Genomic DNA, 288358 nt, shown 5'->3' with positions numbered 1-288358 from the left:
AATGTCGACACAAATGCTGCTAATGTATTTGAAGAATTCAATTACTGCCCCATCTTCACTGGCAAGAATTCAGAGGCTCACAACACAGACGCTATAGCACCAGGAGCCTTTGGCTCTCGTGAAATATTATATGTTCAGAATATAACTGCTGCTCACATTCATCTGTCTCAAAGAACAGAATGATAGACCTGAAGTCAGCACGTGTCTGGGGAGCAGAGTCTGTGTCTTGTCAGGTCCTAAACATGGGATGGAGAATTCCCTGCCCTCGAGAACACTGTGACTTCATTAGCGAGAAAAACCTAACTCCTGCTCCGTCTCCAGTCAGGCAGTGTTGCCACAAGTACCGTGTCCTTCTTGAAATTCACTTTCAAAGATCTTGATCTTGGTTGGCCAAAAGAAACCCTACTGTGTAATAGTCTGCACCATTGAACAGTGAAGAAATAGGTATTCAGCATGTTATAACTAAGCCATTCATTAAATTATATGCCTAAAAAATATTCTAGGACCTTGCTTTCAAAGGTCTGAAACCTGAAAATTGTTAAATTTTAGAATACATCCTCAGGTCTTTTTTAAAACATCTAGTGAATGGATTTAACTCTGCTCATTTTGGAGAAGTAATTTTTTTTCCGGCCACGTAGCCTGATTCACGGCTGTGTTGCCCTCCTGTCTCTCTTAAGCCCCAAATCCAATGAGTTAAGTCTACTTTCACAGTGTTTTAGGTAAATGAACTTGAAACAGATCTTTCTGTCAACATGTAGAAAATCCTTTCTCCCCTCCACGACTATGTTAGCATGTCCATTCATTTCACCGCTTAGAATTTCTTCCCATTCAAACTCATCCCACATAAAATGTCCTGAACTACAATCTCATGCACGCCACTGCCCTACTCAAAATGTTTAAGGTATCCGCAGTACATTCTGAAGATGTCAGGTGTTCTATGCTGGACTTAGTGAGGTTCCTTAGCCTCCAAACCAAGACCCCACACCATCCGGGCCAAATCTGTCATCCCAACTGCGTTCCTTCTACCAAAACACCCTTTCCTCCAACCAAATCAAGCCTCCTGCTGTTCCCCAAACATCACGTTCCCATCCGCCTTGGTTCTGTGTCGGTCTTGTTAGCAGTGCACCTCACCCCCGCACGCACCTTGGTTGAAACCCCACAGGCATCCGGGTGCAAACCTCTTGGACCACTTCCATGGCAGCCCGTCTGCTCCGTCCTGTTTGCTGTCTCCGCTGCCCACCTCTCTCAGCCCCGCAGGGAACTTGCCTGTCTGGGATTTGAGCGGCTCCAGTGGCTGCTCTAAGGCCGCCCTGAAAGGGAGCTTCCCGAGGGGAAACACCCTCCTGAGGAGGAGGCCAGTTGTCTTGTAATCTTTTCAACTCAGAATAGAACACTCACTCGAGAAAACTTGAGCCACTCCAAAAAGTGACAAACAGAAAATGGTAAAACAACTTGTCCAAGGCATGTGTTCCAGACGTGTTCATTTTGTGGTTTGTAAACAGGAAGGCTGGTTCCTTTCCCTGGAAGACGGCGTGACGTCCAGCTCCTTTACGTCCCATGATGGGAGCTGTGATCGTCTGCGGATACAGCTGCCACGCGCTCCTCTTTGAATTTCGTATCCAGCGCTTTTAAAACAGGAAAACATGCCTACCTGTCGCGCATGCGTGAGATGTTTTGAATAAAGTTTTGACCGCAGTTCATCCATCAACATCAGAATCAGAGGGTCCCAGAATAATGACACCTGAGCAAACCCACACAGCATCAGAATATCAGCCAACGAAACTTGAAGAGAGGATCAGATTTATGCTGTCGCTCAGTCGGGCTACACCACCATGATACTCCAATGGGGGGAGGGTAGAGCTCCAGTTATTGAAGTTGGGAATACGATGAAAATTCTATTTCCATATATGGAAGAGACCAAAGGTTGCACAAAAGCCAGAAGAGAGATGAATGATGATCAAGAAGCAAGCATGTGGGTTTAGTGTAAATGATCAAAGTGGCATGTGAGCATACCGGCAGTCATAATCACTGATGTTTATTTACTGTGCGCCAGGCACTGAGGGCCAGGTGTGTCCTTTATCCCGTGTAGTCCCCAGAACACCCCTGCAAGGTGAGCAGGATTCTGCCCCCGTTTTACAGACAGCGAGGCTGGGCCCTGATGGAGCTGATGGACTTTGGGTGATTCCCGACGCCACATGGCCTCCAGGAGGGAGAGACATAGCCACTCTGGTTCCAACAGCCTGAGCTCAGCGGCCCCGATTTCCCGGCACCAATGCGCGCTGAGGCTGGAGGCCCATAGCCGTTGCTCGGCTGTCGGCGGGCACAGCGGCCCCGGCACAGAGGCCTCCGGGAGCCGTGGGGCTCTGCCCTCTGCAGCCCCGCCATGCACACAGACGAGATGGAAAGACGCCTCTCTCTCACTCCGCGTTCACCACTCGGCCAGCGTGTGTTTGAACGTGGCTCCTTCTGCGTTCCATGCGTCCTTCCCTAGGGTTCAGGGTCAGATCCCCAGGGAAGCTAAGCCTAAGGGGTGATCGGACTGGTGCCCACGATCCTGAGTCCCTTCGGTCGGCCCCACTGCCCCGCCCGTACAGGCTCCAGGGGGGACCGTCCAGGGCTGGGCTGGGCTCCCTGACAGCTTCTGGGTCTTGCGTGCAAATGACCTTTGCAGAACCGCCCCACGTACCTGAGGCTGAGACCACGGAGTCTGAGTCACGGTGAAGCACAAAGACGAGGCTCAGCCGGGCTCTGCCAGCAGTGGGAGCGGGGGTGGGGGGGCGGGGAGGAAGGGGGCCGTGATTCTTGTGACTCCACTCTCTCTGCCAAGGAGAGCGATCTTCTGACAGAAAGAGGGGAACACATGTTTGTGGAGAGAGCTGAGGTCTGAGGAAGGCCAGGAGACTGTCTGACAGCATAATTGTCCTAAATGAGTTTGTTTGCAGACGAATCCATCCTGGGGAGCTGAGGAGCTAGTGGGTCTGGTCACTGATGCACCGACAGGAGAAGTTTAGAGGCACTGGAAGAGGTGCCTGGAGATGGGTAAAATGTGCCGTCCGGTTTTCAAACTAGGGAGGAAAGGGGGTTCTAACAACCAGTTAGGTAGCGGTGATGTCTGCGTCCACCGCAGGCAGAGTCACACAGCCTGCCTTTTAAGATGCAGTTTGTGAATATTTAGAAAGAAAAGCCACGATGTCTGTGATGGAGGTGGATTCACTCAGATCACATGATGCCGAGAATCTGCATTTCTGTGTTTATAGACTTAACACACCTGCATCTTCCTTCCATGAAGCCGGAAGACCTCCTTTACCAAAAGGGGCGGGTGGTGGAGTGGACCTCCCGGGGACTGGGTGAATCTGAGGGCCTAACCCTCCGTCTGTCAGCTCAGAAGGCGGGCAGGCCCCGGGTGGCGTGGACCCGCCCCACACTGGTGGGGGACACAGCCAGGCTGCAGCCAGAGCTATGGGAGGACGCGTTTCATTGTCAACCGAGGAAAAACTAAAGGCACGGGGAGTGCTTAGCCCAGAAATTGTCTTCAAATACTAGAAACAGTCCGGGATGAAGTGTGGGTTGCGTTGTTTCAGAAGCCGGTGGTTCAGAGTTCTCACAATCAGAAGTGGGACCACGTGCATGAGCTGTTGGAAAGGGAATGAGCCGCTCTGGACGCAGGGAAGCCCCTGTTGCAGGAGTTGATCAAACCACAGGAGGGGCGGCTCTCCAGGAAGCTGGAAAGAGGCAGCTCCCTCAGGGCCGGCCGACAGGGCGGCCACCCTCATCCACGGAACTGCATTCATTGATGGCCTGGAAGGGGCCGGGTGCTGGCTGGCGTGTCTGCACCGTGGAGTTTACTGTCCAGTGCAGTTCCAGCTGGAATGCAGTGGATATACGCTCTCTCGGGGTCACACAGGCTGCTGGGGACACACCAGAAGGCTGTCCAACCAGTGCCGGAGCAGTCAGGGGAGGCTTCCTGGAGGAAGCAATTTGTAAATGAATTAGGTGAACCTGCCAAGGGTTAGGGGAAAAGAGTCCAAAGTTGCAGAGAATGCAGAAGGTTTAAGGAACTGCTGGGAGGAAAGAGAGACGGAGCCACGTAAGACAAGAAGGATCTTCCAGGAAGTGAAGACCAGGGTGGGGGGGTCACCAGGGGCCCGCAAGGAAGTCCTGGTGGTGACATCCATGGGGCGCTTTGCATTCATCTGAGCTGAGGCTGCCGACGGGAGCAATGGCGAGGCAGTGAGGCCATGACCGTGGAGGGTGTTTATATGAAAATGGTTAGGATTATTGTCCTCAGATACCTAACAATAATTCCACAATATTCTGTAATATTCTGTCTCTATTACAATTTCTCCAATTCTTCCAAGAATGTCTTTTATGGCTTTTTCAGTTTTTATAGCTTTGCAGCTTTTACTTTGTTTTTCAAATCAAGACTCACTCAAGTTTCATGTGTTTGCATTTGGTTATTTTATCACTTTTGTGTCTTTAAATGTTGGACCTTTTGTCATGCTGTCTTTTGACAGAGTCCAAGCCAGATGTGTAATTTGCTCCTTCTACCTCTGTGTTTCCTCCAAACAGAAAATCAGGATTAGACTCAGGCTAAATGATATTGGCAAGAATACTTCTTAGGGACCATGTGTCGTTCACATCACACCACACTGTGAGACACATGTTGGCAGGTGTCTGCACTATCAGTGATGGTAAACTGTGTCACTCAGTGGTGACAACTCTCTCCCTTGGAAAGGTGTATTTACCTGTTTTCACTTAGTGGACAGTTTTGAGGCGATAGTTCAACTCTACGTAAATATCCTGTTGGCCAACAAACTTCACACAAGCCCTTGTCTGATTCATTACGTTGGTTTTGAAAATGGTGATTTTCTAATTGCACCAGTCCTTCTAGATTTATTAGCTAGCCTCCAACGGTCAACAATCTTCCTTTATTTTCCCTTTCTCTTTTTTGAGTATTATTATAAACCCAAAGATTTTGAACTCTGAATTTCTGATTCCTTGATTTAAAGTATTTAATTTATTTGTACAGTGAGCACTGTCTCATTTCCTGGTCACGTCAGCTAAGTGCACGACGAAGATGAGAACTATCGAGGTCTTGTTCTAAGATGGACCTGAGCAGATACATAGACAGGTAGATGAACAAGACAATTCAGGTCTCCCAGGGGGGAATGATGAGACATCTGGGCACAAGCAGTGTGGGTTTTCTGAAACGCTTAGATGACCCCAACACCACAGACTCATGTCTGTCTTTTAGGGGGCACGATCTGTTTTCAGAATAATGAATGGATAAGTAAATCTCAACGTCTAACACAGAGGTCGCAGGTTGGTTGGTGGGTTGATACATATTTTTTAATTCGATCGGCAGAGATTTACCGTTTTAATGTAAATAGGTGTGTGGGGCTGTAAACTCCAGCTGGTCCTGATTCTGTCCCTCCCTTCCCCAGCTTTTCTCAGCGGGTGGAGACGGGTCTCCTGAACGGGAAAGGTGTGAGGGCTTCTATGGGTGCAGAGCCCTGCGGACTACCCCGGGGACCACCCCAGAGGTGCTAATAACTCAGTGGTCGGGGGAGTGGGGTTGGAACTGAATTTCCTGCCCCTCATGCGCCCCTTCCTGTGCTCACTGACCTCTGATGACCATGCCCTGGTGTCTGACAGGTGGCCGCTCAGCCCTTCTTTACCAGCTCTCGGCCCTCAAGTCACCTGTCCTCAAGCCCTGGCTCCGTAATAGTCTTGACTGTCAGAACTGCCTGAGGACCCTGAGGCAGGCGGGCTTCTGCGTGTTGAGCTCTGGTAGAGCTCGCTCGATGGGCGTAGCCGCCCGGCACCAACCCACGTGTGATGCCCCGTCTGTATCAACGTGATCGACAAGTGTGCCCAGAACCTGTGGAGCGAGGGAGGTGGGGCAGGAGAAATAGCCCCCTTGTTTGAGCTACCCCTGGTCACTGAAGAATTTCCTGCAGGTTAATCTCTCTTCAAAAACTGCACCCGCATATACACGATCATTCCCCAGAGTGAGCTGAGGAAAGCACAAGTATAACGTCTTCAAAATAGCCTGAAATGACCAAGCAGTGTTGAAAAATGGGCGTACTTTCTCTGTAAACACATGGGATTTGAATGAGTTCAACAACAAAAACAACAGCCAAATAATTCAACACTCATGTTAAGTAACCAATCGGACTGAGGTTTTCCTTATTTATTATTTTCTTGAAGGTAGCAATCAGATGTGTCCTATGAGTGTCCTCATTCCCTGAAAAGGTTCCACGTGGGTGACGGGAAGCCCCCCAGGAGGAAACACAAGTACTGCTGCAAATAATTCTGTCTTTACCCAAATTCAGGGACTTCTGGACCTTGAGCTGATCATTGGGCATAAGTAAGAAGTTTGCTCCAGTGAGAGAGGCCTGTCCTCCGTCTCTGTTCTAATTCTTAAATTTCAAGGAGACTTAAATAAGTTTATTAAAACGTCTGTACTGAGCACCTACTGTGTTTCAGTCCTCATTAGACACGCACTTCCCTCCGGCCGGACCACACTGACACTTGGGGATGTGGGGTGTCTGTGGTTTCCAGATGAAATAATGAAAATTAAAATGCTCAGTTCTTTAAACCCGTGCAGTCGGATATGATTCAGCCTTAAAGAGGAAGGAAGTTCTGGCAGGTGCTGCCACGTGGGTGGACGTTGAGGACATTTGCCGAGTGAAGTAAACCGGTCCCAGCAGGACGACTGTTCTGTGTTTCCTCCTCCACGCGGGACTGGAATGGTCAAACTCACAGATTTGGACGCAGCTGGTGGGGCTGGGGGCTGGGGGAGGGGCGGCCGAGTGAGTTTTTGCTGGGGACAGAGTGTCGGTCTTGTAAGACGGACGGCGGTTGGTGGCACAGTGGTGTGAGTGGGGTGGGCACTGCTGACCTGTACACTTAACCACGGGCAGGATGGCAAATTTTATATTATGTGTAGTTTACCGCAATTTTTAAGAAATGAAGTGTCCAGTTCTTAGTAAACTTGTACAGCACTTTGCAAACGATTTATGTTTTAATTATATTTCAGCACTGATCAACAGAAGGACTTTTAAATTTGTAAATTATACCTAACTGTACAGCTTCGGACATGATAATATTGTGAATGCAGTCTTTGAACTGACTTCAGTGAAAGCTAATATATATTATATATAAAATATACATATTAAGTTAATGTGTATTTGTGTGTGTATGTGTGTATACGTGTGCGTGCACATCTGTGTATTGAAGAACATTAATGACTCAGCCGTGCCCACCCTCGGCAGAGGAGGAATAAACCCCCGCCCCCTGCCGGGTGAGAACGTGACCTCGTGTTATCTCTCCATCGGGCCCCTGGAAACTTGATAAGGGTAAGAATGATGGCTGGGTCACCAGGCAGCACTGCCAGCGGTAACAGTGATCCTGCTGGTGACTCACTTGGGGCGGGAAGGGTAAGCATCTGATGCGGACCGTGGGGTGCCGTGTACAGGTCACTCCCCTGCGGGCCCAGGAGGGAGGACGCCATCTGTGCAGCAGGGTCGGGGGCGTTGGCCTCTCCGGTCCCGCAGCCCCTGCAGTGCCCAGCGTGCTGTCTCCTTGCGCGGGAGGCCATCCCCTGAACACCTGGCGTGGCCCAGATGGCAGGCTGGGCTCCTGCCCTGTGTCCGGATGCGGCCTGTGCCGGTAGTGAATCAGAATGAGTATCTCCATGTCCCACTGAAAGGATAAACCCACAAGGAGGTGCCTGTGGGGCGGGGGCTGCAGGACCCCAGCGCCATCCAAGGCAGCCACGAGTTCAGTTCTGAGCAGGCACGTGGCCTGAGCTAAGGGCCAGCCCAGACTCAGGGCCTGCAACCAGGGAACAGCAGAGACGGGGAAACAAGACAAAACGCAGAGTCACACCTGAGGGAGGTCCCTGCGGGGTTGGTGGCCTTCCTGTGCCAGCAGGACAGAGCTCTGAGCCACCAAGGGAGGGTTAGGGTCCCTGCAGGAAGCAGCACGAGGTGCAGGAGGAGGAGATGCAGGCTCATCAAGTGCAAGACAGGTTCACTGCGAACGCAGAGCCGGTGACGGAGGAGCTGCGACATGGATCTAAAACAGGTCTGGGGAAGATCCACGCGGAAATAAAGGAAAGAAGAGGGACATCCATCCTAAACAAATTAAAATGATGAAGGAAAAACAAGACAGGAATCAAGAACAGGTACAAAAAATGAGGGAACCAAATAATGGTAAAGTACAGTCACTAAAACTTAACAATAACGCACTAGGCAGGATAAACTCTAGATCGACTTATGAAAAGTATGAAACAGAAGTTAAGAGACAAGGAGGAAGAATTTAGAGACTCCAAAGTACATGAGGGAGGAATTCCAGAAGAATTGATTCCAGGGAAGGACAAGGAAGCAAGAGGCCAGAGAATAGTCGTCACCCATCACCAGACTGAAAACGTTCACCTACAGCCTGGAAGGAAAACGCTGCAAACCTGGACAGACTGTAGTTAAACTCAAGACCATCCGTGCTCAAGAGAAATTCATACTATGAGCTAGAAAATCTCCAAAGGAACAAGGATCAGACCCCAGTAAATTCCTCATTAGCAACAATCACATGAGAAGATGGTCAAATTATAGCCCTTAAGTATTGAAGAAAAATAACTTCCCATCTAAAGCTTCAGATCTAGATAAAAATTTAGTTACTGTAGAATACTATAGTGTCAGAGATACAAAAGCTCAACCTTTTATTACACTTGAAATGTTGCTAAACTGTATATTTAAGCAAGAAAAAAATAACAGAGGGCAGGTACAGGGTACAAGCAATAATAGCAAGCAGATAAACCAACAGAATTATTTTGTAAGCCTGATTAATTATTGAGGATTAAAAATAACCTTTTGAGTGCTTATTTGAATAGTTGAAAGGAATAATTTCCTTAGGATAAAGCGTTGAGACTCTTCTCTGTCTCAGCAAATAACTTTAATAAAGACAAAATGCATTAAAAAGGTGATAAGAAACACTCTGTAGGATTACAGATACATTCAACCAGGAGCATGTAATCAGCATGAGCTAATATGATCTTTACAACATACATTAAATTCTATAAAATCCAGCGGAGAAATTGACAAATCTACAGTGGTAGATTTTAATATATGTTTTAGAGACAAGTCATTAAGCCAACAACAAAAAAAATGAGGCTACAGATGATTTGAGTAATGCAATGACAAATGTATTGTAACAATGTATCAACAAATACTGAGTAAAACATTTTCAAAAATCAACCACAAAAAACTAAAGAATAAATGTAATATGATGAAGCTATTTGTTCTAAACATAATGCGATTAAACTAGAAATCATAATATGAGCAAACATACCTGTACACTTGGAAAACAATCAAATGCCAAAAGGAAATAGTCTTCTGTGTAATTCATGACTTAATGACACCACGATGAACATTATAAAGTATTTGGAATTAAATAAGACCAAACAAACTAGTATCAATACTTGTGGGAATAAGGCTAAAATATTAATTAGACTGCAATTTTAAAAATCCATAGATACATTTATTGAAAAATGACAAGGATAAGGGAAAGTAAATGAGTTAAGTAAATAGCAAAATGATCTGGAAAAAAGAACAGAGTACACCAAATAAAGAGAAAGAAAATGATCAAGGTAAAAGAAAAATTAATCAAAATGGAAAGCAGAAAAAGCTTGAAAATAGAAAAAGCTCTATCAAAACTGATCCCAAAAATCAGAAATTTTTAAAAGTCACAGTAGAAATTTTAAAAATCATAATACAATGAGCCATTTCATGATAATAAAATTTTTAAATATAGATTAAAATGGACAATTTTTAAAAATTAAATTGGCTGGAGAATAAATTGAGAACCCAAATAAACCAAATACTCGTAAATAAAACCATAATAAAAAAAAATCTGAATCTCCACTCTTCTTGAGGAAGGGGAGCAGAAAAAGAAGGGAAGGGAAGGGAAGGGAGGGAAAGAATGTTATAACTAGAAGGGGAGTCTCTAGAGAACACAGAAAAGGGAAGACGCTCAGCCAATACTATGAATAGTGTCTTGGTACCAAAACAGGCCATGGACGGTACAAGGAAAGAAAATTACAAGTCAGTTTTATTTGTGATCACAGACGGAAAACATTAAATAAAATGTTAAAAAATTGAAGGTACATAGTAAGTAAAAATTTAAACACAGTAAATATGCACATACTCTTAATTTTCATGTATTGATTACTCTTGAACAAGTAAGGTTGATCTTGGGAGTGAAAAGATGGTTGAATATCAGAAAACGTATCAGACCACAGGTTTAGAGGTAACATGAGGCAGATAGGAGCTTGTGTCAGGACGTGTATTTTACTTGCCATACGAGCAGACGCAGCTCTCTCACTCGAAGCTGCCCGGGGCCCAGCTCATCCGTCCAGCGGGCACTGCCCTGCTCCAGTGAGATGTGGGCATCTCCATGATGGCCTCTGTCACCCGTGGTGAGCTCATGGGGTCCGAGACCGTGTTATTGGTCTTTGTGATTTCAGCGCTTGATAAAGTACAGGAGATAGACCCTAAATGATGACGATAGAATGAAAGGCTGGATTAACTGATAATTACTCAGCGATGCTGAGGGCTGACCTTTTGTGAAACGTTCTTATAACAACAACTTACTAAAAAATAAGTCCTGAAGACGACCGTCTGCAGCCACAGCAATGCCTGGAGAAATGCACCAGCGCGTGGTGTGTCAGCGTGATTTAGACCAGCCTTCGGCTCCGGCCAGCCAGCAGCAGGCACGGCATCCGCGACAGAGCAGAGCTCTTCTCTCCCAAGCCCATCCCTGTGTAGAAGGGGGTCAACGCGTGCTCCCCCAGCACCCTCTCCTCTAAGGCAGAAAGGCAGTGATTTTGTGTTCACTTCTTTAAAAAAGATTCAAGAAATACTCATCTAACTCAGCCAAGGTGATTGGGTCATTAATGGTGGGGTCAGAAGTAGATGCTCAGAATACATTTTATTTATTTATTTAGAAATATATTTTACATGTAACATGGGCAAACTTAAGGTGCACAACATGTTAATTAGATACACTGATGTGTTGCATTGTGATTGCCATGGTAGCGATAATTAGCACCTCTCTCATTCCACATAATTCTCCTTCTTTTATGCTCTATGGTTGAATTTTCTTTTTTTTTTAATTTATTTTATTGACATACAGTTGATCTACAATGTTGTGTTAGTTTCTCCTGTACAGCAAAGTGATTCAGTTATACATATATATATATTCTTTTTCATATACTTCTCCATTATGGTTTATCACAGCATATTGAATACAGTTCCCTGTGGTGTACAGTAGGAACTTGTTGTTTATCCATCCTATATATACTAGTTTGCACTTCCCTCCCCCACCCCCTACCCCTTGGCAACTACAAGTCTGTTCTCTATGTCTGTGACTCTGTTTCCGTTTCATAAATAAGTACATTTGTGTTGTATTTTAGATTCCACATGTAAGCAATATCATCTGGTATGTGTCTTTCTCTTTCTGGCTTACTTCACTGAGTATGATAATCTCTAGGTCCATCTCCTTTCTTTTTAGTGGTTGAAATCATTGTTTTTACTCTCTTAGCGCGTTTAAAGATTATAACACAGTTATCGTGTCTGTAGTCACGGTTCTGTGCGTTAGCACTCTAGGAGCTATTTACTGCTTGTTGCATTAGGATGCACTTTGGATTCATTACCTGTGCCCTTCTAGATAATTTCCAGGGGGACACTGGTTAGTATTGTGCTGTGGAATGAAAGCAAATAGAAGGTGGAGAGACAATGTATAGGTGAAAACGTAATTCATTTTTAATGAGAAAGGTTATGTGACAGTATGGTAAAATAAACCACTGCAGTACAATTTGCCTTTTGGGATAATTCTATTACTCATTAATTGTTTCCATATATACTTTAAAGATAAGGTTCTCTGCAAAAGGTTTTTTTTTTATAAATTTATTTATTTTTTATTCATTTATTTTTGGCTGCGTTGGGTCTCTGTTGCTGCGTGCAGGCTTTCTCTAGTTGAGGCGAGCGGGGGCTACTCTGTTGCGGTGCATGGGCTTCTCACTGTGGTGACTTCTCTTGTTGAGGAGCACAGGCTCTCGGCGCGCGGGCTTCAGTAGTTGCAGGACGCTGGCCCAGTAGTTGTGGCTCACAGGCTCTAGAGCGCAGGCTCAGTAGTTGTGGAGCACGGGCTTGGTTGCTCCGTGGCATGTGGGATCTTCCCAGACCAGGGCTCAAACCCGTGTCCCCTGCATTGGCAGGCGGATTCTTAACCACTGAGCCACCAGGGAAGCCCTTCTGCAAAACATTTTAATCCCTCAATGAGCCATGATCCTTTGGTTAGATTTTAATTTCGACTTTAATAGGCATTAGAAATTGTCCTTGCTAAAAATAATAAGAAAATAATAATACAGTTTAAATATTAAAAGGCATCATTACATTTAGTAGAGGAACTTAAGGCATGTTTACGCTGTGTGTGTGAACAGGCATGCGGTTCTAGAATACAAGGAAGTTGTGCTGATGTGCTTTGCCAGGCGGGGGACTGTTTAACCAATGGGAGGTCTCCTGGTGGCAGGAACCGGGATTATGTTCAGAAAACCTGGATCCACAAGCTTTGTGGCTGCAGTACCTCCAGCAAACCCAGAATACCTCCAGGCTCAAGGACTCGGTGTTTAAAATGAGAATGGGACTACAGATCCCAGCGTGTCGTCACTCTTCTGTAAGATCCAGAATAGTTTACAACCCGCCTGTGTACTTTGTTTGAGAAAAATCAAAGTTAATCATGTGAAGTGTGTACCTCTATCACTAACACAAACACAAGTTTGTTTCCACTGAGAAACAGCTTTAAACTGCAGATTCCAAAGAAAAACAAAACGACTCAGTGGTGATTCAAGGGCTGTTTGTCTTTAAAATAAAAGACAACATTCAGCCAGGAATGGAACAGCAACTTCGTAAATATCAAGCGCAAGAAATAATGAGAGGAGTGGAGAGGGCTCATTTCTCGCCCTGGACCAAGGATTTCTGCTCTTGGGGCGTCAGGAGAGCCGGCTCTGTCTCTGGGCGTCAGGGGGGTCCCACAGGGTGAAGTCCCCGCAGCCGGCCCCTTCCTGTGAGGAGCAAAGGAAACGTAACGTGTGCACGTGAAATAAGGTGACCCTGTAAACTGGAAAACGCAAGCCAAGGTGGCGATCGTTACCCCCATCACGAACATTCATTTACCGCTCTCGGGATTCAAGTGTAGAGCGCCCAACTGACCTGCCTTTTGTGCATCTTCAGGCCATCAGTAAAAAATTGCATCTCCTGTCCATCTGACACCCGGTTAGAACCACTGTGTTCAAGCCCTGATTCAAACGTTTAGGGTGCCTTTAAAGGCTGGAAATCGGTAAATTTAACTTTTTAGCCATGAGTAGAGTAGCGTTTTATTTCCGGACTCAGCGACGTGTGCCCGACGGGCGTGGACAGCCGCTGGGAGTCCGACACCACGCTCGCCCCAGCCTCACCCCCTCAGGCAGACTGTGCCGCGAGCCGCGGTAACGGGGCACCCACAGCAGCACCGCCTCGGTGGACAGGCCCCTCGCACCCTGGTTCTCACTCTGCGGGCAGAGCGGCTCCTGTGTCTCCCCCTGACATGTGGAGGGCTTGGGTGAGGCTGGCACCTGCCGCTTCCGGGACGGAGCGGGGCTCAGTGTTTCCTCTCCCTGCTGACTCTGGGGGGTGTGCGGGCCGCTCACTTTCCCTGTCTTTCTTCACTTCGGGGTTTTCATCCACGAGGTGCAGAGGCCAGTGTGGTTCCATCAGGGACTGCTTTGGTGCTTAAATCGGTTGATGATCGCAAAGCCCCGGGACAGCGGTGGCACCAAGAGCCCCGTGCTGGCCGGTCACTGTTCCAGCGTCATCCGGGCTCGGACAGGATGCTGACCGCCTGGGGCGGTTTCCACCACACACGCTCATGATGGGAACAGGTGTTCCTCTCCCTGCTTTTTCTTTTCTCCAGATCCCACTGGCATAGACCGTTTGTAAAGGCCAGTTGCCAAGATCAAGATTATAGCACCTAAAAATTCCGCATTGATTTGCTTTGCTTTCTCTACAAAACCGCTGCCAAATTTAATCTGAGAAGCTGCTCTTACGTTCAAGAAATGCTACGTGCCATGAAAGAGAGGAAGAGGGGGGAAGGATAAAGCACCAAGTTACTTTCAAGGGCTGAGAGTCAAGAGATTAGTCCAGTCAAGGAAACCACAGTTTTGCCTGCGTGCCTATTTTTAATTGTCCCCTAACGATTCCTGCGGCATAGTCTTCTGAAATTGTCGGCTGGGGGATACGGAGAAAAGCGTGCTGGGTATTGAATTTGTGAAACTTTCTTTTTATGCTTTTCTAGAAAGTCAGGGCCATTTTTTTATTAATAGTAAAACACATATGAAATCTCCCCATTGAAAGCACTTACACCAAGCTATTTTTTTCCCTGTCTGTTGTATTTGGCATGCTCTTGAGTTTTGGAAATAAAATGCCAGGGTGGCAGTGGTTCACGCAGGGCCTGTTAGCCTGGAGATCGTGTTTATTTCCCCTTGCAGTGTGTTTGGCGTAAGCTGGGTTCAGAGGGAGTTGGCCAGTCCAGTTCAACTTCGGGGCCCTGGGTGATCAGGGTCCTGGCTGTGAATTCACTCATGGCCACAGGAGACTGCTCGTCCCTGGGCCTCTGGACCTGCCATGAAGATGACCCCGTCGCCCTCTCCCTTCTTGATTCAGGAGCGTTTTAGTCCGAAGGCTTCTAAAAGCACCCTTTAGGGGCTACCTTGGCTGGACCGCACGTTCCAGAGTGATGCTCTGAAGAGCCGCAGATGCAGGGGAGCTAGAATGGAAAGCTCACGTCGCCTCCAGAAAGTCTGCCAGGCTTGCCTTCCGCCAACGCTCAAAGGATTTAGTCTTGAAAATCTACCACTTAAGACGCTTCCTGCGTTCCTGGGGACAGCACCCATCCAGTCCTCTCTAGGTGCTCTGAAACTACTCTTGTACCCACCCAGCTATCCCCATGGGTGAAGCATGTTGGTCACGGACGCACGTGATCCACAGCGGGGCGTCAGCCATGGATGAACAGGTCCCGCCAGCCCCCTAAGTGCGCAGACCGCCGAGCCTGCACCTGGAACAGCATGGTTTGGAAGCAGACCTTTGCGCAAGGCCTTGTTGCTGAGCCTGCGATTGCTCTGCTTGGCGCTGGTGTGATTGTTGCAGGGGTTCAGTTGCACCCACTGTTTCACGAGCCACCTGGGAAAGCCCTTCTGCCTGACAGCATGCTTGAGGCACGTTCGTAATCAATATGGGAAAACTATCAAACAGTGGGCAGTAAAAGCACAGACCTACTGATTTGGGAATTTTTTTCTGGGTCCGCAAACATGCGTTCAGCCAACCTCTGAAGCCTCCTGAGGTGCCCACACCGTGCTGGCTGGCCCTGAGGGTGAACTATCCTGGCTTCTCAGCCGGGCTGTCGGACACAGGGATGACCGTCGTCTCTGCAGGAATCCAGATTTGTTTATTTGTTGCTACCCTTCCTCCAGGATGCATATGCAATCTAGTACAACGGACAAATGTGCGCCCCAGTCCCTGGGGCACCTGAAGCTCTCAAAAACGGAGAGGATGATGCCTTTCTGAGAGCCGCCAGCCAAGATTCGTCATGTAAATACCATTAGAGAGAATAAAGGAAACAGGATGTCACTGAGCCCCTCCATCCCCCCCCCTGCAACAAAGACATTTTGCAGACAGTTCGAGCACCAGCACCTAATTAGGAGTCAGCTGGTCCGCGGCCGAGCGTGGAGAGAGGGCCGCATGGGGTCATGTGTTTGCCATCAGGGGACCAATCGTAACCGCCAGCAGTTCGGCTCTACGGGGAGGTGTTCTCTTGGCAAACACGGAACTTTCTTGGAGGGACCTGAGGAAATCGCACTTAGCTTCCCTGGCAGATTATCAGAGACCATGAAGACGGGGTCATTGAATTTGCAGGACAGGTGACGGGAGAAACCAGCCTGGGTGGTTTCTGGATGGTGGATGGTGACCCATCACTGGAGGCCAGCGCTTCAGTCTACCTGAGTGTCTTTGTCCCTGAGGGAGGTCGGGCCATCTTCCCGACATCGATCACAGGGCTGTTGAAAATACTGCTCGGCAAATTAAAGTGAAGGCATTTTGAACGATAGGAAGTGCTGTATGAATGTGAGCCATGGGGATCGTCCTTGTCCTGCTGTCATGGGCAGGGGGACCCCGACGTGGGGCTGAGGACACCCAGTGAACGCTCACCTGCCGCTGGGAACGGAGCCGTGACGCTTTCCGTCCAGATGCACACACAGATATTCTCTCTCTTCTTTCTGGAACTTTAGTGTTGCCAACACTGTAACAGCGACGGCACCCCCTCTTCCTGACTGTTGGGATTTCTGATACAGAGACCCAGTGCCCTCCAAAGCTATTCTCTTATTTAGTAAACAGACGCCGCAATTTCAGGTCAGGATATTGGAGTTTAAGATTTCCCACATTAGCTGTGAGACTTAATCAAGTTCCTTGTACTGGGGAATGTGCACCTACTGCAACCCCAGGGTGAAATGGGGGTAACGAGGCCTATTTCCCAAGCATATCTGTCTTAAATGAGATCGTCAGTGAGCAAGTGCTTTATAATCTCTAAAGCTGGCAGCAATATTAATTACTTCTAATACTGAGAAGTCGGATCCTCGTTGGGTTTTGGCACGAGAACACAGTTTAAGTGAAGCCCTGTTTCACCCTGTTTCTGAGCAGGTTCTGAGGGGACCTCACTTTGTGGAGGTCCCGGGATGCTGGGGTCCTCTTGCCTGGGACTTCCCGCCTCTCCAGACTGGACCTCGGCCTCGTATGGCCGCCAGCTCCTCCCCCCCCCCCCCCCCCCCCCCCCCCGGTCCCTGACTATGTGAGGAAAGGTTATTTCACCTCCACCAACACTTTCGGTAAATATGCACCCAGCTTATATAGTAAAAATAAATATTTTCGCCCAAAATGGATACAATAAAATCCTTACTTTGTGCACAGGATTTGCCATATGATGGGTGTTTCCACTTCAAAATGCTTGTCTTGTCCCCAGAGGCCATTCTCGTCTTCCACCCTGAACTTTGCAGGAACTGAGCTGCCACCTGTATTTTTATATTTCAGACACTGTGGTCCTTCTCTCTCCCTTTCCCTGCCTGGAGGGGCAGGGCGGGGCCGTGTACTGGAAAACATGCAGATTTGGGGGTCAGAGAGGCCTCACGTACATCCCAGCTCTGCAGCGAGGTGACCGAGCAACTCTGCTTCCTGGCTGGAAGCTGCAGAGCCCTTCCTGATCTTAACGTTACTGGGAATTAAAACCACGAGGCCAGTTACAACGGACTTTTCTGTGTCATCTCACCAGCTCCCCTGCTTAGATTAAGGGGCCGTTTGCCTGGATTGAGAAGGGAGTTTTTCTAAAGGATAAAATTGTTGGTCTGACTTAACCATACCCAGACCCAAAGAGCTGTGGTTTGTGAGGAAAGCCCACTGCATATATATAAGGGGTGACTCACCACTCAGTTTCAACCATGCAATTTTTCTTTTTAAAAAGAATTAATTATGTTGAAAATATTTTAGGGAAACTAGCAACAAAGGAAGAAGTAGTTTGCACAGGGGAGCAGAAACAGGGCAATACACATAAAGGTCTTTTCTCAAGGGTGGTATTCGACCTCTCCCAATACGCGCTTCTTGAGAAAATCACCGCGTCTGTGGGCTGAAGACAATGAGGTTCACAGAAGGGAAAGCAGCAGCGCTCGCTAAAAATACGATGCTCGTTGCTATGGAAACTGTGGTTCACAACTGTTTCCTGAGCAGGATCGAGCTGGAATTCAAATGGGGTCTAATACTGATATCCTGATATTAATCAATATTCTTTATTAGAAATAACATCACTTTCATGAAATATAAACATGAAAATAGGAACATTTCGTTAAAATATGCTTGGCCATTTAAAAGTAGTTCTTGGTTATACAGAAGTCTCGGCTTCCGTTTGGACTCGGATGAGAACAAACAAGAGAAATGGGAAATAATTATCCTTGCCAGAAGACTTGGTGGCTTCGTCTTCAATGATAATTTACCAGGTAGAACATGTTTTTTAGGAGCTAGGAATTAAAAGGATAAAGCAGAAGCTTCACAGAGTGTGGTCAGAGTTGAGTTTAGGTTGGGTCCCAGCCAGGCACCTCACTGACTGAGCCCCGGCAGCTGTGCCCCGGGCTGCGGACCAGCCAGAGGGAGTGCAGAGAGGTCAGTGGAGGAGCAGGCGTTGAAGTGTCCAGGCTCCCAGGATGAGCACCGATGCAGTCCCTGCCGACGGGGCTGCGGTGCCCCCAGGGAGACACCGAGCCCGGCGCTTTCCGTGCTCTGGTTTTTCTTAACATCTTTATTGGAGTATAATTGCTTTACAATGGTGTGTTAGTTTCTGCTTTATAACAAAGTGAATCAGTTATACATATACATATGTTCCCATATCTCTTCCCTCTTGCATCTCCCTCCCTCCCACCCTCCCTATCCCACCCCTCTAGGTGGTCACAAAGCACCGAGCTGATCTCCCTGTGCTATGCGGCTGCTTCCCACTAGCTATCTATTTTACGTTTGGTAGTGTATATATGTCCATGCCACTCTCTCACTTTGTCCCAGCTTACCCTTCGTGCTCTGGTTTTAATTCCGTCAGCACCCAGGCAGGTGGGTAGGACTGTCTCTCCGCACTGACTGGGGACCTGGGCTCAGAGAGGTTCAAGCACTTGTTCAACGTTACACAGTCATTACTTGCTGAGCTGGGATTCAAAGGCTTCTCCAGTTCCCAATTCCAAAACCTGTGTGTTTTCAGGCACAGGGCATTACCCTGTTTTCTAGACAAATATTGAGGCCATTGCAGCAGAAGAATGGCCTGAGCGAAGGGCTGAAGTGTGGAAACAAAAGTACAATGCAGGCAGAGTTCCTGAATCCCACCTACCTCTGTCTACACTCTGCGTTCAGTTGAATGTGTGCAGACACCTTGAACAGCATGGTGAGGGCTCTGGGAGATGCCAGGTGTTAAGGAGAACTTGGAGAGATTTCTGAGGCTGCGAACCGGCTTCCTGTGTCCATTACTAGGCAATGAACCTGAATCCAGTTTTGTTTGTTTGTTTGTTTATTGTTTGTTAAAGTGTAGTTGATTTACAGTGTTGTGTTAATTTCAACTGTACAGCAAAGTGATTCAGTTACACAGATATATATTCTTTTTCAGCTTCTTTTCCATTATAGGTTATTACAAGATATTGAACATAGGTCCCTGTGCTATACAGTAGGTCCTTGTGGTTTATCTGTTTTATATTCAGTAGCGTGTATCTGCTAATCCCAAACTCTTAATTTCTCTCTCCTCCCCTCTCTCCGCTTTCCCCTTTGGTAACCATAAATTTGTTTTTTATGTCTTTGAGTCTGTTTCTGTCTTGTAATTAAGTTCATTTGTATCACTTCCTAGATTCCACATGTAAGTGATATCATATGATATTTGTCTTTGTCTGACTTACTTCGCTTAGTATGATCATCTCTAGGTCCATCCATGTTGCTGCAAGTGGCGTTATTTCATTCTTTTTTATGGCTGACTAATGAATCCAGTGTTTTTGAGGCGACAATATTTTGGTATTTGAGTATCTGCTATGTGCAAGGCAGTGCTCTGAATGCTTTAGAGATTTTAACTCATTTAACACCTATAATACCCCCTGACTCTGTTCTCAGTTCAGATGGAGACGGAGGTTGGTAAGGTACCGAGGGCAGACCCTAGTGATGGGCAGAGCAGGGTTGAGACAAGTCCTCCGGCTCCAACCTCTGTTCTCAGCCGCTCTCACCTCTCATCCTGCTAAGAAGTGGAAATGTTGGCGTTTACCTCTCTTCACTTAAAGAAGAAAAAAATACGTTGGTTAAAGTAAGAGGAAAAAAGCCCCTGATAACAACTTGCACCAAGCATGTAAATTACAGACATGGTCCCAAATTGTGCTGTCAATTAATTGGGTGCCTAGTTGGAGTTCAATCTCTATTTTAACATACCGTTGAATTCTGTGCCGTAAGGTCTGTTGAATCTAAGTTTAAAATGGACTCGCAGGACAAACTATTTTATGAGCTGAATGTTTCATTAAAGCTAACTTTTCACGAATGTGTGCAGAGCCAGCGGATGGCACGTAGGTGCCCTTCACAGCGGATGCGCTGCCATCCTCGCCCAAGTGCAGAAACAGAGTGGGAGCTCTTCATCCACAGAAGGGAAAAGGGAGGAGACCTGTTAGCTGGAAGATGTGCATGTGCTGTGAGAATCATTTAAGAGCAACAGGGGGAAGTTTGCAGAAATTAAGAGAGACGGTGGGCTGTTCTGATAGGAAGGTGGCTCACCTGCCACTAGCTTAGCCTGAGAGCGTCGGTTCTTCTGGTCCGAAGTGGGTCGTGGGTGCAGCTCGGAGCTCCATGCCCCCGTCACCCCAGCAGGAGGAGGGCGATGTTGATAGAAGCCAGCTTCTGTAGATGAGGTACCAGGCGCCTCTTGACTTACAGTGACCGATAGCTCTTTTTATGTTTATCCCTGAGGAATTCATTGGTGTGTGCAGTACTGTTTTATAACACAGATTCTGATAACTGTTCATTTAATCACACATTTTAAAGTGCTACTTTTATGCCCAGATTGGAGGAGTAACTTCTGAAATAGCTTTTAGAAAACGAAGCCAACGTAAAAGAACCTACGTCTACACGATAACCTTCCCCCCGCTGGGATTTTCTAGCCAAATGGTTGGTGCTTATGCAGAAAAATGAAATAGTCAGTGGTTACAATTCAAGTACGTAAAAGCCACTGAAAGGAAAATTTTATATTAGAAATGTAACCTGAGGATACAAATCAAGCTCAAAGAAACACAATTTTGAGGAAGTAATGTTTAAATGAAGAGATTATTAGTATAATTGATGTGCAGCATTTATTTAGTGCTAATCTCTTCATTAAAATGCATTCTGAGTTTTCGTAGATTCTAGAGATTTAATTATGGACATACTATTTATCATTGTACTGTAAGACTGCATAAAATTATACCTCACTTATGTCTGGACTTGTTAAATAGCACACGTGTCTTCAGCCTCTCATTTCAATGTGTCACTGTTGTAACTGAAATTTGTTTTCCAAGTTTATAACATAGAGTGAAAGTGGGCTTTACTAATCAACCAGTTCCTATGGGGACTGTCCAGGTGCCAAATGAGGACTTTCTTGAACTGGAGATGCAGAGTGACATGTGGCTTTTCCTCAATCGGACCAAAGAGATGTCTTATCAGTACTTAGATCCTGCGCGCTATTGACCCGTTCAGCCATTCTGACTGTACCGTTCACCCAGACTATCGAGCAGCTAGTCATTTTTATCACATAGATATGCTTAAGCCTTTTTCCATAAATAATAGTTTTGAGAGTAAACACATACCTCGGTGAAGGTTACTCTTCTAATTGTGATTTCCATTAACTTCATTGATCGTTCGCTTAATATTTTGTCTTTGCTAGACAACCATTCATTATACTGTCATTTTAGTACTACAGATAATACTGGGCAGCTTGAATATATACTTTTAAAATAACATTTTTTCATGTTGCAAAAGTAATTCATAATCATTATAGAAGGTTTAGATACCACAGAGGAACATGAAAAGATACAGTCCTTCCCCCCAAAGATGATCCCGGTGAATGTTTGGATATTTATATATCCACCCCTCCCTCCCTTCCTTCCGCATGTAGTTAATTATAGTATCAAACATCATTCTTTATTTCTACCCTTTTCACTTTATGTTCTAGGGTTATTTTTGCAAATCACTAAGTCTTTTTCTGCAACACTGAGGTGGCATGACTAAATGTTCAGGGTCACATTACTTAGAAATGGAACAGATTAAAAAATAAAAACCTACCTTGATTTTTTTAAATTGCAATCTTAGCTCTGTAACAAAACAAATAGAGCCGTGGCTTAAGCGTCATACAGGTTGTTTGGGATCTGTGTAATCGACAACAACGTGACGGTGTACTGGACCAAGCCCGGAGAAATGGGTGCTTACACTCAATTTTTAACTACTAGCAATACTATTAAATCCTCCGATTATTATCTAAAAGGGAATTTGTGGCGGGGGGGGGGGGCTTGTTCCCGTTGCTGGAAATATTTCCACATTTAACGCCTTCCTTAATCGGTTCTGTTTGACATCTTTCCTCTGGCACCATTTCTATGGTGGAACTTTGTATCCCTCCTTGGATTAAAAAGACAGACCCCTCATGGAACGTTCTGAGGAGTCCTCCACATCATCCCCGGGTCTCTTCTTCTCATTTCTCAGGCTTATAATCCCATAATTTAATGACAGTTTCATTAACTACGGTCTCTTCTTTTCTCGGATGCTTACTCCCACCTAACCTTTGGACTTTTTTCATAATCACACCACCAGCAGTTGGGACTCATACACCCAAATAAATGCCACAGCCCAAAGAAAATATGACTAAATAAACCTAAATGCATAAACTTCAGAGCAACCATCTTGGAAATGTTGATTTTTTTTTTTTGCTAATCTTCTTAAACCTATTTTTCATGTGGAGATTCATCTTTCTCATTTAGCCTCACCTTTCCATCACTGCCTTTGAAAACCAGTAGGTTGCATTGATAACCCTGATAAGGTATTGGAAAGTTGGCGAAGATGTACTGGAAAGAGTATTGGAAAGATGGCAAGCCTGAGTTCCAATCTTGACCCTGACTCTTGACTGTATGTCACCTTGTATACTTTTCAATGCCCCTTGAGTGTCAACTACACATCAAACATTATGGTGGGTCTGGGTGTTCAGAGATCATCAGAACAGGGTCTGTGCCCTGGTGAAGTTCATATTCTCGTTCAGAAGCCGATACCCATCCTGAAAACGGTGCAAGCGTGAGGCTTGGCATAGTCAGGGAACCAAACCCCCTGGGCAGGGGGGCTCTGTCTGCCATCCTGGCGTGACTGCCATCACTGCTGTCTTTCCCCCTCGAGATCGCCCAGGACGGGAGACTCGGTTCCATGGTCACCCTGACCCTGCAGCACAGTTCTCAGTCCAGCCTGAGCCTTGGCGTCGTCACCTGGGGAGTCTTCACACCTGCCCGAGTGCTGTCCTCACCCAGGGATGCCCGTGCACTTGTCTGAGACAGGGCGGGCCAGAGAGGGTGTCCCAGGCCCCCGGGTGATGCTGATGTGACTCAGGGCGGAGGGCTGAGGCAGGCCCGTCTGCCGGGCTGGAGCAGACCCAGGAAGTCTTCCCAGGCTGACCAGAGGCTGGCCTTTCAGGGGGACTCGAGATGGACAAAGCTGCTGTGGGGTCAGCATCAGGAAGAACGGGCTGGGGAGGCGGCCAGGGAAGGCACACCTGTATGTCAGCCTGGCTGAGTCCCTGAGCTCCGGGGACACTGAGAATCTACAGTCTCATGAGCTCCCAGGACCGCGGGCTGTGGTCCCAGAGCCACACTTGGAAATGGGGCACCAGACGTGCCACCAGAACTAGGCTCCCGCCCACTCTGAAGGATGGATCTTAGGGAGGGACACTGAGCCCCAAGTCCTATGAAGACTCACGGGAAGAAGGCCTTGTTCCAGAAGCAAGCATCTCAGAGCACGGCTGTCAAGGGCAGGGGCCCGTGCTGAGTCGGGGACCCGTAGGGCAGTCATTACTCCCCTTGGTGTTGACAGAGGCCACCTGGGGGCCCTTCCTCGCATCCCTCCCCCTCACAGCCCCATTTCCCTTCCAGACTTGATCTTTCCTCCCCGTAGTACTCTCCCCTGTAATTAGTTGACATCGCAGTTCTAAATAATGGATGTGCCAACTATTCTGGGGTGACAGAAATGCTACAGAATGAAGTTGTGTGAGGATGCCAGCTGCCACCGCAGCCGAGGGGCAAAGGAAAAATTCTCCTCATCTGACGTTTATGTCTCTTTTTGCTCAAAAGCCTGAGAGGCAGAAAAATGCTATTTGGGCAAATATTTAGGAGAGAGAGAGAGAGTTAGAGAGAAGTAGTAAAGTACAAACAATAATTCCTTTTTATTTTAAAAGAAGCGCTGTAATAAGCAGTCCTTTAAAAACTGCTTATTGAACATGTTCTCCTGATTTTTAAGTTGAAGCACTGATGTATTTATAGAATTACTTTCTCTATTTGAAAACTCATCACACCTTCAAATTGGAAACTTGCAAGTCCCAGTCGTCATGAATTCCAGACTATTTACTTCTCGTTGGTTTCCATGGCAGTTTTTAAAGTTACATGAGTAACACGGGTCCTATTTAGTATTAAAAAGAGAAAACCTCACGCAGACCCCGTCAGCCTTGCGGTCAGTGTTGTGCCTTGTCTCCGTCTCGACCTTTGTGCACACACGCAGGTCAGCGTTCTGTACTGCGTCATCATTGAGTCGGTGAATATACGCCGGTTTCCGTGTCGCTGTGATCCGAATGCACAGCGCTCACTGAACATCCCACCGAATGCACAGCGCTCACTGAACATCCCATACATATTTATATATGGATGATGTGCAGTCTTTCATTTAATTTTTTCAATCACCCAGCAAGGTACCTGTGATGACGGTCACTGTTTCATATGCAGAGAAGCCGGAGTGCAGTGAGGTGACTGCTCAAGGCTGGGGAGCCGTGCAGGGAGGACCCCCGTTCCAGCTCACGTCCACCCAAAGGTCACGCGCCGCATTAAGCCTCTTCTACCCCTGCAGCTGCTCCCCCAGGACAGTGTACCGGGTCGGGGGTGTTGGGAAAGTTGGCTGAAATATGAAGAGTCAGGAGGTGTGGTTGTTGGGAGTCAGAGGAGCTCCTGGGCAGACAGCTGAGTGGTTGCCAGGGGTTCACCTCTTCCTCCCCTCTCCCTCTTCCAAGGTCATTCGGTGCCACTGGCCGTGGACGTCAGGGTGGCCCTGGTGCTGCCTGCCCTTCGCCACAGACGGCTCTTCCTTCTCCGAGCGGACAGGGACGGTCAAAGCCCAGCGAACCTGCACAGCCGGCATCTGCCGTTGGCTCTGAACTTCGCCCCCAGCCTCACGCACACGCAGGCACATACACGCACACACGTGTGCACACACACACGGTGATGTCAGGAAGGGAGGACCTAGGGCTTTTCCCTGTGCATTTTGAAGTCTGGAATCGTTTCAGAGGTTAGAGAACGTTCCATTTCCTCAGAGGAATTGTGAGATAGGGACGAGCTGCAGGGCTCATTGTTTATTCAAATTTAGGTGAACAAAGCCAGTGATGTTCTCTCCTTCTTACATTAAGTGTCGTCAACTTTTTAGTCCATCACACGCAAATAGGAAGGATTTGACCTCCACGGAATCGAAATTATTCATTTGCAGGACCCAAGAACGAGTAGATCATCTTTTTTTCCTCTGACATCAGAAATAAGAGAGTGAAGCTGGGATCTCATTGACTCAGCAGTGCAGGCGGCTGTGTATCCAGGAAGCATGGACGACCGCAAACTCTCCCCGTAGCCTCTGTTCAGATCCAGCCCCAGAGCCCCGCCACCTGCCTGACTCTCAGGGCAGATCTGAGTGTGACCCACTCCCATCACTCAGCACCTGGGGGATTGATGACCATTTCATAACCTTTTCAGTTCTAAATTCAGTGAAACAGGAATAAGAACAGGCGCTAACTTGTATGATTACTTTGAGGGTTAAATGGGATAAAATGCATGCACTTCACTCAGCATCTGGCAAATAATAAAAGTTTAATATATTGGCACTTGTCGTTTTGAGGCCTAGATCATTCTTGTCGGAGGAGAAGATATTGAAACATGATTTTGTATAAAAGTTTGAGCCCTTTCTAGATTAGGTTTTTCTGGATTAGTAATGCTGAGACTATTTTAATCCTAGTCAAGGAGAAAATCAAGATTTGGGCATCAATCCAAAACGGTGCCCCACCCCACGTGCAAGTCAGGGACGCCCACCCAGAGAGACGTCTCATCCTGGGCCCCTCTGTGGCAGCGCAGCCCCCGACCCCGTCGTTAGATCCCTGCGCTGGAATGTGGGCTGCGTGATTTGGGAGAGTATCACTAACCCACACGTCTGTACCAGCCTCATTCATTGTTGGTGGTGGCGTCACAGAGAAGACAGGCAGCTGAAACCACTGCAACCTTGACGTTAGTGCTGTTGAGAGGGTCTGAGGTACACACCCCTGTTCTGGGTCCACGCAAAGGCTCCAGCCCCCACCTGCCAGGGGGACACAGGCACGGCCGTGCCCTGGGGGTGGCCGCGCTGCAGGGTCACAAAGCCCTCGCCGCACAAGCCCCCCTGCTCACGGCGGAGCCAGGCTGCGCCAGGGCCGGGAAGCACCCACGGGCAGGGCAGGAGCCTTGCATCAGCCAACTGGGCGCCTTCCTGGCTCCGAGGGAGCACAGCCCGTGAGTGACTGACACTTCCTGAGCTTCAGGCTCTTATCTGTCCCCTGGGGGAGTTGGAGGCTGGTACCGGCCTGGGGCGCGGCTCGGACGAGCCTGCACGGAAGAGAGGCTTCCCTTCTGTCATCTCTGTTCTGACTCAGCCGGCAACACGCAGAATCTGGGATCAGTTTCCCTGCCGTGGACCCCGCATCTGGAGCATCGAGAGAGGGTGAGGCACAGCCGCGTGCTCACGGATTCGCAGCCGGTGACGATGCCTTTATAATCGGGTCTTTGCATCTGGCCGTGGCTTGGTGCCTGTGAATCGCCTGGGAGACCTGTAAACCGTGGATGCCGATTCCGTGGTGGGGCTGAGATCACGCACCCTAACGCACTCCGGTGCGCGCCAGTGTGGCTGGTCCAGACTGTACCGGGCCTGTCCCAGGTCCCTGGTTCCCTCTTTTCATCACGATGGAAACTAACAGAAATCAGGAATCATAACCGTGGAGCACACAGGTCTCAACAAGTGAGAACACCGAGGAAAGAGCCAGAAGCACAGGAGGAAGGGACCCAAGACAAAGGAGGGAAGGATCCGTGGGGCAGGGCAGAGCGTCCGCTCGAGCCGTTGGTGACTATCCACGTGCCACGTGGTGATGGTGGCGGGTCACCCTCGGGGCAGGGACAGAGGGACCAGAGCTGGGTGTGATTTAGGGGCAGGAGCCTTTGCCGTTGGTGCTCTGTCTCTGCACGTGTGTGGGAGCAGGAGGGGTTCAGCCAGGGGCACGGTTGAGACGAGGACGAACTTGGGATGGTGCTCTGCCGGGGGTTCAAGTCACAATAAGCTTGAGTCCGGCATTCTTGCTGCCGGTTTACAGAGAAGGAAATTGAGGCTTAGCCGGGCTGAGGCATTTCTTCAGTTCAGACACCAGGGGGTGGAAAGGCCGTTGCCGAAAGGACTCCAGCGCTTCCTCGCCAGCCCGCCTTCTGCCAGCACTGGTGTCCTGCAGCCCCACAGGACCTCAGCCCAACTCCTCAAGGTGCCGCTGGGCACAGCTGCAGCCAGCGCGCTCGCCAGGCCTTCCTGCCCAGGAGCCCTGTCTCGGTCACCGTGAGGGTCCAGGAAAAGGCGCGGCCTCTGTGCAGTAGGTGGCCAGCACCAGACAAAGGAGCTTATCAGACACAGGACAAGGCGTGGACGCTGGGTGTGTGAGAGACTCACCAGCCCCAGCGGGGAAGAGAACGAGGCCAGGCTCCTGATCCTCCAGGTGCAGACACAGGGAAGGACCCCACTCACACACGGTGGGACACGGGCAGGGCCTGGGGGCCAGGGTCTCCAACCCCCAGTCGGAGGGGCTGAAGCCGGGAACACGGGAGAGGACAATGGAGAAGTTGGGGGCAGACAGACCCGGCTGGAAGGCACTTTCTGCAGCTTCCAGGCTGGGAAGCAGAGCTACAAATCCCAGCTGGGATCGGTGGTTCTCAAGAGTGGCCCATGGACCAGCACCTCCGGTATCACCTGGGACCTGCTCCACATGACCGAATCAGACCGTATGAAGCTGGAGAACCGCTCTTTTGGCACCAGGGGGATGTATTATCCACGGATACAGACTGTGTACACACCTCGGATTGTGGAGATTCACAGTCTGCCAGGCGTTGTGCTTGGGTTCAGGTCACAGAGGTGAATGGGGCACAAGGAACCCACCGTTCAGAGGAGAGACAAGCTACAACGACATACGTGGAGCATTGGAAGTAGGTCGAGAGTACAGAGGGACACAAATGGGAGGAAAAGTCTCCACGGAGGATACGGCCCTCAAGCTGCATCTCTAAGGAGGGAGAGGTGAGCTCAGGTGTTTGCAGTGAGGACATTCCAGGGGTGGGATGGGATGGGGTGCCCTGCTGAGCTCAGGGAGCCGGGACAGGAGCTCAGACACCTGATAGGTCAGCACCGCTGGAGAGATTACGTGGGTACCAGCTGTGTGTGAGACAGTCTTCTTGCTCCATCACAGTTATCTTTGAGCACAAAAGAGCACCATCTCTCTTGTGTTTCCTGTAGACATCTCTGAGAGCAACACAGGCCATAATGAAACGTACTTTTCTAACTAGGTTATTGTCAGGGTCAATCTAATTCCTCTATAACACGAATGACAAAATGGAGTGTATGCCAGGGTGTGTGTGTGTGTGAGTGCTTTGACAGTCATTACGTATTCTGAACGAAAGGCCCAGAAATTAAGTGGATTATTCTAGAGTGCAGTCATTTGCAAACTGAATTTGGTGGCATCTTACAAAACATCTCTTGGGGTCCCTTGAAAGAAGCAACACATTTAATCTGTGCCCGTGGCACCCTGTTGACCCAGGCTAACACTGTATCTGGGCCTGAGAAGGAACAGAGAGCTTTCTCAGAGCCCAAAAGTTTCGAAACCACCACCTTACCGTGTAATCAGCATTTGTAAGGGTCAGTGAGGCCATGGCAATGAAAATGAGCTGTCATCAATAATTCTCATTAGAATGCGGGATTGCATTTTAGCAAAGTGTGTTTGGAATAATAACCAGCTTGCGGGCATTTCAACATACTCCAAAAATGTAAAGCATCAGGCTGGGAGTATAAAGAAAAATGTTTTAAACTCCTCTCATTAGTCCACTTTGATTTCCGTCTCCATAGAAACTGGATGTTCGGATGCATTAAGATATTTTTGTCTTTGGAGTTTTTGTGTGTCTTGGAACTTGGACACGTGCACAGACAAAAAGCCAGATGCAGCGAACAGGGTGTGAGGCGCCGATGGAAAAGGCTCACGTCGGCGGTGGGATTCATCCCAGAAACGGGGCACAGGTGGCTGCTGTTGAAAGGTTGACTCTGGGGAAATACAAAACCAGAAACTTCCCAACAACCAGAGCGCAGACACTGGCCGGCGACAGGACGGGGTCTGCTCACAGCCAGCTGCCAACGCCGGTGACAAGCATGTAAGCAAAGAGGCTTCATGGGAACGCGGCCTTCTGGTTTCCCCAGCGGCCTGGCTCTTCAGAGCACAGCTTCCCCTCTGCCAGCAGCGTCCAGCCTGGCTGAGTGAGGTTTCCTTCCCCTGTAGGAGTTGATATTTGAGACTACGCTGAAACCTCTCATCCTTAAGTGTATTTGAAGGCAAGGGCTTTGCTGGCTGTGAAATGAACCAAACACAGCCATGAGCCTGCGCTGTAGTGGGTGGTAGGGATTTGCTGAGGTGAGTGTTTATTTCAAGGGAAACAGATTTTTCTCAAATAAAATGCCTACGCATTTCTGAGCTGCATTGCAGGGGCTGAAAAGGAAACAGGGAAGCATTTCCAGATACGCGATGTGCAGCTTTTATGTCACGTCTTCCCTAATCTGTGTTCCAGCTGGGACTTGAGGCGTTTTCTCTCCTCTGGGTCCAGTTAGGAGTCTGGAGAAGGCAGGGTGGAGAAGCAGTGGGAAGAGCCCCGGGTGAGTCGGAGGCCGAGTCCTGCTTGGCTCGTGCCCCGAGCGCCCTTGGTGCGCGTCCCCTCAGCTGCCCATGGCAGAGGGCACAGGGCCTCTAGACGGTCCGGCCCCGCCCCGCCGTCCAGGGAAGCTGCATCCTCCTCACCGAGCTAAAGCTGCACCAGGACAGCAGGAGCATCGCCGGCTCCCAGCCTCCCCGGGGCTCCTGGTCCCGCACGTCCGCCCACCCATCGGGTTCAGCGCAGCCGTTGCGTCCAGCACTGCAGCCGACCTGGGGCCCAGCATCCTGCAAGGAGGGCTCTGGACGGGCCTTGCGGTGCAGGCTGGTGTGTCCAAGGGCACACGTCTCCCCAGATCCTCTGGTCTTCAAGTCAGGAGGGAGGCTGCCCAGGGCCTGTCTGAAGCCGACAGAGTTCCCGGCGGCGACTCCGGGGAGAGCTGTGGTCCCACCTCGCTTCCTGGCCACCAGCCCCGTCAGAATCAGACGGGTCCTTTGCGTCCTGGGGGGACTGGCTTCAGGGATCTAGAGGCCAGAGTGGGGGGGTGAGGATGCCCGCAGAGTTGCCGGCTTCAGGCCCAGCCCTCGGACGGCCGCCTCCCAACCCCGCAGGGGCAGACGTGCCGCAGAGAGACAGCCAAGGGCATCCCGGTCCACACGGGGCCTCAGCCCATCCATGTCTGTCGAGACTCCAGGCTGGGGCAGAGCTGGGATCCAGGTGCGAGTGTGTGGACGGAGCGACCCCCATGGCCCGTGTCCTGCTTCCACGTCACGCGGCTTGGGGGCGAAGGGGGCGTCGGGGCTGCCGCAGTGCCCTGCAGTCCTCCCGAGGCACAGCCGCTCGCCCTCCTTCTTCCCTGGGCTCTGCTGAGTGGCTGAAGTCCTTTCCTCTTTCATCAGCCCTGCTCCCCCTTCTCAGGGCCTCCCCAGGCCTCCCACCCCCTAGAGGCCCAGAAACCCATTTTTTCTGGGATGAAATTGTCACCTCCTCAGGGAAGCACTTAGACCCGCAGCCTAAGCTGAGCCTCGTTGCTAAGTGTGCGGAACACAGTGCCCCCTCCCTTTAGTAAAGCTCATCTTACGAGTCCTTTCTTGTTCAGCGTAGGTGCCCCGGCCAACGTGAGCGCCAGGAGGGCAGTAGCCGGTGCGCCCTTCCTTCCCGGCGTGTCGTTCCCGGTGTGGCTGAGACCATGCATGTGGTTGGGAGGTTCAGCTGGGGACCTGATGCTGCTCAGGCTCCCACAGCACATCCCACGGGAAAAGATCCAACTCGCCGTGCTGACTTTTAACCCAGCGTTAACCCATTGCTTTGATTCTGAGGAACCCCTGCTGCCCCACCTGTAGGTTTTTCCAGTGGTTTCCGTGGATTAAGCTCCCGCTACCATCTTGCGTCTCATTTGGAAGCGACCTCCTCGATGGTTTTGGAGCAAGCTCTTTCCTGAGGAGGCTGCAGGTTCTGCAGTATTTTGCAAATACGAAGCTTCCCCTCTCCTTGCAGAAGCCCCATGTGCGAGGCACACTGCTTACCCGGAGGATGCGTCTCGTAACCACAGACAACGTTGCAGGTTGGAAAGAAACATTTCCGTACACCAGCCCCCTCCTTCTTCCAAGCTGCCAACGCTACTTTTGCTCATTTTGCCCTTTTAAATATGACTGAAATTCTGTCAGTCTCACTAAATGAATAACACAGTGTGGGTGTTACAGCAGTGTTTGCAAGACAATCACATAGCTGTTCAAAACTGACGGGTGCCTATTCTGTTGCTTTCAAATAAGGAACTCTTGGGATTGTGAAAATGTAGTCTCGGAAGTGGCCAATTTAATAGTAAAAATTGGTTTTAAAAAATTTCGATGAGAAGGATCACCTTTCTGCAGCAAACTAAGCTTTTTAATTAAAAAAAAAAAGTGCTGCCAAAGAAACACAAACTGCATTTATTAAAAAATAAAATGAGACAGATTTTTGATGAGTCGTCTAGAATTTATGCTTGATAATTGCCAAATAGCAATTTCTCTGAAAGAGAACTTCATCAGGATCTCCCTGGCAAGCCCAGTGTTTGTAGGCAATCCGAGGAACCCAGGAGGTACGACAGTCTCTGTGCTCCAGCCTGAGCCAGCCTGTCGGAGCTCCAAGCTTCCTCCGCCCCCAGGCCTGCAGACCGCGGGCTTTACAGGACCCACTGTCTTTGTTCCCTCTGAGCCTCGGGAGACCTGGTGAAAGACTCCCATCTCAGTGGAGTGATAGGATTTTTAAGGGCATCCTATCTTCCAGCAGATTAAATATGTTAACTCAGGCATTTTTGTGTATTCTTTTTCATCCCATTTTATTCATCTTGCTTATTTACATTTTTAAAAGGTCTAAACCCAAAGGATTGCTCTCAAGTTATATTCACAATCCATACAAATGGTCCTCAGTAGGCCACCATGGAAGTAGCTGCAGAGAGAAAACCAGGGGTTAGATCCCTTCCTTGTTCTTGTTCTAAGTGCTGTTCTGAGTTCTTGTGCAGGCCGTGCACACCAGAAGAGAAAAAATGTCATGAGAAACGTGTTCCAGCCTGTTAGTCTATACCCTGTCTCCTAGAAACACAGGTTTATCTCCTTAATTAGTAGCTTTAAGATCCATTTCGAATACTAATAGGACAAGTTGATGGCACCAAATCAAGTCTTCAATTCTGATAAGACAGATGGATCCTTGCAAGTATAGTTTCAACCAGCTTCATTTTGAGACAAACTGAGATCTGATATTTACTAAAAATCACGTCTTCCTTGCAGGTGCTTCCTCTGCATTTGCGGCTACCAGCCGTGTTTCTCTTTTTCTAACGCAAAGTTTAGCTCCCTTGGTGAAGAACCAGCACCCCACCCCTTCCTCCTGAGAGACTTCTCTTCTTCCAAGTGTGTCTTCGTGAGAGCAAGACAGGACTGCTGTCACAGACCACACACTCTTGGTCATTTTCCTCATTAATCCCGTTCTGGAGGGAATGCATGTTTCTATGGCTCGTAAGATTGATGCAGACGAGTGATAAAAGTGACCACTCCTGTCCATGCGTCTGTTCTCTGGTCTTCACAAGACCTACGTGTTCTTCCTCCAGTGTGTTTGGAAATATACAGTTTTTAAAACTTTTTCTAGTAGTTCAGTCATTTGGTTGGTTTAGTGTTCTGAATAACTGAGCCTTTTCCCTCAGTCAGGATAAAAACGTACTACCTTTTCTGATTTCAGGTGGAACTTATTCTAATATGTATTATTCCTCTACTTTTAGTCTGTTGAACAAGATGAGATGACTGATACTTCACTGACTTTGACCTTTCGGAATGGCAGATCCTATGGTTTAACCTCATATTTAGACGCGGGGTGTTGGTTGGCATTGTGGATAATGGCTCAGCTTCTGGGAGTTAATGAAACCCTGAAATTTTCTGCAAAATGCTTTGTAGATGTGTCTGTACTCTTTACCAGCCTGAAGCAATCCCCGACTCTCCCATGAATGTCCCCAAACCGTCTTGAGGGAACCAGGGCTGGACGTGGCAGGTGAATTTCCGGGGAAAGCGTTGTGTCTCAGCTTTAGTGACTCGGCGATGATGGGCGGGCTTGGCCAGAGGACTCGGAGGGTCTGCTCAGCACCCTGAGGTGCAAAGGGCTTTTCCTGTCAGGCAGACTGGGACAGGCCCTGGGACATCCCTGGGTGTCCTGGCCAGTCTCCCACCTGCTTCCCAGATGGGAAGGGGCGCCGGGCTGTCCTGATCCAACCACGTGAGGGCTCACAGCTCTCCTCCGAGCCTTGTGATGTTCTCTGGCTGTGTCGAGGGTTGTCGCCAGTCACAAATCCTGTACCTGTTTTGAAGCCTTGATGCCCCTCGTCATGGTCAGCTTTGCATCTGGGGGGTCCCTGAAGGGGCTTCATTCTGAGAGGGCGTGTTTGTCACTGTCAGGGAAACTCGAAGTGAGCTTGGATTCATTTCTTCCTCAAATGAGCTGCATACCAAGCGTGGATTATTTGTGAAAATTGATTGATGGGCTGAACACATGAAATCCGAACAGACCTACCCCAGGGACAGAGCCTAGCAGCTTCCTTTGGAGCCTCTCTTGGGGCTTTAAGTCCTATTGTTTCCTTCATGGGGGCAGACGGTGCTGAGAAGGTTTGCTGCCTGCAGACCCGCTGGCATTTAATGGAATGAAGTGAGTAACAAGATCCTGTCCTGGTATTGACACAATGACTCTGATAGTAACCAGACAACAGGAAACGTGTGTGACGCCACCAGGAACCTCCCAACACGTTCCCTGAAACGGCTCCTAAATTCCGGGCATCTGTCCCCAGTAATTTTTCCTTTGAAACATGGAGTTACATAGGCTTAAGAATTGAGTCTGTCAAGTTAAAATTATTTTCTATTTAAGACCACTCACCCAAACACACCGTAGCTGTTACCCCTGTATGCAGGCAGCTTAGTATTGAACTTGTGTCTTGTAACTAATTGTTTTGAATAGCTGTGAAGGAACAAATATTAATGGAGCTTTTTTTTTTTTTTTTAATTTATTTATTTATTTTTGGCTGTGTTGGGTCTTTATTTCTGTGTGAGGGCTTTCTCTAGTTGCGGCAAACGGGGGCCACTCTTCATTGCGGTGCGCGGGCCTCTCACTGTCACGGCCTCTGCCGTTGCGGAGCACAGGCTCCAGACGCGCAGGCTCAGTAGTTGTGGCTCACGGGCTTAGCTGCTCCGCGGCATGTGGGATCTTCCCAGATCAGGGCTTGAACCCATGTCCCCTGCATTGGCAGGCAGATTCTTAACCGCTGCGCCACCAGGGAAGCCCCTAATGGAGCTTTTAATCGTTTTGATTTTTAAAAACTGTTTAAACAAATATTTATCCAGACACTTGCTAGGCATTTTTCATCTTCTTTCACATTGTCCTAATAACAACACCTGAGGATTAACATGGTATTAGGATGATAAGAAGATAAACTCCTGTAAAGCGAAGTGACGTCCCCGGGTTGGAGTTAGGAGGTCCTCTTTCTGCAACTTCCCCTGCAGACAACGGGGGTCACATCAAAAGCACCACGACTGACCCTCATCCCCTCATGGCTTTCATGCTCCGGTTTTAGTTGTAGGAATGCTGGATTTGATTGCTTTCTATAGACAGATAGGGAGATGCTGTAGATAACGCTGGTGCATTTTTCTTTACGTTTTTGGATTTTGGATTAGGGCAGTATTTCCTCAACCTTAAAGAGACAAAATCTCATAATCCACTTTGTGGTACAATCTCTTTGGAGAACTTGAGATGGAATCAAGATTAAAGAATTATTATTAGTTTTTAAATCAGGGAATATATTTTGTGGATGAAGACTCCAGTATCCCACGTAGAAACTATTCATCTATTCATCTGTGTCACCAGTGCATTTTCTTATTCAATATAATTTCCACACAGAAGTCTGGATTGATAGAGATTCAGGAAACACACTCTCTATGGAACATAAACAACAAGCTAAATTTTGAAAGAATTGAAATTGGAAATCCCAGGCTAGGTTTCCCACCTCCATAACCAAGGAGTCGGTGAGCTTGGTGAAATGACAGATTCCTGTGAAGGATGAGAAAGAAGGGAGACCAGCTGGGTTCATGTTGAAAAGAACACGGTTTTCACTGGGTTGTTGTTGTTGTATCAGGCAGATATAAATTAATTTAATTCCTCTGCTGCTGTAACTCAGCCTTCGGGACTTGGGCTAAACATCCCGGGTTGCTTGGCAACAGGTACCAGTGGGAGGGTGCGGGAGCCGGGACTGAGCAAGTCCCAGGGCCGGCGAGGGAGATGCATCCACTGGGCTACTTTCTGAGAAGCATTATCTCCCAGAAACACACCAGGCCCCCCAGCCCAGGGCACAGCACCGCGTGATTTATCGGAGCCATTTTATTTTCAAAGGGTTGATTCCAGAAGAAAATGCTGCTTCCCAGCAGATGACTGAAACAAATGCTGCTCCTCCTCTCATCACATGAGAAATTTTAAGCAACACTAAAAATCATTCGCGCCACTGACGAAAGGAGAGCCCCCGACACGTGCTGGTTCTTCGCTAACGATGACGCCTAGTGCAGAACCGCTGTGTCGTGTGTCTTGTAAAACATACGTAAGCAACTGAATGAGATAAAAACACTTGTGAAGAGGAGTTCTCCAATGTCCTGATGGATGGATTGCGGTCCCAGGAGTCCTTCTGGTGCCCGTGGTGCTGGTTCTCCGTCCAGTCATAGCGAAGGGATAGTCTCACGGGAGGCTTTTACTTAGTTTACTGATGCTTATGCCCAGTGACCCACTGAGTGGTGCAGGCATCACACCGAGGGGGGAACAAGAACCCCAGATAGCTCTGATCCTAGAACTGGCCCAGTGAGGCACGACACCAGGGAGACCCAAGTCTCAACCCAAGTCCTGCTGGCGTTTCTCAGCAAGCGTACTTGTAGATCGATTCACTGACCGGTTTCTGGCAAAGCTGGACAGCCGGCCCCGCCTCCCCACTCCTGCCCCAGGTGCACATCCCCTGCACCCGTGTCCTCCCCCCATGGCCTCCCTACCCCAGTCTCTGCCGGAGAGCCCAGTTCAGCGGCCCCTCCTCTGGGACACCCCTCGGGAGCTCCAGACAGAGGGGGGCCTCCTTTTACTGACTTGTTCACGGTCACCCTGGCGCACCAGTGTGGCCCCCTGACCAGACCACGTCCCGGGCAGGGGTCAGGTCCCCGCCCACGGCGCAGAGCCCAGCAGGGCAAGTGTGTGAAAGGACGGGAGTGTGTGAGCGCCCGGGTCTGGCCCTTCTAGTAACTACGGAGAGCGCAGCGTGGCTGCTGCCCACTGCCGGGGAGCCTCGGGGGGAGGAAAGCCTCCCCAGTTCTCAGACTGTGTCCTGCAGGGCCCGGGGGTTCCACGCTGCGCGGCAGGGTGACGCAGTGCTGGCGCTCTGAGACCCCAGATCCACTTCAGTCAGAAGGCCACCATGTTCACGTGTCTCATCCTACAAATTGATTTGACCAAAAAAAAAAAAAAAAAATTCTGCTGCTAACAATTTTTGAAGATTGTCACCCAGCAGAGGGATGCTAATTTTCCCAGTCCCCCCTCCCAAGGGAGCGTCTACTCCCCACATACTTCCCTGCACAGCCGAATAGTGGGGGCTTTGATTTGCCTCTTGACCCCTCGATGGAACCGCCTTCAGAAATAGTTTGCCCAAGACGTAGACCCTGGGTCAGAAGGGCAGGTAAATCCAGGCTGGTCCCATGTTTCTCTAGGAATTTCGGTGGTTCTGAGAATCACCAGGTCTGTTCGGATGGATTTTAGGCCTTTGGCGTCCAGTCTCGCCAGGTCAGGGTCCTGGTGTGCTGTCCGCGCTGGGAAGGAGCTCAGGGGCCAGTGCCCTCCTGGCCAGATTTGTGTCCTGGGGCGGCCGCAACAAATGACCACAAGCTGCGGGCTTAAACAACGGAACTTGTTCTCTCACAGTCGGGAAGCTACAAGTCCAGAATCACCGTGTGGCAGGGCCGTGCTCCCTCCGAAGGCTCCGGGGAGGCTCCTGCCCTTCCTCTTCCTGCTCTGGCCGTTTGCCCGTGACCTTCAGCCTCGCTCCAATCTCTGCCTCTGTGACCATGCGGCCTTCTTCCTGTGTCTCTGCCCAAAGCCCCGTCTCCTCAAAGGGTCAGCAGACACTGGACTTGGGGCCCACCCTCGCCAGTGTAACGTGACCCCATCTGCAAAGACTAGCGTCACAGGCGCAGGTGCCGGGGCTGGGCGTGGGGGACACACATCACCCCACAGGAGTTGCCATCAGTCTTGCTCACTAAGAAATACTTGCTGCCAACGCCCTGCACAGCAGGCTCTGGGGCCTGAAGACCTGGCAGGATCCCACCTCGTGGAGCTCTGGAGGAAGGTCCTGTGGGTCTAGATCTGTGTCCCTCAGTCCAGCTCCTGCGTGGGAAAGAGCAGTGGCCAGGGGTGACTACCCGCAGGCAGCCAGCAGCGTCCCCAGCTCCGGGGGAGACGGGCTGCAGTGTTCGGCGCTGAGCCGCGTGGTGCGTGGAGAGAACCCCGTCCAAGAAAGATGGGTGTTTTGCTTCAATTCCTCCCAGGAAGACCCCAGGGGCTGCCACCCACCACTCAGGAGGCCCGTGAGCACCGGCACCTTATGCAGCCAACTGTTGTGAGTTTTGCTTCCCTGTTTCTATCCGGAGATGTTCTTCTTGAAGATCATGAAAAGTAGCCCAAGAGAGAAATCCCTGCTACTGAGGCTTTACCTGTCCTGCTGTTGTCAAGGGTTACCTTCCTCAGAAGATCTTTGACTTATTTTTACTAGAGGTTCTCTAGCAACTAAAGGATTCCTTTCGTGCTCTGCCCTTACCCAAGATGATTTTCAATATCAGAAGCACCGCCTCTGCATTTACCCAGGAATTTGTTATTATACTAAATTTATGATTTGTTGCCCTAAATAAAATTACCCCCAGCAACAGGCCTCGTTGAAGTGCTTCCACCGCACAAGAGGAAATAACTAACAGAAATCCATCTGTGACCCTCGTCAATCCGATGGTCCACAGTCATTCCCCCAAGAGTTGCACGCGGAGGGAACCCTACGAAACTCAATCGCGGCTAGTCACTCCAGGCAGAAGTCCTGCCTGATGGTGTCTATCCGCCTCCTGCTGTTGGCCGATCTCTCCGCTGTGACTAGCCCACTGCGGGCATTCTCAGCCAGATGCTTCCCTTAATCGCAAGGCTGTTTTCCAGCCGCTCTGCACCAGTACGGCCTCATGGACCCCTATGACCCGCAGCCACCCCAGTGGGGTTGGAATTCATTCTAAGCGGTGGACATTGTGACGTCACGGTTGATGAATATCTGTAATACCACCTCTGTGGAAACACGGTATTTTGTCATGCCTTCCCTTCTTCGAACCTTCGTAGAACAGCTCAGATACGGCCAAATCAGTGGATTGGTGGCAAACAGAAGCACATATTGGTATTTTATTCTATCTTCTCTTAAATATTTGATGCTTGACTGAATCCTCAAGCAACAGAATGAAGAGTTTAACAGAAGAAAAGTGACAATGAGTGATCATCCAGCACTAACCTGCCGTTCCATGAGCTTTTAGTTCCGAGTTGTGCCTCTCACCTGCGGGTTCAAACTTACGGTTTAATGCTGGGGGGATGTGGGAAGATCCAGCTCGCAAGCCTCGGCTTTAAAATCCTTCTGAAGCCTTATTTACACGCACATCTACAGGAGACAGCAATGTAATCCTCATAATGTTCCTATAGCGCATTTGAAGCCATATTAAAAGATAAATCTACTCTTGTGAGGCCAATAAGTCTTTTCCTTTCCTCTGTGCTCCTAGGGGTGTCCCTGACCCACTCTCCTAGGTTCTGTCTAATTTTCACAGTTCAGCTGAGCACAGCATGTGTGGTTTTCACTGAGTCAAGCTAATTTCCGCTGAGACCAGCTTGGATATTTCGATCACACGCTTCCCCGCGGTTCCTCCCCCCGTGCGAGCGTCAGTGTCACTGTCATTGGAGTGAAGCTTCTAAGAAGCCAGTCTCCCCTCAGTGCCTCGCCTTGGGTCAGACCCCACTCCTGATGCTCTGTGTTCTCCTCCAAATGCCTAGCCCGTTTTTGCTAAGTCAGACTCTGCTGTGTAATCTGCGTGCTCCGTCTGACTCTTGGGAACCCAAGTACACGGCTGCAGCTTCCTGCCATCCCGTGCTGCCGCGTCCACACACCGTTCTCCCTCCCCGTCTCCTTCAATCTCCATCTGACTCTATTTTACCTTCCCTCGTGGCCCAACTCGACTGAACTCCCCCCGTTAAGTCTTCACTGTGGGGAATCGTGCTCTTTTGTTGAAACTCTGGCTCCGAGAGGCGGCTTTAAAGCCCGAGCTCCGGGGCCACGTCAGTCATCTTTGGAGCGTCTGTCTGATCCGGAGTCGAATTTCTCACAGTTCACCTGCCTGTGGTGAAGACAAAACAGCATCCTTCCCATCTGCTCAGAGGAGTTTACTTCCCTGACATTTATTTCCTCATGTTTAAACATATGGGTTATTACGGGTTCACAGACTGAGAGAGGACCAACAATTAGAGGATGTGGCCCGGAAGAATTTGAAAGGTGGGGAACTAAAAACGATGCGTGATGGCATGAGAACCCAAACCAAGAGAACAGAGCTGGTTCGGGAAATAGTCATCAGCAGGGAAGAGTGAGGTCTCGCTAGTTTTGCTCTCGTGGACAGAGCCAGTGGAGTCTGGCCACTCAGAAAAGCATTTTTCGGGGCGGGAGTCACGGAGGTTTTGTTTCTCTTGAGGTTTTGTTTGTCGCCCTCTGTCCGGGTGGCTTAACTCTGTTCATCCTTTGTACACAAGGGGTTAATGTGACCTTCGGAAATGGCCCACCTTCCTTTTCCCCCAACTGCCATCTTTTACTGTAATCACCGTGTCTTAACCCATCAGTTAAAATCTCCGTGGCCAAAAAAATAATAATAATAATAATCTCCATGGCCATTTGAATTGACCCAAGTTGGTGGCAGCGGGACCACCACCAGCTGACAGCTGGAAGAGGCCTGTGAGAAGTGGGTGGATGGTTCCAGCCCTGGTTCCAAGTGCGATCTGCTGGTTATTATGCAAATCTGGCTAACCAGGCAATTGCCTATGTCATGAAGCACTCAGATTTCAAGAAACGATTTTTGTTAACAATATCTGAGCTGTCGCTCATATGACCTTAAATGCTGTTAGTGAAATACCTTCCGTTTCATCCTTAACTACCTGTTCGTTTTCTTGCATTTCTCTTACAGAAGAGACTATTTGCTGTCTTTGCTTACTTCTCGTCTTCCTGAGACATCAGGTGACTTCCTGTGACCTGTTCCAGGCTACAGGCTGCCGTCTCTTTACTTCGGGGACTTGTGCCCTGGAGGACGCTGATGGGCGTTGGAGGGTTGTGAGGAAATCGTCCTCGATGCAGGCAAAAAGGGTTGTGTATGGACGTCCCTGTTTTCTCAGAAAGTCCGTCTAAGATTCCCATAAGATTCTCCTAAGGTTCCCCAAAATGTTATGGCTGCAGCTTTAAACCCTCACTTTCCTGGGTGAACCTGTAGGTGTCCAAAAGTTATGGCCACTCTTTCTCCCCAAGGTTATCCCGATTATACTCATCTCTCCATTCACGTGGTCTCCGTTTAAATTAGGCAGCTCCTTGATGTCAGAGCCATGCAGTGTTGTGTTTGGTAACCCAGGGGGCCTTCCTGGTGGAGGAGCTGTTATTCCATCTTAGTCCTTCATGAAGACGCATCGTTAGCCGGGTGCTAAGAAGAGTTGTGAGGATGAGGGACAAATCGAAGGTCAGAGTGCGGCGTTAGCCAAATGTGATTCACGTCACAGAAACTCCAAGAAATATTAATTTATTAACACTCCCTAAATAATGCAGAAACAATTAAATCTATCAACCTCGTCAGGCCCCATAACACGAAGTGACAGCACCCAGAACCCAAGATGGCCAGCCTGACAGTGTCCCGATGACAGGACGGCCTCCAGTGACCCGGTGACTGCGGGGCTCTGAGTCTAAAAATCTGTTCCATTTCAAAACCCTGAAGGCATGTCCTGAACGTCACTCAACCACCAGGAAACACAGACGGGAATTGTAAGGGCGCGTCGGATACGAAGCCCATCAGAGCGATCATTTCCATCTGTGCAGAGCGCCCGCCCTGGGCCTTTTCGGGGCAGAAATGACCCCTGTCTTGGCCCGAGGAAGCTCTGTCCTGAGAGGTGGGGTCGGGAGCACTTCCTGCCCAGGCGCTAACCCACCGCGGTGCTGCAGCAGGTGATGAATCGGAAGTGGGGATCTGAGAATCGGGCCGTCCGGCGGGTGGGGTCCGAGCCCGCTCAACGGGGATCCGATTCCGAAGCAGGAGGCGGGTGACGTGCACTTCACTTTCCTCGCGGGCTGAGCCTTGGGAGCAGTAACAGTTTCTTCCTCTGTGTTGTTCTGGCCAGTCATCGATTTCTGCCTCGCTTATCATGCCTGTTAGACAGAGGGTTCGGCCAGCCCTACGCTGGAGGAAACAGTCAGCTTTGCGGTGGTTTTTCCTTGCGCCTCACCCGAAGGTCCAAGCTGGCTGTTAGTTTTTTGGTATCTCTGCTCCACTTTGCTTTGTAATAGAGTAATACGAGCGGCCAAGAGAATCCGCTGTGGAAACCTTTCTCTGGATGGAAGATTTGGGCAGGATTTATTGTGTAGGATTTACTGTGAGGGCACCTCAGTTGCGTATCTAAACTCGGTTGTGCTGTTTGACTTTTTTTTTAATAAAAGCCTCAGTCTGTACTCGAAATGTTTTCCAAGTATTAATCCGTTTAATCCTCACATGAACCCGGACGGGAGTGCGATTATTCTCTCTGGCGCCCAGAGAGGACCATGATTTCCCGAGGACCCCCTGCAGCCAGGCATTTAATCTGCACACTGAGTAATAACTGCACTAAATCTCCCCCCTCCGCCTCCAAGCTTTTGATGATTCAAGGAACACCGTGTGGCCGGTGAGGGTTTCGGAGTCTCCAAAGGTGCGGTTTGGCTTCTGTGGCGCTTCAGAGACTGCACATGACTTCGGTGAGGTTTTCCCTGTGTTTTCCTGAAAGAGGAGAGAGCGGGAGGTGGGAGACGGTCCAGGGCCAATTCAGTCTTTCCTCGCTTTTGTTCAACATCACGTCATCACCAGGCAGCACCCCTGGTGCTGGACGGGCCAGCACGCACACACGTTTTGCTTTAAAACAACTTAAACCAAGGAAGAGAGTTAATTTAAGCAAATGCGCAGGCAGACAGCTGATCCTTTGGCAGCCCAGCAGATCGTTTATAAATGATTTGCCAAATAGGAGAGTTGGTGTTAACAAAATAAAAGAGCAACAAAAATGAAAGACAGCCATCAGCGTGTTCCGAAAGTCTTTGGGTGTGGGTTTCACGTGCTTCCTGCGTGGTCATCATGTGAGGCCACAAGCCTGCGAAACCAAGAGACGGCCCACCAGCCATGGCGCCCACCGGCCTGAGCTGGAAAGAGGAAGCACACTTTTCTTTCCAGTGGCACAGCCTTTAGCAGAAAAATCTTAGGAGGAAAAGTCAGAGTTAGATGACAGTTTGTTGGATTTTATTGTCTAAGGCACTAAACTCTTGGAAAAAGAATTTTAAAAACCTCTGATTCCTGGGCCAGCCCAGAAATTAACCTCATCCTGGTCACCTCTGTGTGCTGAGCCTCCTCTGGGCCCCAGCCGCTGTCCTCTCCAGTGGACCTGGCCACGGTCACCTGGCCACGTCTCCACCATCGTTGAGAATGACCAGCCGGGAGGAGATTCCTGGGACTGGCCCCTGACCTATGACCCTTAGGGCCTCGGCACTTCCACCGGATCAAGTCCATCTTCCTCAGGAGGGCAACACATGACCACACTCACACTCACAGAGAAGAGAGCCGTCCCTGCCCTGGTGGGATGTCACCCTAGCATCTGCTTACGCGACAGCATGGGGGAAATTGTGTTAGTTTTATCAGATCTTGTGTGCTTCAGAATAGGTGGGTCTCAAAGATACTTTTAAATCCAGAACAGTGGCTTTCCCTAGTCATGATTTTCCTTTTAAAAGAAACCTGAAGAGCCATTTGGTCTACTTCTTGGTGCCCAGACAGGACAGAGCAGAGATGAATTATGATCCATTCTTACCTGTTACTAACCTGCAGCCAGGCCTGCTTTGTACCCACTTGTGCTTCTCTACCCTCTGTCTCTTGATGCTTAGTTTTTGTGTTTATACTTGAAATACAGTTTAGCATTTGTTGAAGTTCAGTGCATTACTTAGTAAAGAATTTAGAGAAATCATAGTAGTCAGAATTTATCGAATATCCGCTTTGTCAGGCGATTTGTGTACATTCTTCTCATCATTGTTATTCTCACAACAGCTGTAGGAGACACCGTGCAGTTAGCAAGGAGGGTCCATGTTCACTGAACCCCCTGCCTTTACCCTGAGGGATGAGGCCCAGGGCGGTGGCCGCCGGCCCCGCGTCCCCGTCCAGCCCCTGCTGCTCTGTGGGCTCCCGGCCCCACTCCCGCCGCCAAACCAATGAACCGGGGACAGACTGCTGGCCAGAGCGCGTCCTTGGGCAGCTGAGCCATCAGGGTCCCTGTCGTGAACAATGAGTGGAGGATGTGGTCCCCCAGAGTGTGGCCACCGGCGGGATGGTCATCTCCACACTGGACGCTGAGTCCAAGTCACAGGAGCGGGAGCTGGCGAGGCAGCAGATGCAGGGGAGGGCCGGTGGGCAGCACCTCGGGCCCCCAAGAAAGGCCACCCAGGAGCGCACGCAGCTATCCCGGCCCGGACTCCCCTCCCCAGGGCTGGAGAGGGTCCAGGACCTGGCACCGGGGCCAGAGGGCACCGTGCATGGCCAGCGGGCAGAGGCAGGCTCAGCGACCAGCAGGGACTTGGCCTTCCTAAGGCAGTTGGAGGAGATCGTTTGGGGCTGATGGAAGGGTCCCTGAATGACCTGGAGAATTCTGGCCTCGAGAATCTCAGGAGGTTTCTGTGAGGAAGTGATGGAATCCAGCTTTGTGAAGTATGGCTATAGCATCTGCTCCACCAGGCGGGGACGGGACCACAGTGGACAGAGACCAGTTAGACGCAGGTGATGCCACCTGTGCGACCTCAGAATTTCCAGCTGCTGCACGAGGTGACGCACACCTGGAGGTCCGCCTTGACTGCTCCGAGAGGCTCAGCTCTGAGAAGGAGGCTCAGAGATGGATCTGCTGGGGCTTCTCCAGGGAGAAGGAAGACAAGGCAGGGAGCACGCTTCCAGGACCATCGTGGAACAAGGGGTGGGTTGTGAGCATCTGGAAACTGTCCTTTGCTCAAGATTCTTGACTGATTAGGATCTATTAGATTCAAAAATAGCAATAGCGATAGGTAGTAATCAAACTCCTTTTTTTATACAAAGATGGGAGTCCTATATGCCTGGCTGTGGGTGTGGCATGACGTGGGATGAGGACATGGTGCCCATCGCGAAGCTGCCATGGTGTGGAGGGGGCAGCGGGATGAAGAGGAGAGAAGAGGCTTGGCCCCATTGAGGAGGTGCGGAGAGACCAGACAGCAGGAAGACCCTGACGGTCTCCGTGGATTTCTGAGATTATTACAGTGTGGACTGGTGTAGTTTTTGGAGACCTCTTGTTCAGCAATCAGACCAGTATCATTGCTCTGGTCCAGCAGGATAAAAGGTCTTGAGTTCTAGAATTCAATATTTCTGAATTGATTTAGAAAAGAAACATCAATGGTGATTCTTTTAAGATGCTAACATGAGTTCCTTAGATCCTTATTTCCCAGAAATACTTGAAAAGAAGGAAAATTCTAGACCTAGTGGCTTAGACCTACAGTGGAAAGTTCTGTCCCTGGAAATCCCAATGACCCCAAGTGTCCTTCATGGGGCGTTAATTCTTTATCATCGGTGATAGTCCAGAACTCCGACCCAGAAACTCAAAGGGGGTTCAAATTGATTCGGAAGCATCAGGGTCCTTCCTGCTCACTGCAGCCCGTGAAGCTAATAGAGACCCCAGGTATAAGCTGGGAGGGGATTTCTCTTCCAAATGGCTGTAGCATCTGATACAAAAACATTCATGTTGTTAGTGCATAAACGCTCATGGGAGCTCCATGAAAAATTAAACCAGACCTAACTGGCCATAAATATATGAGGAACGGGGACAACGATAGATCATTTTATGGTTTCTGAGATGCTTTCATTTCCTCTCAAACTGAGTCATCAGACTGTATCGAAATCTTCTGGCAACGGAACATTGATTTGTCCCCTTAACAATTCACCACACCTTCCACCCTGACTTCCCCGCCCTTTTTTCTCACTGACATCTGCCCTGCAGAAACTTTGTTTTGCCACCGTGGCTGCCATGTCAGTGAGGAGGCGTTGTCTTCAATTTCGATGAGAATGAATAAATTGAGGGTGAAAATTATCCATTAACATCAGGCGTTTCCACGGTCTCTTTCACGGAGCCACAGAGAGCTGTGTGGACGCTGAGTTCGCCTTGACAAGCGGTTTCAGAAACGACTTGGAAAATTGGGATGATTTTAATGCAGCTGCCCTGTTATTTTTCTGTAAGAAAAAAATGTATTTTTGTCTCATCTTTTTCTGTCCTCTTGCCAGATAATTATGATAAGCTTTTTCAGTATAGTTTAGATCGGGTTGATTAGCCAGACCCGCTGTACACTGTAAACACGGTTAATGAGTTGCAGGTTTTCTCTAGTTTTTCCACCTTAGAACTCAGGCAGGACTCACCTGTCATTCACATGCAGAAAGTGTGTTTGAAAGCAGCCATGCGTCTGCCAAGTTCCCGGGAGACCAGTTTAGAATGGACCAGCCATGATGCCCTACGTGGGAAGGAGAAGCAGGAGAGGCACAGATTTCAGGAACGTGATCGAGGAGCAAACATTCTCCCAGTGGAGACAGCCAGTGAGATGTGGGGCAAGCTGGGTGTCCCAAGCTCAGGGCGTGTGAGCATGGCTGGGGGCGGGCACCGCGCTGGTCCTCCTGGAGACGCACAAGCTCAGCCGCCGGGGCCGGGTGCAGTCTGGCACTCAACCCCTCTTACAGGTGGAGGACAGGGTGAGCCTCTGAAGGGCTCAGGTGGGTCGCAGAAAACCAATAAGCAGGCAGTGCCTGTCTTCAGGGTCTCTTCTCCGCCTCGTGTTCTTCCGGACCCCATCCCTGCCCGGGCCCTCGGTACCAGGCCGTGTACTCCGGCCAGACCTCCTGGTGTGGCTCAGCCTTCACGCTGGAAGGGAAGGGACAAATGAGCAGCATCCTGCAAGAGCCCTTTGGATTTCCACGGAGAAGTCCAAGGTGAAGGTGTATTAGTGCCAAATATTCCGCTAAGGGTCCTGGGCTCCCCTGGCGTTTGTAAAAGGCAGTGGAGCCCAGGCAGGTGGAAGGAAGTGTGCTCGGGACAAGGTCGGGACTCTCGGCTCAGAGCTGGGTGATGGCCGGTCCCTGTGATTTAGAAAGGACGGCAACACCATCAAGTGGATGGGGTCCATTGTGTTCCCAACAGCTTTGAGAGTGGTCCTGCCTGGAGAGGGAAAGGTCCTGGGGGGAGGTTGTCTGCTCCGCGTCGCCAGGCAAGCTGACGCATGCCGTGTCCCCAGGAACAGGGACCCCTATGCCACTCTCCTCGCGGGCCCCGCACCGCCGATCGGTCCCCGTCATCCATCGCTTCTGGCTCTTCCAGCTCTGAGCCAGCAAAGCGCTTCCTGCCAAGTGGGGTGAAATTGCCAGGGTTTTTCATAATAGAAAACACAAATTGCTCGAGACAGATTCACTGCCAGTGAACCAGGAGGTTGAGAACCACACACTTGTGTCACAAACACGGCATTAAAATGCTAAAATGCATGAGTCCTGGCGTTGTTAATCTCCTGAAGCACCAACAGATGGGAAAGCTGGCGTCTCCACTCTCTGAATGTCACCGGCTGACCCAGGAGACCAGCCATTTCGGAGATGGAAACAATATGGGGACGCCACTTCTGGTTGGGTTTCAGGTCAAGGACCACATCATTTGTTAAACCAGAATCGATCTGGAATCCGAGGGCTTTAAAAATGTATTGCAATCCAGGTGCTGTCGTGAAACCTTGTGCTTATTTGGTTTCTTGCGAGTAAACTTGTCGTGTGATGTATTTCAAAAACAGAAGAGTGATGCCTTGGACGTGATTTGTCGATGCATAATGGTAACCGGGTTCATCTGTCATTTTCTAACAAATGTGATTCACTTTGATTAATATCCAAAGAGGAATAAATGACTAATGGCAGGCCTGGGGATATAGATCAAAATTCAGTTTGACGGCGAAGGGGCCCTGAAAGTGGGTGTTTACGAAGATTCAGGGTCTGAAACAACCGACCACAAATCAAATTTCCAAAGTTTCTTTCTTTTAGAAAGTAAGAATCAACATAACATTTTGGCTAGGAAACATTTTAATGTATAGACTTATATGATGAATTCTGTACATAATTGAGTTTATTCAAGTCTGTGTAACAGCTGAACATGATACATCTAACTCCGGAGTGACTGGAGTTAAAAATGTATTTTTAAATTAGGTGCCCTATGAAGTCACCGTCCTCATCCAGAAAGCCACACGGGATGGCACTCGTCCACGCAAAGACCTGTTCCTGCCCTTCCTTTCTGGGCCCTGCGGTCACTGTTTCATGTAATTTTCCTGCCAGACTGTGGGCCCCTTGAGGGTGTGGGTCCCGTCTCAGAGTCACAGGGCCAGCACTTGGTGTCAGCAGGCAGGTATGGGGTGGAAGTGAGGGTAGGGGGGGATTTCAGGGGCTGAGTATGGGCAGGTTTGGGACAGTGTCGTTCACACAGCTTGGGGGGACGGCCGCCCCTGGACCACTCCCCTCAGATGATCCCTCTCAAGTCCCCTTCCAGGAAGCGCTAGGTCCAGTGAAACAGCAAATGTGAAAATGCTACCTTTTAAATGACGGCTTGGACTTCCCTGGCGGTCCAGTGGTTAAGACAACGCGCTTCCAATGCAGGGGGCCCGGCTTCCATCCCTGGTCGGGGAAGTTCCTCATGCTGTGAAGTTCCTCATGCTGTGCGGCACAGCCAAAAATAAATAAATGATATCTTTTTTTTCTTTTTTTTTTAATTGAACTATAGTTGATTTACAATGTTGTTTTAGTTTCAGGTGTACAGCAAAGTGATTCAGTTATATATATCTCTATCTATCTATCTGTATCTATAATCTATCTATCTCTCTCTCTCTATATATATATATTCTTTTTCAGATACTTTTCCATTATGGTTTATTACAGGATATTGAATATAGTTCCCTGTGCTGTATAGCAGGTCCTTGCTGTTAAATGGTATCTTTTGAAAGGAATTTTAATTACTGTAGGATGAACCCATGATGAAGCAGGTTCAACCACAGAATGCCCTTCAGGGTCCCGGCACGGCCGCAGCGGGGCTGGTGGACCGCCCAGGCCCTCCTTCCCCGCTGTGATCTGCGGGGTGAAACCCCCTGTGTGGTGGTGTCCAAAGCAGGCCCCGTCCCTCTGGGCACAGACAGTCCCTGGACGCAGAGGCCGTGATCAAGGAGGCTGATCGGGTCCCTTTGCACTTTACTGGGAATGAGTTTAGCACATTTATTTTCTGAGCCCAGATTTTGATTCAGGAAAAGGAGTGTCTTAAAGAGGAACTAGGAAAGGAGAGCGGGCACATGAACACCCAAGAAAGACAGTGAAAGTAAAAATGCCGAGGACATATTTTATCCCCGTCACTTTCCCAAAGACGGATCCTAATCCCACGCCCACCTAAGCCTGGAGGGGCCGCACGGTTCAGCAAGCAGAGAAGCGGTTAATGCCCACACGCGGAATAGGAAACAAGGTGGACTTGGGAACCGGGCCATCTAATTCCAGCAAAGAAGAAAACAGATGTTGGTTTTACTGGAGACTGCTGAACACCAAGTGTTTTTATAATCCCCTTTGTATTTATAAAGCGCACACAGGCCTGTTGAAGAAAATCTGGAAAGCACGAAAAGTTTAAAGAGAAGAATAAAACGTGGCCATAATCCCTCCAACTGCAGACAGTCACTCTTGGCATCTTGGTAAACGGCCCCCGTCTTTTTTCCAGAGCAGACGAGGATCGTGAAGCACTCAGAGTTTGCATCTTGGCTGTCTCACTTAGCATTACATCGGGAATTTCTAAAATGGCTAAAAGCTCTCTAACATCCCATGCTGTGATTGTTCCGTAATTTATTTAACCATTCTGCTTTAATTGGATATTTGAAAATCAAGGCTTGCCAATTTTGTTAGAGGGGGAAAAAGTGGAGCGTCACTACTTACCCTCGAGTCACTTGCACAAAATCCAGGAAAAGACACAAAATCACTGGAGCTCTCGTTACTCCTGGGTCATCAAAGCCCCTCACGCTCGGGTGGACGTCGTCTGGAAGGAGCCAAGAGATGCCGGAAATTCATCAAGTGTAGAAAATTAAGATGATACGTCAAATGAAGAATTTAGAGTACAACAGAAACTAACACAGGATTGTGAAGCAATTATACTCCAATAAAGATCTATTAAAACAAAGAATTTAGAGTGTTTAAAAGTTAACATTGTGGCTTTTTATAACATTAAAATGCTGGAAAACTTCTCTCCAGAAAGTAGGTGGTATCACAAAGAAAGTGGGAGAGAGTTTTCCAAGCAGAGAATCCCACTCCCTGTCTCGGTATGAAGTCAGCACCTCCGGAAGGTGCCCCATCCCTGTCTTGGTATGAAGTCAGCACCTCCGGAAGGTGCCTGCGGGGAGTAGGGCCGCACTGGGCCTCCCAGCAGCCGAGGACGGCAGCGACCTGGACCCTACCGGCGCAGGGCGGTCAGGCCTCCTGTTCCTAGCTGGAGGAGAGAGGGTGGAATGGGGGCCTTGAATACATTGCTTTTGTTCATTCTGTGAAGTTAGTTGTTCTCAACCCGGCTGCATAATAAAGTCGCCTCTGGAGTGAGGTGAACTGACCCCGGGCCACCCAGAACCTCCAGGATTGAGGCCAGAGCATCTGCATTCTTCTCAAAGCCCCCAGGGCATCGAGGCAGGGTTAGCAAATAAAGATCCAGGATGACCTGGTAAGTTTGAATTTCAGATACACAACAGATACTGCTTGGGATATACTTCAATATTATTCTTTGTTTATCTGAAATTCAAATGCATGGATGTCCTCTGGCCGCCCTACCCAGGAACTTCTGATGAACAAGCAGAAAACCACCCGTCAGAGATAAAGAAGGTGTCTGGTTTCAGCATCGTTCACTCCCATCTCTGAGGTGGTTACCTAACCCAGGGTCTGGCAGCAGTAGCTCAGGCTGCAAAGGACAGCTTTTTCTAAGCTTTGTAAAATGCCCTTTACTCTGTCCTTAGAACTGTATTTCCAGTTTAAACGTGGTGGACATATCTCCCAGCAAACTTGGGTGTAAAACCTTATTAAATACAGATGGTAGTGCAGAGGATTTGACACTACATTCATTTGGAATTTAGATTTAAAACATATTATATAAAATATAATTAACGTCACTTTTGAAGTGACTAATGTTTAAGTTTAACAGCAGACAGATACGTTTCAGCCTGAAGCTTTCTTTCTTACATAAGAAAGTCTGCTTTTTACTTCAGCATTTTTTCCTCTCTTTTCCAAGTCCAGAGAAATTCAGAGTGAAGTGTGTGCTGCCCTTAGTCGCACGTGAATTCCTGTGGAAGAGGATTTTGTGATTTGTTTGAATGCGTGGTGAGGCCCTCAAAGTTTGCAAACAAGGGATGCCACTCCCCTGCCCGGGTCCGAGGGGTGTGAACCCTGACACCCGCCATCGGGGCTTCAGCTGCTCCTCTTGTGACCCCAAGTTTTCCTCTCACCTGAGTGACACTTAACCATGAGTGAAGATTCTGCAGACTTTCAGGCAGCTTCTTCTGAGGCTTGATCTTTGGTCCAAAATAAAATTATGAGCATTTTTATGTGCTTCAAAGAAAAGCCACTAGCAGCGGTCCTGGCGGGGGCTGGACACAGGCTGCAGGCGCAGCTGTGAGGAGGAGGGGCTGCTCGCACCAATCAGTGTCTTTATCCTCGAGGAGCAGAGATGAACCCTTAATTTGAGCAGCTTCAAATCCTGTCGTTAGGGAAACGGCTGAAATGGGGACTTGAGTGCTTTCTGCAGAGCAAACTTTTAAAGACGGAGAAGAATCTAGAAATTGGGCAAACTGTCAGATCGCCAAACTTTGTGGGTGGCTTCTTCACGAACTGAATTTGCAGAGTATCTCCTGGGCACGTCCAGAAGTAGCTGCCGGGTGTCACACCTGGAGATTCGGTCACTCCACCCGTGGTCGTCACCCTGACTCCGTGGCTCCGTGTCCTGTGCCCTTTCTGTCCACCAGGAGGAGTTTCCAACCAGTCACACAGTCAGGAGACATTTTCACAAGCCAAATTTTTAACTGAGGAGAGGTCGGAGGTGGAGACTGGGAAATAACGCATCACCTGAGGCTGTGAGTTCAGGGTTATTCGGGGACTTACCGGGGACGATGAGCCGGAGACAGCCTCCCGGTGGCTCTGAGGACTTGCTCCCCGGAGCTGGGGGAGGTGAGCACGTGTGTGATTCAGGCAAAGGGTGCGTGCAACCAAGCACACAGCTGGCTAGAAGCTTCTGTTGGTCACAGGAGCACATGCCTTAGTTAATGGTCTTAGCACTTTTCTGAGTATGGGGAGGTGCGAGAATTTGGCTTCGTAATATCTCCTGAAAATACCTAACTCTGTGAAGGCCTGTTCACGAGTTTTCCTGGAGCACAGAGTGCCTCCTTCCTGATCTCCGCCCTGGACTCCTCTCAACGGTGGGTTGAAGGTCAGCAGCTGCGGTGGCTTGTGGCTCAGTCCTTATAGAGCCCAATGCGAGTGGCCTTCTTTAGTTGGCAGAGGATCTGGGCAGGGTCAGAGGTGTGAGTGAACGTGAAGTGAGCGGGTAGACCAGATGGATCAGGTGAAGTGAGGCTGGAGAAGAGGCCAAGTGCATGGAGCCCAGGTGGGTTGAGCCAGACCGGTCCCCTGGGCTTGGGGGGAAAGGAACAGGAAAGAAATGACCGTCAGAGGGACCGATCCCAAGGGAAGACCCAGAGATGCAGCTGGACTCAGGGTGGGCATGGTGGAGGGTCTTTGGTAACATCAGTCAGACTTTGGAACCTAGATTCAGCAGCAAAAGCTTCACATGCTACTACCCTCGGCTCCAAAAGCTATCATCCCAGCAACAAAAAGAAGTGGGAGTCACTCACCCCTGTGGTCTCCCCGGGCGGCCCTGTGTCCCGGCCGCTCTGGGTTCTGCAGAGAAGCTCCGAAGGCGGCAAGAGAAGAAAAGGGGGGCAGACACCCCACCGCATCCCCTTCTTATCCCAATGCTCCCAGACTGCACCCATAGCATCCTTTCTTATATTTGGAGTTCTGTGTAGACATCATTTGGAAAAACAAAACAAAAAAAAAGGATGTGCTACTGAAAATCTCCATCAGAAAGCACGATTCTGCTGGGGACTGTGGGCGAATCACTTCTCTGCTCCAGGCCTGTGGCCACTGTGTCCACAAGGACAGTGGTCTCTGCCCCCTCTCTGCCCACAGGGACACAGTGGGGGAAAACTGATTAAGCACATGAGTAAAAACACCGTTTGGAGCAAGACCTGCTGCAAAGTCCCGGGCACAGTGGACAAAGCGTATCATTTCATTTTCTTGGTGTTTATGAGGTAGTAACAGTATTGTATTCCTTTACACCAAGGAATCTGGTATTTTCTTATGAGCAATTTCCCTTTTCATGTATAAACAGTGTTTTTCCTTCTAACTCTTTCTTAATGTTGCTTCCAAGTGGGCATGATTTAGAGACAACTTTCCCCCTCAAAAGGTATAATTTGTACTTGTGCTTAAGAGGGTTTAGAAGCCCAAAGATTGGAAGTGTGTGTCCTCCCTGCTCTTTTCTGAGCCTGGCAGCGGGGCGTTCGTGGGTCAGGTCTTTAAGAAATGAAGGGTCACGTTGCTGACGCCTCCAAACAGATGCCCCCAGACAGCGGGGTGAAAGAGCCGGAACTTCCATCAATCCAGGCTCAGCCTCCGGGAATCCGCCCCTAACGTGACGTCAGGGAAGGCACGGAACCTCCCGGGCCTCGATTTCTGCATCCGTCAGGGCAGAGGACCATTCGTGCCGTAACTGCAGAGCGGTCGGTCGGGTCAATGAAGTGAGGCAATGGAGGCCTGAGGATTTGCACATGTGCACACACATTATCACACGTAGCGCTTTTCTTCTCTGCTTCACCCAAATCTGGCCAAATGACCAAAAGCCAGCTGGGAAGCAGACCCAGCGGTGCTGCCTGGTGGTCCCGAAGCCAGTCCTCACTTCCCGAGACCGGAAAAGGGCCCGAGTCCTGGATCGCATCCAGCGGGAGGACGAGAGGAAGGCGGGGGCGGGGCAGGGGCTGTGTTAGGTGCTCGACCCTGTCGCTTCCTGAAGGACCCTCTCCGTGAAGCAGGAGACACTCCCACGGCCACGCGCTCAGCGCAGTGAAGCCAGATCTCGTTCTGACACGGTGCTGCCAGCACACTTGGCTCTGACCCTCGCTGGGGGGTTCTTTACTCGGGACCCGACTTTGGTCCGCATTGAGGTGGGGCCTTTGCTTCTCAGGACCTCGGATCCCGGCCTCCTTGTCTCCCCGCCCGCTGTGGGCTCTTGTACCCACGGCTCTCGTTTCTGCCCAGCAGGGCCCCCCGCGTCCAGTGTCTCTCTTCCCCAGGTGACACGCCCACCTCTCTGGTCCTCATTGCACAGTGTGGATGCCACAGCCACCTGGAACGTGCATGTGAGGTCTGACCGTGAGGAAACCCCGAGCTGACCCCGTCCCCCTGGAGGGGGCGTGAACGGTGCGTCCGTGAGAAGAGGCGGCAGAAACCGGTCGTGCTCTGAGATGATGACCACGCCCTGGATCGTATGCAGTGTGTCAGGATTCTCTCGGATAACTTCCGCAGCCCCCGGGTGCAGGGGACGAGGGTGGCGACTGTCTGACATGTGCAGGCGATTTCAGAGACGGGCCCCCGTGGTGTTTCCGTGGTGGTACATCAGCTCCCTGTCAGCTCCACCAGCCGCATTTGGTCCTCCTCATCTGGGTTTCATCTGGGAGAAGTTCGGTGCACACGTGGAATTAGGCGTTGACCCTTTGAAGAAGCACCGTGGCCCAGAACCACAAAAAGACCTGCTTACAATTCACCCAGTGGTGTCATCGAGTCACTAGGTCATGTGTTAGCGACTTGGTAAATAAGACAATTAATCCGTAAGGTGAACTCATCTGGAAGGTATTGTCAGCACCCAATGTGCGGGGAGAAGGGCCCAGAGCCCTAACAGCGAAGGGCCGATCCTCTAGTGAAGACCAGAACTCACTAGATGCACTCAGACGTGTCTGTGGATGATTTCCAAACGTTTTCAGTCTGTGGCACGTTTCTATTTTTGCAAAGAAAACATGCTGAGATGTGAACATGGTGTCCGATGCAGGCGCTCCTCATTTTGCATCGTGATTAATCTCACATGTGTGATCGGCACGGTGACTGCCCGCCCCCCCACCCCCAGGCTGTGGTGTGCTCGTGTGGCCGCGGAGGGGTCGCAGTCCCCGGGGGTCTCACGAGCTGCCGGCTCATTGCTCCAGCCGGGCTGCTCCCTGGTCCCGCCGCTTGTCTGTGCAGCATCGGCAGGAGAGAGAGACGCTTCCTCTCCGTGGTGCAAGCTGGGTCAGAGACGGGAATCGGGAAGGACCCGAGTTGGCGCAGCTCTGTAAGTCTGGCAGGGGCAGCTTTGGGGACCGAGAGGTATCAGAGGAGGAGACGTGCCCTGCGCCCTACGTGCTTCCTTCGCCGGACACCTCGGACGTTCCCGTCCCGCTGCGGACACAGGACGTTGGGTGACCAGCCCGCGGACCCCGTCTGTGCATGTGAACAGGACGGTGCCCAGATCAGTGCTCTGGGCTGTGAGTAGGTATCTGGCGGATACACAAAAAGTGAGCTGCAAAGACAAAGCTGGTTGGATACGGCAGGATCACAGCCACTAATGACACCAACACACGCTTTGAATGAGGCTCAACTGGCTAAGAGGTAAAACCAGAAACAGAAACGTCTAATGCATTTGCCCTTAACCCACATTCCATGTGTTTGACTGAAAGGTTTTCCCTAAGTGTAGCCGCTCTGACGCCTCACTTTATCTGATCTGAGGAAGGACGAGTGGAGGTGGAATGTGCAGCTGGGGGCGTCCACCCTCACAATCCAGGGCTGGCCTCCGCACGGCCTCAGGCGGCGTCCTTGGAGTCTTGTTCTCCGGATAATGAGACTCTCCCTTTTGTGAAGCTGCCGGCTGATTGCGCTGCGCTGGGCTCTGTTCGTCTGCGTCCGCTGGGCGTCTTTGTCAGTTCAGCGCGTGCTCGCGGTTCCACTGTGTGATGTTAGCTCCTCGTTCAGATTCATACTGGGAAAGCTTGTCCCTTTGTTTGTGTGTATGTGTGTTCAAGGAGAACAAATGGGATCGAAATCGAAGGTTCACTGTTTTGGTTTATTCTCCTAATTCTATTCTACCCCACCTAACGTAGACGGTCTTCAAGTTAATAATGCTGACCACGTGAACATAGTCTCCGTGGCAACCGTATCTAATTAGCACTGTGCATCCTATTGCATTATGCTTCTAAACAAATGAAACATGCCATCTTCAGTTTCGTATTATCCTTAATGTGGTCACCTGACCAGCCAGCTTTGTCATCGTATGGCTTTATTAGCAGTAAAACAAGACTTCAAATGTGCAAAAAGTACTCTTAGCCATCAAAAACGGGGCGCAGCTGAATTATGTGAATGCATTCGAATAAGCTCTCTCTAAAGTATTTACCCCAATTCAGACAGACGTTTATTAGACATATATACGTGTGTATTCATGTATATTGTATATATTTTAAAAGCAGTGCCTGGGAGACCCCATAAGATGAAATTCCACCACAGTTTACCTGAGATGTGGTAAATTCCACATCATCTTTCACGGCCGAACCCCCTACCTTTCTTTCTTTTTTTTTTTTTTTAACATCTTTATTAGAGTATAATTGCTTTACAATGGGGTGTTAGTTTCTGCTGTATGACAAAGTGAATCAGCTATACATATACATATATCCCCATATCTCCTCCCTCTTGTGTCTCCCTCCCACCCTCCCTTTCCCACCCATCTAGGTGGTCACAAAGCACCGAGCTGATCTCCCTGTGCTATGCGGCTGCTTCCCACTAGCTATCTATTTTACATTTGGTAGTGTATATATGTCCATGCCACTCTCTCACTTCGTCCCAGCTTACCCTTCCCCCTCCCCGTGTCCTCAAGTCCATTCTCTACATCTGCGTCTTTATTCCTGTCCTGCCCCTAGGTTCTTCAGAACCATTTTTTTTCAGATTCCATATATATATGTTAGCATACGGTATTTGTTTTTCTCTTTCTGACTTTCTTCACTCTGTATGACAGACTCTAGGCCCACCCACCTTACTACAAATAACCCTACCTTTCTTTCTTAACGTCCTGTAAACTTACTGAAAGTGGAAGGTGCCTATTTGCTGACTTGAAGATGGTGAAAATGTCAGTGGGCTGATCACAATGTCCTAAAACGAAGCCCCCCGCGACTATAACATGGTAACTGTATTTAAGATTGCTAGAAGGATGTCGTACTAGAATATTTGCCCAAAGCTTATTCGCGAATGTTGGAAACCTGCGTGAACGCATGTCTGAGTGTGTAATTGTATTTAGAATGATATTTACGGACTACACACCCAAATGATGGCACATATATGAAGCTTATCTGAAACTCCCTGTCTCCGTATGGAGACCCGCTGTCTGCCCCCCCGCTCTCCGTGCAGCACGGGGCAGACAGTCCCTGGGCATCAGCAGGTCTAAGCCGCCTGGCAGCACCCATGGGACCCAGAGCAGCCGGCAGACCAAGGCGCCTGGCTCGCCGAGCAGAGCCCAGGACGGAAGGCCACTGATGTGTCTGTGTCCAGCTCCCCAGGGCCAGCTGGACAAAGAGCCCAGGCCTTTCGTCTCTTTGGCTTTGTTGCCTCATCTGGGTAGGGAGGGCCAGAGCGAGATGACCCCCGAGACCTTGTACAGCTGCACGACGTATCCCTCTAAGAATGCCGTGTCTGCTTCTGCACTAATCACAGATCCAGCAATTGAAAATCAATGCCGGTGACCTGTTCTCACAAGAGAAGGAAATGAGATTTGGACAAAATTGACCTAAGGTTAACGAGTATTAAGATGAGAACAGAAACTGCAGGCTTCGAATTTTGCCAAATGAGGCCTCAGGTAGTACAAGACTTTCCAGACGTCAGAGGAGGCCTCCTCAGGGCCGGGTAGGGCTCACAGGGGACTCACCAGCCGGGAAACAGTCGTGCGGCCGAGTTTACAGAATCCAGTTCACATGCAGACAAAGTCTACAAAGTCTGCAGGAAACCGAGGAGTAGCCGAGAATCCCTTGCACGGCCACCTAAGTCGGCACCTCTGTGGGGCAAACGTGCACCTGCGCCCGCAGGCCTGTGGTCAGAAAAGGTGGTGGTTCCTGGGCTTTGGCCCCAAGCGCCAGCTCCGAGCAGTGGCGTAAGCCGGAAAGCATGTCTCGTGTCTGAGTGTCGGGGTGGGGGGGGGGCGTGTAGGGGATGCGTTGTGATTACGCGAGCCGCACCAGCAACATACTGAAAAGTGACTTTGTTTCTCTCTTTGCAGAGGAAGAGGGCGGGGACCTGGCCCAGCCGGGCATCAGCTTTCCGGGGCCGGCCGAGGAGGATCTAGGTAGAGTACACACCGGTGCTGCACAGAGCAGATGGGCGTTCCAGGCGGGGGGGGACGTGCACGTCCGTCACTGGTGACCCTCCCCACAAAATGTTTTAAGTATACATTCGACTTTAGGGGGTCCTAATGAGAACTAAGTAAGATGCAGTGAAATTTTTTTAAATAGCGGTTTGTAAACATTATGGAAGATCTAGATGAGAACACAGTTTCTCCAGATCATCACAGATTAATCATTAAGGCAGTTATTTACATAATTAATATTATTAGTAAAGCTGCATTAACGTAATTGAGACCTGTCCACACATGTAGAATGACACATCTCTCCTTCCCTCCTTCGTCGCTAAACCCTAAGTCAATCTAAGGGAGGGAAAAGCTTTTTTGTTTGCATTTTTCTCAAGTAACTCTGTTACTTGACATAAAACAGCTGATTTCTCCAGGCAAGCCCAGCTCCACGTGGCTTGGGTGCTGAGTGCAACTATATGCTTTCTTCCAAGGGAGCTCCGAGTTACTATCACATTCTGTTTTCCCCAGCGCTGGTTGAAATCACGTGGAAATTTTATCTGTATGCTGCCACAGACACAGTGAAGCTGGAGCTGCATTTGGCCATCACCATTTGACAGGGAGTTGGGCTTACGTGAAACGGGGCAGATGCTCCTTTAGAAGTGGGGAGTGCTGGATAAATTCAGCATCAAACGGCTGAATGAAATCCACATTGAATGTAACTGAGAAAAGACACCCTCTCCGTGGCTCTGGGTTCCTGGCCCTGGACTTAACATGGTTATTCGCCAGCCTCAAAGACTTCCAGCTGCCTTCTCAGCTTCTGATGGCCATCTGCTGTGACCGCGCAGAGGTTGTCTTACGGATCATAAGTTTGATTTCTATTTAAGTTCGAATTTTTCTTAATTTATATCCGATCTTTAGCCAGTGAATCTGTTGCTCATTTGACTGGCTCAAAGAATAATACTGAAAATCACAGGAGTCCTTTTGTGTAAAGCTGTGCTTTCTTTTAAAGGAAATTAGAACCAAAAAAAGTTTGCTTTTCAATGTAAAGTTATGAAACCAGGTATAGTCCTAAAAGAATGACAGTATATTATCCACTATGATTGAGTTAGAAATTTATTTCTAACTTGCCAGTCTATCCAGGCCTTTCTCTACTTGGAAATAGGCCAATAAAATTATTTTTACGCTTTATTTAGAAGGAATACTGGCTACCTCATTGGAATAAGCATGCGTTATTTTTTGTTTCACTCTGTGAAGCTTCCGAATGAATGGATGACTCATTTGACTTCTGTTTCATGAGACTTTGACAATAGCTCACCTGCATTTGTACTGGGTCTAAGATTTTTCAGCATGACAATTGTGTCTATGGCGCCAGTTCTTTTCCGTGACAGGCTTTTAGAGTGAGGGGGACCTGCCAAAACATAAGGCCTATGCATCCTGAGGCCACGTTTCCATCTCCGTGGCAGCGGGAACCTGAGGCTGACTCAGAGGCTGCCGTCCACCTCTGGACAGCACGTGGCACTCGGGGTGCTGTCTCACCTGGGCTGGCACAGCCCGAGGGCACCGAGGGCCTGGCTTTAATTATTGGGGGGACACCTAGAGGTGGAATTACTTTGTCCCGTGGTAATTCTATTTAAAAGTTTTTTTAGAAGCCACCATAATGTTTAGGGACAGAAAGTACTTAGTGAGCCGTTCCTACAGTGTGGACATGAGGTGATGGTTGGTGGTTATAATGAGAACAGTCAGATTTTAAAGGACTTGGGAAGAAACTGACAGGAGGATTTGGTGACGTTGGCTACAAAGGAGTTCTCGAAATGTTGCCCAGTTTCCCACTTGTGGTGGTGAGTGGGCGGCGGTGGGTTCTGATGGGAAGGGGAAACCCTACATCGGCTGCCGGGCAAGGCAGGATGGAGCCAAGTAGCCAGTGGACCGGCCAGTGGACTTAGCACCGAGGTGCCCCCGCCAGGCGCATGCACACTGGGGTCCAGGGATCTTGAGCAGCCCGTTCGCTGAAACATGAGGGTCAACCTGCCTCTCGTGGGTCACTGTCACCTGGGGGGCATTTAAATCCTGGTACCTGGTGGGCTTATTATCTAGAAAAGTTCCCTACGTGATTCTTACTCGCACCTCGGGTCAGGGATGCTGATGTAAAGTGTGTGGAAGGATAATTTATAGGAAGGTTTAAAAAAAAGAGAAGGAAGGAAGGTTGGGGGGAGGAAGGAAGGAGAGAAGGTATGAGTTATGTTCCCAGTGTTATTACAATAACTAATTGGGAGCAAGCACCATAATTTTAGACATTTTATTTTCCAAACTGGGTTTTCCAGTTTCCTCATCTCTGAATCGAGAGGGTGAAACTGGACAGGTTTTTTTTTTTTTTTTAAAGATTTATTGATTGATTGATTGATTGATTGCTATGTTGGGTCTTCGTTTCTGTGCTAGGGCTTTGTGTAGTTGCGGCAAGCGGGGGCCACTCTTCATCGCGGTGCGCGGGCCTCTCACTATCGTGGCCTCTTTTGTTGCGGAGCACAGGCTCCAGACGCACAGGCTCAGTAGTTGTGGCTCACGGGCCTAGTTGCTCTGCGGCATGTGGGATCTTCCCAGACCAGGGCGCGAACCCGTGTCCCCTGCATTAGCAGGCAGATTCTCAACCACTGCGCCACCAGGGAAGCCCCTGGACAGGCTTTTAACATCTCCTCCGAGTCTCTGATTCTACCGTCCACATTAAAATTAAAAACGCTTTATAATGATATTAATGCTATTGCAGTGAAATGAGTCATTGTCCTTTACAGAACACTGAGGGACGTTCTGCAGCCTGGTAGAAGTTAAAGGCATAAAACAATGCAGGAACATTTGCCTCTGGTCCCGTTCAAAATACCAATCTTTTTTTTTTTTTTTTTTCAACTGGCCTCAGCATCTAAAAACTCCAAGGAAAGGTGAGAGACATTTACTGAAAACCCTAAAATCTTCTTTAGTGACAGACAAATGAGTAAAGTCATCTTTTTAGAAGTGAGTATCACACCCCATGCCCTTGCCATTAACCATTCCATTTTAGGGCACAGACATTCTCTGAAGCTCATGGGATGTAATGTATGAAAAGTAATTTTATGATGAGGCAAATGGCCGTGGAACAGAGGAAGATAAAGAAGGTTTCTATGAAATTAAAGTCAGTGATAAAAGTGGATTAATGCAGCACATTCAAAATGACTACAATGGAAGAGAAAACCCACTTTTTCCAGGAGGAACATTTTGAGGGAAGACCCTCAGACACACTGAAATTAAATTGCCCTACCAGTAATTTTTGTGACATTGGCTCATTTATAGGAGATGTGATCGCTAATAATGGGTTTTCTTAATTCCCACGAATGTTAAATTTAAGTCAGTTGTAAAGAGTTGGTAATTTATAAGCATTTATGAGGACTGTTCTGTTGAACCAAATTTTGCACTGGCAAGTCAATTGCAAACTGAAATGAAAAAAGGCGGACAAAATGAAATGATCAATTAAAGAATATTAGGCAGATATTATATGAGACACAGCACGGAGAAAACAGACACACTATGTAATTTTAAAAATACCTGAATATAAAATAATACCTGCCAATACTTAAAGCCTTCTTCAGGACAGGCACATGTTGTGAAAATATTTTTATATAAAGGATGTTAGATGGTACTGTTTGACGTCTGCACACCATCTAACTGCATGAATGTCTCAAAGTAATTATAATACGTAACTCATTTTAAAAGAACTCCCCTTTTAGACATTTATTTTTGTGTCCTTTTATTAACACCCCTACATGTACATATAGATGTGTAACTCTGTAACTTGAGGGGCATCCACACTTATTTCCTTCAGGGAAATTTCTAGAAGTTTCTAGACATAGTGGGCACGGTGCCTTGCCAAGGTTCTGTCTGGACAGTAACAATGTATCTATTTACTGCATCCCTCCATCCTCCCCCCCCCAGGTCCCTCCTCCACAGCAGAGACCCCTCAAGACGTGCAGCCCCCTCCTACCCACCTGCTCCTTGGGGATCCCGACACCCCTCGGGGAACGCTCCTCCCAGCGTGTGACGTCGAGTCCCTGTCACGTGCTGCAGAGGAGGGAAGGTCACGTGCCAGCTAATCAAGGGGACCGCCCAAAAGATGTATTTTATTTGACAATTTAACGTTAAAACTTTGTACAAACAAATCAAAATCAGTTTTAAAGCTACTAACACGTGTCTATAGAACTTAGGAGATTGGGATTTTTCATCTAGATTTCTGGAGTGCACTGCCTAGCTTTTATGCTAAATATCAGTGTTTAACTTGCACAGTTTCCAAGCCTGGCTGCTGCCGAATGAATTACGGTACCTTCTCCCATGTTGGTTCCCTTCCTCACACAGTAAATCTTTATTTGATGCATTCACGCCTCCATCAGTGCGTGTGTGGCTTTGTCTTACTACATTTGGGCTACTGTGAAAGAAAAAAAATGCCACAGACTGGGGGCTTATAAACAGCAGACATTTACTTCTCCCAGTTCTGGAGGCTGGACGTCCGAGATCAGGGTGCTGGCAGATTCAGCGTCTGCTGAGGACCCTCTTCCTGGCTCACAGGCGGCGTCTTCTCTCTGTGTCCTCACGTGGAGGAAGGGCTGGGGGCCCTGTGGGGTCTCTGTTAGAAGGACACTAATCCCATCCTGGGGGACCCATCCTCATGACCTCTCACCTCCCAAAGTCCCCCCTGACACCATTACTTTGGCGGTTGGGAGTCAACACATGAATTTTGGGGGAACACAGACATTCAGTCTATAGCAGATTTCACTCAAACAACAATTACTGAGTGTTTTCTGCCCTGAAGGATGCGCCCACGTGCATGACCAGCTAGCTCCCTGACCCAGCAGCCTCCACACGCTGAGGAGTTAGAAAAAACCAAGTGCGTCACCACTGTGCGTATAAGAGAAAAGGAATTCAGTGCAGTTGGAGAAGCACTGACAGTACTCTGTATACTGCGACCAAAATCAAATTGCTGCAGACTAGGGACCCAGAGAGGCTGGTGAGCAGGGCGGCTTTGGTTGGGGTCCCAGGGGCGAGCAGGTTTCCAGACACGGAGGAGCTGTAAGGCCGTTCCTGCTGCCAAACACCTGAGCACCGAGGGGGCCACGTGTCAGGACGCGCACCTTTCCAGGGGGCTGGGGGCGGGCAGGGAGGGCCGCATGGGCGCGGGGTCGCCCCTGAACTCTATTCAGCGCGTCTGTCAGGGCAGCGTGTGAACTCGGGACCTTAAGGATGCGTTCTGAAAAACCGTGCTCTAGTGATGGACCCAGGTGCTGGCTTGGGCAGGGCTCCTCCTGGAAGGTGCGGGATGATGGGGGCCTGTACCAAGGCCCCTCCCGCCAGGGCTTCTGAAAGGTCACAGGGTGGTGACCACGGGTCTGGAGCGGTGGGACCAGACAAGGTGCCCGTTGTGTAAATACTTGATGATCAGGAGTCAGACGCTGTCCCACCCTCTGGCTTCTGCAGATGGAGAGAAACAGGCTCGTATGGAACGTGCGGGGCTGTGAGCCCGACCCAGGGCTACCGGGGATGCATCAGTGGTCCAACCAGCGGAATCACCAGGCCCACAGGGAGGGGACAGACGGGCCTCAGAGGGAGGAGAAGCTCAGGAGAGGGTGGGAGAGGGACTCTCACGGTGAAGCCCACCAGCTGTATCCCATTCAGTCAGCTCCGGACCGGGGTTTCTCAGCCCTAGTCCTGCAAACCTGGAGGCTGCTTTTCATCCAGGAGGCTGCTCTGAGCGTCCCCCAAACACCAGGCAAACACGGCCACACGTGCCCTTGGACAGAGCAACCCTCACAGAGAACTGTGCTTCCAGACCCTCCCCTGAACAGCATGAAAATTGGAGGATTTCAGTAAAAAATAATGCAGAAAACAAAGAGAGACTTAACTCCCAAGATTACATTTTGGCTTTGAAATCATTTTTTTTAAACCACGAAGTATCAATACTAATCAAAAAGTAGCTAGATGAATTCATTCTGAGTAAAATAAGCCTTTTTTTTGTGCAAATTGTACATCAAGTTTATTTCCTTCCAGTTTTATTGAGATATGATTAACACACACCACTCTATAAGTTGAGGTATACAGCATAATGATGTGACCTACATACGTCGTGAAGTGATGACCCCGGTAAGTTTAGTGAACACGCGTCACCCCATATGGATACAAAAGAGAAGAAATAGAAAAAGTATTTTTCCTTGTGATGAGAACTTTTAGGATTTACATTAGCAACATTCCTGTATAACACACAGCCGTGTTGCTTCCGTTCATCACGTTGTGCATTATATCCCTAGTTCTTCGTCATCTTGCAACTGGAAGTTTGTACCTTTTGACCCCCTCTCTCACCATGCAAAGATACGACATTATTATTGACCGTGTTTGCCACACTGTAGGTGTCACCCCCATGACTCATTTATCTTGTAACTGGCAGCCTGTCCCCTTTAATCTCCCGCACCTATTTCTCTCCTCCCCTCTCCCCTCCCCTCTGACAACCACCTGTTTGTTCTCTGTATCTATAACTCTGTTTCTGTTTTGTTATATTTGTTCATTTGTTTTTTGCTCATTTGTTTTATTTTTTAGATTCCACATATGTGAGATCATTTAGTAACAGTCTTTCTCTGTCTGACTTATTTTTACTTAGCACAATATCCTTTAGGTCCATTCATGTTGTCACAGATGGCAAGATTTCATTCTTTTTTATGGCTGAGTAATATTCCATTGTATATATATATATATATATATATATATATATATATATATATATACTACATCTTCTTTATCCATTCTTCTGTCGATGGACACTTATGTTGCTTCCATGTCCTGGCTATTGTAAATAGTGCTGCAGTGAACATTGGGGTGCATGTGTCTTTTCAAATTAGTGTTTTCATTTCCTTTGGATAAATACCCAGGAGTAGAATTGCTGGATCATATGGTAGCTCTATTTTTAGTTTTTTAAGGAACCTCCATACTGTTTTCCATAGCGGCTGCACCAATTTACATTCCCACCAGCAGTGCACAAGGGTTCCCTTTTCTCCACGTTCTCACCAACACTTATTTCTAGTCTTTTTGATGACGGCCATTCTGACAGGTGTCGGATGATATCTCATTGCGGTTTTAATTTGCATTTTCCCGGTGATTAACTGTCTCGAGCATCTTTTTATGTACCTGTTGATAAAATCAGCATTTCAATATGGGATTATGGCAAAATAGAATCATATTGGGCTCGGAGCTTGATAACTCAGTGGAGGTTGGACTTGGGTCTAGAGGACAGTGTGTAGATGTCACAAGGGTGCAGTGATGTGAGGTCAGAAAAGGTGCCAGGGACCCGGTGAGGACGCTGGGCTTGTCTAGTGGCCGAGGATGAGGAGACCCCAGCTGCCACGTGCTTCTTGCTGCTGCAGACCCAGCCAGACTCAGGGGGCGTCTCCTCAGCCCCACCTCCTGATTCTGCCCAGATGCTCTTGCGTATGCAACACACCCGCTCTGTGGTCCATTCCTGCAGAAATCCGTCTGTCTTAGAGGAAGCAAGTATTTCCACACGTGCATTTGTCTTTGTATACACACGCACACCCATGCAAATTTGAGTAACACGGGAAGTCTTCATTTCACCCTTCAAAGCCATTCCTCCTGAAATGACACTTCTGCTGCGATAGCACCTCAAGACGTCAGCTTCTACGACAAGTAAGTGATGGCCTTTGCTCTGGGTGACATGGTCTTGGGTGAAGGCAGATCCCATCAGGAAGGGAGGAGGGTGACGGATGAGCCATCTAAGTTTGCTGAGTCAGCATGTAATTTTCATTTCGTTTCCTATCTCTCCTGTTTATATTTACATGACACTGATTGTAAAACCGTGGGCTGCAACCCATTCAGTGGGTCATGAATTCAAGTTACTGGGTCGCTACCAGCAATTTTTTAAATAAAAAAAGAACAGGAAAGTATGGAAGGTATAGAGTAGAAAATATCAAAGCACATCACACATAGTAGGGGAAGTATCGCTGAAGGAAACATCAGGGGTGTGGGTGTGTGTGTGTGTGGACTAGGTACCAATGTACAAGGCATCTCGTGTGGGGCACGATGGACGTGGGCGGGAAGCTGCTGGCAGAGTTGCACCCCGTAGAACCGGGCGGGAGATGAGAGGGATCCCGCCGTGTGGCTTGGACAGAAGCACCGAGGCAGCCCCGAAGCCCTCGCATCCACCTAATCCTGCACCTGGGAACCTCGCATCCACCTAATTTCACTGCGCCTTTGATTCCTTGTTTATTACAAATAAAGGGGAAGCCATAAGGGGACTTCCTACCTCCTGGGATTATTAGGATGATTAAACCCAAAAGTATAAGACCGTAGCAAGCTTTATTAGCATTTGATGCACGTTAGCTTTCATCATCTTTACTGTCACCCTTGTGATCGTCATGACCACTCTGCTGTCACCCGCCCGCCTTCACTAATCCAAGCGTGAAAGAGTGAGGGATGCGTAGGCAGAGATCGTATACGGGAAGATGGGCGCCAGCTCCCGGACGGACGGCTGGTTTCCTCAGTGTTAGTCTAGAACACGATGTCCATGGCTACTAAATTTGTATGCAGATCGCAAAAGCTGAAAACACGGATTCCAAGACTGCTCTTTGATTCTGAAGATTTGTGTGCGTGTAAGCGTTTGCCGCTTCAACCGCAGGAGACTCATGAGCACACGTGCGTTCAAACGTGAGTCAGAAGCCAGCCGGAGATGTGCTTGTCTTGTCGAGTGGATGCAGGATTAGGTAGAAACGGGGCGGCGTGCTGATCTTTTTGGGTGTTAGTGGCTGTGAAGTCTGGCATCCAGGATATAGGAAATGAACGGTCAGCTGGCAGGGAAGAGAGCAGAATTATCTGACCCAGTGTTGGGCTTCTAGAGGAACTCTGTAGTTCGTGGAAAATGAAAGGTAACAGATGCTCTGGGCTTTTGAGAAATGTTTCCAATATTCCATTTTTATGGTTGGCATCGAGAGTGAGATGGCAGTGCAAGGGACCAAATGGGAGAGGAGCGGGAAGGGGACTTGGGTGCCTCTGAGGACCCCTGCGGTGCTCCCTGCTCCTGCTGGGCACCTAGCCCAGTGAGTTGAACCCTACAGCATCCTCAGTGCACTTGTGCGGGGCCTGAAGCCACATGGCCCCAGGCCCCAGCCTGTGCAGAGTTATTACAAAGATGCAATCCCTGTATCCTCCAGCCCAACAGCAATAGGAGGAGGGAGGGAGGAAGAAAGGCATTGTATTGTCACAGGGACATTAGCTGTCACCAACACCAGCTATCTGTGTACACACCAGCCTCTCATAACCCAGTGTACACCCACCTCCAAGAGACAGATACAGGCTGGAGACAGACGAGACAGAGTTCCTGAACCCAAAAATGGTGGCAAGACTTCCCAACCTCATCTGCAGCAAGGCCTGGGAGCTACCGCCTTCCTCAGCAAAATCTCCTAGCTACACTCCAGTCCTCAAAACTAGAAGGCACACTCTTTAGTAAATAATTATAGAACCAGGGGAAGTTACAGAACCCATGCTGAGAGGTCAGGGCCCCCGTCTCCCAGTACCCTCCCATGCTCGCATCGTGATAAACAGCACAGCATCTAACTCTGCAGAGCTCAGAGGTCCAACCAGCCAGCACCCCAGTCAAGTGTTTATTGAAACCCCGCTGCGTACAAAATGCTGTTTAGATGCTGAACCAAAAGATGCAAATAACTCTACATATTCTCTCAAATTCTTTGGTTCTTTTAGGCCGTGCAGGGTGTTAGATTTGCTTTAACCAAGCACGTTTGGGTATCTCCCTGCAGAGAAGGACTACGCAGGCATCCTGTGGGCATTGCTGAGCGGGAAGCGGGAGACGTGGGGCTGGTGCCGAATTAGACAGTGAGCGGGGAGGAAGTGGAATCAGAGGGGACGAAAGTGTCCGTAATTAGTCAGAAATAAGATTCTCTGTCCGCTACAAGATGTCCTCTCCCTGCCCGATTTTAAATTCAACCCTCATTTTTGTGCTTACACCAGTCTTCCCAGAAGGTCACGTACACCCTACAAAGTGAGGTTAATTCCGAGCAGCCCAGGGATTTTTAAATTTCATGTACATGTTTTCTGCTTTTTATATATATATGAATTTACTTATTTATATTTGGCTGCGTTGGGTCTTCGTTACTGCACGCGGGCTTTCTCTAGTTGCGGCGAGTGGGGGCTACTCCTTGTTGCCGTGCGCAGGCTTCTCATTGCGGTGGCTTCTCTTGTTGCAGAGCACGGGCTCTAGGTTCACGGGCTTCAGTAGTTGTGGCATGCGGGCTCAGTAGTTGTGGCTCACGGGCTCTAGAGCGCAGGCTCAGTAGTTCTGGCGCACGGGCTTAGTTGCTCCGTGGCATGTGGGATCTTCCTGGACCAGGGCTCGAACCCGTGTCCCTTGCATTGGCAGGCGGATTCTTAACCACAGTACCACCAGGGAAGCCCTGTTTTCTGCTTTCTATTACTCATCGCACAGAATCTGCAAGTGCATTTGAAACTCCATTTTTAAAACTCAATGAAATGAAATGTTATAAAATTTAGTGTGGTTGCAACTGTATCAGAGAAGAGTGAAAACAATTTATGCTGGGTAGGAGGATGCAACAGGGCTTCACGACAAGAGCACTCATGTCTGAGTAAATGGTAGACCTGTGGGTCTGGGGAACCTGGGTGGCACCTGGGTCTACACTGAACGGGCCGGTCTGGAGTTCCAGGCTCTGCTTAAAGCACTTCACTTGTAGGACTGGTTTATTTGTCCTTCCCCCCATCCCCGCTGCCACCCCGTGGCTGGTGTGGCTCCCATCGCATGATACGGGGTTGGGAGAAGGTGCAGCACCCCAGATGTGGGCACTGGCGCTGCAGCCTGGCAATCAGGTGATGGAGAAGAGCTGGGTGAGGGCCCGAGAGGGACAGGGGCGAGGACCACGCACGGATGACACAGAGTCTGGATCACGTGGGGACGGTGACACGTCGGGGTGGGATGAGGGGATCCAGCTGGACACCTAGGGCAGAAGCCGTAGAGGATTATCGTGCGTATGGGTGGTGGCTGAACCCACGCTGGGCGTGAAAGTCTGCCCGGCTCAGGTGTCGTCCTTCCATTTCATACGCAGAAGGTCCCAGCATGAGACACTTGCACGGGTGGCCACCAGGGAGGAGAAGGGAGAGACCAGGTCTCTGTCCCTTCCCCAGAGAGAGACACAGCATGGCGGGCAGTGCGTGCGCACACACTCATGTGCGCGCACACGTGCACACACATACACATGTACATGCACATGTGTGCACACATACACACGCACACACATATACATGTGCACACATATACACATACCTGCATGCATACATACGCGTGTATATGCACACACATATACATGCACACACATATACATGCACACACATATACATGCACACGGACCACGTGCACATACATGCACACATATGCATTACATGCAGACTGCGCACACATGCACACAGACGCAGGATCACATTCGCGCACACGCACGTGCCAGGGCCAGGGGGAGCGGCTGCAGGTGTGGGGAAGCCGCCGCGCCCGGCGTGAGGAGCAGCCGCGATTGCGGGGGGCGCTGTGAAGGAAGCCCCAGGGCCCCGGAGGGGGGTGCACGTTATGTGGGCGCTGAAGGGCACGTGCTGGAGGGGTCGGTGGCGTGTGTTTCACCCTGAGCACAGGGAAGACGCGTGTCTGGAAGTGACAGCGGCCCCTGTGAGCCCCCGGAGGGCCCCTTGCACTTATTTTGTGTGGCCCACGTGCTGTTCTTTAAACCAAGTGCGCAAACAAACAGCAAACGGAAGGGGAGCTTTTCCTTCATCGTCCAGATTTCTGGCTTCATTAGGGCGAGGGTAAGGGCTGGCACCACCAGAAAGCGTTTCCACAGGCCAGCACGCCCACGCCACCCGCGGGGCCCAAGCACCAGTCCTCTGCACTCACCCCATCCCAGTGCCACGCGGGTGAGGCCGGGCTGAGCGGGTGGCGGCCAAGGCGGCCACTTGAGTTTGGACCAACCAGCAGCTTGGATAGGCTTCCTGTGCACGGAAGGTGCCGGAGCCATGAAAGTTGTGTCTGGTTTTGTCTCTGGAAGAACCGTGCTTGGGGCCTGGGGCTGGATTCTGGCAGCCACATGGAGGAAGGGGGGCGGCAGTCTCGGTCCTCTGGGCTTCCACAGCAGGACACCGTTGGCCGGGCCCCTTAGATGACTGACATTCGCTTCTCCCAGTTCTGGGGGCTGGACGTCCAAGGTCAAGGTGCTCGCAGATTTGGTGTCTGCTGAGGCCTCCCCTGGTTCACGGACGGCGTCTTCATGCTGTGTCCTCACATGGGGGCAGGGCTGGGGGCTCTCGGGGGTCCCTTTTATCAGGGCTCTGATCCCATTTGTGAGGCCTCCACCCTCAGGACCATATCAGCCCCCAAAGCCCCCGCCTCCTGACCAGGGAGAAGCCGGACAGCTGCGGGGTCCAGGGCCTATTTGGAGCAGTCAGACCTGAAGCGATGGGAGAAAGACAGGACCCACAGAGTGAGCGCTGAGGCCACAGCAGAGGGGCCCACACCCCATCCCCTACCCCCGGTGCACATGCCCCCTTAACCCCCACTTCCACACCCGTCCCCACTGCGTTTCTCCCCACCGTGTACATGACTGACAGCACTGCCTGGGCCACCTCCAGGAAAGGGGAAGAGTCGCTCCTCTTAGCAAAGTACCAAGGAGCGCTTCTCTGTGTAAACATCCTGGTGGGGGACCCTCCATCCCGAGGCAGCCGCGCCTGCTAGAAGAAAGGATGCACCGTCTCTGGACACGACTGTCCTCGTCGGGATGGGAGGTGGCCTTTGCAAGCCTCTCTTTGCTGTCACGCTTAGATTGCTGGTTCCATGAAAACCCGAGAAGTCAGTACCCACGTACTCATTGCATCAGGAGCCACAAATCCGTGTTTCTTTTTCAAAAACAAGGCCTCACGTTGTAATACGGCCCCGGGGAATTAATGGAATATGGGTGGGGAATTAGGGGGCTTTGCACCAAGTAAGCGTCCGGGGGCGTGGGCCTCGCAACTGGGAAATTGCCAGAAGGAACGCCTGGTTCACAGCGACTCCCTAACTGAATTCCACTCAACGCAGATCTGCAGACTGTTTTGTTGAAATGACATCAGTAGAAACATTTAGGAGTGATTAAAACTGATGGCCCTGCTCCATTAGAGTCTGGTGTGTGTCAGACGGGGCTGATTTGGAGCCGCCCACAGATCCGTCCAGAATACTGAGCGTTCCCTTCCCGGGTTGGGTGACTTGTCCACGGGACTCAGGCACAAAATCGAGTTTGTTGCTGCTGCCCTGCCCCAGCTGGATTGGCTGCTGCTTCCAAATTGCATTCCGGTCGTAATGATATCTGTCTGCTCCATCCGCGTTCGCCGGGACAGAGCCTATTAGCTCTTGTGGGGTTTTGTTTGCTTTGTCTTCAAACTGTCTAATCTCTGGCTGTGGCAGACCAAGTCGAAGTTAAAAATGGACTTTTAAATGCACATTATAAAGGGAAAAAGCCAATACATACTACATGTCTGGGTGGTGTGGAAGTAAGGTATGTGGAATAGAGCTAGCTGACAATTACATAACATTGGAGCTCACGGCAAAGCTATTGTGAGGATCCGGTTTTCCAATAAAGAGATTGAGTCTCAGAATCAAGTTACTTGTCAAACCACTGATCAGCTAGGAAATGACCTCAAGATGGTTTGGGCCCAGGTCTCCTGGCAGCTTTAGTGTTTCTGGAGGGTGTGGAGTCAGATAAAAATTTTTCTTTCTCCTTTTGCTATTTACTGTGGATTTAAGTAAGTTATTGAATCTTTGAGCTTTACCTTTCTTAGTTTCCAAACACTGTGATAGTAATATGTAAATTCTACAGGGTTCTGAGAATCAAGCTAGGCCAGTGTGAGATATTTCTATTCTGGTCACCTGCTTCGGCCACTGAAAAAATCAACTGTATTAATTATCTGTTTTAATCATATGTACACACACACACGCACACACACGCGTAAGTGTATGTCTGTGCACATAGGCCTCACAGTGCTGCCTGATCCCTAAATACTTCGTAAAATGAATTCTTGCACCAGGGCCCGTGGTCTCCCCACTGCTTTGCTGGCCAGGCGTGGTGGAGGTCACTCAGGCAGAGCTGGGGAGGGGCTGAGCTGGACTTGAGATCCAGACCCCAGGGTTCTGACCCATCCCCACCTCGCCCTGCCCGTGACGTGCGTGTTCTAAGTCGTGGTTTCGTTCTGCGGAGGGGCGATGAGTCACCCTGGGGCGTCTCCACCTGCTCAGGCTGGGTCTGATGGAAGGAACGGGGCTTCTGCGTGGCCAGCGCCATCCTGGGCCCCAGGCCACGCACGGTGCAGGACCCGCCGTGCCCAGTGCAGCCGCCGGCGTCCTCAGGGGACAGGAGAAGAGAGCCGAGTGAGAAGGACTTACCGCGGTTGTGAAGACGGAGGAGGCCCAGCCCACGCCGGGTGGGGGGGGGGGTGCTTAGAGCTGGAGAAGGCGAGAAGCCGGTTCCCCGAGGAGCCCCCTGCCCCCCGCCCCTGCCCCGGGAGGACCCAGCCCTGCTGTTGTCTGGACTTTCGCCCACTGGAATCTAGTTCAGATTTCCGAGCCCCGCAATCTGAGATAAACATGTGTTGTCGCTTGGGAGGTTCTGTTTTGTTCCTTTTCAATTAATAGACTTTATTATTTTGAGCAGTTCTAGGTGTACAGAAGAGTTGAGCAGAAAATACAGAGTTCCCATATATCAACCCCCCCAGGTTCCCCTCTTATCAAATCTTGCATTAATGTGGTACATTTGTTATAGTTGATGAGCCAATATGGTTCCATTATTATTATTACAGATTATTAACTATAATTATTAACTACAGTCCATGGTTTACATTAGGGCTCACCCTTGGTGTTGTACATTTTGTAGGTTTGTGAAATGTACAATGTCATGTATCCACAATTACAGTGTCATACAGAGTAGTTTCACTGCCCTGAAAACCCTCTGTGCTCCACCCGGTCGTCCCTCCTCCCAACCCTAAAACCCTAACAACCCCTGATCTTGATACTGTCTCCGTAGTTTTGCCTTTTCCAAAATGTCATATAATAGTAATCATACAGGGTGTATCTTTTTCCTACTGACTTCTTTCAGTTAAGAATATGCATTTAAGTTTCCTGCATGTCTTTTCATGGCTTGATAGTTCATTTCTTTTTATCACTGAGTAATATTCCATTGTCTGGATGGCCCGTGGTTTGTTTATCTATCAACCTACTGAAGGGCATCTTGGATACTTCCAAGTTTGGGGAATTATGAATAAGTCTCTAATTGTACGTAAGTCTACCCTATCAGCTGTTTCGTTCATGGATCATGTTTCTGGTAAAAACTCATTGTCTAACCCAAGGTCACCTAGATTATCTCCTATGTTCTCTTATCTTCTAGGAGTTTTATAGTTTTGCATTGAATATTTAGGTCTACAATCTATTTTGAGTTAATGTTTGTGAAAGGTGTAAGGTCTGTATCCAGATTCTTTTTTTCTTTTTGCATGTGAATATCTAGTTATTCCAGCACCATTTGTTTTCTTGTTTTGGGGGGGTTTTTTGGCCGCGTCATGTGGCATGCAGGATCTTGGTTCCCTGACCAGGAATCGAACCCGCACCCCCTGCATTGGAAGCATGGAGTCTTAACCACTGGACCGCCAGGGAAGTCCCCCAGCACCATTTGTTTAAAAAAAAAAAACCTATTCTTTCTCCATTGAATTTCCTGTTCTCCTTTGTCAGAGATCAATGACTATATTGTGTGGGTCTATTTCTGGGCTCTCTGTTCTGTTCCATTGATCTATTTGTCTGTTCTTTCACCAACACTACGCCATCTTGATAACTGTAGCTTGGTAGTGAGTCTTGAAGTCAGGCAGCCAGTCCTCTGACTTTTCTGCCTCTCCTTATAAACTTTATAATTGGTGGTGTGTCATTATCCACAAAATAACCTGATGGGATTTTGATTGGGATTGCACTGAGTCTATAGACCAAGTAGTGAAGAATTGATATCATGGCAATTTTGAGTGTTCCAATATACATGGAATATCTCTTCATTTATTTAGATCTTGTTTGATTTCTTTCATCAGCATTTTGTAGTTTTCCTCATATAGATCTTGTATATATTTTATTAGATTTATGCTGCATTATTTCATTTTTTGTTGCCAATATAAATGGTTTTGTGTTTTTAATTTCAAAATCCTATTGTTCATTGCTGGTATATAAGAAAGCAGTTAACTTATGAATATTAATCTTGTATCCTGCAACCTTGCTATAGTCACTTATTATTTCTAGGAATTTTTTAATTGATTCTTTGGGATTTTATACATGGAAAATCATGTCATTTGCAAACAACAATGGTTTTATTTCTTCCTTCCCAATCTGTATACTTCTTATTTCCTTTTTTTGTCTCGTTGCATTAGCTGGGACTTCCAGTGTAATGCTGAGTAGGTGGTGAGAGAGGTCATCCTTACCTTGTTCCTGATCTTAGCTGGAAAATGTCTAGTTCCTCACCATCGAGTATGGTATTAACTGTAGGTTTTTGGTCAATGTTCTTTATCAAGTTGAAAAAGTTCCCTTCTATTCCTAGTTCACTGAGAGTTTTTATCGTAAATGGGTGTTGGATTTTGTCAAATGTTTGTTTCCATCTATCGATATGATCATGTGATTTTTTTTCTTCTTTAGCCTGTTGATGTGTGGGTTATATAATTGATTTGTTATTGAAGTATAGTTGATTTACAATATTGTGTTAGTTTCAAGTATACAGCAAAGTGATTCAGATAGATAGGTAGATAGATAGATCGATAGACAGATAGACAGGTAGATAATGTATTATTTTTCAGATTCTTTTCCATTATAGGTTATTAAAAGATATTGAATATAGTCCCCTGTGCTATACAGTAAATCCTTGTTGCTTATTTATTTTATATATAGTAGTGTGTATCTGTTAATCCCATACTCCTAATTTATCCCTGCCCGACCCCTTTCCCCTTTGGTAACCATAAACTTGTTTTCTATGTCTATGGTCTGTTTCTGTTTTGTAAATTAGTTCATTTGTGTCACTTTTTTTTAGATTCCACATATAAGTGATATCATATGATATTTGTCTTTCTCTGTCTGGCTTACTTCACTTAGTATGATAATCTCCAAGTTCACCCATGTTGCTATAAATGGCATTATTTCATTCTTTTCATGGTTGAGTAGTATTCCATTGTATATATGTGCCACAACTTCTTTATCCATTTATCTGTCGGTGGACATCTAGGTTGCTTCCGTGTCTTGGCTATTGTAAATAATGCTGCTATGAACGCTGGGGTGCATGTATCTTTTTGAATTATAGTTTTGTCTGGATATATGCCCTGGAGTGGGATTGCTGGATCATGTGGTAACTCTATTTTTAGTTTTTTAAGGAACTTCCATACTGTTCTCCATAGTGGCTGCACTAATTTACATTCCCACCAACAATGCAGGAGGGTTTCTTTTTCTCTACACCCTCTCCAGCAACTATTATTTGCAGACTTGTTAATGATGGCCATTCTGACTGGTGTGAGGTGATATTTCATTGTAGTTTTGATTTGCATTTCTCTAATAATTTGCAATGTTGAGCATCTTTTCATGTGCCTGTTGGCCATCTGTATATCTTCTTTGGAGAAATACCTATTTAGGTCTTCTGCCCATTTTTTGATTGGGTTTTTTGGTTTTTGATATTGAGTTGTATGAGCTGTTTGTATATTTTGGAGATTAATCCCTTGTCAGTCGCATCATTTGCAAATGTTTTCTCCCATTGTGTAGGTTGTCTTTTCATTTTGTTTATGGTTTCCTTTGCTGTGCAAAAGCTATAAATTGATTAGGTCCCATTTGTTTATTTTTTGCTTTTATTTCTTTTGCCTTGGGAGACTGATCTAAGAAAATATTGATACGATTTATGTCACAGAATGTTTTACCTATGTTCTCTTCTAGGAGTTTTTTGGTATCATGTCTTATATTTAATTCTTTAAGCCACTTTTTTATCTTCGTATATGGTATGAGGGTGTGTCCTAACAGCATTGATTTACATGTGGCTGTCCAGCTTTCCCAACACCCCTTACTGAAGAGACTGTCTTTTCTCAATTGTACATTCTTGCTTCCTTTGTTGAAGATTAATTGACTGTAGGTGTGTGGGTTTATTTCTGGGCTCTCTATTCTGTTCCGTTGATCTATTTGTCTGTTCTTGTGCCAATATCACACTGTTTGGATTGCTCTAGTTTTGTAGTATTGTCTGAAGTCTGGGAGGGTTATGCCTCCTGCTTTGTTCTTTTTTCCTCAGGATTGCTTTGGCAATTCTGGGTCTTCTGTGATTCCATGTAAAATTTAGGATTATTTGTTCTAGTTCTGTGAAAAATGTCATGGGTAATTTGATAGAGATCTCATTAAATCTGTAGAGTGCTTTGGGTAATATGGCCATTTTAACAATATTAATTCTTCCAATCCAACAGCATGGGATATCTTTCCATTTCTTTGAATCATCCTCAATTTCCTTTATCAATGTTTTATAGTTCTCAGCATATAAGTGTTTCACCTCCTTGGTTAGGTTTATTCCTAGGTATTTTTTAATGGGATTTTTTTTTCACTTTCTCTTTCTGATTATTTCATTGTTTGTGTAAAGAAATGCAACAGATTTCTGTATGTGAATCTTGTATGCTGCTACCTTGCTGAATTTATTTATTAGTTCTAATAGTTTGGGGTTTTTTAACTTTTATTTTTTTATTTATTTGGCTGTGTTGGGTCTTCATTGCTGCACGCGGGTTTTCTCTAGTTGTGGCGAGCAGGGGCTACTCTTCGTTGCAGTGCATGGGCTCCTCATTGCGGTGGCTTCTCTTGTTGCAGAGCACAGGCTCTAGGCATGCGAGCTTCCATAGTTGTGGCTCACAGGCTCTAGAGTGCAGGCTCAGTAGTTGTGGCGCATGGGCTTAGTTGCTCCACGGCATTTTGGATCTTCCCAGACCAGGGCTCAAACCCGTGTGTCCTGCATTGGTAGGAGGATTCTTAACCCCTGTGCCACCAGGAAAGTCCCAGTTCTAATAGTTTTTGTGTGGAGTCTTTAGGGTTTTCTATATAGAGTATCAAGTCATCTGCATATAATGACAATTTTACCTCTTCCCTTCTGTTTTGGATACCTTTTATTTCTTTTTCTTGTCTGATTGCTGGGCTAGGGCTTCCATTACTATGTTGAATAGATTTTTCTTCTTTAGCCTGTTGATGTGTGGATTACATAATTGATCTTAAAATTTTGAATCAACTTTGCATTCCAAGAGGGAATCAATCCCGCTTGGTCATGATGTATATAAATCTTTTTACACACTGTTGGATTTGATTTGCTAATAGTCTGTTGATCTGTGTTCATGAGAGATATTGGTCTATAGATTCCCTTTACTGTCCTATCTTTGTCTGATTTTGGTATTAAGATGATGCTGGCCTAATAGAATGAGTAAGGAAATATACCATCTGATTCTATTTTTTTGGATGAGACTGTAGAGAATTGATATATTGATAATTTCTCCCTTAAATATTTGGTAGAATTTACCAGTCAACCCATCTGAGGTTGGTGCTTTCTGTTTTAGAATGTTATTAATTATTGATTCAATTTCCTATAACACGTATAGGTCTATTCAGATTATCTGTTTCTCTTTGTGTGAATTTTGGGAGGTATATCTTTCAAAGAATTGGTCCATTTTATCTAGGTTATCAAATTTGTGGGCTTAGAGTTGTTCATAATGTTCCTTTTCTGTCCTTTTAATGTCTGTGAGATCATTAGTGATGGCCCCACTTTCATTTCTGATGTTAGCAATTTGTGTATTCCTTTTCTCTTTCTTAAATAGGCTAGAGGCTAATCAATTTTGTTCATCTTTCAAAGAATCAGCTTTTGGTTTCATCGATTTTCTTTTCTGATGTCCTGTTTTCATTTTAATTTATTCTTATTACTCTAATTTTTATTATTTCTAATTTTTATTATTTTCTTCAGCTTATGTTAGATTTAATTTGCTCTTTCTTTTCTAGTTTCCTAAGGTGGAAGCTTAGATTATTGATTTCAGGTCTTACATCTTTTCTAATATATTGCTTCAGTATCATAAATTCTCCTCTGAGCATTGCTTTTGCTGCATCCCACAAGTTTTGATAAGTTGTATTTTCATTTAGTTTGAAATATTTTTAAATGTCTTTTGAGACTTATTTTTTGACCTATGTGGGGTTTAATGTGTTGTTCTCCAAATCTGGGGGTTTTCCAGGTATCTTTCTGTTATTGATCTCCAGTTTAATTCCATTGTTGTCTGAGATTATGTTTTGTATGATTTCTATTTTTTAAAAATCTTTAAGGTGAGTTTTATAGCTCAGTGGTCTGTCTTGGTGAATATTCTGTGTGACCTTGAGAAGAAGGTGTGTCTGCTATTGCTGAACAAAGTCATCTACAGATGTCAGATCCCTTTGACGGATGGTGCTGCTCAGTTCAGCTACATCCTGACTCATTTTCTCCTGCTGGGTCTGCCCATTCTGATAGAGGGGTATTGAAATCAGCTATAATTGTGGATTTATCTATTTCTTCTTGCAGTTCCATCAGTTTTTGCCTCGTGTATTTGGAAAGCTCTGTTCTTAGACACGCATACACTAAGGACTGTAATGTCTTTTTGGAGAATTGACCACTTTATCATTATGTCAAGCCCCTCATTACACCTGACAGTTTTCCTTGCTCTGAAATCTGCCTTTTCTGACATTAATATGGCCATCCCGGCTTTGTTTTGATGAGTGTGAGCATGGCATAGCTTTCTCCATCCCTTTACTTTTCATCTTTCTGTGTCATTATATTTAAAGTGATTTTCTTGTAGACAGTGTACACTTGGGTTTCAGTTTTATCCACTCTGACAGTCTCTATCTTTCTTAGAAGGGTGTATTTAGACCATTGATTTTTTTATATATAAATTTATTTATTTTTAAAAAATGGTTCTGACAAACCTAGGGGCAGGACAGGAATAAAGACGCAGAAGTAGAGAATGGACTTGAGGACACGGGGAGGGGGAAGGGTAAGCTGGGACGAAGTGAGAGAGTGGTATGGACATATATACACTACCAAATGTAAAATAGATAGCTAGTGGGAAGCAGCCGCATAGCACAGGGAGATCAGCTCAGTGCTTTGTGACCACCTAGAGGGGTGGGATAGGGAGGGTGAGAGGGAGATGCAAGAGGAAGGAGATATGGGGATATATGTATATGTATAGCTGATTCACTTTGTTATACAGCAGAAACTAACACACCATTGTAAAGCAATTATACTCCAATAAAGATGTTTTTAAAATAAATAAATAAATGAATAAAGATGATATGAAGTTCAAAAAATTTTTTTATTTTATTTTATTTATTTTTGGCTGCGTTGGGTCTTCATTGCTGTGCACAGGCTTTCTCTAGTTGCGGCGAGTGGGGCTACTCTTCATTGTGGTGCACGGGCTTCTCATTGTGCTGGCTTCTCTTGTTGCACAGCACGGGCTCTAGGTGCACAGGCTTCAGTAGTTGTGGCATGCGGGCTGAGTAGTTGTGGCTCACGGGCTCTAGAGCACAGGCTCAGTAGCTGTGGTGCATGGGCTTAGTTGCTCCACGGCATGTGGGATCTTCCCGGACCAGGGCTCGAACCTGTGTCCCCTGCATTGGCAGGAGGATTCTTCAACACTGCATCACCAGGGAAGTCCCTAGACCATTGATTTTTAACATGATTATTGATATAGTTGGATTAATATCTACTATATTTGTTACTGGTTTTGCCCTCATCCTTGTTTTTTGTTTTTTTGTTTTGTTCTGTTTTGTTTTTTGTCTTCCACTCTTTTTCTGCCTTGTCTGGTTTTAATTGAACATTTTATAGGGTTATGTTTTCTCTCCTTCCTTAGCACATGAACTATACTTCTTTTCCTACTTTTTTAAGGGTTTGCAACATACATTTACAGCTAATGCAAGTTCTCTTTCAGATAACACTATACTGCTTCATAGGTAGTGAAAATACCTTATAACAGAGCATCTGAATCCTTCTGTCTTATCCCTTATAACATTGCTGTCTTTTCTTTTACTTGTCCATGAGCTATAATCACTGGTCACTGTTATTATTTTGAACAAAGTGTTGCCTGTTAGATAAGTTAAGAAAAAAAGGAGAATTTACTTTACCTTCATTTATGCCTTCTCTAATGGATTTCCCTTGTTGTATAGACTGAGTTTCTCACCTATACAACTTTTCTTCTTCCTAAAGGATTTCTTTTAACATTTCCTTTAAGACAGATCTACTGGCAACAGATTCCCTCAATTTTTGTTTGTCTGAGAAAGTCTTTATTTCTCCTTACTTTTGCAGGATATTTTGCTGAATATAGAACTACAAATTAGTGAGGTTCTTTTTTCTTTTTTCAACATTTTACATATCTCATCCACTCTCTTCAGGCTTGCATGGTTTCTGAAGAAAAGTCCAGTAATTCTTACCCTAGCTTCTCTGCAGGGAAGCTGTTTTTTCCTGTGGCTTCTCTCAAATATTCTCTTTGTCTCTGACTTTGAATATTTGCATATGATGTGCCTACATGTATATTCTTGGCATTGATCCTGCTTGGTGTTCCCTCAGCTTCCTGGATCTGTGGTTTGGTGTCTGTCATTAATTTGGGGAAATTCTCAGTCAGTGTTGCTTCAAATATTCTTCTGTTCCTTTTTCTCTCTCTCCTTCTGGTATTCCCACTATGAATGTGTTACACCTTTTTAATTGTCCCACAGTTCTTGGATATTCTGTCCTGCCTCTTAATTAAATCATTTTGTCTTAGCATTTCAGTATTGGAAGTTTCTATTGACATTGCTTCAAGCTCACTGATTCTTCCTTTTGCATCAGTGTTCGGTCTGTTGCATCAGTGTTCAGTCTGAAGGCTTTCTTCTTTTCTGTCAAAGTGTTTTTGATTTCTAGCATTTCCTTTGATTCTTTCTTAGAGTTTCCATCTCTCTGCTTCCATTACTCATTTGTTTTTGCATTACATCCACTTTTGCCATGGGAACCCTTAGTGTATTAATCATAAATGTTTTAAACCCTGGTGTGATAATTCCAACATTCTGGCCATATCTGTCTCTGGTTCTAGTGCTCTGTACCTCTTCAAACCATGTTGTCTTTAGTTTGCCTTATAACCTTTGGTTAAAAGCTACAGGTGATGTACTTGGTGAAAGGTCTTTGGTGTGAGGCGCCATGTTTTTCTCTCTAGTAGTTGGGGCTGTGCTCACTGACACTGTAGCTGTAGGTGTCAGAGGCTAAAACTTTGTGTTTTGTTGTTTTGGATTTTTTCTCCACTTAGGTGAGACAGGAAGGCTAGGGAGGCTTCCGCCAGGTCAGCTGGGCTCTAACCAACCCCAGTAAGTTAGCTCTGGTAGAAGAGTTTCTGCAGAAGAAAGAACTTGTTAAGGAGAACAGCATGCTCTGGTGTATTTCAGTGTGGCTCCTTTCCCTCCCTCTGTTGGAAGTGAGGGGATTTTTCTCAGATCTTCACTGGGAGAACAAGGCAGACTCCTGGAGGTAAATCTCACAAAGCGTGGGTCCCCCAAGACTGGGTCCCCTAGAATTTTCCCCTTGCAGACTTGTCCCCACAGAGCCTCCAGCAAGTCCTCCATTACAGCTCAGTTTCCTCTGCCCCAGCCCTGGATTCTGCTCCGGTAAGTTGTGATTCTCTGTATCCACCTGTCTGCATCTTCAACTTTTGCATCAGTGACCTTGGTTCTCTGCTGTGTCTAAGAAGAGTCGCTGACTTTTGTTCAGTCTGTTCAGTTTGTTACTCGTTGTGAGGATGGGGGTGGCGACTTCAAGCTCCGTACCTGCCAGACCAGAGACCAGAGGCCTAACGAGTGCTGTTTAAGCTCCTGACCGTGGTCACTTGTCCCAGCATCCAGAGGAAACTAACACAGGGGAAGGGCTCAGCCGTACAAAAGTGGTGGCGGTGAGGCTGGGGGACAAGCAAGGAAGGACACTGCACGCAGAAGGAGGGGTGCGAGCCCCGCCAGCAACTTCAGCCGCCAGTGGCCCTGCCCACAGAAGAGCTGATGTTTAGGCTGAACTGAAGGAGGTCGTGGGCAACCAGCATGTGAAGGAGAAACTGAGAAATAAAGTGGAGGGTGCTTTTGAGAACAGACTACAAAGGACCTTGCCTGTCTGGAGAGTTTGGATTTTATACTGAGCAATTCAGAGGTCTTGGGGTTGTTTGTTTAACGAGGAGGGGCAGTGTCGGGGCTGTGCTTTTGGAAGAGAAAGCTGTAGGGATGCAGTATGGATGGGGTAGGCAGGGGGGCCCCTGGTGGGGCAGAAGGAGTGCCGTGAGGGAGGGTCCCCACGCAGGTGGGCAGAGGCGGGGGTGGGAAAGCAGGCTGGCTGCAGAGGGAGTCACAGGACGGCTGGAGCCATCAGTATGCTCTAGATTTCACAGCGATGGCTCGGGTGGAAGCTGCCAAATGCGGTGAATATAGAGCACGTTTTAGTGGAGCCGATGGTCATGGGACAAGGCAGATCCCAAACTTTGCTCACCATGTCCCTTCTCGACTCCTCCTATTGTAAAGAATTTTGCTAGCGCAGTGTCTCTGGTAACACAGAGGTTTCTCTTCCCCACCAAACTGTGTTCCCTCGGCAGCTCCAGGTCTGCCTGGAGCGACTTGGGTCAACTGGACACAGAGAAGGCCGGCCGCGTTCCGTCGGTGGGCCTGGAGGCAGGTCAGGAGAGGTCAGACATCAGGGCACTTGTCTTGGGGACCTTCCTTTGGTTCAGCCAGTAAACACGTACGCAGCTCACGCCAGGTGCCAAGAACACATGGCAACGCCCCGCCGCAGATCTTGGGCTCAGGTTTGGTGCCTGTGATGCCTTGGTTTCCTCATCAGTACAGCGGGTACGGACACCTTCCAAGCATGGCTGTCGGAAGGACTAAGGTAACCCATGTGAGGCAGCCGGCCAGACGTGGGAGCTCAATGCAGAAGCTCCTGTTTTGTCAGAGAGAAGAAAAATGAGCAAGCAGAATGAGGAAATGGAGATTACCTATTTTGGATAGTAATTCAAAAGCTTTCAAGTTATATGACATTAAATGTTTCCCAAACAAATACATCACGTTAACTAGCAAACAACAGCCATTTATCCTTTCTGTAGTCTTGTGTGAATTTTGGAATAAAAACCAAGGACTAGCTCTGCAGACTGAGAAGGATACAGCTTTGCATTTTCTCGTCTGTCTTTCACAATAACTGTGGAGAATAAAGATGGGCAGGGGTGCTGGAAAGACCGTTGTCCAAGGAACGATCATCACTGGTGTCCAGGCTTTGCCAGACACCAGCAGGACGACCTCGAAGGGCGACCTCGTCATCCATCCCAAGAATTTCCTCAAATAAAATAAGTTGGGGGAGGGACCCCAGTCCCCCCCACTCTGGGCTCTCAGGGGACACCATGACATTAAGACATGACCCTTCAGTAAAACGTTCAGAGGAGAATCCACTGCTCCCGTGGAGCCTCCAGGGGGAGAGCCGTACGTTGGGCCAGTGGCCGTGGCCCAGTTGAAAACAGCATCGCTGGCCTGCAGTTTAAGACTCCACGCAGATGTGGGGACTTGCTGCCCTCCCTCCCCCACACGGGTGGCCCTGGGGTCTCTGGGCCGCCCTGGGAGTCCCACTACGGGTCTGCGATGGGGCTGTGGAGCCATCCTTCAGAAACTGGGAAGGACGTCTGGGTGCAAGCCCAGCTCTCCCCAGTCCCAAGGCAGATCCCATACTTTGCTCAGACCACGGCTGAGGCATCCAGATCCTAAAGGGCAGGACTCCGCAGTCCCTGAGTACTCTGGGGCCTCCGTGCTTTATTTTTGTCGGTTTCAGCAGGAGTGACACCTGGCATCCAAGCGCTCGAGCGCACCTGCTCTCACTGATGTAAGACAAGCCCCCGAGGGCGCGTCCATCCCGGCCTCTCTCAGCACTTTGTGAACTTAATAGGGATTCAGAAGAAATCTATGGAATGAATCGACTGGATAAAACAACTCGGTTTAACAAATTCAGTCAGTGAGCTGAACTTCTCTCGTGGCTCAGGAGGAATCGTGTCGTAGATCAGGGCCCACGGAAGTCGCTACGTCGTTGGAAAAACCAGCGGGCGCGTGAGCACAGGCGTTGGCCTCCCAAGGACCCGGCGGTTTCAGCGGTTTCTTCGTGTTCAGGGTTTGGAAAAAAGGAGGTCGGGCTCTGGGGCTCCAGGAAACTACCTGTCGTCTTTGGAAAGGCTCACTGGCGCAGCAGGTGCTGTCTGTGCTCTGAGGAGCGGGGGTCCTCCCCGCGGAGGGCCGAGTCGGCTGTCCCGGGGAGCCCCTGAGGGACGGGACTGCGTCCGGAGTGGTGGTCTTGTTGGCGGCCTCTTTACAGGGCCCTGGGGGCAGGCAGGCGCGCGTCACTCCACGCTGCCGCGGCCCAGGGGAAATGGAAGTGGCCACTCCAACTGCGCTTCTGAGCGTAAGGCGCCGCGTCTGGGGGCTAACCGCCCCACCGTAGCTCGGCACCGCGGACGGGGCGCCTGCGTTTACTCCCCCAGCCCTGCAGGCTGGAATCCGAGAGGGAGGCGTCGCAGGGCTGGTCCCCGAGGCCTCCGTCCTGGGTGTGGACCGCCGCCCCCTCCCCGCGTCCCCACGTGGTCACCCCTCTGTGCGTGCCTGGGTCCTCATCTCTTCTTGTAAGGACACCCGTCACACTGGATCAGGGCCCATCCTAGTGGCCTCACTGAAGTGCTTCTCTAGTGTCCCCCCCCCCCCCAAATACAGCCACGTCGGGAGGCTCGATGGTAGGACTCCTACATATGAACTGGGGGGACCCAGGAGTTAGAAAGGGGGAACGGGCATTCCTTCCTGTGTTTCCCCCACGAGGCGGTTTTCTTCCTCACACGTCATAGTAGCCAGACCATCGTCCGTCGGTCCTGCTCACAGCTGTAGCCTCGGAGCGTCCCCCGCAGTCCCCCACCATCCTTCTCCGTCTCCCAGCCCCTCGGCAAGGGAAGAGAGTCAGGCCGCGACTGAGCCACGGTCCGGACCCCAGCGCCACCTCCGTCAGCCCGTCCCGACTGCGTCCCTCCCGCCTCTGGGGGCCGTGTCACCTGGCCTTCCCGTTCTGATGAAGCTTATCGTCCCGCAGGGGCGACGGGCATTCGCCACAGAACCACCTAAATCCACGTGACAGTGCGGTGGCCGGTGGTCCTGGTCGTAGGCGGGGTACCGGCATTCTTAACGTTCTGTTTCTTTCAGAAACTCTGCACTGCAATAGATACAGAAAACCGCCCTGAGGCGTCAGGACGCCTACTGGGAAGCGAGGCTGGGTCTCCGGGCTTCCTCACGGGCGGGGTGGGGGGGGGGGTCACAGGGGCTGCCCCACCCTCGAGGCGGGAGGTGGAGAGAACTGACCATGGGGGCGTGCGGGGGCAGGGAGGGGCACGTGCGGCGTCCCCGGCAGAGGCAGGAGGCCGACGGGGGGCCAGATGGGGGACGGGGTGTGTGCAGGGGCTGGGCGCAAGGGGACGGGGCGCGGGGTGCCGAGGCCTCCGCCAGCCTCCCCCATCCTGCGGGCGGCCGGGGCCCCCAGGGTCTCGGCAGGTGCAGCCACAAGGCAGCCACGAGCGTCTCTGGTTTCCCGTTTAGAAATCGGAGAAGGAGCCAAGAAAGGTGACAGAAACAGGACAGTGTCACCGAGGAGAGGGCACGACTAGGAAGAACGCAGACCAAAGCCCCGATTTCCCGAGTGACTTCCCCACAAGTAAATATTGATGCTAAGGAAAAGTAAAAACCTTTTCTCATTAAAAAATTAATTTTACTGAAGAATAGTTGATTTACAATGTTGTGTTAATTTCTGTTGTACAGCGAAGTGATTCAGTTATACATGTATATACATTCTTTTTCATATTCTTTTCCAGTATGGGTATCACAGGATGGTGACTATAGTCCCCTGTGCTCTACAGTAGGACCTTATTGTTTATCCTTCCAATATATAATAATTGCATCTGCTAATCCCAAACTCCCATTCCTTCCGTCCCCCCACCCTTGGCAACCACAAGTCTGTTCTCTGTGCCTGTGGGTCTGTTTCTCTTTGGACATAAGTTCATTTGTATCGTATTTTAGATTCCACATTTGTGATATCATATAATTTTGTCTTTCTCTGTCTGACTTACTTCGCTTAGTATGATCATCTCTAGGTCCATCCATATATTTAATACCACTTTCTTCCCTATTGTTTCCCAGTATTTCTTCAGATGTTCATGTGATTTAACTTTCCTGATTTTGGTCAAATTGTGATGTCAGGAAATGTTTATCATTTCCTTCATTTATTGCCTCAGCGGTGGTCAGTGAGATGGACCACGGGTTTTGGAAGGAAGGTGACAATTTAGAGAATGGAGTATTCATCTAATGCTGAGATAAATTAACGTTTATAAAAAGTACCAATTCCAAAAATATTCACTACCCAAAGAGCACTTGTCACCAAAAACTGGGGCTGCTACAAAGTCCAGACCAGTGCTGGTACAGTGAGTGGTTAAAAATAACAGAAGTTGATGTTGTACAACGTGAAAAAATTGGCAAATAATTGCACCTTGAACAGGCAGTAAACGTGTCCAATGTTGGCCCATCCCGCGTAAAAGTTGTTGTGACCGTGGTTTCAGTGATCTCAGTGGACACGATGTCCCCTCTGGGAAGGGGCACGTGGGGGCTCGGGGCAGGGGTCCACGGGGAACTCAGCGGAAATGTCCCACTTTGAAGAACATCTTTGGACTCCAAATATAAATGGCTAGGTACAACAATTCCATTTGTTCTCTAACACTCTTTAACTTGAAATTTCTTTCCAACTTTTTGTGTTTCACAAATGTTGAGAAACCCCAAATCCCCCAAAAGTATATTCTATAACTTCACTTTGCCCTCAGTATGCTGAAAGTTTATTTTTTTTAACTTTCTTAAAGTCCATTTTTGGAAGTAACTTAAATTCCCTCCCCCCGCAAAAAAAGTGGGGCAGTTGATTAAAATTGAGTATGGTGGCCCATTCAATACTGAGATGATTAGAGAGACCTGTGTGTGTATGCGAGTGTGTGTGTGTGTGTGTGTGTGTGTGTGTGTGTGTGTGTGTTCTTGACTTGGAACCAATTTCACAAAAGGTGATTGTGAAATGAGACCATCCTTCTCTCTTTGTTCTATTATTTTTCTAGGACAAAGCTCCAGGTGCAACAGTTTGGTAAATGGATCTATGCTTCTGAAAGATATTTTATTCATGTGGTTTGGTGGTCTTTGACTGTTAGTGAGGTTAAAATATTTTGCTAGTAATTTGTATTTTGTGTCTATGAAATTATTTTCATTTTACCTGCTAATTTTTTCAGGGAATTATTTTTCTTACCTTCATGATTTCCTTAAACATTGAGGATGTTAGTATTTGGGATATTTCTTTCCTTTTTAATAGTTTAATATTCTCTAAGAATTTTTATATTTTAATGTTCCCTAAGAAGTGGGGAGATGGGGAGATGTTTGTCAGTTATAAACTCTCAGTTATAAGGTGACCGAGTTCAGGGACATAACGCACTGCATGGCGACTATAGTCAGCAACACTTAGATTGTATACTTGGAGTTGCTAAGACGGGAGAGTTTTACTGTTTTCACCGTAACGACAGCAACAACAAATGGTGATTATAGACGTCAGGGGAAGGACGTGTTAACTACCCTTCTTGTGGTAAACATTTCCCGATACGTACGTGTATCAAGTCATCACACTGTATACCCTAGACTTAACGCGATAGGTCAATTATGTCCCAACAAAGCTGGGAAAATATATTCTGCAAGGGGACACAGAGGAGGAAATTCTCCTGTGATTTTTAAATTGCATTTTTCTGACTGACTCTTGTGTCTCTAGCGTGCAGGTAACCGAATCGGGTGTTTCTCTCCTCAAATGGGCGTCAGAATCAAGTCGTAGCTAAGACAGGAGGTCCTGGCCCCATCACCGTTCCTACTCTCCTTTCTCTTGCTTCATAGTTAAAGTTTTTCAATTTAGTTCACTTTCTCATTTGTATTTGTAAAAACAAACTAAATCCTCACTGGAACGTGTCAGCATATAAACCAACAAACAAATAGGAGGTCGGTTTTCTAAGATCACCAGAAACATCCTTGTGCAGAGGTGACTTCCTCATCTGAGATTGCTCCTTCTGTAGAATACTGTACGTATGCTTCCCTGGCTGTGAGGTATAAAGATTCTCATGGCTTCTAAGATTTTGCCTCATTTATTTCCCAGAAGGTCATACTAATTTATAAACACCCTCCCGTAGTGAAGGAGTCATGCTTTGCCACTTTCTGGCCACAACAGCTTGTTTTAATTATTAATATACCTATTTGATTCATAGAAATGTGCAGATATATTTTGACTTCAATTTTATTTTTTACATGAGTAGAAAGAAGGGGCTGGTTTGTAGACACACCTCTCTCTCTGACTTGTAACGCAGTAAAAGAAGATTCAGTTCTATTCAAAGGTTTTGAATACGGATCTTTATAGGAAGGAGAAGTATGGTCAAACTGAGAACAGGAAACAGCGCACCACACCTGCGGCAGGTGGGCCCCGCGCACCTGCCCCTGTACTTCTTCCTCCTCTTCCCACATGTAAACTATTTCCAGATGCATCATTCACATGCATAGGGCTGATCTAAATGTTCTCCAGGGAGACATTCTCCCCAAAGAAATGTTCCCTATTAATGAATCTTCAGTCGTAGTCATTGATACTGGGGAGAAATGAGCTAATGGCGTAAATCCATATTGGTGTTGCTTCCTTTATCATTTGATTTAGCAAAAGAACACTCTGCTTCTGGAAATTGCCAGGCACCGCTGGCGATAAATGAATCCTGTCTTGACTACTTTCCAGTGGAGAGCGTAGATTTTAAATTAAAATGTTTACATTTTACATACATACAGGGATTGTATTATGAGTTTCCACATCTAAAATCTTAAAATGAATTTAATTTTCATAAAACTTCAAGTTTATAAATTGAGACATTTAAGGTAATCATCAACACTACCTTAAAATTTACTATGAACTCCTATTTCAAAATTGCTTATGAAATAATTGTCAAAAATCAAATATTTTAAAACAAGCATTCTTTTACTGGATATATACATTGGGAATTGGCAACAGACATTTCTGACAGCTTATAAATTTTTGTCAAGGCAGAAATATAAGATAATCATCAAAAACTATGTAAAAGGAGAGAGAGAGATTGATTTAAATTAAGGAGACTGATTTGTATCAAAGGAACTCAGGGAGAAAGAGACTTGTGATTTAAATTAAGGAGACTGATTTGTATCAAAGGAACTCAGGGAGAAAGAGACTTGTGATTTAAATTAAGGAGACTGATTTGTATCAAAGGAACTCAGGGAGAAAGAGACTTGGAAAACAGTTATAATTTTGTGAAGCTACACGCGTATTTCACAAGGCATATTTCCTAATAAAGAGTCAGAAATGACTTTGGGCCTCATGAGTAATGGTTTGGATTTACAACTGATAGCAATTTTCTTTTGTGCTTTGGAAGCTGTTGTTTTTGAGTGCAGAATAAAGATCTGTTTAAAAGCTATTTATTTAGCCCATAAATAAGAATTCACTTGGTAATTAAGTATAATTAAGTTGCCAACGTGCTCACCATAAAAGCTTAATCAAAAATATGAGGAAATTCTGAAAAGTAGCTGAAGAGTTCAGCACCTGAGTTTAGAATCACAAAACTCCGCGTGTTGACGTCCGTTCAAAAGACATTTAGGTGCAACTTTTCTTTTAAAGTAGAACTTTGATCTGTGTGGAGTTAACGGGGGTAAAAAAGAAAGCTACTTGCATATCTTACAAATTATTGATGGAAACTGCCGATCTAAGAGCCAAGTTAAATCACTAGGGTGTGTGTGTGTGTGTGAAATCAACACTGCAGGATACACTATGGAACAAATTACAGGAGTTAATAAAATCCTAAATATTAGCTGAGACTGTGGTTTGAATGGGTGAAATTCTCCTTTGATCAGTTAGGTTTGCAAGTTGGCAGTTTGCTTCCATTTGCCTGAGGTGCGGTTTTCGTCCCCCAAGTGTCCCCTTATGAAGCTCTTTCTGGCTGCCGGGGACAGATGCCTCAGGTCACCTTCAGGAAGGCAGTTTGCTGCAGAGGTCACGAGGGTTCAAGGGGACAGGACCCTGTCAGCATGTGCCCAGCTGCTGCTTGCAGGGGACCAGAGCATCCTTCCAGATGGAGTGGCCGTGCAGGTGGGGTCGCTGCTGCTCTGGGCATTGTGCCCTCGGACCTGGGCATCCCACACAGCCTCTGAGACGTCCCCCCGCTCTGCTGCTACGGCACTGACAAACTCTCTCTCCAAATGTCTGGATTTCAAATCCCTGAGAAAGAAGGTGTGATTTATTCTCTCTGTCATCAACGCACCCACAATGTGCTGGCTTGGCCTCACGCCATGGTGGAAAAGGAACCTCCCTCAATCCCTCATCCCCTGAAGGATGGCCGGGAAGCAGGGTTTATGGAAGGTCGTGTGACATGTGGGCAGGTCATGAGTGGTCAGGCAGCTGTGCCTTGGGGCAGCACACTGACCTCTTGTCCAAATGTGCATAGTTGGAAGACTAGGCGATGGATTTGGTTTTACTAAAAATAGTGAATTGGGGTTGCACTGTTCCTTGACTTGCTTGTACAGACGGCCGTTTTCATCCACCTGAACAAGGCGGCCGCAGGGCTGCAGGAAGAGGTGTTTCTGAGAATCTCTCGCAGCCCCCCTGGGTGCACCGCGCTTGAGCACCCACAGTGCAGACGCCTGCGAAGTGTGGGCGGCAGCGCCCGCCAGCTCTGTCCCCGTCCCCAGGGCCCCGAGCTTAGACTGTGAGTGGACGGGGCTTGGCTGGGAGGTGAGCCATTTCTCCAGGAGGTGGAGAAGCCAGAAGAGAAGCAGGCCGTAGACAACAACACACGTGCCGTCCCGCACGGCTAGACCTGAGAAGGCTGGTGTCCCTGCCGGGATGCAACAGGGGTGACGGGGGGCAGCTTCGGCCCCCGTTCAGTTCATCCACCTACGAGGTTAAACCTTTTGCGAGCGTCGGCTCAGGGGGGCAGGAAAAAGCAGCGTGGGGTCCCCAGCACCTGGAGCAGGCGAGGGACCAGTGAGCACTGTCCTGGATAAAGCTGCGGGCGGGCCGAAGGAGGACAGCTGAAGTCAGGGCAGTGGGGGTCTAGCCGGAACATGGACCCCTGAGCTGTTTGACCCCGGGAGATCGCATTCTTAGAGCAGTGGTTTTGTCACGTGTCAGCTGTGGATGATGACTCAAGCCCCTGACCCTTCTTCGCCGGTCCGGGTCCCCCTCACCCAACTCCCCCCCTGTCTGCACGTGCCTCTCTCTGTCACAGAGGTTTCTGTTCGCTCACATGCTCGTTCCTCCAGTGGAATGAGCGTCTCAGGCATTGCTGCCTCAGAACAGGGACGGTCCCAGCACCTGACCGTGAGCTGGTGCCCTGTGGATGCTGGGTGGCTGAGGGTGAGGATGGGTAGATAGGAGAATGTGTGAATGAATGTGTAACTGTCATAGCGGAGACACTCTGTTTACGCTCAGAGCGGGGATGAGTGGGTTTAGGTGGAGAGTCTGGGGAAACACCCGCGGGAGGAGAAAGCCCGTGCAGTGGGTCTTCAAGGCTGGGTGGGGTCCAGTAAAGCGCAGAGGGTCCCGCAGAGAGAAGCACCGCCGTGGGAACAGGGACCTTGGAGGGAAGAGAGCTGTTCGCCTGGCGGGGAATCATGGATTCAGGCTGATGCGGGTCCCTGCAGAGGACGTGGCCTTGCGTGGAGTGGGCGGGGCCGCCCCGCAGGCTCCTGGCAGAGGGAAAGCATCCCCTCGGCCAGGAAGCTCTTTGCAGCCTTCAGGCTGCCCCCTCCTCTCTCCTCCCTTCTTCCTTTCCTTCCTGGTTACCCTGCCGTCCATGCTGAATTCTGTCTTCTTTTTATCTCCACCTAAATCCACCCAAAATACACTTCTGCACTAACGCAAAGCTCTACAGTGCGTTCAAAAACTACTTCATGTGCGCAGTACTCTTCTTCCTCCCCAGGCTGTGTTGTGCCTCAGAAAGGCTGTGCCTTCATCTCACCGCCAAACGCGCTCTCTCCACCATCCGAAATTCCCTGGAAACCAGACCAGAATTGAATGGAGAGAAAATGGAAAGCATGTTAAGTTTGTTTCCACCCCTGTGTTGCTCTCTGTCTAAGGCTCAGCGTACGATACAGCAGAGCGCTTTGTAAGGAGAGGAAAGTTCTTCCCGGGTGGTGCTCGCCGTGCAGGGGCCGCGGGGGATGGAGATGCTGTGACCCCCTCCTCCTCCTGAGGGTGAGGGCGGCTCGCGCTGCCTTGTCTACTGAGATTCTGCCAGGTGCTGTGACCCCTCCTCTAGGAATTCGATTTTACCCTCATGATTCAAACCCTGTCGTCCGAGACAGGGGCCCACGCTGTTCCCCCGGAGCTCCTGAAAGGACCGAGCTGCCCGATCGGGGAGGCCGTGTCTGCGGGGTCGGAGGACGGAGCCTAGATTTCCTGGCTCCGGCACACGCCCTCCTGTCATGGAAGGGGTTCCTCATCTTGTCTTTCAGCCTCCCCAGGATGGGATCCGACGCTCGTGGGTTTTGTTTGTTTTCGTAACAAACAGCGTTCGTGTCCAAAGGGACCTGAAGAAGCTGAAACAACATGTGTTCATGGGGCCCCGGCTCGGGGGTCAGAGGTGGACTTGTGGACGTGTCGGTGTTGGTTTTCACACCCCCATGAGGCTCCTGAGAGGAGGACACCTTTGTATATGGGGACAGGTGTGACCGGGGTTACAACACAGTTGTGACTCGGTATTACGGACCCCTCTTTGGATGGGCCTGGAGGTAGCGGGCAGCAGTCGCGTCCACAGGAGCGGAGCCTGGAGCCCGCGTCACAGGTGGGCAGGGAGGAGGCCTCCGGGCCATGCTGGGCCCGGGCTCAGGGCTGCCACTCCCCCCTCTGAACCCCGTTTCCTCACAGGGACACGCTGGCAGTGAGCTTCCGGGGAGGACCACGTTGGGGGGTCACACTGCCCACGTGTTGGCATTTCCGCCCGCACCCCCGCTGCTCCCTCCACAGCCAACGCCACTAGCTGGCGGCGTAAACCACAGACGTCTGCTTCTCACGCTCTGGAGGCTGGGAGTCCAAGGTCAGGGTGCCCGGGGGCAGAGGGCCCTCCTCGCTGTGTCCCCCCCCTCTTCCCCTGGGGACACCAGTGCTGCGGGTCAGGGCCCTGCAGGGACCTCATTTAACCTTTAGCCCTCTCCTCACGGGCGCCGTCTCCAGACTCTCTGGGGGTCAGAGCTGCGACCTGTGAACAGGGCACATGGGTGCAGGGCACTACCTGCCGCCGTCCCCTGGGCTGGGGCGTGGAGGAGGCCTGAGCGCGTCACCTCACCCCCTCTGGTGCTCACAGCCCCGGGGCGCATCAGACCGGCCCCTCTGCCGCTTCTCTGCCCCAGGGAGTAGACCAAGTCCTGCAGCCTCCAAGCTGCTCTGCCCGCAGATTCCACCGCATTCCCGCCAGGCCCCTCCCCGGCCCAGGCCCGACCCCCGCCCGGAGCCTGAGGCCCACGAGAGGGGAGAGGCCCACACACACACTGTCACCCCTCCCGGGTTGGCTGTCCACGCTTCCCTCCGTCCCTGGCCTGCGGCCGGCCCCTGGTTTCTGTCACCTGTCACCGCCTGCATCTGGGCAGGTTCTGGGACGTGCAGGGTGGGCAGGTGGCTGAACCATGGGGTCAGGTCAGCGCGAGAGGAGGGGGACGACAGAGGCTCTCACCGCGGACGCCCTGCCTCGGCCTCTCCCCCTGGGCCGCTCCATCCGGGCATCTGTGACCCCACGAGGAAAAGAAAAACACCTGGATCACGGCCCAGACGCGCCTCCTCCCGGCCGGTCCAGTCCGAGGTCAGGGAGCAGCTGTGGACTTTGCTTCCACGGACAGTACCGGGGCCCAGTGAGCTGACCTGCATCTGTAACACAGGGGAGGGTCTTGAGCCCCGCAGGCCCGAAGGCCCTCAGCTTAAGAACCGTGACAGCGTTAGCGCCCGGGGGTACACGGCTGTGCCTCTGAAAACGGGTTGAAAGCGCACAAACTTTGAGCATTTTTGCCCTTGGGGCCCGTGATTTTACAAAAGCAGAATTTAGAAAAAGAATTAAAGAACAAGCAGAGAGAAGGGCCAGAAAAGCTCGGCAGCAGAACCGTTTCAACAGTACTGCACTCAGTGCTTCACAGCTTGGAAGCGGAGAGCGTTCCACACAGAACCTTCCCTTCAAAAGGGCTCCAGCTGCTGGAACGTAGTTCTGTGATTCCAGCAACTCCAGCCTAGAAGCTGGTAGAGGATCTAAATTTTGCCTAAGAACCTTGGAGACCTCCCTGCGAGTCCTGCCCCTGGCAAAGCCCAGGGCGCAAATCCTCTTTATTAGCTTCGCTTGTTTACATATTCATTCAGTTACCAGCCATGATGGAGACGTGACAGTCGTTCAAGGGAACCCCCCCCCCCAGGTACACGGTGACTCAGAGGTGAAAGGCGCTAGTTGGGGACACAAAGCCACAGGGGAAGACTCGACAAGTGACAGCAGTGCCCCGCGTGAAGCCGAGAGCGGCATCTGACGTTTACAGATTGGGGAGCTGCCACGGCTCTGTCCAGAGACAGAGTCCCACCATGTCCGGGGTAATGCCTGGGGACCGCCCTTTGAAATGCTTCCCGGGTGATCCTGGTGCATAGCCCAGGTTTGAAGGGCTTTGAACTGTTTGGCAAATAAAGGCAAAACCACAGAGGGGTAAGGAAATTCAAACGTGCATGAGCTATCAGACCTTGGATAGCAGGAGTGAGGAAAGCTCTGGCCCCCAGCTCCCTGGATTCCTGATCCTGCTGCCCCCAGCGCCGCCGGAGTGCGTTCGCGCTTCCCCAGCCGTTATCTGGCAGGTGATTCAACAGCTCTCAACCGTTTACTGTATAACTTGAACTAATAGTATCGAACCACTTAAAGTTAATTTATTCACTAATTTATTCCTCATCTCATTTTATAAGAATGTGACTCGTGAATAACAAAAACATGTAAAATATACTGATGAAATATAAATGCAAATTTGAAATCATGATCTGAGAACTTTCAGTAAGAATGAAGGAGCAAAGGGAAACAAGTGACTGTCCGTGGACCCCAAATTGGCCCTGAGCTGCCTAGCAGTCAAATTAATGGGACTCAGCTCAATCACATCCGTCCTACCATGGAGAGAGAGGACATTTAAAAGCAAACCAACAAGCATACTGCTTTCCTAAATTTTACTAAAAAGGTCTTTTACTGAGTTCTAAACACATGAGGAAAATTTTTTAAAGTGAACTTTGTATATATTCAATTTTGTGTTTTTATGTCTTCTTCGTATATAGTTATTCATTTATAAGAGGTTTATGGGGATATAGTTCACCTACCATACAGTTCACCATTAAAATGTACAATTCAGTGTTTTTTATATTCACAGATATGTGCGACCACCACTGCAGTCACTTTTAGAACATTTTCATCACCCCACACCCTGACAGTCACCCCCTATCCTCCTGCCCCAGCCCCTGACATTCAACAATCGATTTCCGGTCTCTATGGATTTACCTCTTCTGCAAACTTCATACAAGTGGAATCATGTAATATGTGGTCCTTTGTGACTACCTCCTCTCACTAGCATAATGTTTTGAAGGTCCATCCATGCTGTACGGTGTTCCCATACTTAATTGGTTGTTATTGGAGAATAATATTCCATTTGGATGGATATAACCACTTTTGTACATCCATTGATGGGCATTTGGGTTGTTTCCTTTTTTTACTATTACGAATAATGCTGCTATGAACATTCACATACAAGTTTCTGTGGGGACATCTGCTTTCATTTCTCTGGGGCATGTACCTCACATTTGAATTCCTGGGTCACATGGTTACTCTGTGTTTACCCTTCTGAAGAACTTTCCAAAGTGACTGCATCATCTGACACCCCCCCAGCAGAGAATGAGGTTCCATTTCTTCTGTATCCTCATCAGCACTTGTTACTTTGTCTCCTACTTGGACATCCTAGTGATGTGAAATGGTATCTCATTGTGGTTTCAATTGCATTTCCCTGATGGCCAGTGATGGTTGAGCATCTCTTCATGTACTTATTGGCCCTTTGTATATCTTCTTTGCAGAACTGTCTGTTTAGATTTTTCGCCCATTTTTATTTGAACTATTTGTCTTTTATAATTAAGTTGTAAGAGATCTTTATAGACTCTAGATACAATTTCCTTATCAGATACTTGATTTGCAAAATATTTTTCCCATTCTCCGGGTTGTCTTTTCACTTTCTTGGGGGTGTCTTTTAAATCTCAAAAGTTTTCAATTTTAGGGCATCCATTTTATCTATTTTTTCTTCTTTTCCTGTCCTTTTGATGACATATCTAAGAAAGCATTGCCTAATCCACATTCACAAAGAAGTACATGTGTGTTTTCTTCTAAGAATTTTATACTTTTATGCCTTTCTTTGGGTCTTTGATCCATTCTGTGTTCATTTTTGCATACAGTGTGAGATAGGGGTACGACTTCATTCTTTTGCAGGTAGAAATCTGGTTGTCCCAGCACGTTTTATAGAAAAGACTATTCTTTCCCTAAACACTCTTGGCACCTGTACCAGAAATGAATTGGCCATAGATGTATAGGTTTATTTCTGGGCTACCAATTCTATTCCATTAGTCTATATGTCTATCCTTATACCAGAATCACACTGTTTTGATTACTGTAGCTTTTTAGCAAGTTTTGGAATTGGGAAGTGTGAGTCCCCCAACTTTGTTCTTCTTTTGCAAGATGGTTTTAGCTATTTGGGGCCCATTGAATTTCCACTGAATTTAAGGATTGGTTCTTCCACTTCTGCAAAATTGCCAGTGGGAATTTCCATAGAGATTGCGTTGAATCTGTAGGTCACTTTTGATAGTATTGAATTCTTAAAAATATTAAGTCTTCCAATCCATGAATGTAGGATGTCTTTCCATTTCTTTAGGTCTTTTTTAATTTCTTTCGGCACTGCTTTCTCATGCTCAGTGTACAAACCTGTCACCTCCTTGGTTAAATGTAGACACAGGTATTTTATTCTTTTAGATGTTATTGTAAGTGGAATAGCTTTCCTAATTTCCTTTTGGGAAATTGTTCATTGCTCGTATGTAGAAACACAACTGATTTTTGTGTTTTGATCTTGCATCCTGCAAATTTGGGGTTGTACGAAAAACCCAAACAAGCTTTTAGGCCAACCCAATAGTTCTGTCTTATAGTTCTGCCAATATTTTCTGTTTCTTCTCAAAGTAATTTGTGTGTTTCTATGAGTTTGTCCATTTCATCTAGGTTATCTAATTTGCTGGCATACAATTGTTCATAGTATTCCCTTATAATCCTTCTTATTTATATAAGGTTAGTAGTAATCCGCCACTTTGGTTTCTGATTTTAGAAATTTGAGTGTTTTTTTTCTTTGCGGTCTAGCTAAAGGTTTGTCAATTTTATTGATCTTTTTGAAGAACCAACTTTGATTTCATTGATTCTCTGTATTATTTCTTATTTCATTTATCCCCACTCTGAGCTTTATTATTTCCTTCCTCCTGCTAGCTTTAGATTTAGTTTTCATTTTCTATCCATATGAATTTGAAGATCAAGTTTTGAATTTTGACAGAGAAGCCAGTTGGGGGTTTGATGGGGATTCTGTTGAATCTGTAGGTCATTTGGGGGAATATTCCCATGTTAACCATTTTAATTCTTCCAATTTATGAATATAGGATATCTTTATTTTTTATTGAAGTATAGTTGATTTATAATGTTGTGTTAATTTCTGCTGTACAGCAAAGTGATTCAGTTATGCATTCTTTTTTGGGTATATCTTTCCATTTACTTAGAGCATCATTAATTTCTTTCAGCAATATTTTGTAGCTGTCAGGATACAAATCTTGAACTTTGCTGTTTAATTTTTGAGGAAACTTTTTTAAAGGAGCTTCGGATAGGCTCCTTTTGACATGGTGGGCCCCATCTTTCATACCTTCACACCTTACGTACAGGAACAGGTCCACTCGGCTCTTTCTTTCTGGGTTCCCTGACCTGCACTTGTGTCGCAAGGTCCTGGCGAGATGGCCAGGTGGCCTGCGGCTCCTGAGGAGTCGTGAAGGGAAGTGGGCTAAGCCAGTGGTGCCGGGGCCAGCGGGGAGGACACAGGAGTGGGGAGGAGGACAAGTCAGCACGCAAAGGGAGTGGCGGTTCCGGGGACCACCAGGGAGGCCTCATGGCTTTGCACAAGACCCAGCTGAAATTTCTGAGGAAATGTTGATAAGTTCCACTAGTTTGGGGGACATATATCCTTCTTTATTTAGCAAGCAACACCGTGGTCCACTGGATAAAGTTTTTGCCCCTTCGTTTTGTCTTCCTTGGGTTGTTCTTTCCGTTTAGTTCAGCGGCCCTCTCTCTCCTACAGGATTTTCCTTCCCAAGTGAGGGCAGGGGCGAGTGACGCAGTGCAAGGTCTGTCCCTCCCCCTGATGGGGGATAAAATCAGAGGCAGATGCAGGAAGGCTGGCAGCTTGGGTGTAAGTGAGCTTCCGGCAGAGGGAGACAAAGCTGGTTCCCTCGGGGGAAGGACCTCCCAAGCACCCACAGTGGGGTTGGGGAGGGCCCGGCCATGCCTGTCTGCACCCGGAGGCAGGGGCCTCCACACTTTCCCCCAGACACCTGGGCCTGGGCCCCTCGCCGCAGTGTGTGTCCAGCCTGGGTGGCTCAGGCCGGGCTTGGTGTTGGAACCACGAGCCTGGTTTAACCAGAAAGGGCACTGGGGCCCCCTCCATCCTCCCCATCCATCAGCAGCCCAGAGCTGGGATGCTGGGGTTCCGATGCAGCTCTGATATGAGAGTGTGCATGTGCCTGTGTGTGTCTGCGTGTGGTGCCACCTGGGGAACCTCGCCCAACTGCCCTGCTAGCCTTGGCCCCCTCAGCCTGCGGTGGGGACAGGCCCTGCTCCCGGGGGGCTGCCAGGAGGGTAGAGCCTGTGACACGACCCCACGCACTCCATCACATTAGCTGTATTTTAAAAGGTTTCATTCCACCACTCAAAATGTATTTTTTAGACTGGGTATGCCAACAGTCTCATGAAATCCAGCAGTAAAATGTGCATTTACATTCTAGTTTGAATTTGGGGAGACAGTTAATGACTAATGATGATAATTGCTGTTTTCTTTTGCTTAATAACAAAAAAGGGTTCAGCGAATAGCTGTAAATTAGGAAGCTAAGATGCCTTCCGCATTTTGTGTTTGTGACCTCACTTTCACAAAGAGAAATTACCAGCCCCTAAGGTATTTGTTATATGTTATGTAGACTTATTAAAAAACCTATAGAGTACAAGCCCTCATTATATGTTTTGATATCACCAGTATTTACGGTGGATTATTATCCTGTGTATTGTCATTGTTTGATTTTTGACAGGTAATGTGTAAGCTTCCACGCATATGTCAGGGAATTCAGGGAAAATGAGAATATTATCAACATGTGGCATAATCAAATTTAATTCATTTCAGTTAAACTTTTCTCTTTTGTGCTGTTCTTTTCTGGAGCCACATTCATAGTGTAGATTGCAGGCTAAACATGAGGTAGAAATGGGATGCGTGAGTGGAGCAATAACGGGCTGGCTTTTTAATATGGAGGAAGATTAGAATTGTATTAAATTACATGTTAATGCAAAAATGAAGCAAAAGATAATAGGATGACAACTTTATGCTGCTGTAAAGTCTAGATTACAGAACACAGTTTTTGCTGTTTATCAATTGCATACTGAATTTCCTTTGAAAACTTGCTTTTAATTATATTAAAATATAATCTAAAATATCCTTGCCTGATATATTGAAGTGCTCTAGTTATAATTTGGCTGTTGAGAAGGACAGGCACTGCCTAGCTATTATGGGATGGCCACTCCCATGAGACAGCGAAGCACCTCACACTGGGATGAAGCGAATCTCTGTTTGGAGATAAAGGGCCCACGGACCCTGGAATTGGGGACCGTTTGCTGCGAACGTGCAGGAGAGAGTGAGAGCCCCTTGGGATCCTCAGAAAAGGTCTACTTTCTCTCCTGCTGTCAGTTGCTCCCAGGTAGAAGTCTTGCCCCTAACTTCTCAGGGATCCGTGAAACCGGGTCCCTTTCTTATAATACATTCCCACATCTGAGCTGGCCTGACAAGTGGCAGTTCTGGAGTCTGAAAAGGGGACCTTTTGAACCCGTCCGTGTGTCAGATGCACAGTGAGGCCAAACAAATCGAAAGGTCAGAGTTTGGAGCAGAGGAAGTTTCATTGATCCAGAGGCAACAACCAAGAAGATGGGAGACGTAGGTTTGTCTCTGATCCGTGTTACTGGCTGGCCTGAGCATAAGGGTTTTAAAGGCAACCTTTGGGGTGAGGGCTGCAGGGACCGTGACTTTCTTCTGCTTGGTCGGTGGTGCGGCAATGGGGTGGTGCTCCGGGAATCTCAATCCTCAGCCTCCTGGTCCCGAGCCGTCTGGGGTCTCAGCCTGTAGTCACCGGCCTCCACTGGGGCAGGGGTCTTAGTTTCTGCAGAACAGCCCCAAGATATGTGTCAGGTGGTAGGTACATCCCTTGAGGAGGAACTAGGACTCTGCTTTATCCCTGAACTATTGTCTAATCTCTCATTACGTTTCTTGCTTGACTGCTTTTCCTTTATTTCTGCAATTCCCTCACTTCCCTAACTAGTAACTGCTTGAGTCTGCTCTTTGGGACTCGGGGAAGGCCTAGGAAACGAAAGCCTTTTTCTACCAGCAAGAAACGGGGGACACGGCGGGGCCTGTGTACCTGGGGGGCCCCATGGGGTCCTGCTCCATTTCCACACCTTGCACCAGTCGTTGGGCCAGTGTCCTTGGCAGGTGGTGACGTTTCCCTTGCGTGGATCACCGGGAGAGCTGGGTTGGCGGTCATCAGGGAGAAGTCTCATGTCTCTCAGCTTTCTTCCCTGTTTCCCACAGTGGCCCTTGGAGGCCACTTTGGGGGTCAGGGTGGGTGGCTCTGTGTGTGCTGGTGTGTGTTTCAGGCGAGGCTTTGTGAGTAGAGGGTGAGTGGGGGACACTCTCGGTGGAGGAGGACAGGCGGGTGGGGCCGAGGTGGGCACTGGCCCTGGGGAGAGGGTGTTGGACACCTAGGTGGGTCGGGGCTCAGACAGCTTCCTTCCTGAGGAGACGAGGCTCTCACGCGTTGAGAAGGCCCCTTATCGTCCCTTTCTGGACCCTCAGCCTGAGGACAGTGCACAGGGGGCCCGGGCACTGTCTGAATTGCGGTGGGTGGTGCTGGAGCCGAGTCTCGGAGAGCAAATCCTGGAGAAAGCACCCCAGCCTGGGGAGCAGAGCATGGAGAGGACCTGCGGAGGAATTTTTAGAAGGAGCAGCAGTTTGATGTGACAAAGCACAGGATACTTCCCAGGAGAGCTGAGAGATGAACCTAGAGTGAGGGGCTCTGCTGGCTTATCTGGTCACCACGCAGATCGGAGCATCCGCTCTGGGCCTGGCACGGGGCTGGGGCCAGCCGGTAGCCTCAGGGAGCCTGCCATCCTGAGTCCGTGTTTCCTGCACATGCTATAGTATATGCATATTATATACAAATATATGCCTTACGTATACATGTTATGTGTGCCTATTATACACTATAATATAGAATCTATTTCCTGTGTATATTATATGCATGCTGTATACTATATATTATATATAGTATATATATATTATATATATACTATATATTATATATATAATATATATTATATATGAGTATATGCACTACATATACATGTTATATGCGCATATTATACACTATAATAGGATCTATTTCCTCTATATATTACATGCATACTATATACTATACATACATGTTATATACAAATATATGCATTATACATACATGCTATATGTGCGTATTATACACTCTAATAGGATCTATTTCCTCTATATATTATACACATAATATATATGCATTTTATATATGGATATATGCATTATGTATACATGCTATAAATGCATATTATATACTATAATAGTCTGTATTTCCGGTATATATTACATTACATGCCATATGTGCATATTATGTACTATATATGTATACTATATACCAGTGGCCCCCAACCTTTTTGGCACCAGGGACCAGTTTTGTAGAAGACAATTTTTCCACGGACGGGGGAGGAGGGGGGAGTGAGGATAGTTTCAGGATGATTCAAGTGTATTACATGTATTGTGCACTTTATTTCTATTATTATTACATTGTCATATATAATGAAATAATTATACAACTCACCATAATGCAGAATCAGTGGGAGCCCTGAGCTTGTTTTCACTTGCCACTCAATGATAGGGTTGTGATATGAGTCTGCAAGCACTTGATTGATTATGGTCTCTGTGCAGTCAAACCTCTCTGCTGATGATAATCTGTATTTGCAGCCGCTCCCCGGTGCTAGCATCACCGCTTCAGCTCCACCTCAGATCATCAGGCATTAGATTCTCATAGAGTGTGCCACCTAGATCCCTCGCATGCGCAGTTCACGGTAGGGTTCGCGCTCCTATGAGAATCTAATGCCGCCGCTGATCTGACAGTAGGAGGAGCTCAGGCAGTAATGCGAGCGATGGGGAGCGGCTGTAAATACAGATGAAGCTTCGCTGGCTCACCTGCCGCTCACCTCCCGCTGTGCCATGCAGTTCCTAACAGGCCACGGACCGGTAGCTGTGGCCCCGGGGCTGGGGACCCCTGCTATATACTATCGTAGTCTGTATTTCCTGTGTATATTATATGCATACTGTGTACAATGTATGCATATTATATACAGTGTATGCATATTATATATGATATATGCATTATGTGTACATACTATATATGCATATCATATGCTATAATAGAGTCTATTTCCTGTATATATTATATGCAAATTACATACTATGTATACATATCCTATATGGATATATGCATTATGCATACATAGTATATAGGCATATCATATGCTATAATAGAGTCTGTATTTCCTGTATAGATTATATTATATGCATATTATATACTAGGTATGCATATTCTATATGGATACATGCATTATGCATACATAGTATATAGGCATATCATATACTATAATAGAGTCTGTATTTCCTGTATAGATTATATTATATGCATATTATATACTAGGTATGCATATTCTATATGGATATGTGCATTATGCATACATAGTATATAGGCATATCATATGCTATAATAGAGTCTGTATTTCCTGTATAGATTATATTATATGCATATTATATAGTAGGTATGCATATTCTATATGGATATGTGCATTATGCATACATAGTTTATAGGCATATCATATACTATAATAGAGTCTGTGTCTCCTGCATCTGTTTGGTGACCAGTTGGAAGCAACAGAAGCAGAGACGCTGGGACAGCAGGAAGCAGAAGTGGAGCAAGGGGCTTCTCTAGCAAAGCCTGGAATCCAATAAACCCTGGACTTTATACATGCTGACCCAAGAGAACTGAAAATGGTAACAATTACAATCATAATAATGTAGCTAAAAATAATCATTGAGCGTGTCCTCCTCCTGGACCTCTGCTTGTTGCCAGCGCACAGCTGAGGCGACAGAAGCCTGCCGAGAGTCCCACAGTAGTGCTGGCAGAACTGGGACCCTAAGCCTAACTAGTCCGTGCCCAGAGGCCCCCGTTTCGACCACTGAGCTCAGCTGCCTTCCTACCAGGGCACCCAGCAGCAGCAAACCCAGCATCCGGCAGAGGTCAGCTCTGGTGGTTCGAGGGTCTGTGTTTAATAGTGCAGCTCACAAAATCAGACCTTTTTTTCCTGACTTTTCTGAGTAGAATTGTACAGCTCAAAATCAACAGTCTGAAATAGGAAGTCAGGACATCCTGGTTCCATCCTCGTGCTGACGCGGACGGTGGCCTTGAGAAAGTCACCTCCGCTGCTCGCCTGCATAGTGAGGACACAGCTTTAAATGATTCATGACCGACACCCTAGCGTGTGGTGCATCAGCCCACCTGGCAGTGTCGCTGATGAAATAGCAGGTGTGATTTCTCAGACTTCTTAAACGGAACCACAACATGCAAGTCTAGTTGAAACGTAACTTGTTTTTTCCCCCCCAAATTGTTCATTTGTTTAACACCACAAAATCTTGCTGTCAAGAGACCTGATGAACGTATTAGGCATTAAGTATTCATAGTTGTCGAACCACACTGGGGAATATCGAAGTTACTTTTAATGCTCTTATACTTTGGAGCAGGCGATGTGGTATAAAGCAATGATTGTTCACTTGAGCGTCCAGACCAGGAGCGGCCACGGGATACAAATAGTCCACGTGTGGAGGGATGGGTGTCAAGCGAGGGCTTCCGTTCGTGTTCCCACCGAGTCTGACGCGGTGCTTCTGTGTTCTCTCGACAGACCAGCAGCACTCATGGTCCCCGACTCAGCACTTCAATGAAGACAGGTACTCCCCTGCGCTGAGGACTATGAAAGGCTTGTCCGGGAGTCGGAACCAGCCCCCGCTGTGCTCCGGCCACACCTGTGGCTTGACGCCCCCCGAGGACTGCGAGCACAGCCACGGCCGCCTGCACCGCGGCCCGGAGGCGCGGCAGCCCTACCTGCTCAGCCCGGCCGAGAGCTGCCCGATGGACCATCACCGCTGCTCGCCGCGGACCTCCGTCCACTCCGACTGCGTGATGCTGCCGGTGGCGCTGGGAGACCACGTGTCGAGCAGCACCTTTCCCCGGATGCACTACAGCTCTCACTACGACACCAGGGACGACTGCGCCGTGGCCCACGCTGGCGCCAAGGCCAACCGGATCCCGGCCAACCTGCTGGACCAGTTCGAGAAGCAGCTGCCCCTGCACAGGGACGGCTTCCACACGCTGCAGTACCAGCGCGCGTCCGCGGCTGCCGAGCAGCGCAGCGAGAGCCCCGGCCGTATCCGGCACCTGGTGCACTCCGTGCAGAAGCTCTTCACCAAGTCCCACTCCCTGGAGGGCTCGTCCAAGGGCCACGTCAACGGCGCCAAGGGGGACGGCCGGGCGGACGAGCACGCCCATGGCCACCACTCCAAGCACGGCAAGCGGAGTAAGAGCCGGGAGCGCAAGGCCGAGGGCCGGCACCGCTCGGGGCTGAGCAGCTGGTGGAGCTCGGACGACAACCTGGACAGCGACAGCACCTACCGAGCCCCCAGCGCGCTCAGCCGCCACCACGCCGACCCCGCGGCCCAATGCTACCCCGACGCGCTGCCCGGCCCCTTCGCGGACCTCTCGCTGCGCATCTCCAAGAGCAACAGCGACGTCAAGTGCTCAGCCTGTGAGGGCCTGGCCCTGGCGCCGGATGCCAAGCACCTGAAGCGCAGCTCCTGGTCCACGCTCACGGTGAGCCAGGCCAAGGAGGCCTACCGCAAGAGCTCCCTGCACCTGGACAAGCCGCTGGGGCCCCCGGAGCCGAAGCCGCCCCTGCGGCCCTGCCACTACCTGCAGGTAAGGGAGGGCACCGCGTGCCGTCTCGGCAGGCCGAGTGGGGCGGGCCCAGGGTGACCCCCTGTCCTTCCTCCAGACCGTAGCCCTGGGTACGACGGGCCGGTCCTCGGGTGCCTCCAAGGCTGCAGGATGTTGTGGCACTGGCCACAAACGTGTGCCAGCCCATGGGAGTACTTTCCCATTTGAAAGTGGCTGGTTTGGTCCCGGAGTGAGCTTGAGTGAGTTCACGGGCCTTACCCGACAGTAGCGTCTTTAAGCCAAGGAGCATGATTATGGAAACCACATGCATCCCCCTGGGGTGTGGATGAAACACATTCACCAAAGGCAAAAACAGATTAAAGGCAGTGGCTGGCTGGAGGTGGCGTATTGTGGAATTCTCTGTTTTTGATCAGTCCCTTCTCCTCCCGGCCTCCTAACCATGCCACCCCCGAGGGAGCTGGGGGAGCGCCAACCACTGAGAGGCACCCAGCCCTTTTAAGAGGCCTCTGCAATCACTTCTGTTAGCTAACAGTGCTGTTAGCAAAGCTGGAAAGTCTGAAGTTTTCCTTCAGTGCATGTATAATTTGTATTCCAATTCACACTCCCTTCGACGTGCCCGACAGCAGTTGCTGTAGGCTGTGCTCTGGGTTAGGGAGATCCTCACGGAATAATGAATAATAGTGCTAAACGCTGGCTGAGTCATCAGACGGTCAGCTAATGGAACAGATAAACAACTGTGAATCTTTTCGGGCGTCAGGTGGCTGCAAATCATTTTAGCAATTCCAATTGCCATCCTGGAACATGGTCCCAAACCCAGTGGTTCTGTTTTAAAAGGAAACGCTAACTAAATTGCTTTTATAGAAAGATTTATTCAAGGAGGCAAATTGGTAGATGGATAAAATATTATTTTTGTAGTCATGGGAGAGACTTAAATTTTGCTTGTAGTTAGCAAACGCCAGTGATATATAAATATGAAATTTTTACCGGTACATCTCTAAGAAATATGACAGATCCATCCAGGGCCCAGTCTAGTCATTGTGAGAGAAGCAAAACTCTCCTGTTTGTGTCCGTGTTTGGACCTGGGAAATCTCCAATGCAGTGTCCCCTGAGCACGTCAGTCTGGACCTACAGCTGGGGTATGGGGCCCCTGGGTGCCTGACTCAATGACCTGACTTTTCCATGACACTTCTTGGGGCACCTCGTACCCCTCAGGGCCTCCCTCTCAAACGTTTTCTGTCCCCTCTCCACTTATCGAACATCTGCTAATCATGGAAACTAGTAATCCGATACAAAGGCAAGAGTGCAACATAATAAACCCCAAACACTCGTCACCCAGCCTCGGGAACGATTGATTATTGATTCAGGGCCAGTCTTGTCCCATCAGTACCTCACCTGCCTTCCGGTCCAGGTTATGTTGAAACAAAGCCCACACGGCCTAGGTAGGTGTTTCTGTATTTATCTCTAAAAGACCCACACTGGAAGGTAAGGGCTCTTCCTTTTGAAACACAACTGCGATGCCATTAAGACGTTAAGGAATCACAATTCTTTAGAGTTTCAATATCTGGTCAATGTGCAGGGTTCCCCGTCAGCCCACATTTCTCTCTCACGGTTTGCTGGCGTCGGCATCCAGATCAGGGGCCTGCACGGGGTGGGGTGCCATGTCCATGAAAAATCTGTTGGTTTCTCCTCTGTCTCCTTCTCTTTGCTCTCTCTTGCCTCCACTGTCCTGCCCAGGGATTTTATTTTGGGCGGTGGTTAGGAACCCATTTGTCTGACGTTCCCCGCAGTCTGGGCTCCAACTGTGGGGTCTCGAGGGGTCACGCAGCCGCCTCTCGGGCCCTCGTGTTTGTCAGGCGGTGGTCAGGCCTCCACCATCAGCACCCCCGCCCGTGGTCCCTCACTGCTCACGTGAGGGTCACTAAGGACCTCGCCCGGTGGAGCGAGAGGGTCGTCCCTCCAGCCGTGGCTCCAGCAAAACCCGGTTTCCAGACTTCGGAACATTCGTCCTTATGTGATAATGTGTGAGAAATGACAAGTGAATGGGTCCCGGTGAAAAGTTGTGATTCGGTGGAACAACCCCTGGTGTTAAATAACATCATGCAGGCCCGCAAACCCCCCAGAGCCTCACGCGGAGTGGGCAGTCGTAGAGCCAGCCGCGTGGTCCTCGTGAAGGGACACTGTCTGGAGTCCACTCACGATGCAGCCTCAGAACAGTCTGGACCACAGTCGCCCGCGGTGGGAGCCACAGCGCAGGCAGGGCGGCGCCACGGGGCCCCAGAGAGACGCGGGTGAGGCGCTCACTCAGGAGACGGGTTCCTACCAAGCCCCCCTCCCTCCCGCTCCTTCCCGGAAGGGAGCCAGCCACGTCCTCCCCGGGGCCCCCGCTGGATCACGGGGGAGAGATTTGAGACCAGGAGCATCGCGATCTCCACTTCCTTCCCAGGTTCCTTTGTCCTGTTGGGCCAGGACTTCCAGGACCTTCTGCTACAGGGCTTCACCACGCTGATTGCATTAGGCTTTCTGGGGAAGGATACAGATCTCTGGATCCTCACCAGCGCAGATTTTATTTCACAGCCAGAAGGCAGGGGCACTGGAAGAATCTGTCTGTAGATGCGACCGCAGGAATACGATTTAGAAGAACAGAAGGAGAAATAAATGCTCATACGCTTTTCTTTTTCCACCAAAAGCTGAGACATTTGGAGCTGAACAAAAGGATTGCTTTTCACTTTCACCTTTGGTTTGTACGGAATACATAGTTAACATTAGAGCAAGAGTTTTTATGTTTTTAAGTAGGTCAAAGCAGACAATAGGCAGAATTGAAAGAAAATTATGGTCCTTTTTATTCTTTGAAAGAGCTTGTTTGGGTAGTTTCTCCATCAGCAGACAAAGCGTCTAAGGTCAGAGTGTTAATGAATGTCACGTAAATTGGGCGGGTGACCTGCGGGGGCTTAGCTCAGGGAACAGGTGGCCCCCTTGTCATGTGCTGCCCTGGGTTCTAGGGGCACGAAGGTAGGAGGTGCCCGCCTGGCCCTAATGGGAGGACAGGTGAGGGCAACTGCGTCGTCTAGAGAACACGGCGGGGACACGTGAGAACATGCCAGGAACACAGGCCTTGGCCCCCATCACATCGCACTCCAGCGGCACGTAGCCCGGGGCCAGCACCAGCTCGGTACCCCCTTCTCCCGTCCTGGCCTCCTGGCCTCTCCGCAGGCCTCCTTCACTCTCCCTTCCTCCTTCCTCTCTTGATTGTCTCTGCCCGACTGGTGGTCCAGACTCGCAGGGTCTCTCCTGGCGACTGGGGGTCTTACCCCAGTGTCTGTGCTAATAATGCTGCTGTTCCAAAGGCAGCATCTTGTTTGGTGTTTAACGCAGGAAGAGTTCCCGTCCCAACATGACACGACTCCAGGGACCCGCCAGAGGGGAGGAGCGGAAGGACCGTGGAGCAGGGAGAGCCACTGTGAAGCGTGAAAATCTTCCCACACTTGCCAAGTATTTCAGCCCCACTCCCAAGCTCCATCCCGCCGAGGTCCGCATGCCCCCAGACCCAGGCACCGAGCCTGCCCCACCGTCCTTCGCGGGAAAGGGCTCTAAACGCTCCGTAAGTCGTGAGCATCCTGCATCCCAGAGCGGAAGCCGGGTCATAAAGTTGATGAAGTACCGGCGTGCGCACAGAAGTACATCCTACAAACGCTGCATTTCCCAATGACATTCGTTCAGTGGGTTCTGTTTGTGCTTTAGAGAAACCATCCACCTCTACCAAAGGGGGCCTCTTCTCGTTTCTGCAGTAAGCACTTCAAGGGGCCTCAGGCTTCCAGAGCCCTGGACGTGTGCTTCCACGCGATCAGAAGTGAAAGCTGACTTCTGACTAAGAGCTGAGCTCTGAGGCTGACCACCTCCCACACCCTGGCTTAAGTGGCCGCCCCATCTGTCCAGAGTGTGTCTCGCGCCCCCGTCCCTCCCTCCGCCTGCATTGCTCTGCTCGCTGGTCTACGATCTGTCTCCCCGACAGGACTCCGCACCCCCATCACCGCATTATTCCAGCGTCTGGTGGGGTCGGACTCGTAATAAAGCCCCGAATGAAGGAACGAGGAGGCTCGTTTGTCCTGTGATGCCGCAGGACACCTGGAAGCAGTGAAAAGATACTTAGATGTCGGTTCAACAAAGCAAGCGTCTTTCCAGGCACTGGAGGCGTCTGGGTGGTTCTGGAATCGGGTGATCAGGAGGATGGGTGAGCCCCCAGCCCCTTCTGCTCTCACAGGATTCGTGACTCTTCAGGATGGTTGAAATTAGGGCTCATGAAGACCATCCAACTCCAGAAAACCAGTAATTCTGACAAGCTTCTCAGAAGCTTAATTGTTTCAGCCGGTTCCCAGCCCCCCGGAGCCCCGGGGCTGTCCCCGCCGGGAATGGCTGGCATCGTGGCCACTAGGAGATTTCTTTGGCCCCTCTGTGGGTTGGGTTACTCCCCAAACCTGCTGAGGTGGCAGGTCCCTTCCCCCGGAGTCCCCATGGAAACCCTCGTCCCGCTTCCGGGCGCTTCTCACAATCGATCTCTTGTGTTTCCACGTGCACGTCTTGGCCGATTTCATCAGCACCTAAGACACGCTCACATCGTGGGGCATTTTGCCTTCTCTGTTCTTTCGTGACAGTGGACGGGTGGGTCCTGGAGAGCAGTGGCAATCCCTGGGAAGGGTTTGAAAGGAGCCGTTCCCAGAGCACAGGGGAAACCATTACCGTCCTAGGCCTGTGGGCAGGGTCCGGAGAGAGGGGGCCCGTGGAGGCAGGACCCCCAGCATTCGGAGACCTGGTTGAGGCAGCTCCTGCCAGACTGTGGGCCCGAAGCTGGAGAGAGCTCTGGAAGGCGCTCCACACCCTCCCCACTGCCCCCGCAGTGCAGCCCTCGGCAGAGCCAACCAGAACCGGAGGCTAAGGGACCCGGGCTGGCGAGAGGCTCCCTCAGTGTCAGGGCACAGAGCAAGGGGTGGGGGGAGGAGACCAGGGACCAAAGGGGACAGGAGAGGGCATGGGGAGCATGACCAGCACATATGGACGGTGCCCAGCACGTAGGAGAGTGACCAGCACATATGGACGTTGCCCAGCACATGTGGACAGTGCCCGGCACATATGGACGGTGCCGACAGAGGACTAATGGGTGACCAGCACACAGGATTACCTCCAGGAGGCCACGCCCCGTTCAGTGCATCATGTTTAGTCCCTCGTATGGTCTCAGGCCTGTGACAGGCATTTGGGAAATGTTGTTGAGATAAATTCTTCACTGAAGGATGCTGGGGTTCTAGTATTTGCCAGCCGTGAGCCCGGTCAACCTTTCTGCCTCATTGATCTCATACATATCAGCCTTTGTGGTGAGACTCAACACAGTGTAAGAAAGGCGCTTGGAAAATCATCAGTCATTATATAAACCTATAATATTGTGTGGGTGAATATTCTACTCTATCCACATTTACCAGTTAAGAAGGACGAGGTCTGTGTGTGACTGTGAATGTGCACGGTAGAAATCAAAGGAGAGCTGACACTCAGGCTGGCGGTTCTCTCTTGTGCACGGGGGTCGGGGCAAGATGGTGAGCGGCATCCCTGGCCTCAAGCCTCCAGCGGCCAGGAGGCAGTCCCCCCACCTTGAAGATGACCAGACTTGTCTCCGGACGTCACCAAGTGTCCCCGGGAGACAGAATTACCCCCAGCTGAGAACCACTGGGGTCGTCCCAAGAGCATGAGGGTTAGAACTAGGTGGACTTGGGCTCATCAGAAGCCGACTCCCCTGGGCTGGGGGCAGGGCCCCCCTCCGCCTGCACCTCCTCCCGGGCCCTGACTCCCCACCCTCAGCACCCCTCCCAGCACCACCCACCTCCCAGGTGTCCGAGCTCAGCTGGGAAGCCTTCTTATGAGACGCCGTCTTTTTTTTTTTTTTTTTAATTTTTTCCTTTTTATTTTGATATAATTTTAGATTTACATAAAAGTTGCAATAATAGAAAAGAAAACTGAGGTATACGCTTCACCCCATTTCTCCTGTGTTAACAACTTAGATCACCATAGCACAGTTGTCAAAATCAGGAAATTAACAACGTTATAATATTAGTAACTTAAAAACAGATCTCATTTGAATTGCACCAGTTTTCCCCGATGTCCTCTTTCTGTTCCCACAATCTTTTAGTTATTGTGTCTCCTTAATCTCCAATACATGATGGGTCCCCAATCTTTCCTTGCCTTTATGACCTTGACGCTATTGAAGAATAACAGTTATTCTGTAGAATGTCCCTCAGTTTGGGTTTCTCAGATGTTTTCATGATTAAAGTTATGCATTTTTGGCAAGAATACCCAGAAGTGATATTGTGTCCTATTCAGTACATCATATCAAGGGGTACATGATGTTTATATGTCATATCAGGGGTAACGCTAACCTTGATCCCTTGTTTAAGTTGGTAACCTCGGAAAGTTGTTTTTGTACGCGGTGGTTCTGGAACATGTGAGACGCCTTCTTATGAGACGCCTTCTCAGGTCCTATGAGGCTTGTTGATAGCTAAACCACACCCTCTCCAAAGTCCATGCGTTTATACCCATTGTGCAGTTGTTTAAACAACTTTCCTGCCCGTAACCATGGCTCCTAAACATGTCAAACCAAGTATCCTGTTTATAGCAAGTATTTCATGGTGTCTCCTGGACTATTCTAAAATGAAATTCAGGCTTCCCTGGTGGCGCAGTGGTTGAGAATCTGCCTGCCAATGCAGGGGACACGGGTTCGAGCCCTGGTCTGGGAAGATCCCACATGCCGCGGAGCAACTAGGCCCATGAGCCACAACTGCTGAGCCTGCGCATCTGGAGCCTGTGCTCCGCAACAAGAGAGGCCGCGATAGTGAGAGGCCCGCGCACCGCGATGAAGAGTGGCCCCCGCTTGCCACAACTAGAGAAAGCCCTCGCACAGAAACGAAGACCCAACACAGCCAAAAATAAATAAATAAATAAATAAATAAAAATTAAAATGAAATTCATGTGTAACCGACCTACACGTGCTATTCTGAGTATAGATTTGACCCTTGAACAACACATGTTGGAGCTGCGTGGGTCCACTTGTAGGTGGAATTTTTCAGTAGTAAATACTCAGCGCTACATGATCCACGGCTGGTTGACTGCTCAGATGCTGCGCCGAGCATGTGGAGGACTGACTACAAGTGATACTCGGATTTTTGGCTGCATGGCAGGTCAGCACCCCAACACCTGCATTGTTCACGGGTCAACTGTATAGGTTTGTTTACGTGTATAATGTGCCCAAACGCTAATAAAACAGAGAAATAAAAGGAGGGTCACTTTTAACTAAGAACATGAATTTTAATACAAGAATGTCTGGGCACATGGCAAACATGTACAGAAGGAAGTATTCGGAAGCTTGTTTCTGGATGAAGACACAATAATTTAGACCCGTGGAGGGAATAGTAATGATTCACGCACCACCAGCAGATTCACCCACCAGATGGGATTTTCGGCAACGGTAAACAGTTCTTGGTGAAGTATCACACCAAACAAAGTTCTCTCTTGCCCTGATTTACATGGTTAGTTGCATTCCTGAAAAATCCACTGTTCGTTAAAACCATGCAAACGGAAAACGAAAAAAGCAAAAAAACTTTAGTTTACATACAAAGAAGAGTTAGATTCAAGGCTCAGGTCATTATAGACAGAAAAGCGTACACCACACAAACCAGTTCTTCATGGGGTGGGATTGTGTCGTGCTTTCCTGAGAACGAGCATCTCTGGCCCCCGGGATGCTGGTCATGCCCACCAAGTATATGGCAGTCACGGCTGCCCCCGATGGGTGTCTTGGGTGGCCCTAGAGGGTGTCCCCACTTGGAACTGCTGTTGTTTACTGTAACAACCTGGAACTGAGAAGCCCAGCTGTCTTGCTCTCAATTATATTCCCAGTGGCGAGTGTGCCTGGCATGCATTTAAAACAAAACAAAAAAATTTTTTGGAATGAATGGAGAAGACATTTCCCTACAGGGACACACAGCGTTTGATGGCATTTTCTTCCTTGGTTTCAACACCTGAAAGAGAATATTATTACAAAACCCTGGCCCTTGTCACCTGTGCCTTGCTGCTTGAAAGGAAGAAAGGACATTTTAATCTGCCGCGTTGAAGTTTCCTTCAAGCAAGAAGCAGGAGACACTGAACTGTACACTCAACTCAACCTTAGGAAAATGCCTATTTAGACATCATAAATATCACTCTATGCAAGTAGGAACTAAATAATTATCGCTAAATGCAGCAAAGATCACGCATGGATTTGCAGAGGAAGGAAGTTCATTGTCACTGTGGAAGGAAGTTCATTTGTTCATTCATTAAAACACTTGTTGTTTTGGGGCCAACCCTGGCCACTCTTACCTGCCATTGCAGGTTTTTGACACTGTAATACACCCAAGAAAGAGTTATTGACTCAGGCACGGTGGCATTTTCGTGTCACCCCCTTGTTCTTTTGATAGTCTGGAGACATGTGCTTTGGAAGCAGTATTCAGAGCCCACGCTTGACTCTGGTTTACACTCCTTCTGTATTGAAATCTCTCCTGTCAGAGACTGCGAAATTGGCGGCTTACATCAGAAACAAAAAAATACAAGCTGCTCTCATTTGTTAGTTAATTCACAAGCTGCTGGGGAAAAAATCTTTGTTTTTTTTACGGAAACATGTTTTTAATTCACAAAAACTCCATAAAGCTGCCAGTGGGGATGCATCTTTCCCGGCTCCTCTCCATCTGTCTCCTGCCGTCTCCAGCCTCCCTCCCTGGAGCGCCCGGCCCATAGCGGAACCCCGGCCTTCTCCTTCCTGGGCCTTTGTGTGCCTCTCTCTTCTGCCTGCTGCTCAAATCCCAGGAAGTTAGAGCCCAGACCCCTCCTCCAGGAAGCCTTCCCAGATCATTTCCCCTCTGTCCACAGCTTCCACTGACTGCTTCCCTGTTTTCCCTCCACACCTGCTTCTGTAGCCCTAATTAAACCATAATTCACTTTCTTTTATGCCTGCCTCCCTACTGAAATGTACTGTCATTCGGGACTAAGTTTTCTAAAGTATACTTTTTATTACACTAGCAAGATATATGGTCCATGTAGAAAATTTAGAAGACATAAGTATAAAGAAAAATCATTGAGAAACCCGCAGTCACTATCTCCCAGGGATGATTCCACATCCTTCCGGCTACGTGTCTATGCATGTTGCAGGCATATCTGTCTTTAAAGTATAAGAACACGGAGTGCATACTCTAAAAATGCTCCCGCCCATGAACACCCTTCCTCGGCTAAATATCAGTTCTTCTGCACAGTATCCATGGCATGCCATGGCATGCTTGTAGTAACTATTTCCCACCACCCCATCAGATATTATCAGTTTTCCTCCTTTGACCCTGATGAATGGTTCACACTCCCTGGCGTGAACCCTGTTGCCTGGGGACATTGCTGGGTCAGAGGCGCCCACAGTCTGAAGTCTTCTGATATGTGGCCGTAAAGGTTGGACCCACATTACCACCTGGCGTGAAATGGCGTGGAAATGTCTGTGCCCACATCTGTCTCCATCCTGGCAATTTGTTCTGATGGTGGAAAACTGACTTTTGGTAAGAAAACCCACGGATGAGGATCTAAATGCCCAGAGAAGCTCAGTCTTCCTTCTTCCTTAGTCATTTCTTCCTCGTGCCCCACATCCTGAGCGTCAGGAGATACCTTCTATGTGCGTAAATCTACGCCTATTTCCCCGGGGGCTGATTTCTTGCTCTGTCACCGGGCCTTTCTCTCCTCCCATCGTGTCTCTGGCGGTTCTGCACTGCCGTCTGTGGCCTCGTGCCCGCCCGCCCACTCTGGACCACTCCCCAGGGTCACTGTCCTCTGAAACCCCCTGGAGACAGGCACTCAGCACCCGGCGACAAGGAGCTTGGAAACGCCACCCACACGGCCCCTGCTCTGCAGCTGCAGGGACTCGGCTGCGGATCCCCCGGGGCCACGCAGCCCTGGGGGGTCAGGGTCCACTGAGGACCTGGAATCTCCACCCCGTTAATCCCCCTCCTCGTCCTGTGTGTGGCTGCGAAGTCTCCACCCGCTTCCCGTGGACCTAAGCCAGCTCGGGGTGGGCGGAGGGGGAGCTGTTTTAAAACACAAACTGCAGGCAGGACCCACGACGTGTCAGCACGGGGCCTGGAGGGGCTGGATGCCCACCCGCTCGCCTCTCAGCGAGGGGCCGCCCCGTCCCTGCTTGTCTTGGCCGGAACCGCAGAAGGTACATGCTGTCCCATCCCCGGTTTCCCCTCCTGGGCTGTAACATGCGAGATGTCTGAAGAGGTGTTTTAAGAAAATGGAGAGAAGGTGCCTTCAGCTGAAAACTCTGCCTTTCCAGCCAGGCATGCGCGTCCCTGGCGGGGATGGTGACAAATGGGCCCACTGGCGCCATCAAAACTGGAAAGATGACAAAGGGACATATCTACGAAACAGAAACAGACTCACGGTCACAGAGAACAGACTGTGGTTGCGAAGGGGGGCTGGGGGAGGGGTGGATTGGGATCTTGGGGTTAGCAGGTGCAAACTATTATATACAGGATGGATACACAACAAGGTCCTACTGTATAGCACAGGGAACCTATATTCAATCTCCTGTGATAGACCATAAGGGAGAAGAATATGAAAAAAATATATACGTATGTAACTGAGTCACTTTGCTGTACAGCAGAAATTAACACAGCATTGTAAATCAACTAGACTTCAATAAAATTTTTTTTAAACCCTGGGAAAATGGCGGGACTCCTCTTAGGATGATCTACGGAGTGTCCGTGAGTCTCTGAATAGTCACCATAGGAAGAACCCTGCCTCTGAAGACCGTCAGGACAGACTGGCAACGTCCTCTGTCTCGGTGAAGAGCGCTCTGGGAGATCCCGTCCTGCAGCATGGAGAGCACGTGTGTTAGGTCCTTGGACTGTGGAACTCCGCCTGACGGTGCGGGCATGTGTGGAATCGTGCACCCTCTACCCTCGGCCGCTGCTGGGCGTGGTTTGGGTCTTTGTAAGGGTCACGGCCGGTGGAGCGTGAGCTGCACGGGGCAGGCGCGTGCGGTGTAGACACCCTGTGACTTGTGTGTGCTGTGTGAGGACGCCGGGTTTCCTAGATGGGGGGTGGACACGGAGTGCAGGCCTGCTTCATCCTCTTCGTGGCGTAGCCCATGCACCCCGGGAGTGACACAGAAGCGCTGAGGGGGCGTCGCTCTGCTGGGACCCAGGCCATGGACAGCGTTCGGGGTCCGAGTCCCAACCCAGCGCAGTGTGCTTTCCAGGCGTGCAGGGCCCTGGCGTGTGGGCCACGACCCGACTGTGGGGCGCACCCCTGTCAGCTCTCACCACGCAGCAGGGCCTCCTCCTCCTCCTGGTTTCCTTCTTCCTCTTCTTTCTTCTTCTCCACACTGGAGACCTCTTCTTCCAGTTTTCTCAAGTTTCAACTGCTTTCCTACCAGAAGGAAATAAATCGAAATGTTAGTGGTGCTGTTTTCCAGGTGCTGAGACTACAAATGGGTTTTTCTTTCTACGTTTCTAACATTGTCTCACTTTCCTCATAATGTTTATTACTTTTATAACAGGGGAGAAAACAATAATTGTATATTAATGTCCTTTTGGGATTTGAATGACAGACCCCTAAGAAGCGTCTGACTTTCAATGCTAAGTGACCATAACGAGCTGTGTCTTCACGAGCTCAGAGGATTTGTCCCCAAAGAGGCAGTAACGGAATTCTCACGCCAAGGCTGATGCACGCCCTGTCTGTTCTCTCCTAGGTGCCCCAGGACGAGTGGGGAGGGTACCCCACTGGGGGCAAAGACGAGGAGATTCCCTGCAGGAGGATGAGGAGCGGGAGTTACATCAAAGCCATGGGTGACGAGGAAAGCGGGGAGTCGGACTCCAGCCCCAAAATGTCCCCCAAGTTGGCCCTCCGGCCGGAGCCCCTGCTCAAGTCCATCGGACAGAGGCCGCTGGGAGACCTCCAAACGTAAGCCCCCCGTGCGCCTCCCTCACCCCAACCCAGGGCTCTTCTCACACTAACCGCGGCCACTTGTCAAAAAACCCTAGAAAAAGTCCTGGGTTGAAAATATTAGACTCAATGGCCATCAATTTTCAAGTCCTTAAAAAAAAAACAATCAGACCTTCGGTTATTTACTCACTGCATAGTAATTAACGGAATACACTTGGGCAGTTTCTATGTCAAATATTAATTTTCAAGCACCTATCATAGCCGATGACTCATCCGTGTCTTCTCAGATCATTCCAGCTATTTATCAGGAGCACATTTGTGTGAGTGTGTGAGTGTGTGTGTGTGTGAAAATCACAATGGGGAATTTTTTGTTTACTATAACTTTACAAGTGCACATGTAGGCAACAAATTTTTTGCAAGGTAGGGGCAGGAACTGGATTAATTTTACAAATATCATAGCATATGCTTTATATATTTGTCCAAAAATACATCGGGGTTTTTTTTGTTTTTTCTTTAATTGAAGTATAGTTGACTTACAATGTGGTGCCAGTCTCTGCTGTACAGCAAAGTGGCTCAGTTATACACACATAGACGTTCTTTTTTGATATTCTTTTCCATTATGTTTTATCCCAGGAGACTGGATATAGTTCCCTGTGCTCTACAGTAGGACCTTGTTGTTTATCCAGTTTATATATACTAGTTGCATCTGCTAATCCCAAACTCCCACTCCATCTCCCTCCCTCCCCCTTGGCAACCACAAGTCTGATCTCTATATCTGTTAGTCTGTTTCTGTTTCATAGATAGGTTCATTTGTGCCATATTTTAGATTCCACATGTAAGTGATATCATATGGTATTTGTCTTTCACTGACTTACTTCACGTAGTACGATAGTCTCTAGGTCCATCCATGTTGCTGTAAATAGCATTATTTCATTCTTTTTTATGGCTCAGTAGTATTCCATTGTATATATGTACCACATCTTCTTTATCAACTCATCTGTCGATGGACATTTAGGTTGTTTCCGTGTTTTGACTATTGTGAATAGTGCTGCAATGAACATAGGGGTGCATGCAAAGACACATTGTTGATAAATTTAACTAATTTCCAAAATATAAACAGAGGAAACTAGGAACTCGGCTATTCATTTGAACTATGAAAATATGACTATAATTCTTAGCAGTCACCTTGTGTGTTTTTGGTCCTTCCAGCTAAGTCTGGATGTTAAGCGCAAAGAACTGTCTGCTTTTCCCACCACGAGCTGTGGCTTCTCTGATGTGAAGGTTCAACAAGAGGGTGAAACAGCAGCTCAGTGCTTTGCCAGTGTTGCATCCAGAGTTGTTCTTGTGATGTAGTGAGAGGATGGGGCTGTGACCAGGGTGTCACCCTTGAGTCATCCCCCACCCGTGCCCCGTGCACATGGTGACATGTGAAACAATGGTGTGATTTCTCCTGATAAATCCAGTCATCCGTTAAATGTTACCTCACAGGATGAAAAATTAGAATTTTGAAGTGAACCGTATCCTACATTTGACAAACGTGAACGGTACCTTGATGACCTCGTTCACTTAAATCCCTCAGCAATTGTGTTGGGGATGCCAGGCAGGAACGGGTGAGGCAGGCGGGGTCGTCTGTCTCGTTCCTTACGGGTCCCCTAAGGTAAGGCGCTGCCTTACACAGAGAAGGTGGTCAGGGGAGGTTTGTGAATCAGTGCCCAGGAGCCAAGCCAGAGGCTCGCCCTGTGGAGCTCACAGAGGGAAAACCGGGACAGGGGTGTGTAAGCAAAGAAAGCAAACCATTGGAAGAGGTTGTCAGTGGAAGGTTGTGCTGGGAACTTAAGAAGTGAGGGGTTAGGGGTGGGGAGCCAAAGGCATCACCTGACCCAGGCACCCAGCCGTCAAGGGCTGGACCAGGCATCAGTCTCCCCAGCTTGATTTGGGGGTGCCTGAAGACACATCTGAGAACTCTGGGTTATCTGAAAACCCCACGCCCCCCCAGGCAGCAGTTGTGCTTAGCAGGTCTTGGGGTTCTGATCCGCTGGGTAGGGCCACCGACTTAACTCCTCATTTTAAAAGTTCGTGATTCATTTCATGATTGTGCACATTGAAAGCAAACCATGAAAAAGAAATAAAAGCAGGCAGTGTTTGAACTGCGAGCAGGGATCAGGCCTTTTAAGACTTACGCACTTCGTTTTCCTATTGACAAGGTCCCTCCTCCCTGCCTGCTGACCCCAGACTGGTTGTGCTCCCTGGACCCCTGTCCCCAGCCCTTGACCTCTCCCCGCGGGACCACGATTCCCTTCTTCTTCAGCGGTCAGCGCCTGCCTCTCATCCCTCCCCTCATCTGTACCAGGCGCCAATGCTGACGATGTTCAGAAGATATTGTTAGGAGTTTACATTTGTAAAACCCACATCATTACCCAACATCGTAAAAATTCCCTCAGAAACCTAAGAGAGTGATGGAGAGGCAAGACCATTGGACAGCGTAACCGTTCACCATCCGCGTGTGGAAATGGAGCTGGGGGTTCATCCACAGAGGCTTCTAACCCCAGCACACCCACTGCACTTCATAGCTCGGGAAGCTTGGGGGGAAATGAATAGAATATGCTGCCTAACACCTGCTGCTGTTCTCAGCTCACTTACGTCTACGTTGGCCTTGCAAACACTGCCCACTCTGTCTGCAGAGATAAGCCCTTGGTTGGACCCTTCTTCCCATTATTCTGTATTTATCACTCCGTTCATCCCTCCGACACGTGCCAGGCACTGTGCTAAATTCTCCCTACACATGTGTGAATTATTCTTTTCCCCCAAATCTGACACTGCAGTGGAGATGTGAAGGGGAGGGGGCAGCTCTCTGTGACATGTCCAGACGACACCATGCCCTGCAGGACTCCTCTGCTAATTTGCAAAGTCCGTGAAACTCCCGTAACAAGTTGCTCTTTGTGTTAACATATGAAATTTCTCTTTAAAATATGTTACCGGGAGGTATATCAAGTAAGTTGTTATTATTGCCTGTTAGGATCTTAGCACATCTTAGAATTTTATAGGTTTCGATATAATTTCACTTATTTTCGTCTTAAATGGCATCATGAAAACTCAACTCTTTACCCAGGGAAATAAAAACTGTGCCCATTTTATGGAACAGAACCCTGAGTCAGAGGAACAAGGTACTGAAGGCCACGTAAGGGACCAGGGGTTTGAAATGAAAAGTTCTTTTAATCCCACGTCCAAGGAAAGCATTTCACCCAAATAGCAGGATCGTGTGCCTGGGGACCAGCATGATCTCTGAGGGAAAGGAAGTGGTAGTTTTAAAGTGGTGTTTAAAATATGACTGAAAACCATCAGATTTAACAGTGCACTGAATGTTTTCCCTCTGATACCACAGAACTTCACCAGCAGGAGCTGACTGACAGAACCGTTTAAGAGTCAAGTGATAAACATAAGAATTAGTGTCTGCCAACCTCCTTTAGGTTTTATTCTCAGTATGCACAATTAATTCTATTCACATTCATAATGGTATTTAAGAATGCAGATAAAATAGCCCGATGAACCTAGTAATTATACTTTAGTTTTAATTTGTTGGATTGATGGATTTATGTTCTTATCGTTGAATTATCACATGGGCACACTGAAACCTTAGGAATTTTACGAGCCTCCCAAGTCACAGTAAACACTGGTATAAAATGGACTTTCCCAGCAGCCCTTCTTCAATCTGCCCGGCTAAGACCTGAAAGGAGATTGGGTGTTTAGTTGCCTGTTACCAGCCCTTTTGAGCCACATAATATAAAACCCCTTCTGTGAAGGCCGCACGTACTTGAAATGCTTGACCTCTGGGAACAGTGATTCTGTTGAACACTGTCTTGTCTTCCTGCTGTTAAACCGAGAAAAAAGTCAGTCTTCTCACTAATAATTGAGTGCATGTCCTCATTACACATATAAGGATTTTCGCTTTCACCTTGCTGGGTTCTCTATAGAGTGCAAGGAGACAAAGTTTTTTCACTCTCGAAAGAAAAATGAAACAAAAACAGACACGCGAAGACCTGTCACAGCTGTCTTACTGCTCAGAATTCTCAACAGTTGTGTTGACTGATCAGGAAAATCAGACCCCCAGGCCGGGGACAGCCCCTGTCTCTCTGTGGGTCAGACTCTGCCCATAGGCAGACACCATTTAGAATTATTTTAAATGAAGTGCAAATTTCAAGATGCTACTGAATCTAATTTACTGGATTTTTAAATTAACTTATGTATTAGTATCTGGAGAATTCACTTTTTATAATTATGAAAGGTAGACCAACTAACTTAATTTGGGGGCTTTGGGGTATATTTTTCTGCTTAGCTGAATTGAGAAGTCAAAGCTCTAATAATTGTGAACATCTCTGAGTCATTCTCTCAAGAAGGTAGCATTTTAAATTTATAGAGAAAGGAGAGCTTATTTTAAGAACTACTTCATATGTAAAGATAAACTCAGGTGGGTTACAGATATAAGCATAAGAATCATATTTGTATGTGTGAGTATATACAGGTATGTGTGTGTATATATATATACATGTGTGTATACATGTATGTGTATATACATGTGTATGTATATGTATATGTGTATATATATACATGAATGTGTGTATATGAATATTTTACAATCTTGGGTTGGAGAAGGCATATCCAAACCTTATTCCACAGTGAGAAACTACAAGACATTGACAGATTTTAATTCATAAAACTAAAAACGTATTCATGGTAAAAGCCAACAAACAAATCAACAAACTAAAAGTACTGTCACCAAAGTAAAACAATCATAAAAACCTGGGAAAATGTTCCATAATACAGGTGACACATTTTCATACTCTTAATACAAAGAGATGCCTTACAAATCAGTAAGGAAAAGGTGAGCACTGTAGCTATAAAAATGGACAAAGGCCAGAAAAGAGTGTTTACGGGACTTCCCTGGTGGTGCAGTGGTTAAGAATCCGCCTGCCAATACAGGGGACACGGGTTCGAGCCCTGGTCCGGGAAGATCCCACATGCTGTGGAGCAACTAAGCCCGTGTGCCACAACTACTGAGCCTGCGCTCTAGAGCCTGTGAGCCACAACTACTGAGCCCGGGTGCCACAACTACTGAAACCTGCGTACCTAGAGCCCGTGCTCCTCAACAAGAGAAGCCACCGCAATGAGAAGCCCGTGCACCACAACTAGAGAAAGCCCATGCACAGCAACGAAGACCCAATGCAGCCAGAAATAAATTAATTTAATTTAATTTTTTAAAAGACTGTTTACATACCTTATCAGTAATTGAAACTTTTAGAGAGTGTTTTAGCATTCCACTTAAAACTAAAAATCTAAAATCCTATTCTAAAGAAATTGCTGTAAAGCATGCAAATATGTGCAAAAATGTAGTGATGTGCACAATTTCATTGTATATCACTGTAAGAAATTGTAAATTGCCTATATGCCCATCAGTAGGCCTTGGGTCCCTCTTGGGACAATCTAGCCTCTGGATACACCTGTAAGCAGTGACACAAGTAAAATGTTGTTCATTGCAACATCATCAGTAATAGCAAAAGTTTAAAACCATCCAAAGTTCACCACTATAGTGCTGATTGAATAATAGATATACAAGTATTAAAATAGTAGAATATTATCAATAGAATATACTAGAAGATTAGGCAGCTATAAAAAATGAGGAAGATTTCTATGTACCGATTTGGAGTGATCCAGGTTACATCACCTTTAAAAAGTAAAGCATAGGACATTATTATATAGCTGCCACTTTTCTATAATAAAATGGGAAGATAAGATTAAAACTCATATCAGTTTATATTACATAAAGAAACAATAGAAGAATAAATAGAAACTAATAAAAATGTTTACCTCTAAGGAGTGAAGAGGAAGTAGGTGCAATAGTGTTGGGACCAGGACATCTCAATATGTCCCTTTTCTGTATATAGTGTTAACCTTCATTTATGCAAATGTGCCATCTATTCAGAAATAACAGAACTTAGAAGACACGATAAAAGAAAATAAAACCTACTCTCAAAAAACAGAGCAGCCAAGAGGAGAGTTAGAGATAACCGATGATAGAACTATCAGAGAGAACCTAAAAATAACAAATTAATGCCAAAGGATCTAAGGGAAAACGTGGAGTACTTACATACACAGAAGGGAAGTTGGCAGAGAGAGAAAAATTAGAAGAAAGAGGCGGCTAGAAATACTACAGATGAAAATCATGGTGTTAGAAGTAAGGAGTTTTGCCGCTGAGCACCTCAGCAGACTCAGCATAACTGAGTGATAATCAGTGAGCTTGAAGATAGGTCCACAGAAATCACCAAACTGAAACGCAAAGAAAAAAATGTAAGAAATAAAAAGTGGAAGAACTGTGGGAAAATATCAAACTGTCCAACACACTGGAATCCTGGGAGGAAAAGAGACGGGGAAGCAGTCAATAGAAGAAACATTTGAAGACATAACGCCCAAGAATTCGTAAAAATAACAAAAGACATTAAATCACAGATTGAAGAATCTCAGAAAATCTCAAGAAAGATAAGTACCAGAAACAAAACAAAAGCCACACGTATACACACATTGTTTTCAAACTACCAGAAACCAAGGATAAGAGACAATCTTAAAGAAAGCTGGAGAAAAATTAAAGACACATTACATACAGAGGAACAAAAAATTTTCACAGACTTTTTGTCATAAAGTATTCAAGCCAGAAAATAATGAAGTAACCTTTAAAGTATTAAAAGAGAAACCTATTAACCCAGAATTATAGACTTAGAGAAAGTATCTTTCAAAAATGAAAGTGAAATAAAGACTTTTTCACAAAAACAAAAGCAGAGAAAAACATTGCCAACAGACCTGTACTAGGAGAAATATTAAAGGAAGTTCTTCAGGCATGAATATGGGATAATACGAGGACAGACAGACATCTGGGGCTGTGCAGAAAAGGACAGTTCCATATCTGCGTTGTGATGCAGGACCATGCGCCTGCCACCATGCCCAGAGCTGTGCGGAAAGGGAGGGATGCTGACAGTGGGCAACTGAACCAGAACTGGAAAACCCAATCCTGCAAAATCAAAAACAAAAGGCGGTAAAATGGGGTGTGTGCAAGCAGCTCCTCTGTGGCGAGGCATAAACATTAATCCGGGACAGGAGGAGGGGAGAGCACTGCAGCCTCACCCCTTTTTGCTGGTTCACATCAGGCAACATAAGACATGCCCCTTGGCCGCTGGTTGGAGAAGAGATCGAACAAGTCACAGGAGAGAACCCCGGCTCGGAGGTGAGCGCCGGAGAAGAGGTGGGAAGATGGGCTCAGATGGTCCCTCTGAGACTGAACAGGAGGTAGGGACCAAGGGACAGGGATGGCACCTGGCGCTGTGCCCCTCAGGTCTCCACCCACTGGGGAAGCAATCCCACTGCAGGCTTTGCAGACTCGGCAGGCATCTGTCTGTGAAGGAGGGTGGACCCGCTCAGCACTGTGGCCTTTTTCTTTCGCTATTCATGGATGTCACCAGGATCTCACCCTCACACCTCTTCATTTATTTTGATTGTTTCTCTAGTAAATCCTCAGCTTTTGATTCTCAGACTGTGGAATCAGCTCTGTGTTAAGTTATTATTCTCTACTGTTTTCTTGTTTTCTAATTCAGTAATTATGCTCTTATTGTTAATTTTTTCTTTGTATTTCCTTAGATCTAATTTGTTATTTCTCTCATTCTTCAGCTGAATGCTTATTTAGTAGTGAAAGTGTTTAAGACTATGAATATTCCTGAGAGTGTACCTATACCTGCCTCACACATACCCTGATAGGTGATGCTTTTGTTGTCACTACTTTCTGGATAGTCTGCAATTTTGTTTTGATTTTCACCTTGATCAAGGGTTTGAATGAATTAAATGAAGGAAAGATCAACTTACTAGGATAAATGTAGCCACTAGTAACTATTTTTCTTCCTTTTAATTACTTTTTGAAACTTAAGTATTGTGTAGAGTTTTTAATACTGACCACCTTTCCTTTCCAGCCCTTTGGGCAGGGAACTTGATTTTAGAGAAACAGATAAAATATTGTTCTTTTTTCCAATGTTTTCCCATTTCTCATTGTATGAGCTCTCGATTCCCCCAAAAGTCGTCATTCCTGATGACTCTCACAGCTGCATACTCATTTACTCACTCTTCAATCTACCACAGAACTACTTTTGGCCTTTTTGCTCCCATTCATCTAAGTGTGACATGTGCTTTCCTGCACAGAGCTGAGGATGTTTCCTCAGTTCACCTCATGCTGAACTGCCAGAGTTCAGATAGCATAATGGACAAAGAATTTGTCACACTTGAACAGTGAAGAGTGTTGAAAGCAATCACTCTTTAAACACAAGTCACTGTCTTTACCTCTGTGGACTTCAAGCGTCTAACAGTGACACACAGATGGATCAGCTGAGCACTTGTGAGAGGTCAGACAGGGCTTTCTGTTAATAAACCAGAAGCCAGTGGCTGTCAAAGCACTGACTGTTTCCAGAGAATGCACTGAATAAAGAGATTAGAGCAAAGAGAGGCAAATCTGTAAGATTTGGGTGCAAAATTAAATAAAATTAAGCCGAATAGTAAACCTGAAGCAGCAGTGACTTTTAATAAGTCACATTATATGCAATTCTCCCAAATGTAGTAAAGATGATTTATTCTATGGAAATCATTGTCTTCCTTGGTGTATGATACTTAATATATGCATTCCCCATTTATTTGGTCATCCAGTAAGTAAGTGTATGTTAAGGGCTGGGTGTGTAAATAAGATATCAAGTAAATAAATGAATAAATGTACAGATTGCCAGGATATTAACTAGGCACCTAAAACTAAACAGTTAATTTTAAATGACAGAAATCATTTTCACAGAGTTTAAAAAGTGAGGTTTCGATGAACTAAACTGCTTTTGAAATAATCATTTTATCATGGTTAAAAGTGTTTTTAAAATCTCTTTTATTGCGAAATTTGGCAGTATATATCCAAAAAAACACTTACGTTAATTCTTCCCAGAGCCTCCAGTGAGAACTCAGTCTGGCTGGAGCCTTGGTGTCCGTCTGTGATACCGTGAGCAGAGAACCCGGTCATGCTGGGCCAGACTGTGACCTACAGTTCTGATGTGAGCTAACCCTTGAGTGTTGCCTTAAGCCAGTGAATTTATGGTAATGTGTTATGCAGTGTATTAGTCAGGGTTCTCCAGAAACATAGGGTGTGTGTGTGTGTGTGTGTGTGTGTGTGTGTGTGTGTGTTTGTGTGTGTGTAGAGAGACTGAGACAGAGAGATTAACTGTAAGGAACTGGCTCCTGTGATTTTGCAGGCTGGCAAGTCCAAATTCTGCAGGGCAACCTGGCAGGCTAGAGGCCCAAGGAAGAATTTAGGCTGTAGCTCGAGTCTGAAGACAGTCTGGAGGCACAATTTCTCTTCCCAAGGAGGTCAGTCTTTCCTCTTAAGACTTTCAACTGATTAGACGAGGCCCACCCATATAATGGAGGGCAGTCTGCTTACTCAAAGTTCACCAATTTAAATATTAATGGCAGCTAAAAAAAAAAAAAAACCATCACAGCACTATCTAGAATACTGTTTGACCAAATATCTGGGTCCCACAGTGTAGCCAAGTTGATACATAAAATGAACCATCAGACACAGCAGTGGAAAACTAATACAGGAAGTCACTAGGGAATTCCCTGGCACTCCAGTGGTTAGGACTTCACGATTTCACTGCCATTGGACCAGGTTCAATCCCTGGTAAGGGAACTAAGATCCTGAAAACCAATGGCACAGCCAAAAAAATAAAATAGGAAAGCACTAAAATATTAGTAATGGTTATCTTTGGGTGGTGGATTTGTAGCTGAATTTTATTTTTTTTTTAATATTTTAAAACTTTTTCCAAAAGCATATATTAATGTTAAAATAAGAAAAGATATTGAAAATCAGTTGTATTGTCTTCTAAGCGTCCTCGTAACCTGTAATTACTGTCTCTCCAATAATAACACTGCATTTAAAATGAATTTTCCTTGTGTTGTAAAGTTACAGTAGTAATAAATTAATGCTCAGTGACTTTATTAGACTTTTCAGCTGCAAGTGGAATTATAATTTTATGTGGATTTTAAAGCCATAAAATGAAATTTATTCCCAGTAGTATTCCCACATTTTGTGTCTCCAAGGCTCATGTTACATGAGACTTACAGTAAGAGATGCTGGTGGAGAGATGTGTGTCATTGGGAGTAGTTGCAGCTTGGTGTTGTCACCAGGGAACCTCTTCCTTGATGGAGTGAAAGGGATGAGCATTTGAGGGTTACTTACCTGGAGTCTCTCTAAAATCACTTCTAAGTCCAACACCACAAGGAGTACTTGGAAAAGGAGCCTCCAACATCCCCCTGGTCCAGACAGTCAAGGGCTTTCCCAGCACAGATGCCCCTCCCAGCGTCGGGACCCCTCCCAATATCGGGTGACTTTCAACTATTGCAGAGTTCCCATACTGAGAGTTTTCCATCTGTCATTTTCCTGCACATTTGATGTCATAATTCTTCTTTTTTATCTTCTGTGTTTTACTCTACTTCTTGATTAAATTATGACCTCTTCGAATGACAATGTACACTCATTTCTTTTTATTATCCTTGTAATTGTCATCCAGTGAATGTTCAACAAACATTGCTAGCTGACTGGGACCCCATTTATGATCTCTTTGTGGTACAGTTACACTCTTATTTTTATTTCAAATGGAGGTACATTTAGTGATTATCTCCTATCACAACAGGATAGTAGATTCTACTATTGATTCTTACGTTTGTACAGTGAGTATCAAATAGTTATTAAATTCAGCATTTGTTATTAAACATTGCAATAGTAAAAGAACTCTTTCTTCTTAAGTAGCATGTACCTCTTATTTTATACAGTGGTAGGTAATCACATATTTAACCTATAAAATCAAGAGTCAGAAAATATAATGGAGTGAGAAAAATAGAAATACATATTTAACTGCTGCAGTGGTATTTAATCTCAGGTGCTAATAGGGAAAATACTGGAACAAAGGCAGCTATTGCAGGGTAGAACAGAATGTGTTCTCCCCACATGCCCCATCCTCTGCACACGCCAGCTGACATGGAATTTATTTATTTGATATGGTCTCCGTTACCAGACTTCCCTCTAAGTCTCCTGAGAGCACAGAACACGTCTTCGTTATCCTGACACAGAGTAGGTGCTTAATAATATTTGATGGATGGAATTGCTTATAAGGAAGTTTTAGCTGGGGCCAATTATGTGTGGTTATTAGAGGTAATTTTTACTGTAACTTTGTGTCCCACTCATCTCCTTTGTGAGGCTAATAATTCTCTTAAAAAATTGTTCCTGAAGGTCATACAGAGCCACTGAAGATTTCAAGGAGGCTAGCAGATTTCTATCCTAGAGAGATCGGTCTGTCTGGGTGGACACAATTAGGTGTCTATCAGGAAATCCAGATGACTTGTCAGGGGCTGCCTTAGTGATGGCAGTGGGGGTGGAGAAAATGTGTGGGGAGGTATGCATGTTAGGGACAGAGCCAGACACAGGACCAGGCACAGGCGAACCCCCAAGGCTGCGACTTGGGCGGGGCTGGGGGTGTGATTCAGTGAGAGGGGGAGACCGGCAGGAGGAGCAGACATCGGGAAGGTGCTGAGTCCAGCCTGGACACATTGAGTCTACAGTGGCAGAGAGGAGTGGCCCCCGCAGTCCTGGTGACCAGGTGAGAGACCCGACCTCCCAGACCCGGTGCTGCCTACCTGCCGACTGCCCACTCTCTCTGCCTTCTGGGCCTGGTGGAGGGGTGGGCACGGTGTGGACATGTCAGAAAGACACAGACTAACCTGAAGGAGCCCCAGTGGCCAAAACTAGGACAGTTTGAGCCACAGAAGAAATAATAAAAGTATTGGATTGTCATCCACAAAAGAAGCGCCCATGAGTCCATACTGATATTTGCAAAGCACTGAATAAATAAATGATGGGGAAGCAGGATAGTGCTTTCTTGCAGTAGAATTTTTAATATAGGACGATTGGGGGAAAGAAAATCACACCTGGGCCAGTGCCGCCATGCTAAATGATGCAGCAAGAGTGACCAATGGGTGAGCGAAGGCTCATGTCTGCTTGGCCTCAAAATATCTGCCTACAAGACGTGTATTAGTTATCAAGGGAACAATAGAAATGTCACAGTGGAGAACCAGAAGGACCCTGCCCCACCTAACCAGGTAATTAGGGTTGACATCGACCCTCTGAGATGCAAAGACACCATACACCCTGGATATGGTGCACAGAGAAGCACATCACTGCTGAGGGGTTCTCACCAGAGATGCTTCGCCTCCACCTGATGATGGAAAAAGTCCACAACCCAAGTGAGGGGATAGTTACGTAATAAGTGATGAACACTCTTCCAAAGCATCCGTCATGACAGACAAGGGCGGACGGGGAAATCGTCACAGGTTGGAGGAGATTCAGGAGCCAGGAAGACCAAACACAGCCTGGATTCCTGGGATGGATCCTGGACCATGAAAAGATCACTCGTGGGAAAACTGGTCAAATTCTAATAAGTTCCAATTTCCTGGTGTTTCTAATTATACTACAATTATGTAAGATGTGAACATTAAGGAGAGGTGGGGGAAGGGTGTATGGAAACATTCTGCAATATTCTTGGAACTTCTTGTGGGTTCAAAATTATTGTAAAACGTTGTTTGTAGTTAATGATATGCTGTGGCTGGTAAATGTCACTGAAATCGGGTCTTTCTTTAGCAATTCAGCCATCTGTTTACACATCACTGCTTGGAGGTCATGTCTGCTCCAGGATCTTTAGCTCTGAAGGTGAAAGGCTCAAGCAAACTGGAGAATGTGCTGACTGATAAAACCAAAGTGTCCAGGGCTGGAGACACCCTGAGGCCTGCATCCGCAGAGGTCCAGGCAGCAACACTTCAGGCTCACTCCTGCTTTGCTGTGTGTTTGCTGCATCCAGACTCTCCCAGGCCAGGGAGGGATGGCCATGACCCATCCAGGCTGGCACTGCCCAGTCCAGTTCAGGGCGTTTGTTCATTTCCCATCAAGCAGATACTGACCGAGCTCCTGTGAGGTGTCAGGCACCGCTTAGGTGCTTTAGAAACATAATGAACAAAACAGACAGAAATCCCAGGCCTCGTGGTTCTTAGTCTCCAACAGAGGAAGACACACCGTTCACGTGATAACTAATCAGTAATAAATGAGTGAAGGGCATCACTTGTTAGAGGCGGGAAGTGCCACGGGGGAAAAGGATCCGAGTCTGGGGGTCTGGTAGGCCTGCGAGTGTGGGTATGTGGGTGGCTTGGGGAGGGGGTTGCAGGTGAAGTGGCCTGGTCAGGGTGGGCTTCCCGGGAAGGTGACAGCCAGCCACAGGTGTTGGCGAGAGGATGTCTGAGTTCCTGGCAGGGAGCAGGGCGTGCTGCAGAGTCACGGAAGAAGCAGGGTCCGGTGAGGCTGGAATAAGTCGCCAGGAGGGGAAAGGTCATCAGAGAGGCGAGAGGCGATGGGTTGGGTGGGAGGGCAGGTTAGCGGGGCCCCGCCATCCACATGATCATAAATCCATTGCCGCGTTACTTTGGGGGACAGAGGGAGCCAGTGGTTTGAGCAGACAGGTGAAGTCATCTAATTCATGTCTTAACAGCCTTAAGGAGAAAAGTCACCCATGACCCTGATCAGAAGGGTGAGGCCGACTTTGTCCAGAGCCATCACGGCGGGTGTGGCCACCGCTGCAATGGGTGTTCCAGGGGGAGAGGGACCAGGCTCAACTGTGAACGCACAAGGACAAGCAGGGGTTCCAGCCCGGGAGCAGGGTGGGGTCGCGGATGGAAAATCTCCAAGGGGAAACATCAGGGCTCAGGGATTCTGGCCAAACCCACCTTACAGGATTCTTGCTGCAGGCGGGCAGGTGATCAGACCTCACCTGGAGGAGAGTGGGGCACAGGGAACCCCATCGGAACCGGGGGTGAGCGGATATCAGGTGAGGGATTCTGGCTACTCCGACTTGGCAGGATTCTCCCTAAAATTGGGCTCTTTGGGGGCAGAGTCAGGAGGCCGGGGCTCGGAGGGGCCCGACTGAAGCCTGTCAAGGAGAAGTTCTTTGTCAGCGGGAGTGCTGGCTCCAGGGTGGAAGTCGGCCTGGAGAAGCTGCAAGGGCAGAGGCAGGGAGACCAGTGATGCTGCAGTAACCAGCCTTCCTGATTCAGGTGACGGAGGCCACAGCAGGGCAGCAGTCAGATTCTGGGTGTGAGACAGCAGAACTTCTGAGAAAGTCACCGTCCTCGCGGTAACTGCGCTGGATAATCCAGAAACGACAAGGGTGCTGGACCCGTAGCAGAGCTTCCCAGGGCGGCCAGCTGTTTCCGCGGCTGGCCGATTTCACCCATCACTCACAAATTCTCTGGGTTTTCCATTTTCTTCAAAATTGCCATTATCTTGCTTCCTTTTGCCAACTGTATGATGGAGTCATTGAATGTGCACTCTATCTTTTCTTTGATCACCACGATCCACAAGTATTTAGTTAGTGTTGATTATCATCGTTTGTGTGCAGTCTCTTCCCGCCGAGAGCGTGAGCTCCATGCACTTGCAGGCGAGTTCTGTGTTTCACATCTGTGCCCAGCGTGGTGGCAGCCAAGAGGTATAGTAGTTAAATACGTAGGTAACAAGTTAATCAACGGTAAGGTATTCATCCAGTGTACCAGTTAGCGTGTTAATGGAATTAACTCCTTACTGGACCGCCATTACCTATAAGCCATACAGGTCGGTTAGCCCGACCAGCAGTGCTCGTTTTGTCCCGTTTGGTAGGCTTCTTCTGAATGTGTATGTAGCAGGGACTCGGAAAGCTGGTCACTGGACCGCACAGCACCTCGGACGGGCCCCGAGAGCGCCTTCCCTGAAGGCGCAGGTCTGTCTGACCCACACCCCCGATGTCCTGGCCGTTGGTAAAACCGTTGGGCCGGGCAACGACATCATTAAAAGCTTCACGTCACTGATCTGGTGTCCTGTTTCCCCGCCCGCGGATGGGGCACCGAGCCCAGCTCAGGGCTGAACAGTCAATACGTCCTGTCGTGGTGGTTATTTGTCTAAGGGACCAGGCCTGGGAAAGGGTTAGGATTCTTCTAAGCCAGGTTGCACGTTCCCTCATTGTTCTCCGGGCAGGAAACGCCGGTCAATACGTGACCGTTTAATATTTGATGAGCTCGAGGGCAATGATTACACTCAAGTCTCCTCCACGAGAAGAGTTCCCGACCCTGCCTCCCCGCCCTACAAGGACCTCAGGGCCCCATTTCTGCATCCCCACCTGCCCTGTGTCAGGGATTCCACAGTCACACGTCACCATTCTCAGTGCTCAGAGCAAAGTTGGCACAGGGGTGCCCGAGATGTTTAAACAACGACCACACCGGTGACCAGAAGCTCCGGACTCTGACCGGAGGTGGTCAGCATCTGCGTGGATTCAGGCTTTCTCCCCAGGAAGCAGGGCTGAGTGAGCTGTGCCCTGGGGGCCCTGCTCTCAGTGCACGGCGCCTGCCCATCACGCAGATACAAACCTTGTCTCCCAGCACCAGCGGAAAGACTTTTCAAGAGTGTGTTTATTATTGTTTGTGGATGAAATGGATAAACATCCAGATTCTCTACAAGGTCCCTCAGTGGGGTTCCCTCTTCTTCTGTCCAAGTAGACCTGCGTTTCTCAAAGTGTGGGCTGGTCCATAGACCACCTGACATAGAATCACCTAGAATGTTTATTTAAATTCGGATTTGGGGCTGACCCCACCCTCTAAATCCATCTTTAGAGGAATGTGATCTAGGAATCTACATTATTGGCAAGCCCCCAGGGGATTGTGATACAGGTTAGCACTTGTGAAACCATTAAATGGATGTTTTCCTGCTGCCCCGACACTAGCCTTTAATATAAACCGGCAACTGTCAGAAATTTTAATAAAGAAGAAAGCTCTGTACTTGCTTAAAAAACGATCTCAAACATAGAAGGTGTGGATGTAAATAGGCATGAAAGGATCTCAGGCCAGAGGAAAGTTCCCCTGCGATGGTCTCGAGAATAGTCACCGAGTGGAGCCGGAGGGAGGTCTGACCCTCTGTACGGGGCTCGTGGTGTGACGAGATACATGCTGCGGTCGCCTCTGTCTTTGAAGCCCTAGTGAGAGAAGTGGGATGGAGGTCATGGCTTGGCAGCAAGCTTCTCTGAATCTTTGCCGCGGCCTGAGTCACTGAACCGTCTGCACGACCCTGAAGTGCGTGGGGCTGGGCTGGTCATTGTCAAAGGGAGAAAGTCTGGGTCAAGCACGTTAGCGATGCACTCAGCCTCACACTGTGAGGGTGGACAGAGGGAAATTCAGACCCCGGACCCAGGTCCCCTGGCTGCAGACCTCTGCTCTTCTCGACCCGCAGCCCCTCCCTCTTTGCAGGGGTTGGTTGGGGGCGTATGTTAAGGTGAAGCTGAAAGCCCTCCTTTTGCATTTGTCTCCATTCACGTGGATGGTGGCGTGCAGGTCCTTTCAGAGGAGGTTTATCACAACCCGGAGAAGGAAGTCCATTTCCATATTCCCCTGAGGTCTTTTTGTTCACAGCTCAGAAGGCGGATGGTGGCAAGAATTTCTCCTGATTGCACCAATCGGACCGTCTAGTGAGACCAGCCTGTACTTTTTCCGTTAGCTTTACAAACTTTCCCCATCCTTGTTTGCCTAAGATGCCGCTTCAGGGTAGGATTTTTCCATTTAGCAATCTGAGACCTTGCGCTCTGCTCATTTCAGCAACCACCCCCAGCCCCGTGACTTTAAAGTTCTCTCATCTAAGGGAGGAAACAAAGCATGAGGCCCTGTGCTGGCTCTGAGGCCCTGGGTCAGTGATGGCGCCAGAACCAAAGCTGGCAGCTCTCTGCTCTGGAGAGAAACCGTTGCACGGTTTTGTATTCTTCTGAACTATGATTTTATCACAGAGTTTTAATAATGCATTGCAAATGTTTTAAAATATATGTATAATACTAAAGTAACACGTGCAGGCTTTGGAGGTAGCGATCTTTGTGCAGAATCTGTAGCGCCTGCTCTGGGACCTTTGGGCCCTGGGTCCCCTCTCAGGAAGGATCCCCTTGCCTTCATGAAGCAAGTGGGTTGGCATCCCTTCCCCAGAGAATCATAGACAGCTTCAAAGGAGATGAGGACAATGAAAGCATTTTGTGGTCACCTGCGCAGCCTTGGGGCCTCCCCTCCCCTCCCGGTGACGCCCAGGGCCTGTGAACACACCGTGAACTGGCGAGTGGGGCCTCAGCTTCCTTTGGAAAATTCCTCCCAAACCATCATTGTGAACATACATTTCACTTCAATTGACAAGTGACAGAAAACTAAATATTGTCCTTTTCTTATCTGATTCCTAACAGCTTTACTAAATATAGTTTATAGATCATGCAAGTCATCCACCTGGCGTATACAATTCAGTGGCTTGTAGTATATTCACAGAGGTCCTTGTGATCAACGTCAGGACATGTCTTCACACTGAAGGAGCCCCGCACCCACCAGCAGTCACTCCTCAAATCCTTCCCCAACCACAGCCACCAATGTGCTTTCTGTCTCCACGGGTTTGCCAGTTGTGGATGTTTCATGGACGTGGAATCCTACAATACGTGCCCTGTGTGTCCAGCTTCTTTCACTCAGCATGTTGTTGAGGTTCCTCCGCTTTGTGGTGGGTGTCAGTTCTTCCTCTCTTTTTCTGGCTGAGTGATATTGCATCATGTGGCTACATCACCGTTTGTTTATCCATCCATCACTTGATGAACATTTAAGTTGTTTCCACTTTGGGGCTCTTATGAATAATTCTGCTGTGAACATTCTTGCATGAGTTTTTATGTGGACGCTTATCTTCATTCTCTCTTACCTGTGGGTGGAGCTGCAGGGTCATTTGGGAACATGAGATGTATCCTTTTGAGGAGCTTCCAGACTGTTTTTTTTGTTTGTTTGCTTGTTTTTTGTTTTTTAATATCTTTATTGGAGTATAATTCCTTTACAGTGGCGTGTTAGTTCCGCTTTATAAGAAAGTGAATCGGCTTTATGTATACATATACCCCCATATCCCCTCCCTCTTGCGTCTCCCTCCCACTCTCCCTATCCCACCCCTCTAGGTGGTCACAAAGCACCGAGCTGATCTCCCTGTGCTATGCGGCTGCTTCCCTCTAGCTATCTGTTTTACATTTGGTAGTGTATATATGTCCATGACACTCTCTCACTTCGTCCCAGCCTACCCTTCACCCTCCCCGTGTCCTCAAGTCCATTCTATACATCTGCATCTTTATTCCTGTCCTGCCCCTAGGTTCTTCAGAACCATTTTTTTTTTTTTTTAGATTCCATATATATGTGTTAGCATACGGTATTTGTTTTTCTCTTTCTGACTTACTTCACTCTATATGACAGACTCTAGGTCCATCCACCTCACTACAAATAACTCAATTTCATTTCTTTTTATGGCTGAGTAATATTCCATTGCATATATGTGCCACATCTTCTATATCCATTCATCTGTTGATGGACTCTTAGGTTGCTTCCATGTCCTGGCTATTGTAAATAGTGCTCCCAGACTGTTTTTAAACTGGCTGAACCTCATCTACTTAATAATGTAAATTTTCAATGTATTCTATACTATATTGTGCTGTATGTATAAATATAAATATATTTGTATAAACTGTATCCCTCATTTTAACTTTTTAATTTTCTTATTTATATCCATTTATGCTTTCATCTCTGAAGGCTTACAGGCACATCATTTTGTAACAAGAGCAGATTTTTTCATGAAACTTGATACATTTACATCCATTGGTGCTGATAGAGTGTCATAACATGGAAGATAAGTAATTGGAGCTTTTCCTTAATACTCATCGTTCTTTCTGATTTTTTAATCTCTCTGCTTTCCTTACAGTGGACTCTAGTTCATAATCCTTTGAGCAATAGTGCCACCTTTTCCTTAAAATACATTTCATAAGTTGAACTATAAGGCAATTTGAATGGAGAAGAAGAGGATTTTTCGAAAGACATTGGGTCTCTTTAAATATATCCTTCGGAAAATCGAATTCTATTAAAATTTATGTGCCGCCCAGCAAGCTCCTTGAGAACAAGGGCGAGTATTCAATCATCTTGTTTCTGTCCTTGGTGCCCAATAAATGTGTGTTAGATAAATGACTCATTTTGCTGGGTAAACATATTTGGGGAGAGCATTTTAACACCAAAAAACATCTCCTAAGAGGGGTTGTTCTGCTGTGGTCCTTACTGATGATGTTGGTCTGCAGGCCTCTGGGTTCCTCTCTGTTTATACGGACTCTGTGTACACAGTTCACTAATATTGACCTCTATTTTGTGTCTCTTTGGAAAAATAAATTATAGTGAAAGATGCTAGCAAATTGAATTTCAAAGAATAAACCTCAGAAATGCTGAATGTCAAAGGTTTAAATGGATACCCTCTATTCTGGTTACACTCAGCAATTTCTAATACAAATATGGGTAGTAAGGCAAGTTTTGTGATATGTGACTTAGAGGGTCTTGGGATCAACAGTGTTTTCAGTAAAATGGACCTGAGGAGCCTTTTGGTGGAGCCAGAGGGACCCTGGGGGATGCTGTTCTCTGTAAAAATCCAGGTGTGGCTTCAGCTGCCACTTGGAATACTCGGCCTCCAGGAAACACAGTTTCATCATCACACAGAGGGCTTAGAGGGTCATAAACTCAACAGCGGGCTCTTTAAATAAGCAGAAAGGACATGTATGAGAAAATAAGGGAGGATCTCCAGCAGGGAAAGAGCCTCGCTCGGAACTGCCGTAGTGAAGCCAGTGCCTGCCAGCCCCACCGTGCAAACACCTCTCGGTTTGACACCCCCGGGCCGAACCCCGGCCCCATGACCTTGTAAACGCGATCCCGCCGTTAGCGTGGACTCTGCTTTGTGATCCTGGCTTTCACCCAGGTCTGGGGGAATGCATCTCATCAGAGGAGCGCAGGTCTTGTGCCCTTCCCCCGGCTCCAGGGGAACCTGAGAAAGGAACTAGTTAAGTGTGTAGTCCTGCAGGAGGAGGTCACCTCTGCCTGTCGCGGTGGCGAATTCTCTGACCAAACAACAACAAAAGGACTGAGACGTCTGTGAGCCAAACAGATGACAGAGACCATCACCACATAATGTAAAACTAAAACGCCCCAGGTAGGAGCTCCGGAGAACTAACTCTGCTACAGAAAGCAGCCACACACTCTGGAGTGTGTTAAGTATGTGCTAGATATCTGTCTGAGACATTTATCTGTGAATTCACTGTGTATGTATGAGATGTGCGTGTATACATGTAGCATGTACATATGTAATTAGACCAACACAAATGGAGAGAGAAATTGTGATGGAAACTGCAATGTTGCTAAGATGTTAATTCTCCGCAGACTGAGGTATCATTTCAATGCAACCTCAGTCAAAGCTGATGCAATTCAAAGCAGCCTCACTTTTTAGAGAAACGGACAGGAAGATTCTAAAATGTGTGTGAAAATGCAAAGGACCTTAGGAGAGCCAAAACAATCTTGACAAAGTTGGACAACTCACACTATCTGATTTTTTCCAGCCCTAGAACCAGCTGTCTCTTCAAGGATCCCTGTTGCCTTTCAGGAGAATGGTGTTTAGAAACCAAGATCTGGGCACTGGATGTGCTCACTGCTAGTTTCCTTAGCAGGCAGAGCTGGTATACACGCTTATATCTATAATTATTTACTTTGTCTACCCGTCCGCATCTGTATCAAGCTGAACATGAATTCATACCGATGTCTCTGACTATAATCTAATGCAACATGGTTCATTCTAGCTTTTCTCCCTCCCCTTGCTTATCTGTACAAGATAGGTTTAAATTTCCATTGAGACTTCCTCTTTGAACCAATTTAGAAGACTGGTGTTGTTTTGTTTTGTCTTTGTTTTTGTTTTTTCTAGTTGAAACACTCACTTTATTGTCGACTGATTGAAATTTATTGTACTAAGGTGCTGAAATACTGAGGTGCTAGTCAACAGCATTGTTAGCATGTGTCAGACCCTACTGACTAATTCACACAAAGATTTTATTTTATCTTTTGCCACTTTGTCCAAGACAGTAGTGATAGCTTTAGTTGATAGATAGCAGGCATGTGAGTATAGCAGGAGATCCAGCTCCTTGGTCTGTTTTATTCATATATTAAAAAAAAGTTTGGGGCTTCCCTGGTGGCACAGTGGTTGAGAATCTGCCTGCCAATGCAGGGCACACGGGTTCGAGCCCTGGTCTGGGAAGATCCCACATGCCGCGGAGCAACTGGTCCCGTGAGCCACAATTACTGAGCCTGCGCGTCTGGAGCCTGTGCTCCGCAACAAGAGAGGCCGCGATAGTGAAAGGCCCGCGCACGACGATGAAGAGTGGCCCCCGCTCGCCGCAACTAGAGAAAGCCCTCGCACAGAAACGAAGACCCAACACAGCCATAAATAAATTAATTACTTAATTAAAAAAAAAAAAAAAGAAGTTTGGAAAGTTGATAAAGGCATTTCATTAATTAATCCTTAAAACAACTGAAACCAAATCCATGCCAAAGTTCCTGCTTGACACATGTTCCTCAAAAGATATTATCTCTTTCAACATATACAAAGCCAAGAAAGGCATAGTTAAGGGAAGGAATATTACCTACATAGTATTATATATCAGCTTTACAGCATGACAGAGAAAAGGCAGAGCTCCTTCATTTAGAAACTGGGTCTCTTCTTCACATACTCTGCCAAAATACATAGTCTGACCAAAAGATGTAGGAGTCTTGATAATCTGCTCGTCTTTTAATCCTCGCTAATAAAGATAAACAAATACTCATCACATGGACGTCAGCTAGTCTAAGCAGATGGACCACACAGGTCACTTTTCAGAACCTGTTTTCATATCTGAATTGAGTCACTGCAGACCTAACTTTCAAATATTTGGGGATTTTCCAGAAATCTTTCTGTTATTGATTTCTAGTTTAATTTATTTTGGTCCAAGAACATACTTTGTATGATTTCTATTCTTTCAAAGTTGCTAAGGTTTGTTTTATAATATAGTCTATTTTGCTGAATGCCCAATGGGCACTCACTTGAGGAGAATAGGGATGGTGCTGTTGTGGGTTGGAGACCATCTGCCCTTAAGACAGAGAGCTATTGGTGTCAGAATAGACCAGGATTTCTCACCCTCAGCACTAGTGATATCTGGGGCCAGACGACTCTTTTCAGTTGACGACTATCTGTGCACGATAGAGTTTTGGTAGCATCTCTGCCTCTGCCCAGCACCCACCCGCAAGGTGTGACAACAAAATATGTCCAGGCATTTCCAATTGTCCCGCGGGAGGTGAAATCTCTCAGGACAAGGAAAACTCAAAAGGACAGAATATATCAATGTGACACAAGAGTGAATCTAACCATCACAATTTAAAACTTCCGCTCACCAAGAGACTCCAATAAGAAGGGGACAAGGCAAGCCACAAAGTGAAGGAAAATATTTGAAATGCCTATCTGACAAAGGATTTGAATACAGAATACATAAAGAACTCCCACAAAACAAAACTATGAAGACAAATAACCCGATTAAAAATGGGGGGAAAAAGTTGAAAAGTCACTTCACAAAAGAAGATGTACAAATAACCAATCATCACATCATTAGTCATCCAGGAAATGAGGAGTAAATGTTAAGGAGACACCACTTCACTTTCAGTACAATGGCTCAGCTTGAGAAGAATGACAACCAAGAATGCTGATGAGTGTGGGTGGGGGTTACAGAAAAGAAACTGTCAGAATTCATTGAGTCCTGAATGTGGGCTCTGCCCATTTCACGTGTATCAATTTGTCTCAATTTATAACAATGTAGTGGTGTTTATTTTTCTGTTCCTTGATTTCTATTTTAGAAAAAATTATGTTCTTTTGATGACTTCACCTAGGTTTGTTCTTTTCAAAAAAAATCAAACAGTTGAAATGTTTTGTTCGGACAAAATCTGACCCGGAAAAATGGGGACCCCATCTGAGCAGCCCCCCTGTCAGCTCCCCCAGGTGTGTCCTCAGACGTTTCTACCAAACTCCCAGACATTGTGCATTAGGAACACCTGCGCTCCCGTCTGCGTCCCCGACACCATAACCCTGAACATACCTCCATTGTAGCACCGCCAGATGTAAGAAAGACAAACAGTGAAATTTGAGTTTCAGGTAAACAGTGCATTTTTTTAGTATAAGGATGTCCCATTTGGGACACGTTTGGAACATACTGATATTAAGAGTTACTTGCTGTTCCTCTGAACTTCAAACTCAACCGGGTGCCCTACGTTTTGATCTGGCAGTTATTCCTCCATCTTTGCTGTCTTCCGTGCCTGACGCTCTTCCTGGCACCCGCTCGAGGAAATCCGCAGAATTTACTGGAAAGGTACAAAGGCTTTTCCCCGCAGGGGGTGCTGGCCAGTAAAATAATACACGTGAGGAGCAGAGGAGCAGAATCGGAGTAGCAGGTCCAGACAGTCGAGCGAGGCACGAGGGGAAAGTGCAGGACGCAAGGGCAGCCTCGGCAGGGTGTAGAAAGTTCACAGACTCCGGGCTGCAGGCAGCTCCTCCCTAACGAGCCCCGGACGCCGGCCACCTCCTCTCCGGATGCGTTTCCAGCCACATGACGTGAGCCATTCCTCCGTGAGACCCCCCCCCCCCAGCCTTCAAGTCAGATGCAGGTACCTGATTCTGAGCCTGTTTCCTGCCCCATTTCAGAAGCTTCCATAGAGGCGGGAAGGTCTCAGCTGTCCCCAGGCCCCGAGTGCCAGGTCCTCCAGTGTCACTTTTAGGGTCTGAGCGCTTGCGTTGTCACCAACAGACACCCCGGCCCAGCATGGTGTAATTAGGGCACAAGCACACCTTCATCTCCTGCGACTGCAATTAAAGCTTAAAGGACCCTTTTAGTCTAAATACGGAAATAATCTGGAAAAAAACATTTTCTGAAATCACTTAATTGCAAGCTTATGTGACATGCGTGCTGAAAGACATTAGAATAATTTCCATTTTGTCGGAGGAATAGCACACACACACTATCTCACACACACACACACACACACACTTTCTCACACCCCTATCTGTAATGATGTTTAGAATGTTCGATTCTCCATGTAATGCAGTGAAGACAGTGGTCATATATGCACGCCATTCCGGTCAGATTCCATTTATAAAAATGTGAAGTTGCCCTCTGTATCTAGAATAAACACATTTAGTTTGAAAAAAATGTTTTCTTATACTTCTCCTTCATACAACCTACTTAGAGTCTTGACTGTTTTTCTAAGGTGACAAAATAAAGAGAATTGTTTATTTTGTCTAAATAGTCAAGCATATCCACGTGGATCTGAATAGCTGAATCCAGAGGCCTGGCATGTATTTTGTTACGTGAATTTGTTTTTACGATGATCCGAAGTCACAGAAGAGGTTTGTGAGCCTGTGATCCAGCAAACAACTCTGACAGTTTGCAGAGGGAAAGGAAGAAGTAGAAAACTAGGAAACCTCTTTTATACGACTCCTTTTCACTCTTACAGCTTTCCAAAATAGGTTTCCAATCTCATTTATGCATACATGACTGTCTAACGTAGGCATCATCTGAAAGGGAAAAAAACTGGAAAAAAAAATGTTTCATGTTATTTTAGAAAACGTTCTATGGTTTCCTCTTAAGAATTTCTGAGCCACCAGAAAGTCTATACATGAAGATGTATTTCCATGCCTGACAACTGGGATGTCGAAGTAGGAGTTATTCTCATGAGGGAATAACTGAGGAGCTTAAAGGGAACTTCAAAGTGGTATCAACTCCCGAAGACGGATTTCTGAGGAAGAGCAGAACTCCATCGTCAGGAACTGAGGAAGAGGGACAGGCCCTGGGGTCCCGGCCCCGGTTCCAGTGGGTCACGGCAGCCCTGCCCCTCCACCGTCGACTCACCTCCCCGTCTCAGCTCCTGATCCGTCTTCGGGTCTGTGATTCGTGAGGATCGCTGGCCTTCCTGGGCAGTATTAGAAGATGCCAAGCTATTAAAATGTTTAAAGTTCTGTTAACCCTAATGTGGCACAGTTGGGTTTTTTTTTTTTAATTTATTTTTGGCTGTGTTGGGTCTTCGTTTCTGTGCGAGGGCTTTCTCCAGTTGCAGCGAGCGGGGGCCACTCTTCATCGCGGTGCGCGGGCCTCTCACTGTCGCGGCCTCTCTTGTTGCGGAGCACAGGCTCCAGACGTGCAGGCTCAGTAGTTGTGGCTCACGGGCCTAGTTGCTCCGCGGCAGGTGGGATCTTCCAGTTGGGTTTTTTTAACTGTTTAAAACATTTGGTGATAGAGGACCAGACCTTTCTGGCCTTCTTCTCCTGTGACTCAGCAGCTGCGATCTTGGGGCTAAAAGCATGAGTTTCGGAGCCAGGCTGCCTGGCCCCGGAGTCTAGCTCTGCGTTCGCCCCGGGGGCACCTGGGCAAGGTGCGCCTCGGTCTGCCTGTTTGCACAATGAGGCCCTACCGTGTGGGGTTCCCGCGAGCGCTGAATGGGTTGGTACCGGGTCAGAAGCTTACAGGGATGCAGCATAACAGTGTATAGCAGACATTAACTGTTGTGAGTCTGTAAAAGAAAACAACCTGATTAACTTTCTATAGTGGAAGCCCTTCTTTAAGAGGCTACCCTGTGTTGGAATAAGGAGATGGTTGGGAGTTTTTAAAATGTATTTGAAACGTAGAGTCACAAATACACGGAATTGTGTGTGGGTACCACCCAGCCACGACCAAAGGGGCATTTGCTGTAGTTCTGAGTCACCCCCCCCGGCTCACGGCGCCAGGCTCTGGGCTGGAAATCTGGATACAGAGATCAAGAAGACACAGCCCTTCTCTTAAAGATTCTCAGAACTTTAATTTGAGAATGTTGAAACGGTGAAGAGAGGTGTTAATCAGCAGGGAAATGTCTTCTGTCGGAAGGAAATAAGATAAAAGTGCTAACAGGTAGAAATCGTAGTGTGAAGTCAGCGATTCAAGGAAACACAGAAGGAGAGGGGAACCCAGAAAGGTTTCATTTTTGCAAAAACAAACATGAGGCCGAGAGCCTGAGGGTCCGGGCAGCACACCTCCACACGCACCACCGAGGCCGCGATGCTCAGGCCCCTGCAGGTGACCTTGGACTAAACACGGTGCAGGTGAGGCTGGCGAGGTCACGTCCAAGCTAGCCTGGGCCCCACGTGGTGGCCGTGGGCGCTGTGGGTGGTCGCACACCTGCCTGCTTCCAGCTGCGGGCCCACGGAGGCACAAAGGGACCCGTGGCCGTGCTGGTGCAGACCCCGGCCGGGAGCAGCGGGGGTGACGACGAGTTGGGCAGGGGCTTGCACCCTTTACGAGCCAAGGTCAGAGCTGGCTCCAAGCTCACTTCTCTCCCATTCCTTTTCCTTTCTTTTCTTTTTTTTTTCTTTGTTTTTTTGTTTTGAGTAGAGAGGAGGAAGGTAGGAGCTGGAATATGTTATACATCTGGTTTTAAAACAAAAATTATTTTTATAATAATTTATAATATAAATTGTATTCTATTAATATCTAAAAATGCATATTACTAATTTTACCCAAAATAATGACTTTATAAGAAATGGGCTTTGCTTAATCAGAACTTTTCATTGAGCCCATTTTTTTCTCTTCTACCCCATTTCTAAAGAAGTAAGGCACAGAGAAAGCAATTTACATCAAGAGTTTACTTTGAAAAACAAGGGAACATTCTTCGGCCATATATGGAGTCAGAATTAGCAACCTCATATTTAGACACATTTTTATACACAGGCCTGTGCGGTGATCCTATTTAATGTTCCCATTGTGATCTGCAATACGAAAGAAGAATAAACTCATTATTTGTGTCCACATTATTCCAGTTTGGGGTCAAATAAGAGGAATTCTTACTATATTGTGGAAAGTCTGTCACCAAAAGCTGAAAGGAGTTCAGTTAGTCAGAAACGTAAGCTAAGCCGAACCTCCTACATGCCAGACGCCCTCAAGGTTTTCCCATACTTTTAACATTTTGCAGAATAACAAGAAGGGATACCAGAGGAAATAGATTTTTAAAGCTGTTTGAGAGAAAATGATCCTTACGATAACAATATGGATTTGATTTTTCAGTCTGCTCTCTGCCTGTATTGTGTAATCTGCACAACTTCCCGTAAGTTAAAACTGAAGGCGAGCCTTTGATTTTTTTCTTTTATTTTTCTGAGTGTTGTAAAGTTGCTAAAAGCTACCCTGATTTTTATGAGACTCTCATGGTTTTTTGACCCCAATTCGCTCTGATGGTGTGTGAGTTACCTGTGCTTTCAGCACTTTTTTATTCTATGTGGAGTGATCCTAATGTCACTCCCTGATCATAAAAAGTCAGGTTTCAAAGCAAGTTTGTAAATAGGCTCCCCTGTTGCTTTTGAGGAAATCGCATCTGTGCGAGTGTCTGTCAGGAATGTTTACATGAGGCAAAGGTGTCCACCGCAGGACGAAGTTTGGTAACAGCCTCTGGGCGATGCTCACGGAAGCCTCTTCTCTTCTCTCCGTGTCTTTCCTGTAGCCAGAGCTACCTGCAAGCTGCCAGCGACGGGCCTGCCGGCCACAGCCTGGACCCCTCTGCCAACTACAGCTCCCCGAAATTCCGCTCCCGGAACCAGAGCTACATGCGGGCCGTCAGCACCCTCAGCCAGGCCAGCTGCGTCAGCCAGGTGGGCTCCCTCCTCCCTCCCACCCCGCCCGAGTCAGCCCCAGCCAGGGCCGCAGGCCGTGAGCAGACGCGCATTCCGGCCTGGAGTCATCCTGGCCTGATTGCGCCCCCGGGACGTTATAAGATTAATTGCGGGGGCAGGGGCTGCGTTTATGGCTCTGTCATTCTTTCTCCCGCCTGCTCTGAGCCGGGATGGCTGACTAGCTGGCCGTCTTGGCCTCCGTCCCCTCCACGCTGATCAGCCTCCTTCCCTGTGTCACGCCCCCCATGTGGAGGGTCTGGGTCCCACCCCGAGGGGACACACAGGGTCTCCCAGCGCCAGCTGCCCAAGTTTGCTGGTGTTTCTGGGGACAGACACCCTCTCAGCTCCAGGAAAGCCTGGAGCAAGGTCACACCCTCCCTTATTCTTTGAAGATGCCAGGTGGCAGGTGTGTCCAAACCTTCCCCTCGGCTTCTTACTGCTTGAGCGAGACGGAGGCCCCAGATGGAAGAGGGGGACCTGCCGGGGGGCCTCGCCGCGTCCCTACAGACCTTCTGCCTCTTCCCCACCGGACCCGGCCCTCCTCACCCCTCACATCCTAGTCGCCACTCCATACACGCCGGTGCCTGGTCCTCAGTGTCCCTATGACCCAATGTACGGCTAGTGCGATGGAATATTTTCAGTCTTGCCCTGGGATCCACAATGTGGCCATTGTCGTGGGAGCGGGGCAGCTCTGGGGACGGGGCAGCTACACCCGCTCCCTGGGCGGGAAGACAAACCGGTCCCGAGGCCGAGGGCGCGAGTGAGGCTCTGAGCTGGTCCTCGCCGTGTTGTCCCCGGGGCGGCATCTTTGCTGAGGCTCCGCCCGGCCGAATCTCCTGAGGTCACCGTCCCTAGACAGTCTCTGCGTTTACTTTGTTTCTGCTCATCCACCATTCGGATAATTCTGACGATGCTCCCTTTTCCCAGGAGCCCGGGAAGCTCAGGGCTGCGGCGGATGTTTTAGTTGCGCATCAGGACGGGTGCCAGGGCAGGGGGATGTCAGGAGACCCGCAGGGGCGGGGGGATGTCAGGAGACCCGCACGGGGGCAGGGGGGGGCACCCTGCATCCTCACTCACTGAAGGAAGGACGTTTGCCTTCCTCCGTGTCAGGTTCTGCCATCGTCTCTTCTCTCTCGTCTTTGAAAAGCTGTTTCAGTGTGATCGTAGCTTCTTTCTGTCATGCATCCTTATTTTTTTTAATTATGGTAAAATATACATAGCATAAAATGTACCATCTTAACCACTTCTCAGTGTCCAGTTCAGTGGCATTAAGTACATTCACATTGTTGGGCAAACACCACCATCATGCAGAACTTTCTCGTCTTCCCAAACTGACACTGTCCCCACTAAACACTGACTCCCCTTTCCCCTTCCCCAGCCCCTGCCCCACCGTCTACGTTCTGTCTCTGTGGATCTGAGTCCTCCAGAGACCTCACATGAGTGACTCATACAGTACGTGTCCTTCTGTGTCTAGTTTATTTCACTTTCCCCCAGGTCCATCCATATGGTAGCCTGTGTCAGAATTTGCTTCCTTTTTAAGGTTAAATTATATTCCATTGTGTGAATGGACCGCATTGTGTTTGTCCATCAACAGACACTTGGGTTGCTTCCCCCTCTTGGCTACTGTGAGTAACACGGCTGTGAACACGGGTGTACAAGTGTCTGTTCACGTCCCTGCTTTCAGTTCTTGTGCACGTATACCCAGAAGTGGCATTGCTGCATCAGACAGGAGTTCTAGTTTTAACCTTCTGAGGAAACTCTATATTGTTTGTCACAGCGCCTGCCCCATTTTTCACCCCTGGCAGCTGTGCGCACGGTCCCAGGGCCCCCATACCCTCACTGTCATGCTTGCTCTGGAATTGTCATCCATCCTGACGCCCGAGGAGCCCGCCCCCAGCTGTATGTCGACCTCTCTGCTACCAACGGGACAGTCACCTTTCTCACCATCTTCCCAATTTTCTCTTCTTTGCTTTCTCGGTGCCCACATTCTCCAGAAGCACTTTAAGTGCTTTTCTGCATTTATAGTTCACAAAAGAAATTGGTTGCTTCAGCCCACACTGGTTATTTACCGCACTGGCTTAACGTCCTCCTGGGACATCTCCAATGGGCCTGAGCCTGTGGTTTGAGTTGCCAAGCAAAACACCCACTTTTCCAAATCTCCCTCAAGCTAGTGAACAAATCAGCTCTCAGAGAACAGGTCATTTCAGTTCCTGTCTAGACCAGTTTGAGATCCTTCTCAACTACTTGTTTGGGTGGGAAAAAAAGTCCCCTTCATTTCTAGAACCTCACTGATCAGTTTTGTAGCTGGAAGCACGGGCCGAATGGTCCTCACGGAAATGTCCATCACTCGTTTGTGAAATGCACGTGCAAGCTCGATATTGTCTCTTCCCGATGGAGGAGCTCCTGGGCGCAGGCGGGTTTGCAGAAAGGGAGGGATCCACCGAAATCCTGCGTCCTGGAGCTGGTGGACGCCGGCACCATCAGTCAGTTTCTGGCTTTTTCAGGTTGTCTAACGCGGATCTTTGACATAAATGACATAAAACAATCTGAGACTTTTTGATATAATTCCACATAAGGGAAAACTTAGATTGAAAGGAATTTGTACTCCAGAAAATGTCATATTTCAAACCAGTGCGAGTGTTTCAGATGCGTTTCCCTCACTAGGCACCCAAGGCGATCATGGTGGGGTGTCATCATCTGTCTTTGCCCTGAATTTGTGTGTCTCTTTCCAATGTCAGACACCCTCAAACTATTCGGATGATGCAGTCGCCCAGTAATTTTTCTCTGGTCTTTTCTGACTGAACAACCTGAAGATTCTCTTTCTTACCCTGGGCTTCGGGCCAGCAGTCCCGCCTTTAAATCCCCCTCAGCACCTTCCTCCATGGGCTGTTCTCGCTGGGATTTGTCCCGTGAAAGGAAAGGTGCCATTATTCTAGCTCCTGAATAATCTCAGGTAGAAGCAGGGGAGTCAGGTAAAGCATCTCAGGTAGAAGCAGGGGATTCAGGTAAAGCATCTCAGGTAGAAGCAGGGGAGCCAGGTAAAGCATCTCAGGTAGAAGCAGGGGATTCAGGTAAAGCATCTCAGGTAGAAGCAGGGGAGCCAGGTAAAGCATCTTAGGCAGAAGCCGGGACCCATACCCAAGTCTGCAATTAGAGGTGGGCAGAAGGTGTCTTCCCTATTGAAGGGGAAATCTGATTCTTTTACCTGCTTTTACTCTGTGAACAATTAGAGAAAAGGGATTAATTTGGTGTTTAAAACAATACTTTTTTATTTACCTGTCAACATAACCGGGGGTGTTCAGGAAGTTGTGGGTGACATTTCAAGCAGTGGAATGAGTGACTGTTGGACGTGCTGGGCTGAGACGGTGACCAGGTCGTGGCAGCTGTAAGGACGCGGCTGGGAGGAGTGAGTGGGTGCTGGGGAGTAGAGGGGGTCAGAGGGCAGAGTCTCCTGCGCAGGGAGACCAGCCCAGGTTCCCGGGCCCCTCCGTGAGCCCCGTCTGTGGCCTCTGCCTGAGCCCTGATTCCACTCCCACCCTCCCATGCCCCCCAGAGCCTCAGCCCTCCCGTGCCAGGGTCACCGCAGGCATCCCCACACACGCTTCCATGTTAACATGTGCCCCCCGGGGGGTGGGCCCTAAATACAGGAGCAGTGAGGGCGGGGCCGTTCATCCAAGTCCCCTCCAACCACGGGGCAAACACCAGCCCCCCCGGCCCACCCCTGCCTCTGCCCACGAGCCCTGGGCCTGGGAGCAGCTGCACGTCACCTGCCCAACTGGGGCTTTTCGTTCTTAAAATTCCCATCCCTCCCCCACCCCGTGCTCTTTAACCTTGCCTTAGTGCTCTATGTCACTTGATTGGGTTTCCATTTAAAACCTCTAGACTTGGCTCCCGGGAAACACACGAGCGTTACCACCTAGAAACCTCAGAAGGCATGTCCCGCCATCAACTGCACACACGGAGGCCCTCAGCTCACCCGACGGTCAGGCCCCTGTGTGCACATCTCCTACGACCCCTGCACTAGCCAAAGCCTGATCATTTCTTTTTTAAATACAGTTGGAACGTTTAGGTTCCCAGGGTGACTCTCTACCTGGAAATTAAATCTCAGGCTTGAAAATAATGACTTTACTTGCGGAACCATCAAACAAAGCGCAGGCACTACCATCCCAGACTGAAGGAGGGAAACAGCGTCGCCGGAGTTTAGGTGATACCCATGCTGTGTGTACACGGCAGCACCGTCCCGGACACGGGCCTGTGCTGCTCTCCTGGGACAAGGATGTGAGCGCGTTGCCGAGCTGGGCGCTAGTTTCCAGGACGCTGAGCGGACGCAGAGTGAGATCAGCTCGAGCCGTTTCCATGAGTCTCGCGGGTACAGCCTCCACGCCTGGGGTTGTCTGAGCTGTAAACAGCCCAGGACGCGAAGGCATCACCTGGAAACGGAGAAAGAGGGAAGACTAATATTCTGAACAGCGTGCGAAACTCTTAAGCTCCCCGTCTCTCTTGCACTGGTAATAACTGCCAGCCATCCTTTAAAGTTCTGCCTCGGGGTCCACAGGCTTTCAAGGACCTCTTGAGAGTTGGCGGTTTTCCTTAGTGTTTTGTAAGAAATAACACAATAAGCTGTTTCCCAAGCGTAACGATTCCCAATGCTGATTTCAAATTAATTATGCTGAAAATGGAAGATGGTAAGTGAAGGTGGGGCTGACCTGTGCTCTCTTTTCTTTTGCGACGTGGCCGTGATGACCTTGGCTGGGTCTCGCCATCACCCGGGCTGTCGGTCGTTCCAGATGAGCGAGGCGGACATCAATGGGCAGCTGGAGTCGGTGTGCGAATCCGTCTTCAGTGAAGTGGAGTCTCAGGCCATGGACGCCCTGGGCCTCCCAGGAGGTTTCCGCACACGGAGTCACAGTTACCTCCGAGCCATTCAAGCTGGTTACTCGCAAGACGATGAACGCATCCCCATGGTGATTCCCTCTGACGTCAGCTCAACCACCAGACCCACGGCAGGTAAGGGACGCCCTCTGACCTTCCGGGGGCACGTACAGGCGTGCGCCACCTCTGTCCTGCAAGGAGTGGGTGTAAGTTACCCTCCAAACGTTTGGACACCTCCCAGTTACGCTTGTGACACGGTCCTGTTTGCAATGGTGTTTTGAAACATTTCTTTCATAGCTAACCTTTCTTCTTCTTAGGAAGAAATCTGTTGGTTGTCGAGGTACTTTACAATACTCATGTAGGGTCTTCATAAAGTTTTATATAGGAAAATTCGGAAGGTGATTGTGTTTCAAATACCAAAGTTGAACAGATTGCAGGAAAGCCTCAGCTGACGTGCGATGACTCCTGGGGTCCTTCAGCGCGGGTCCAGCCTGAGTCTCTGTGGCCTGGTGAGCAGATCCATAACCACGATTCAGTGCCGCAGAGCAAATCGATTGTCAATGTAAATTCACTCATCTTCTCGGGGCTGTGCGGTTCAAGGTCACAGTTTCCTTCAGTCCTTAGGGAAAACCACATCCACCCCTTTGAAAATTTACCACCTAAACTAAGAATCACTGCGCTATGGTTATTTATACAACACAGTGAATAAGCGTGGCCTGGGGACACCCCTAAAACAGCCAGCATCAAAGTCGCCGAGCCACATAGAAAGGCCAAGCCGAGCAGCCGAGGCACAAGCAGCGATGCGAAGAGTGTGAGATCTGGACCTGCGGTCGTGTGGGGTAGCGGGGAACAGGGACAGTTCTGGGAAGGACTGGAGAGAAGCTGGCTCATGGGACAGCACTGGGGACCAGAGTGGGGGAGGGCCCGTGTCACCACGCCATGGGCGGAGCTGGGTGTGTCTGAAGCCAAGACAATGAGCGCGACTTTGGGGCGACTGCATGTAATTACAAGTTGCAGGCCTCAGGCCGCTGCCGTAAACCTCTGCTGTCCCACACAGCACCTGTAGGTGGGACACAAGGCGAACCAGATTCAAACCCACTCCGTCATCCCTCTAAGGCCTTGGGCAGGTTAGCTTTTCAGATTCTCGGTTCTCCGTGGTGTCCAAGAGAAGTGGTAGCTCTGAGTAACTGCTTAGGTCAGCCTGAGGATTAGTGCGCAGAGCGCTGTGGACCTCGGTGATCTTTTTATGTTGTCCTGTGGCCCAGGGTGGAGGTGGTGATGCCCTCCGACGGCTGAGCCCGGGGCCTTCCGAAGAAACGCCGGGGGTCACCGTGGGCGCAGTTCTGGAAGCCCGGCCCTGCGGGAACCATGCGGGGCTGCAGGGGCGGCCGTTGGGGGCTTGCGGGCGGCGGGACTGCACCCCTTGGGAACCCTGTTGTCCGTGAAGTTGGGGACTGCCCCTCGTAGGGGTGGAAAAAAATGTGGAAAATGAGCAAACTTAGGGAAGTAACGAGCCTTACCGTCCTTGCAGTTTATAAAAACACAATTAAGAAAAAAAAAAAAAAACAACACAATTAAGGGGTAATTACTGATATAGTCACCAATATTCGCTGAGTGTCTCCTACGAGCAAGTGACAATTAAGCGCTCTCCTGGTCTTCAGAAATGCTTTGAAACAATAATTACCTAGTGGGAAATGACTTTATTGTTTATAGAGCTGTCATTCCAGGGAGACTAAAAGTAAAACAGGTTTCATAGAGATAATACAAGAACCAGTGCAGAACTCAGACTAAAATTCTAATTTATGTACATATCATTTTACCAAGTACATTTTTGTATTCCCAACATGTATGCACCCAAAAAAGCCCCAAAATGCTTCTCTTCAAAGTTTCTCCTGGATCTTGGCCTAGCTACGGAGTCACAGTTTCCTCCAGACTGTGGTAGAGCCAGAGAGCAGGCGTGCCTTCCAGAGTTAGGGAATGGTCTGGGAAATAAGAGGAGACATGGAAAACCTTAGGAGAAATATCGAGTTGCCTTGAAATAACTGAAATATCGAATTACAAGTTGCCTTTTTGAAGAAATGTAGGTGCAGATGAATCCTGAATTCCTCCCTTCCCCTGTTTTACTCTAAGCATTGTAAACTGAATATTTATATTCCGTTCCTAAATAGAATTGAGATGGCGTGCAACAGTAGTCTACTTAATAAGACTGCGAAAAATACCAAAGAAATGAGAAACCTCTGTCTGGAAAAACGTAGAAAAACAAAAGCATCCAACTGAGGAGGATGTAAATGCCCACTTTCTATTAAAACTGAACCTCCAGTTAGATTCAGAGTCTCCTGTCAGAGAGGCAAAAACAGGGTTTCAATGATTTTGTGTTAAAATACTGCTTGGAAGATCATATAACATTTAATAGCTATCCTTGGTTGACGTGTGCGTATGTGTGGAGAGGGAGAGAGATTATTTTGACACATTGATTTTCTTTTATACTTCTAAAATTAGCTTTTGAAAATAATTCCCAAAAAAAGTTATTTTCAAAGACATTCCCGGTGATTATTTCGAAGAATAAGATTCATTTAAATGTTTCTTTTTGAGCTTGAAACATGAAAGTTGGTGTTCTTTTGTTGTCTCACCTATATGAAGGCAAATATGTTATATTAATATTCTTCTAATAATAATTAAATATCAACCATATGCATGAAAGGCTTTAGAATATGTATTAGACATTCTATTTTCTTTTTTCATTTTTTTATACAGCAGGTTCTTATTAGTTATCTATTTTATACATATTAGTGTATACATGTCAATCCCAATCTCCCAATTCATCCCACCACCACCATCCCCCTGCCACTTTCCCCCCTTGGTGTCCATGCGTTTGTTCTCTACATCTGTGTCTCTATTTCTGCCTTGCAAACCGGTTCATCTGTACCATCTTTCTAGATTCCACATATATGCGTTAATATATGATATTTATTTTTCTGTTTCTGACTTAGTTCACTCTGTATGACACACTCTAGGTCCATCCACGTCTCTACAAATGACCCAATTTCGTTCCTTTTTATGGCTGAGTAATATTCCATTGTATATATGTACCACATCTTCTTTATCCATTCGTCTGTCGATGGACATTTAGGTTGCTTCCATGTCCTGGCTAGCTATTGTAAATAGGGCTGCAATGAACATTGTGGTACATGACTCTTTTTGAATTATGGTTTTCTCAGGGTATATGCCCAGTAGTGGGATTGTTGGGTCATATGGTAGCTCTATTTTTAGTTTTTTAAGGAACCTCCATACTGTTCTCCATAGTGGCTGTATCAATTTACATTCCCACCAACAGTGAAAGAGGGTTCCCTTTTCTCCACACCCTCTCCAGCATTTGTTGTTTGTAGATTTTCTGATGCTAGGCATTCTATTTTCAACATTGCCAGGTTCATGCTGCTAGTAAATGTTTTGCTTGTTTGGGGGGCTTGAGTTCACCTGTTTTTCCCTCAACCCTTCAAGGCCGTGGTGATTCAGCTGAAACAGACGCTTGCAATCTAATCTCCAGGGAGCTGAAATAGGACCAGAATCCACCGCTCAGCCCTGGGACCTGCAACCATGGGCGTATCTCCATCCCACTCTTTCTCTTGTTACGAAAAAAACCCACTTGCTGATTAGGGTCCTCTCGCTAAATGAAGTGGCTTTGAAAATATCTACTTTCATGTCACACATGGTTTCTTTCTCATCTGTGAAATGATTTATCAGATAGATTTACTTGTCTAAATATGCATTTCACCCGATTTTCCTAGGGAGAGAAGGTTATTGATATCATGGAGGAAAACTCTATAAAATTAGATTATACTGATTTTTCTCTGGGTCAAAAATTGTCTCAACATATGTCAGAACTGATTCCAGACGTCATTACAAGGAAGGGAAAATCCATACAAAGCACGACAGAGGAAACAGCCATAAACCTTGTTTTATTTGGTTGTTTATGTTTCTATAGTACTTGTCCCTGAAGCATACATCATGATTTCCAGTTCCCAAGACAGCCTCCACCGTGTGCAGTCTGGCACCTTCCTAAGCTCTGGCCACGTGACTCCAGCCTGTTCCCCCATGACGTCCCCTCCGACTCCCACCCTCCTTCCTTCCTCGAGCCAGGACCCTTGGGGATTCTGTGGGGCCATCACGATAGCAGGAGTGATCAGTCACTATAAGAAATGACTGTTTAACTTGTGGAGAAGTGAACCAGTCAGATTTAACATTTAACATCCTACACCCTGAATAATCAGTGATTCAATAAATGAATTCATGCTTGCATAAAGAAACGGATGGATGAATGAATCATTCAGCTAGATTTTAGGATCCTGCAGAGATCCAAGCGCTGCGGGGCCAACCCCTCAGGCCTCCCAGGCAGCCCGCCCTATGCACCTGCGTCACCCTCTTTGCGGCGCACCCGGCCGTGCTCACCTGGAGCTCTGCTTAGCCCTCCAGCTGGTCCCCTAAGTGCCTTCTCACCCACCCTCCACCCAACTTTCTGAAAATTCAGCCTGGTCCAGCACTGCCCACCTGGTACCCCCATGGTTTCGTGGTTTCCATGAGCCGAGGCGACAGTGTCTGCAGCCAGTGTGTGACCTGAATGACCCGGCCCGGCCCCCAGCTGCCCTCTCACCCCCTCCCCTGGCACTCACCCCTCCTGACAGTCTCTCACTTCTGGGCTTTGGCATATCCTATTTGCTGAGACCAGAATTTGCTTTTTCAGATTTTTTTTTTTTTTTTGCCTAATTCTTAGCTATGCTTTCAGAGTCAACCCAGGAATCATTTCTTCCAGGAAGCCTTCACTGATTTGCTCTTCATCTAATTCCTTCCCTCCTACCCCCCTATCAGATGCATTCCAACAAAAGTACATATTTATTAAAACAAAAAAATCCTAATTTTCATTTATGTTTAAAATGTACTGGGAATTCCCTGGCAGTCCAGGGGTAAGGACTCCATGCTTTCACTGCTGAGGGCCCGAGTTCAATCCCTGGTCAGGGAACTAAGATCCCACAAGCCGTGAGCGTGGCCACAAAAAAATAAAAAATAAAAAAAATGTACTTCCCTTTTTAAAGATATAGAGATATGAGATGGCAAAACATTTAGGCTACGGTAGCAAATTATATTTACTATTTGTGTATACTTACATCCTCTCATAAATATGTTTAGAAAGCATCGATATATGGCTTTTATTTCTTACAATATGTTAGTTAAAAAAAATTAAATTAAATCAAGTTATTTAAATTCACAAAATTATAAAATATTCTAAGAACTTTGAAAAGAAAATAATTTTGCTCTCAGGAAGAAAGAAATAGTGTAGCAATGCTTTTCAATCAAATCACTCACTGTCAGGATTTAGTTTTCTTTCCTTGCGATGAGGTAGAAAAGAATTAACATTGGAAATCAGAGGAATGTGTCCATAAATTCCTGTACACAGAGTTTATTGATTATCTGGACTTAATAATTTTCCATACATTATCTTTAAAATGCACTAAAAAGTATAATGCACTTGTTACTTTTGCAACTTCAGATTTTTCTTCTTTGCTTATAGTTTCCAAGAAACACTTTGACAGTTTAATGTGGTGTATTTGGACTTATACAAAATGGTTTCCTGTTAGGTATTTCTATTTTCTGGAGAATTCGCCTTTAAGAAAAATAAACCTTTGAAGCATCGTTCAGAAAGGGAAGAGAAGGAGAATTCCTGAAACCTGTTTGTCTTATGCTATCACTGTTTTTCCCATTCTGTTTGCTAGTCGTTGGTTGATTTTTGCTTTGGACTAGTGGTTGAGGACTAAGGCATTTCCAGCTGAGGAATGCTGGAAAATTCTATGTGTGATACCGGTGATGGTTAAGTTTATGTGTCAACTTGCCAGGCTTGGATGTTTAGTCAAACGTTATTCCGGGTGTTTCTGTGAGGGTGTTTCTTTGACAAGTTAACTTTGGAGTGAATAGACTGAGTGAAGCAGATTGCTCTCCCTAATGTGGGTGGGCCATGCCCAATCAGTTGAAGGCCTGAACAGAGCAAAGAGCTGACCTTCCCCTGAGGAGGAGAGGATTCCCCCTGCCCGACTGTAGGAAATCTGCTATTTCCCACCTTAGAACTTGGACTGAAACATCAGCTTTTCCTGGGCCTTGGGCTGCTGGCCTTCGGACTGGAACTTACCCATCAGCTGTCTCTCCCAGCTGGCTGACTGGCCCCCCAGACCTCCAGTCCTGACAGCCCCCATAGTCACATGAGCCAATTCCTCACAATAAACCTCTTTATGTATGGATACATTCTCTTGGTCTGTTTCTCTGGACAGACGTGACTAATACAGTATCTCCAAAGAATATTTCTTCAGGTTCTATGTTTTAAATGGTCAGAGTATTTACACAGAGAATTTTCACCAGCCGGCCTTCTCTCTCTCTGACAAAAACCCAGACTTTAACAAGATGAATCAGAATCTTCTGTCCTTGTGGCTGGGCGGCCAGTGGGGGGGAGGGTTCATTAAGATGGAAGGTGTTTTCACAGATGTCGATAAGCTACATTTGAAAATGATCAATCAGGCAGATGTAAAAGTATGAAAACACCATTCGTTTCAGAAAGCCGGCGGTTCCCAACAGTCACATGACAGGTTTTAGGTGCGTCCAGGGAGCTGGCCTGCGGGACACCGTGCTCCCTGGGGACATGCGTGGCCCAGGCTCGGACCCAAGGCAGCAAATGCTACCTTCTGGGGGCCACACCCTCCCCTGGGGCCTAGGGACATCAGAGAAAAGAAGTCCCACTTGGCGGTTCAGGTGAGTCCCTGAGAGTGTCCTCGCTGCCAGGACTGGGTTGGCACTGGATGGGTGACTCGTTAACCAGGGCTGTCAGCGTGCATGAGCCAGAGGGCAGGTGAAGTTCTGGTCTAGGAAGAGAACCGAGGGTGGCAGCCAGAGAAGCCAGTGTCCATCACCATAAAGGAGGGAGTGAGAGGCCCAGCATCGGAAGCAACCAAGAGGCAGTCAGCTGGCGGCTGAGGGAGGGCCCAGGACTCAGCAGAAACAGAGCTGCAGGGCCCGGAGCTCATCCTGACTGCTGGGTTAAGGGCATGTAGTTCCAGGGAGACGGTTCCCATCCTCACCTGGCGGGTCTGCAGCTGACGCCCTGCAGGAAACTGTAACGAGGAAGCTGGCAACAGTCTCCCCACAGAGGCCGCGGGCTCCAGAATTGAGGTCCCCAACCTGGAATCCATGGGCCCCTGGGGGTCCCTAATATATCCAGGAATTTGGGGCCACATGAACTGAGCTGGGATAAAAAGTGGATCTTTATTTTTTCTGACGTCTGACTGTAACTCACAGCGCCCTGGGTTAGGAATGCTACGGAACACGCTCCCGTTAGCAGTGCGTCTGACTCTGAGTGCTGGAGTGTCAGTTCAGAGTCGCCCCACGATTCCTGCAGGGATCTCGAGACACCGTTTATGCTCATCAGGCTTTGAAATTACAGTAGTTATTAGTCCCGTTGCCCGATCTCATTATGTACTGCATTAACAGACACGAACATATCACAAACATTTTTAACATTTTGATGATTATATTTTGATGTAATTTTTTTTTAACATTTTTTTTTATTGATGACCTAACATGTGTTTTATTTATTTATTTATTTATTTTAGTTTTGGCTGTGTTGGGTCTTCGGTTCGTGCGAGGGCTTTCTCTAGTTGCGGCAAGCGGGGGCCACTCTTCATCGCGGTGCGCGGGCCTTTCACTATCGCGGCCCCTCCCGTTGCGGGGCACAGGCTCCAGACGCGCAGGCTCAGTAGTTGTGGCTCACGGGCCCAGCTGCTCCGCGGCATGTGGGATCTTCCCAGACCAGGGCTCAAACCCGTGTCCCCTGCACTAGCAGGCAGATTCTCAACCACTGCGCCACCGGGGAAGCCCTGATGTAATTTTTTAATCCTCTGCATTTTAGTTTTTGAATTTAAAACGTTATCTTGAGAAGGAGGGTGTCGGCTTGACCGAGCTGCTGACGGGTCACAGCCCAGCGGCAGGTATCACAGTAGGATTTCTCTGCTCTGACCAACAAGGCATCCTGCAGCCACAGGGTAAGATATGTGCAGTTTTCAGTATTTGCAGTATTAGGTTTTCTTTTAGATAATCGATATCAGAAATTATTTTAACTTTTACTGTTGACTGTCTTTCCTCCACTGCCATGAGAGCAAGCACCTTTAGGAGCTGTTAAACACTGTATCAGAAACTTCTAGAGCAGGGGCTGGAGTTTACCACCCACGAGTGTTCAATTTGCATCAAAGGACACAGTACACAACAGGGGGACAGGATGCATCCAAAGGGGCCCAGGGTTTCTCTGTCCTCTCACTGCTAGTCACACAGAACATGCCTTCTGATTTCAGCAGCAGTATGTGTGCAAACACCGCGGGGCGAGGAGGCCCGAGATCTGCTTGGGGTGGGGTCTTTCATGGCGCACTGGCCACATGGGCACCTGCAGCTACGTGACCAGTCTTACCCCACCAGGCTCTGGTGAAACCAGCTGGAAATCACAAATGCCACTGTCACTACTAAGCAAGGCTGCTACTCATGGGCTGGCACATCTTGCCTAAGACAGCGCACAAACCCATGGTTCTGGGCGTCGTTGATCTTTAGTTACTGTATTTCCTAGTATCAGCCAAGGTCAGGTCAGGACCACACTTGGGCACTTTGGGATTTGCTGCAGCTGAGTTTAGATTTGCCCAATCTCCTGATCTGTACGCCTGGGCTGTACAGGACTCAGTAAATATTTGTTGAATGTAAGAATGGTTGACTTTAGAATTTACAGCGTATAAAATATTTAAATCTATTTACACTAACAGTTTGCGCTCACTTAATATTTAAAATTCAGTATTTAAACTCCCCCTCTGCTAAGCCCTTCCCTCAGACCTCTCGTTCAGCTTTTTCTCTCGGATGTTTTTCTTTGGATGGTACCAACTCATGGTACCCACCGACTTCTTTATCAGATATTCAGTGTGACATGTGAGTGGATCACCTACAACTTAGCTGTGCAAGAAATAACACAGTAGTTTATTTTCTTTAAATCAGTTTAATACCAATTCTGAGTGTCCCACCCCTCCTGCCTGATATTCAGCCTTGGTCATTTTGGGGTGAACCCAGGGCATTACAAGGCCAGGACTCCCATGTGGCATCAAGGCATCTGGAGGCCCCCGGTCACGGACACCCGCTGCCCTAAGGTCTCCGTGTCCCTTTCCGCATGGCCTCAGGGTTCTTGGGCCTCCACTGCATGGTCAGGACTCAGCTGCTCAGAGACCCACAGGTTCTCCTCCTGCCGCCATTCTCTGCAGACCTCTGTTCTCTGGCCTCTCCCCACTGACCCCTGGGCAACCTCTATTGAGTCTAGGTTTTTACCAAAGTCAAGGCGAGGTTAACCTGGAGTTACCTTCCCCCAACAAAATCTTTGCAGAGAGGAACCCCAGAGCTGCTTGCAATGGGAAGGATTGTGGGAAAAAACATACAAATAATATCCTGAAGTTTTATCCTGCAATGTAGGTCAAGTGCAGAGGTTTTCCCAGAATGGCAGCAACCCATGCCTGTTAATTACTCCTCAGATGATATCTGAGCACTTCTGAAAAGAGGTCCTTAGTGGCCCACTAATTGCAAAATCATTTCAGATGATCCTTCCAATTTTGATTTTGATTCCCTGAAAAGGTAAGAATTATTCAGGCATATAAACTGAATTTGAGGGAACTGCCTTTCTCTAACATTGAGGATGTCCAAAAGCCAAATACACATAGATCAAAATATTTTTTAAGTGAGGAAAAAATTCCATCACTAACTTCCTTTTGCCTTTACAAAGGTACTGGCGCTATTCAAAACCCAACCTTATAGTTAGTGCTGGTTGGTTATCATTTATTTTCAGTAGAGGCATTAGGCCAAAACAGAATTTGTTTAGGCCATTTTAACATTCTCAAGTTTGGAGGAAGAGATTGAATGAGGTTGCGATTAATCTTTCAACCCCTTTTCAGAAGCCAAAAAAAGTAGAGTGCTACACACATATATACCTAGTGGGCTTGGTTTATGGTTTTAGGGATTTGGGCTATATCTGCCTGGATCCTTTCAAATGACAGATAGGTGGCAGTGAAACATAGTAAGGAAATAGTTCTATAGACCATAGGAAACACATATTCATATGCGTAAAGCATTCCTTTATAAAATAATTAATTACATTGGATTTATTTCATCCTAACGTAGCCACTAAGAGGCAGAGCCATGCTGCGCTTTTTAAACACAAATAATGGGAGAGCTTTGAAATTCCCAGTGGGTTTATCATAAAGAACATTTATACTTCCGTTTATCCATTTATTACTTTTTGGAAGCCAAGAAGGAGAGGGATAAGGAAGAATGAACTGATTGATCGTATCCAGTGTTACCATGAGTGTAAGAAATAAGAAGGAAACGGTTCGCCAGCTAAGGAACAGTGCTCATTTCTGGCATGAACAGGTGTAGGTCCGCTGAATTCCTGGAGAAAAACCCATACGGCAAATATGGGGCAAGGCCACCTTTCCAGTTCTTTAAATTGTCTGTGTGTGCTGTGATCGCTTTCTCTAATGGACAGTTGGTGTTTTCTTTATCGGTTTATGGGTTTATAGCAGGTCTTTCCTGCACTGCCATTTTGATCAGTCACACAATCAACGGAATCAAATCCACAGATTTTTATTTTGTGTCTGATGTCTCTAAAATACTAAAGAGATGCTTCATGAAATGAAGGGAAACAGAATTTGAAATAGATTTAGAAGCTCTGGACACATCTGCAAATAGATAATCACCATGCTCAAATTTTCTCTGCTAATACTTGGTAGTTAACATTTGATCCCTTCTACTTATTAACGGTGAGTTATTACAAAGTGGTCTATGATTCATGAAATGCTCAGAGTTCTCTTCTCTTCCTAATATTTACGGCATGAACTTAGATCTTAGATCTTAACTGTGGGACAGAGAAGTCTCCTCCCACACACTCTTTCCTGAAGACTGAGGCTTAGTTGTCACTGTGAGGGAATTTTCTAAAAGGTTTGTACTAGGTGGCAGACGGTGCCAAAAGGAAATGAGTTCCTTTGGCGCTTGGGGTTACTGAAGAGGCAGGTGCTGTGTGCTTCTCAAAGGATGCTCAGAGTCTACATCTGCATCCCTTGTATGTAGATGACAGGAGCGTGGGGACAGAGTCTCTGAAGCAGAGATACTGGGGATAGGACAGATACAGGCTCCATTACCATTGCTCCAAATCTAGGTCTCCATACCCATTTCCACCAAGAAAATCCCCACTCAGCATAATTCTGGCATCACACGGAAAGTATCTGGGGAGTAGCGCTAACAAAGAAACCCATTCACTCTCTCAAACCTACAACCCAAGGTCCAAGTGCTGAAGCTAATAGGATTGACAGACGTCCTGCGTGGCTGAAACGGGGAACCCGCTAGGTTCCATGTGCCGTGTGTTGAGTGGGCAGCCCTGAGGCTGGCAGAAATGAGCGAGACCTGTCACAGCAGCGGGAAGGTCCCCTGGGAGTCCAGGATCCTCAGCGTCAAGCCGAGAGCGGCTTCCAGCTCAGCTCAGCTCAGCTCTTGATCAGCGACCCCAGCTGCACTGGTCCTCAGTCAGGCGTCAGCTCCATCGTCAGGGAGACCCAAAGCCCCAGGGTGCCCAGAGGGTGGAGGCCACAGAGGCAGCTGTGGGTCACTGGCCCTCCATCCCTCCCGAGGATGGTCTGCGTGGCCCTTCGGCTCCTGCCTGCGGTGCTCGGCCACCAGCCACCTCACACGCAGCCCTGATGTCTTCGTTCACTGCGCGAATCCGCAGAACCACCCAGGGCAGGTGGAGTCTTCTCGCCACTGAGAGTCAAGGAACGCGGGAAAATGCCTGATTGACGGGGCACCTGCCAGGCTGCAGGAAAGCTTCTGTTTCTAGTCTCAGTCTGGATCTGTGCTCATCAGAACCAAATATGAAAGGTTAGGGAGAAGAAAGATGGATACTGTCCTGCAGGTGTGGATGCCCAGGCAAGCCCCGCCCACCGTCCTGCAGGTGTGGATGCCCACGGCAAGCCCCGCCCACCGTCCTGCAGGTGTGGATGCCCACGGCAAGCCCCGCCCACACTCCAGGCACTTAGAGGCCCTGCCTGTGGCTGGAGATCAGGGAGTTCCTTTTCTGAAGCCCCGTTTGAATGATTCCTCTTTTCCCTTCAGTTAAGTTGGCTTTTTTTCTAGTCATACACTCATTAACATGCAGGTGTGGAATTTAGAGCTGCTTGTGTTTCTTTCTCTCTCTCCTTTAAGAAAATAATTCCATGAACCTGGTGCTAACTGAATATTAAACTAGACCCCAGGTTTAGGCAGAAAAGTCAATTGGGTTTTATACACATCGTGGTACTTTTCACAAACACGTCATGAAGTTGCACTTGGAGTCTGTCAGCTAGAGCATCCTTTGGGTTTTAATGAAGCGTCTGGCTCAGCGTCTCCCGGGACAAAAGAACAGGAAAGCAGGGATTTCCTCACCGTTGGGTCCCCAGGGCCTGGAATGTGCTAAACATTGAAGAAATACTTGCTGAGTTTTTAATGAAAACAATGAACAAACGGGTTAATTAGTAAAGGATGTTTTTCTCTCTGAGCCGCCCTCAGGTGGTAGCACTGTTCCCAGTGCAGGTGGTTTTCACTCTGTGATTGAAGTTATGAGTTTAGAGCTGAGAGTAAAACTTTTTAATGTGACGTTGACAGCACACTGCAGTCACCAGCAGACATCCAGGGACGCATCGATCAGCAAACCAGTCCTTTGTGGGGACTCATTTAGGGCCTCTTTGTGCTTCATTACAGACTCTGCGTCATCAGTTTTCTAGCTCCAGGTGTCAGGGTCAGGTTTTCTTTTTAATAAAGAATATCGTGGGAGGTGGAGCCCAGGAATGGCAGGCAGCTGGCAGACCGACACGTTGCCAGCAGTTTCTGAAAAGCAGAGTAAATGGCCACTTTGGTCCATGTCTCATCTCCTCCCTGTTTTATCTCAAGGCCGGGCTCGGGGATGACTCACTATTCAGTCTCCGTGCCAACCTCTTCTCTCAATGCACCCTCTCCTGCAGGCCAGGGAGGGACATGATTTCCTGGAGATTGGAGGCTGCAGTGAGCCCTTCACGCTGTTAGAGGCCCCTGGTTTTCAGGGTCCCATTATTAATGGGGGAATTCAGAGCAAATACAGTTCCATGGCCAGGACAAAGCAGGAGTTTACAGACACGTTGTGTTTGCACCATATTTGTCCTTGTGCTGGGTCGGCGAGCTTTGTTAGGGAGTAGGATCCATCCCTTTGCAGAAGGTGGAGCGGGGCCTGGAGCCCCATGGCCGCTGACGGCGGTGCCAGAATAGGGCCAGGGTCTCACTGCGTCCAGGCAGAGCCACTACACCCCATCCCACGCCCCTAGTGGCCACCAGCATCCTGGCCACACGACCTGTTCGTGCTCAAACTGTTAGTAGTTACTGATTCAAGCAGGCTCAGAAAGGTCACCGGGAAGCCCCCGGCCGGGAGCTCTGATTTATTGGCACAGTTGACTGCTTGATCTCAACACGGCACACACAGACGATGCCTCTGACGCTTGTCCTGTGTGTCAGGATCCATGACTGTGTATCTGTTTCTACTACAGTCACCTTGAGATTGTGACTATGTTGTCTGTATTAGAGGTCTGGGGGTCTTCCAACCTTCTTATGGAACTTTCCAGGAGAAGTAGACAATATTTAGGATGTATTCATTAGACGCTGAGCATCAATAGGTGTAAATAGCTCAGAAGTTATGGGTTGATTTTACCCTTGCAAGTAGCATCAGCTTTATCATTTTATTTATTTTTTCATTGGAAGGTCGTTTTCTTTCCCTTGAGTCAAGAGACAGTAGTGTAGTAACTCTGGATACTTTAATTCCAGTGGGTCACAGCTACATACTCCTTATTTGCCATGAGCAGACATGAAAATCGGTGATTTCGCCATCAAACAAAACCCCACCCAAGAATTACCCCCTCCCACATCTTGATGGTAAAAATACAATTCTGGCACAACTTTAATGTAGACTTTATTCACGATTAAACATCCCAAGTGAAACAAAGAGCAGCCCACATATTGCTTGTGAGGACAGGACAGTACCATCCACTACTCGATCTGCAAATTCTCCACGAACAGATTGACCCAAGTCACTCAGTTGTGTCCCTGTGATTGGTCTGTCAGCTTTTCCACTGAAACAAATCATTCTTTTCAAAAATGTTTTTCATCTAAGTTTAAAGCCTCCCATTCTCAAAAGACGCGGGACACAGTTGTGTCACACTGGACACTTGATTTGGGTGGGGGGGAGAGACACCCTCTGCTGCCCGTACGTTTTCATCATTTTGTCTTGTTATCTGATCTCTATAAGCTCAGCACTTGCCGTCGTTATAATCAATTCCCTGTTGTGTTATCATTTTGTTTACTGCCCGGGCCCTTGAACACTCAGAATTCTGTACTTAGAAACTTACCTGATTCTTCACATCCTTAAAAGTTGGCTCATTCTCAGTTTTTCTTCAGAAAATCCAAGTTCTTCTTGTGCAAAGTGAGTTTTAAATATTTAAAATGAAAACAGGAAGTGTCTCAAACCATGAAACAGCTGTCATCACTTCATTTTACAGTCTGCAAGATGTTAGATGCTGGTTAGACTATAATTTCTTGCTAATTAACACATCCGAGGTAGATGTCTGTGCCACCAGCCCATCAATGTTGCCCCAGAACTTGGGGGACCCACGCAAGTTTTTGTAACTTTAGGGAAACCACTGTGTGCACGCCAGTGGGATAAGACTTCTGTGTCCTGTTTGATTTACACTTATGTTTTGAGACTAACATTAATTAAAGTGTCAAAATAGCTTTTAATCTTTTATGTCGAACCTTTGCCTTTGGTTTGGTTTCTCCAATATCCAGACTCTCATTAGACATTCATGGGCTTGATGACTGTAATTCCTTTTATGCTGTTATCTTTGAAGTTCTAATTAAGAGTGCAGTGAATTTAAGTGTCGCTGTTACATTCAAATAGAACGGTGATGCCTGACTTTCGAAAAATATTTTATCTTGATTACGTATTTATATGACAGAATGCTAATTTTTAAATTTCCTTTTTGGCTTGCAAATGACTTGTAAGGACTGAATTCAGAAATGGTGTCCAGAATTCCAGGTGTGGAGGGATACTAGGCATGCATTTAAAGTAATGATGTATTCACATTTGAGATTACGCAGAGCCGTGTGGAAGTATAAACTGAGCAGCAGTGTATTTCATCCCATTCAAGTTACTTTACCTCCAATAAAATGTGTTTCTCCAAATTCTCCTTCAGTAGATTTGCTAACCCAACACTTTGAAGACCTGAAGGGAAGTCCTTATGATCGATGTCGTCTGCTTTATGTCATCTGTTGAACAGACGGGGGGGGGGGGGGGGGTGCTCATACTGATTCGACTTTGCCTGGAGAAAACCTCTAGACCAGCACCGTCCAGCAATGAGAATGTTCTCTGGCCTCTGTCCAGTACTGTCCCCATTGGCTGTTCGTGACTATTGAGCAGTTGAAATGCAGCTCAAATGCAGAGGAACTGATGTTTTTTGTTGTTTTTTTTTTCTCTTTGAAAACGTTTTAATGTAAAGTGGATTATTTTAGTTATAAAATTCACTGTACTATTTTTTTTCACACACACACACACACTGTATTTTATTTTTACAAGAGATAAATAGACTGACATCAAGCATTGTACATGGATGACCACAACAAAAGCAACAATGATTGCAATTACCAAACATGAAACACACTCATACTATGTCATAATATTGACATTCAGTCCAGTAATCCTCCACTGTAGCAGCTCCTTTACTTTGCAGTGAAAATTGATTTGTATATTCTTTGCCTCTGAGTCGTTGTGGGATTTTTTTTTTTTTTTAATTCAAACAGAAAGTCACAAAAATAGAGGAACTGATGTTTAAGTGTAGTTGAGGTGTTCAGATATTTTAGAAGTTTAGGTCATTTAAATTTGGCTCCGGGCTATGCTGTTGGACAAAGCCATCTGGAATGCGACCCTTCTCACACAATCAGGATAAATCTACAAGGTTTGGGGCACAGTTTGCTTGGCCAGCAGGGTCAGAAGCTGCAGCCTCTCCCCATCTGCCCAGCTCATACCCTTCTGACCAGGGCTTTGAGCCCTTTCTTCAGAAAGGGTCCGAATGAGATTAACTCAATTCCGCGTATATGTACCGTGTATACCTGGGAAAGTACGGTTTTCACATGCCTCTGCCATGGTTCTCATTCAGCTCTAACGGGGAAGAGTAACATGTCCTTTAAGTATCACTACTATTAGTTTAGTACAATTTTCATAGAAATCTCCCTAAAATGTATTATATGCATGGCTCCTTCCATCTTAAATAGTGTAATTAACCTTTTCTTGGAGGCACAAAGTCTCACATTGGTATCAATAGACTCAGGAGAGAAGGCACGTCACAGAGCCGCTGCTTTCTGTCACCCCCATTATTTTCAGGGTGAGTCTCACCAACTCATCTGATCCCCAAGACATAAGCAGAATCCAGACTAACTCAGGAAATGGATTAAAACACAAGTGCATTTTAATCTCTCTCCCTAGAATCAGGAAGCCACTTGAAAATCTCCAGGGATTTTCACAGTATTAGACACATGGTGAAAGAAATCGATGACAGCCTTTTAAAACCAAAAGAATGTTCCTGCCTGGACTCAATTAAAAAATAAAAATAGAGTAGTCAGGCCTTCAGATACCTAAAGATGTTAAGTAATCATTTCATTTTTTACTTTAAAATTTATATTTGATCCCTTTTATTGAAACAAATCTTGGGATGTTTAGAAATCTCTCTGTTGATTCATCTGCTTTTTGAAGCTGTATACGCTTTGACAGAATTACGTTGCTAAGTTAAAATTAAAATTTTCATTCATATGTAATGTTTCTGTGACCTACATGTAGAAAATGATAGATAATACAGCCTGTAACTAACAATTAGCTCAATCATTATTACCTAAACTGTTCAACTGAATAATCGAATATTTTTCTTGAATGTGTAAAATGTTACCTATAATGGTTTATTTTAATCCATGGCAGCAAATTAACATGCTCAAATGAGCATTTTTAATTATCTCTTTACTATATTTCCCAGCTTCTAATTCTAATTCTAAGGAGGCGTTTAAGAATATACAGTTCTACCTCATGAGATTGTAAGTACCAACATGCATTTGTCAGAAGAATGGACTTATGAATGAATACATTGATATACTTTATTTTTCAAAAATTCTGTCTCAGTGTTATTTTACTTATCTAAAGTAGTCTGTATACATTAATTTTTATTTACCCAAGACTGACAACTGACACTTAATTTTTTTTTTGACACTTAATTTTTAAATTATCAAATTCAAAAGCATCCAGTTGACCAAGAATATAAAAGTGTTGCATTGTCAGCAGTAAACAGCCTCATTCAAAGTCACACGAGGAATCACATCGTGTGCATATAGGGCCTGAGAGGGTGGCAAAAGGGACATTCAAAACGTGTGTTAAACGCCTGTCTTACGTCTGAAACTACAAATCCCATTTTGACTTCTGTACTAATGTGTACTAATGGATCTGATATCTGGGTGCCTGGAAGTTTTTATGTGTGTTTTCTGAATGTGTTTCTTTAACTTGTGTAAATTTACTCTCAAAACATTAGGTAGCGTCTATTTATTTCATTATAAATGTATGTGTTGGATTTTCACTGGAGCCATTTCAAGGGGAATCAAGTGACAAGTGATAAATATATTCAGGGGCTTAAAACTGTCCCACCCTTGCACATACTTCCTCCATTGAGAAGATGGTGATTGGATCCCAGGGGGTGGGAAATCCTCACGTGTTCAGCCAGAACGTTCCCTGGGCCACTTAGCTAAACGTCGGCCCACATGTCTTCAGGGGAGCCCCATGTTCTGGGGGGACGTCACGTGGTCGTCCCCTGGAACAGCTCGTGGAAGCGTGGCAGCCCTGGAACTCCACAGCCAGTGGTGCAAACCAGCCGTCAGGGCTGCTGGGACCCGAGTCTACACTGCCTACCTGAGGACAGCTGCCTCAGAGGATGGCGGGGGATTAGATGCAGGGGTCCCGTCCAAAATACTCCAGGAATTAAAGCAGGCTGAGCCGGGTCAAGGTCAGGAAAAGGAGGAAGGAGTCTCTCTAGTCGGCAGCTGGGGTGGCGCTGGGTCCCGTCCTGCCGCTGACTTGCCGGCTGCCCTCAGGAAAATGTTTAAAGCCACTGGAACCTCCGTTTTCTCATCTGGGAAATGGAAGAACAAGTGCCATCAACCGGCAAGGTTGTTCTGCAGCTTCCGTGAGGCTAAAGGATGGAGAGCTCAGACGGCCACAGAGACGCTCTCCCAGGCGTAGCCGTGCCCCTGGGTGTGCTCCTGGCGGGGTGCACAGAGATTGTTCTTCCCCGGGACTGTGTCTCATAAACACCCCTGCGGTGACCTGGTAACAGCCTCCAAAGAAAGGAGGTGGTGCCGAGTGCTGTTTGCTGTTGGTGTTTGTCTTTCTGTCCACTGGGGGAGGAGCCATGAGCAGCTCTAAGTGACCACCGCTGTAAGGGCCGCCCTTCCCGAGACAGCGCTCCGCCCGCCCCTGCGTGAGCTTTGTTCCCCATCATCCTCGAGACAGCAGATAAGTGGCTTTGTGGCTGCTTCCCTTTTACAGATGAGCAAACTAAGGCTGAGAGAAGGCAGCTTCTCCCAGATCACACGCACGCTTACATCACTGTATGTCTGAAGCAAGGAAGATTTACTGTAGCTCTAAAAGAACCAGAATGGAAATATGGGAGATTTCCCTTTCTTTTTTAAAAATTTATTTCTTTTTTATGGAAGTATAGTTAATTTACAATGTTGTGTTAGTTTCACGTGTACAGCAAAGTGATTCAGATATATATACATATATATATTCGTTTTCATATTCTTTTCCATAATAGTTTATTACAAGATATTGAATATAGTTTCCTGTGCTATACAGTAGGACCTTGTTGTTTATCTATTTTATATAGAGTAGTGTGTATCTGCTAATCCCAAACTCCTAATTTATCCCTTCCCCTTTGTTAACCATGAGTTTGTTTTCTATGTCTGACTCTGTTTTTGTTTTGTAAATAAGTTCATTGTATCATAGTTTAGATTCCACGTATAAGTGATTTCATATGATATTTGTCTTTGTCTGGCTTACTTCATTTAGTATGATCATCTCTAGGTGACAAAATTTCATTGTTTTTTATGGCTGAGTAATATTCCATTGTATATATGTACCACATCTTCTTTATCCATTCATCTGTCAATGGACATTTAGGTTGTTTCCATGTCCTGGCTATTGTAAATAATGCTGCTATGAACATAGGGATGCATGTATCTTTTCAAATTAGAGCTTTTGTCCTTTCTGGATATATGTCCAGCAGTGGGATTGCAAGATCATATAGTAGCTCTATTTTTAGTTTTTAAGGAACCTCCACACTGTTCTCCATAGTGGCTGCACCAATTTACATTCCCACCAACAGTGTAGGAGGGTTCCCTTTCCTCCACACCCTCTACATCCGGTGACTTTGGTGCCCACGGGGAAGAAGCTGCAAATTCCAAGCATCCAGAGTCACAGTGTCCACAGCAAGACTTCAGGTTGACGCAGTGTTTTTTTTTTTAACATCTTTATTGGAGTATAATTGCTTTACAATGGTGTGTTAGTTGCTGCTGTATAACAAAGTGAATCAGCTATACATATACATATATCCCCATATCTCCTCCCTCTTGCGTCTCCCTCCCACCCTCCCTATCCCACCCCTCTAGGTGGTCACAAAGCACCGAGCTGATCTCCCTGTGCTATGCGGCTGCTTCCCACTAGCTATCTATTTTACATTTGGTAGTGTATATATGTCCATGCCACTCTCTCACTTCGTCCCTGCTTACCCTTCCCCCTCCCCGTGTCTCAAGTCCATTTTCTATGTCTGTGACAGCATGTTTTTATAAAACATTCACCAGTTAACGTTCTTGAAGAGGCAGGTTTTCTTTGCTTTGCAGTTTTCTTCTCTTGGAGCAGTTCCCTAGCCTGGTGATGGGACCGGGCTCCCTGACTCCTAGGACCTTGTGTCCTAGTGACCTGGGCCCCATGGGAACGATGCTGGGCTTTCAGCAAGCTCGTTCAGTCCTGGGTGTGCTCTGAGGGGGCCTGGCAGGGCCGCGACGGTAGGTGTGTGAGGGAGGTGAAAAGGCTGCGTTGAGCAGGTCTGGCGGTCCCGAGGCTTTGCAGGCTTTAGAGGACAGGACGGAGGGCAGGAGGGACTGCAGGGTCGGTGGTGGATGCCTTGTGATTGACTGAAACCGGATGGACAGAGGTCTCCTTAAACCAAAGTGCTTTAGCCGCTAGGACAGCACAGGGGAAAGGTCTGCTGAGGATGTTGAAGGTGCCCTTAAGAAGCGGACTTGAGGCACAAGGGCCCTGGGGTGTGGATGACGGTCCGGGGGAAGCAGGAGGAACCACTCGCAGCCCCACATCAGGGAGGGCCACTTCCTTCGGCTGGCGACACAGCCTCCGGGCTCAGGCTTATCTAGAACAGCAACTAGTGGTGAGTGCTGGAGGTTGGGAGCCTTTTCTTAAACACCAGAATCTCCCACAATAAAGCCCTGAATAAAGTCGGCTTTCCACCGCTTTCCTCTAGAGCTTGATGGGCGTCTTTAAAGAGAATGCCTTTAGAGGTTTCTCGGGTGTAAACATATTCGAAGCCCATTTTTCTAATGACTGTGTGCCTCACTGTGTTTCCCGCCCTTCAGCGCCTCTTTCCCATTCATCCTTTCGAAAATGTGTGCGTTTCATAAATTTTCATGCGAAGTTGTTATGCCTTAAAACTCAGATCATCCTGACATGACAAACTCATTTTGTTTTATTTGCCTGTGTTCATCTGGGATGACATTTGAGGCTTTATTTCTTGGGAAAATCCATTCACGCAGATTTAAAAATCACTGGCGCAGAGGGTAAGGGTTAGGAATGTTGGTTGAAGTCCCCACAAACAGGAGAGGAAATGGTGCATTTCCACACCGCAGCGGGATGGTGATCCCCGGGCACAGTGTCTGGAGGCCTTAAAGGAAACAGCTGCTCCGTCTGTCCTCACGGACGAGGCTCGGCCCTCCCAGGCCGCCCTCCTGGGCACGTCTGGTCCCCAAGCCAACAGCCCCCGACGCCTGCACCCTGCGTGGGCGCGCGTGCTTTGCGTGGTGATGAGGGTGCCCGGGTCCCTCTCGGAAACACTTCTGCCAGTTCTTCCTTCCAGGTAAACAAACACGACCAACACCTGTGGAAAACCCATTCCTTCAGAGCGGATGTGATATATTCCTGCTGTGAACATTGGTAACACCCAGAGCCCAGCAAATACATCTGATGAATTTTGGGTGCCTTCTAAGAGGCATTTAATATCATTTCACGTCGAATTGCACTTATTTTCTTTGGGGGGTTTACTGTCAGCGGCGTGTGTAGAACTCCAGTGTGTGCAGGGCTCAGAGGAGGCGAAGTGGCTGGTTATGAACCCGGTAGACGTGGAGACCCGGGTCCCTTCTCAGTCGGCTCCAACGGTTTACACCCAGGGAGTGTGTACTTATGGGGAGCAAAGAGCTTTCTGATACTGTGTGTTTTTCTCCATGATTAAAAGAATACCTGTTCATTAGAAGCGCTGGTAGGATGTACAGAGAACTGTCCGCCGCACCGTCACTGAATGATGACCGTGGTTAGAATGTACTTCTCATCTTTCTTCATTCACAGGTTTTCTTTACAATATATTCCATCTTAGACTGGATAGAATTGAGTAGGCCCCGCTTTTTTAACTTAGAGTTATACAGTGAGCGTTTCGCCTGCTACCGTGACCCGCGTGAAGACGATGGTGTAGCTGCCTTCCGTCCTGCTGAGTCAGACGTTACTTATTCTGCTGGATATAGGGGTGTTTTTATAGTTTTTCGCTGTTATACACACATCCCTGTCGACTCTCTCTGAGCATGAAGCGTTTTCCCCGCACTCTGCCTCATTTTCCTAGGCTAGACGTCGGGGAGAGACCTGGCCAGTGGCCACGGGAGGGCTCGGGTCGTGGACCAGATTCCCTGCGGGCGGCGGGGACCCGGCCCCGCTGACGGGCCTCTGTCTCTCTTCCAGCCGCGTCCTACACCAACTACAAAAAGACGCCGCCGCCCGTACCCCCCCGCGCCACCTCCAAGCCTCTGATCTCGGTGGCAGCACAGAGCAGCACCGAGTCCACGCAGGACGCCTACCAGGACAGCCGCGCCCCGAGGATGGCGCCCTGGCCCCAGGACGGCCGCGGCCTCTACACCTCCACGGACAGTCTGGACAGCAACAAGGCCATGAGCCTGGCCCTGGAGACGGCCGCGGCCCAGCGCCATGCCGCCGAGGGCCAGGGCGGCTCGGCACGGACCAGTGACAAGGCCACCGTTGTGTCCAAGGCCGAGGGCTTCCTCCAGAGCCGGCGCTCCTCCGTCGGGGTCCAGGTACCTCCCGCGTGCCCCCCACGGTGACACAGACCGAGCACTGCCGGCCTCGGCCCGGGCCCTCGCAGTGACCCCGCGGGGGCCGGAGGCTCCAGAGCCCGGGACCGGCCTTCAGGGGAGGCCGGCCTGTGGGTGCAGCGGGCGGGACGACCCGGCCAGGCCCACCCGCCACCCAGAGGGCCCCCCCCAGGCATTTCCAGGGGCTGCCAGCTGTTTGGAGAGTATGGAAATAGGTTATTCTGACGCTTAAGAAGGAGGTTTTGTGGTTGAAACCTGATTTTTAGTCTTGTGGCCGAACAGTAGAGTGGGGAGGAAGGGCACTGGGACCAAAGGTGAAGGACAGGGAAGGGCTGCTTGTACGAAAAAGGGGCTCACGGCCACTCGAGGTGGCCCCGAAAGTCCCCGCGCCGACCCCAGGACGCTGGTGGGTTAGCTCTGGTCACTGTGTTCTGAGCACCGAGGGCCGAGCCACCTCCGCTCAGGCCGTAGAGGCTGCCCCTGCGCCAGCTCCCACCACCGCGTCCACTTGAGCACAGGGGCGGGGAAGGTGCCCGGCTAGGAACAGCACCATCCAGCTCCTGCCCCAACCCGGGGACAGCCCAGGACAGGCCTTGCGCGGACCACGTTTCCCAAGATTTCTGCCGTGACTCCCTGCAAGAGGTGGTGTCGGCCAGCTAGGCAGGTTCCCCGTGGCATCCTTGGTGAGCACGGGCGCCTCCACCAGCCCAAGTCCAGCCGAGGGCTTCCCTGGTGCCAGGGAGGAGGGCCTGCGAGCTCAGCAGGTGTGAGAGGGGAGCCGTGTCCTGGGTGTCAGGGGCCGGGGGACGCAGGCTGGGGAGACTGCCCGCTGGTCTGGGTCCTCTGAACCCGGTCTCCACACTGTGGCTTCGTTGTTTTGTTTAGGATTCTGAACTCCCAGAGCATCAGCCATGCCCAAGGTCAGATGTAAGTACCGAAATAGACTCCAAAGCCAAGTACGCATGGATTTTATTGTTTCTCCCTTTCTGGATTATTCATACAACTGCTCATGTCACCTCTCTCTGTCCTGATTCTATATGCCAGGCTCTATGCTAGGTGCTCCCATATTACTGCAGGGAACCCTTGCATCCCCTGAAGACACAGAATCAGCCCCACTCTGATGAGGACGAAACTGGGGCTCAAACGGGCAGGCGAGTCGCTGCAGCCGAGGCCTGGCCGGGCGGGGGGTGCTGGTACGGGGGCAGCCGGCGTTCACTCGGGGGTCGCTCTGCCATTAGACGCACGTCTCCAGACGAGACTTGTGAGGCCACCAAGCTCAGGAGGCCAAGGTCACCTTCCTGGGCGCGTGTGCCCCCTGGTCTGCCCACCCACCACCTCCCACAGGTGCACTGCCCACCCAGCCACAAACAAGGCTGGGAGGGTCGACTTCCAAACACGAGGAGTTGCCAACTTACCTGAAAATAGCGGAAACTTTCCAGATAATTCAGATAATTTCAGGTAATTCCAGAAGCCCATAAAGCGAGTTTATCCAGCCACCACTTCCTGCCTGCAGGTCACCCCAGGGGCCTCCCCCCATGCCCCATTCTGCTTCCGGCCGCCGTGCCTCTCCCCAGAAGGTCCCCCGCTCTGCCGAGGCCACCCTCCCTACCAGCCTCTCCAGACCCGCCCCCAGCTGCGCATCGCGTGCCGGCCGGGCGCACCTGCCGCCTCTTGGTACCCAGCGCCTAGCACAGCGCCTGGCACATAGTGAGCTCTCGGTCAGTGTCGGTGGACGAGTGTGGGTGAGCGTGCGAATGCAGGGGTTCCGCTTTCCTCCTGGCGGCATGTCACAGCACAAAGCGAGCTTGTCACCTCGCGGTAGCCAAGGGAAGTGAGCTGGAAGCCAAAGAAGATGTCGTCCAAGAAACTCGAGTGTCAGGATAAACGGGAGACAGATGGGTGTGGGGCGCCAGCTCAAGAGTACAGGGGAGAAGAGGGATGAAGTGAAGACCGAGCCGCTGGAAGGACCACCCCTAGATGCCTAGAAAGCTCTAGAAGAATGCTCGAGGGCGTCAGGGTGGTCAGGGCACAAAGTAGAGGTGGCGCTAAGGGCGAGGACGGGGCTGGCTTGGGGCCACGCGTGGATCTGCTGAGTCTGCGTCCCAGCCCCGCCCCGAGCTGCCCTCATCCTCAGTAACCCCAGGGGCCAGCTGGAGCCACGTCCCCGTCAGGGACGGGGAACCCGAGGCTGGGGGTGAGTGACTTGCCTACAGGTTCACAGCCACAGGGGGAGAGTGGGACCCCAGGCTGCAGTGTCCTGCCGCACACGGAAGGGGAAGAAAGGAGGGTCCTGCGGTGACCCCCCCCGGGAGCCTGCTGTGGGTCTCACCCCATGACCCTGCGTGGAGGACGGCAACGCCCCCGGCCCATCACGCTGTCCTCAGCTTGCAGGGCAGGGGGGCTGTTGTTCTGCGTGCCCAGCCAGCGCTGGGGGGACGGGTTCCCGCCTGGCCTCCCAGACCAGGACCTGATGGGTTCCCAGAACCACAGCCGTCGGGGAAACTTAGACAGTGCAGGGTCTTTTCATTTTACACACACTGTCCTTCCCACCGAGCAGAGTGCGCCCTCCTGCCTGCACCTGCCCTGGAGCCCGGGCCCAGGAGGAGCGCCGATGTGGAGGGTCCCCAGGGGCTCAGCTCACGGCTCCTCCGGGACATCCTGCCCCAGGCCCTGCAGGTGTGCGCGACACCTGGGTCCCTCCTGGTGACACATCCCTGCCAGCACACCTGTCTTCTCACCTGGAGCCCACACCTCGCCCTACCTCACTTTTCCTCACGATGGTGGTGACATTTAGCTATTTTCTTTGTGCTCATTTTTGTTTTTATCTGTGATTTGTCTGTTATTGCAGTTTCTACTTGTGTGTGTGTGTGTGCGTGTGAAACTCTGTAGAACACGTTTACTGTTCCCAGACCCTGTGATGTGGTTTAATGTCAGGGACCCTTCAATCCCGTCTGCCTCAGTCACCCCATCTCTAAAATGGGAGCGATTCCCACTCTGCGGCGTCACCAGCTGGCTACTGGGTTTAAACGTCCTCTCTGAGGTGATGCTGATTTACCCTGACCCAGGACGCCCTCGGAGTCCCAGCCGTTTCCCGTTTCCAGCAAGCCTTCCCTCCCCACCCCACCTTCCTAACTGCTTCTGCTGAGCTGCAAGCATCTCACGGAGCAGGGTTGGCAAATCATATTTAACTGTTGGACTTGTAATAGGTCCCTGAGGGAACTGCGGGGACTTTGTATGGGAAGCAACGTACCCGCTTTGCTATGTGTGAAGTTTTGACGGCAGAGCCTAAAATGAGCTCAGTTTAGAGCAAAAACTTGAGATTGGAGCTCCAGCAAATATCCTCGTAACAGCCTGCTTCTCTCTGGTGCCTCCAACTACGGGCGATCGGCCTTCACCTCCCGAAAACGCGGGCCATGCACACACATGCACAGTCACACGTGTGCGCTCACGTGTACACGCATGCGCTGCACACATGCACGTGCACACACGCATACAGGCATGTACACGCACACACGTGTGCACTCACACACACGCCGGCCACACCAAACCCCTTGTTCCCTAACTGGCCTGTGCGGGACCGTCCTCCTTCCCACTGCTCCTCCTGGCCTGAGGCTCAGCAGCCGTCCCTCCACTGAGGCCCGGGGAGAGTGAGGCGGGGGCTTCCGGATCCCGGCGCCCACCACTCACTGCAGCGATGGGGTGGTCCTTTCCCCTTTCATCAGCGAGCACCTCCAGTACAGCGTTCGCTTCACAGAGAGTTCCCTTAAAATACAGGGATTTTGCTGATTTCATCTTTCTTCTCAATGCCTGGAACACCGTGGATCTTGTAAAAAAATGAATGTACGCATACATTTCTCAAAGCCTTTACAATCCTTTTACCCTCCTAGGCAGAAATTTCTCTCGGGAAAAGATTCCTTTGATTTCCTTTCCACTGTGCAAAACAGTAATTCCTTTTCTCTGTCCCAGATTTACTTTTTTTCCCCATCTACATAAAGCTGTCCCAGGATTTCTGAAATGATAAATATTTAGCTCATCCTGGCCTTGTACCACTGGATCATATCCCCCTTCACCTTTACCTTCTGAAAAGTAGAGCTATCTTCATGTTTTTCTTACAAAGGTTTCATATGACAAACACTGTAAAATCTAAAAAAGTCGTTAAATATAAACTCCTTGAATTTAATACCTTATTGTTAATATAGCTGATGATCTTAAAAGCGGGGGTGAGAGGGCAGAGCATTAGATGTGCTGTGGAGAAGCTGACCTGAATCTGGCTCCACCCAAAGAGTCTTACATCAATCAGACCACGTGCCCAGCGCTTCCCTCGCTTTTGAGAGTAGGAAGAAAAGACTCCACTGAATTTAAGAGATTTACCCAAGTACCACACGGCCAGCAAGTGGCAGGATTTGACTGCCTCCAAAGCTGCTTCTCCTCATTCGCTGTAAAAATAAGAGAATTATAAGAGAAAACGTACACACTAGAGAAAGGAAGAAAAAAGCATTTTGTGATATCTTGGTCGTACTTTTTAGTCCCTTTATGGCATGTGTATGTGTCTGTGAAGATGTGTAGTTGTATGTGCACACACGTCTTGTGATCTGACCGCTCACGCCACCTGCCTGTCTACCTTCCTTAGTGGACATTGTATCGTAAGCGTCTTCCGTGGTGTCATCCTTAAACCGTCATTTTCATAGCTGCACAGCTCTTCTGTGTCATGAGAAATGAAAACTTACCATATGTTACTATTACCCTACTTTCCTAGCCTCCTATTGTCCCAACGTGTCACCTTATAATTTGTTAGAATTCGAGGTAACTTCTTTAGACCAGAATCCTAAGACTGGAATAAGTAAGGCAAATACTTGGAACATTTTTACGATTAAAAGCTAATGCTCTTTCCATTCCAAATACCTCTCTAAAACTATACGAATGAAGCAATTTCACCCGTATTATGTATCTATCAGATTCGACAATACCGACCAAAATTGTAAAATGGGATACCTTTGCCTCAGCCGCCAAATGGGCTGTGAGTATAGTCACCAAAGTACATGCACGTGCAGACCTGTATTTATAGTGGCGTCATTGACAATGTCAGAAAACTAGTAATAACCACATTATCCCTCCACTGAAGACTGATTAAATAAATCAGGTTATAGCCATAGAATGGAAGAGCAGTTAAAGCACAGGCAGCTCCTTTTGCACTGACGAGGGGTAACATTTTTAATATATTAACTTTTATTGCAATCTTTTTGTGTAAAACAATAACAACAGTTTCCCCACCCAGCAAGGTAACATTTATGTGAGCCGTGACCCACTTGAAACTCAAAAGACGTGGTGATTAACAGCAAGGTTAGGAATTTCATTCGAGCACGTTTCCCCCTGCAGTCAACCTATTTCCTCTTCCAGCCGCCAAAATACGCAACACAAATGAGAGGTGACTTCTGTGCGTGTTTTCAGAATTACACCAATAAACAGTGGGGAGCCCCCGACTGCTGCCCCCAGCTCCGCAGCCCACCGGGAGCTGCAGGGTCTCCATGGGGCCGTGTTGATTCTGGCCACAGCGGATCAGTGCAGAGCATGGCTCTGCCCCCGACAAGCTGTGCACCCCTGGGCAAGTTACTCACCTTCTCTGATTCCTCAGTGTTCGATGTGGCTGGAAACGACACAGGGTATCATGTGCACCAGGTGTAGTAACACTTGTCTGCTCTTAGCATGGTACCTGGTACGGGGTCAGCAGAAAACAAATGCCAGCTCGCTCTTAGTACCACGACTTCTACTCACCACAAAATGAGTCAGCCCCCAGTGACAAAGGCTTAGCCGAGGGGCATCCCGAGTTACAGGCATGATTAAGTACACCTTTTCTTTCATAACTCACAGGAAAGCGTCCTGATTATTTGTTTAATGGTTTGTATCTTACCCTTGCAGCAATCATTAATATTTTTAAGAAAAGATGTGTTTGACAGTTTAGTTATGACATTTGTGGATTGGGGTCAAAAGTCCTTTTGAGACAGTAGGCAATATTCTTTGTGAAAAGGAAAAGGGACAGTGTAGTAGCTGGGATAATATTTGACTAAACTAACCTTTGGTTTTGCAGACTTTTCATCCTGAGAGTTTGCGGGGGCGGGGGGGAGTTGTTTGTTTATTTGTTTGTTTTTTTAGAAAACCTGCGCTATCAGAATTCTCTCATGAGTTGACTTTACACCAGTGATGATCATAAATGGTTCTTTGGGTCCGGGGAGACTTTTTGGCAAACGCAGCCGCCATAAGGATTGTGTGTAGAATGCACGATTTCTGTTCTGTTCTGACATCGCCCTGCTCTGGGCACAGTCGTTAGCAAAAGAGAGACAGTTCTGTGTAGGCGCAGATGGAGAGGTTGCCTCGGTGTTCCTGGTAAAGGCTTAAATTCCTTCCGTGTGTTCTTGTATGTGGATGCAACCATCAGCACAGTCCTATTAAATCGCTTGTGTGTCTTGTTAGCTCTATCTGGTTCATGCTGTACCTGTAGGGTGTGACAAGAGCTTTTAAGTCCTCTCATAATGCAATCTAACAAAGCCTATTTTTTGCCCGAGCTAAACAAAGCAATTTTATTTGCATACATTTAAAAGACTGAGGTGCCGTGTTGAGTTCAAGTGGTGATGCAGAATTTGACGAAACACAGTAGCAACTTACTTACACCAATATGAGTGCATTTTCCTCTCTCTGTCATTTTCCTGGGTCAAGTGCATCTCTGCATTAATTAAACAAATACATAATTAATTACCACAAATGAATACACACACACAAAGAGTCCCTGGCCCAGGTCCCATGTCTCGGTTCTAAAATAAGGTGTTCTGTGTTGAATTAGGTGGAAACAGCTACCGACTCTGACACGGAGAGCCGTGGCCTGCGGGAGTACCAATCTGTTGGCGTGCAGGTGGAGGACGAGAAACGGTAAGCAGCCCCCCAAATACCCCAATACCCGCCATCTCCCAAGCGGGGCTCTTGGTTTGTAACCTGACTGCAAGTGTCTAGACCACACTGACCATCAATGATTCAGGCCATTTGACCATCAATAATTCAGGCCAGGAAACAGGGTCATATCTTTATATTTCTCAGTGTATATCACTCAAGTGTGAATTAACTTCCTCCTATGCCCTGTTTCTGCAAGCGGCAGGGGACTCGCTTTTTCTAAAGTAATTTACCACCTACGAAAGCAGAGGGGCTGGCAGCTCTGAAAGTTAGAGTCCTTTATCCAAAGGGAAAAAACAGGCTGAGGGTGCAACAAACACAGGTTTTCTCACCTTATAATGTTAAAAGTAAAAGGAAAGACAGAGAGAGAGGGAGGGAGATTAAAAGAAGTTTAAGACCTTAGCTGTGCTGGGATTGTGACACTTCAAAGGAACCCCTCAAACTGTCAAACACAGAGAAGTCCATTACAGAAGTGTTGTTTTTGTAACAAAACAGGGTGGCTATTTTATTTTATATTTAGAATAGCATATCTTGTAAATTTCATAAGAACAAATTCTGATGAGCGCATTACATCGTGAAGCCCCAGTGATTCGCTCACGGTGGAGGGCTTTAGGACCAACCTGCAAAGATTTTGATTGCCAAGGAATTCAGAACACAAACTGATGGCTTCCCCCAGGACGCTGAGCTCTCAGAACCCGCACGTCGTCTGTACCTGGGGACCTGGGCTGGCTGTCTCTGTCCCCCGCGGTGGCTTGTTCTCAGCTCCTTTGCCTCCAGGGCAGGAGATGGTGGCAGGTCCATTAACCAGCTGTACTCACAGCTGTGTGCCATCTGGGGGGCCAGTTGTTGAGGAGCCAAAACATGTAGCATGGGCAAAGTTTGGATATGCAGACACACATGCACACGTGCACACACACACACACACACACACACACACACACACCCAGAGTTCTCACCAGCAAAATCTGCACTCCTGTTATAAGCTCACTTCTGCCAATCATTTCAGTAACTGGCTGTGTGGAATGACTCACATTTAAATACATACGATGAAAATGTTTTTTAAACACCTGCTGAGGTCAGAATTTGGATTCATTATTTTGCATAAAAGACAAAATCGGGATGATAGTACAATATTCAGATAGGAGAAGAAACTCATGTCCTGAGCTGTGATAGGAACAGCCACCAAAACTCAGTAGGACACAGATGTTATTACTTAAAAGAATTGTAGACATAAAAGAAGCAGCAGGGCTTCGTTTTACGTGTATGCCACAAACAGAAGAGAGTAAACTTGTAGCGTCTTTCTGAAAGGCAAGTGACCACTCCAAGATAGTGGTTTCACGGGATACATCAAGCCTCCTTGTGTCGTGCAATAAACTTAAGTCTTAAGTGGGCATTATTTAGACATTGAAACTTAGGTAGAAGGTAGAGGTTCATTGTTTGCAAAGCCAAATGGTGTTCTGCCATAGATGAAGCACCAAAGTGCTTGTAATAGAGATGAAAACGCTCGTCTTCTCTGCAAGGTGCTGGCTTGTGGCCCAGGCGCACTCCTGATGGGTGCATCTAGGTTTTGCTGCACGAGGTCACCTCGCAAAGGCCCCACTTGTCCCCCTTGCCTCCCTTGCAGATGCGGACGCTTTAAGCGTTCCAACAGCGTGACGGCCGCGGTGCAGGCGGACCTGGAGCTGGAGGGCTTCCCGGGACATGTCGCCACGGAGGACAAGGGCCTGCAGTTCGGGTCCTCCTTCCAGAGGCACTCGGAGCCCAGCACCCCGACCCAGTACGGGGCGGTGCGGACCGTCCGGACCCAGGGGCTCTTCAGCTACCGAGAGGACTATCGGACCCCCGTGGACACTGCCGACCTGCCCCCTCCCGACCCCTGGCTGGACCCGTCCATGGACACGGTGGATGGCAGCCACGTGTCTCCGTGCCACAGGGACGGCGCGTGGTTTCTGAAGCTGCTGCACAGCGAGACGAAGAGGATGGAAGGCTGGTGCAAGGAGATGGAGAGGGAAGCGGAGGAGAACGACCTCGCGGAGGAAAGTAAGGGCCCAGGTCTCCTCTGAGGCTTGTAGACACTCGTGATGTTGCCGTAACACAAACGGCAGGATCCCCGGGGAAAGTCCCTGGGTCCCTGAGTAAATTTAAATGAGTGGGCTTCCTACTGCCTCCCACCAATTCTAAGGCACAAGTAAATGAGCAGAAAAGCAATCGCTAAAATATTAAAGGGCATCCTTTTGTTTTGTTGTTTGTTGGATAACAGGCTGGCTTGTGCTCACAGGGATGTAGTTTATCTCCTGTTGCACGTGCCGGTTCTCTTGAATTCTGGCAATGACTTGATAGGGAGCAGTTCAGATGTTTTCTAGAATCATGACTGTCCCGTGTTTATAAGAAATTGCTTTGGCTTTATGCCAAAGAAACATTGGACATGGTAGACGACTAACCAGCCAGCTGGTGATGGTGGCTCCCGGTTCCCCATCCCCGGGCGGGTGGGGATCTAAGTTCCCTGACCTCACGTGGGCAGCGCAGATCTGCTCCCAACCCTTTACGCCAGGTGGGTCTCCGGCTCTTGCACAGAAAGGCACCAGCCTCCCCTTTCCCTGAAGAAACTTATCGTCAGGATTGTCCAGAAGCAGCATCCTTTATGAATTGCTGTATTGATTTCGAAACAGATAGCTCCCTACTTTGTTTATAGACCAAGAATACCACAAGAATGATTGCAATGTACATACAACTAACACTTGTCTTTACCAAATACAGTTTCACAGAGGCGTTTCTGAATGTCTTAACTCGACAAAGCATGCTCTTTTAATTTTTTCTTTTTCCATGAAGTCCTTTGTACAATTGCTAGATCACTATAAATCCTGAAGTTCAAAAGGACACCTGATGTCCTTGGGAATGTCACCCTGACATTGTATGTCCAGAAATCTGCTGTAGGAGAAAATGTCAATAATCCTGGCAGTGGAGGCACAAGGATGAAAGTGTCAGGACAGTAACTTATAGACGCAGTGGCCCTGGCCACTGAGGAGTCCAAGAAAATGGTTGGTGTTTTGATCCTGAGTTGTTAAAATGTACATTGTTAACTTAGGAAGAAAGGGGGAGAGTGCCTTCAAATCCCCAGTTCTCTTCTCCCACATTCCTCTCTCAGTCATCACACCCCACACCTCCTTCACCGGAGTGGGTACTAGACGCTGAGGGTTTTGGAGGAAGTGTAGCCGGTGCCCCGGCCGTGCGGCGTCGCTGCACGTAGCTGCCAAAGTCACACCGCCCCCATGCGTTTGTCCACACGTGTCACCTGTCGAGGGCACAGCCGACAGTGACTGCGCTCAATCCGATGTTTAAAAATCCCTCGTTTCCCGCAGCTTTTCTTCACTTGTCAGTATGTGCTTCAGCGGGGCGAAGCCGTTTGAATTGTATCAGGGATTTATCCTCTTTATCCCGAGTTGACCGGGGATTTGAAGGAGACTTTCAGCTCCCGCTCTGTACACACCCCCGCGTTCAGCCCAGGCTTGGTGAGTGGTCCTCGGGGCTTGTAAGACGTGAGCCTGAGGTTGATGAGTCGGGATGTGTTTCCTACACCCTGTGGCTCCTCCGTGAAATGCCTTTGAAGGGGAGGAGATGGGGGGACAGTTCAGCAAGAGGTAACCCTTGTCAGGGCTTACCCCACAGTATGTCTGTAGCATTTTATTCTAGAATCATGTGGATTTACACCGTTTAGGACACATCCACAAGGTTCTGGTCTCCCTCTGTGCATGGAAGAGATGGAGGCCTTAGTCCTTGCTGTGTTTGTAAGACAACCCAGAGCAAAACCTGCCATGTCATGATTTTCCATATTTAGTGTGTACCTTTAATTCAGTTATTATTTTATCAAGGATTATCATTTTTTTTAAAGATATGTTTTTTAAAAGAAATCTCTAAGCCATCATGTACTGAACACAGTGCCAAGGGCTCCGCTAAGTGCATCACTTACATCTTCAGGGGCTCAGCATAGCGTGATACCTGGAAAATACTATCACCTTTATGGAAGTAAAGAAACTGAGGTCCAGAGAGGTTAAAATCTTGCCCCACATTCCACAGAGTAGAGCAATGGAATCCAGGCTCAAAGTCAGAGCTGTCTTGTGTCAAAAGCTGTGCTTTCCCACCACGCTGCCCGACGTTTTTCAATCCAGATGTTCCATTCCTGGGAACTTCTTCTCTGTATTCTAACACTGTCTTCTTCTGCTCTTTTAGAAAATGTTGAGCCCCTATCCCTGGCCATTTACTTCATTCTGATTCTCTGAATCTGTGACACCCATTTGTGGTCCAGAGAGAATCCCTGAGCCTTAAAATACATACTTGGGTTGTGCCTCAGCCCTTGGAAATTGAGAGGTGAAATTAAAAGGCTTCAGCACTGAAGCATTGTCGTAAGTTATGATTTTCTTGTCACTGGGGCGTTCAAGAAAATTCTGGGAGTAATGCCGTAAGTGTACTGTGTCTGAAATCCGATTTGATGATCTACAGTGACCCACATCAACAATAAGAGTCCATCACTTAGGATGTTCAGTTGTCTTATTACTGGACATCTGGAGAACACATTTTTCCTTCAGCAAGGCAGAGCGGGAAGGGAGTTTCTGCCGTCCCTCAATTGTATTTCCATACACAAGTGTTTTTTTATCTTTTTGGCACCTTCGGGACCTTCTTCTGGACTCTCTCCGTCTTGTAAACACCCAGCAGATATTTGCTGAACCCATACTCTGAGTCGTTCGATAGACTGCAGGTGGATACGAAGAGGAGTGTATAGCACAGAAGCTGCGGTGACCTAAGAAGGGGTGAAGTAAGACCAGGGCAGAGCTGCTCATGGCGAGTGAGAAATATGAAGTGTAGCAAGAGCAGTGCAGAGCCAGTGCTTTTAAAGGACTCTCTCAGGAGCCTGAGAGATGCTGCCAGCAGGGAAAGTCTGAGAAGGCTTCCTGGTGACAGTAGCATCTGGGCTGGACCTTGAGGGGAGGTGGGTTTGGTCAAGCAGGTGGGGGGGAGCGGATGGTGATGAGAGAGCAGGGTCAAGGGCACAAGCAGAGGCAGAGAACTGGCTGGGAGACCCTCTAGGAAGACCCTCCCTTAGACGTGGACTCTGCACCTGCCCGCGGGGGAGGCTGAGCCACGACCTCTCGAGTCCCTGAGCTCTGTCGTCCTCCACTGCCTTGGGGACACGCTGCTCAAAGGCGGGGACGGCTCTGCATTTTCCCAGAGCTCTTACCGCCCGGCCCCCCGCTGTCGTTTGACATCTTAGGCTCCTGGAAGGCTCACACTTGGTACATCGATTATCCGCCAGCAGTGCCTGGCAGAAGCCCTGTGCAACTGAGAGTCAGAGAGAGGAAGAAGGCGGGAAGAGGTGCAGCCTTCACACCCGGGGGGATGGTCACGGCCCTGCTCACGCCTTCTTAAAGCGTAGCATCTAAACCCCACGCATCCTGCAGTCGCCCTCGGCCAGGCTGGGGAAGACCCCGTTCCACAGGCACCAGCTCAATAATCGTGACTCTGCGTGGGTTTTCCTACCACCGTTTAATAACTACGTGCAACTGCATTTCTATGAGGCTCAGAGGCAAAGAACAGAGAATAGATCCACTTGATCCTTTTTATGATTTTCTTAATTTCTTCTCTTATTGGCCTGGCTTTATTTTTTTGTGGACCAAGATGACAAAACAGTTGTTTTGAACCTCAACTGTATGCTTTGCCCATTAAACTAGCACCATATTAGCCACATTTAGCTGTTTCCCTAGTAATGTTTAAAGGTCAGGTAACCTTCAAGTCTAGTCCTCATTTTAAGAACAGATACAGAGTTATTGGTTACGGCCCTTTCATAAAGCAAAGCTTAAATTAAATGGATGTTGAACCAAAACTCTGAGCTTGGAATATTGAAATTTCCATTACGTGAGATAACTTTTCTCCCAAGCTGTAATTTTATAATCACGGCTCACTGAATTGACTGAACGAATTTAGATTCATTCAGCCCTCTGTGGTTAATAAAAACATTGTGAGCCCAGTTAAATACTGGTTTCAGTTAAGTCATGTTAAAGCAGGCTTCCTATTGTTAATACATAAATAGATATATTCTGGAAGGATTGTAAACCATCACTAGACTAGTGTTTTGGGATTTTTGTGTTAATTATGTTAAACCAAACGGGTAAGTGGCATAAAGTAAAACCAAAAAAATTGTATGTTTTCTGAAATAAAAGAAATGGTTCCAGAACCACAAAGATCTTACTCAGCAGGTCTGTAGAAATATGAATGGTATAAGGAACTCAACAGTGGGGTCTCTTGAGAGGTGTTGGGACGTTCTCTTGCCCCTAAAACAGCTCTGCCCAAAAGCGAATAATCTGAACATCGCCAAGTCCGATGCAGGGACCTGCAGACTCACGGAGCTGGGGGCTTTGGTGATTTCCTTCCTCATCTAAGGGACCCCGGCTTCACGAGTCATGTTAACGCCGGCATCGGGGTTCGGTGTCCAGCATGGGTCCCCCAGTCCTTCCGTGCGGAGGGGCAATGCTCCCTGGATGGCAGCGGTGGCAGGGGGCGTGGCTCGGTCCCTGTGCGGTCGGCACAGGGAAGAGCAGACAACAGGTAGAGTGACCCTGAGGATTCGTGGGCCACGTGGCAATGCAGGAGACGAGGAGGCCATGGGCCACAGAGAAAGCGCCCCTGGGTCTGCAGTTTGCCCAGGAGTCCCCATCAGCAAAGACAGCACACTGAGAACCAGAGCCAATGATGATGCTTCTGAACACCGCAGCCGCTACAGCCTCTGGGATCTGACCAGTCGTCCAGGGAACGAAGAGCCACTGCTTGTCTACACCCCTGCCAGGACACACAAGCCTGGTTGGGATCCTGGAATCCTGCTAAGGATGTGGTAAGTGCACGACGGAGATGTCCCCACACAGCCCAGCCACCCAGTGGCCGCAGGCAAACTGGAGCATAAAAAGAAACGTGCGCTCAAGAAACACGAAACGAAACGAAAATGATAAAGCCAGAGATGCGGAAGCGAGGAGGGTTGTGAAAGCAGCCGTGTCCCACAGCCTGCTCTACAAAATGAGTCAGGAAGGAATCCCAAGAGATCCCGGAGTAATACATCTTCAAATGATCATTTCAAACTGTCTGCAAATTTTAGAAAAACCCACCTCAAATTTTGAAAGAAAAGAATAGTGTAAATGTTGTCCTGGCACTTCATAGCAAATTTAGATAGGATTGAAAATTGTAGAACACGCATGAAAAATAAATTAAACGGGCAAGTCAGTTAATCAAATTTCTTTGTACATCAAAGGCCAGGGTTGTCTCAGGTTCTTTGTACGTTTGCATTCTGATGAGCATACGTCCTAATCTGTAGCTCTTGAAAGAAAGTGTCTAAACTATGACAAAATTAGGGAAGGATAGTGGAAAAGAATAAATTGAATTTTCGCTTCAAATTCTCTGCAATTATAGGAAGCTATTTACATTATAGGTATCAGATAGAATCATCCCCATTCACTGAGCAGCAAATTCTCCCGCCATTCGCAATCAGGTCATTAGCTACACTCTGACGGTCATTATCTCTCTCTAGCAATAATCAATTTATACCCTTTAAAATAAGTCTCCACTGCATTAAATCAACACCCAGATATCACCCACCTATCCACGTTGTGCTAAAGATGATAAACTGAAGTACTTTATATTAACACTTCCGTTGAAGTACGTTTTAAGAAGAATATGAAAATTGGGGATTAAAACCTCAAAATGGGTAAAACTGATTGACTTTTTAAATTGGGATTGACATATATACACTAATATGTATAAAATGGATAGCTAATAAGAACCTGCTGTATAAAAAAATAAATTTAATTTAATTTAAAAAAAACCTGAGGCTTAGAGAAATTAACAATAAATAAATAAATACCATTTCAGGAAGCATAGAGTCAGTGAAAAGAAGTGCACTTATACATGAGTCACTTCTATATATTCCTGCAGTGACAGCTTGGTTAAAACAGGTCTCTTGAAAGGTTTTCATCAGTCATGCAAGTTATAGGGGTTTACAAGTGAAAATTCAACTTTTCAAAAACAAAACTAACTCTTCCACTCAGCAACAGTGAGACCAGAGCTGCAGAAACATATTCAGTTTGGGGAATCAAACTGGGAACAAAGTAGGAAGTATTTTTGGCCCTTCCAGGAGGTGCTCCAACCCCACTGCCCTCCTGCCAGGCTGCAGGCAAAGCAGACAGAGGAGGTGGGCGGGATCAAGGGTCTGGGGGAGTAAGCCCCTCTCGCAGTGGATTGGTAGGAGACACGAGGGCCCAAGTGTCAAGATGCTGACAAGACGACATTTTTTTTTAAGTCTGAAAGGATGCCAGCGTGTTATCCAGCTAACTCACTTGTATTAAAAGTTACATTTTTAACTCTTCTTCATATTTTAGGAGCAAGCTAGAATTGGATGATATTAGGGAACTCTTCATTTCTTAGGAGCGGTCATGGCGCTGTGGTCGTTCAGGATGATGGCGGATGGGGCTCTGGCCACAGCTTATCCAAGTGGGTCAGGAAAATAAACGCGCTCTGAGATTGGTGATTCTAAGGGATGGGGTGGAGGTGCTTGTGATACTTTCTTTCAAGTTTTCTGCGTGTGAAATTTGCCATAATAAGACTTTGGGGAACAACAATCTGGACAAGTAAGAAAACACAGGCAAACTAAGAAGTGTTTCAGGCCATTAACTTACCCAGGAGAGCATCATGTTCCGAACATGTTGTCTGTAGGGCCAGAGCCTCACCCTGTAAAAATGAAGGCTGTGCTATCCCTTCTGTCGTGTGGCTGATTTCTGTTGCATTAGGGTGTGTCCTCAGCACCCCTTACAGCAATGGGTTTATTTCTGGGACATCAGTTCCAACATGTGACACTTGGTTACATGGTATCGAGGCCCTTCCCAACGGTGTCTGTGACTCTGTTCCCTTCGAGGCAGGCCAAGGAACAGGGTCTCAGCAGCTGTGTGGCCAGGCTCAGGGATCAGTCTTTGATGCCAGTTTCTTTTTTTTTATTTTTTTTTTTTATTTTTTTTATTTTTGGCTGTGTTGGGTCTTCATTGCTGCGCGCGGGCTTTCTCTAGTTGCGGTGAGCGGGGGCTACTCTTCGTTGCGGTGCGCAGGCTTCTCATTGCGGTGGCTTCTCTTATTGTGGAGCACGGGCTCTAGGGTGCGCGGGCTTCAGTAGTTGTGGCACGCGGGCTCAGTAGTTGTGGCTCGCGGGCTCTAGAGCGCAGGCTCAGTAGTTGTGGCGCACGGGCTTAGTTGCTCCGCGGCATGTGGGATCTTCCTGGACCAGGGCTCGAACCCGTGTCCCCTGCGTTGGCAGGCAGATTCATAACCACTGCACCACCAGGGAAGGCCATGATGCCAGTTTCTAACGCACGTTAAATGTCTCAAGTCATTTTATTGAAGGCTGCCTGTCAAAATTACTGATGTTTGGGAAATTGGGGAGAAAGGTAACGAAATTGAGTTTATTTCTCTGGACTCAGGCTACGCCTCTGTGGAAATGCCAGGTCTCAGGCGCCACCCCAGACCCCCTGAGTCAGAATCTGCCTGTAACCAGACCCCCAGGTGACTCACGTGCTAATGGGGCTGGCCTTTGTGGGCTCTTCTCCAGATAAAACCTCAAGGACGTAAGCATTCTGTCCAGAGTAAGTACTTAAATAGCCTGTTAGTGGTGATGGCTGTGTCTCTGCTTCATGACGGACGAACCTCCAGGCTAAAACCCCCCCTTTCCTGAAGGCTTGCCCGCAGGGCACTGGAGACAAGCTTGCCCTGCTCTCTTGAAAGCCTGAGGGAATGGCCAGACTAGCAAACTGACCCGACTTTGAGTTTCAGGGGGTCCATGTGGCTGGTTGTTATCTGTGTCCTGCACAGAGTCTCGAGGGGGACCCAGAAGAGAAGATGCTTCTGGCCATCAGAGGAAGATGCCATGTAAGCTCAGTGAAATAGCTGGGAGTTGTTGCTTTTAGACAAAACGTCAGAGATAAGTGGGCCTGGGTGTAGTCGCCAGAAATGTTTTCCTACAGATTCCTACATGCTTTTGAGAATCATGGGAGCTGGGATCCACCAAAGCTATTATTTCCAAAATAATGACGACGTTTACACAGACTAAGGAAGGATTGGGGCAGAAAGATGGGAAGTATGGAGGCCCCTGGAGGCAGCAGGTGTGGGTTTTTCCCAGAAATTTCATGCCCAAAGTCTTTTATCTGCCCAGTGCAAATCCCAAAGTTGTCACAGCTATCGGGTAATTGGTTAAATCCTTTCCACTGACAAAACTATATTATTTACATTTTCTAAGTGCTATTTGATTAAAGTCTTACAATTTACAAATCATTTCTGTATTAAACTGACACTTCCTACGCCCTGAAAGCGCTGGTGAGCTAGCCCACAGGGTACCCCAAAGCGGGATGTTCTCACTACCACTGAATGTGACGCTTCCACAGGTCAGCGGATGGTGATGTGAGCAGGTCGGGGGAACTGGTCACCCTGCTGACCCCCGAAGGGCTTGGTGGTGTTAGCAGTAGCTTTCCAAGCTAAATTTCCCCCAACACTGAAGTATCCTAGTAGCTGGCATTTGGTCGTCTTTGAATTTCCTTCATGCTCAGGAATGGAGCAGACGGAAAGACAGTTCAGCCCGTGGCCATAATAAATTCAGCGGTTTCACCTCCAGTAACAGAGATGATAGAATAATAGCTTTTGCTCTTTGGGTCATATCCCCTTTGTGTGATGCTTTTGCTTTTGTTTTTTAATGGACCCAGTTTTAAACCTGTTTTTTCTTTTTTTTTAACAGTTCTCGGGAAAATCAGGAGTGCTGTTGGGAGCGCCCAGCTTCTGATGTCGCAGAAATTCCAGCAGTTTTACTGGCTTTGCCAACAGAACATGGTAAGTGGATCCTCAGGTAACCTCGGCCCCTTGTAACCAAGCTGAACGTCCGTTCTTTCTGTGCTCACTGCCTTCCTGCCTGTTAAAAGACCCCTGCACATGTGCAGCCTGGTGAATGAGTGGGGGGACACTCCCAGCTTTGGGGGGGGGGTGTGATTTAAAAGTGCAGCCAAAGCAGAGAGGCCGCGAGGGTATGGGCAGGGGAGGGGCAGGGGTGGGAAGGAGACAGGTGTTTCCCCAGCCGTGAGGGGTGTCCTCTGCCACCCGGCTGTCCCCCAGGGGACCTCAGGAAGGAGGGGAAGCGTAAATCACTGTCACGGCGGATGTCACAGTGAGGACGGTGCTAGGAGGTGGCTTGAAGAGAAACATGTAAACAACCACAGTGCAAGAGATTAGGAAGAGATTTTAGAGATAATTTGCGCTTTATATGTTACAGTCAGGAGTGAACAGAAATACCATGGACTAAATTAGGTAATACGGTTGGCATTAAACTTGGTTCTGATCTTCCTGAAAATCAAGGGGACACTCTTACCTATATGTATACTTATATGATACTATACTATGTATAAATAAATATAAATATATATTGTTACACACACACTTTTCCTTATCTGACTAAAGAAAATATTCACCTGATATTATTTGGAGAAATAACCAAACAGTAATCACATTACTTTACAGGTTCTTTTATTTATAATCCATACACTGACTTCTTTCAGACCAAACATTTTCATTAAAACACAAGTAGGTCTCTGCAAGGTCTCCCATAGCAATGGTTCAAGGTGATTTGATTTTGTTTTATTCTGTTTTTAAATTTACAAGGAGGCGTGTGGATTTACAGAATGTTCTTCCACATCAAAGGCAGCATAGCACGTCAGAGTTGCCAATTTATCCCTTTTAATCAGGATCATTAAAAAGTATGTTTTCTCTAATATTTTCCAATTAATCCCATTCAAGTTCATCATGAAATTTAAAGAGTTACCGCCTGGTTGCCTATGACGTGAAGTTATAATCAACATTTAAAAGGGGAAACAGGCAGGTTTAGAGTCCCTGAAAGAAACATACAGCTGTGGAAACATTCAGTTATCATGTTTACTGGGCATGTTCTAGCGTCCTCCGTCGTGTGTATTTAATGATTATCTTTAAGGAATTGATTTAGGCCATTGGAGAGAATGGTCCGTATTCCACCGAGTCTGGTGGGGAGGGTCCCCATCTTCAGGACCCTACACTCAGCAGAGGCACATTATTCAAGCTTATAAAATCTGCATGTCTTCTCTGCCAGAAGCAGCTGATATTACACTTAAAAATTATCCACCCTAATAGTTTTGATCCATCTTATACATGTCAGATTGCGTTTTGTGTTAACCTTAAAAAGTCTGGCGTGACGGCTTCCTTTTCTTTTGACCTCCGTCTGGATTAGACCAAAAAAGTCTGGAGCATTTGTTGGAGGAGGTCAGGTTGGGGCCCTAAGCAGGCCTATCAGCAGAAATGCTGAAATGCTGACAGTACGAGCAGGGGCCTTGCTCAGCAAAGCCACACTGCCCACACTTTGCAGCTTTAGGCCGGTGACTAGTTTTCAGTCAAAAAGTGGCCCCAGGAGATACGTCAAGAGCCCACCAGCTGTTTAGGATGGACAACACCAGGCAGGACCCGCCCTTGAAGCTGGCGGGTCGATACCGGTACCTCTCAGGCCAGCGGCTCAGCACCCCAGAGCAGGGAGAAATGGAGTCATGCTCAGACCGGCCGGTCTAACAGTGCACTTGAACACGACCCACGGTCTCTTCTCAGCCCTTCTCAGGAACCACAGCTCCCAGAGAATGTTCCGGAACATGGAGCCTCAGAGCCCACGTCCCACCTGGATCCCACGGCCTGCGGTTAGCAAGGACGGATGGCTCTGTACATGTTGCTGGGGGAGGGGTCCGGCCTGGCTCACCACTGACATGAAAAAATGAGATTTACAAGCAGATCGCGCGTCTGAACATCCAGTGGACACGGATGCAGTCATCTCCTGCACAAAGCCAGACCCTGGCCGTGCCCAGCTCCACCGACGCCACGGCCTCTGCTCCCTGGGAGCCCAGAGGACAAAGGTTTCGCCGGCCCAGCGGGGAGGGCAGGTGACCACAGAGTCCACTCTCGGGCGACATGAGCCTCAGCACAGCCGTGGGGCAGGACCAGGGCCCGAAGTCCCAGCTGGGGACCCGTTCCATCCCTCGGACACGTTCAGGCCCCGTCACGCCTGCACCTGCGGGAGAGGACGTTGTACTTGTGTCATCTTCCAGAAGAGCAGCTGAGGACCTGCCTTTGGGGGGAGGAGTTCCCCCCCCCAGCCCTGACTGTCCAGGGAGCCCCCGTGTGTCCCCGTCACCTGCAGAACACGTCCCCGGAGGCAAGACCTTCGCTCTGCTTTTCTTCACAAGCAGTGGCTGAGCTCAGACAGGCAAGTACATGACAACCCAGGCGACTGGATGAACCGTCCTGCCCCTGCCCCTGAGCCTGCACCTGACCTTGCACCTGAACCTGCACCTGCCCCTGACCCTGCACCTGAACCTTCTCCTGACCCTGACCCTGCACCTGACCTTGCCCCTGCCCATGAACCCGCCCCTGACCCTGACCCTGACCCTGACCCTGCACCTGACCCTGCCCCTGCCCCTGAACCTGAACCTGTCCCTGACCCTGCCCCTGACCCTGCACCTGCCCCTGACACTGCACCTGACCCTGCATCTGCCCACTGTGCTCCTCGATCCACATGCCCAGGTCGCCTCCTGGTGGCTCAATGGAGAACGGGCTTCAAACCACAGACAATGGCCCCGGGTTGCAACTTTCACTCCAGTCGGAGGAGGAGAAAGTGAGGGAATTTTGTGCAAGTCGTTTGGACAGTGGTTCTTACCTTCTGCCCTCAGGTCAGCACAGCTGCCATCTGGCTGCGTCGGCAGAACGGATGGGGCTCAAAGAGTGACCTTGTGGATGTGGATGTGGAACCAGGACTGAATGTCTGTGTCCCCCAACATTCACATGACGAGGTCATGAGGGTGGGACCCCCATGCTGGGATCAGTGCCTTCATAACAGAGACCCCAGAGAGCCCCCAGCCCTTCCTCCACGTGAGGACACAAGAGAGAAGACGCCGTATGTGAACCAGGAAGGGGGTCCTCACCCGACACAGTATCTGCCAGCACCTTGACCTTGGACGTCCAGCCTCCAGCACTGGAAGAAGTAGACTGTGCTGTTTATAAGCCCCCAGTCTGTGGTTTTCTTGTTCTCTCAGCCCAGATGGACTAACACAAAGGTTAAAGGAAGTTTAAACCCAACCAAATAGACGTTCTTGATGTGCTTCATGGGAAGGACTTATGAACAAGCCGGAAATGGCACATTTTAAGCAAATTCAGATAAATGTTTACCTATCAGAAATTTCTCTGTCTGTTTAACCTGAGATAGCCCCACACTGAATCAAGGGAACCACACCCAGAAAAATCCACACCCTTAACCCGAGGGTGGCAAACTCAGGTGCCTGCAGGCAGGTCACGCAGCCCGGGGAACTCGGGGCTGCGGTCACCAGCCAGCGCTGGGCGCCGGGGGCGTGGCCAGGCCGCTGGCCCTCTGCTCTTGTGGAGTCACCAGCTTTAAGTAGAGAAAACTCATTGAAACTACACATACATCAGGCGCCGTGTGCAGAAGCAAACCCACACATGCGCCCTTGGCTGCCCGTGTGCCGCTCCGTGGTATCACCTGCACCCTCCAAGGGCGGGGACCTGTCCCCGAGACATTTCTGTCCCTTCAGGAGATCAACTTGCCTGCCCTCCCTCCGCGTGGGAGCGACGAAATATACATGGTACATTTGTAGGGCGTCCCTGACCTTCAGAAGCAGGGCTGAGACCGCTCAGAGAACAAACAGAAACGGCCGTGGCTCCAGGCCCATCTCCCCAGCGCCCATGACCACCAGCACCACTGCAGACCCTCCCCGGGCACCAGCTTCCCAGGAACCCCACAGGCGACCAGAACCATGGGACCTGCTGCTGCACCAACTGTCAAGCGGCTGGAGCCTTAACATGTGCCGCCATCCCCAGGTTCCAAGAAAGCGTTTTCAAAATGAAACAGCGAAGGAATGTAACTACACGTGTATTCTTCAGTAGACTTTATTTTTCTTCTTCCCATTTCCTCCAGTTGTGTTGTGATATAATTAACATACAGCACTGAATAAATGTAAGGGGTACCACATAATGATGTGACTTACATACATCATGAAATAATTATCACTATAAGCTTAGTGAACATCCATCATCTCCTATGGGTACAAAGGTAAAGAAATAGAAAAAATATATTTTTCCTTGCGATGAGAACTTCTAGGATTTACTGTCTTAACAGCTTACCTGTATAACACACACCAGTGTTGGTGGTATTTATCATGTTGGGTACCGCATCCCTAGCGCCTGTTTATCCTGTAACTGGAGGTTTGTACCTTTTGACCCCCTTCCGCCACTCCCCACCCCATCTGCAGTAACCACAAGTCTCATCTCTTTTTCTAAGAGTTTGTTTCTTTGTTTGTTTGTTTTTGAAATACAACTGACCTACAACACTGTTAGTTCCTGTTACACAACATAGTGATTTGATGTTTCAAGCTGATCACCACAGTAAGTCTAGTTACGATATGTCACCACACAAAGGTATTACATAATTATTGACTATATTCCCCACACTGTACACTTCATTTATTTTGCAGCTGGAAGCCTGTAGCCCTTAATCTCCCTCACCTATTTCCCTCTCCCCCCCCACCCCCTTCCCTCTGCAACCAGCCGTTTCTTCTCTGTATCTGTGACTCTATTTCACTCATTTTGATTTTTGTTCACTCGTTTTGATTTTTAGATTCCACATATCAGTTAAATCATACAGTATCTTTCTTTTTCTGTCTGACTTACATGTTGTTTCAAATGGCAAGATTTCATTCTTTTTTATAGCTGAGTAGTATTCCATTGTATATATATATCTTCTTTATCCATTCATCTGTTGATGGACATTTAGGTTGTTTCCACGTCTTAGCTATCGTATTGATAAATAATGCTGCTATGAACGTTGGGGTGCATATATCTTTTTGAATTAGTGTTCTTGTTTTCTTCATGTAATACCCAGACGTGGAACTGCTGGATTGTGTGCTAGTTCTATTTTTGATTTTTTGAGGAAACTCCATACTATTTTCCATCACGGCTGCACAAATTTACATTTCCACCAGCGGTGCACGAGGGTTTCCTTTTCTCCACGTCCTCACTAACCTTGTTATCTCTTGTCTTTTCGTTGGTAGCCATTCTGACAGGTGTGAGGTGACATCTCATTACGGTTTCAGTTTGCATTTCCCTGATGATTAGTGATGTTGGGCATCTTTTCATGCACCTGTTGGCCATCTGTATGTCTTCCTTGGAAGACAGATCCTCTGTCCATTTTCTTAATCAGGCTAATAGACTTTATTTTTTAGAGCAGTTTTAGGTTCACAACAGAATTGAGTGAAAATACAGAAAAATACAGAGAAAAATCCCATACACCCCCCTGCCCGCACACACCGCAGCTTCCCCACCATCAGCACCCCCACCAGGTGGTACTTTATTACAACTGATGGACCTCCAGTGGCACGTCACCACCCAGAGTCCGTGGCTCCCATCAGGGCTCACTCTCGGTGTTGGACATTCTACGGGTTTGGACGAAGTGATCATGACACTATCCACCATTACAGCACCCCACAGAGTAGGTTCACTGCCCTAAAAATCCGCGGTGCTCCGCCTGTTCTCCCCTCCTCCCCTCAACCCCCATGGCCACTGGTCTTGTACTATCTCCATAGTTTTGCCTTTTCCAGCAGGTCCTAGAGTTGGAATCATACAGAATGTAGCCTTTTCAGACTTTTTAACTGTCAGCAAATACTTAAGGGAACTGTTCCTGAATCCTCGTGGGCCCTCGGGAATATCCGCACCCGATTCTGAACTCGTGGGGCTTCTTCCTAACCCGCTTCCTTGGGAAGAGCAGCCCCGGCCCCGCCCCCCGAGGCCTCAGCAGCTCTAACTGCGCGTGTGTGTCAGCAGGACCCCAGCGCCATGCCCAGGCCCACTTCGCAGGACCTGGCCGGGTACTGGGACATGCTGCAGCTGTCCGTCCAGGACGTCAGCATGAAGTTCGACGAGCTGCACCAGCTGAAGCTCAGCGACTGGAAGGAGGTGGCGTCCCCGGAGAGGAAGGTAACCCCCCACCTGCCGCTGCCACCTCCCGGCGTCCAGGCCACCTCCTCCAAATGCCACGTTATTATGTGTGTCTCGGTCTTTGATTAACAGTACGGGATCCGATTTTCAGGGATAAACCCATGTGTGCGTGATCGGGGTGGAGCTAAAGTCGTCAGCATGCGTAGTGAGTCCCTTTCTTGCTGACAATTCCCGGAAGACACCAACAAAAATCACGTTGTCTGCCGCAGTCTGGTTTCCGGTAGGGTCTGTCCTCTGCGTTATCGCCATCAAACCTCTGTTTGTACTGTACTGAGATGGTTTCCCACCGGGGAAGTTTCAGTTCAGTTACAATGCCTCCTGTGGAGATAAACTTTCCAGTTGCACATCTGCAGTTGAAGACAAGGAACACTTTAAACTTTCCTGAACAATTTGAGGATGTAAACTTCCTGGCCCTGAAATAGGCTGAAAATGTCCATTAAGTTTGAACCTATGGTTTCACCTCTTCCCTTTAGAGATCATCTTTACTGGGGCTAATAGATAAGTGTGAATTAGCTATAAAGATATTGACTTCCTAACACATTTTAGAGAAGTTCTACGTAATCATAATCTGATTTTTCTGGACAGACTATCAATTAAAATGACAAAGAAAATTAATCCAACATACTTTGGGACAGTGGTGTTTAATATGTAGTTCAGGGTGTATATCTAGATAGTTAGAATGAAAGAATCATCATCACCATCCATTTTCCCAGAAACGTGCTGCCCACCATCGTTGTGGGGCTCCAGGCTGGAGGCCATCGCTCCATTGCGGGCGGCTGACAAAGTCCTCACCGCGGATAATGGGGCCGAGGGTCCCGCAAGCCACCAGGTTGTACATAAGCAAGTCCAGGAAATCTATGGTTTGGTTTTGAAGTGAAGGAAATCATAAGTAATGATTCCAAATGAAAAAGTTCTTCGAAGAAATCACTAAAAATACAACTTATTAAACTAGTCTGATGATATGCAAAAATCCTCCCTATTTTTCATTCTTCGGTAATTGACAGCTAATAATCCCTTCCACCTCAACTGTACACAGAGAGTAGTCCTCAAAATGAACACAGTTCCTGCTGAGGGTACAGCACCCCGTCCAGAAGGCGAGCAGCCCTTGAACGCGGCCGAGGCTCCGTGTCCTGCAAGCGGGACACAAGTCCTGACCCTCTGCCTCATAAATCTGCTCAGCCACCTGCCCCACCCCGTTCCACTGCAGGACGCCTGTAAGCCTCTTGAAAACGGAGACTCACAAGAATGGTTGATTTCTTACAGTCCCATCTTTCAGAGGCTGCGAAAGGAGAGGAGAGAGATAGATAATCACAGTCAAGCACTTAAGGCAGGAGTTAAATTTTGAAATAGCTGGAAGTCTTCACAAATTAATTACCCCTGATTGTACCCCTGCCAAAAAAGCCAGGAGGGACGTTGCTTCTGGTCCAAGTCATTTTAAAATAAGTCATGGGAACAAAGTTTCAGACACCAAAACGATCTTCCTGCCAAAACCAGCAGCACACAACATCAGGATTCTGCCATGTGTTCACCTGAACCTGCACTAGTGTCCAAGCCCGGGCCCATCTGGTGCCCTTCGGATTCTTTTGGAGGCTGGAGGGAAAGAGACAGAGGAGTGGGTGCCCCCCTCAACTATCTTCTCAGAAAAGGCAGCATCCGGGCCCCGTATGTAACACCCCCTTTCCTGACAAGGATACTGGTTGCTGAGTTCCCGCCCTCCATCCACTGGGAAGGTCCAGCCTTGTTAGCGAGGGGCCACAGCAAATAGAGAACACAGTGTGGGACACAGACCTTCCACCAGGACCCTTGCAAGCATTGTGTGTTGCTTTGCTGCAGAATTGTGCCATTTCTCTTTCTGGAAGAGGCATACACGTATCTTGGGGTGACTTGTTTGAGAACACGAGCTAAGGGTCAGAAATAGTTAATTTGCATCCTTTTACCAAGTAAGCGAAACATCATATGTAGTTCATGTCAAAGGGCTTAAGGCCCATAGTAGAGAATTTGGGCATCGGTTCCCTGAGACACCCTGCGAGAAGGTTTCCATGTCCTTGGACCTTGGAGTCTTGTTGAAAAGACTGTCGCGTAGGACAGGGCTGTCAAGCGGCATCCTCCGAGACCCCTGGGAAACTCAAGAACTGTGAGCGCTTGCCAAGTGTTCACCCAGCAACAGGGTCAAAATAACTTTAAGACTAGGGCGGCGTCCCACGCGCAAGTGCAGGATGGATGTCCTCGTGTGTAAACACTTCCCCCGGGGGATCTGGGGGCAGGCGCAGCAGGCCCACCCCGGGCAGGGTCACGCCGGCATCGGGTGGGCGCGGGGCTGTGAGCGGGGGGGACGGCCGGGCTCCTCTGACTCCCCCAATTTTGACTTGTGATGCTTTTCAGGAGGAAAGAAAGGTCCCCCCTCCAATACCAAAGAAGCCCCCCAAAGGGAAACTTACCATCACCAGAGAGAAGTCTCTGGACCTGCCGGACAGACAGCGCCAGGAGGCCCGGAGGCGTCTGGCGGCGGCCAAGAGGGCAGCGTCCTTCCGCCAGAGCTCGGCCAGCGAGCGGGCCGACAGCATCGAGATCTACATCCCCGAGGCCCAGACCCGGCTCTAGGGCTCCGGGCCCGCCCCTCCCGCCCCTTCTCCCCATCACCCGTGCCATGCATCACATCCCTGGTCACTCCTGTGTCACTCCTCCAGCAAGCTCGCCCCAGCTGTTGTGTTTGTGCCATAAACACCCTGGAACACCCTGCCGTCCACGGTTTGCGAGCTCACGGCCACGACGACTTCTCCCCGGATGGCCTGGCTTCCCGTCAGCAGGGACGGAGAGGCATGGGGACACCTGACCTACCCACTCTGTTCTCAGAGGGGGACGAGAACACCTCTCGAGATGGAACCCAGTTCACACTTTGTTATTTATATTTTTATAAATTGTGTGATATTAGAGGCAAGAATAACAAAAAAACTATGAATGGGTGCATCTCACCACTCACTCGAGGCATTAGACACCCAAGAGGAAGGTGCTACAGCTTGAGTGCAGGAAAGAAAGACCCCTCCCGTGGCCTGGGGTCACCGTGCCCTGAACCCAGCTGACCCCTCACGTGGTTCTCTGTGCCAAGTCTATGGTGATGAGAAGTCATCTCTCCAGCCACCAAGCTCCCCGCCATGTGCTTCTCCAGAAACCTGGGGGGTGAGAAGTCTGCCCCCCGCCACAGATATTCAGCACAGCATCTACACAATCAGAAAGTCAGCTGAATGTTCATTCACACAGGGAGAGACAGATGGAAACAGAGCAGAGTCTTAAGAAAGGCTGGCACTTCTGTAGCAGGAGTAGAAAGGGCAAAGAGTTGTCCTCACTCAGATAAAAGAGTCATTTATTTTTTATTCCTTTGTAACTTAAAATGTCACACATGGTTCTGTCTTTAAGTTTCACCCTTTATGCACCATGTGATTTTTTTTTATAGATGTATATATATTCTCAAATGCTCTGTCAGTTGACTTTCCAGGGTATCCTTAAAAAACAAAACAAAAAAAAGTTTGCTTGTTTAAAATGACAGTTGTGATGTTGTAAAAAGTTTAAGAAACATGAATGTGAGTGGTAAGTATCTCTCAGTTTAAATGGTAAAGAAGAAACGTAGTTTACATTTGTATTTTTCCAGAATTCTCTTGTCCTATGCAGTATGGCTAAAGTCAAGAATATATTTCTTGCCTGTTTCAGACAAAAAGAAAAAGGGCACATTGTGATTTCCAGCTGTGGACTTCAGCAAAAGTCCTTCGTTTTCGTGGTTCTGATTGGCACCAGAGAAAAATAGGAAGGTCTCTAACGGAAGGTTTCCCATTCGTCTCATGAAATTTAGATGCCGTGACCGTTGTTCCAATCCGACGGTGTGTGTGTCTGTTCAGACATCACTTCAGAGGAAGCGCCTGTGGATTTATCCATTTGACCCCATACTAGAGTCCTCGCTGTGACTCCAGGTAAAAGCAGGTGACGCGGCGTTTCCGCCCGAACGCCGGGTCCCCTGCGGCCCCAGGGGTGCTGTGCCCCCAGCCCAGCAGCACAGACCCTGCCCCATAGCACTTTGTTTTCTTACCTTGACTCGCACTTTAAGACGCACCCAGCTCTCCCTGCAGCCTGATAATGTATGAGAGCCTTCGGTGAGGTCCTCGCACAGCTGGGGCGCACCTTAACGCCTGTAGCTTTTCTTTTTTCCTCATATTCTACATTTCACGAAGCATGGGGTTCGTAGGAGCACAGATGATATTAAAGCATGTTTAGCTTCAAAGTTTTACTTTTTTAAAGCTGAGTAGTTAAGAATTCCCTGTAAGGACAAAACCCTGTAAATGGAACCTCATATCTGGTATATATTTTACCAAACAGCCTTAAAATATATTTGGAAGCAAAAATCAGTATGAATGTATATCCTTGAAAAATGCAAAAAAAAAAAAAAAAATTCCCTGAAATATTCTTCTATAAATGAATCCTATTTCCCCCAGAGTATTCTAAACGTTTTTTTTCTACCTAAATAAATACCTAAGTCCTGAGTAGTATACAATACTGATGCTTCTTCCTATATTCAGTATACTATGTTAAAGACAAATGTATTTGCAAGCATTGGCATTTTAGACTTTAAACATGATGTATTATTAAGACAAACAGTTCTTTAGGAATAACCACAGAAAACGCGGTGTGTACTCCTTCACATGGGGAAATGTAAACTGCATACGTGCTTGCCAACCTACTCACGTGTGCCTCACCTGGAAGCTGATGGGTTTTATCTCATTTCCTTGAACTTGTACAAAATATATACCAACAAATTATAAAATTAGACAATAATGATTTTAGATCCCAGATTCCCTGATCCTGACTTAAACCAAAGTACTCACTGGATTTGGATTAATTTTCTTTATGTTTTGTAGACTCATTTTTATCTTAAAATCCCCCAAAGTCTTGGCCTAAACCATCCCTTGGTGAGCAAATTCACCTACAACTAAATTTGACATCAGTTGTTGATGCGAAGTGGGGAACGTGTACGAACTCCTGTTTGGTCCACGTTGTTCCAAAGAAGGTTGTGTGACGGGGGGCAGGGGGAATGCTTGCGGCTGGGTCTGATGGAATGGTACCCATTTGTGTGACATGACCAAGTGCAATATATCCGTTCTCATGGTGACATCCCATCATGAAATGCAGACGATAAGCCATGTTTACACATTGTACATGTAAAGAAAAATAAAACTGTTTATAATACTTGTGTTAGTCCATCACACTAACTTATTGCAGTCACTTCTACAGACACAGAACTATCCTGTGATCATTTCACCACGTCGTGGATATAATTTTACTAAAAGATTATACGTCAATTTGAGAATATGGTTGAAAATGATAATGCACGATGTTCTAGGAACATTATGATGGAAAGTGCCGTGTTCTCTGTGATCACAGACTTGTATTCCCTGAAGATACAGCCCATAACCGTTATAACCCAGGTACCCCTTTAGAAATCATTTTCCTCACAGCCAACAAGTTGGTGTTGCCATGCTGAAGGCCCTACTTAACTTTCCAAATCAGAACACAAGTATGATAAACAGGGTCCTAAAGTTTAACAAAACCCAAACAAGGCAAATATCACTTGTTCACAAGTGCGCTTTCGATGTAATTCATCTCATACATCTTCATTTGTTATTGTTGTCTGTAACTTAAAAGTAGTTGTTCTCAGTGACCATCATTGCCATTTTTTTCTCAGCAAATTTATAGAACCATCCTAGAATGGGGTATGAAGAATCGAACTGTTGTATGATACCAAAAAATTACATTTTTGTTTAAAAGGAAATGTTGTTGATGTTTGCACCTCAAGATCGATACTAAAGACTTCCAGCAGTAAATAGAAAAGTGTATTAGGAAAAATAACAGATTACATTTAAGATTCCCTCTTTAAAAAAAAATAACCAGCAAGTCAGTGACCCTAAAAGTAGAGGGACTCTCCCTGCTAGATCCTGTAGAAGTGGCCAAATTTATGACCAGAAGACAACACCATTCCAGAGCCCACAGATGCATGGGGTTTGAACATTTCTTTTGGGGTCTGTGCTCTCGTTTGCCTTTCCCAATACCATGTGGAGCAGCCACTGTATCCACTTTAGTTCAAAGATCCCGTGTTACATATTCACTCAAATCCACGGCCCGATCCAGGATGGACTCTGGAAAGAAAAGTCATGTTGCAGACATTTGGTCCAAGTGCCTGGAGTGACTCTGAATGTGGGCTCTTCAAAGCAGCTGCCTGCTTTGGGCCAAAGCTTTCAGTGGCGAGTAGGGAGCGGAAGAAAGGAGGAACGGTCCTCATCAGAAAGCCTTTTCCCATCGGCAGTAACTGGGTCAAATCGGACAGACCTCGAGTGCCCTGAGGATCTGGAGGCCACTGGGGCATCTCAAGGGAGACGTGGCCAAGGCTTGAGCTGCTTTTTGCTGGCAGTCATCAGCCTCGTTCACGGTTCTGTCGGGTTCCCAGAAGGTCCCACGTGCCTCATCTGGAATCAGCTTGGGAACGTGTGGGCCCCCGGGCTGGCCAGAGTCACCAACACCTGGTCCAGAGGAGTGGAGCCCTCCAAGAACTTTGGCCAGTGAGGCAGGGACGTGCCCACCTCGGGTGGAGAAGGGCAGCCCCAACGGTTCAGCCTGGGTAGGGCACCTGGATGCCACACCTCCCCGCCTTTCTGAAAAGTGGGACATTCCTGTCACGTCTCCCAGCAATGGGCCAAATGGCTCCACCCCATGTCTTTGACCTGTGCACGTTTCCCAGGCACCTCCTTTCTTCTCAAAGCCTGAACCACCGATTTTTTTTTTCTTTTTATTGCAAATTTAACATACTAATCAGGTAGTTGAAGACAGTGGTTTTCAAACACTAGCCCCTGAGGTTCTCCTTTGTTTTTATCTGCATACTTGTTTACACTTGTTTGAAAGTTTTGGTTGCATACAGGTTTCCAAAATTTGAAAATAAAATAGAAAACCTCAAGCGTAAGCAACCAAGACTGTAGCAACTGCTGGTTAGTAGGTACGTTTCGCCACCAGGCTGGAGCCATGGAAATGGTTTCATCAGCACCCCTGCACCATTCATCGTAAAGCTCACGGCATCAGGTCACATCAGAGCCCTGTGCCTTCACAGCAAGAGCTCCACCTGGTCCCTTGACTAAGTTGATAGTTGTAGTAAGTGTGGGCAGTGGACACGATGCTGGGAAAGGTGCCCTTTTACAGTTTAAGGAAACGCCCGTTAGCACAGAGTGGCTGCAGAGGGTTCTTGAGTCGAATGAGAAGCCCAGCTTCTGTTCCTGTATCAGCCGCAACTTCTCTTGACCCCGCGTCTCAGTTTTCTCCCACCCCCGTCGCCTTCACAGACATTTTGTGAAGACTGATGACATTCACATCCTCTGAGCTCCTTGGAATCAGGCGTGAAAGTGTCCGTTCTTGATAAAGCTGATGCCCACGGCCCCTTCTGTGTGGCAGATGCTTGCGGAGGGCAAGTCACATCCTGAGCATCTCAGACATGATCAGGACCCCCAAACGCAGCGGTCCCCTCCTGAGAAGGCGTTCTGGGCTCGGCAGGAGGCTGCCAGGAGCTCCGTGAAGGCTTGGAAGTGGACAACTACCGGGGGCCTTTCTCCATTTCTTCTGGCTTTGATGGCAAGCGCTTCTAGATGCTTCCACGAACAAGGGTCAGGCACCACCCAGAATGAGGCGATGTTTTCACCACTGCTTAAGCACAGCGTCATCTTAGATGAAATGACGAGCTCTTAAGTGAAACATGAACGTGAGAAAGAAAAAACAATTTGGAAGCAGAAAGCTGAGCATGTGGGACAGTGCCAAGGACGGAATCAGACATACTGACCAAAATCACTGAAGGTTTGTGAAGCTGGCCTCTCTGGCCTGGCTTTTGATAATGACCCCGTTTCACACCTCAGAGAACGCGAAGTGCTCCGTGGGAACGCTCCGAGGAAACTCCATCTCTTCATCCTTGCAACATAGAGAAATCCACATAATTTCCTGAATTGCTGTCCTAACCCTGGCATTTTGATCCAGCATTTAAAGAAATTATTTCAAGTTTCAATCTCAACTCTTGACAGATGACTTCTTTGCAGAGGAAATGTTAGTTACCTACGACAACACTACTTTTTAAAAGATTTTGTATATACACACACACACAGGTAACAGGGGTTTACCTCCCTACTTTCTTAGATTTTATGTGACTCTTCATCATGGGTGCTTATTCTGAACCTGAAAGCCTCGGGAACGCAAGCGTTCACGTCCTCAGTGGAGGAGACACGACGGTGAAAGGAAAGGTCTCTGCCAGCTTTGTGTACACATTTCTGGCTTTCAAGCAGACCGGGGAGAGGATGTCGGTTCGTGCTGGCGAACAGGCAAGAAGGGAGCTCCAAGGCTGTCTGTGGTACCTCACAGGTGCCATTCGCCCGCTCTTTGATTGACACCCCCTGCCCACCTCACCCCGCCACGGCCCAGCCCATCGCTTGACTACGATCACATCACTTAAAGGGCTCAGTACGTCTCTCTCCCTCCACTTTATAACTGGTTTGCTGAATTCAAACAGTTTCCCCTCGCCGGTAGTGAATCCTAGGCTACTTTTGAACTCTTATTTCCAAATGCTGTCACTTTCCTCCCGTGCGGGTCCTCCCCACCCGGAGACCGGTCCACACACCCACCCACCCCCAAGTCACATGCCAAAATACCCAGGTGTGGCCTAAGGACTAAAGGAAATGCCTCCTACAGAAATTCAAGGAATGTTAGAACCAGGAAACTAGCTGTTTAGTTAACGTTTTTAAAAAAAACAAAAAAAAAGTATATAAATATATATATAAATATATATACATATGAAATCACATCAACAATGAGGATGAACAGAGAGTGCCAAAAAGTCAACATCTGTACAAAGTTACTCTTCACTGGAATTAAGCTATTTTATGGAATTCTCTTTCTCATGCTTTTCTGGTTCTTTTGATAAATCCTACTTCCTAGCATGCAGGGTGCCTACGCGGAATGTACAGGACGCGGTCCACACCACACTTTCTTTCTTCTTGTCAATAACTTCTTATCAGAATGTTGGTCCTTACTTTAAGGCGCTGAAGGATTGTGTCATTTGGGTTCTTCTTCCTCCTGACTTTTTTTCACTCTCCGCTGATTATAAGAAAAACGCGCTCACCTTTTCTCCTAGGATAACGCCTCTCTCATCTGATTTCTGTATTGCTGATGTTCACCTCCTGTAAATAGTTCTGCAATTAAATTTTTTGAGAAAAGTAATGTCTGCTTGTTATTGGAGTGAACTCTCGTGTGATTTTAAACTCAGAATAATTATATAGACCAAAGAGTTTTGTGGGGTTTTTTTAAATTTTTAATTAATTTATTTATTTATTTTATTTTTGGCTGTGTTGGGTCTTCGTTTCTGTGCGAGGGCTTTCTCTAGTTGCGGCAAGCGGGGGCCACTCTTCATCGCGGTGCGCAGGCCTCTCACTGTCGCGGCCTCTCTTGTTGCGGAGCACAGGCTCCAGACGCGCAGGCTCAGTAGTTGTGGCTCACAGACCCAGTTGCTCTGCGGCATGTGGGATCTTCCCAGACCAGGGCTCGAACCCGTGTCCCCTGCATTGGCAGGCAGACTCTCAACCACTGCGCCACTAGGGAAGCCCAGACCAAAGAGTTTTATCCGGAGAACTGCACCCTTCCCCCAGTATATATTTCCTTGTTGAAATAGCCTCACCTCCTCTACCTGCTAAAAAGAAATGGACGTTTATTAAGGCGACAGGTTTCCTACGCATGCAAAAACGGCACGGATGAAAATGAGCTTAAAACTAGTAAGTACGACGGTAGCTAGTTAATGCTTGTTGTAGATTCTCTTGCGTTGCAGGACAAGAGGCGTGTCAGGGCACGTGTGGGGTCTGCCGCTCAGGCTCAGGGGGCGGGGGATGCTGTCTCCGCGGAACCCCCAGGCCGCCGCGGGGAAGAGCCCCCGGGTGCGCGCGGCCTGGGCGCCGCTCTGCTTCGGCAGCTCTTCTCCCATCAGCGTGATCGACGGCACCTGTGCTTCCTCCTCCTGCCTGTTGCCAATTAGTCTCGCTGCCTGCTGGGAATCTCTGCTTCCCCGTGGCTTCCCCCGCCTCCCGGCCTCTGGCCCCTTGGCTTTTGCAGGAGGTCAGTGCAGGCGGCTCTCCCTTTGAGTCTCTCCCTGCAGCCCCCCCAGGAAGCATGGACAGTCTTGGGGGGGCACCCAGGCTCCTCAGCACCTGCCCCATGTTCACCCCGGACTGGCTTCCCGCCTCTTTCCAAACTGCTTTCTGCCTTCCACCCGCTCCGGCCTCGCCGAGGTTTTAAGGTAAGTTGATGGCGGCGGCAAGATGGAGAAAAAAAGTCTCTAGTGACCGTCGGGACGGGTGAGACTGTGGTCTGGTTTCCCTCGGTGAGTTGTGTGCCGTCCGTTGAGAATTGCCGAGGCTCGTGAGTTCCGCGGAAGGAGTGTTCGGGAAACTGAACCTGTTTACGAATCCTTTCCGTTCAACTCGCCTGAGAACAATCATGATTTATAAGTTTTCAGTTAAGAGAAACCATTTCTGAATAACTGAGAGCACATACCTAATATTTTAGCCTTCACTCACCCTATACTTCTTTCTTTTTTTTTTTTTTACTACTTTCTATTGCAGTATAGTTGATTTACAATGTTGTGTTAGTGTCGGGTGTACAGCAAAGTGAATCAGTTATACATACACATATGTCTACTCTTTTTTAGATTCTTTTCCCATATAGGCCATTACAGAGTATTGAGAAGAGTTCCCTGTGCTACACAGTAGGTCCTTATTAGTTATTTATTTTATATATCGTAGTGTGTAGATGTCAATCCCAATCTCCCAATTTATCCCTCCCCTCCCCTTACACCCTGGTAACCATAAATTTGTTTTCTACGTCTGTGACTCTATTTCTGTTTTGTAAATAGGTTCATTTGTACCATTTTTTTAGATTCCACATATAAGCGATAACATATATTTGTCTTTCTCTGCCTGACTTACTTCACTCAGTATGACAATCTCTAGGTCCATCAATGTTACTGCAAATGGCATTATTTTTATGGCTGAGTAATATTCCATTGTATATATGTGGTACATCTTCTTTATCCATTCCTCTGTCGATGGACATTTAGGTTGCTTGCATGTCCTGGCTATTGTAAATAGTGCTGCAATGAACATTGGGGTACATGTATCATTTTGAATTATGGTTTTCTCTGGATATATGCCCAGTAGTGGGATTGCTGGGTCATATGGTAACTCTATTTTTAGTTTTTTAAGGAACCTCCATACTGTTCTCCATAGTGGCTGTATCAATTTACATTCCCACCAACAGTGCAAGAGGGTTCCCTTTTCTCCACACCCTCTCCAGCATTTATCATTTGTAGATTTTTTGATGATGGCCATTCTGACCGGTGTGAGGTGATACCTCATTGTAGTTTTGATTTGAATTTCTCTAATAATTAGTGATGTAGAGCATCTTTTCAAGTGCTTTTTAGCCATCTGTGTGTCTTCTTTGGAGAAATGTCTATTTAGATCTTCTGCCCATTTGTTGATTGAGTTGTTTGTTTTTTTTGATACTGAGTTGCATGAGCTGCTTGTATATTTTGGAGATGAATCCTTTGTCAGTTGCTTTGTTTGCAAATATTTTCTCCCATTCTGAGGGTTGTCTTTTTGTCTTGTTTATGGTTTCCTTTGCTGTGCAAAAGCTTTTAAGTTTCATTAGGTCCCATCTGTTTATTTTTCCATTTCTCTAGGAGGTGGGTCAAAAATGATCTTGCTATGATCGATGTCATAGAGTGTTCTGCCTATGTTTTCCTCTAAGAGTTTTATAGTGTCCGGCCTTATATTTAGGTATTTAATCCATTTTGAGTTTATTTTTGTGTATGGTGTTAGGGAGTGTTCTAATTTCATTCTTTTACATGTAGCTGTCCAGTTTTCCCAGCACCACTTATTGAAGAGGCTGCCTTTTCTCCACTGTATATTCTTGCCTCCTTTGTCGTAAATTAGGTGATCACCCTGCTTCTTTCTATAACATACCTATAACTAGCAAAAAGAAAGCTTTATATGTTTTTCTTTTTTAATCCCATAATCCTTCCATGAAAGTTTTAATTTACTCGGCATTTCATTGAAAACTTTACACTTTTATCCACATACGGTTTAACGCTGTTTTCTCAGGTGTCAGTAAAAGTGCATGGAAAGTTGTATGATATTCATTTTAAATGTATTCATATTAGTTCGTCAGTTGTAACAAATGTACCACATCCATGAGGATGTTAGCAACAGGGGAACTGGGAGGAGGGGTGAAGAATTATATGGGAACTCTGTACTTTCCACTCGATTTTTCTGTAAACCAAAATGTTCCCCAAAATAGCCTATGAACTAAAACAACAACATCAAAGCAAGAAGCAATGATTGGAAAAGTCAGATGCCACAGTTTGGATGTTTTCAATTATTTGAAGTTTTAAATGAGTTGCCTTGTGAAAAGTAGGATGTTGGAAAGATTTCTGCTCCTTACTTTTGTTTATTTTTGTTTTGTTAGCTCTTAACTTATCATCAGTTAATACGTTCAGAGAATTGTTACACAGATGCTGTGTCTGGAAAGAAACAAAGGTTTTGGAAGCTTCAAGCTTTGGCCTCCAGACAAATAACACCCCTTCGAATTCCTGGGAGTGCTCCCTACAACTTTTGTGGTACTTGAAAATCAACTAGATGGATTTCCCCCAAACAATTAGAGTCCAGTGCCCATGAAAATCCATTTCCAACCCATCTCATTACACCGCTATGGTCTTCTACAATTGAGAGTGTGAAAATACCCACAACAGGCTTTGCAAAGCTGAGACTCAGGGACGATGCAGACCACATTCAAAACACGGGGACCCTCGTGTGCATCCCCGCGGCCCCCTCTGCCTCTCCCGGGGCCCAGTCTCACAACAGACACCCCGGTGCTGAGAGGCCCCGAGGGACGCCTCCTCTCTCTGAGGCCCAGGTCCTCCAACCCCTTTCTCCAGTCTCCCCCTGCCGCCCCCTCGGTCTCTCCACACGCAGCCCCTGCTGGAAGCATCCAGCCTCTTCGGGAGCTGAGGTCCTGCCTGTGTCGGCACAATATTTATGCCCTGGGCACTGCGCTGGAGATACTGTCATTTTAAAAGAGAGAGAGAGTTATGGACCTAGCACTTAATGTTCAACTACCAGACAGATTTTCTCTCAAAGGGTGTTGGGTCTGTGACAGGTCACAGATTTTCTCTGCTTACAAGCTAGTAACTAGCCTGTTACTGGTTCATCGGTGCTGGTCAAATACAAAACATCGTTACTCCCCTCACGGGGAATGGCGTGAGCCCCGGCCTGTGGCTCCTTTACCCCGACTTCCGAGGGGCCACGCGAGGTGGCGGGTGGATGTTGTGTGTGCGGTGTTGGTGGCACAGCTGAGGGACGGTGAACTGGGGGCCCTGGTCTCATGGGCAACGCTCAGGCAGGATGCTCTTGGCCCCGCGGGAGACGCTGCCTCGCCCTCCGGGTTGTGGACACAGAGCTGGGCCCTGCGCGATGGCCCCGGAAGCAGCAGTCAGGGCATCGCCCTCATGGCGCGCCCCACACGTGGGGTGGGGGGGACGGGCCTGGAGGGCGGCTTCCCTGCTGTGAGCATTTGTTCTGCAACTGCCAAGATACCAGGTGCCCGTGCTGAGATCACTCGGCGACAGGTTTTTTTACTCTGTTTCTCCGTTGCCTTTTCTCTGTTTCAAACCCCACTTTCCCCCCTGATTCCCTTCCTGTGGTCTCTGCCATGGTCGAGTCTGCTGGGCCCGTGTGATCTGAGCCCCAGGGGGAGGCCAGACCTTGCGTGCAGGCCGGGTCAGCTGGCCCCAAGCTGGCAAGGCTCCCACACCACGCGGGTGGGAGAGGGTCCTTGGACAGAACTCCTCTTACTCACATGTGATTTTCCTTCATAAACATTACAGTCTCATCTTGATGAATCTTTGACCTTCTGTGGTGCCCTCCAAATTCTCCACGTCCAGCCTTTCTAGGTGATCCTGTGCTCACTCAGGATATTGGACCTGTAATTTTGTAAAAACTTAGGAAATGTTTCAAATGTTTAGCTCTCGTAAGAGCTTGTTTTAACTATGCAAAGAAGAAAGTAGTTTCGTAAGATACTAAACCAAGCAAAGTTGTAGAGCCTTCCACAGCCCTCATCCCCACAGCAGTCTCCCTGCGAAATAGCGTCAGGGCACCCCCGTTTGAAGCAGGATGGATGGAAGCTTCCCAAGGTGACACAGGGACTTGGCTTTTGAGGTTAGCAATTTGCTGCACACACGCAAGGCTGCTTCCTCCATAATAACCAAGAAGAGACTGGACAGGTGTCTTCATTTGAATTAAGTAACTGACACCCAGCAAATCTGCTTTGCATACTTATGCATAATAAGGAGCTGCACACACCACAACTTCAGCAACAACTCATTACAGTTGCTGGGGATACAGGAGTATTTTTGGCTGCAGTGAATGGAGCTGGATTCACCAGATCACAGGTGAAGAGCATTGCAGCTCAAGGATTGTCCACTAGAGGGCAGCAGGCCTCCTGAGGCTCAGCTGTAAACACTGAAATTAAACACATTTTTTTAGTTAAATACATAAAGCCAGTGTCATTTTTATATCGATCTTTGTTCAAGGATGTTGGATAAACAGGGGTTGGTAAAACAACATTATACTTCAAAATGTGAGCAGTTTGATACAAGCTGTCAAAGTTATAGTCACCTGGAAAACGTGAAATAAGGATTATATTCTGTAACTAGCAATTCTCTGAACTAACAGGAGATGACTCAGAAAGCAAACCCCATGTTGGATTAATAAGAAAATTAATACGATCGGTATAGTAGGAAACGACAAATCTTTTATTTTAATCCCTAGTCAAAATCAACCAGTAACTGTTGCCTCTAACCAGCCATGTCTTGTGCAGAAAATATTTATCAGTTGACACTGGGCCAAAGTGTTCACCCCACAGGGTCTCTTCCACGAACAGCCTTCTTACTCCCGCTGCAGAGAGAGCGTCTCTGGGCAGAAGGCATTGTAGATGGAGATGAATCAGGCACCCACGCTGTCCAAAGCTAGTTGGGGAGTTTGCACAGTACCCTGCGGGTTATATATTTCACAGATTTAATTCTTGTTTTTTTAAAAATTTTATTTATTTATTTATTTATCTTTGGCTGCGTTGGGTCTTCGTTGCTGCACACAGGCTTTCTCTAGTTGTGGCGAGTGGGGGCTACTCTTCGTTGCGGTGCGCAGGCTTCTCATTGCGGTGGCTTCTCTTGCTGCGGAGCACGAGCTCTAGGCATGCAGGCTTCAGTAGTTGTGGCACACGGGCTCAGTAGTTGTGGCTCGCGGGCTCTAGAGCGCAGGCTCAGTAGTTGTGTGTGGCGCATGGGCTTAGTTGCTCCATGGCATGTGGGATCTTCCTGGACCAGGGCTCGAACCCATGTCCCCTGCATTGGCAGGCGGATTCTTAACCACTGCACCACCAGGGAAGTCCACAGATTTAATTTTTGTTTTAACTCATAAACTATTTCACTATTTCAAGTCCACATTCATGTTTCAAATTTCTTTTTGTTTTACTTTTTTGAAAATTGGAGCATAGTTGATTTACAATGTTGTGTTAGTTTCAGGTATACAGCAAAGTGTTTCAGTTATACATACACATGTATCTATTCTTTTTCAGATTCTTTTCCCATTTAGATTATTACAGAATATTGAGTGGAGTTCCCTGTGCTATACAGTAGGTCCTTGTTCATGTTTCAAATGTTTTAATCATTCTACACTTCGGGGGAAGAAAGGAAAAAAAAGAGAAACGGGTGGAGAGGGTAGAGAGCAGATGTAGGCACAAAATGGGAAAGGTTAGGGTAACACCCAGTTCCTGTTGTACCTGAGCGCAGGCTGGGTCTCCAGGCCGGAGATTAACAGGGACCATTCCCCACTCTAATTTGGTTGCTTTGTTCTTGTAAAAGAAGAAAAATTAGAACGCCTAAGGAATTGTGCTGAGCCTTAAGGTAACGTAGGTGACACAGCTGAGTCCCCTCCGGCAGGTGCTCAGCACCCCACAGCTGGTCCTGTAGGCTCACCCCCTCACCAAACCTCCTCCGCCGTCTGCGAGCCCGTGCCCCCAGCCCCGGGGCTCTGACTGCACAGCCGGGCTGATCCTTCACTGACTTGCTTGCTGCCACAGTTTGAGCGCGTTAATCTCTGAGCTCGCATTCCTCCAGTCTGTCTGAACCAAGCATACAAAGTAATTTCCAATTCACGATTCTAAACACAAAACATATGCGCTATTCACTATCTGAATAGTTTACCAAAAACAAGATACAAAAACCCTGAAACCCAGCCCCTGACTGGATTAAAACGATTTGCCCCACCCACATGCCTGCCAAGAGTGAAAGAAAAATACATCCAGATCCTCAAACTATCTGTACAATATTTTCAGATGCAATAATCAACATTCAGTTAAAAATTTGTTGGCAGAGATAATACCAGAAAAAAATTATCAGAAACCAAGAGATAAGAACAGACAGTAGAAGCAGTTTCATGGGAAATTACAGGATCAGAGTTATGAGATGTTGCTTAAAAAGCCATGTGATTCTGTGTTCAGAGCAGATGGAGAGTCTCACTAGAGAAGTGAAAATTATATACATAGAATCACGTGGAAATTCTAGAAAGAAAAAATGTAACAACCGAAAATGAGAACTCTAAGGCCGATTACATGTAGCAAAGGAGAAGAATGTATATAGGGTCGCAGACACGCGGAGAAGGGGGATGTGGAGCGGAGCAGAGCGTGAGGGCCACCGCGAGGGCAGCAGGACCAGGCGAGCAGGTGGGATGTGCATGTGATTGGGGTCCCGCCAGAGTAGGAGGAGAAAACGGCCGATGACATCCTGAAAACCCAATCAAAGGCGTGAAGCTACAAGAAGCACCTGCACCACTAAGACGGGTAAATAGAAGTCGCACCTGGGCGACCTCAGTCAGACCGCAGGAAAGCAAAGACAGGGAGAAAAGTCTCAGGTGCCAGAAGGTACTTGGGGCGGGGGTAGGGCAAGAGGGGGTCCCAGTTAACTGTGCTTCCCTCCCCTTCTCCTTCTTCCCCATCCCCCTCCCACCCCACTCCCCCCAGCTGAGCGAGCGCTGGGTGTGGTCCCTGCGTCCCTGCCGCCTCCCCTCCTGGGGCGAGCCCAGCTCCGCCCACCCTGGGGTCCGAGGCGGCACGCGGGGGCGGGGTGGGCCGCGCTCCGCGGTTGTGCCGGCGCTTCCGGCTGGGGGCGTGGGGAGGGCTGGCGCCCCAGCAGTTCGGTCACAGACGCGAGCTGCGCAGAAACACTCGAAGGTCCTGGGTTTGCCAGGGGCTGGCGGGGAGAGGCGTGGGCGTGAGTGTTTCACTGGGGCAGAGCGTCAGTTCGGGAAGATGGGGAGTCGTAGGGATGGTTGGCACAGGGGAGGGGTCACGTCACGGGAGAAGGTGCGGAGTCGGGGGCCGGGCCGCCGGGCTTGGCGGGGACCTCTGACACCCCGGCACAGGGAGCGAAGTGCAGGCGTGACCTGTGAGCGCCAAAGCTCTCCCTAAAGAGCAAGGAGGAAAAAAAAACCTCAAGAAAAGCCAAACAGCTTCTCGGGGCCCCGAGCCGGGCACACAGGAAGCACCGAGTGACATTGGGTGAGCCCTGGTGACTTAGTGGCGAAATGCATCGTCCTTCTTCTCCAGGATGATGAAATGTTTTCCCCAAGTAGACCGAGCCCTGCGGTGGATAGAGGTGGTGGAGACACTCCCTAACTCTAACCCTCGTGGCCGAGATGCAGCCCCGGGGCACGCGGCTGCTCAGAGTCAGCGCTGCTGGAAACTCTTCTTTCACTTCTGGACCCGTGTTGCTGTTGGAACTCCCAGGTGACGGCCCAGACGTCAGGCTGCGCCTGCCTGCTCCGGCTTCCTTGTGGGTTGTTTTGATGCTTGAAGGGGTTTAAATCTTAAGTCTCTGATAGTTTGTAAGAACATCGCATGGCACTCCCTCCAACCTAGTACTTTCTGCAGAACAAAACCACTGCAAAACAAAACCAAAGTCCCGACTCCGTAGTTCCAAACATTTTTCGAGGGTGACGGCGACCTCGGCTGTGGCCTCAGCTGTCGTCACTCTGGGGTGACCCTGTGGCCGGATTACCGGCCACAGCTCTCTGTGCCCCCAGCTCTCTGTGTTCGGTGCCTACAGGGTACCTGGGGACCCACACGCTGGAATTGAAGCTCCACCAAAACACAGGGACATTCCCGACATTCCACACGTGGGGCAGAGGCTCCCCGTCCCCTTGAGCTGCCCGCTGTCCCCTCCTGAGTGGCGAGTCGCCAGGGATAACTGCTGAGAAGACACTGTTCTCAGGAAAGCCCCATTCCTGCACTTTCTCTTCTCCTTTCTGCTCGCGCCCACCCCGAACTTTTCCTCTTGTTCTGCCTCAAACCCCAAAGGAAGAGAACTGACCACCTAGAGGGGTGGGATAGGGAGGGTGGGAGGGAGGCTTAAGAGGGAGGGGATATGGGGACATATGTGCACATATAGCTGATTCACTTTGTCATACAGCAGAAACTAACACAACAATGTAAAGCAACTATACTCCAATAAAGATGTTAAAAAAAAAAGAAAGAAAGGAAGGATACCGAGGCCGATAGGGAGGAAAAGAGGACAGGACAGGGATCCCTAACGTCCCCCCAGACATGAGAGGTTGTAGGACCACAAACCAGAATCTCCCCTCCCCTCCCAGGACTGACTGCAAAGTGCTTCCTGCTTGAACCAGCCGGAATTACCGGCCACCCTCCCCTGCCCCCAGATGTGATTACAGGCCCCTCCCCCACCAGCTTATGACTGTGAGTCATGTCTCTGCTGACTCCAGGGAACCAGCCAGAGACGAGCACGCCCTCTTTCCTGGCTGCCTCATGGCCCAGCTGGGTGAACCAGGCCCTGATACTCACAACAACCCCGGGCAACGCGTTCATTCATGAATTATTTTCATATAAAATGAAATTCCAAGGATATTTGGAATTGACTTAAATTTCTATGAATTCTATATAGTCCAAGGATATGGTGCAGTAGTTAAATGTTCTGAAGGTGAAACCATGAAATTGAAACACAGTCTTGATGCTTCTAAGGTTTGCCAAATGCATGCAGCCATGAAAATTCAGTGGTAAAGCTAGTCTCCTGGGTATGAAAGCTTTGTTCTCAGCATCATCTAGTGATGAGTCGATGGAATGAGGCCTTAAGAGGCGGGATGTGGATTAGGTGGGATCCCTGGGTTTCTGTGAAGGATCCCGTTACAGGTTGAATTGCGCCCCCCTACCCCCCAGAATAGATATGTTGGGTCCTAACCCCTGACACCTCAGAATGTGACCTTATTTAGAAGTAAGGTCTTTATAGAGGTAATCAAGTTAAAATGAAGTCATTAGGGTGGGCCCTAGTGCAATATGACACGTGTCCTTATGAAAAGGGGGTCTGGACACAGCACGGAGGAGGGCATACACAGGGACACAGCACGTGAGGATTGGCAGTGTGCTGCCACCAGCCAGGAGGGAGGCCTGGAGCAGACCCTCCCCTGCGCCTCCCAAGGGAGCTCGGCCCCCAGAGCTGTGAGAAAATAAATCCCTGTTGCCCTAAGCCGCCCGGTTGTAGCACTTGGTTACAGCAGCCCCAGGACACCGACAGGACCCTAAAGTGAGAGGGACTGTGTCCTGAGTGCAGGCGGGCCGGCCTGAGCCTGCATCCCGGCTGGACACTTCTCAGCAGTGTGAACACACAATTTCTCTGCACTGATTTCCTTATTGTATGCTGGTATTATACATACACATTCTACATAGAATGACAGATACAGACAGAGATGTGGTCATGCGTACACGATGGCTGCACCCATGTCTTAGCTCCGGCTGCTGTAACTACCCCAGAGGCTGGGGGCTTCAACGGCAGACGTTTACTGCTCACATTCTGGAGGCTGGACATCCAGATCCCGTGTCTGGTGAGGACAGACAGACCCCCTTCCAGGTTCATCGACGGCATCTTCTCCCTGTGTCCTCAGGTGGCAGGGAGGAGATGGGGGTGGGGAGAGAGAGCTCTTATCAGGGCACTGGTCCCATCACGGGGGCTTCACCCTTGTGACCTCATCGCCTCCCAAAGGCCCCCTCCCAACACCACCACCTTGGGGATTACGAGTCCACACATGAACTTTGGGGGCACACACACTCCATCTATAGCAGGTTGTATGGGATAAATGGGTAGAGGTGCCTCTTTTTCTCCTGGACCAGGAGCTCTTGGGAGGCAGCGAGTGATGCCGAATCATCACTTCACGCTTCCACCCCAGCGACGGCCTAACCAGCACGTAGTGGACCCTGAGCGAGGGTCTGAGCCGCTGGGCTCAACCGTAACCCTCGCACGGAACCCCTGCGACCACCCGGAGCACCCTGCATGGGGCCCGGGGTGCAGCACCTGCAGGGACGCCCCACACAGTGGTGGTTGTCTGGCCCAAAGGTGCTTTATGTGCGGAGTTTACAATGTAGTGTTTAAATTCTTCCGTGTCTCACATGACTGAGCTCAGAGTGATTTAGCCTAAAACAGGAGTCTCTCCACAGATCCAGGCAGCCCCCCGCCCTCCCCCACCCGACAGGTCCCCAGTGGCGCCCAGACTCGTCACATAGCCCCCCCCAGCTGCACCCCAGTTCCAGGCCAGCCTTGGGTGCCCCACAGTCTTCTCCTGCTTCCTGCTTGTTGATAATTTAATGTCTGTTAACAAAATGGTCATTAAGAAGCTAAATTAAAGCCTGGATTTGAGACGGATGGTGTCAGCGCCTGGGTAGCACCCCGTCCCAGATTCACGGATGAGCCTTTGCATCATTGGCTCATGGGTTTAATTCACAGAAAGAACTTTCAAGGCAGCTTGACTTGAATTTACAAGTCGTATGTCAACAGGAGACAGGAGGACAGAAGCTCCGCAGACCTTATCTGTTCCCCTTTTCCTTTTTTTTTTTTTAAACATCTTTACTGGAGTATAATTGCTTTACAATGGTGTGTTAGTTTCTGCTGTATAACAAAGTGAATCAGCTATATGTATACATATATTCCCATATCTCCTCCCTCTTGCGTCTCCCTCCCCCGCTCCCTATCCCACCCCTCTAGGTGGTCACAGAGCACTGAGCTGATCTCCCTGTGCTATGCGGCTGCTTCCCACTAGCTATCTATTTTACATTTGGTAGTGTATATATGTCCACGCCACTCTCTCACTTCGTCCCAGCTTACCCTTCCCCCTCCCCGTGTCCTCAAGTCCATTCCCTACATCTGCGTCTTTATTCCTGTCCTGCCCCTAGGTTCTTCAGAACCACTTTTTTTTTTTAGATTCCATATATATGTGTTAGCATATGGTATTTGTTTTTCTCTTTCTGACTTACTTCACTCTATATGACAGACTTTAGGTCCATCCACCTCACTACAAATAACTCAATTTCGTTTCTTTTTATGGCTGAGTAATATTCCATTGTATATATGTGCCACATCTTCTTTATCCATTCATCTGTCGATGGGCACTTAGGTTACTTCCATGTCCTGGCTATTGTAAATAGAGCTGCAATGAACATTGTGGTACATGACTCTTTTTGAATTATGGTTTTCTCTGGATATATGCCCAGTAGTGGGTTTGTTGGGTGATATGGTTATTCTATTTTTAATTTTTTAAGGAACCTCCATACTGTTCTCCATAGTGGCTGTATCAATTTACATTCCCACCAACAGTGCAAGACGGTTCCCTTTTCTCCACATCCTCTCCAGCCTTTGTTGTTTGTAGATATTCTGATGATGCCCATTCTAACTGGTGTGTGGTGATACTTCATTGTAGTTTTGATTTGCATTTCTCTGATAATTAGTGATGTTGAGCAGCTTTTCATGTGCTTCTTGGCCATCTGTATGTCTTCTTTGGAGAAATGTCTATTTAGGTCTTCTGCCCATTTTTGGATTGGTTTGTCTGTTTTTTTAATATTGAGCTGCATGAGCTGTTTATATATTTTGGAGATTAATCCTTTGTCAGTTGCTTCATTTGCAAATATTTTCTCCCATTCTGAGGGTTGTCTTTTCGTCTTGTTTGTAGTTTCATTTGCTTTGCAAAAGCTTTTAAGTTTCATTAGGTCCCATTTGTTTATTTTTGTTTTTAATTTCCATTTCTCTAGGAGGTGGGTCAAAAAGGATTTTGCTGTGATTTATATCAAAGTGTGTTCTGCCTATGTTTTCCTCTAAGAGTTTTATAGTGTCTGACCCTACATTTAGGTCTTTAATCCATTTTGAGTTTATTTTTGTGTGTGGTATTAGGAAGTGTTCTAATTTCATTCTTTTACATGTAGCTGTCCAGTTTTCCCAGCACCACTTATTGAAGAGGTTTTATAGTGTCTGGCCTTACATTTAGGTCTTTAATCCATTTTGAGTTTATTTTTGTGTATGGTGTTAGGAAGTGTTCTAATTTCATTCTTTTCCATGTAGCTGTCCAGTTTTCCCAACACCACTTATTGAAGAGGCTGTCTTTTCTTGCCTCCTTTGTCAAAGATAAGGTGACCATATATGCATGGGTTTATCTCTGGGCTTTCTATCCTGTTCCATTGATCTGTATTTCTGCTTTTGTGCCAGTAACATACTGTCTTGATTACTGTAGCTTTATAGTATAGTCTGAAGTCAGGGAGCCTGATTCCTCCAGCTCCGTTTTTCTTTCTCAAGATTGCGTTGGCTATTCGGGGTCTTTTGTGTTTCCATACAAATTGTGAAACTTTTTGTTCTAGTTCTGTGAAAAATGTCATTGGTAGTTTGATAAGGATTGCACTGAATCTGTAGATTGCTTTGGGTAGTAGAGTCATTTTCACAATGTTGATTCTTCCAATCCAAGAACATGATATATCTCTCCATCTGTTTGTATCATCTTTAATTTCTTTCATCAGTGTCTTATAGTTTTCTGCATACAGGTCTTTTCTCTCCTTAGGTAGGTTTATTCCTAGGTATTTTATTCTTTTCGTTGCAATGGTAAATGGGAGTGTTTCCTTAATTTCAGATTTTTCATCATTAGTGTATAGGAATGCAAGAGATTTCTGTGCATTAATTTTGTATCCTGCTACTTTACCAAATTCATTGATTAGCTCTAGTAGTTTTCTGGTAACATCTTTAGGATTCTCTATACATAGTATCATGTCATCTGCAAACAGTGACAGTTTTACTTCTTCTTTTCCCATTTGAATTCCTTTTATTTCTTTTTCTTCTCTGATTGCTGTGGCTAAAACTTCCACAACTATGTTGAATAATAGTGGTGAGAGTGGGCAACCTTGTCTTGTTCCTGATCTTAGAGGAAATGGTTTCAATTTTCCACCATTGAGAACAGTGTTGGCTGTGGGTTTGTCATATATGGCCTTTGTTATGTTGAGGTAGGTTCCCTCTATGCCTACTTTCTGGAGAGTTTTTATCATAAATGGGTGCTGAATTTTGTTGAAATCTTTTTCTGCATCTATTGAGATGATCATATGGTTTTTATTCTTCAATTTGTTAATATGGTGTATCACATTGGTTGATTTGCGTATACTGAAGAATCCTTGCATTCCTGGGATAAACCCCACTTGGTCGTGGTGTATGATCCTTTTAATGTGCTGTTGGATTCTGTTTGCTAGTATTTTGTTGAGGATTTTTGCATCTATGTTCATCAGTGATATTGGCCTGTAGTTTTCTTTTTTTGTGACATCTTTGTCTGGTTTTGGTATCAGGGTGATGGTGGCCTCATAGAATGAGTTTGGGAGTGTTCCTCCCTCTGCTATATTTTGGAAGAGTTTGAGAAGGATAGGTGTTAGCTCTTCTCTAAATGTTTGATGGAATTCGCCTGTGAAGCCATCTGGTCCTGGACTTTTGTTTGTTGGAAGATTTTTAAACACAGTTTCAGTTTCATTGCTTGTGATTGGTCTGTTCTTATTTTCTATTTCTTTCTGGTTCAGTCTTGGAAGGTTGTGCTTTTCTAAGAATTTGTCCATTTCTTGCAGGTTGTCCATTTTATTGGCATATAATTGCTTGTAGTAATCTCTCATGATCCTTTGTATTTCTGCAGTGTTAGTTGTTACTTCTCCTTTTTCATTTCTAATTCTGTTGATTTGAGTCTTCTCCCTTTTTTTCTTGATGAGTCTGGCTAATGGTTTATCAATATTGTTTATCTTCTCAAAGAACCAGATTTTAGTTTTATTGATCTTTGCTATTGTTTCCTTCATTTCTTTTTCATTTATTTCTGATCTGATCTTTATGATTTCTTTCCTTCTGCTAACTTTGGGGTTTTTTTGTTCTTCTTTCTCTAATTGCTTTAGATGTAAGTTTAGGTTGTTTATTTAAGATTTTTCTTGCTTCCTGAGGTGGGATTGTATTGCTATAAACTTCCCTCTTAGAATTGCTTTTGCTGCATCCCATAGGTTTTGGGTCCTCATGTTTTCATTGTCATTCGTTTCTAGGTATTTTTTGATTTCCTCTTTGATTTCTTCAGTGATGTCTTGGTTATATAGTAGCATAATGTTTAGCCTCCATGTGTTTGTAGTTTTTACAGTTTTTTTCCCTGTAATTGATATCTAGTCTCATAGCATTGTGGTTGGAAAAGATACTTGATATGATTTCAATTTTCTTAAATTTACCAAGGCTTTATTTGTGACTAAGGTATGGACCATTCATGGAGAATGTTCCATGAGCACTTGAGAAGAAAGTGTATTCTGTTGTTTTTGGATGGAATGTCCTAAAAATATCAATTAAGTACATCTTCTCTAATGTGTCATATAAAGCTTCTGTTTCCTTATTTATTTTCATTTTGATGATCTGTCCATTGGTGAAAGTGGGGTGTTAAAGTCCCCTACTATGATTGCATTACTGTCGATTTCCCCTTTTATGGCTGTTAGCATTTGCTTTATGTATTGAGGTGCTCCTATGTTGGGTGCATAAATATTTACAATTGTTATATCTTCTTCTTGGATTGATCCCTTGATCACTATGTAGTGTCCCTCTTTGTCTCTTGTAATAGTCTTCATTTTAAAGTCTACTTTGTCTGATATGAGAATTGCTCTTCCAGCTTTCTTTTGATTTCCATCTGCATGGAATGTCTTTTTCCATTCCTTCACTTTCAGTCTGTATGTGTCCTTAGGTCTGAAGAGGGTCTCTTGTAGACAGCATATATATGGGTCTTATTTTTTGTATCCATTCAGCCAATCTGTGTCTTTTGGTTGGAACATTTAATCCATTTACATTTAAGGTAGTTATCGACATGTATGTTCCTATTACCATTTTCTTAATTGTTTTGGGTTTGTTTTGGTAGGTCTTTTCCTTCTCTTGTGTTTCTTGCCTAGAGAAGTTCCTTTAGCATTTGTTGTAAAGCTGGTTTGGTGGTGCTGAATTCTCTTAACTTTTGCTTGCCCTGCATGGTTTACATGTGGTCTGCTCAGCCTGGGAGGGGCAGTCCTCCCTGGCCACACAGGCCCCAAGATATCAAAGCATCGTAAATACAGACAATAAAAAACATCCTTAATACACAAACACAACGCTTTAAGCCAAGATTGACTTTCTCAATCGAGAATACATTCTGTTTTATAGCAATATCTCTTCTTCTTTTGGAATGGATCAGGGTTAACTGAAATGGCTGTGGTTACTTTTTCACATTAATTAACATTCTTAGAGCACATGCTGAAAAAAATGTTTATGAAACAAACTTTATAATCTAAAGCATTATCTACATGGGTATTACTGTTTTCTACAATATAGTAACCACCCTGAGCTTAGGCCCTGTCTCTTCTCTCGGTATTTGTAAACCCTAGCACAAACCATTCTGTTATTTTCTTAAGTAAATTGTGTACTAGCAAGAAGTTCGCTCCCAGGTACCTGGAGGTTGAAAGCACATTGATTTTCGGGGTTAATATTTCTTGGTAGAAAAGAACAAAAGACCAGTCGGCAGTGTGCAGAAGTAAAGCCACCCTGGTCTGCACTTTTGTTGGAAAATGTGACTCTTAGGTCAGTGCATGTCAGTATCACCCCAACATGGTGAGTTTTACCTGGTGAAGGCGAGACCATCTCCTGTCGGACCCACTGAAGGCTTCATCCTAAGTCTTGCTGCCTCTCTTTACCTTCAAACGACTTACACTAAACAGGTTTGCCAACTGGGCTCCGGTTTGGATGTGGTGCCAGGCCCCCCTGCCCAACGCCAGGTGTGACCACAGCCCAGGTGTGACGTGTGGGCATCCTGTGGTCCTCGTGCTGGGTGACTCTTGTGCAGAGTGACTCAGACCTTGTTTGTAACATGCCTCACGCCTACCGAGTAATTATTAAGACCAGAGTAGCTCTGCCCTGGTCTTACTGAGCAGAGGACGTCGTGAGAAGAAGTGGTTGTCTGGTTATCGGTGGCCGTCAGTCCATGGTGAGCTGGAGAGCCTTGGGATGTGGCTCCTTCCCGACAACTTTGGTTCAGTGACTTTAACAAGAGAGAAAGACCTCAGAATCGGGAGTGTGTTTCCTACTTGCTGTTGATGGTTTCTGGTCAGCTGATCCGAAGTCTCACATCCTTGTCTCTGCATCATACAGGGCAGTTCCCAGGGAGGAAAACTGGAAACTAGGTTTTCGTCGTTTGGCGATTTCGCAAATGTCCCATCTCAGTGTGTGGCTTTTTGGATCTGCCTACCTTACAACATTCTACCTGACATTTTGGAAACACTAAAGTCCATTTTCCTTTATATGCCTATATATTTGATCTGTGTATCACATTGTGCTGTGTTTGGAGGGTGGGGGAAGGGAGGGCGAATTTTGAGCCTGTACATTTGTTTCTAAGATAGTAACCGAGGTGAAAGATCAAGGGTATTAATCTGTCTGTGGATATGAATTAAGCATTTCTCAAAGTTGCACTTGACCCTCCAGGTCACCTGAATACCATCTGGTACCAACCCAAGAGATGGAACTGGACCGACTAGTTTGGGGGCCTCTCTGCAGGGTTTCAGTTTGTAACTGGGGCACTTTCCCCCCCGGCCCCCCCATGGCTGACATTTCTCTGTTGAGAGCTCTGCCCAATGCATCATCGTAGTGCGTGTAGCATTACTTCCGGCCCCAACCCACTAGATGCCCATGGCACCTCCACCCCACCCCCACCGGCTGTGAAAACCAAAAATGTCCAGACTTGGCCCTGAGGGAGGTGGTCTAGCTAATTAAGGATGCACTCTGGTGGACCCCACAAGCACAGCCTGGCTTTGTAGCCCTTGAACCAATATAATCTTATCGAGGCGTTTTTAAAAACTGGTTGTTCCGGTGTTTGGCCAACTGAGATTTAAGGATTCTTTGTGTGCCAAGATAATTACAGCCATTAGCTTCAAGGTCATCATTTGCAACAGAGAGAACCCGGCCCTGACTTATATGACACTCAAGGAGCAGAAGCCTTGATGCTGGAAGAGATGTTAGACCAATCTCATCTTTTCGTGTTTGTGGCTCAGAGAGGTTAATCCACCCTTCCAGGGTTACAAGCCAGTAGGAGTAAAATCTGGAAGAGTCGAGCCCCCAGTCTGAGCCTTTAGCACATTTTGAGACTCTTGGATCCAAGCCATAGGCACCATGTTTTGTGGTTCAAAATATGTTTTTCAGAAAAAGAAATGGACATAATGAATACTCATAGGAGCAGGAATGATTCTAAGAAGACACGTTTTTCTATGAAAAATGTTTTTTCTTTCCCGGAAGCTTTCATTTTGCCACAGTTGTGAAGGAAAGTGTTTTCATGGCACTAGTTAAAGCACAGTGAGGCAGCTCTAATTCAGGGCACCACGGAGACCAGCATCACGGGGTGTAGGGACCAGCACCACGGGGCCTGCGGCGGTGGGGGGGGGAGGGGGACCGGCTTAGCTCCAAATACAACAGGGACGAGCGGGGATCACAGCCAAGGCGCAGGGTGTGTGTCTGGGGTGGTGGTGGACCGGACATGACTAGGAGCAAACGTCAAGGCCGGGGGCATTCGGAACAGGATGGACCCAGCAGGACACTTGCTGAAGGCAAGCTCAGGTGATCACACAGCGAGGTGGGGCAGGAGGAATCTGATCAGATATCCAGGGCTGGGGGGGCGCGGTTTTGCTAAAGTTGAACTAACCACGCAGGGACAGACCCAAGGTCAGGCCTTGAGGACGGAGAGAAGCCCAGCTAGCGCTGGGTCAGGGAGAGAGACCCCGCTCACTGGTATTCAGAAATCCAGAGGCCTGTGCTTGTTTATGACCCATCATCCGCAGATGGCGAGCCTGGGTTCCAGGGCTTTAAACTGCTGTTTGGAAGCAGGGTGTGGGGAACATCTGCGCTCCAGAGCCAGCCATGCTCTCTTCTGAGTAACTCCCGGGTTTAAAACTGGGGAGACCCCTCCCTCCCTCACCAGCTTATTTCTTAGAAAGAAATGGGCACAGAGGAGAAATCGCACCACCCCTCTGCTAATGTCTTTTAAAAGCCTGTTTTTTCTTGATTAAACAAACAATGAGCATGTATTACTTATACGATCAAAAAAAAGAGATGCCGTCCTGGCCACCTCCTCTAAAAGGTGAGTTTTTAGTCCTCTTCTCCAAGTCCTCACGGCGTAAAACCCCAAAACTCAGCCTCATCCTGAGCTGCTGTAGGAAGCAGGACAAGTCACAGCCTCACCGACGTAAACCTCAGTTTCCTCATCTAAGACACACGGGTAAGAGCGTCCAAGAGCGTGCCGTGCAGCTGAGGTGGGACTGGACCATTTACAGAAAGGGCTTAGCTTGATGTCACACACACAGTGACCTTGCTGTCGGGCAGGGAGAGGGATGGAGCCGGGAGGAGATGGACCTCGGGAGGCCAGTGGCCAGGCTGGAAACATGGGTGCCTCATTGGGGATGACAGGTTGTGAGCAGGAATCAGGGTGCATTTCATTCAAAGTCTTCTCAGTTCTGCTGGGTTATGTATCACCAGTTATACCTGTAAATTTTGAAAAAAATGATGGTTTTTATCAGGATGCTTTAAAGATAGCAGCAGAAAGACACAATCCTTGAACAAGCTGAGGAATTTACCGCCTGCTTGACTAAGCAGGTCATCACCTGACCCTCCTGAGCCCCAGTTACTCCTTTGAAAGGCGGGCCTGGGCACTACAGAGAAACAGAGAATGAAGGCAGGCACCGTGGAGGTGGTGGCACCGCAAGCATTTACGTCTATTTTCACAGGACACTTAGGACTCGGGGTTTAGCCTCAACCTAGACGAGAATCAGAAAAGCAGCCGAATTTGAGCCCGAATGTAAACCTCCCCAATGCGCTGAATTTTCAAGGGGCGTTGATAATTTAAACACCTATTTCGTCCTCAGAGAAGTCCTAAGAGGTAGCTGAAGCAGTGGTTCTCCGCACCACCTCCCAGGGAAGGGGACAGCACAAAACAAGCGCTAGTCTCAGGGCTGTCAAGCTTTTGACTCAACTCTGTAAAACGACTGCGTGCCTCTCATACAGGAGGCTGGGGGGTAGGTGCAGGGAGGGGAGCGGGACAAAGACGACCCGCGGTGCGATTTCACTTGTTCTTTCCGCAGACGTGCACTGGGCACCAGTGACGTGCCGGCCCGTTCCAGGGCTGGGGATAAAAGACTGACAAGACCACGTTCCCCTCTCATGCGGCTGGCATTTTAGTCAGAGAACACAGAAAATCAACAAATAACTAGAGAAACCCATGAAAGTACAGAAGGCCCAGTGGTGATAAATACCCTAAAGTAAGAAAGGCTGCGGGGTGAGACCATGGGGACACGTGAGCTTCGGGGCGCCCCCGGCCAGGCGGGCGTCCACCTTCACACCCGAGGCCGGGCTCCAGGTTAAGCAGGTTCTCTCAACCTCTCCCAGCTGGCAGGGCTGGAGCCCAGGGCTGTCCGATTTCAAGCCGGAGAGGCTGCGCCAGGTTCTGGGCCCCTCGGCTGCATCTTCTGCGGGCCTCGAGGGCGGGAGGCCGCGGGCGGGGAGGACGCCGGCTGGCGGTTCACACGCCCATCCCACACCCTGCGGGACGCACTCCGCCGACCACAGGCGCCGCCTGCTGAGCAATGCCAGCTGCTGCCCCGTCACAACCAGCGACCCTCGGGCCGCATGCCCAGCCGGCGCCGTGACAGCCCCAGGGCCTAGATGCGGTTCCGGGCGCGGGGCCGGCCTGGGCGGAACTGGGTGGAGGGGAGCCGGGTCCCCTGCCCACAGCCGCACGGAGTAGGGAAGAGAAACTGCACTTGACCCTGCCTCCCGGGCGCCGTGGCCTCGGGCCGGCCTCTGCGCGTGGACCCGGCGGGGCCGCAGGGCTGAGTCAGGGCTGCGCGGCCGAGCGGGCCTTCCGGGGGGCTGGGCTTCGGGGTCACATGGGGGCTCTGCCTGGTCCTGTCCGCGGGCCGGGGCGGTGGGCACAGAGGAGTTGCCGGGCCGCGCCCCTCAGGCGGCCCCAGGACCCAAGCGCGTGTGCAGTCGGCTAGGGCGACCCCTTCCTTGCTCATCACTGTTCGGGAGGAATCGACCTGGGGCGTGAGGGGTGTGTTCGGGGCCGGCTCACTGTAGAGGCGGGAGAGGCGGGGCGCCTCCGACCGCACCCCAGCGGCCTTGGTAGCCTTCCACGACGCGTCCGCGCTGGTGGTACGGCCCGCGGCCCCCCCCCCCCCGTTCCGCGCCTTGGTAGCGACCGGCCGCCGCTAGGCCCCGGCCGCCGCTAGGTCCCGCCCCCCGGGTGCGCATGCGCGGCGACTGCGCCCGGGTCGTGACACAGCCGTGCGCAGGTAGGCGCCCGGCGGGAGCGGGGGTGGGGTCTCCGGGTCCAGTCGGCGTCTCCTTCGGGAGCTGAGAGCCCCCAGTCCTGGCGCGGAGGAGCCCCGCTTTCCCCGCGTGCGGCCCGCGGTGCTTGGCGGCCCTGCCTGGACTGTGGGCGGTGGGGGGGGGTCCGGCTCTCCGTCCTCAGGTGTGCCTGGCAGAGGCTCAGGTCGCCCCATCTGCAGGTGGGTTGGGTGGGGGTCCGGTCGCTCCGTCTGCAGGCGGGGCGGGCAGAGGTCCGGCAGCTCCGCCCGCAGGTGAGCCGGGCGTGGGCTCAGGCCTCGGTTCGGGCCGCGGTGGGAGGGGTGCAGGCGGCCGGCCCGCGGGCAGCGAGCCCGAGAGAGGACCCTGGCAGACGGGCCGAGACCGTCCACGGCGTGCTCGCTGTGAGACTTGTTTATATTTTCTGGATTTTGTTTTTTGAGCGTGTATTTTAATTTTGGAAAAATATGTTTACAGACTGTCGGAGTATAATTCTCAAAATGTTAGAAATGTAATTCCTGAGCAAACAGGGAGCACAGGTGAGGTTAAATCGCTGAGGAAGGACCCGGCGCGGGAAAGAGCCCGCCGGAGGCTGCCACCAGGAATGCTGGTCGGGGCGGGAGCCAGTGGGCCTATCCTCTGGGGGGAGGGGCGTTAGGGCCCCTCATCACCTTATCAGTGTTGCTGGGTTGACCTCACAGACTGAAGTCTGGGCCAGTCCCTGCTGAACGGAACTGCTGTCTCCCCTGGAAAGTCTGGTGACCCTCAGGGGCTTGTGAGCGGTGACCCAGCGCGACATCAAAAAGCGTGCCGTTCCCCTCTTTCTGACCGCATTTCCAAGTTTTGGATCAGGTCAGCCCCTAGTGAACGGAAAGAGCTCACAGATGCTCGGCGCCTGTGTCAGAGCTGCAAAGGCCCTGGTGGCCCGACTCCCGTCCCCGGGTCGGGGCTGCCTGGCCTCTGCAGCACTGGAACCCACCCTCTTGGTAATTTCCTAAATTGCCCGCTTCCGTTCAGTAGAACGGCTGGAACTACCAAATCTTGTAAAGCGAAGAGCAAGATGAGGTTTGTAGGTGGATTTTTTCCCAGAGAAAATGGAGGCCTGTGCAGTCGGGACGGGCTTTCCAGCCCCCAGGAGCCCGTTCCCCCACGGCCGCGGCTCCAGCACCGCTCAGACGCAGGGGCTGCGGGGCGGGGCTCCGAGGACCCTGCACTGGAGGAGCGGGGGTCCTGGCTCTGCGGCTGTGCGGGGACGGGGGCGGCGGCCTCAGGTGCCAGGAAGAAGCCCTCGGGCTGGGCTCGAGGTGAACGGGGTGACCCAGTGCCCCCCCGTGCCGGGACGGGTGAGGGGTGTGGTCGGGGTGGGTGGCTGCCGAGCCCTGGAGCTCTGCCTGCCTCTGGTCTGTGCCGCCTTCCGGAGCAGGGCCTGGCCGCGCCCTGGGGTGCCCCCTAGCCACGGGGCAGCCGGGCCACCGCAGGGCTCCGGGGCGGGGGGGCGCCTGGGTTGCTGCGGACGCCCCACCCAAGGCCTGGCCTCGTCCCCTCATGGCTCAAGTGGGTCACCTACCTCGCCTGTGGGTCCCCAAGACCCAGGGCGGCAGGTTGGACCAGACCAGCCGGCCCGGAAGCTCTGTGGAAGCGGCTGTGTAGGAGGGTGTGTCCGAGGCGGGTTTGAGCAGCGATCCAGATGGGGGAGAGTTGATAGGGTTTGAAGGGGGGCGAGCATTGGGTTTTTATAGGGAGTTGTTTCTGTTTCTCTGATGGCCCTGAGGGTTCCCCCGCCACTGCTCGGTCTCAGCTGAGTATTTCAGTGTCTGACCTTAGCCCGCCTGCATTTCTTTCTGTAGAAAGGCTACTAGAAGGCGTGAGGACCCAGAAGCCGGGCTGAGGTTTCTCCGTGGTGAACTTGAGAGGACGGTGGTTTTTCCTGCGTCTCTGGGGCCTTGGAGCCGGCCTCCTCCTTGGGCCTTGGCCCTGCGCCCTGGCCTCCACCCTGGGCCCGCGCCTCAGAAGCAGGCTTCTCCCGCGTGCCCGGAGCCTGAGGCTGGCGGGCGGCTCTTTGTGCTGTAGCCTCGCTTGTCCACTCTCCGTCCCCTCTCAGGCCCTGCCCCGGCCCTCAGGACCCCACGTCTCCTTGTGCCTCTTGCTGGGAGGAGGAGGAAAAGGGGCTGTTTCAGGCTTTCTCTCCAGGATAATCAGGGTTTGTTGGATTGAGGCACAGAAGAGCCTCTCAGGCCTTCAGGACGCTGCCTGCTTTAGGAAAAAGAAGCCACTAAACCCTCCCTCCTTGGAGTCACAGGATCTTACAGCTGGGGGGACTGGAGTTCATGCCAGTTCAGTGGTTGTGCACCTGCTTAGGGCGCCTGGGCACGTACGAAACACCGAAGCCTGGCCCCGCCCCAGGGCAGCGAAGTCAGGACCTTGGGAGGGGGCCTGGACATCCTCCTCGGTGTGGAAAGGACAGACAGACCTGCAGGTGATCTAATGCACCCGGGCCCAGAGCTCTGGGTCCTGGTCACGGTCCAATCCAAGGCCCCACTGGGTAGCTTCTTGATTTGAGGCAAGTAACTAAACCTGGGCTCTCTTCTGTCCACTGGAAATGTACGACTCCCTATTTAGCAGATTAAACCGCCTAACTGAACGTGCCTGGCACAGAGTAGGTGCTTCATATTAGCACCTGACACCCACTCTGCTGTATTTATGTGTATTTTTCGTTCCTATAGTCAGACACTGGGGTCCTGTTTTCCTAGCTCCTAAATAGAGGAACCAAGATCAGAACCCACTGTTCTGTTCTTTGGTCCCAGTGCCCTGGAGTCCCCCCAGCCTTCGTGAAGGGGCACCTATACCAGCCACTCGCCCTGGGCAGGCTTGAGTCATTGTTTTAGTCAGAGCTCCTCAGAGTCATGGGGACCCTCCCGTTTCAAGGCAGAGGTTCCACAGAAGTTAGGTGCTGGGCCAGGAGCACAGAGATGCAGTCGTGGCAAAATGGGAACTGTTGCCCAGACCGCACGACAGGCTTGTGGAGAGGACCAGGTGAAGTTTCAGGATGAGTCTGTGTTTCAGCAGAGTTTCCGGTTTGTGCAGCTGACCCTTTGCGTGGGGTTAAGTTCTTAAATTTTTTTTTTAAATTTTAATTTAATTTTATTTATTTATTTATTTATTTATGGCTGTGTTGGGTCTTCGTTTCTGTGCGAGGGCTTTCTCCAGTTGCGGCAAGTGGGGGCCAATCTTCATCGCAGTGCGCGGGCCTCTCATTATCGCGGCCTCTCTTGTTGCGGAGCACAGGCTCCAGACGCGCAGGCTCAGTAGTTGTGGCTCACGGGCCTAGTTGCTCCGTGGCATGTGGGATCTTCCCAGACCAGGGCTTGAACCTGTGTCCCCTGCATTGGCAGGCAGATTCTCAACCACTGCGCCACCAGGGAAGCCCAGGGGTTAAGTTCTTGATGATGCGGCTTCCCTTCTGCCCAGCGCTGAGACCCCCTCTCCCCTCCCAGTGTTCGCCCCGCCCCCGCCCCCATCAGCTTCACAGTGCGGGACCAGATGCTTCTGGATTCTGCTATGAGAGGCTCAGTCAGGTGTGGCCACAAGAGGAAAGCATAGCTCACTATGCTCTCGGGTCCTAGAGGCAGGGCCACGCCGGGCACGTGGGGGGTATGGCCAGGGGGTCAGGGGGCAGAGGACAGGACAGAGGGAAGACTGAGGGCGTGGCCTTTACTGGGGTTTCCAGGGGAAAGGCAGGTGGGGTTGGGGGTACACATACGATTGGCTGGTTTTAGTGATTTTTCTGGGCTTTGGGTGACAGGGCTGCCCCGAGCCGCCGGGCACCCCACCCGGGTGTTTCTGGCAGAGAAGTGTCACCTCCTCAGGGGCGGGGCAGGCGGAGGAGGCCGGCCCTGGCCGGGCTGTTGGCATAGGTCACAGGCGGGCTTCTGGCTGGGCCCTTGGCTGGCGGGGGGTTGTCTCTGCCCAGCCAGGCGGGGCTTACGATGTCAGAGCATCACAGTAGACAGAAATATATACACACACACATAGATGTACACACACATACTCCCCTAAGTGCGGAACTTGCTGTCCAGCGCAGGTGAGGGTCCAAGGAGCTCCGGACGGGGCGCTGGCTGGCAGTGTTCCCCCCGTGGGTTCCGGAAGCACATCCTCCTCTAGGTGTGCTCTGTCTGGGGGACTCTGTGGGCTGTCACTGCCACCACGGGGGGCATGCACTGGAGAGTCGGGACCGTGTTTCTTTCCTGCCCCGTCCACGCCCGCCCCTTCCGTCCTTCGTGTCACTTTCTCGTGCTCCTGTCCCACCAGCGGATGTTTTCTTGCTCTGTTTCTGTGTCACTGAATACACATAAGCATGAGGAGAAGAGTTGTTAACATCCGTTTCGTGACGGTGTCTCTGTGGTGCTGGAGCAGCCTTGCGTCCCGGCTCCTTCCAGCCAGCAGAGGGTCAAGGCTCTTTTCTTTGTCCAGGTGGAGGATGGGCGCATGAGGGTCCCGGGGCCGTGGCCTGGCGCAGCGTGTGGACCCCGGCCCAGCCTCTGCGACGTCAGCAGCATGAGCCTCCCGAGCAGCGGGCCAGCGGGCAGCATCTTTGACCTGGACTGCACCTCCGGGCAGGTCCGCTGGGCACTGGTGGCCGCCGGGTGCGCCTTCTACCTGGGCGTCTTTGTGGCCTGCCACCAGCTGTCATCCTCCCTGAACGCCACCTACCGCTCCCTGGGGGCCCGGGAGCAGGTCTTCTGGAACCTGGCGGCCACGCGCGCAGTCTTTGGCATCCAGGGCACCGCGGCGGGGCTACGGGCGCTGCTGCTGGACCCCGTGCTCCAGGCCGACAAAGTGCTCGGCCAGCAGAACTGGTGCTGGTTCCACATCGCCACGGCAACCGGCTTCTTCCTCTTCGAGAACCTCGCGCTCCACGTGTCCAATGCGCTGTTCCGCACGTTCGACGGGTTCCTGGCCGTCCACCACCTCTTCGCCTTCCTCGGGTTTCTGGGCTCCGTGGTCAACCTCCAAGCTGGCCACTACCTGCCCATGATCACGCTGCTCCTGGAGGTGAGCACTCCCTTCACCTGCATCTCCTGGATGCTCCTAAAGGTAGGCGCTTCCCAGACGGCCTGGGGCCCCCGCGGCGTCTGCGCTCCGCAGCAGGAGGGGAGCGGCTAGTGTGGCACCTTCACCCGCTCGATGCCCGTGTTGCTGGTCCCTTGTGGCCTGTGCTGTCACAGCATCACCAGGCTGGATTAGAGTATTACAATCCGTAAGAAGCTCATTTTTGTTGAATTCCATTTTAATCATTTTAAACAACTCTTTTAGGCTTCCTACCCCATCGCAAAAGAAGACTCGGTGGATCGTGTGTCTTACTCAGTAGGCAGTATTTACAAGCCCTGGAAAACATGCTTTTTCTTTGTTTCAAATATTTTTAAAAAAACAATATATGTCTACATACATATCTTTTAAAATTTTTATGTCACATTATGTTATCTTACACCCAACATGAGATCTGCCCTCTTCACAAATCTTTAAGTGTCCAGCACGTTATCGTCAGCTGTAGGCATAGGTGCACAGCAGGCCTCTGGAGCTTATTCGTCTTGTCTGATTGAAACTTCACCCCTGTTGGTCAGTAACTCGCTGCTTCCCCTCCCTCCAGCCCCTGGCAACTGCCATCCACACTTTGATTCTAGGAACTGGACTATTTCAGATGCCTCATATAAGTGGACTCCTGCCATATTTCTCTTCTGTTCCTGGTTTATTTTGCTGAGTGAATGTCCTCAAGGTCCAGCCATGTCATTGCACATTGAAGGGTTTCCTTCTTTTCTCAGGCTGAACAGTTTTCCATTACGTGTGTGAAGCACATCTTCCTTGGGTGTTTCAGTCTTAGTTATTGTGAATGAACGTAGAGGTGCTAATATCTCCTACACAATCTGCTGGCCATTTTTATGTCGTCTTTGGCAAACTGTTCAAGCCTTTAGCCCATTTTTAACTCAGATTCTTTGTTATTTTTTTACTGTTGAGTTGTAGTTCTTTATATATGTTCAAGATTAATCTCTTATTACACATATGGTTGGCAAATATTTTCTCCCACTTGGTAGATTGCCTTTTCAATCTGTTGATTATTTCCTTTGCTGTGAAGCTTTTTAGTTTGATGTTGTCCCAATTGTTTATTTTTGTTTCTGTTGTATGTGTTCTTGGTATCATATTCATGAAATCATTGCCAAAACCAATGCCATGAAACTTTTTCCTTATGTTTTCTTTTAGGAGTTTTGGGTCTTACATTTCCACCTTCAAGTTGATTTTTGTGTAAGGTGTGAGATAAGGGTTCAGTTTCATTCTTTTGCATGTGAATGTCCAGTTTTCCCAGCAACATCGATTTAAGGGACTACCCCTTTCCTGCTGTGAATTTTAGGCACCTTGTTGAAGATCAGTTGGCCATGTCTGTGTGGATGTTTTCTGGGCTCTCGATGCTGTTCCACTGGTCTGTGTGTTTGTCTGTATGGCAGTTCATGCAGTTTTGATTTCTGTAGCTTTGTAATATCGTTTGAAATCAGGAAACGTGGTGCCTCCAGCTTTGTTCTTTTTCTCAAGATTGATTTGGCTATTGGGGTCTTTTGTGGTTTCCTGTGAATTTTAGAAATCTTTTTTGTTAAAAATGCCACTGGGATTTTGGCAGGGGTTGCATTGAACCTGTAGATTGTAAATTACTTTGGTGACCTCCCTAGTGAGTTTTTTTTTGTTTTTTGTTTTATTTTTGGCTGCATTGGGTTTTCGTTGCTGCACGCGGACTTTCTCTAGTTGTGGCGAGTGGGGGCTACTCTTCGTTGTGGTGCACGGGCTTCTTATTGCGGTGGCTTCTCTTGTTGTGGAGCTCGGGCTCTAGATATGCGGGCTCATTAGTTGTGGCTCGCAGGCTCTAGAGTGCAGGCTTAGTAGTTGTGGTACACGGGCTTAGTTGCTCCGCGGCACGTGGGATCTTCCCAGACCCGGGACCAAACCCGTGTCCCCTGCATTGGCAGGCGGATTCTTTTTTTTTTTTTCTTTTTTTAATAAATTTATTTATTTATTTTTGGCTGGGTTGGGTCTTCGTTTCTGTGCAAAGGCTTTCTCCAGTTGCAGTGAGCGGGGGCCACTCTTCATTGTGGTGCGCGGGCCTCTCACTGTCGTGGCCTCTCTTGTTGCGGAGCACAGGCTCCAGACGCGCAGGCTCAGTAGTTGTGGCTCACGGGCTTAGTTGCTCCGTGGCATGTGGGATCTTCCTGGACCAGGGCTCGAACCCATGTCCCCTGCATTGGCAGGCAGATTCTCAACCACTGTGCCACCAGGGAAGCCCAGCAGGCGGATTCTTAACCACTGCACCACCAGGGAGGTCCCCCTAGTGAATATTTTAGTTCAGTTATTGTATTCTTCAGCTCCTTGATTTCTGTTTGGTACTTTTTTTTACATTTCCATCTCTTCGTTGACATTCCACTTGTTCCCACGTGTTCTTTTGACCTCTGCGAGCACCCTTATGACAGATGCCTTTAATTCTGTCGGGTACATCGTGTGACTGCTCTCCGGTAGGGTTTGGAGATTTGTCTCATTCCTTGGTTTGGAGCGTCTTTGCCTGATTCTTCATTTTCCGTGACTCTCTGTTGGTGTCTGTGCATTAGACGAAGCAGACGCCTCTCCCTGGCCTCACGACTGTCCTCACCCAGGAGAAATCCCACCAGTCAGCCTAGCCAGGGCCCTGGAGGTTCTCCATCGACTTTCTCCCTCCCCAGGGAAGGGCAGGCAGCTGTGGCTTCTGTCTGCTTACACGTCCGATCCTGGGCGGGGCAAGGCTGTGTGTCCACCAGCCCAGGCCACCGCCTCCGCCCCTCTGCCAGCTGGACTGTGGGCCAGCGGCCAGGGAGCCCCTCCAAACAGCTGGGGGGCTGGACACGTGGGCCAGCTCCTCCCTCTTCTGCGTGAAGCTGCGAGCCGAGGGTCTCTTCCTGACCCCAGGGTGCTGCCCGGGTCCCTGCCCGCTTTGGCGAGTCTGTCCTGGGTGCAGGGCCCTGTCGATGGGCCCCTGATTCCTCACGACAGAGTTTGTCTGTGAACTGCTGCTCAGCCAGGCCTCCTCCTGGTGCCCCTCATGCATCAGGCGCCCGGGCGGGAGTCTCCGGAAGCTCCTCCCCAGGTGGGGTGGGCCCACTGCTCAGGAAGAAGACAGACCCCAGCTGTGGGGCGGCCACCAGAGGGAGGCACTTTGTTTGGGGTTTTTTTCTGTTTTCTCTAAAGTGTTCGGGTGCTGTTCGTTCAGGATGGAAAAGGGTGGCCCCAGAACCCACTTCTTCCCGCTCGCCGTGTTCACCACGCGGCCCGGGACCCCATGGCAAAGCTGTCCCCTTGGCTAAGACAGCTCAGGGCCCGTGTGCCTACACAGACATGGTCTTGGTCTAGTTCAGATACTACTGAACCTTGTGAGTAAACGCCGTGTAAAACGTTGAAATCCTTATAAGCTTTTCATAAAGCTGCCGAGTTCTTGCTTGGTTGGGCATCAGGGTCCAGGAATCCTCACCATCGGGGTCTGATTTGATGAGATACAGACGGATGTCAGGACCAGGTGTCACCACTAATTTAACGTAGTTTACACCCCAAACGGGCTCATGCTTCCATTTCCTCCTCCAATTTGATTCTGAAATGTTGTTTAGAAATAATAATAAATGAATTACACATTCAAACATCTAAACATGATTCATCCACGGAGACACTAGTCTAGATGCAAACGACATGGTATAAAAAACAGTCAATTTATGTGTAAGTAAGTATACACCAGGAACACTACCTGCTGGAACCCCAGCTATACAAAGTAACCTTTGCACGGTTAAGTCTCACTTTGTTACTGACCCTGCTTTTCTCAAAGCATTTGGTGATGTTGAACCCAAAAATTTCAGTGTCTGAGTAGGACCAAAAATGCTCAGTTCTCAAGCTTGGAGTTTTCTAAACTTAATGTAATTACTGTATGAGTAGAAGTTCATGCTTCTGGTATGAATATTAGGAATTTAGGATGACTGCTTTTAGTAAGTGGGGAAGATAATAGAAAGGAGTACATCTTGTGAACTTTGAAGGAAGCGGCAAGTGGAAAGAAGACAGCCAGTGCCTGCAAGGTTGGAAGGGTGAGCGGTGCCCCGGCCCCCAAGCACATGTAGCTCACTGCAGTTAGTATGTTCACCCCGAGACACGCTTATTAGCTCACCTTCCCACTCTACAGTTTGTACATTTAACGTCCTTCAGGCCAGAGCAAAGGCTAAATCTTTCCCACGTGAGGAATCTGTCATTGAGAACCTCAAACCTCAAGTGTTTTTGCGTTTGAGAAACATTGTTTTTTTGTCTAATTGTACAGTTCAAGGAATTTTACTTGTATAAGTCATGATTCTAGCATAACGTGGAGAATGCCTACCCATGCAATGAGTATAAAACTATTTCTGTAAAACTGTTTTTTTTCCCTAGTACTCTATGGTTTTCTTCTCCTTTTAAGCATTGATATTTAGTCCATTTTGAAAGTATGTTTAAGTAAGATCCAACTGGATTTTCCCAGGAGGTGAGCAAGAATCCTGATGTAGTTACACTATCCATCCTTTCCCTGGGGGTTCGAAATGCCGCCCAGTGCCAACTCACCATGTATCTTACTCATTTCTGCATTTTGCATTGTTTATCTGTTTTTTGCACTCTTATTTCTGAAGCATCATTGTATCTCATTATTTGCTGAGGCACCTTCAGCCCTCCTTGCTCTTGTGCGTTTACTCCACTGCATGAGTGGCGTTACTTAAAGTTGTTACAAGTTGATAAAAAATACTGATGTATTCTCTTATTTGGACTAAATCTGTGGATGCATTCAAGGAGGGAAGATGTAACATCTTCTGAGTGTTTTCCATCCAAGAACATAACGTGCCTCGTTTCATCCAAGACTTCTTTTAAGTCTCTCTGCAGTGATGGTCTCGTTCCCAGAAGCAGGGGAAATGTATATAAAAAAATTGAAGAAGTGAGGTCCGTCATCTCCTTCGTTTGCTTGCTTCCCTGCCTTGCAGACCTCTGGGTCGCCCAGAGGCGGATCATCCAGGCAGGAGGTTGGGTTCTTTTTGCAGGATGTTAGTCCCCCGACCAGGGATTGAACCCGCGCCCTCGGCAGTGAGAGCGCAGAGTCCTAACCACCGGGCCGCCAGGGAATTCCCCTTTCTTTCTCTTTTAAAATGTGGTCACTCCAGAGGTCAGTTGCCGTGTCCCCCTGTGGCTCCGCAGGTGCGGCCGCAGTGAGGCCGTGCCCATTCCCAGCGTCACCGGGCTGCTGCCTGGCGAGGCGTCGCCGCCTTCCCGGCCCCTCCCCCGCTAACCCCCTTTCCTCCTGCAAGGGCCAGACATGCCCCTACCCTGGGGAGGCGGTGTCGGGGCGGGGAGCTGCCCAGGAGGACGCTCCAGCCTGGGCAGAGCGCAGCGGGGAGAGGCCGGTGTGCACAAGCTCATGGGTCTGAGGTGTGTGGGCTGCCCTGGTACCTCCTGTCCTGGTGCCGGGCTGTCCAGGTGCTGACGTCCCCGCCACAGTGTCCCACCTCTGTGCCCACAGTCTGCTGTATAGCGTTTTCAAGTTCCCTGTTTGGTTTTAGCTACAGCTAGTTTTAATGTGAATTTAGAATAATTTTAAGGCAAGTCCATTTGGGCTTGTGTCCAAGGGCTACTGGGGTAAAAATGCCGAAAAGCAAAGAAGTGAGGACACACATGTCATCCTGAGCTTGTCTCCTCTGAGAGCGTTTGCCCCCGGGGCCCGGGGAGCCTGGTTGGACACGCCCGGCGTGTCTTCCGGCTTCACTGGGTCAGTGTTGCTTAGTTGTTCGATGTGTGCACGGTCAAGGGAGGAAGCGCCAGAGGTGAGCTTGGAAGGGAGTGGACTTTCCTTCCGGGGGCGCGGGCGGGCAGGAGGCGCCGCGCTGCGTGGGTCTGCGGGCGGCTGGGCGGGGCCGGGAGGGGGCGGGGACACCCTGGCGCCGCGGAGCCGAGTCCGGCGCCCTGACCCCGCTCTGCCCGCAGGCCGGCTGTGCGGACTCGCTGCTCTGGAGGCTGAACCAGTGGCTGATGGTCCACCTCTTCCACTGCCGCATGGTCCTCACCTACCACATGTGGTGGGTGTGCCTGGGCCACTGGGACAGCCTGGCCCGCAGCCTCTTCCCGCCGCACTGGGCGCTCTTCGTGGTCGGGCTGGGCCTCCTCACGGTCCTCCTCAACCCCTACTGGACCCGCAAGAAGACGCAGCAGCTGCTCAACCCCGTGGACTGGAACTTCGCGCCCGGCCGCCCCAACGGGCCGGCGCCGCCCAAGAAGACGAGGTAGCGGCCTCGGCCCGGACTGTCCCCGCGGCGCTGGCCCCAGGCCGCGTGAGTACTGACTTCCACGTGGCGCCGAGTACCTGCACCTGGGCGCGCCTCGGAGACAGAGTCCCGCCGTGGTGACGTCCCGGCCCGATGTGCTCATTCCCGCGAGCTTGGCCTGTCTGCGCCGTCGCCCCAAGGAGGGCCCGCGTGGACGGGTCGCACTAAAGCGTGTGTGCGTCTTACTCAACAGCCCCGTTCTTTTTAGTTGGAGAGAACTGCCCCAAGAGAACATAATCCGGTCCCTTACCCTGTTGACATTCCCAGGGCTGAGATGTAAGCCGCGTCTCGGCAGCGCCATCTCGTGGCGAGCGCGGGGCATCGGCCTGGCTTGCGGCTGGGGGCAGCGGAGGGGTCTTCTCACCAGGGAAGCTTGTCCGGCGAAGAGTTTTGTTTCCGTTTTGTGTTTCTCTGTTGACACATTAAGAGAGGTGTTAGTAATCAGATTTGTCTAGATTTTAGAGCTGTTTTTAACTAAGTTTCCAACAGGTGCCCCGCCAGACCCTAACCCCCTGGTTGGGGGGCAGTGGTCGGGCAGAGGTCACTCTCCCTGCAAGCAGTGGGTGGACCTGGCCCCTTGGAGTGCCCGGCTGCAGGGCCCCCTCCTCACCTCCCGGTGACGAGCCCGGGCCCCACCTTCACTGTGTTGGGCCTGGGTGGAATCTACACGCCGACCCACAGTTTTATTGACGAATACATACTGACATTTTATTCTTGCCATGAGTGGGCAATTAAAATGAAAAGCTCGTATTTACTGACAGTGCCCTTGAACTGTTTTTGAAAAACACATTTATTGGTCTTGAAAATCATGTGTGCCTTGTGCTTGGTCTGTAACACGGCCCCTCGGAAGGGTGTGTGCTGATTTCTGGTACTGTGACTTGACTGTATGTAGGTCAGGAGATGTGATCCCTGCTTGTGTCATTTTGATAAGCGTTTTAATCCTAGAAACATCCAGCAAACCGTGTCCCTGCTGAGACTCCTCTCTCCCTCGCTGAAGACCCTGGGCACCCGCTGCCCGCTCTCCTGTCCGCAAGCGGGGGGAGCCGAGCTGGCTGTGTTTCCAGCCAGTCAGAACTTTAATAAAGTAACCGATGTTTACAGAATGCGAAAGCATGTCCGTTCTTATCTCTCAACACTGTTCACATTGCTGTGGAGGTTTTCTATCTCGGTGATACAACTGTGATGATAAATCTTCACGTGCTCAAGGTTTGAACTCAGTTTAAGGTATAAAATATTTAATTTTTACGTGACCCTCACTGGGAATTTGACTTTCCCCGGGTTCAGTCTCTACATCCTTCATCTCAGTGAAGGTGCTTTTGGCTCCATCCCGACCCGACTTCCCGTGAGGACCACAAAGGCAGGGGCGTTTGGTCAGAAAGGGCCTTTTGAAGCTTGTGATCCAGCATCCAGGCACCTTCGCTGCCCAAACAGGTGCTGCCTTCCGGGCTGTGGGTGCTTTGCGGGCTCCGCCCAGCCCGTGCACGGACAAGGCCATAGAGAGAGAGATGTCGGGGGCCGTGCAGGGGGGCGTCGGCCCCTGGCCCTCCTCAGACCCCGTCTCTCCGATCGCTGCGGCTCCGCCAGCCGTCCCTGCTGTGGACCCTTGGGCTTTCCCAGGCGCCGCGCTGGAGACGGAGGGCTCCTCAGTTTCTGGCACGAACAGTTCTGGGAAGTAGGCACCGTCGATCCCATTTAGAGCTGGGGCCTGAGGCTACGAGGTGGCGCAGGCGGTCAGTGGCCACGCCCTGACTTTAAAGCCGAGGCCCGTAGACCGCGTCTACAAGCACAGAAAGCAAGCGGCAGGCCCCGGCTGACCCCGGACACCAGACCCAGCTGCATCCGCGTACGCAGAGCACTGGAGTGGCCGTGTCTGTCTGTCCGGGTACCGCAGCTCCGCGGGACAGATGCCCGGCCGCTGGTGAGTGAGGCCGCGGTGTCGTCAGCGGGCAGGTACGGGGTCCACCGGGAAGGGCAGCTTAGGAAGTTAGGAAGTGGGAGCAGCAACCTGGCTCTGGCACCTGGAAGGCCGGGGCTGCGGGCGACTCTCCCGGTGCAGAGCTGGGGTCTCCGGGTTGGGTGAGAGGCTGGGCGCCCTGCGGGGGTCAGGCAGCCTTGTCTGCAGCACCGGTGTCTGCGTCAGGGCTGGTCAGGTGATGGGATGATGGGCTGGAGTGGCTGTTACGTACTTCAGAGTGTTTAAAGCAGCAGAGCAGGGGACCTGTCTCCTCTCCCTCCTGCACCGGCAGCGTGCACACATCCTGGTTCCCCCAGGCCAGGGGTGCGGCCGGGGGCTGGGGCGGGGCAGCTGCCCTCGGATCGGAGCACTGCGGGGGCGGCTCCAGCAGGCGCCCTCAGGGCCCTCCCTCCTCAGGTCCTGGGCTCACCGTGATCTGTCCCTTCGGGACGGAGTTCCCCGCGTGGCCGGCTGGAGCCCCGCGCTGGGGGCAGCGGCCACAGGAGGAGGGGACTGGATGCCAGGTGAGTCAGTGCCCCCGAAGGTCAGACTCATTTCTAGTTGTGAGAGTGAGGTTGACACCCAAAATAAACCCCCGAGTGATGCCCACCCTTTCATGGATGCATGTGGATGTTTTCAGTTTACCTGTATCTTTACTAAATTTCTGCTCTAATGGGAGAGTTTATTAATTTAATGTTTCTCTTTTTAAATAAATCTTCCCCTTTTTCAGTAACTAGACTATACGGTGTACACGTTGTCTTGCCAGGTCATGTTTAGTGAAGTGAAAAACTCAGAAATCTGTTTTCTTCCTCTGATGGCTGGGAACGCAGAGTGCTCTGGAGCGGAGCCCGCCCGTCCGGGGCCTGCAGCCCTCCCCGCAGCCCGGCCGAGCCCAGCTACGCAGAGCAAGGAAGCTGCACCGTGACACCCCGTCCCACACGACGGGAAGGGCCGCGGGAGCCGCTTTGACTTTCTGCCCGGGGGGCCCACGGTGAGGACTCACTCCTCTCTCACTGTGTGTGTGTGTGTGTATTTCCCTCTTACTGTCGTGCGGTTTCAGTGTCAGGTGCCGGCCTGTGCAGGCCTGGGTGTCACGCTCTGTGCGTCTGTGTACCCTCCCCCCGCCCCCCCAATTCACGTGCTGGCATCCTGACCCCCAGCGCGACGGTGTCAGGAGGTGGCACGAGGGGCAGGTGACTAGGTCGTGAGGGTGTGGTCCCCTGATGGGATCAGTGCCCGGACAGGATGCGGAAGGAGAGGTCCCCCCCCTTCCCCCTCCCAGGTGAGGCTGCGCCGAATCTGCCTCCACTGTGACCCTGCTCCCAGCCTGCAGGTCTGCGGTGACCTGCTGAATGAAGCAGCCGGGGCTGAGTCACTGGGTCCCCGTGACCTCAGCCTTTTCTCCCTGCGGCCCCCAACCCCCCAAGTCAGAAGTTTCCCAAAATTAACCCAGCGTTAAAATCCTCGGTTATTAAAGAAAGGTGTTAAAGGTCAAGTCTTCTAATCTGGAAGTGCCCTGTTGACATTTTATGTAGAAAATTTTTACTTTGTAACCTTCATAATATTTACTTGTTGTACTTCAAACAAAACCACAGTTGGAAGGGGACACATTTCAGCCAGTTTCTTTGGTTTGTATCGAGATCACCCTCAGCTCTTTTCCAAGAAATATGGAGCCTATTTGGTCCACCCCAAAGACTTTATTTCTGCACACGACAGACCAAGAGCCAGGAACGTTGGCGCCATCACAGATTTTGTGCAGAAAGCCAAGCTTCAGAAAGTTCAAGGCCAGCCACGCCAGGACTCTCATTTTCCATCTTCCAGTAATTGCTTGATTGTCTCAAGATGAAACATGTATTCACTTAAAAAAAAAAAAACTCAGAAAAACACCGCATTCACTGAAAATGATGGTTTACACTTTAATTTGGAGCCAGTTACCCAACCGTGGGTTAACCTTCGTCAGTTCGTCCTTTGCCGGCTGGGTGTTCAGCCCCCTCGCCCCTCAGCGCCCCCAGGTATGAGGTGGGCTTGGGCGGGCGGGAGGGGTCCTGGGGGTGCATGTCTTCTGCCAAGGAGGGTAAGCCTGGAGCAGGAAGCCATCACCCCTTCCTGCGTCCTTTCTGCCTAACACGCAGTTTTGACGCCCACAGGTTCCCCCGCCCTTGTCACGGGGACAGGCCTGAGGCCCGGGAAGCAGGTGTCCCCGGGGGCATCTCTGCGCTGCTGCTCAGCCCGGCCGCCCCGGATCGCCTGTCAGGTGAGAAGGACTTTCTGCCCTGGAGCCCCCACCCCCACAGGAGGACCACTTACAGAAACGCGAACCTTGAACGTTTTCATCCCACCGTGCTCATGGTCTTTCATTTGGGTTCAGATGAACAGCCCGTGACAGTTAGCCCTCATGAGAGGATGTTTCCAGTCTGAAGCCGCTGACCTTTTTCAAAATCATCTTCGTTGACGGAGGGGAGACAGTGGCGGCGCGGGACTCAGCACCCTTCTCAGAAGCCGAGACCCCAGAAGTGTGCTCTTCGTTCCATTTTATGTTTATCTTCCAACTTTTTATTTTGAACTAATTTCAAACTTAGAAAAAGGTTGGGAAAATAGTAAATACAGACAAACAAAACCCCATACACCCCTTACCTGGGTTTACCGATTCTTACCATTTTGCCACACGTGTTTCACCCGTCTTCCCCCTGTCCCGTTACCCCTCGATGCTGCGTGCGTGAGCCTAAGAGGGAGGACGTTCTCCTAAGTAACCTCAGTTGGTATCAGCCAGAGAAACGGCACAGCCTGCACTTTGGTCTGACGTGCAGCCAGGTTCTTAGCTGGATGACCGCCCCCCGTCCATCGTCCCTGTCCTCGTTCTCCTGGCCTGGACGCAGCCCGGGACCCCTGCGGCCTTCGGGTGTCACGTCCCTCGGCCTTAGTCTTTGACAGCCTGGGTATGTCGGAGGAATAGCAGCCAGCTGTGCGGCGGAAGCCCCCGCAGGGTGGGCGGGGCGGGAGCTCTGTCGGGACTGGACTCAGGGACACGTCTTTGGCTGGAGAACCAGGTAAGCGTTGCTGTCCTCCTCGGGCCTTAGGCCCCGAGGCGTCTGTGTGTGAAACTCCGTGGCCGATCGCACTGTTGTCTGGTTCTCGCTGGACAGTTGTCATCGTCCCTCTCGTCATTAACGAGGAACGTGTGGGGAGGCGGTGACACCGAAGGTCCCGCGTCTCCACGGAGCCGCCTCCTGCCCCAGGTTTACCGTCCGCTCACAAACCCACTCTTCCTGCAATGCTCGCGGACTGTCAACTTCCCGAGTCCATCGTTCCTCCCACGTTGATTAGCCACGTTCTGTCGTAAATAGAATCTTCCCACTTTTAATTTATTATCCGTACGGGTTCATGGGTTCTCTATTCCGTAGCTTCGTTCTGTGCACAGTAGGTTGCAGGTTATGTGTAACTCCCTGTTGTCCTTATACGTTGTCCCTGCTTCGCTAGGGGAGTTCACGCTGCCCCCAGCGTCCTTCTTTACACCCGTCATTGTTTTTGATCACCTCCCCGTTTTCTATGCGACAGGATGCCCTTGCGCTGTGTTTCCCTGTGCTGGATTCACCCGTCTCTCCGAGGGCCTGGTTCTTCCGTGAGGAATGGTGTCTGGAAATCGGGAGGTAAGCGTGCCACGTGCTCATCGCCAGCGGGTGGTCACGGCCTCTAGGCCCTTCCCCTCGCCCGCCCATCCTGTCCTGCCCTGCAGGGACTCTGGCTACAGTACCAGTGAGGTCACACACGGGTCACACGTCCATATGTGCACACAGGTGCAGAACTGCCACCCGTGGACAGAATCCAACAACCGAGAAGAGTTTGCAGGATTGTCTTCTTTATTCCGAGGGTATACAGTCACAGTGCTCTGTGTTCAGTTACTTACCCTCCTTCTTGCCCACCTTGCCTTCAGGTGATCATGTTATTAGAGAGACAGTCCTGTGCACTTGTTTCTGTTTGCATTCAGTGTTAGGGTTTTCTCCAATTCTTGTTAATCTGATTGTATTTTTCGCACACGTAGAATATTATCCAAAAGTCAAAACTGTTCAAAACAGTTTTGTGCTTAGAGAAATGTCACTGCCTTCTCTGTTCCCTCCGTCCTGTTCTCTTCACTCCTCGTGACAGATTTCATTCATGTTAACAGCTCTCTTGAACTATGATTCACATACCATCCAATTCATCCATTTATAAAGTGTACAGTGTGGGGAAAATAGTCAATAATTATGTAGCATCCTTGTGTGGTGACAGACGGTAACTGGACTTACCCTGGTGATCCGTTTGTAATGTATAGAAATAATCACTGTTGTATAATAGGAACAAACATAGTGTTGGAAGTCAGTTATACTTCAAAAACAAACAAACTTATAGAAAATGAGATCAGACTTGTGGTCACCGGAAGTGGGCGGGTGGGGAGAGGGAACTGGATGAAGGGGTACAAAAGGTACAAGACGAATAAATACTAGGGATGTGATGTCCAACATGATAAATACAATCAACACGGCTGCGTGTTATACCTGAAAGTTGCTAAGAGATTAAATCCTAGGCATCTTTGTCAAGAGGGAAAAATTTTTTTTTTTTTTGCCACGCAAGTTTTTTAAAGTCAAATCGATGAGTCTCTCATTACATCTGGATTTTGAATCATAGCTAGAAAACCTTCCTCTCCACCCAGGGTATGGAGGAATTGTGTAACCTAATTTTTCCCCATTTCAATCTCTGGTCCATTTAGATTTTATTCTTGCAGGTAGCGTGAAGAATGGATCTAATTTTGTCTTTTTCCAGATGGCCGTCCAGCTGCCCCAACACCACGTGATAAAAAGTCCGTCTTCTATACTGATTTGAGATGCCACTCCTCTTGTGCTGGATTTTCCTGGGCGCGTGGCTCCGTCTCTAGTCTTGGCGTCCTCTCCCGTTGGTCATCGTTGGTCAGTCCAGCAGTTTTTCCATCATAGAGACGCTGTGGGTTGTTTTAGTGTTTTCTAGCTATTTTTGTGTATTTTTCCAAATGAACTGTAATATCATACAGTTCTGTTGAACTGCAAAAAAAAAAAAAGGGTTATTGGTCTTCTGTTGAGATCCCATTAATTTCGCAGTAACTTGGAGGCGTCTGACATCTTGGTGGCGCAGAGGCACCTGTCCCGGGACAAGGAAAGCCTTCCCACTTGTTCATGTCTGCTCTTCCCATCACCAACACTGCGTAGCCAACCGCCCACAACTCGGTGGATTGAAACACCTGCCGCTTCTCGGTCAGGAGTCACGGGTGATTGGCTGGGCCCTGCTCTGTTCTATGCGGTCACCCAGCCACCCTGCAGGGCCTGGGGCAGCTTCGCCACCCGAGGGAGGGCTGCTCCCGTGAGGGCCTCTCCTCCACATGGCCTCAGGCCTTTCCCGCGGCAGCTGCGCAAGTTCAGAGGACTTGCGGCTTCTCAGGCTCATGGTGCAGAGACAGGAGGCGAGGCTGCCAGTCCCATCCTGCCCGAAACTCTCAAGCGTCCTTCCTGCCACATTCTGTTGTCACAAAGCAGACCCAGACCCAAGGGCAGGCAGGCATGAGACCCTGAGCTCAGCGATAGCCAGGCCGGAGGGTTCGCGGCCAGCTTCAGTCTGACATGTCCGCTTTTGTGTGTCCAGGATGTTTCAAGTTTCTCCTAATGCAGGTTTTGCACACTTCTTGGCTGGTGTACTCCTAAGCTGCTTATTGCTTTTCTTGCTATTGTGAAAGGGCTTTTCTCTCCCATTGTATTTGCTTATAATTTTTGTATATGAAGGTTACTGCTTTTTGCATGTCAATTTATATCCTGCCAGCTTGCTGAATTTTTTTTTTTTTTTTTAGTTAGTTTTGTCGTTGGTTATCTGGATTTTCCAAGCATAATACCATCCTGTGTATAGAGATGCTTTTACTGCTTTTCCAGTTGTTAGGCCCATCTTTGTTTTTTCTTGTCTAGTTATATTGGCAAATACCCAACAGGATGTTAAACAGCAGAGATAGTGAGTAAAGTCCTTGCAGACACCTCTGTATCCCCTTCTGGGAACCTGTGCCTTTAGGGTATTTTCGTGATAAGAAGTATTCATCTGTTCAGATTATCTGAAGTGCTTTTGTTAAGAATGGGTGTTGAATTTTGTTAAATTTTTTTTCCAGCATCTTGGAGGTAATCATGCAGCTTTCCATCTCAGACCTATTAAGATGGTATTGATAGATTTCCCGTATCAAACCACCCTGTGTTCCTGTACAAATCTCACTTGGTTGTTGACTTCTGCTTTTTTTTTTAAGTTATTTTTGGCTGTGCTGGGTCTTCATTGCTGCACGCAGGCTTTCTCTAGTTGTGGCGAGCGGGGGCTACTCTTCGTTGCGGTGCGCGGGCTTCTCATTGCGGTGGCTTCTCTTGTTGCAGAGCACGGGATCTAGGCGTGCGGGCTCAGTAGTTGTGGCTCATGGGCTTAGTTGCTCCACGGCATGTGGGATCTTCCCGGACCAGGGCTTGAACCTGTGTCCCCCGCATTGGCAGGCCAGATTCTTAACCACTGCACCACCACGGAAGTAGACTTTTGCTTTCTTAATGTGGTATGAGAGTCCGCTTTACTTGCTAATATTTTATTTGAAACTTTACGTAGTATTTTATTTGAATTTTACAAGTTCATAAATGATATTGGTCTAAAATTTTCTTTTGTGTGTGAGGGCTCTCTGAATCAGTTTTAGGTATGTTATGCTTGCTTGATAAAAAAAATTGAAATCTATTCTCTGAAATAATTTCGTATTGGAGCTATTGGAACTGTAAAAGTTTGGTGGAACTCTCTATTTTGAAACCGCCTGGGCTTGGTCCTTTTTTTGTGGGGTAGTTCCCTGATGAATTTCTGTATTTCTTCTGTGTAAATCAGCCCCTTTACGCTTTCTGTCACAACTGGGGTTGAATTCAGTAAAATTTTTTCCTAGGAAATTATCCATTTCATCTACATTTTCAATTTGGTTTGCATAGAGGGCTCAGTAAGTTGTTTTTTTTTTTTAAATACATTTATTTTATTTATTTATTTTTGGCTGCGTTGGGTCTTCATTGCTGCGTGCGGTCTTCCTTGCTGCGTGCTGGCTTTCTCTAGTTGTGGCAAGCGGGGGCTACTCTTTGTTGCAGTGCGCGGGTTTCTCATTGCGGTGGCTTCTCTCATTGTGGAGCATGGGCTCTAGGCACATGGGCTTCAGTAGTTGTGGCACACGGGCTCTAGAGCACAGGCTCAGTAGGTGTGGCGCACGGGCTTAGTTGCTCCGTGGCATGTGGGATCTTCCTGGACCAGGGATTGAACCCGTGTTCCCTGCACTGGCAGGCGGATTCACAACCACTGTGCCACCAAGGAAGCCCCTCAATAAGTTTCTTAAGAGACTCAAAATAGAAAATTCAGATTTCAAAATTTAAAAGAGAATTTTGAGATCACTGATTCTGTGCATGTAACTACGTGGTGATAATTTTTTTTCCTGTCTTAGTTCTAGTGTAATAAGGTGTTCTAGCAAATGAAATCATGCTTAGAACGCACAATTTGGGAAATGAAACTCAAGTTTTTAATACATCAGTTGACAATTACTTTCAGTATCTTGGGTGTCATTTACAATCCTGCAAATAATAAACTCGTAGCTTTTAACATTCAGGCCGAACAGTCACCTGACTGGGCCTCTTAAGCAGAAGATGAAAATAAAAATCACTTACTGTTTTGTCAGTGGAAATGTTATAGGCCAGTTAACAAAACTCTGAAACTTATGGACACGAATTTGAGCCCAGTTAGTTTCTAGTTCAGTGTACAAATCATACAGGCTCTTGGGCTCTGAGGAGAAAGCTTTAGTATACTCGGTCTATAAAAGAATCGTTTACCCTTAAAAAGTTCAAGTAGGAACCAGTGTCCTCCTCGGCCACCTCCTGAGATCAGGGCAGGCAGAGCCTTTGTTGTCAGGCCTCAGGGGAGGACACTGGGCGCATCACCCTGCTTAGGCCCTGGACGTGAGCACCACTGGTCAGCGGCAGGGCCCTTTCCCCTGAAGGATCTGTGACTTTCTTCCCTGGCCCCGCTCCGTCCCCCGGTCCTCTGTGGGCTTCGCCCTGCGCTGCTGTCCCGCGTCGGATCCCTTCCCAGCAGACGCCAAGACGAGGGCGGGCAGCGCACTCGGGCGCTGGAGGGAGGCGGGTGGAGCAGGAAGGGGACGAGGCCCGCTCTCAGTGCACCGCAGGCAGCCGGATGGGTCCGGGTCCCGGGAGGCACGGACAGCCCTGAGGGCCGGCTCGGCAGTAGTGGGTGGGCTGCTCTGGGCGTCAGTGCCGGCCTTTCCCTGCCTGCCCTGGGTGCAGCCACTCTGCAGACAGAGAGACAAGCTGGCCAGGGGACACGGTCAGAGCGCCGACTGTATTTGTTGGCTGCAAGTTTTATGTGAACATGTTCCTTTAAAAATAATACGTATCGTTGTCATTTTGTATAAATGGCATTGGGTACGGATGTTGGTTATTTTCCCGCTCAGTACTTTTTTGTGTGGAGACAGACGTTCTCTCTGTCGTTTCCAGGTCCAGCCTGGGACCCATGTCGCTCCGATCCAGGCCTTCAGCACTGCCCACCCAGATGGGCTCCGGCTCCGCAGGGTCACCAGCCGTGCTGCAGGGGACACCCGTGTGCCCCACCTGCCGTGGGCCGGAGCCTTGGGGTGAGATCAGCAGGAGTGGAAGCACTGGGTCCAGGCCTCCGCGGATCTCCTCCCGGCTGACACCAGGGGGCTCAGGTCTGCGTGGCTTCGCCCGCTGCCTGCCGGGGACTGAGCAGGCGCTGTGGTCCCGGCACCGCCCCTCCCGCCCCTTCCGACCGTGTGGCTCCCCGTGCTTGCCAGCTGTGTCGCCCGGTGCAGGCTCATCGTGCGGGTTCCCTATTCCTGATGAATGATCTGTTTTCGGTGGGAGGTGTCCCTCTTTTTTCCTGATGATTCTGCTTCTCTTGAAGCCCGGCTGCCCGTCAAGCTCCTCGGAGTCGGTGTCTCCCCACCTGTCACCTCCAGGCTCTCTGCGCCTCTGCAGGTCTCGCAGGTGAGGATCTCTGAGAGCGCATTCTCCAGCCCAACAGCCATGGTTCTGTTTAGTCTGATGCATCTAATGTAACTACTTATCTGGATGGACGCAGGCCTGATCTGTTCTTTTTCATCGTGCCCATGCCTCTTCTGAGTGGGTCCGTTGTTCTCATACTCCATTTTAATTCTCCTCCTTTCTAACCGCACGCTCAGTTTTCAGGGGTTGCTCTGGGAATCGCGTTCTTCATCCTTCACCTTCACAGTGCAGCTTATTCCGTATCGTGTGACATGAGAGTGTAGATTGTCCTTCAGTTTCTATAATGTGTATTGATTCAAGTTTCCTCTTTGCTCTTGTTGCAGTTTTACCATTTATATTTTCAAAAAATGTCTTTCATCTACACTTCATAATTATTAATGCATAATTTTTAAAAATACACTTTATTTTGGCAAACCTGTTAATGTCTAGTTTTTTTGGTTGGCTCTATATTTTATTTGTACCTCCTTCTCAAGATTTGTTTATATCATTCATCTTTACAAGCAGTAGGGTTTTTTGGTTATTCTTTTTTTTCCAGTAATCTATTTGTCCTTATATTTATGTCCTTCCTTCATGTTACTTTGAGTTTTAGTTTTCCTCTTTGTAAATTTTTATATTGAATATTTTGTTTTAAGTATTGCTTTAACTTCGTCCCACAAATTCTGACATTTTTGTTTTTATTTTCATTCAGTTCTAAATATTTCTTAACTCCCTTCTGATTTACTTTTAAACCCAAGTGTTATTTAGTAATGTTATTTTCTTTCCAAAAATGTGGTATTTAAAAAAAAAAGTCTATCATTTTGGTATTTGTTTTGACATTTATTGTCCTGTGCTAGAAAGAACATGACCACTTTGTTACTTTGGAATTTATTGTGTTTTCCTTTATTGCCAAGTACACTTTTCATGATATATGATCCTATTTCATAGACCTTCCACGTATTATACTTTTTAAGAATTACAGCCTCTGTTGGGTATTTCCATGCAAACGTAACGGTGCAAGCTTGGGAAGTGTCTGTCTCAAGTCTCTGTCTCTGCCCCCTTTGCCCCACCACTGTGCGCTGTCATGTTTCCTTACAATGATGTATGTACGTTGGTGGGACTCGCCTGGCACATCTCTTTTTAACCTTGTACTTTCAACCTTTTCTTCCTTTGCTTGCAGGAAACACAGTGGACTCCTGTGCATTTTCCTTCACCACAACCCTGTGTCAGATTGGCTTCGCTGTGTGTGTATCAGGCGAGCAGACTTTGCTTCGGTAACAGTTATGGTGACCCAGATGGAACATTCGTGCTGAGTGGTTTCCCACCTGTGGCACATCAGCCCCTGGCGGGTGGCGGCTCTGGGATCCTGTCCAGCAGCTGCCCGGGCGCTTTTGTCTCAGGGACAGCCCCCAGTGCCTGCCGCTGACTGGGCATCGCTGGACCACGGCACTTTCGATTCCCTGAAGGAAGCAAGGCTGTGGTCCTGGTCTGAGACATCTGGTAAGTGGTGGAACCTGTGTGTCAACACCAGGTGTTCTTCCCTACTGGGTGCGTTGGTTGGGATTTTCCTTTTGGGGAGAGGGGAGGCATAGGACTTAGTCATCTGGTTTTGAGCAGAGCACCACTTTAACTGGGTTTTCCCTTCTGGGTCGAGGAGTCTCTCGGTCATCCGGCACTGCCTACAGTCACCCCCCGTTAGACCACGGCTCCTCTGCACCCCGGTTGGAACAGCAGGTAGGAAACTTTCCATTCTTGTACTAGGGAACTGTGACCCTGAGAAGCCCTGGACACGAGTCTGGTTCTGGTGACACTGGCTGTGTGAAAGAATGTGAAATCAGAGCTCTATTCGATCTTGGAGTCCCCTAGGGTGTATTTTACAAAACTGGGACATTTTCAGCTAGGCTCCCACGTAAAGGAAGAAAATGTTATTTTATTGTAACACTGCTTAGCCCCATTATTTCTTGGGGTCCAGGGAGAAATGGCCCCAGTAGCTCTCTAAATCATGCCACCATATTTCATCTAAAACTGGGGAAGGTAAATGGTATGAAATTCCTTAGCCTTTATGCTATTGAATCAAAGTGAGCCTTTTGGAATGGGTTTGGCTCTTATCTTGGGTATGTATGTGTTTGTGTCTTGGTACATGAGTTCAAACCCTGTTTTCTCTTCCTGGTTTTGAACCTTGCTAGGGGGGGGTCCTGGTTTTGGGGGAGACCCCACTGGTAGGAAAGAAATTGAAAGAATTGATCTCAGAGACCGTCCTGGTATCGACCCTCGTTAGAGGGCCCCGGTAACCTGAACGTGGTGTAGACACTCGTAGAAACTGAAGGCTGAATCTGCTCTTGAGCCCGATTCAGAGCCACCTACAAGTTTGTCCGGAGGTGAGCTGTGTGAATGTGAGTGAATGATATGTACTATTGTCTGTTATTTAAACTGAATCGGCTATTTGGGTACTGAAGGAAATCTCACCTTGAAAATGGCCAAAATGGGGCTCTCTTGATGTTCTAGAAGACTGGTTTTTGCATATGCAGTGAGAGGAAGCTGGCTTTCTAAGAGGAACTTGCTTTACTCTCCCTGTGCCTTTGAGATACAAATGTTCTGACGATCTCCAATTCCTGAGACTGAAGAGAAAAAAGGGAAGGAGAGTTTTAACTCAAGCAGGAAAACTGAGATCTGTGTCTATATGGGTGCCTGTGTATGTTATAGAGATATGTCTTTACCTCCAGATGCTATCAAAATTAATTTGTAAATGAGCTCTATGTAATTGGCTTAAAGGAAATTAAATATCTAAATTCTCAGAAATATAAAAGTAACTAACCCAAATGAATTTCAGGGTCACATGATCTGTGAATATTCAGTATTAATATCTGGTGTTAAAGTTTAAGCTTGTTGATGCCTGAAGACAGAGATGCCTTCAGAGGCATGAACTATAATTTTTATTGTATTTAGGAAAGTTAATAAGATCTTATTAATCCTGTTACAGAATCATCACAAGGAAAATAACTTGATACAATGGAACTTTTAAGTAAGTTAAATGTAAATAAGGTAAGATTTCTGGGAGTTGAACTTTGGGAATAACTATGTTTTAGAAAATCTACTTAGAAATAGTCTCTCCAGATTTTGGCAACTTGAAACTTTAGAGTTTTGCTAAATGAGTCTAAGGTTACCCACTTCTGTCTTACGAGAGAAAACCTAAACATGTTTGGGTTTTTTAGACACACGTCTTATACCACATTGAGGAAAGAAATTATGCTATGAGAAGATGTATGTTTCTGGAGGTTGTAGAATATATTAGTAAGTTTTCCAATCAGGAAACGGTGGTATGATCACAATTGCTTCTTGTTTTTGCCAGAGATTAGTTTTTAAGGGTTAAAACTTGTAATATATGTATGTAAAGCTACTAAAATAAGGGAAACATTTCAGTATATAAGAAAAGTAGGATGTTTGTTTTCATTAAAAGAAGGTATATGAGGACTGAAAATGCATTTTGTTAAAGGGAAAAGTAATTTGGTCCTAAAGCTGGTTATTTCTAAATGGGAAAGAAAATAAGGGACAAGCTAATGTGGAAAAAAATAAGTTGTGACAGGTTTGTTTAAAGAAAAAAAAAAGAACCCAGAACCCCAAAGCATCTGAGAGAGATTAAACTAAGATTGCTCGGTATGTTTAATTACATGGGAAGCATTCTCAAATGAGTGATGATAAGCCTCCTTAGGTTATACTGTATGGGTAAATGTTAATATATTCTAGAAATTGTATGGAATTCTGAAAAATCTGGTGGTCCTGATAAAATGTCATAATTCTAGTTTTGTTAATTGAAGTCTATTTACTAAGACTCACCTCCCAGGTAGCTCATTATGTTACGTAATTTTTTTTAATTTTTATTTTATATTATATAGTTGATTAACAAGGTTGTTTGTCTCAGGTGTACAGCAAAGTGATTCAGTTATACATATACATGTATCTATTCTTGTTTAAATTCTTTTCCCATTTAGGTTTTTACATAACATTGAGCAGAGTTTCCTGTGCTATGCAGTAGGTCCTTGTTGGTTATCTGTTTTATATATAGTAGTGTGTACATGTTAATCCCAAACTCCTTAACTATCCCAATTATGTTACATAATTGTCAAGTTTAATTGAATTATTAAAGGACACTCAAGTTTGTTTCTGAAGCTTATCACAGCAATCTCTCTTTGGATAAAGATCATACATACTGGAAAAGGCATCATTGAAAGGACTGTCTCCAACCTAGATGGAAGGACTCTTACGAGGTACTTTTTTTTTTAATCAAGCATCAATGATATATTTTTTATTGAAGTATAGTTTACTTACAGTGTTGTTTCAGGTGTACAGCATAGTGATTCAGTTATGTATACATATATATCTGTTCTTTTTCAGATTCTTTTCTGTTATAGGCTCTTACAAGATATTGGGTATAGTTCCCAGGGCTATACAGTAGGTCCTTGTTTATTTTATATACGGTAGTGTGTGTATGTTAATCTCAGACTCCTAATTTACTTATCAGGTACTCTTAACTTGCTCAGGCACAGTGAGACTGAAGGGAATTGATACAAATTCATATGTCACAACTTCACTAGAGGATCTTCTTTCTAGCCTGAACACTGAGGGCAACACACCCTGCAACCCTCTCCTGCACCCTGTCTTTAAAAACCCTCCCCTAAAAGATGGGGTGGTGGCACAGGGGGTTCAGGTCTTTTGAGCACAAGCTGCCCGTCCTCCTTGTTTGGCCCCAGGTTGGATGCCTTACAAACGCTGCACTTTCCTTCACCACAACCCAGTGTTGCACCCAAGTTTGGTTCACTAACAATGGGCTGGGAGAGCTCACCAGGTAGCCATGTCTTTTCTCACCTGTCAGACAGGTGGGACAGAGCCCATGTAAATCATCTGCCAGGTTGTAGAAACTCTCTCCTCTCTTCCAGCCCATTATACAGGTGAACCTTGAATTGCATGGGTCCACTTAAAGGTGGATTTTATTCAATAAATATATTGGAAATTTTTTTGGAGATTTGCAACAATTTGAAAAAACTCAGACAAACCACACAGCCTAGAAATATTGAAACAAGAGTCAGGTATGTCATGAATGCATGAAATACATGTAGGTACTAGTCTATCCTTACACAGGCGAGTGGTATTCGATATAAAATTAAGAATGTGTTAGTGCTCTTACTGTTTTAGATCTTTGTGTCTCCCGTAGTTGGGACAGACGGTGGATTAGCCTATCACAAGTAAATGTCTTTTTATGTAACAATGTTCCCAATACTGTGTTATGAATATGACTGACGTTATAAGCCATAAAAAACATGTAACGAGTTATTCATTACCATATAGGCTAGGCCACTGTGAAGCACTCGTGTCAACCGCACCAGTCTACTGCTGACTGACTGAAGAAAAACGCACAACCTTCAGGTTTTTTGGGGGGCCGTACTGAGGACTATAGCCTGTCAGACAGCCCTCAGAGGTTACAGAGGAGCCAGGGTACGTAGGAGTTTTTTGCTTGAAACAGGAAATTCTGAACAAAGATTCCTGCTAACCACAAAAACAGGCATCTCAGGTTAATGATTTTAGTGCTTTTCTATGCATGAGAAGATGCAAGAGTCTGGGCTCAGTGAAAATATCCTTTAGGTGTGCATCTTAACTAAGGCCAGTATCCAGAGCACAGAATGGTGCCTGGTATCCTCCATTCATGGCCAGTTTGTCCCACAGTGCTGGGAATTCTCATTTTGTAGGTCAGATGAGGACTTGATAGGCCAATGTTTTATTTTTGGATTAGGCCCTGTTGATAACCTAAAATTCTCTGGATCACCTGTCCTAACTAATCTGTTATGATCCGGGAAGTCTTTTTCCTTGTTTCTTCTCATATCTAGAGTTGCACTATTCCAATTATTCAATATAGAGTCATATATATATATGACTGACTGCCTCAAGATTTTAGCCATCATTCATTTTGTCAAAGGCCTGGTTACACATTGGGTAATACAAGAGACAATGATCTTATAAAACAGACAGGATATCATACAGGTAGTAACATTAATAAAGTCATAAGTAGGGATTTAAGCCATGAGGTTCTGGAACCAAAACCAGCTCCCTAAAACGATCACCAAGACTAGGAAGTGAATCACTTAAGGCAGAAATCTGGTTTTTCGTGTGGGTCATTAAATGCATCCTATTAGAAGATTTGTCTGGTATGAAAACACAGCATTCAGTTTGAATTACAGCACAGGTGCCTCCTTGAGATGCTATAAGGCTATCAAGGGCCATGTGATTTTGTAATACCGCTTTTCTCATCATAGAGGCCTCAATGATTGATCATTTAGGGGCTTTTGGGTGAATTCTGTTAAGGCTTTGATATGGGGAGGTCCATCTTCCAATCCTACTAAAAGCATAAAAATAGATGCTACATGATCATACCAGGGGAATACAGATCTCTTGGTAAATTTGCTGGAGTCATCTCTAAATTAGCACACAAGTGGCCTTGAGCCTTAGGGAATCCTGAAGTATATCTTCCCATCCATCCTGGAAGAAGCCAGGGATGTAGATTGGTGCCACAAAACCACTGAGTTCCACTGGGTGCAACCCAGTATACTCCTGGGCGCCTGACCCAGTCTGTTCCATATCAATCACTATCTTTAAGGGAAATGATGATACACTGACATTTTTCATTAAGGCACCCAGCCTAATTTTCTGGTGTTATTAGGCTGAATATCTTCAGTGTGATTTAATTGTTCCTAACATAGGGAGGCGCCTTAAGGGACCACAGCCTGGTATTAGCCATATAAACCTATCCCATAACTGAGGGGGTGTCCCTCCTAATAGTCAGGAAGTTATAATTTTTGACTGAAATTTAGCTGTTGCTGTAATTGAGCTTGAGTAACTTTAAGGGAAAACTCATTTATGGCCAAAGTCAGAGCAAGAATGCTTGACTGGCCAAGTGAGGGGTTCCCATAGTAGCATCAGCTGCGGATCAGACAGAACTTGAACTTCTTTTTTCTAAAATTTTCTATGGGCCATCCAATCAGAGCCTTGGAGAGGAGAAACCCCCTAACCAGAAGTAGTGGATGTAGGTAATTGACCACAAACCCAACAACTGGAATGACTTCTAAAATCTGCACAGGATCGTACCCATGATAGAAAAACATTTGATTCATGTGCAAAAAGTCCAAGAAATCAAGAAAATGTTATTAATAATCATACGGTAAGGTCCAGCATCTTGGGATAGCTGTCTCCTTCTGATGTCGTCGTCTTCTCGTCCTGGCGTTGGTGTTTCTTTCCTATCAGAGCATCGCTTTAAGGGGAGTTTGAGGTCAGCAGTCCTCTCTGTAGACCAGACCGGTGCCTTTTTAGGTGGGAAATATGAATCCAAGAGTCAATTACCTTCGATTTTGCTGTGCATGAGCTACTTAAAAGAACCTGATAAGGGACCTTCCATCTAGGTTGGAGAGAGTCCTTTAAATGATGCCTTTTCCAGGTTGCAGGTCATAGGGCATCTGATCATCATTTAAAGAAAGAGTACTGTGATAAGGTCCGGAAACAAGCTTATAATGTCCTGTTAATGCAATTAAACCCTTGCAATAACGTAACATACCCCTTCTCATTAGTATAGGTTCATATAGTCCTTCATCCAGTCTCACTGGTCTCCCCCTGATCAGTTCAAAAGGAGACAAATGTTTTCCGAAACGGGTGGATCTGAGGTTGAGGAGAACCAATGGAAGGGCCTTAGGCCAGGTAAGGAATAAGCATTCATCATCTTAGCCAGTTGGGTTTTAATTGTTCCCTTTGTTCTTTCTACTAACCCAGAGTACTGGGGGTGGTAAGCACAATGGAAATGCTGCGTAACGGGCCCAATCTTAACCATTTGTCCAGTAAAATGAGTTCCTCTGTCAGCATGTGGTTCTGAGGGGGGTCCCCAGATGGGCATCACTCTTCGTAAAATAAATTCCCTACCGATTGGGCTGTGGCCCTTCAGCATGGGATGCCTCAACCCAGTGTGAAAACATACAAATCATAACAAGAACATACTGATAACCTTGAGAGGGGGGCACTGTATAAAATCAGTCTGCCAAATTGCAACGGGACCTGCAGGTCATGGCAAATTCCCTTGAGAACTATGTAACGGCTTCCCTAGGTTATATTTTGGACAAGTGGTACATCTTGAATAAACACCTCCCAAGCTATCACAAAAGCCTTTCGACAATTTTTTACCCCATAATACCGTCTTATCTGGGTTCCAGTGTATTAACTCGTGAATATATTGCAAAATAGGATATTGAGCTTCAAACAGAAGGATAGGCTTCCCGTCTGGGTGTATCCACAGCTCTTTGCGTGCGTTCAGTCTTCCTCCCTTGTGTGTCCAGGTGTCTGTTTTCTGGTGCTGTTCCTTGAAACTTTACCATGTCAGTAAGGTTGCTGGGAGGCTGAAAGGGAAAGGCAGTGGTTAGCTGGTTGTTTTTGTTTTTCAGAGCCTCAGTCTTGGCAACGTGATCAGCTAAAGAGTTTCCTTTTGTTTCAGCAGTGTCAGCCTTTGAATGATACCTGAATAGCAAGTGCACCTGGCAGGAGAATGGCATCCAACAAGTCTGCTACATGTTTACCATTTTTAATAGGCTGTCCTCGGGATGTTAGAAATCCTGGTCCACCCCAAGAGCACAGCGGCCGTCTGTACATATCAGCAGGCTTTCCTTCTGCCAGCTGGCAGGCTCTCAGTGCTATTAGTTCAGCCTGCTGGACAGAAGAGACATGAGACGAGGGACCATTTTCTAGGACAGACACTGGAGGAACAATGGCAGAGCCAGCCTGGCACCTCCCATGAGGTCCTCGCAGATACGCACCACCCATGAGTAACAAAATCAGGATTATCCATTGGGCTTTCTTGAAGATCAGTCCTGGGATAGAAAAGATATTCATTATTAACATCTGATTCTTCTGGGAGCAAGGTGGCTGGATGAAGTTTGTCACACCTGTGGGGAGAGATTTGGTGAGAGCGAGACAATCTCATGAGAAGTTAAATCGGCTTGAATAATATGTGTGATGAGTTTAGTAAAGCTTCCATGGCATGGGGGACAAAGAACGGTGAGAGTGTGACTCATGATGCAGCACAGCTGTTGCTGAGACAGCCCCGGGACAAGGAGGGGGGAAGCCCTTGTTTACTGCAGCTAGCTGCTGGCTGTATATCCTATTGGTGAGTAGTTGCTGGGTTAATACTCCATGTGGCACCTTTGTTTTCATGTACAAAGAGAAAAATGGGTAAATCATAATTTGGATGCCCCAAGGCTGGGTTCTTTTTAGGGTCTCCCTGGCTTCAGAATGTTTTATTTCCCAACGAGGTTCAGCTTGGCCTTGTTTAAACAAGTTATATAATGGTTGGGCCACTAAAAAAAAAACTTTGTAATCCAGTTCCTGCAATAGCCTGCAGGGTCTAGAAATCCCCTTAAATGCCCTTTTGTCCTGGGGCGGGGAAAGCCAAAATGTCTTGCACCATCAATTAAAGGTCCTTGAGATATCATTTGTCCTAACTATTTCACGTTAGCCTTACAAAATTGTAATTTTTCCTCGGACACTTTGTCCCTTTGAGCTAGTTCCTGAAGTACAGGCTGTCTTCCTATTTATCAAAGAATTTGAACACAACAGCAAGTCATCTGCACACTGTATCAGAACTGACTTATGAAGAAAAGCTAGGTCATCTAGGTACGTTCTTAGTATCTGGGGACGGTGAGTATAGCCCTGCCGCATTGCACTCCACGCATGCTGCCGTTCAGCCCGAGTAGAGGCAAAGGGTACCGGCCACCAGGACGCACAGGGGTGCTGAACAGTGCACTGCGGAGGCCACAGAAAAGAAGTCACTCTTCTCAGGAACACAGGACGGTGAGGTATGGGGGTTGGCAATAAACAGTGGCGAGGAGTAATGATAGCACTGCTAGAGCTCAAACCCTACACAAACCTCCAGCCCTTGCCATTAGGCCTTCTAACTGGCAGAGTGAGTGTGTTACAAGGGCCGGTGCAAGGCGTGAAGCCTTTCTCAGTGTGAGCTGGTGGCAGGTGTTATTCCCTCCATGGCTTCCTGCCTCCATAGCGGTACTGACACGGTTCTTCTCATCTCTGGTCGTTTTAACGGGCGGTGTGGAACGTATTTCCACATGTCAGTAACTCTTCAGGTACTAAGCCTAGCAAATCTTAAGTCTGCATCACCTTGACCATGGGTCACAAACATTGTATGATGAAGGAAATCAGCTCTAAACACATCTCCCCCTTAGGAGTAAGGAAATATGGGCTTCATAAGTTTCTAATAAATCTCTTCCTGTCAGGTGAATAGGGGTGCTTTCTACTAGAAACGACGAGTGCCTTCCTTTAAGTTCTCCTAAGTAAAATGCTGAAGATAATGGTTTAAGAGCCTTAAAAGGTGCAGTAGAAATCCCTACCATCTACACTGAAGTATTACTTCATGGGAGGGAGCCTCTGATTTTGCTTTAAAACTGAGAAGGTGGTCCCTGTATCTATTAGGGCTTTGTTTCTCTCTGTCTTGTGTACTTCTCCCAGGGTGTTACATAAGAAAGACTCCCACTGTTCCCTCAGGGGAGCCCTATTCTTGTGTAACTCGGTATTCTGATCTGAAATCTAGTCTGTTCTTGAAATCTTTCATTTTTCTACAGTTCCTTCTCCAATGTTTTTTTTTTTTTTTTAAACACAGTAAAAGCAAATGCTAGGTTCCTCTGTCAGTCGAGGATTGAACCAGGGTTTGTTAACTGTAGCCTGACCTTGCTTACTTAATTGGCACGATTGAAGGTTCACGATTTTTTTTTTTAATAAATTTATCTTTAGCTGCGTTGGGTCTTCATTGCAGCACGTCAGTGCATGGGCTTTCTCTAGTTGCGGTGCGCAGGCTTCTCATTGCAGTGGCTTCTCTTGTTGCGGAGCACGGGCTTCAGTAGTTGTGGCACGCAGGCTCAGTAGTTGTGGCTCACAGGCTCTAGAGCGCAGGCTCAGTAGTTGCCCCACAGCATGTGGGATCTTCCCAGACCAGGGCTTGAACCTGTGTCTGCGTTGGCAGGAAGATTCTTAACCACAGTGCCACCAGGGAAGTCCCAAAGGTTCACGATTTTTATAGATGTATCCTCTCCTTCAATGGTTTTGAAAAGCTGGTCAGCCAGTGTGGTAAGGGCATTTGTATGTAACGCTGACCAACCTAAGTTGTGTTTTTTAATTACAGTAGCCAATTCCTCATTTATACCTTCTAAAATGGACTTAAGCAAAGGATCATTTTGGTGATTAGAGAACATTCAGGTGTTATGCCAGTATATTGTTTAAAAGTTCTCACACCTCATAATCTAGGATTTTATCTTGTTTTTGTTTGCACTGCTGAATTTTTGTCCAGGCTATGGCTTTTGGGAAAAACTCTGGGATAAGTGAGTAATTTATGAGCTAATTCCTTGCATTCAACTCGAAAATCGAAGTTTGTTAAGGGGTGTTTCCATTCTGCTTTCTCTATCCATTGCCTTGCTTTACTTTCAGAAAGGAATAGCTGTATTAATGGATACAGATCTGCAAACCCAGACTCATAGGTTTGGATGGTTAACTCGTATTCCTTTGCATATCCCAATGGGTCTTGACTAGGCTCAGGAAACCCCTTAGCTAAAGCCCTAAGTTTTGCTCAAGTCCAGGGTGTGTATGTAAACACAGAGGACAGTTCACCTCTTCCTGTGAAAGGTTTCTCCTTAAAGGGGGATAGAAGTACTTCTGGTTTAATGTCCTCCTTTCCTGAGGGGAGAGGAAGCAGCAAGGGGCAGAGGTGATGGAAGAGAGAAGGGAACAGCATCTGCGTCAGTGGGTTCAGATAAAAGAGGATATGAGGGGGAGCAGAGGGAGAGGCAGGGTTAATACTAGCAGCTTTCAGAAACGTTGATAAAGTAATTTTTGGTTGATTTCCTGCAGAAGCTTATCCTTTCCTCTTTTAGAAGCTTCTAAATATCCATAAGCATTCCATTCCGTCTGTCTGATCTTATGGACTGCTTTCACTAGCTGCATATACAAGAACATTCTGGAATGTCAGAAGAACCCAAATATGGCCATTTTAGGTTGTGATCTCCTTTAGTGTGGTTTCTCCAATCAAGTAAGTATTTGCAGGTATAAATTCCATACATATTGTACATGAACCTGGCCTGGGTGTTAGTTGGAGGCTAGCAATCTGTCCTTCCTTTTTGTTTTGAAAGCTTTGTTTCCCATTGCAAGGTCGATTTGTTGAGATAAGAATCATTAGTGATGATCCCGTGGTGGGCCAGTGTGCTGGTGGTTGTGAGCTTGATTCCTCTGGATTTTAGCCTAGAGCCACTGCAGCGCTCTTACAGGTCCCTACCTTCTGTAGCCTAAGACCATGGTGGGGGCTTGCAGCACTGAGTGGCCGGCTCTTATGTGTGTCCCCAGCTGAGATGAGTGGGTTTCCCTCTACAGACGGCAGCTCAGTGTGAGGACTTACCTCCACCGCTCCCACCAGTTTCCCAGTGGCCTGAGAAAGCCAGTGCCGTCAGGAAGGAGATGTCAGGAAGGAGATGTCAGGAAGGAGATGTCAGGAAGGAGATGTCAGGAAGGAGATGTCAGGAAGGAGATGTCAGGAAGGAGATGCTCATCAGGGCTTCCAGCTCCGAAGAAGGGACATCTTCATTTTTATTCCAATTCATTTTTATTCCAATACTTTCTGTTCAAGTCCAAATAAAGGAAAAATGACATGTCAGTCTCCCACCTAATTTCCCAGTCCAACCAAACTCAGTGTCTTTCAACTGAGTAAAATCTTCCCAATCTCTCTCAACTGGGATAACCCAGGTACTTCTTCTTGAAATTAAATTCAAGGAAAACCTCCTCCCCTCCAGTGAGGACTTAATCCACCACCGACTACAACAGGATCAGCCAGTAACAGGAGATCTGAGACCAGGAGGGCTCGCCAAGGAGACAGGTGGGCGCAAGAGGCCTCTGCTGGCCAGCCCCCCCCGTCTCTGCAGGGCTCAGGCAGAGGAGAAGCCTGCTCCGCGTCCCTTCAGGTCACCAAAGCTGCTGACTGAAGGAAAACATACAGCCCAAAAGCTGTAAGTTAAAGTTTTAAGCCCAGGAGACAGCCTCTCAGGAGGTAAGGGAGGTGCCAGGATGCATAGAGTTTTTGTTGGAAGACAAGAATTTAGTCAAAGATTACTGCTTACCACACACACCAAAGCCCCAGACAGTGTAGGTTAATAATTTTAGTGCTTTTGTGTGTATGGGAAGATGAAGAATCTGGCCTCACTGAAATTATTCTTTAGATGTGCACTTAACGATCTAGGGCTGGTACCCAGAGCACAGAATGTTTCCTGAATCCCCACAGGGCACGCCGTCAGGGCAGCTGCAGCAGCTGATGGCTCGATCGTGCCCAGTGTTCTTTGTTACTGGAATGGCAGGCGACACTCCTTGTCCACACTTCATCCATCATATTGCTGCTGCTTCGTTATCAATGCGTGGACCATTATACCTGTAAATAAAAATGAATTTTCACATTGTTTTTGTTTTTGATGTCTACTGTTAGTAATACGTGGAACCTCTGCAGTGTTTTTTTGTTTTTTGTTTTTTTTTAAATTTTATTTATTTATTTATTTATTTTTGGCTGTGTTGGGCCTTCATTTCTGTGCGAGGGCTTTCTCCAGTTGCAGCAAGCGGGGGCCACTCTTCATCGCGGTGCGCGGGCCTCACTGTCGCGGCCTCTCTTGTTGCGGAGCACAGGCTCCAGACGCACAGGCTCAGCAGTTGCGGCTCACGGGCCCATTTGCTCTGTGGCACGTGGGATCTTCCCAGACCAGGGCTCGAACCCGTGTCCCCCGCATTGGCAGGCAGATTCTTAACCACTGCGCCATCAGGGAAGCCCTCTGCAGTGTTTTATATCATAATATTGACATACTGACAGATGACTCATCTTGTAAACGTACATCATTGATAAATGCAGTATTGTAAGTATTCTCTTCCTTATGATGTTAACATTTTCTCTAGCTTACCTTTCTGTAAGAATGCACTGTATACACACAACATAGGAAATATGTTAATTGACTACGTTATTGGTAAGGCTTCTGGTCAATAGTAGGCTATTAGTAGTTGAGTTTGGGGGAGGCAAAAGTTACACGCAGGAGAGAGAGAGCGTTCCCAAGATGGCAGAGGGGAGACCCTGAACTCGCCTGCTCTCATGGGCAAACCAGAATTACAGTGTGCAAAGAACATATTGTTGACAAAGACCCAAACCTACCAGAAAAGATCTGCAAGTGATAAAGAACGAACCACAACCTGGGTAGAAGGGGCCGAGTCACAGCACCATCGAGACCCCCAGAGGAGGGAGAACAAGGTGGCAGCAGAGGGCGTGGAGCTCACCCCCTCCCACAGACGTCAAATGCATCTACATGTGGAGCAGTTCTCAGGGGAACTACGTGGAAACTGGCAGAGCTGCTGTACAACCAAGGCTGCAGCAAGATACGTAACCAGCGAGGACAGGAAGAAAAGCATTGGTTCAGGACCCCTGCCCCCGGGAGGGGACTAAGAAGAGGGAGATTGTGCGGGTGGACACTTGCCCTTGGGAGTGAGCCAGTCAAGCCAGACTGGACATCCCAGGCCTGGGGCCCTGCGTAGTGGAGACAAGCCTCCCTTGGCTGGTTGGAGAAGCCTAGGCTCCGTTCATGAGGAGTGCATAGGTGCTGGCTCGCCACTGGACAGGCTGGAGAGAGGTCTGACCTAGTGGCTCCCACCCTGCCAGGCTCCCCAGTCTGAGTGAGGAGACATGCCATGCACTCCATGCCCCACCTCAGCAGTGTTTCTAGGGCAGCCAGGCCCTGGGAGGAGACTCAATCGAGGACCACAGGGGTGGCCTAGGGGCCCGGGGTGAGGTCCAGATGGGGTGGTGGCAGCAGCTGTCAGTGCACCACGCAGGCAGCCCAGACCCTCTAAGAACAGTGGGGCTGCTGGAACCCCTGCAGCACACCACAATCCCCCAACTCCCAGCTGAGCTAATCCGCTCACCCACCCACTCCAGGCCACAGCCTTGCACTAGGTCTCGGACAGCCACACAGGGGAAAGACGTGACGCTGGGCTGCATCCAAGCAGAGGGGCAGACACCAGCACAGACCTCTAATCACACGAGCCCCACCTGCTCCAGCAATCCCCTCCTTCGGAGCAAAGGCCCCAATGCAGAAAGAAGGAAAAACACACTTCAAGGAACAGAGCCAGCTCAAGACTGACCCTCAGGGCTTCCACTCCAGCTTGGGAGGAGACACTCTCCCCCCAAGTCCTGACAGGCTGGGGATGGCCACTGAGCACAGAAGCCCTGCCCACACCCTGCAAAGTTTCCAGCTCCTGCAAACCAGCCGCACACCCTGAGGGAAGACGTGGCTGGTGTCCACATCAAATCCAGTCCTCCCACCAAAGGCACTGGGGACACAGTCTGTATGGGGATGGTCCCACCTAAGAACACCCCTTTGAGATCACAGCAGGTAACTGTTTCACCTAAATTCATAGACACAGAAATTTAAGAAAAATGACAACACAGGGGAGCTACTCTCAATTGAAAGAGAGCAAAACCCTGAAAAAAATAATGAAACAAGGGTAATGAGTCTACCAGACACTGAATTAAAAACGCTAACTGAATTAAAATAATCTGTGCTTAGATCAATTCTTAACAAGGAACTAGAAGCTATAATGACAGCCTAATCAAAAATAGATAATTTTTAAAAAACAGGTAATTAAATCTGAGATTAAAAAGCACTCTAGAAGCAATAAACAGCAGACTAAATGACACAGAAGAACACGTAAGTGAACTGAGAGAATAGAAATCACCCAATCAGAACAGCAAACAGAAAGACAAATGAAAAAAAGAAGGCAACATACAGGATCTATGGGATAATATAAAATTGTGTCAGCATTTCCATAATAGGGATTCTCCACAAGGAGAAGGAAGGGGATCAAATGTATTTTTAAGAAATTATGGCTGAAAACTTCCCAAACCTAAAAAAGGAAGCAGATAACCCAAGTACAGGAAGCACAGAGGGTCCCAAACAACATGAGCATAAACAGACTCACTGAGACATACCACGATCACAATGGCCAACATTACAGAGGATTCTAAAGGCAACAACAGGGAAACAAGAGTCATATACAAGGGAACCCCCATAACGCTATCAGCTGATTCCTCCATGGAAAGTCTGCAGGCCTAAAGGGGGCGGCATATATACAGAGTTCTCAAAAGGAAAAACCTGCCACCTCGGATACTGCACCCAGCAAGATCATCATATGAGACAGAAGGATAAAGAATTTCTCAGGCAGTCAAAAACCAAAATAATTCACCAATACTAAAACTATTCTAGAAGTGTTGAAGGGTCTTTTTGAAACGGAAAAGTAGCAGGAAACTGTACGAAAGGGAAAAGCCCAATAGGAAAGGCAAATACATACTAAGGATTTAAGATCACTTAAACCAGTATGTAGACTGAAACACAAAACAAGATTGTAAAAGCAATTATAACTACAACTAACAGTAAAGGGATGAACATGAAGATGTAAACTATAACATCAAATATACACAGTGTACAAGGGGAGTAAAAAAAAAAAGATCTTTTAGAACATGTCTGAACTTAAATGACTTATCAGTTTAAAGCAAGTACATATAATTATGGGTCAACATACGAGCCCCATGGTAACCACAAATCAAAAACCGACAACAGATACACAAAAACCAAAAAGAAAGGAAACCAAGCATACTACCGAATAAAAATCAAACCACAACGTGAGAAACAAGCAAACAGAGAAGAACTACAAAAACTGGGAAACAAAGAATAAAAATGGCAATAGGTATGTACTTATCATTAATTACTTTAAATGTCAGTGGTCTAAATGCTCCAATCAGCAGACACAGGGTGGATTTTTCAGAGCGTACATTTTTCTCTGAGTTGGACTCCTCCACAACTGACTATTCCTAAGGGGCTGATGAGCTGCCTGGGCCTGGGAAGAAAGGATCCAAACCTTCCAAAAGGTGAGCTCTGCACTGGCCAAAAATATTAAAAGTTTGATTTCCTCTCCTACAAGTGTGAGGAAATAAATCAGTTTCTGGGCTGGAGAAAACTTTAGATAAACTAGAGGCAAGAAGGGGATAAAGCTCTCCAACCTCTTCTTCAACTTGGTCACTGCTGCTGGAGCCCCTCCTAGCATTCCCACCAAAATCACAACTGCTGAACAAGCATTGAGAAAAAAAACTGGAACCAAGATTGGTTCAAGATGGCGGAGTACAAGGATATGCTCTCACGCTCTCTTGCAAGAGCACCGGAATCACAACTAACTGCTGAACAAGCATCTACAGGAAGACACTAGAAATCACCAAAAAAGATACCCCACATCCAAAGACAAAGGAGAAGCCACAATGAGATGGTAGGAGGGGCGCAATCACAATAAAATCTAATCCCATAACTGCTGGGTGGGTGATTGACAGACTGGAGAACACTGAAACCACAGAAGTCCACCCACTGGAGTGAAGGTTCTGAGCCCCACGTCAGGTTTCCCAACCTGGGGGTCCGGCAACAGGAGAAGGAATTCCTAGAGAATCAGACTTTGAAGGCTAGCAGGATTTGACTGCAGGACTTCGACAGGACTGGGGGAAACAGAGACTCCACTCTCGGAGGGCACACACAAAGTAGTGTGCGCATCAGGACCCAGGGGAAGGAGCAGTGACCCCAGGGGAGACTGAACCAGACCTACCTGCTAGTGTTGGAGGGTCTCCTGCAGAGGCGGGGGGTGGCTGTGTCTCACCGTGGGGACAAGGACACTGGCAGCAGAAGTTCTGGGAAGTACTCCTTGGCGTGAGCCATCCCAGAGTCCACCATTAGCCCCACCAAAAAGCCCAGGTAGGCTCCAGTGTTGGGTCGCCTCAGGCCAAACAACCAACAGGGAGGGAACCCAGCCCCACCCATCAACAGTCAAGTGGATTAAAGTTTTACTGAGCTCTGCCCACCAGAGCAACAGCCAGCTCTACCCACCACCAGTCCCTTCCATCAGGAAACTTGCACAAGCCTCTTAGCTAGCCTCATCCACCAGAAGGCAAACAGCAGAAGCAAGAAGAACGACAGTCCTGCAGCCTGTGGAACAAAAACCACATTCACAGAAAGACAGACAAGATGAAAAGGCAGAGGGCTATGTACCAGATGAAGGAACAAGATAAAACCCCAGAAAAACAACTAAATGAAGTGGAGATAGGCAACTTTCCAGAAAAAGAACTCAGAATAATGATAGTGAAGATGATCCAGGACCTCGGAAAAAGAATGGAGGCAAAGATCGAGAAGATGCAAGAAATGTTTAACAAAGACCTAGAAGAATTAAAGAATAAACAAACAGAGATGAACAATACAATAACTGAAATGAAAAATACACTAGAAGGAATCAATAGCAGAATAACTGAGGCAGAAAAACGAATGAGTGACCTGGAAGGCAGAATGGTGGAATTCACTGTTGCAGAACAGAATAAAGAAAAAAAGAATGAAAAGAAATGAAGACAGCCTAAGAGACCTCTGGGACAACATTAAATGCAACAACATTCGCTTTATAGGGGTCCCAGAAGGAGAAGAGAGAGAAAGGACCTGAGAAAATATTTGAAGAGATTATAGTTGAAAACTTCCTACCATGGGAAAGGAAATAGCCACCCAAGTCCAGGAAGCACAGAGAGTCCCATACAGAATAAACCCAAGGAGAAACACGCCGAGACACATAGTAATCAAAGTGGCAAAAATTAAAGACAAAGAAAAATTACTGAAAGCAGCAAGGGAAAAAGGACAAACAACATACAAGGGAACTCCCATAAGGTTAACAGCTGATTTCTCAGCAGAAACTCTACAGGCCAGAAGGGAGTGGCATGACATATTTAAAGTGATGAAAGAGAAGAACCTACAACCAAGATAACTCTACCCAGCAAGGATCTCATTCAGATTCGATGGAGAAATCAAAAGCTTTACAGACAAGCAAAAGCTAAGAGAATTCAGCACCACCAAACCAGCTCTACAACAAATGCTAAAGCAACTTCTCTAAGTGGGAAACACAAGAGAAGAAAAGGACCTACAAAAACAAACCCAAAACAATTAAGAAAATGGTAATAGGAACATACATATCAATAATTACCTTAAACGTGAATGGATTAAATGCTCCAACCAACACAGGCTTGCTGAATGGATACAAAAACAAGACCCATATATATGCTGTCTACAAGAGACCCACTTCAGACCTAGGGACACATACAGACTGAAAGTGAGAGGATGGAAAAGAGATATTCCATGCAAATGGAAATCAAAAGAAAGCTGGAGTGGCCATACTCATATCAGATAAAATAGACTTTAAAGTAAAGAATGTTACAAGAGACAAGGAAGGACACTACATAATAATCAAGGGATCAATCCAAGAAGAAGATATGGTAATTATAAATATATATGCCCCCAACACAGGAACACCTCAATACATAAGGCAACTGCTAACAGCTGTAAAAGAGGAAAATGACAGTAACACAATAATAGCGGGGGACTTTAACACTTACACCAACAGACAGATCATCCAAACAGAAAATTAATAAGGAAACACAAGCTTTAAATGACACAACAGACCAGATAGATTTAATTGATATTTATAGGACATTCCATCCAAAAACAGCAGATTACACTTTCTTCTCAAGTGCGCACAGAACATTCTCTAGGATAGATCACATCTTGGGTCACAAATCAAGCCTCAGTAAATTTAAGAAAATTGAAATCATATCAAGCATCTTTTCTGACCACAACGCTATGAGATTAGAAATCAATTACGGGGGGGAAAAAAACATAAAAAATACAAACACATGGAAGCTAAACAATACATTACTAAATAACCAAGAGATCACTGGGGAAATCAAAGAGGAAGTCAAAAAATACCTAGAGACAAATGACAAAACATGACGATCCAAAACCTATGGGATGCAGCAAAAGCAGTTCTAATAGGAAAGTTTATAGCAATACAAGTCTACCTCAAGAAACAAGAAAAATCTCAAACAATCTACACCTAAAGGAACTAGAGAAAAAAGAACAAACAAAACCCAAAGTTAGCAGAAGGAAAGAAATCATAAAGATCAGACCAGAAATAAATGAAATAGAAACAAAGAAAACAATAGCAGAGATCAATAAAACTAAAAGCTGGTTCTTTGAGAAGATAAACAAAATTGATAAACCATTAACAGGACTCATCAACAGGGAGTGGACTCAATAAAATTAGAAATGAAAAAGGAAAAGTTACAACAGAAACAGCAGAAATACAGAGCATCCTAAGAGACTACTACAAGCAACTCTATGCCAAAAAAATGGACAACCTGCAAGAAATGGACAAATTCTTAGAAAGGTATAACCTTCCAAGACTGAACCAGGAAGAAATAGAAAATATGAACAGACCAATCACAAATAATGAAACTGAAACTGTGATTAAAAATCTTCCAACAAACAAAAGTCCAGGACCAGATGGCTTCACGGGTGAATTCTATCAAACATTTAGAGAAGAGCTAACACCCATCCTTCTCAAACTCTTCCAAAAAATTGCAGAGGAAGGAACAGGCCCCAACTCATTCAGTGAGGCCACCATCACCCTGATACCAAAACCAAAGATACTACAAAAAAAGAAAATTACAGACCAATACCACTGATGAATATAGATGCAAAAATCCTCAACAAAATACTAGCAAACAGAATCCAACAACACATTAAAAGGATCATACACCATGATCAACTGGGATTTATCCAAGGGATGCAAGGATTCTTCAATATATGCAAATCAATCAATGTGATACACCATATTAACAAATTGAAGAATAAAAACCGTATGATCAACTCAATAGATGCAGAAAAAGCTTTTGACAAAATTCAACACCCATTTATGATAAAAACTCTCCAGAAAGTGGGCATAGAGGGAACCTACCTCAACATAATAAAGGCCATATATCACAAACCCACAGCAAACATCATTCTCAATGGTGAAAAACTGAAAGCATTTCCTCTACAATCTGGAACAAGACAAGGATGTCCACTCTCACCACTATTATTCATCATAGTTTTGGAAGTCCTAGCCATGGCAGAGAAGAAAAAGAAACAAAAGGAATCCAAATTGGAAAAGAAGAAGTAAAACTGTCACTGTTTGCAGATGACATGATACATAGAGAATCCTAAAGATGCCACCAGAAAACTACTGGAGCTAATCAGTGAATTTGGTAAAGTTGCAGGATACAAAATTAATGCTCAGAAATCTCTTGCATTCCTATACACTAATGATGAAAAATCTGAAAGAGAAATTAAGGAAACGCTCCCATTTACCACTGCAACAAAAAGAATAAAATACCTAGGAATAAACCTACCTAGGGAGACAAAAGACCTGTATGCAGAAAATATAAGACACTGATGAAAGAAATTAAAGATGATACAAACAGATGGAGAGATATACCATGTTCTTGGGCTGGAACAATCAATATTGTGAAAATGACTGTACTACCGAAAGCAATCTACAGATTCAGTGCAATCCCTATCAAATTACCAATGGCATTTTTTACAGAACTAGAAAAAAAAATCTTAAAATTTGTATGGAGACACGAAAGACCCCAAATAGCCAAAGCAGTCTTGAGGGAAAAAAACAGAGCTGGAGGAATCAGACTCCTGACTTCAGACTATACTACAAAGCTACAGTAATCAAGACAATATGGTACTGGCACAAAAACAGAAATACAGATCAATGGAACAGGATAGAGAGCCCAGAGATAAACCCACGCACCTATGGTCAACTAATCTATGACAAAGGAGGCAAGGATATACAATGGAGAAAAGACAGTCTCTTCAATAAGTGGTGCTGGGAAAACTGGACAGCTACATGTAAAAGAATGAATTTGAACACTCCTTACACCATACACAAAAATAAACTCAAAATGGATTAGAGACCTAAATGTAAGACCAGACACTATAAAACTCTTAGAGGAAAACATAGCAAGAACAACCTTTGACATAAATCACAGCAAGATCTTTTTCTATCCACCTCCTAGAGTAATGAAAATAAAAACAAAAGTAAATAAATGGGAACTAGTAACTTAAAAGCTTTTGCACAGCAAAGGAAACCATTAACAAAACCAAAAGACAACCCTCAGAATGGGAGAAAATATTTGCAAACAAAGCAACTGACAAGGGATTAATCTCCAAAATACATACACAGCTCATGCAGCTCAATATTAAAAAAAAAAAACCCAATAAAAAAATGGGTGGAAGATCGAAATAGACATTTCTCTAAAGAAGACATACAGATGGCCAAAAAGCACATGAAAAAAAGTTCAACATCACTAATTATTAGTGAAATGCAAATCGAAACTACAATGAGATATCACCTCACACCAGTCAGAATGACCATCATCAAAAAATCTACAAACAATAAATGCTGGAGAGGGTTTGGAGAAAAGGGAACCCTCTTGTACTGTTGGTGGGAATGTAAATTGATACAGTCACTATGGAGAACAGTATAGAGGTTCCTTAAGCTAAAAATAGAATTACCATATGACCCAGCAGTCCACTACTGGGTATATACCCAGGGAAAATCATAATTCAAAAAGACACATGCACCCCAATGTTCACTGCAGCACTGTTTACAATAGCCAGGTCATGGAACCAACCTAAATGCCCATTAACAGATGAATGGATAAAGAAGATGTGGTAAATATATACAGTGGAATATTACTCAGCCATAAAAATGAATGAAATTGGGTCATTTGTAGAGACGTGGATGGACCTAGAGACTGTCATACAGAGTGAAGTAAGAAAGAGAAAAACAAATGGTACAGATGAACCAGTTTGCAAGGCAGAAATAGAGACAGAGATGAAGAGAACAAACAGATGGACACCAAGGGGGTAAAGGATGGGTGGGATGAATCGAGAGATTGGGATTGACATATATACACTAATCGGTATAAAATAGTTAACTAATGAGAACCTGCTGTATAGCACAGGGAACTCCACTTAGCTGTACAGTAGAAACTAACACAACATTGTAAAACAACTATAACCCAATCTGAAAAAAAAAAAAACTTACAATGAGGTATCACCTCACACTGGTCAGAAAAGCCATCGTCAAAAAGTCTACGAACAAGGGACTTCCCTGGCAGTCCAGCGGTTAGGACTCTGCCTTCCCAATGCAGGGGACACAGGTTCAATCCGTGGTCAGGGAACTAGATCCCGCATGCTGCAACTAAAGACCTGGCACAGCCAAATAAATAATATTAAAAAAAAAAGTCTACAAACAATAAACAGTGGAGCAGGTGGGGGGAAAGGGAACCTTCCTACACTATTGGTGGGAATGTAATTCATTTGGTGCAGCCACTATGGAAAACAGTATAGAGGTTTCTTGAAAAAACTAAAAAGAGAACTACCATATAATCCAGCAGTCCCACTCCTAGGGATATATCCAGTGAAAATGATCATTCAAAAAGATACATGCAAAAAAAAAAAAGATACATGCACCCCAATGTTCATTGCAGCACTGTTTACAGTAGCCATGACATGGAAGCAACCTCAATGTCCATCAACAGAGCAATGGATAAAAAAGATGTGGTACATATATGCAATGGAATATTACTCATCCATAAAAAAGAATGAAATAATGCCATTTACAGCAAAATGGATGGACCTAGAGATTAACATACTAAGTGAAGTCAATCAGACAGACAAATCTCATATGATATCACTTATATGTGTAATCTAAAAAGATGATTCAAATGAATTTATTTACAAAACAGAAACAGTCCCACAGACTTTGAATACAAACTTATGATTACCAAAGGGAAAAGGTGGAGGGGTGAGGGATAAACTAGGAGTTTGGGATTAACATACACACACCACTATATTTAAAATAGATAATCAATGAGGACCTACTGCATAGCACAGGGAACTCTACTCAGTATTCTGTAATAACCTATATGGGAAAAGAATCTGAAAAAGAATGGATATATGTATATGTATAACTGAACTGCTTTGCTGTACACCTGAAAGCAACCCAACATTGTAAATCAACTATATCTGAATATAAAATAAAATTTAAATTAAAAAGAAAAAAAAGAAAAATGCCCCCAAACCAAATTATTATTTACTCCTTCCTTTGATATTGTTTTATACTTTTTGCTTATAAGTTTAGATAATTATGTTGTTTTACCTTCAGTAGCAATATTTTAGTTACAGGTAAAGTCATTCCTATGTGAAATAGTATTTAATGCACGCACGTTTGGAATTAACATTATTCAACACATTCTGCTGTTACTTACAACTAGCAATTTTTATTTTAATGTTGTAAGTAGTTGTGGAGTTTAGTCATTTTATGTACATTGAATTATTTACTGTCATTAAATAAGTATCTTTTTTCTTTAGTGGCTCAAAATACAGCTTTGTAAATAAAAAAGACATAGGGTGGCTGCCTGGATTAAAAAAACAAAGCTCTTCAATATGCTGTCTACAAGAGACTCTCTTCAGGGTGAAAGATGCACAGAGACTGAAAGTGAGAGGATAGAAAAAGATTTCACACAAACAGAAAGAAGAAAGCAAGAGTAGCAATACTCCTATCGGGCAAAACAGACTTTAAAACAAAGGATAAAAAGAGACAAAGAAGAGCATTATATAATGATAAAGGGATCAATGCAAGAAGAGAATATTTGTTAACAAATACACACCCAATATAGGATTACCTCATCTATATAAAGCAAATACTGACAGACATGAAGGGAGAAATTGACAATAGGAGTAGACTAACACCCCAGTGACATCACTGGGCAGGTAAGACCAAAAAATAAAAAATCAAGAAGGCAATCGTAGTCTTAAATGACAGAATAGATCAGTTGGACTTAAATGATATCCATAGGATATTACATCTAACAAAGCAGAATACAAATCCTTTTCTTAATTAATTAACTCATTTATTTATTTATTTACTTTTTGTCTGCATTGGGTCTTTGTTGGTGTGCCCAGGCTTTCTCTAGTTGCAGCCAGCTGGGGCTACTCTTCATTGTGGTGCGCGGGCTTCTCATTGCAGTGGCTTCTCTTGTTGCGGAGCACAGGCTCTAGGCACATGGGCTCAGTAGTTGTGGCTCACGGGCTCTAGACACAGGCTCAGTAGCTGTGGCACACGGGCTTAGCTGCTCCACGGCATGTGGGATCTTCCCGGACCAGGGATCAAACCTGTGTCCCCAGCATTGGCAGGTGGATTCTTAACCACTGCACCACTAGGGAAGTCCCACAAATCCTTTTTGAAGTGCACATGGAACATTCTCAAGGATAGAGCACCTACCACATCACAAAATAAGCCTCAACAAATATAAGAGGATAGAAATAATGTCAAGCATTTTTCCCACTATTACATCAACTGAAGAAAAAATGGGAAAAGAACAAACATGTGGAGACTAAACATGCCTCTAAAAAAAATATCAATGGGTTAACAATGACATCAAAGAGGAAATAAAATACCTCAAGTCAAATGAAAATAAAAACACAACTCCAGAAAATCTATAGGATGCAGGAAAAGTAGATCTAAGGGGGAAGTTCATAGCAATATAGGCCTTCAAGAAACAAGGAAAATCTCAAACAACTTAACCTACCACCTAAAAGAATTAGGAAACGAACAAAGCCCAATGTGAACAGAAGGAAGGAAATAAAGATCAGAGAGGAAATAAAAGATTAATGAAACAAAGACCTATTTGAAAAGATAAAATTGATAAACCTTTAGCCAGACTCATCAAGAAAAGAGAGGACCAAGTAAACAAAATAAGAAAGGATAAATAACTGACACCACAGAAATATAAAAGATAATCATATTACTATGACTAGTTATATGTCAACAAATTGGACAACCTAGAAGAAATGGACAAATTTCTAGATATCTACAGACTGCGAAGACTGAGTCAAGAAGTAGATAATTTGAACCGATCGCTAGAAGTGAAATCGAATCTGTAATAAAAATAAATAAATAAATAAATACTTCCAGCAAACAAAAGTGGACTGTTTCACAGGGGAATGCTACCTAGCGTACAAAGAACTTCTATCTATCCTTCCAAAACTCTTCCAAATAACTGAAGGGGGAACACTGCCAAAATCATTCTATGAAGCCATCATCATCCTGATACCAAAACCAGACAAAGACACTACAAAAGAAGAAAATTACAGGCCAGTATCTTTCATGAACAAAGATGCAAAAATCCTCATCAAAATGTTAGCACACAAAATCCAACAATACATAAAAAGGGTCATATACCATTCTCAATTTGGATTCATTCCAGGGTTGCAAGGATGGTTCAACATATGTGAAATGAAAACAAAAACACCAGTGTGATACTTCACACTAACAAAAGGAAAGACAGAAACCACATGATCATTTCAGTATTTGCAGAAAAAGCATTTGATAAAATTCAACATGATAAAAACTCTTACCGAAGTGGAGAGGGAACATGTCTCAACATTAATAAAAGTCATTAAAGCAAACCCACAGCCAATACAATACTCAATGGTGAAAAGCTGAAAGCCTTTCTGCTAAATTCAGGAACAAGACAAGGATGCCTACTCTCACCACCTCTATTCAACATAATATTGGAAGTCCTAGGCACAGCAAATCAGATATGAAAAAGAAATAAAGGGTATCCAGATTGGAAGCAAAGAGGTACAACTGTCCCTATTTACAGATGACTGACACTGTGTATCAAGAACCCTAAAGTTTCTCCACCTAAAAACTATGAGAACTAATGAATTCAGCAAGCTTGTTAATAAACAGAAATACATTGCAGTGCTGCTGGGAGTTGTTTGGAGGTTGGCAGTGCGGGGCTGACGGTCCTCAGGCAGGGCGATCATGTCGCACAAGCAGATTTACTATTCGGACAAATATGACGACGAGGAGTTCGAGTACCGGCATGTCATGTTGCCCAAGGACATAGCCAAGCTGGTCCCTAAAACCCATTTGATGTCTGAATCTGAATGGAGGAATCTTGGCATTCAGCAGAGTCAGGGATGGGTCCATTATATGATCCATGAACCAGAACCTCACATCTTGCTGTTCCGGCGGCCACTGCCCAAGAAGCCAAAGAAATGAAGCTGGGGAGCCACTTTTCAGTCTCAGGCTTTATACAGCTGTCCTCATTTGCTAACATCTTTCTGATGACATTATTATGTTGCCTTCCTGTTTCTCACTTTGATATTTAAAGGATGTTCAGTACACTGTTTGAACGTGCTGGGGACTGCTTTGCTTCTTGAGCAGAACCAACAGGACCATGGCCCAGCCAGACGACTGCTCTTTGGGTTGCAGCCTCAGCTAAGTGTGACCCCCAAAACCATTGTGAGCTCTGTATCCAGCAGAACACACTTGGCAGATGGAGGAAGCATCTAAGAATAAGACCATGGCTGTTACAGGGATTGTGTAAACTTCCTGTTTTGTTTTTTTTTTCTGCCAGGTGTTGTATGTATGGTGATTTAGGTTTCAGTGTGTTGGAAACTTTCCATTTTATTCAAGAAATCTGTTCCATGTTAAAAAACCTTGATTAAAGAGGAAGTTTTTATAATCTAAAAAAAAAAAAAGAAATACATTGCATTTCTATGCACTAATAATGAAATTTCAGAAAGGGAAACTTTTTTAAAAATCCCATTTAAAAGTCACATTAAAAAAAAAAAAACCCTAGGAATAAACTTAACCAAGGAGGTGAAAAGCCTATATGCTGAAAACTATATAAAACATTGATAAAAAAAATGGAAAGATACCCCATGCTCTTGGATTGGAAGAATATTAAAATGGCCATAATACCCAAAGCAGTCTACACATTTAACTCGATCCCTATCAAAAGACTGAGGAGATTATTTTCACAGAACTGGAATAATCCAAAAATTTGTACAGAACTACAAAAGACTATGAATTGCCAAAGCAATCTTAGAAAAAAGAGCAAAGCTGGAGGCATGACCCTCCCAGGCTTCAGAGTATACTACAAAGCTACAGTAATCAAAGAGCAGTGCTGTAGTGGCAGAAAAACAGACATAGAGCAATGTCACAGAGAAGAGAGCCCAGAAATAAAGCCGTGCCCCTACAGTCAATGAATCTACAAAGGAGGCAAGAATATACAATGGAGAAAAGACCGTCTCTTTCAACAAGTGGTGCTGGGAAAGCTGGACAGCCACATGTAAAAGAAAGATTATTTTTATATGTGGTGTGAGAGAACATTCTAAACTCAAAATGGTTTTAAGACCTAAAAGTAAGACAAAACCATAAGATAACATAGGAACACTGACATAAATGGTAGCACTATTTCTTGAATCAGTCACCTAAGGCAAAAGAATTAAAGGAAAACAACAACACATAATAATAATAATAAAGACAAATGAGACCTAATTAAACATAAAAGATTTTGCACAGCAAAGGAAGCCATCAACAAAACAAAAAGACAACCTGCTGAATGGGAGGGACTATTTGCAAATCATGTGCATCAACAAAGAGTGAATATCCAAAATACACCAACAGCTCATACAACTCAATACCAAAAAAACAATCCAATCAAAAAAATGGGCAGAAAACTCAAATTGACATTTTTTCCAAAGAAGGCACATGGATGGCAAATGGGCCCATAAAGAGATGCTCAACTTTGCTAATCAATAGAGAAATGCAAATCAAAACTACAATGAGGTATTATCCCAAATCTGTCGGAATGGCTACCATCAAAAAGCCTACAAATAACGCATGTTGGAGAGGATACAGAGAAAAGGGAGCCCTCGTACTCTTTTCATGGGAATGTAAGTTGGTGCAGCCACTATGGTCCTCAAAAAACTAAAAATACAACTGCCATATGATCCAGCAGTGCTACTCCTGGGCATATTTCTGGAAAAAACAACACTAATTTGAAAAGATACATGCACCCCAATGTTCATAGCTGCACTATTTACAATATGTAAACAGCCAAGACATAGAAGCAACCTAAGTGTCCATCGACAGAGGCATGGATAAAGAAGATGTAGTACATATATACAATGGAATATTACTCAGCCATAAAAAAGAATGAAATAACGCCATTTGTAGCAATGTGGATGGACTTACAGAATATTACACTTAGAGAAATAAGTCAGAGAAAGACAAATACTATATGGTATCACTCACACTCACATGTGGAATCTAAGAAACACAAATGAATGTATATGTAAAACAGAAACAGATTCACAGACTTCTAGAAGACAGACTTATGTTACCAAAGGGGAGATGGAAGGGGGGAGAGACACATTAGGGGTAAGAGAGTAACAGATACGAACTAGCAGATAAAAAAATAAGCAACGAGGATTTACTGTATAGCACAGAGCACTACACTCATTATCCTGTCATTTGTAACAGTACAATCTGTAGAAACACTGAATCTGAATCACTATGCTGTATACTTGAAACAATATTGTAGACCAACTATATACTTCAATAGAAAAAAGAGGACCCATACCCCAGAGTGGGTGGCCCACAAATGGGAGAAGAGTTACAACTGCAGAGGTGCTCCCCAAGGAGCAAGGGGTCTGGGCCCCACATCGGCTCCCCAGGGTGAGGGTGCTGCACCAGGAAGACAAGTCCCCAGACCATTTGGCTTTGAAGGCCAGTGGGGTTGCTTTCAGAAGACCCCGAGGGCTGTGGGGAAGAGACTCCACTCTTAAAGGATGCACACAGACTCTCACGAGCTCCAAGACCCAGGGCAGCAGCAGTGATCTGAAGGAGCCTGGGTCAGACCCACCTGCTGATCATCGCATCCTCCTGGAGAGGCTGGGGGCTCACCCTGCGGACACAGACGCTGGCAGCCGCCATTTGGGAGCCCAGTGTACCACGTGGACACTCACTGGCAACCAGCACTGTGGAATCCTCGCTCTAGCTTCTCAGCCTCAGGACCCAGCCCCACCCCTGCCCAATAGCCTCTAGGCACCAGTACTGGGATGCCTCAGGCTACGCAGTGAACAGCCCCACCCAGCAGACAGGCTGCTTTAAGAACCCCCAGCCCACAGCCACCCCTGGACACGCCCTGCCCACCAGAGGGCCCAGGGCCTTGCCCCACACACCGGAGCCCAGGCACTAGACCAGGGAGCGCCAGGCCCTGCAGTCAGAGATCCCGGGACTCAGCCCTGCCCACCAGCAAGCCTACTCCAGCCTTGAGGCCACCCTCACCTACCAGCGGGCAGACACCAGCCCCAGGACAACTGTAGCCCTGCAGCCTGCTGTGACAGCACCCAGCCCGCTGACCAGCAGGCCAACACAAGCTTCAGGACCCCTGGACCCCACCCAGGGGGGTCAGCCTGTTCAGCCTGACACCAGCTACTGAACCCCTGGGCCCTACAGCCAGCCGCCAGGACCTGGCTCTGCCCACCCGTGAGGCAGCACTAGCCTGGGGCGCCCCCGGGGATTCTGCAGCCAGCCACCTCGTGACCTGGCCCCACCAACCAGAATCCGGCAGCCTCTGTGCAAGGCAGGGCCTGGCAACCCCATGGATGGGGGCCAGCCACGCCCACCAGGGCACCCTCAGTAGTCAGACCGCCACAGCAGTAGGACCTACGCAGCCCTCACTGGGGGAACCACTAGAGCATACAGCTCTGGCGACAGGAGGAGAGTGTGCTTCTGGGGCACTCAGGATGTCTCCTACAGAGGGCCACTTCTCCAAGGGCGGGAAACATAACCAACCGCCAGATACGCAGAAGTACAGTGATTTAGGCAAGATGAAGTGACAGAGGAACATATTCCAAATGAAGGAATGAGATAAAACCCCAGAAGAAAAACTAAGTGAAGTGGAGCTAAGCAATCTACCTAAGGATGAATGATCATAAAGCTGATCAAAGAACTCAGGTGGAGAATGCATTAACGGAGCAAGAAGTTAGAAGTTTTAAAGTGTTAGAAAACATAAAAAACCCAACAGAGGTGAAGAATATAATAACTGAAATGAATACAGTAGGAGAAATCAACAGACTGATACAGAGGAATGGATTAGTAAGCTGGAAGACAGTCGTGGAAATCACTGATGCTAAAGAGAAGAAATAAGAAATGACAGTGTAAGAGACTTCTGGGACCTCAAGTGCACTAATATTTACATATAAAGGTCCTAGAAAGGGAAGAGAAAAAGGGGCAGAGAACACGTTTGAAGAAATAGCTGAAAACTTCTGTAACCTGGGAGAGGAAACAGACATCCAGCTCCTAGAAGCACAGAGAGTCCCAAACAGGATCAACCGAAGGAGGATCACACCAAGACACATTGTAAGTAAAACAGCAAAAATTGGCGTGAACATTAACAGCAGCAAAGGAAAAGCAACAAGGGAACTCCCATAACGCTACCAGCTGACTTTTCAACAAACTCTGCAGGCCAGAAGGGAGGAGCACAATATATTTAAAGTGATAAAAGGGAAAAACCTACAACCAAGAATACTCTGCCCAGCAAGACTTTGATTTGATGGAGAGATCAAGGAATTTACAGATGAGCAAAAGCTAAAAAGTTCAGCACCACCAAACCAGCTTTACAAAAATATTAATAGGACTTTTCTAAGCAAAAAAAGAGAAGGCCACAACTAAAAACACAAAAATTACAAAGGGAAAAAGCTCATCAGTAAAGGCAAATATTTAGTAAAGGTACTAAATCATGTACAAAGCAAGTAAGAAAGTTAAAAGTCAATTTAGTGTGATCATCTACAAAACAGATGTAAAATATGACAAAGACAGTAATCATGAGGAGAGTAAAAATGCAGGATTGTTAAAATGCGTCTGAAATTAAGTGATCAGCAACTTAAAATAATCACACATGTATATTACTATATATAACCTCATGGTAATGACAAAGCCTAAATCTATAATGCTACACAAAGATACAAAGAACAGAGGAAATCTAAACACTAAAGATAGTCATCAAATCACAAAGAACAAAAGGAATTTTAAAAACTACAAAAACAACCCCAAAACAAATAACAAAATGGCAATAAGTACATACATATCAATAGTTACTTTAATGCAAATGGACTAAATACTCCAATAAGACAGACTGACTGAATGGATACAAAAGCAAAACCTGTATATACGCTGCCTACAAGAGACTCACTTCAGATCTAAACATACAGACTGAAAGTGAGGGGACGGAAAGTGGTATTCCATGCACATGGAAATCAAAACAAAGCTTAGGTAGCAATACTTATCAGACAAAACAGACTTCAAAACGAAGACTGTTACAAGAAACAAAGAAGGACATTATATAATGCTCAAGGGGTCAATCCAAGAAGATACAACTGTTGTAAATACATATGCACCCAACATAGGAACACCTAAATATATAAGGCAAGTATTTACATAAAGGGAGAGATCGGCAGTAGCACAGTAATAGTGGGGGGCTTTTAACACCACTTACAAATCAGTGGACAGATCATCCAGATAGAAAATTCAATAAGGAAACACTGGCCTTAAATGACACATTAGTTCAGATGGACTTGATATATATATATATTTAGAATATCCCATCTAAAAGCAGAATACAGTAAGTCTCCTACATACGAACCTTCAAGATGTGAATTTTTAAAGATGCAAACATGCACTCGCATGTCCAATCACATAAGTTAGTTCACACGTCTGGCGTACATTGTCACGTGCGTGCATCCTCTACAAGTGGCTGTGCTTTTGTGTAGTTTACTATACAGTACTGTATAGAGTACAGTAGTACAGTACCTTTATTTCAAGCCCAGGATGTCCGGAAGCAAGCGTAAAAGCAGTGGTGACGTAGCTGGTACTGCTAAGAAGCGCCAGGCGATAACAATTGAAACAAAAGTGAAAACAACTGAGAGAATGGAGCAACAAGAGGAAGAAGAAGTAAGTGAAGAACCGAAGAGATTCATGATGCAGGAAATGGCATGGGGACTTTATTTGAGGAGGCACTGTTAGTTTTTGAGGCACAGGACCCAAACACAGAATGGTAGACAAAGGTTGCAGCTGCCATTCAGAATGTAATTCCATGCTACCATGTCATCTATGATGAGAAAAAAAGAGCTACTACCCAGACATCACTGGGTCGTTTTTTCAAGAGGGCAGACAGAATTGAATGCAGCAAGGAACCAGAACCTGTGCCATCAACATCAGGGGTGACTGAAATTGCAGCTTGCCCTCTGTCTCCTATTGCTGACAATCCTTCAGCTCTACCATCTCCCACCTCCCCTCCCTCCTCCAGTCAGTAACTCTTGCCTGTTCACTTGATGCCAGCCCCTGTATGCCAGCTGTTGTAACGTACTACTGTACTTTTCAAAGTATTGTACTGTAAGATTAAAAATGTTTTAATTTTTGTGTTTGTTTTTGTGTATTATTTGTGTGAAAAGTATTATAAACCTATTACAGTACAGTACTATATAGCCGACTGTGTTAGCTGGGTACCTAGGCTAACTTTGTTGGACTTACAAACAAGTTGGACTTACGAACGCACTCTCAGAACAGAACTCATTCATGTGTAGGGAACTTACTGTACACATTCTTTTCAAGTGCACATGAAACATTCTCCAGGATAGATCACATGCTAGGCCTCAATACAAACCTCAGTAAGAAAATTGAAATAATATCAAGGATCTTTTCCGACCACAATGCTATGAGACTAGAAATCGACAAGAAAACTGCAAAAAGCACAAACACATGGAGCCTAAATAATATGCTACTAAACAACCCATGGGTCACTGAAGAAGTCAAAGAAGAAATAAAAAAAAAATACCTAGAGACAAATGAAAACAAAAAACACAATGATCCAAAAATCTATGGGATGCAGCAAAGGCAGTTCTAAGAAGGAAGTTTTAGGGATACAAGTTTACCTCAGGAAACAAGAAAAATCTCTAACAATATAACCTTACACCCAAAGGAACTAGAAAAAGAATAAACAAAACCCACATTTAGAAGGAAAGAAATCTTGAAGATCAGAGCAGACATAAATGAAAAAGAATAAAAAACAGAAAGATCAATGAAACAAAGAGCTGGTTTTTTGAAGAGAGAAACAAAATAGATAAACCTTTACCCAGACTCAATCAAGAAAAAAAGGGAGAGGGCCCAATCAATAAAAATCAGAAGTGAAAAAGAAGTTACAACCAGCACCACAGAAATACAAAGGATCATAAGGAGACTATTATGAGCAACTATACACCAATGAAATGGGCAAACTAGAAGGAATGGACAAGTTCTTAGAAATGTACAAAATCTTGAGACTGAACCAGGAAGAAATAGAAAGTGTGAACAGACCAATTACCAGTGCCGAAATTGAATGAGTAATTTAAAAACTCCCAACAAACAAAAGTCCAGGACCAGATGGCTTCACAGGTGAATTCCACTGGACTTTCAGAGAAGAGTTAATACCTACCCTTCTGAAATCATTCCAAAAAACTGCAGAGGAAGGAACATTTCTGAACTCATTCTATGAAGCCACCATCACCCTGATACCAAAACCAGATAAATCAAGGAAAAAAGAAAGTCACAGGCCAGTAACACTGATGAACATATATGCAAAAATCCTCAGTGAATTAGCAGCTGAATCCAGGAATACATTAAAAAGATCGTACATCATGATCAAGCAGGGATACAAGGATGGTTCAATATCCACAAATAAATGTGATACACTACATTAACAAATTGAATTAAACCCATATTATTATCTCAATAGATGCAGAAAAGGTTTTGACAAAACTCAACAGCCATTGATGATAAAACCTCAAAGTGGGTATAGAGGAAACATACCTTAACATAAAGGCCATATAAATAAGCCCACAGCTAACATCATACTCAATGGTGAAAAGCTGAAACATTTCTTCTAAGATCAGGAACAAGACAAGGATGTCCACTCTCGCCACTTATTATAGTTTTGGAAGTCCTAGCCACAGCAATCAAAGAAAAAGCAATAAAAGGGATCCAAATTGGGGAAGAAATAAAACTGTCATGTTTCCAGATGGCATGATACCACATATAAAAAATCCTAAAGACGCCACTAGAAAACTACTAGAGCTCAATGAATTTGGTAAGGTTGCAGGATACCAAGTTTATATACAGAAACCTGTTGTATTTCTGTACACTAACAAGCTTATCAGATGATGGTACAGACGAGCAGACATAAATACAGCAGCTCTTCAAGCAATTCTGTGTAACCGTATTGGAGACACTGAATTTATTATATCAATAGCATGATTTCTATTTAATTTACATGTGTGAGATCTGCAACAAATCTTCATACTTGACCTAAGCCACTCAAACCTACCTTTAATAGGACTTGTACTAGCTGCAGCTGGAAAATCCACCCAACTTGGTCTCCGCCCTTGACTCCCCTCAGCAATATAGAAGGTGCTACCCCTGTTTCAGCCTTCCTCCCCTCAAGCACAACAGTTGTAGCAGGTATTTTCCTACTCATCCGCTTCTACCCTTTAACAGAAAATAATGAGCTTATTCAGACAATAACACTATACTTAGGGGCTAGTACTACATTATTTACAGCAATATGTGCTCTTACCCAAAATGATATTAAAAAAATTGTTGCTTTCTCCACTTCAAGCCAGTTAGGCCTTGTAATGGTAACAACCGGTATTAACCAGCCTTACCTAGCATTCCTCCACATCTGCACACACACCTGTTTTAAGGCCATATTATTTATATGCTCTGGGTCTACTATTCACAGCATAAACGATGAACAAGACATCCGAAAAATAGGGGGCCTAATCAAAGCAATACCCTTTACTACAACAGCCCTCATTATCGGAAGCCTAGCCCCAACAGGAATACCTTTCTGTACTGGATTTTATTCTAAAGACCTAATTATCAAGACTGCTAATACGTCTTATCCCAACGCCTGAGCCCTGCTAATAACCCTAATCACCACATCCCTCACAGCTGTTCACAGTACTCACATTATCTTCTTTGCATTATTAGGACAACCTCGCTTTCCCACCTTAACTTTCATGAGTGAAAGTAACCCATTCCTAATCAATTCTATCAAACGCTTATTAACTGGGAGCATTTCGCCAGGTTTATCGTCTCCAACAATACGCCTCCAGTAACAGCCCCTCAAATACCTACACCCTACTGCGTAAAACAGCAGCCCTCGCTGTAACTATCCTCGGCTTGACTCTAGCCCTCGAACTTAATCTTACTTCTCAAAACTTAAAATGTAAGTATTTCTCAGACATCTTCAAGTTTTCCAACCCCTCAGGATACTTTCCCACTCTCACACACCGTCTTCCACCCTACTGAAACCCGTCAACAAGCCAGAAATCAGCATCTTCTCTCTGAGACTTAATTTGCCTAGAAAGCATTTTACCAAAAACCACCTCCCTTGTTCGAATAAAATTATCTACATTAGGATCAGAACAAAAAGGCCTAATCAAGCTACATCCCCTCTCACTCTTCATTACCCTCGCCCTGAGCACGATTCTAAGTTACGAGTAACCTCTATAATAACCACACCACCAATAAGCAGTGACCAACTAGTAACAATCGCCAGTCAAGAAGCGCAGCTGTACAACGCCGCAATTCCCACAGCCTCTTCCCTAAAAAACCAGACTCACCACCTGTATCATAAATTACCCAATCCCCCAGCCCACTAAACTTAAGTACAGTTTCTACCTCCTCATCTTTTAAAACATAAAACACCCCTGAAAACTCTATTATTAAGCCTGAAAGAAATATACCCAAGACAGTCTCATTAGGAACCCAAACTTCCGGGTACTGTTCAGTAGCTATAGCTGTTGTATTACCAAACACTACCACATCCCCCCTAAATAAATCAAAAATGCCATTAGTTTGCAGCCAATTAAGCCAACCGTGCTCCTTTCCCTGTGGGGGCCCGGTGTGCAATGGCTGCAGACAGCAGCCTCCTCGGTGGTACGTGCAGCCTGTTGCCTGTACAGGTTGCCCTCAGGGACGCTGGATTCGGCCCTTTCCAGTGGACACTCGTAACTGGCATGCTGTCCCCAATCTAGGCTGCAGACAGGTATGCGAGGTGCCTTTGGAGAGCTCCAGAGCACGGTGGCCAGGGTCCACGATGGCCAAGTCATCATGCCCATCCACACCAAGCTGCAGGACGAGGAGCACGTGACTGAGGCCCTCTGCAGGGCCCAGTCCAAGTGCTCTGGCCTCCAGAAGATCTACGTCTCCACGAAGTGGGGACTTACTATGTTTAATGCGGATGAATTTGATGACATGGTGGCAGAAAAGCAGCTCATCCCGGATGGCTGTGGGGTAAAATACATCCCTAGTCGTGGCCCCTGGACACGTGGCGGGCCCTGAGCTCAGGAGGGCCTTGGCGCCGTCCCCTCCTTACTCGGGCCCACCAATACATCCTACTTTCCTGCTTTTTTTAAAAAAGAAAAAAAACCATTAAATCTAAAAATGAACCACCAAAAGTCAACACAATCCCACAACCAGCACCACCACCCACAATCAGTCCAAGCCCTCCACAGACAGGGGAAGGTTTTGAAAAAAACCCCACAAAATCACACAGGACTCAAAATAAATGCAGTGTATCATTATTCTTACATGCAATCTAACCATGGCCAATGACATGAAAAATCATCGTTGTTATTCAACTATAAGAACACTAGTGACCAACATCCGAAAATCACACCCATTAATAAAAATCATCAACAGTGCATTCATTGATATTCCAGCCTCATCAAACATTTCATCATGATGACATTTTGGCTCCCTGTTGGGAAACTTTGATTTTACAAATCTTAACAGGCTTGTTCCTAGCAATACATCACATCAGACACAATAACTGCTTTCTGATCAGTGACACCCATCTGCCGTAAATCATAGATGAATCATTCGGTATGTACATGCAAACGGAGCTTCCGTATTCTTTATTTGCCTACTTATTCATGTAGGACATGGGCTATATTATGGGTCCTGTGCTTTTCTAGAAACATGAAAGATCGGAATTATCCTATTTACAGTTATAGCCACAGCATTCATAGGCTATGTATTACCCTGAGGACAAATCCCATTTTGAGGAGCAACAGATATGACCAA

General features: G+C 47.6%; 3 protein-coding genes, 1 long non-coding RNA gene and 1 other non-coding gene across 18 annotated transcripts; all 5 read left to right on the top strand.

Annotated features, from left to right (window-relative positions):
- The first annotated feature begins 58125 nt into the window (after window positions 1-58125).
- DLGAP2 (DLG associated protein 2) lies at window positions 58126-199681 on the top strand. 2 transcript variants are annotated; one of them, XM_036838833.1, is made up of 12 exons: window positions 58126-58186; window positions 104801-105870; window positions 117644-117855; window positions 145399-145546; window positions 150355-150574; window positions 172641-172990; window positions 173894-173935; window positions 179844-179929; window positions 181572-181987; window positions 190755-190846; window positions 196907-197059; window positions 199463-199681. In XM_036838833.1, exons 2-12 carry the CDS (start codon window positions 104869-104871, stop codon window positions 199679-199681), a joined length of 2940 nt encoding a protein of 979 aa, XP_036694728.1. In that variant the 5' UTR covers window positions 58126-58186; window positions 104801-104868. The 2 variants fall into 2 exon arrangements, with proteins under 2 accessions (XP_036694728.1, XP_036694727.1); XM_036838832.1 differs by lacking the exons at window positions 58126-58186; window positions 173894-173935 and having other exon boundaries at window positions 104869-105870.
- A 28114-nt stretch (window positions 199682-227795) lies between these two features.
- CLN8 (CLN8 transmembrane ER and ERGIC protein) lies at window positions 227796-258773 on the top strand. 13 transcript variants are annotated; one of them, XR_005018161.1, is made up of 8 exons: window positions 227797-227908; window positions 232392-233015; window positions 251487-251806; window positions 251961-252040; window positions 253287-253328; window positions 254504-254571; window positions 255650-255796; window positions 257922-258769. XR_005018161.1 is itself a non-coding variant. In XM_036838661.1 (3 exons), the coding sequence occupies exons 2-3, from the start codon at window positions 232407-232409 to the stop codon at window positions 239259-239261; spliced, it is 867 nt and encodes a 288-aa protein (XP_036694556.1). In that variant the 5' UTR covers window positions 227802-227908; window positions 232392-232406; the 3' UTR covers window positions 239262-240402. The 13 variants fall into 13 exon arrangements, 6 of the variants coding, with proteins under 6 accessions (XP_036694556.1, XP_036694551.1, XP_036694552.1 ...); XR_005018164.1 differs by having other exon boundaries at window positions 227796-227908; window positions 232392-232973; window positions 255650-258773; XR_005018158.1 differs by having other exon boundaries at window positions 255650-258773.
- Window positions 240987-246226, top strand: LOC118887829. Its single transcript, XR_005018165.1, has 5 exons — window positions 240987-243265; window positions 243401-243507; window positions 243622-244300; window positions 244809-244900; window positions 246051-246226. It is a non-coding gene; the product is annotated as an uncharacterized LOC118887829 (long non-coding RNA).
- Window positions 258774-277161: 18388 nt separating the features above from the next.
- Window positions 277162-277844, top strand: LOC118887961 (cyclin-dependent kinases regulatory subunit 1-like). Its single transcript, XM_036838893.1, has one exon. It carries the CDS (start codon window positions 277202-277204, stop codon window positions 277439-277441), a length of 240 nt encoding a protein of 79 aa, XP_036694788.1. The 5' UTR covers window positions 277162-277201; the 3' UTR covers window positions 277442-277844.
- Window positions 277845-287128: 9284 nt separating this feature from the next.
- LOC118888103 lies at window positions 287129-287263 on the top strand. Its single transcript, XR_005018247.1, has one exon. It is a non-coding gene; the product is annotated as a small nucleolar RNA SNORA70 (small nucleolar RNA).
- Window positions 287264-288358: the final 1095 nt, after the last annotated feature.

The sequence above is a fragment of the Balaenoptera musculus genome, chromosome 21 (assembly GCF_009873245.2).
Source record: "Balaenoptera musculus isolate JJ_BM4_2016_0621 chromosome 21, mBalMus1.pri.v3, whole genome shotgun sequence".
Lineage (NCBI taxonomy): Eukaryota > Metazoa > Chordata > Mammalia > Artiodactyla > Balaenopteridae > Balaenoptera > Balaenoptera musculus.
This window is presented reverse-complemented; position numbering and strand designations above follow the sequence as displayed.

Bases quoted from the DNA above. Each gene is read 5' to 3' on its own strand.
- DLGAP2 (XM_036838833.1), top strand. From the start codon at position 104,869: ATGAAAGGCTTGTCCGGGAGTCGGAACCAGCCCCCGCTGTGCTCCGGC. The intron at 145,547-150,354 runs GTGGGCTCCCTC...CGGTCGTTCCAG, and splicing joins AGGCCAGCTGCGTCAGCCAG to ATGAGCGAGGCGGACATCAA. The intron at 150,575-172,640 runs GTAAGGGACGCC...TCTCTCTTCCAG, and splicing joins AACCACCAGACCCACGGCAG to CCGCGTCCTACACCAACTAC.
- CLN8 (XM_036838656.1), top strand. From the start codon at position 232,407: ATGAGGGTCCCGGGGCCGTGGCCTGGCGCAGCGTGTGGACCCCGGCCC. The intron at 233,016-238,961 runs GTAGGCGCTTCC...CTCTGCCCGCAG, and splicing joins TCTCCTGGATGCTCCTAAAG to GCCGGCTGTGCGGACTCGCT.
- LOC118887961 (XM_036838893.1), top strand. From the start codon at position 277,202: ATGTCGCACAAGCAGATTTACTATTCGGACAAATATGACGACGAGGAG.